Source organism: Narcine bancroftii, chromosome 1 (assembly GCF_036971445.1).
Source record: "Narcine bancroftii isolate sNarBan1 chromosome 1, sNarBan1.hap1, whole genome shotgun sequence".
NCBI lineage: Eukaryota > Metazoa > Chordata > Chondrichthyes > Torpediniformes > Narcinidae > Narcine > Narcine bancroftii.
In genome coordinates, this window is record NC_091469.1 from 190,131,989 (window position 1) to 190,420,346 (window position 288,358).

Here is a 288,358-nt window from a genome sequence, read left to right on the forward strand (position 1 = left end):
ACCTTTGGTGAAAATGTGAGCAAATATTCAACCTTGATTGTTCTTTCCTCATCGCAACTGTTTCAGTAAAGTTTGAATAAAGTTGTGTTTGAATAAAATGGCATTGCCCAGGATGAAGAACTGGTTGATGCTGCTCCCCGTTGGGGTGACTCTTAAAGTGTCTCCTTATCCTTACTAGGAGTCTTTATTAGTATATTATTAAATATATTTGAAAGGCTTTATCTATAAACTTGGCAGGGGAAGGGGAGGATTTAATTTCTATAATGTTATTGTGCTTTGGGTCATCTCTGTGCTGTGGAGTTTTGTGGAGGGAGGAATCTGCAGATGCAGCGATGGTTCAATGTTTTAAAGAATATGACTGAAAATATATTAAAATGCTTTAAGTTTTATATGCAGTATTCATGCAAGTGAAGTTTGTTCATGTAAGTAGAGTACTTTTGTCTTTTAAACTGTTTATTCTTAATCCAGGTGTATTAGTTAGGTGTTGTAAGAGTCTCAAGCAACTGGAAAATAAACTTATCCGGCTTATAGCAATCCTCAGGTACCGGATAAGTGCATTTGGGCATGATTTCAGTACGTGTTATGGTAGGGTAACTGTTCAATATAATGCACGCTGCTTTCATCACTGATTCAGGATAGAACAGTGATAAAAGCCTGCAAGTCTAGTATTTTCTGAACAAAAGTTATTTAAAAAATAAACGAAAGGAGTAGTTTTGTGGAAAATGAGGGGATTCTAAACTAAGGAGGAAAACTAGAAAATCTTAGATTTAGTTTTTCATCACTATCTTTGGAAGATCACAATGTGTGCATTGTTCCTGTCTATATTTTTAAGATTTAAAACTTGTCTTCCACCTATCCACCCATACCCTGATGCAGTTTGCAGACTTCCAGGATGCAGAGTTGGTTATTCCAGTGAAACACTTAGGATCAGTGTGGATTGTTATTGCCAGCTGTGGTTTATTTGGTAACCCTCACCTGAGTCAGAAACCTCTGGGTTCAAATTACACTCCAGTGACTGGAGAGCAAAAATCTAGGCTCATTGTCAAGTTCTCTTAGGAAATGTGGCAAACTGTGGTACTGCTAGAGGTGTCTACAATGAGATGTTGAACTAAAGTTTTTCTTTAGATGGACTTTGAAGACCATCTCCACCAAGTCTATGGTTACTTTTTAATTTTGAGTTAACATTTTTATTTTTGTCTCTAATTGTCATGTTAGTGTTATTGGAAGAATACTGAATTCAAATTGATTGCTATAATTTCCTACTTTACTGCGGTGATTACTCTTCACTACAGGATTCATTACAGGAATTTCATAGGAACTCCTGACCAATTGTTTTTTCCATAATAAGAATGAAACTGTTTACTCATTATAATCATATTGTTCAGTTTCAGAAATAGCTTCTGATAGCAAAGAAGTTCATGCAAACCTACAGAGAAATACTAGTTTAGAGAGAATTTGGGTGGCAATATTGGCCAGATTATACAGTGAGTAAAGTTCAGCCCTGAAATTGCACTAATAATTAAATTCTACACGAATAAAAGGAACTGAAATAAAATATTTAGCCCCCATAAGTTTGTTAGTATCATTATTGTGCTGACCATGTCAATTTAATCCCATCTCCCTATTTCCTGTCTGTTCATGTACCTGCTTTAAAGCCTCTTTCATTGTTCAATCATACCTGCTTTTACCAGCTTCCCGGCAGAGCATTCAGGTGCTAACCACACATCCCCTGCTGAAACCTATGCCCTCTAGTGTTTTGGCACATAGGAGAGTCTAGTGACTCTCCTATGTGCTTCATTCTTTTGTACTTTTATTAGGTCATCTGTTAGCCTAGGATGCTCTAGAGTTCTGACAACAAAGATAATTTTATAATTAGCTCTATTTTCCTGCTTGAAATCTAAAAATGATGCAAGCACTGGAACAGACAACACCTGTGGAAAGAAAAACTGAATAAACCTTCCAGTTCAAAGACCTTTAATCAGAACTTCTTTCTCAGTTCTGATGAAAAGTCTTCAACCCAAAAGGTTTATTATTTCTCTTTGACATGGAGGGGCAGACTATTTCTACTCCTATGTCTTTAAATTGATGATATTTGATCTGTTCTGCTCGTTTTCTGATACATACCAAGACCCAACTTGTCCAAAGCAATTGAAATTGTTTTTCTTTATCCTATAAGCTTTTTTTTGTCTGACCTGTGGAAACCAGAGGAATTGATTAACACAGACCCCCTTTTATGTGCTTTATTGATTACTGATGATGGTAGCTCAAGGAAACAATTTAAAAAAAAATGTTGCTAGAAACTGAAGATTGACTGGTGTTTCTGATAAAGATGGGTAAATGATATATGGGGAGGGTTGAAGATTCACTGGGGATAAATGCTGATTCGAATTAACAGGACTCTACTCTTAAAGGCAAATCAAAAACTAAATGCTGGACACCTGAAATAAAAGCAAAATATGAAAGAAACACTCCAAAGACCTTGCATCCTCTCCCTAATGAAAATGGTGTGTTCTACCAGAAATTTGTTTCTTTGACACAGGACTCTCAATTTTTTAAAGGTTGTATAAATGTACTGAATGCTTTTCTGCCTTTTTTTAAAAAAAATACTGTATAGCAATGGTCCCAAACTCTCCCATCCAATATTGCTCAGCGGGAGATGGGAAAAGTTAATTAAAAGGTTTGCATGGGGTTTGTTGAAATTGGATGCACAAGTCACCATAGTAACCTTGAAAGCAGTGTGGTGTGTTGACCAAGTGACCCATGGGAGAGCAGGGGGGGGGGGGGGGTCAATATCAGGTTAATTATTTGTGCTTTCACTCAAGTGGCCCCAGTGCAGTGAACGCACAAAGGATGGCATTAATCCTCGTGGGTTTTGTATCATACATTATTGATCTGAGAGGTGGTGTTACCAAACCAATATTTCACTGGATTACCATGATCTTGTGGCAAGAGTTGACAAATCTTGCAAAAATATCGCATCACTGAAAGAAGATAGAAAATTTTCCAAAAATAACCAATATACCAGTTCAAAATATAGTAAAATAATATTAAATGCAAAGTACTTAATCAGGTTGAAAAGAACAGATATCCTAAGGTTGGTACGGGATTAATATAGGATTGGTGCTGAATGAATTGATGACCAAAATTGCTTACACTGGGAAGTCTGATAGTGGAGGGCTGTAGTGTAATGAAGTTGTCTTTATTATCTGTGCTAGGAGTCAAGGTTTGCTGAAAATTGCTTTGTATTTTCACTCCAGAAGATGAAGCACAGTTGGCAATAAAATATTGAAAGTATTAAAGACCATGCTTACACGATCCTGGATGGAATAATGAATTTTAAAAGTGTTCTAAAATTAGATTTTGTGCTTCAAGTCCAGCATTTGTACATTTAAATCTTGGTGCACCATTAAATCTGCTACCAACACTGCTTCGGGCATATGTTTCACCAATATTTAGTAAGAGCAGTGTCAGAATTGGCAATTAGTGAACTTCCATCCTGCCCAAATGAATCAATAGATGTACATTTGTCAACAATCAAGAATTATTGAAGAAGGATTTGTATTAACATACTATCTTCCTTGACTCTTGCGATGTTCCAAAGTATTTTTACAACTAATGTTTCAGTCCAGTCACTAATGTAGCCGAGCTGGAGGTTACTCTGCTCACAGCAAACATCTGCAGACCTTGGTGGCCAGATACTGTGACTTTAGTAATATTGATTGAATTTTTAAAAATTTTTTATTTTTCACACTATGAACCAGACTAACCAAAATACACACAAACATTTCCCTCTTGAATATACACAGTGTCATTTTCTCCCCTTTTATCCCCCCTCCAAACCCATTAAACAATGTCATCACAAAATGAAAATAAACAAGAAAATTGTGTCATCTACTTTTACACACTATCATTCTATCATTTTAGGGGATGGAGGTCCGAGGCAAGCCCTCTCTCTTGTGTTCCATGTACGGTTCCCAAATTTGTTCAAATAATGTGACTTTATTTTTTAAATTATATGTTATCTTTTCCATTTATTCATTTCCATGTACCATTGCTGTACTCTCAGGTTCTCTTCTGATTTCCAAGTTGACATTATACATTTTTTTGCTACAGCTAAGGCTATCATAATAAATCTTTTTTGCGCTTCATCCAGTTTGAGGCCTAATTCTTCTTATGTTACTTTGAAGAAAGATCTCTGGATTTTTTGGTATGTTGCTTTTTGTGATTTTATTTAATATCTGATTTAGATCTTCCCAAAATGTTTTCACTTTCTCACATGCCCAAATTGCATGTACTGTTGTTCCCGTTTCCTTCTTAAAGCGAAAACACCTATCTGATAATGTTGGATCCCATTTATTTAACTTTTGAGGCGTGATATATAGTCTGTGTAACCAATTGTATTGCATAATGCGTAACCTCATATTTATTATATTTCTCAGTTCCAGAGCATAACTTTTCCCATATTTCATTTTTTATCTTGTTTAGATCTTGTTCCCACTTTTGTTTAGGTTTATAGCTTATTTCATCATTTTCTTTCTCTTGCAGCTTGATGTACATGTTTGTTATAAATCTTTTAATTATCATTGTGTCTGTAATCACATATTCAAAGCTGCTTCCTTTTGGTAATCTCAGCCTGCTTCCCAATTTGTCCTTTAAGTAGGCTTTCAGTTGATGGTATGCAAACATTGTTTTGAACTTCATTTGTTCAAATGATAATAAATTATTTCCCAAAAAATAATTTTCTATTCTTTTAATTCTTTTTCTCTCCCATTCTCTAAAGGAAAGGTTATCTATTGTGAAAAGGATTAGTTGATTTTGTGTCAATAATAATTTTAGTAGTTGGCAATTTGTTTTTTTCCTTTCTACATGAATCTACTTCCAAAAGTTGAGTAGATGGTGCAGTACTGGTGAACTATATTGCACCAGTTTTTCATCCCACTTATAAAGTATATGTTCTGGTACCTTCTCCCCTATTTTATCTAGCTCTATCTTGGTCCAATCTGGTTTTTCCCTTGATAAAAATCTGATAGTTATCTTAATTGTGCTGCTCTATAATAATTTTTAAAGTTTGGTAGCTGTAAACCACCTTGTTTGTACCATTCTGTTAATTTATCTAGCGCTATCCTCGGTTTCCCTCCTTTCCATAAGAATTTCCTTATTATTCTCTTTAGTTCATTGAAGAATTTCTCTGTTAAGGGAATTGGTAACGATTGAAATGGGGATTGTATCCTTGGGAAGATATTCATTTTAATGCAATTTACCCTTTCTATCAGTGTTAGTGGTAAATCCAATGTTCTAAGTCATCTTGTAATTTCTTCATTAATGACTGATAATTTAATTTGTATAGATGGACTAGATTATTATCTAGTCTAATACCTAGGTATTGGATTGCTTATGTTTGCCATTTAAATGGTGATTCTTTTCTAAACTCTGTGTAATTCGGACTTTAGTAATATTGATTGAGGAACAAATATTGGTCTGGACTTTTATTATAAATATTGCCATGAAGTCTTTTATGTCAACTAGTCAAGAGAGATGGGGGCCATTCTCTCAACACTGAATTTATAATGATGAGCTTACACATAAGCACAATGTTAACATGCCTGATGTTTGTCTATTTTCCCTGCGTCCACATGGGATTCCTCTCACATTCCAAAACAGAGGTTGGTAGGTTACATGGGCATGAGCTGGTGGTCTGGAAGGGCCTGTTGTGGTGATGGTAGACATTAGATTATCTTTTGAGGTAATGAATGTATAGGAAAGATAAAACACACAAATGCTGGAGAAACAAGATGAAGGGCTCAAGTCCAAAACGTTGATGTATCTTCACCTTTGCTACATAAAGTCACTGTTTGACCTGCTGAGTTTCTCCGGCATTTGTTTTTTTTCTACAATGTCAACAGAATCCTGTGTTTTACCTATAAGAAATAATATTACTATCACAATCAGGGAATGGAAAAGTGGAGTTTCAACACTGAGGACAGGTAGGAAGGAGAGATGCTGATGGAGGTTGACAAAATAACTTTCGGAGCTAGAACTGCCAGAGTTGGTGTGGAACGTTGTGCTCTAGTATCTGGAGTGTAGCTTCGATCTTTGACTTAACTGAAAGTGTGTAACCAATTGAGGCATCGTTATTGGAGATTCTTTAAAAGGATTTCAGAAAAGAATCTGAACGGCTTGAAAAAGTTGGTTGGTGGATATCAGTTGCTTCTGCTTATTATCTGAAGAGTAAATGCAACTATACGATTCCTTGTAGTGCTAAATTTCTGATGTGTTGCAAGGCCATCTCCGGCGGTGGGGGTAACCCACGTCTCAACCTTAGGCTGTGCATAAAGTCCCATTAATGTTTAACGGGTTTTGGCGATCTTCCTCCTCTCAGTGTGTGGGTTTTTAGTGTTAAGTGGCTTGGTCCCCTGCAGATAATGGGCATGCTTCAATGCTCCAGAAACTAAGTAAACATGCCTGTGTTGAAGCAAGTCTTCCAAGACAGGCAACCTTTCTTCATTCTGTAGGGAATTTCAGTTCCCAGTTTGAATGTGTTAGGTTTACAGCGTAATCCATCTTTCTCCAGATATTTCAGATGCCGCTGGCAGCGATTCAAATGCGAAACACGAACTGTAAGTGTCTATTACATCTTGATTAAATTTTGGTAGAGCTGTTTAAAACTATTCTTGAATCCTAAGGTTAGACCTATGCTACCTACACCCTAAATCCTGTCCAAACAAAAGATTGGAGTTCCCTGTCACTCGCCCAAACCCGAGCAGTGAGTACGAGCTGAAAAAAAGTCAAACTCTGATGTTTGAGATGCTTTCTCCAGCCTTATTATGGTGGTGTTGAGTTACCAAGCTGTTCTGAGTTGTCACTTAGAAGAGATTTCTTCAGGTAGGGGCGTGCCACATGGACCTCATGGGTTTAACTAAAGGGGGACACTTGGCAGAATGGGCCACTGTATTCCATGGTGGACTGGCTGATTCTGTTATTTTTCTTCCCAGTGTTGCTGTCGGTGCTTTATTTTTGGAGTGTGTTGCATTCAGCGTACGAGGGTAACCATCCATGCGTAAAAAGTAACGATCTGTACTTCTGCACGAGTGTACCAATTGGTAAGTTTAATTATCATAGATGTCTTTTCTGTAGACACTAGTAACCAAGTACATTTAAATTCTCAACAGTCCCATTTTGTGCAGGGTACAGTCTGATGGGTGAGACCCTGTCAGTGGATGAGGACAGGGTGTGAGGAAGTGTAGACCAGGTACTTGTGGGAGTTGGAGGGTTTATATCAGTGGTTCTCAACTATTCTCTTTCCATTCACATACCACTTTAATCCCTATGCATGTGCTCTGTGATTAGTAAGGGAAGGTTGAGAATTTCTGCACTAGACCCAATTGTTACTGAAATATTTTGCTTGTGAAAAATTGTCGTTGGCCTATTTCCTTTGAAGTTATGAAACCATGCACATAACGAGTCAATTAGGTACAATTAAAACAGTGGTTTTCAAAGTTTTTCTTTCCACCCACATACCACCTTAAGCAATCCCTTACTAATCACAGAGCACTGATGGCATAGGGCAGGGGTGGCCACAAACGATAAAGCTCAGATGCTTGAGAGCCACAGCACATGAACAAAATTCACAAATTCATTTTTATTATATATATAAATTTTAAGAAATGCAATAATATTTATTCATGCATGCGGTTTTTAAACTTATGAATTAGTTCCAGTAATCATAGACACAAATATGTAATCAGATTTCCACCTTGCAAAATTAGTCTTATTATAATCCTATTTTTATATGACTAACATACAATGCTACAAATATCAGGCTCTTAAAGACGCAAGTCGGGTGGGCGAGAGACCGGCAGTGAGCCGCATATGAAAGGTCAAAGAGCCCAATGTGGCTCGCAAGCTGCAGTTTGGTTACCCCGGGGTAGGGAATACTTTGAAAACCACTGGTTTACAGTATATGTTGGTGAAAATTGGATGCAAAGTGGATGAAGTTGACAAGCTCATCGTGGGTGCATAAGATAGCCCCAATTTGTCTATATACCAGAGGACAGTGTATATACGAGAGTGTGTGCGAGCATGTGATTGTGTACGTGAGAGCTTGCTCACGAGCACTCATATACTCGTGTGCACGCACACAATAACTCACTCATTCAAACACATTGGCGTGCTCTCACATGCAGACTTGCCCTCACATGCACACACTCATACGTGCTCTCACTCACACTTTCTGACACACAATCAAGTACAATCACACATATACGCGTTCTCATACTCTCGCACGCGCATTCACTCTCTTGCTTACACCCATACAACCTCTCACACACACTTGCTCTCTCTCATGCTTATTCATACTCGCTCACTCACACACAGCTCCAAAGGCCTGAGATTCTCCCTCTGACCATATTGGTTTCCTCTAGTGTTCTGTTTTATGACGATCAACGAGTAGCACTTTGCATCATCAGTGATGAAGTGTTTTGAAAGGCTGGTATTGAAGCATAATCAGCTCTGTCTGAGTGGTTACATGGATACGTTCCAGTTCACCTATCGTAGCAACAGGTCTACAGCAGATGCCATCTCACTGGCTCCACACAAAGCCCTGGAACACCTGGACAGCAAAGGTGCATACATCAGGATGCTCTTTATCGACTACAGTTAACAACATCATCCCCTTAAAACTGATCAGCAAACTCCAAGATCTGGGACTCAACACCCCACTGTGTTCTCCAGACCATAGTCAGTGAAGATTGGTAGGAACTTCTCCTCTATAACCTACCAGAGTCCCCTGCTCTACTCACTTACACCTATAACAACCTTGTACTCAGTGTCACCAAAACCAAGGAGCTAATTGTTGACTTCAGGAAGGGAAAACCAGAAGTGTACAAATCCACTGATCATTGGGGGATCAGAGATGGAGAGGGTGAGGAAAATTCAATTTTTTGGGAGTCACTATCTAGGAGTATCTTTCCTGGAGCCAACACACCAATGATGTCATGAAGGAAGCCATCAGCTCTTTTACTTCCTCAGGAGTTTGCGGAGGTTTGGTATGACACCAAAAAACTCTGGCAGATTTCAACAACTGTGTGGTGGTAAGTGTGCATCATGGTCTGGTACGGGAACACCAATACCTGGGTAATGGATATAGCCCAGGAGATCACAGTCAAAACTCTGCCATCAGGAAATACACCACCAACTCAACAAAAACTCAATCAGTGACTCATTTAAGGACTCTTACTTGTGCACTCTATTTTCTTATTATTCTCCATGTATTGCACAGTTTGTTTACATTAGTTATCTGTTCAGTTTTTTTAAATATGGTTACACTGTGTAATTACTTTTGCACTATCAATTAGTGGTAATTCTGCTGCTCCCACAGAAAAAAGGAATCTCAGGGTTGTATGTGATGTCATGTATGTACTCTGACAATAAATCTGAATCTTCCTCACACATTCCAAAAAATGTGCAGGTTGGAAGGTGCAGTGAATTGGGATTCACTGGTGGTGTGTTGTGCAGATGGCTGCTCCTCCCCCATCTCCCCATGTATAACCCTGGTTTCCCGCCTAAACTCAGAATCCTTTTGAAGACCCTACCCTCAGTTATAAGCTAATAAAAGCACATGCTCTCGCTTCAGTCGTGAGAGCTTTTATTCATGCTACAACTTTATTAGCTTATTCCCTAATGGATGGAAGCGCTGCTCCAGCCAGGTATACTGCTGACAGACCCTCTGCCCCCAGACATGGCTGAGGAGTTCATATACTGCCTACACTGCTTCCAGGTCATGAATGCGACCAGAAACATGAACTCAAGAGGTCTGCACTCGTTTCAAGGGGAGGAATGAAATGGTATGCAGTCATCAGGGACCACTCTACATCTGATGTGGCCATCGAGGCTTTGAAGCCTCAGTACCTGAAGTCGCAAAACAGGGTCATAGTGAGGCACTGACTCACTCGACAGCCAGGAGAGATTACCTGCTGGATCTGTGGACGCTTGCCAAGAGGTGCAGGTACGAAACAGTTACAGGCCACATTCTTGAGGAAGAGCAGATGCAGGACACTCTAATCGCGGGGGTCCTCTCAAGGTACATGAGGCAGCGACTGCTTGAGTCAGGGACGAAGGACCTGGCTAGCCACATTGAACTGGCCAAATCTTTGGAACAGGCCAAGCTCCAGAACGACTACCTCAAATCCAGCGAGCTCGCTCACCCAGGTGACTCCTTCCAAGGACCGGCTGCTCCCACTACACCAGCCCTAACAGCTGCCACTTCCCAAGATAGAGCACTCACATGCAAGGGAGTGTTTTTTCTGCGGCAAGAGCCATTTACTCCTGATCTCGTTGCTTGACTGAAGACTCGGTGTGTTTCAGCTGTGGCAAGAAAAGGCATTGGGCAAGGGTTTACTGTGTGAGGGTAAGTCCACGGCCTGCACCACTCCTGGATCAGATTCCAGCCCCAAGCTGTCTGCCCCAAATTCACCCAAATAACAATTACAGTACAGAAACAGTCCATCTTGGCCCCTTTAGTCCTACCTACCTGCTTCCTGGCCATAACTCTCCAATCCCCTCACATCCATGCACTCATCCAACCTTCTCGTAAATGACAAAATTGACCCTGCTGCAACCACTTCTTCCAGAAAGTCATTCCACTCGGCCACCACACTCTGAGTGAAGAAGCTTCCTCTCATGTTGCTTTTAAACTTTTCCCGCTTAAACCTTAACTTATGACCCCTCATTCCAATCTCACCTACCCTCACCTCCAATGCTCCAATGAATAAAGACCCAGTCTACTCAACCTTTCTTTGTATTCTAGATACTGCAATCCAGGTAACATTTTAGTAAATCCTCTCTGCACTCTCTCTACCTTATTGATATCCGTACTATAATTTGGGGACAAGAACTGCACACAGAATTCCAAATTTATCCTCACCAATGCCTTGAACAGTCTCAACATCACCTCCTAGCTCCTGAATTCTGTGCTTTGATTTATAAAGGCCAGCATACCAAAAGCCTCCTTTACCACTCAATCTAGAAGAGAATCCACTTTCAAAGAATGATGAACTGTTATTCCAAGATCCCTCTGTTCCTCTGCATTCTTCAATGCCCTCCCCCTCACTGCATGTGTCCTATTTGGTTGTTCTTCCCAAAATGAAGCACTTCACACTTATCAACATTAAAGTTCATCTGCCACCTTTCAGCCCACTCTTCTAAGCAGTCCAAATCCTTCTGCAGTTCCCGAAAACCATCCTGACTATCCACGATGACTCTCTGGTGTCTATCTTCTAGCCACCGTTGAATCTATCTGACTATTTCAACATTAATACCTAACACTTGAACTTTCCTTACCAACCTTCCATGTGGAACCTTCTCAAAGGCCTTACTGAAATCTATATAGACAACATCCACTGCTCTACTCTCATCAACCTTCCTAGTTACCTTCTCAAAAAAATTCAATAAGATTTGTCAAACATGACCTTCCCCTCCCAAACCCATGTTGGATGTCTCTGATCAGTCCCTGCCCCTTCAGATACTTACATTTATTATCTCTAAGAATGCTTTCCATTAGTTTACCAACCACTGATGTCAAACTTGCTGGGCCTACACCTGGAGCACTTTTTAAACAGAGGAACCATGTTTGCAATACACCAGTCCTGTGGCACCATGCCTCCCTTCAGAGCCTCTGCTATTTCCTCCCTGACTTCCCTCCAGGTCCTGGGGAAAATCCCATCCCTTTTGCCTCTCTTATCCTACATGATTCCATATCCTTTTCCCACTCTGATTCTCTAAGGGACCAATTTTATCCTTCATTCTCCTTTTGCTATTCACATATTTGTAAAAACCCTTTGGATTTACTTTCATCCTGTTCACTATAGCCACCTTATACCTTCTTTTTGCTATCCTAATTTCTTTCTTAAGCTTTTTACAATTCATGTATTTTCCAAGCATCTCGTCCATACCTTGCTTCTTGTATCTAATGTAGGCCTCCCTTTTATCTCATTCAACTTCCTAATCTCCCTTGAAAACCACAGGTCTCTCAAACTTTTGGCCCTGCCTTTTATCCTAACAGGAACGTAATGATTCTTCACCCCCAAAATCTCAACCTCCTTCCCATAAAACAGATCAGCCCAAACCACTCCTTGCAAATCCCTTCTCATTTCATCAAATCTGGCTTTCTCCCACTCAAAAACCTTCATCGTTGGACCAGACCTATCCCTTTCCATAATTATATTGAAACTAATAGTACCATGATCACTGGATCCGAAGTGCTCCCCAACACATACCTCAGTCACCTGCCCTATCTCATTCCCCAACACTCCCCCTCAACGTATTGCTGCAACAAACTATCCAGCACACATTTTACAAATTCTTATCGATCCAGCCCCATCACAGAATGTGTTTCCCAATCTACATTAGGAAAATTAAAATCCCCCACTAACACAACCCTGTGCTTATTACAAATCTCAGCTATTTCATTGCATATTTCTGCTCTATTTCTCGCTCCCCACTAGGTGGTCTATAATGCACCCTATAATTATAACCTCACTTTTTCCATTTTATAAAATTCCACCCACACCGTCTCCCTTGACAAGCCCTCCAATCCATCTCACATCAGCATCGCTGTAATATTTTCCCTGACAAGCAACGTCACACCCCTTCCTCTTACCCATCCAGTTCTCACACCTAAAGCAGTGAAATCCCGGAATATTTAGCTGCTAGTCACAACCCTTCTGCAAGCATGTCTCACTAATTGCCACCACGTCATACTGCCAAGTGTCTATCCACACCTTCAGCTTGTCCACCTTCCTTACAATAAATACTCCTAGCATTAAAGTAAATGCATTTCAGAGATTTCCCACAACTTACCTTGTGCTTGTCCCCATCTTTACAGACAACTCTTATTTATTACCATCATGGCACTGATCCTTTTCCTTCTTCATCACCTGCCTTTCCACCCACAAACTTTGTCTACAAGCCTTCTTTCTTTGCTGTTCATTTTATGGAGCCCTTCCCTCTCCCCCCACCCCCCACCCCCCTTACTGTACTTGTTTAAAGCCTCCTGAGTAGCTCTAGCAAATGCCTCTGGTATTCAACTCGAATCACTACCCCTTAACTCCACCCCTTTAGCCACGCATTCATCCTCCACCTGATACTATTCCTGCCCTCACTGTCGCATGGCACAGGAAGTAATCCATTGATTACCCCCTTTGCAATACTTTTTATCTCCCTACATTTTTTTTAGGACCACTTCACTCATCCTCCCAATGTCATTGGTACCAACATCTACCATGACCTCTGGCACCAGGGAGGCAAACCACCATTCGCTCTTCTTTATTGTGACCATTGAATCCCCTATAACTACTGCCCTCCTCTTCCTTTCCCTACCCTTCTGGGCTACAGGCCAGAGGTACAGCCATGGATGCCTTCCCCAGCCTGACTGTCCTCTCCAACAGTACTCAAGGAGGAGTACCTATTGTTGAGGGCTACTGTCACAGGGACCCTCTCTTGTTTCTGTCTCTTCCCTTTCCCCTTCCTAACCATAACCCACTGATTCTCCTCCCGTGGCCCTGGTGAGACCACCTGGCTATAACTCTGATATATGACGGCCTCACCCTCCCTGACCAGAGCGAGGTCATCGAGCTGCAGTTCCATTTCTCTAACACAGTCCCTGAGACGCTGCAGCTCAGCACACTGAGTGTAAATGTAGATGTCCGGGAGACTAGAAGACTCCAGGACCTCCCACATCTGGCACTGAGAACAGCAAACTACTCTCACACTCATCCCTTCTCTCTCCCCCTCACCTTATAAAGAGAGAGAAAATAAATAATTATATGTGATAAATATGCAGTCTAACCTTAATCCAGATATGCTCGCCGAAGTCTCTTGAGCAAAAACCTCGAAGCCCCACTCCTTTGCCTTACCCTCCTTTTATTGGCCCTTGACCAATTAACTCCATTTCTCTCTTCACGGTCCTCCGGACTCTGGTCGCTGCCACTTGAACCAACTAGGCCCGAGCCCACTTGCTGTGCTACACACCGACGGAGGGTGGCAGTGAGGAAACGGTGCGAAAAGGCTCAGTGGCCATCTTTCCACGACTCAAATTCAGAGGAAGGAGGGCAACCATCTTGTCGCGCCATGATGTTGACACCATCTTACCCATGGGCAATCCAGGACAGTGGGGGCCACTTGTGTGAGAAGTATGGAGTCTCTGGGATCCTATCCTCAATGGTTCTAGATCAGGACAGACCTCACCAGCTTCGAAATTCCATAGTGACTGTGAAGATAAACGGACAATCCACTAAATGCCTAATCAACACAGGCTCGACTGAAAACTTCATAGATTCACTGACTGTGCAAGAATACAACCTAAAGGTGTATCCTTCCAATTATTGCATATTTCTTGCATCTTATTCACATTCTACAGTATTCAACAACATTGTATAGTATAGGAGGGAGTCACGTGATGGAGTAGTGGCCGGTCAGGGAATTCCAGCCCTCTCTGGAAAAGTTGGAAAAAAAACACACAAAACATAAAGGTACAAGAATAAAAATTAAAACAAAGTAAAAGTAAAGGTGAGAAGAAAATGGCAGCGAAGAGAGAAAAGTCGAAAGCAACGGGAAGAAGAGAGAACATCGGAAGAAAAAGGTGAAGGCCTTACCTGTCCGAGGAGGCCCGCCGCAGAGAGAGAAGCCCGCTCCCTCAGGTCAGTGGAAGTCCCGAGCTCGGGACTACAAAAGTGGCTCGCGGAGCTGAGTAAAAGTGCGCAACCGCGCATGAAAAAAAAACACACTGACGGGGAGGGGGAACAGCTGAGGAGTCGATCTCCACAGCTGAGAGTGACAGCTGCAACACAGCAACAGGAAGAGAACACAGAAAACAATGAGAACAAGAAAGAAGAGAGCAAAAAGAAAACAAGGAAACAACAGATGGCCAACCCAGAGGAAGAAGAAGAAGAAGAACATAGAGAAATGGAAGAAGAAGGGAAAGGCAGGATAATGGATATTTTTTTTTAAAGAATATATGGAATCAGTAAAAGAATGGCAATTACAAGAATTGAATGAATAAAATTGAGATGGTCATATCAGAGATAGGAAAAAGAGTGGATAATGTGGAAGAATGAGAAATAATCGTAGAAATGGAAGTAGAGGACTTAAAAGAGAAATTAGAAGAATCTAATAAAAAAGTTAGAGGCACATGAACTGTTAGCTCAGAAGATAGATATAATGGAGAACTATAATAGAAGAAATAATATAAAGATAGTGGGCCTTAAGGAAGATGAAGAAGGCAAGAATATGAGAGAATTTATAAAAGATTGGATCCCCAGGGTCCTCGGAAAACCAGAATTACAGGAAGAAATGGAAATAGAGAGGGCATATAGAACATTAGCCCCGAAACCACAACCGCAGCAAAAACCAAGATCCAGTCTAGTAAAATTTTTAAGATATACAACAAGAGAAAATATATATTGGAGAAAGCAATGAAGAAAATAAGAGAAGACAAAAAGCCACTGGAATACAAAGGTCAAAAAATTTTTTTCTATCCAGACATACGTTTTGAACTCCTGAAGAAGAGGAAGGAGTTCAATACAGCAAAAATGATCCTATGGAAAAAAGGATATAAATTTATGTTAAAGTACCCAGCGGTACTTAAAATAGTTATTCCAGGGCAACAAAACAGACTATTCTCGGATCCGGAGGAAGCACGAAAATTTGCAGAACAACTACAAAACAAGCAGAGAGATGAAGACATGTAATGAGAGTAAAAAAAAAAAAAAAAAATATATATATATATATACCCCCTACATAAATCTTTGTCCGCGAAGCCAAGCCAAAGAAATATATATATATATATTAGAGAGAGAGAGAGAGAGGTGTATGTATATATGTGTGTACATGAGTGTTTCTGTATTTAGAGGAAAATATATAGAGTATAGATAAGAATTAATAAAGGAATGAAAGGGAACAGAGGAAATAAGGAGGGAATTAAAAGAGTGACCTTTGTTGTATATGAAAATTGAAATCTTTTCCGGGGGGGCTGGGTGGGGAGGAGTTACGGTCACTGCAAAATCAGTTGATGCTTGCGAGTGAATTCGCAAATCCAAATGGAGAGGGGAGATGTGGTTGCCTGACAAGGGATAAAGGGCATCTCAGGAGGGGGAGGGGAGAATGGGGTTAAAGAAGTTTTAGATAGGAGAATAAGGGAAATGTTTGATGTTTTAGAAACGTTGTCTTATAAAGTGTTCAAAACAAGAAAGCAGAAATGGATAAGAAGGAAAGGTGATGATGAGGAAACGGAAAGGAAAGATAAACAAAGTATGAAATGGCTACGTTGAACTATATGACTTTAAATATTAACGGAATACATAACCAAATCAAAAGGAAGAAACTACTAAATTTACTGAAAAAAGAAAAAATTGATATAGCATTTGTGCAAGAAACACATTTAACTGAAATGGAGCATAAGCAATTAAAGAGAGATTGGAAAGGACATGTAACAGCAGTGTCATATAATTCAAAAGCTAGAGCAGTAGCTATATTAATCAGTAAAAATGTACCAATTAAAATAGAAGAGGAAATAATAGATCCAGCAGGGAGATATGTAATGAAAAAATGTCAGATATATTCAGAGTTTTAGAATCTACTCAATGTATATTCACCTAACGAAGAAGATCAAAAGTTTGTGCAAGATATTTTTTTTGAAGATAGCAGACACGCAAGGGAACATATTAATAGGAGGGGATTTCAACCTTAATTTGGATTCAAATATGGATAAAACTGGGAAAAAAATTAACAGAAAGAACAAAGTAGCCAAATTTATAATTAAATCGATGGAAGAAATGCAACTTTTGGATATATGGAGGAAACAACACCCAAAGGAAAAGGAATATTCATATTATTCGGGTAGACATAAAACATACTCAAGAATAGACCTATTTCTGTTATCAGCTCGCATGCAAGACAGAGTAAGAAAAACAGAATATAAAGCTAGAATATTATCGGACCATTCACCCTTGATATTGACAATAGAGTTAGAGGACATCCCTCCAAGAATGTATAGATGGAGATTAAACTCCATGCTACTTAAAAGGCAGGATTTTAGAGAATTAATTGAAAGACAAATTAAAATGTACTTTGAAATAAATACGGAATCAGTGAAAGATAAGTTTATACTATGGGATGCAATGAAAGCATTCATCAGAGGGCAAATAATAAGTTATGTAACCAAGATGAAGAAGGATTACAATCAGGAACCAGAGTAGTTGGAAAGGGAAATAGTAAATATAGAAAAAGAATTAGCAATGACAGAAGACACAACTAAAAGAAGAGAATTGGCAGATAAAAAAATAAAATATGAAACACTACAAACATATAAGGTGGAGAAGAACATAATGAAGACAAAACAGAAATATTATGAACTAGGAGAAAAAACGCACAAAATTCTAGCATGGCAACTTAAGACAGAACAAACTAAGAGAATGGTATTGGCATCAAGGAAAAAAGACAAACAAATTACATATAATCCAAAGGAGATTAATGAAAACTTTAGAGAATTCTATGAACAATTATACTGAACTGAAAACGAAGGAAAAGAAGGGAAAATAGATGAATTTTTAACTAAAATTGAACTACCAAAATTACAAATAGAGGAACAAAATAAATTAACAGAACCATTTGAAATAGTAGAAATACAAGAGATAATTTAAAAAAAACTACCAAATAATAAAACACCAGGAGAGGATGGATTCCCAATAGAATTCTATAAAACATTTAAAGATTTATTAATTCCTCCCCTCCTGGAAGTAATCAACCAGATTGACAAAACACAAAGCTTACCAGATTCATGCAAAACAGCAATAATTACAGTAATACCAAAGACAGGGAAAGACCCACTCGCACCAGCGTCATATAGACCAATATCCTTACTTAACACAGATTATAAGATAATAGGTAAACTATCAGCAAACAGATTAGCAGATTATGTACCTAAAATGGTAAATCTAGACCAAATTGATTTATTAAAAAAAGACGGACAACAGACAATATTTGTAAATTTATTAACTTAATTCATGCAGTAGAAGGGAGAAAAGCGCCAACAGTAGCAGTCGCTTTAGACGCAGAGAAGGCCTTTGACAGAGTAGAATCGAATTATTTATTCAAAGTTTTGCAAAAAATCAGTTTACCAGAGAAGGATTAAAGCATTATATAAGGGGCCATTGGCGAAAGTGACAGTAAATGGATATATATCAAAGCAATTTAATTTAAGCAGATCAACAAGGCAGGGATGCCCACTATCACCCTTATTGTTCGCGTTAGCTATAGAACCACTAGCAGAATTGATAAGAACAGAAAATAAAATAAAAGGGATAAAAATAAAAGACAAGGAATATAAAATCACTTTATTTGCGGATGATGCTATAGTATATTTAACAGAACCAGAATTATCAATAAAAGAATTACATAAGAAATTGAAGGAATATGGAGAAGTGTCGGGTTACAAGATTAACGCAAATAAAAGTGAAGGAATGCCCATGAATAATGCGGATTTCTCAAAATTTAAGAAGGAATCACCATTCAGATGGCAAATGCAAGCAATAAGATACCTAGGTATACAAATAAATAAAAACCTCAGCCATCTATATAAACTCAATTATTATCCACTAATGAAAAAATTACAGGACGATTTAGAGCATTGGAAAGATTTACCACTAACACTAATAGGAAGGATAAACTGTATTAAAATGAACATTTTCCCAAGGATACAATACTTATTTCAGGCATTGCCAATACACTTGACAGAGAAATTCTTCAAGGAGTTAAAGAAAATAATAAGGAAATTTTTATGGATAGGGGGGAAACCGAGGATAGCACTAGATAAATTAACATAATGGTATAAACAAGGAGGCTTACAACTGGCAAACTTTAAAAATTATTATAGAGCCACACAATTAAGATACCTATCAGATTTTTATCAAACAAGGGAAAAGCCAGATTGGACTAGATTAGAACTAGATAAAATAGAGGAGAAGATACCTGAACATATATTATATAAATGGGATGAAAAATTGGTACAACGTAGGAGTTCTCCAGTATTACATCATCTGCTCAATATTTGGAAGAAGATTCATGTAGAAAGGAATAAAACAAATTACCTATTACCAAAACTAATACTGACGCAAAATCAGTTAATCACTTTTACAATAGATAACCTTTCCTTTAGAGAATGGGAGAAAAAAGGGATCAAAAGAATAGAAAATTGTTTTTCAGGAAATAAATTACTATGCTTTGAACAAATGAAGGATAAATATAATATAACTCAAGATACAGTGTTGGCATACTACCAACTGAGATCCTACTTGAAGGACAAATTGGGAAGCAGTCTGAGGTTACCAGAGGGAAGTAATTTTGAATATGTGATTACAGACACAATGATAATCAAAACATTTATAACAAATATGTATATTAAACTGCAAGAAAAGGAGAATGAGGAAACAAATGGTAAAACTAAACAAAAATGGGAACAAGATTTAAACATAAAGATAAAGAAGGAAACATGGGAGAAGTTATGCTCTGGAACTATGAAAAATACAATAAACATGAGGTTACGTATGATACAATATAACTGGATACACAGGTTATACATTACACCTCAAAAGTTAAATAAATGGGACCCAACAGTATCTGACAGATGTTTTCGTTGTAAAAGAGAAGTGGGAACAACAATTCATGCAATCTGGACATGTGAGAAAGTGGAAAAATTTTGGGAAGATCTAAACCAGATATTAAATAAAATTACAGAAAACAATATACCAAAAAACCCAGAGATCTTCCTCCTAAGTAACATAAAAAACAAAGAATTTGGATTTGATTTGGATGGTGCACAAAAAAGATTTGTTATGATAGCTCTAGCCGTAGCAAAAAAATGTATTATGTCAACTTGGAAATTAGAAGATAACTTGAGAATACAACAATGGTATATAGAAATGAATAAATGTATTCCATTAGAAAAAATAACATATAATTTAAGAAAAATAATATTGAAATATTTGAACAAATATGGGAGCCATACATGAAACACAATAGAGAAAACCTACAGGGGACATCTATCACCTAAAATAACGAAAGGAGAAGGAAATGAAAAGAATTGACTCAGTGGATTTTCTTGTTTATTTTTATTGAATGACAACATTGTTTGACTGGTTTAATGTATCTTAGATTCTGTACTTTAAATGAATGGGGGGGGGAGGTAGGGAGGGTGGGATGGGAGGGGGGAGGAGAAAATGACACTGTATATATTTGAAAAGGAAAATGTATGTATCTTGGTCAATGTGGTTTATGGTGTGAAAAATAAAAAAATTTAAAAAAACATTGTATAGTACATTTGTTGTTTGAAGGGGGGATTTTATGCAATACACCTGTATGTACTTGATGAATTGTGCGCTCTGGTGCTGTTGGGTCTGGACTTCCTGTGTCACCTTATAAGTGTGATCTTGGAGTATCCTGGACCCCTCCCCCATGTAACGGTTCAGAATGGAGAGCCCCTAAAATCAGAACCCACATGCAGCGTCTCCACACTGAATATCGACCACCCCCCCCCCCCCCCCCCCCTCCAATCTCTCTTCCCGAATCTGTCTTTGGATTGTAAGCCTATTGCTACCAAGAGACAGGAGGTACAGTAAATCAAACCGAGAGTTCGTAAAGTCTGAGACATAGCGTCTGCTCGACGAAGGTATCATTGAACCTCGCACCAACACGTGGTAAAAAGGGAAAACAAGTCCAGGCTAGTAATTGACTATAGCCAAACTATTAATTGGTACACACTCTTGGATGCATAACCCCTCCCTCAAATTTCGGACATGGTGAATGATATTGCACAGTATCGAGTCTATTCAACGATTGACCTGAAAATCACTACCTATCACCAGCCCATTCCAAGGACTGTTCATATATGGCATTTGAGGTTAATGGTCATCTCTGGAGAGTCCCTTTCGGTATCACTAATGGAGTTTCTATCTTCCAGAGGCAGATGGACAGAATGGTGGACAAGTATGTGTTGAAGGCTACCTTCCTCTACCTTGATAACGCCACCATCTGTGGCCATACCTTGGAAGACTATGACGCTAACCTCCAGAGTTTTCTCCATGCGGCAAAAGCCCTGAACGTCTATTATAACTCTGACAAGTGCATGTTCAGGACTAAACGTCTGGCTTTCCTTGGCAATGTGGGGTGGAGAATGGCATTACTGGCCCTGACCCCGACAGGATGTATTCCCCTATTAGAGCTCCCCATCCCCAGGACCACAAAGGCCTTGAGGAGATGCCTGGCGTTTTTCTCATATTACGCCCAGTGGATCCCTCAATATGCTGATAAAGTTCACCCTCTCTTAAACTAATTTTCCCCTCTCAGCTGAAGCCCAAAAGGCTTTTAACTACCTCCAGAACCTCAATGCAAAAGCCGCCATGCACGAGAATATACCTTTCCAAGTGGAAAGCGACACTTTGGACATAGCCCTGGCTGCTTCCCTCAACCAAGTGGGCAGGCCGGTTGCATTTTTTTCCCTCAGACATTACAAGGCCATAAGCTCCGGAACCCATCGGTGGAAAAGGAGGCTCAAAACATTGTAGAAGCCATGAGGCACTGGAAACCCTACCTGGCTGGTAGGAAATTTACGTTCCTCACTGACCAGGACTCAGACACATTCATTGCATTCATGTTTAATAATGTCAAGAGGGGAAAAATCAAAAATGACAAGATTGCTAGGTGGAGGATCGAACTCTCCACCTACAATTATGACATTGCCCATCAGCCAGGTGCCCTTAATGACCCTCCAGGTCCTTTATCCAGAGGAAGCTGGGCCTCTGCACACGGTGGCCAAATGCAGTCACCTGCATGGCTTATTTTGTCAAGGTCTTCTCCATGGAGGATGTCAGGGAAATGACCAGGTCTTGCCAGCTCTGCATGGAGTGCAAGCCGCACTTCTACCAACCCACAAAGGCACACCTGATCTAGTCATAAAGGCCTTCAAACAGCTCAGTGTCGCTTTTAAGGGACCTCTCCCCTCCACGAATGGGAACACTTTCTTCCCTCTATCATTGATGAGTACTCCCAATTCCTGTTCGACATCAGACACGTCCACTTCCTCAGTCATAAAGGCCCTAGACTCCATTTTCGCCCTGTTTGGGTATCCCAGCTATTTTCATAATGACCGGGGCTCATCCTTTTTGAGTGACAAGCTACGTTAGTACCTGCTGATGAGGAGCATCACGTCCAGCAGGACTACTAGCTACAACCCCCGAGGGAATGGGCAGGTTGAAAAGGAGTCTGGAAGGCTGCCAAACTGCCCCTCAAGTAAAAAGGCCTTCCAGACTCACACTTGCAGGAAGTCCTCCCTATGGCATTCCATTCCATCTGGTCGCAACTATATACCACAACCAACGCTACTCCTCACGAGCTCCTATTCAATTTCGAAAGAAGGTCAGCATCAGGAACTACACTCCCGATTTGGCTCACTGCTCCTGGTCCAGTCCTTCTCAGAAAGTACGTGAGGAGAAGCAAGACTGACCCCCTGGTGGAAAGGGTGAAACTGATCCACACCAATCCCATGTACGCCTACGTGGAGTACCCGGATGACAGGGAGGACACTGTCTCCATCAGAGACCCTGCACCCACTAGAACAGAGGGTCCGTGGCCTCAAGTGCATTGCAAGCCATGGAGCTCATTCTTGCCAACCCCCAGTCAGGGCCTTGGGGTATCCGGTTCAGGAGGAAAGTGCGTCCCCCTCCACCTTTGAACTGGAGACCCAGCCCACCTCTCTTCCCTCACAAGGTGACCATGAAACCCAAGGTCCCCCGCTCTTAAGGCACTCCACCAGGATTGCCAGACCCCCAGACCACTTAAATCTGTAAATTTGTAAATAACTATATTTTTCAATTTTTTTTCTGAACGCATTTTCTCTGTCTTCATCCACAGACCCTAAATTCTGCAGGAAGGGATGAATGCAGTGAACTGGATTCACTGGTGGTGTGTTGTGCTGGTGGCTGGCTCTGCCTCCCGCCCCCGCCCCTGCCCCCATCTGCCCCCCTATAACCCTGGTTTCCCACCTAAACCCAGAACCCTTCTGGGTTTACCCTCAGTTAGAAGCTAATAAAAGCATATGTTCTCCCTCCAGTTGTGAGAGCTTCTATTCATGCTACAGAAGGTAATTTGTTTATGTAAAATGCCCCCATATGTACAGAGAACTCTTGGGTGGGGGGGGGGATGGTGATAGAAATGTGAATATAAAATGGAATGTGTATATTTATCACATTGCTTTCTGGAACTATGAGCTTGTTATGGTTGAAATAAATGAATAGACTATGCTTCCATATTTTGAGAAAATAAAAGGATTTAGAATTCATTAGAATTTACATTTACAGAGGGCTTGGCAGGATGAATGCTGGAAGGATGATTCCTCTGGCTGAGGAGTCAACAAGATACTAATTGGGAACATTGGTCTTTTATGAAGCATGCACCATTAACATTAAGTTTACTACCAACTTAAAAACTTGTTTCTTTCATAACCTTTTTGTTTTTCAGCTTCATCGTATCCTCCCCATTTAAAACACCTTTTGTTGAAAGTGGATAATGGGATTGGGTTTATCAACAGCTCCGTATTCAACAGTTCTAGTCTCGTCTCTGTCACTAACCTTACTATCTCTGACAGCAATGTTACAAATATCATCCAAGGAGCTTTCAATTCTTTCCTTGACCTGGCTGTCCTGATTCTAGACAAAAATAAACTATCTATTATCAGTACCTCCTGGTTTACTAACCCTGCAAGCCTGGTTAAACTCTCTTTGGTTGGAAACAGAATTCATGCAATTAATGTGTGGACTCTCTCCAACTTTTCCAATCTGACTGAACTCGATCTTTCTCAAAATGCAATAAACACAATAGATGACCAAAGTTTCCAGAATAATTTGAAGCTGTCCATCCTTAATCTTTCCACCAATAAGTTGAATTTTGTGCAGAAAGAGGCTTTTGCAGAACTCCCTCTCCAGAATCTTGGCCTCTGGGACAATCCTTGGACCTGTACCTGTAAACTTAAGGATTTGGCAATCTTCCTTGGAGGTAATGTGCTAACAGGATATTTAAATACAAAGTGTTTTGGATGTGGTCAATATTTATCAGATCAAGGCAAATCTGAAACTGAAGTCAAACAGGAAAGCCTGCAGATGCTGTTAATTTTTTTTTGTTGGGGCCTACGGCCCCTCAAGAAAGTGAGAGTGATTTATTTCACCAGGTAGCCTTTCCATTGTTATTCTTAACATACTTTGATATTGAACTTGAGAGAAATAGAACATCTGGCTGGGCTATTTCAGATGAGGAAAATCTGTCAGGCCATATTGGATAAAAATTAATTATTTTCTTCATTGAGACACTGGTTGGTTAATTTTGTAATTAATGATTTTGACATTCTCCCTGTGCCATGGTGGGGTTTTAACAAATTTTTTTTAGATCCTCAATTTGTCCTCCAAAAAAAGAGTAGAAGTGTAATTACCATTATTGTTCCATATAATGTCTGTAAAGAGTTTTATGTTCTTCCCATGTCTACCATCCTTCAAGACATAGAGGGATTGTAGGTTAATTGGGATATTTGGGTGGCACAGGCTTGTTACCATGCTGTATGTATGTCTATCTAAATTTAGAAATGTGGAGATTAGTAAGGAAAGTGGAGGGTCAAAAGGCTGTTGAGCTATAACATCACATTTTTCTGCAATGCTTGGAGACATGAAGAAATTATCCATGGAAGAAATGTGGGTATAAATGATATTGAGTAGGAAAAAATGTGAATTAAAATGCCAAATATTGGAAGCACTGTAAATAATCAGGAAGTTGGGCAGTGTCTGTAGATGTTGTATGTGCCAATGTAAAATCCTAATTCTACATCTACATTAATGCTTGGTGAGTTTTTATTTTTAATATACTTCATCTTGCTTTGGAAGAATGAAATTAATAGTTCTACAATTAATATTTTCAGGCCTTGTGAATATTTCTGCTCTTGACAATAAAAGTTCTGTTACTTGTTCCAATCCTCCCAATTTGCATGGAACGCCTGTCTGGAATATATCCGACTTTGGCTGCATGACGAATACATCTGAATTTGACTGCATGACAAATGCAAGTACAGACAGCAACATTCAGCATGCAACTTCTGAGAAACTACTCCCAAAATTACTCGGGCTGCTAGGTATGTTTAGACAAGTTTTTATGGTACTCATTAACATTTTGCAACATCTCTTTTAAACTCATTTAGTTAAAAATTAAGTGTGAACTTGATTGTGGCCTAATTAATTTTTCATGAGTCCAAAACCTGGTGGGAATGGAAATACATGAGAATCTAACCTAGATGTCATTACTACTGCTACATTCCCCATCCATATCCCAGGGATGCCCATGCGCCAGCATCTCATCTGACCCAGCCACATATATACTTTGCCTACAAGAGCAGAACAGAGGCTCAGTATCTTGTGCTGAATACGCTCAAGGCCTTTCCATTGTTCAGAAGGCATGTCACCAGTGGTATACTGTCCACTTGTGTGGATGTGTATTGCACCAACCACTGTCGAGAAAAAAAAACATCATTCAGAAGATTATGCCTGCTTCAAGGGCATAATCATACCAAACCGTCCATCCTTGGTACACTGTGGACTGTTTACAAAATGCACTGCATTTATTCACCCACTCTAGTCTGATGGCACTTCTGCAGCTAGGGACTCTGTCACATGAGGATAAAGGGGAAATGCACAGATGTCTCACCCTGTGCAGGTGACCCTCCGAGTAGTACATTACCCAACTTGTAACTAAATAGAAGGCAAGTATCAATGAGATTAGGTCAGTAACAGGTGCTCACACTCACTGGACATGCTCTCTTTGGTTGGACGCAGATAAAGTCAGACGTATTTCAGCAGTATCAAGAAACTTTCGTCAACAAGCTTTGACTCTGTAGTTTTAGATCTAGTACAAAAACAAAACAGATCAAATTCAGATGGGACTCCCAGAGCTCTTGGCCTGCATTCCCAGCCACTGCAAATTTTCCATTTTCAAGCCACCTTAAGATTTTTTTGAGTGAAATGAAAATCATATTTTCCAGATTCTCCATTTGAAGCTATTGGATTGTCTGGGCGGTGAATGCAAATGGTGCAGGAATGGGCAGAAGTGTGCTAGTTCTCAGTGTCCCAGCCTCCCTTGCCCAAATGGTACCAATGAAACCCAGAAAAGGAAAGATACTTCCTTTTCTCGATTTATTTCACACTCCTGTGTGAGAGGAAAAAGAAAAGTCTGAAAAACTTTGTTTATTTATTGCCAATTTTCTTTCTGGCTCTGCTACTCTATTTCCTGAAGAATGATGGCAGGGGCATTAAATCTCAGTTTTAACTTATGAATTTTCACTTTGCCTCATAATATTTTCTCACAGGGCTGCCGTTCATTCTTCTGCTATTGAAAATGAAAAAAGAAAAGCAGATATTACCAGGAAAGCAAACAAGCAGTAAACAGGAGAATGAGCTCCCAACGTGGGTTCTTAAAGAAAATTCAAATGTGGAAGGGTCAGGGTCAGGAGTGGATGTGAACAAAAAATGCCAAGTAATGGCAACAATATCTGGGGTTCAACAGGTAAATAAGATTGTTCCCAAGGATCTGGCTGAAGTAACAACTTGTAAGCATGAGATTTCAAATGTATCAACAGCACAGTTGTTTATCGAGGAATGGGAGAGTGAAAAAAACAAGAGGGTTACAAGCAAACAGGAAAAGGAAACGTGCAGTGACATTCCTTACCTAGAAACTTATGATCAGCCTTTGGTAGGAATTTTTGATGACGGAACAGTAACCAATTCACAAACATTGGTCATGTCATCTCTCCAAAACCAGAGGGGGTCTGATGTAACAAAATGGAATAGGAAACCTGTAGGAACAATTGTACCATTGTCCAAAATGACAACTGATGATGGTATCATCCATACTAACATGAATCCTGATGAGAATATGGCTGTAACAACTACAGTGAGGTGTGAGAGACATGAAGGAGTGAGAAATTTGCTGACAAGCGAAAAATTAACCAATGATATGAGTGAGATATGTGATTTAGACATCAATGAGTATTTAATGAGCTGTGTAACTGAAAGACAACATGGGAAAGAAAGTGAAATGCCTGACAGAAATGGAAGTAAAGGAAATATTTCCCTCATTGAAAGAAGAGTTGGAAATGAATCAAGACTTAAGAGTGATGAGAACAGTACGAAGTGTTTTTCTGGAGTAGATAACCCTACATCATTGCCAAGGGAGGACTTATCAACAACTAAAAGAGGTTTTAAATATCCTGAACCTGAAATACTTCCGAGCTCAAGATGTGGTCAAGCTACATCAAAAAGTGAAGCAGCAGTTGATACAAGCTCACCAACCAAAGATAATCACCCAAGGGGGAGTGACTATGGATACATTAATCTTTTGCATGAAATAGTGGAAAATCAAGGACGCCGTACCAGAGAGAGATGGAAGCAGAGCCACAGGTTCAGAGTAATGCACTGAACACTGGTTTCTTCAAATCTGTTAGTGTTGTGACAAAATAGACATGAGAGTTCAAATACCAATGTGAATTCTTAAGATTTTAACCCATATCTTCAACAAACTTTGAAATGATCACATTGACAGAACATTTTTAATTATTAACATTTTCTGCTGAATGAAATAATTTGTAATTATTTTAAATATGCAAGTTTTAAAGTCAAATTCAGCACATTTGCAGAATCAAAATCAGAAAGAATTAAAACTGATTTTATTTTGTAATTTCTTTTTTTGTCTTATGTTTACTTCAAAATAAATTCATTGCTTTGGTGTACATTTGGCATTAACTCATCATTTATACTCTCCACAAAATGTTAATGCTTGTTTCAGTGTAAGACCATGTTCAAATCTACAATTACGGCTATCTGGAGAAAGTATAAAAGTCAGTTTTACAACAGGGAAAACAGACCCAACTTGTCCACATCAACCATGCTTTAAATTTCAACATACAGCCCTGTAACAGGCCATTTTAGCCCAACTCGTCCACATCAACCATGTTTTAAATGTCGACTTCCAGCCCTGTAACAGGCCATTGCAGCCCAACTCATCCACATCAACCATGCTTTAAATTTCAACATACAGCACAGTAACAGGCCATTTCAGCCCAACTCGTCCACATCAACCATGTTTTAAATGTCGACATCCAGCCCTGTAACAGGCCATTGCAGCCCAACTCGTCCACATCAACCACGTTTTAAATGTCGACATCCAGCCCTGAAACAGGCCATTGCAGCCCAACTCATCCGCATCAACCATGCTTTAAATTTCAACATACAGCACAGTAACAGGCCATTTTAGCCCAACTCGTCCACATCAACCATGTTTTAAATGTCGACATCCAGCCCTGAAACAGGCTATTTTAGCCCAACTCGTCCACATCAACCATGTTTTAAATGTCGACATCCAGCCCTGTAACAGGCCATTTCAGTCCAACTCGTCCACATCAACCATGTTTTAAATATCAACATACAACCCAGTAACAGGCCATTTCAGCCCAACTCGTCCATATCAACCATGTTTTAAATGTCAACATACAGCACAGTAACAGGCCATTTGAGCCCAACTCGTCCACATCAACCATGTTTTAAATGTCAACATACAGTACTGTAACAGGCCATTTCAGCCCAACTTGTCCACATCAACCACGTTTTAAATGTTGACATCCAGCACAGTAACAGGTCATTTCAGCCCAACTTGTCCACATCAACCATGTTTTACATTTCAACATACAGGCCATTTCAGCACACATGTCTGTGCTACCCAATTTACACACAATTAATCTATACCCCTGGTACATTTTTGAACAGTGGGTGGAAACTGGAGCCCCTGTGGAAACCCACGCAGACATGAGGAGAATGTACAAACTCCTTACAGACAATGCGGATTCAAACCCCAGTCCTATGCTCAATGCTCTAAAGGCTTTGCGCTAACTGTTCCGCCAACCATGCCATTTTTTTTTAACCAAATCTGGTAGACATCCCACTCAATCCTGACTGCCTCCCTCTTCCACCCCCTTCCCTCCATATTCTCTCTTCTCAATTCAGCCCCCTTCACAACCCTCCTCCTTCCTTCTCCTGACCCCTTCCCTCTATGATGAGTAGAAAAATACAATGTGGGTAGTACCTCCCATACCTATAAACAAGGGACTGACCTCCTGCTATTACAAGCTCGCAAAAACAATGGGTACTATCATTTATTCCATGAGGTAGTGAATTACATAAAAGAATGTGGCAGGCAAATAGAGGGAAGGGAAAGTAAATTGAATATCCCCATCCTCAGTTATGGTGATGCATCAAGTTCCGTGTGGAAAAGGACCAGATGTTAGGCCAATTACCACATCAGTTTACTCACAATCAGTGAAGTGGTGATAATGCCATTAATTCTGTTATCCAGCAGCACTCACCTATAGTAATTAAACCTCACTTGATGTTCTTGGAGGAATATTTAATTCTCGACTTGGCAAAACATTTGGAGAATCCAGAGGCAAAGTAAGTGTGAGTATCATTTGACAACAGTCGACTGGCTAGTCATATCTAAGGTTGTTTGAAGCTAGTCATTTCAGCTTAAGGTCGTGCTGCAGCATTTTCACAGTTCAACACCTTGCATTCATTCAACTACCATCAACTGTTCAAAGAACAGATCTCACTTGCCATCGTCGCGACCACGCTTGCGAGGCATTTTCTGTTTAGACTTTTGTTTAAATTCTGGGACATCCAGTCATTTTGGTTTTTCCCTTAAGTATCACATAATGCATTAGTGTAACAATAAGTGACTGCGTGTAGCGATTTATTTTTGCATTCATGGACACTTCAATTAACAGTATAAAATCATGACTTTTTCTTTCAAAACAATAAATTACAGTTGAGAGATGCAGGGGAAAAAAATTAAAAAGTATTCTTTAATACAGTTTTCTGATAATACAATGTGGAAAAATGGGGAGTGCTCTGTAAGATCACAGGCATCAGGTATCAAATTCAACAATGTTTTTAAAATACATAATCAGAAAGATACTACTTTTCATGATGTGTAATGAATGCCCCCTTTGTTTTAAAGAATAACATGCTGGAAAATATGCTTTTAAAAATTATTTTAACTCTTTCCCCTGCTCCCCACACACACAATAAAAAGATATGTTAACAATCCAGTTTGTCAGAATTCAGGGATATGAAATCAAACAACCTGTCTAATCAGATTTGCTGTATTTCATGCAAGAACATCAATTCCATCCGTGATTTGGTAACATTCGTTCAGCAGGGAGGCCAGGCTTAGTAGGTATGGGATGATAAATTATAATGAGGTCTAGTACCATCTTAAATATCTTTCTACTGTTTAGTTGTGAAAATCATCGATGTCATTTTTGTTTTGATGAGTGCCAATGTCCACAAGCTAAACATATGCAGGGCATTTAAATTAATGACTCAAGTTGTTTCATATATGCAGACTGGCACTTCATACAGTTTTGAGACAATACTAAGTTTGAATTTGGCAGTGTTCTGTTCCAAATCCTTACATTCCACCAGTCCTCCTGCTCTGCTTCTCCATTCCTTTTGGTTGATTGGGTGATCCATTGGCATGCATGATGCAAAAGTGTTCAATTAGACATAAACAATCACCAAAAATAAGTCAAGGAAGAACCATTTACTAGTCTTTGAGGCCAGTGCAAAAGTTCATTTCTTATTTTAAATGTACCTTCATAGTTGTTGCAATTTTTCAGCTAAATTAAGTGTTGCAATATTAAATAGCAATAAGCTTAAATACATGCTCCAGGATTGGATGTAGCTTGCCTGCATGGTACACCTTGGTGCATTGCTCAATATTCATATTATGGCTAGGTCAGATAGGCAGCATGCTGAAGGTGTTTCAACGTCTTCAGAAACTTGGCAGCTCTCATACCTATATGAAACATCTGCTGCACCATGGCCTGGAATTTTGTTGGAGGCAACAAAATGTCACAAACAAGATGAACCACAGCTTCCTTGGCGTGAGATGGACAACAGCTGAATTTGCTGCAAAGTTTGGATATTCTATACATTTTAGTGGCTGGATGTACCACTCTACCCTTGTACCTGCTCACTGGGTGGGTGGGGTGGAATATAACCAAATAAGCCTGTTGATTGCCACATTCAACTCCATTAATCATCCTCACTCCACCATTTCTTCAAATGCAGCTCATTTTTAAGTAATGGACCCCAATTCTATCATAGTATTGTTGCACCACTAAATTTATAGTTCAGCATTTTCTGTTTTTGTTTCTAATGTTCAGTGTCTCCAGGTCTTCCTCTATGTAAAAAAGCAACATTCATATATCTTCAAACATTTGTACACTTACTCACTAATGCTTGTCTGCTGGCCTCTTCTTTGGAGCAGACAATGATGTGAAAGAATGTCAAAACAAACTAAGTGAAGTTCAGATAAACTGCAATTATTAGAACAGTTTGCATTAAAAAATATGTAAACACCCACCCTCACTTACATCCTCATCTTATTAAAGATGTTAATACAAATTCTTCCAAGTAGATATGGACTGATGGTATCTGCACTTTTTTTTCCCCTTGTGGGCAATTTTTCCTGATAGTTTCTACGTTTCTGTCCATGGTACATTATTTCTCGTTGGCAAGTAAATGATGGGCTCATTCAATACTCATTTGGATAGAAGGCACCACTCTTCACTCAAACCATCGATGAGAAATTGCTGACTACACAAAATGCATCTGAGATCAAATTCCTCCAGGAATTAGTATATAACAAGTATCCAAGCACATTGAAATAGAAAAAGATCAATAAAGCATTTGTCCCTTTGGCACCAAAGGATCCTTTGAATTAATTTGACACAGCCGCCTCTGCACCTGGACAGTTGAAAATGCATGCCAATCTCATATGTACATTCAAGTCACAGCTATTTCTTGGTAGGAAGTACCAGTGAAGTCTGCTCACTCATCATTGAAAAATGACCATTTGTGTCCAAAGTGGGCTGAGTGTATGTAAATAGCACATCCCATTTTGCATGGTACAAAAATATATAAAATAGATCCACTATTTGAACCTGAAACTATGCATAATACATCAAGTAAACTTTTTTTTTCAGCTTTAGTTTGAATAAATGCTGATACTCAGCTGGCACAGTTCATTTAAACCTGGTTGTGTTTCAAGGTCTAATCAGAGTAACTTTGTTGACTTATTTCAACGTGTAAACTAATTGGTTATGCAAAACTTCAGATTCCTTAAAACAGTCAGAGTTGTTTTGTTTCAAGGTGTCAGTGGGATCATCTTCCTTGAATATAAAGAATATGCAGTCACAGTTGTTAAATCAAGGTGGTGTCTTGTTAACTGGAGCTTGTAAGAGATCCAACATTTAGAGTTCTGTTTCATTCTTGGCCTCCTCACTGGAAAGGAACAACCTACATGATTTGTTTTTCAGGCTGTTGGAAGCATTCTGAACATTGGCCAATGGGTCTGAGCGTATCAGATACCTAATCAAATGTACAATAGATTAGTTAGAATAATAAAATGATTCGTACATGGCACTGAAACCTTCTGTCTCCAGATTAGGTTATAAAAGCTAATAAACAATCTTCCTCAAAGTGATTGGCAAATGATCTGTTATATTTATAAAAAGTTTCAGAACTACATGTTCAGCACAAAGTCAACCTTACCATTTTTCCAAATTGTTTAACTAACTGCCTAGTTACTGATTGCTGTCTCAGGCAGGAATGGACCTTAAATCTCAGAAAAAGAAACAGAAACACTGGGAATTCTCAACAAGACAAACTGCATCTGGAGGCAGAGACCAAGTTAACGTTTCAAATTGATGAACCTTTTATCAGAACTGGGTAAGGTTAGGAAATAAGCACATTTAAATGTGTAGAGAAAAGGGGGAGAATGAAGAGAACCATGAAAAGTTCTCATGAAAAACATAAGCAGTTTTTTTTTGTCCTCCAATCCCTGGTCAGTTCTGATATATTAGTTTATCTCTTCCACAGTTGTTGCCTGATCTGTTGGACATTCCCAGTAATGCTTAGGTCTATTTTTCTTCTTATGTCCTCTCTACATCTTATCAAGATTAATTATTGTTAGCACTTCTTCAGCATCTCCCAGCACCACAGCAATCAGTTCTATCGGCCTTCTCTTGATTTTCACCATATTACCGTTGTTCTGCTTGGTTCTAAATCATCCGATCAACTTGGAAGATCACCTCCGCACATGCTTACCCATCTCCCAAGTTTGCTTTTAATTCCAGAATTCCAGTATGGGCAATTTTTTTTGTGTTTTGATTATTTTGGAAACTTTAGAGCAGCTTAATGAGCACTACAGGGCTGACCAAATATTTTTACAGATCTGTTCATTTTGATAGATGTGCCTCTTTTCTCGAGCTAACCATGTCCCTCAATAATTTGGATATTTTAAAAAAATTAAGATTTATATTTGTTTCTGTAACTCTTAAAGTTAATGTTAAGCATAATCTTTTAACTGCATCTGATTTACATGTATTAGCTTTTACTTCTCATATGGTTCTCATGGCGAAGTGGCAGTGCCGCTCAAATGGAAGGTCATTGAGGGCTCCACCTGCTCATGCTCAGTGGCTATGTGGCTTCATGTCATGTTGACATTTAGAGAAGATTAGATGCTCAATTTCCAATTTGAATTTAAATTTTCAAACACTGTGGGGTCCCTTTATGAATTATATTCAGAATCTCTGATTTGATATGAATACAGAAGAGTTGATTAATAATTTATTACTTTGATTAGGAATTCTTTTTTTCCTCTCCTTGCCAAACAACTTCATTTTTGGTAGTGGGTTTAGATCTTTTATTTAAATCATAAAATATTACTGTAATATAATTGGTTTAATTGAGAATGCAGAGTACCTTGGATGAACTGGTATGACCTTAGTGTAATGCATTATTTTTTGACTTTTAATAGGTTTTCTTATGTACTCTGTATTTTATAATGTGGAACTGCAATTTCAATAAAAATATTGAAAAAGAAAGAAGATTGCTATTTATTTCATTTTAAATTTCCTCAAATAATCTTAATTGGTTATATCCCATAATTAATTCTCTTTGAATAAACCTGCTACACAAGTCGCTCTCTGATTTCGACAATTTTCATTTTTTTCTACCTCGGATTTGATTCTATTACCATGGTGAAGAACTTTGTTGCAATTTATTGGGGACTTTAGGTTCAAGATCCATTCTAGTCATTAAATTCTGAAGTCTGAAGTTTAAATTCAGTACGGAGGGTGCAGTGGTGGGGTGCTCTTGCTTGAATGTAATATATCCATTCTGATGGATGTAAAACATTTCCTGGCATTATTCTAATACTTGCCCTGGATCACACTCAGTTTTTCCACTTTAGATGGTCACTTGTGTTTCTGAGACAATCCCGCTGCAATAACTACATTTCAAAAAAAATCAAAAACTCATCTGAAGGCTTCTTAAATGCCCATTAATTTCACTGTTTTAGAAATTTTGATGACAACTCAATAGCTTTCTTAAATACAACTGCTGCCAATCTCATAATATTTTTGATACTGTATCCTGTCAGTATGGCCATACTGATAGCGAGGATAAGACAAACATCTTAAACAGTGACAATTAAATACACTTACCTCTCAATAAGAAGATTGTGAATTGAAGTCACACTTTAGCGACAAGCTCAACAAGCTAAGGCTGACAATATTCTGTACATCAATATTCTGTCTGTTGTACAAGGTATTATAGTTCTTGCATGCTCCCTCTATGGGCATGAAAGATCAAAGGATCTTTTCCCAAAGGAGACTAGGGCTCTTCAGTCAACAACTTTACTCCAGATTATCTAAGCCACCAACATGTTGGTGTGACACATTTCCTACTTTACGAGAAAGACTACACTTGTAGCCATGGGTTACAAAATACCTTTGGGTGTCTTAAAAGGGACAAGAAAGACACAATATTAATGCCAATATTTTAAATTTTCCCCAAAAAATTAAAAACAAATGAAAATTAAGAACATCAATATTATGATGTAAAACTTAGCAGTTATTTGGGATGTTAGTGCAGCTGTGCAGAAAAAACTATTTCATTTGTCACCAATACCACGTCTGATAAAATGGTCATGGTATTTAGGTACATACACAAAATCATTCAGCTCCAGTCGAGTATCAGGTGGAGGGTTAATCAGAACATAGGATAGTGTGTTCTGATGATCATTCATCTCATCTGAAAAGAAATTAGAATCAGATAAAATTATTTAATGATTGAAAAAATTAATAAACCTTAGTTTCATCAAAAATATGGAAAATGCACAGAATACTCCAAAAATCCACTCCCAAAGATATGCCCATGATTTTATTCTATTTGCAAAGCCTTTATCAAGCACAGCTAATATTTAGCTATCAACTGATTCCAAATGTTGCTAGGATGAAGTAAGTCTCTCATCTCTAGGCCACTTAAGATCAAAGAAACCCATTGGATCATGAATACGCAACAGCTGATGCACCTAACGTGGTGCAGAATAAGAGCTCTTTCTTAAATAAAGTTACGGAGGAAAGAAAATAGTAAATTATATTTTTTTCAAAATAACATTAGATCCATGTTAAACTAGTAAGGATTTTTCCCCCATAAGAACTAAACGGTTGTAAGAATATTAGATTTTACAGACCTCCGCACACTCGGTACCAATGACTTTAGTAGAAACGTGCAGCTGTGGCTTCCACTTAAGAGTGGCCAAAGACGAGTCATTCCATGGTGAATTATTTCTTCTGTGGGTTATGGACTCAGATTTATTTTTTTTTAAACTCTGATTTAAAATGAGTTCTTTCTATGACTCTCAACGTTTCCACACAATTCATGCATGAGGTAGCAGGAAAGAAAAACCTCTTAGTAAAGTATACACTGTGTTATGCATAAACTCGTTTAATGGCAGCGAAGATAATTTTGCACCATGATCTGCTGAAATCTTGTAGCCTTTAATTTAAAAGCATCCCAATCAAACACATTCTCTTAACAAGATCACCGGTCCACAGGTTAAAAATACAATTTCTCAACAAATCTACAATCACTACAAACTTGTTAAATATGTTTAATATGCCATCCATCAATCTTGCATACAACAGAACAACTACAGTTGACTCCTGGTAAAACCATTCTTGACCCAAGCATTAACTGGGCCCACTCACTCCCATCACACAAATGTTAGTCTCAGCAATCAAGGAACTTAACCCTATAGTAGTGCCACTTTGAAAACTTTATCCTACCCAATTGTTCTGTGTAGCATTGCAAGAAAAATTGGCTGCAGAAATCAGCCATAGATGTCATCCAAATCCTGATTATAATAATTATTTTACAAGGATTCAACTGTGGTACAAGACACATTTTGTTACAACACATTAAATGAACACATCAAAGAGATTAACTCAAATACATTTATGAATGGAAACAATTTTATAACACACCTATGCAAATATTTTCCCTCAATATATGATGAGTTTGTGTGTATGATAAACTTTATAATATACCTTACAATTCCAGATCTTTTTGAAATTGTCCTACTTATTGATCAAAACCCATTCACCATTTTCCATTTTGGAATTAAAATTGAAGTATGGAAGATAAAGGTGTGTTATAAAGAAGTTATCACGCAACAAAGCTGCTTTGGAGCTACATTGTAGACACCAAAGTTATTGATTGTGCAATAGCACAATATGTACGTGAAGAAGTCAATTTCACTCAGACTGACCCTTACAGTTCATGGTGATCACTCATGCAGACAGATAAGAAGATTGTAAGCTTTTAAGTGTTCTCTATTGAGGTATGAAATTTTTGTTCTTTTTTTTCTGAAACATTGGCACAACTGGTGAAAATAGAATAGGTATCTCAGAAGAGGCCTGCCATTTCTCAAATGCACAAAAGCATAAATAAGCCATTACTTAGTTTATTTCACAAAAAAAAGTGATATACACACCATTTTCCTAGAGATCAATGTGACTAGAGCAAATTAGGAATTGATATTTCCACATATGCTACCAAATGTTAGAATATCTAAACATCTCCTCAGATTAAGACCAACTACACAACCTGTGTGCTGTCAATAAAGATGATCCAAAATACAACGAATGTCACAGATTCACAAATCTAGGTAGTGTTAGGTGATCTTTTCTGACAATTCTACTATTAATGAAATTCTTGTGTTCTTTAGATTAGAATGGAAACCCAGCAGGTCAAAATGCAATCTGTGGGGTAAGGAATTGTCAATGAATCAGCAAAAGGACTTGTCTTATTTAAATATGTTTATTTATTCATCATTATTATTATTCATTATTATTATTATTATTATTATTATTATTATTATTATTATCACGTTGCTCTCCATTGCAGGCAAAATCTTCGCTAGGATTCTACTAAATAGAATAATACCTAGTGTCGCCGAGAATATTCTTCCAGAATCACAGTGCGGCTTTCGCGCAAACAGAGGAACTACTGACATGGTCTTTGCCCTCAGACAGCTCCAAGAAAAGTGCAGAGAACAAAACAAAGGACTCTACATCACCTTTGTTGACCTCACCAAAGCCTTCGACACCGTGAGCAGGAAAGGGCTTTGGCAAATACTAGAGCGCATCGGATGTCCCCCAAAGTTCCTCAACATGATTATCCAACTGCACGAAAACCAACAAGGTCGGGTCAGATACAGCAATGAGCTCTCTGAACCCTTCTCCATTAACAATGGCGTGAAGCAAGGCTGTGTTCTCGCACCAACCCTCTTTTCAATCTTCTTCAGCATGATGCTGAACCAAGCCATGAAAGACCCCAACAATGAAGACGCTGTTTACATCCGGTACCGCACGGATGGCAGTCTCTTCAATCTGAGGCGCCTGCAAGCTCACACCAAGACACAAGAGAAACTTGTCCGTGAACTACTCTTTGCAGATGATGCCGCTTTAGTTGCCCATTCAGAGCCAGCTCTTCAGCGCTTGACGTCCTGCTTTGCGGAAACTGCCAAAATGTTTGGCCTGGAAGTCAGCCTGAAGAAAACTGAGGTCCTCCATCAGCCAGCTCCCCACCATGACTACCAGCACCCCCACATCTCCATCGGGCACACAAAACTCAAAACGGTCAACCAGTTTACCTATCTCGGCTGCACCATTTCATCAGATGCAAGGATCGACAATGAGATAGACAACAGACTCGCCAAGGCAAATAGCGCCTTTGGAAGACTACACAAAAGAGTCTGGAAAATCAACCAACTGAAAAACCTCACAAAGATAAGCGTATACAGAGCTGTTGTCATACCCACACTCCTGTTCGGCTCCGAATCATGGGTCCTCTACCGGCATCACCTACGGCTCCTAGAACGCTTCCACCAGCGTTGTCTCCGCTCCATCCTCAACATCCATTGGAGCGCTTACACCCCTAACGTCGAAGTACTCGAGATGGCAGAGGTCGACAGCATCGAGTCCACGCTGCTGAAGATCCAGCTGCGCTGGATGGGTCACGTCTCCAGAATGGAGGACCATCGCCTTCCCAAGATCGTGTTATATGGTGAGCTCTCCACTGGCCACCGTGACAGAGGTGCACCAAAGAAAAGGTACAAGGACTGCCTAAAGAAATCTCTTGGTGCCTGCCACATTGACCACCGCCAGTGGGCTGATAACGCCTCAAACCGTGCATCTTGGCGCCTCACAGTTTGGCGGGCAGCAACCTCCTTTGAAGAAGACCGCAGAGCCCACCTCACTGACAAAAGGCAAAGGAGGAAAAACCCAACACCCAACCCCAACCAACCAATTTTCCCTTGCAACCGCTGCAATCGTGTCTGCCTGTCCCGCATCGGACTTGTCAGCCACAAACGAGCCTGCAGCTGACGTGGACTTTTTACCCCCTCCATAAATCTTCGTCCGCGAAGCCAAGCCAAAGAAAGAAGAAAAGAAAGAAAAGATTATTATTCATACTTGTAATATAAATTTACAAATATAAGCCAAGATTTGTTATGTTCTTTTTTCACTTTCTCAGTGATATGGTCTCCTTTATCATGTAATTTTGAGCATAAACTCAATATATCATGTGAAAGAGTTGCAAAAAGAACATTATTTTGAATTAATTTAATCAGGAATTGAACTTTGCCAAGGGCAAAGCATGCAAATAAATCACCTTAAATGTGACATTCAAATATTGAGGATTATTTTGGATTCATCTCTGTTCACAATTTGTTTTTAGAACATTAGCATTGTAGGTCTTCAGTATTCAAGATATAAGGTTCAGCATCCAGGGTTTCTGACAAGGTCTTAATTCTCGCAGGAAAGCATTTTTTTTAGGGCCACCTGGCAAGTTATGATGTCTTACATAAAGAATGCTCTTTATTTCAATGTTACATGTTAATGAGCACAAAATCAAAAAAAATCCTGGCTTTTGCTTTTAATCAAATAGTTTTGATGATTTGCACCCTAGCTAATGTTAGAAAATGTCATGTCAATATGGAACCAACTCTGTGGCTGATCATCTGATTTAAATAAATAATATACTTTGGGCTGAAGTTCCTCTTGACAGCAACTCTGATATAAAATTGCCCAAAGATATTTCCTAGGTGATTTTTTTTTTTCCATTGACCGCCCTTACCAGAATGACCCACCATTCTTGTGAGAATTATGGAGGGAACAAATCCAACTCTGAAATAAAACTATTCACTTCGGCATTTGGCAGCTGATTAAAGATACAGTAGATAATTGGTTCTACTCTTGATTCATTTGTGACTTAATTCTTCATTCTTTTCTCAAAAAAGTCTAATTGCCAAATAGCATTTGGGTGCTCTACTTCAACTGTCCACCAAAAGGTGCCATGTTGACAGACCCAGAGTGTTATCGCAACCATTTCTCCTTCCTTCTGGGTATATCCTTCACCTACCAAGCAGGCTGCATAGATAGAAAGTGAAAACTAGCAGAAGTAGTCAGTCTTATTCCTGTATTCAAGCCAGATGATATTTGATAATCCTATAAAGGTTGTAGAGTAATCTCATCTACCTGTTAAAACACACTACCTCTTTTCACATACACTGAAATCAAGGAACTAGGGAGAGGAGTCAAAACGAACACCATTCATAATTAAAACACAACTATAATATCTTTCCAGTGGCTACTTCACCCACAAAACCAATTTAAAATAATCAATCAATGTTATCAGATAACAAAGGTGTCTAACAAGAGAAATGGAAGAGTCACTTGCTGAGCATCCCACAGCTTCCACCAGCAGAAACAGACACACAATACTACTGGATTAGTGAAATATGAATGAGGTCCAGTGGTTCATGCATGCAATCCCGCTCCATGGAAGAAGCTCATTTCCCCAGCAAATACAGTGAAGGGCTACACTACCACAATCCCAGTGTGTGGCCTTAAGATATAACAATGTTTAGGTAAAAGAAAGCAGAATAACTTGTGTTAATGTCAAATTGGAGCAATTTGAGATTCCAACTCTACCACTCATCCCAAGCATGCCCTACCTTTCAAAAATAGAATTGGCAATTATCATAGTAATTATTTTTAACCAGCAGAGGGAGAAGAGTATATCTTTTCACACATCACGGGAGCAACCAAATAAATGACCAAGGCCTGTGCTGTCAATGTTTCAATGCCATCCAGGGAAGCTTTATCTATTTTTTAAGCACAATGAAATTCCAAGAATCTCGACATATCATCACTGAATAGATAGATTCAAACATCTATTAAAAATTAGTGTTTAGGTCATGGTTTTGAATTGCTTTATTTAAAAAAAAATCTTGTTTAGTTAGGCCTAGACTGGCAATTCAGCCAAAAGGAAGTGATTTTGGCGACTACTCCCTTGACCAGTTTAATATAATGGCTCCCAAATCTCAGTTAGACTGCCTCAAGGATGGTTAGTTGACAGTTCTTCCATAATGCAGAGCATGCTGGTCATCAGCAGTTTTGGGAACTTGAAATGAGGGTTTTATATGAACAGATGCGTTAAGTTTGCATAGTCAAGTGAATTTTTAAAAATTGATGATTGATCATTGCTTGAGTGCTCCACGTGGAAGTGTAAAGGTCCTCTCTCTGCTGTTTAACAGTTGATAAAATGAATGGAGTAAATTCTGTAATAAAATACCACAGAGCAGTGTATGCGATACAAAAATCATATCAGCATCATTCCAAATGGATGTACCAACTATTTTGATTCTGCCGTTTCTTCAAATGCAAGATAAATGAACAATAGATTACTGACTGGTTTCATCTTGCGACCTCAAATTTTTATTTATTTCACATTTATGGATGCTCATCTTCCCCCCGTGAAGCAAATTGAGAGGTAAATTTAAATCTCTGAAACTCACTGAAAACTTGTGCATCATCAATGTTTGTTATATCTTGACATGACTTGGGATGTATGGTAGGTGCATATAGGCAAGTTTCAATGCTCTATTTTGTTGGGGTGAAACTTCCATGAAACCTTGTTTGGGGTTTGTCAAACAACAAATAAAGCACACTGTATGAAAGAGATGCCAACATTTATAACAGATAACCCACAATTTTGCTGAGGGCAGGGCAGTGCGGGGCAAGGTACAGAAAGAACCCAATCATGAAAGGTAAATAAATTAAGGAAGTTGAAATTATTCTGCCCTATCACTTAAATGGTTTATACTTGATCAAATGTGTTCTAACCTCACCAGTGGATGCATACATTTGAACATACAGCTATGTAGATGTGTGCGTCTAAGACTGAGAGCCAAACGTCTGTAACCAAAGTAACATTTTCTGAGGCTTCATGGACTGGATTTTTAATTTGACATGCAGCAATTCTGATCCATTACCTTATGAAAGTTGTCCTATTTCAATTATTGGCTGCCATTTGGCAACACTACGGGGGCAAAAATTTACCTTACTTCTGCAGATCAGTCATAGATTGTGACCTATGTACCTCTCATAATGCTGTCTCTTTTCAACCAGTAAATACATGTAATAGAGCCCTAGTTTCAGGATATACTAAATCTGATCTTTTTGAGAATTCAAATCACACAGCTTGCTATAGAAGTTCTAAAATCATGTGGGAACGGTAATAATAAGTTAAGATGGATGATTAACGGTAATAATAAATTAAATGATTAATGGATGATTAACGGTAATAGTAAATTAAGACGGATGTGATTTTCTGAAGCAAATATGGGGAGAGAGAGATTACAATGGTATTACAAATGTCTGAAGATATCTTGGGCACAGATGTTCCCTGACACATTGCAAAATATATAGTGGGCACTTAAAAATGGTAAGCTGTTTTAAAGTTGGCATTTCCTATATTATACAGTGTCTGTGAAGGGTCACTGTGCTACCAGGGAGAGAATTTACCTTGCAAATATCCAAGATTTACACGATTCATCACATCACTGGCTGTTAAATTTGCTACATCCTCTACAGAATACACACACACATACAGAAAGAGAGAACGAGATTGTAATAGCGTTCAAAAGAAGAATAGTTTACATGCTGTTAAAAGAAGGGTAAACTGTATGAGAGATAGAAAGAAACAAAGAAAAGAGAAACTGTGGAAATATATAGTATCTTTCCAAGTTAATCATTTTTATTGCATAAACTTTTAATAACTCATGCCCAGATTATTTCAATTACATAGACAACATAGAACCACCAATAACAGCGAGAACAGGTAAGAGGTAAGGAATAGTCGGAGTTGAAGGGACAAAAAGGATTCAGCAGGTAGGCACAAGTTAAGGGCAGTTTTTTTTAATCTATCATATATTTTGTTCATCTAGTCATAGTGAGAAGGTCAGCCAAGGTAGGGGAATGCTCCTCTTGTAGAAGGTGGATTGTCAGGGAAGCCAGCAGGATCCTTGATGACTTCATCGGCGAGAAGTGCATCCAGATACAGTTCCTGACAAACCAAGTTAAAGAATTGGAGCTGGAGTTGGATGAACTCTGGATCATTCGGGAGGCAGAGGGGGTGATGGACAGGAGTTACAGGGACACTATCACACCTAGGAGGCAGGAGGAGGGTAGATGGGTGACAGTCAGGCGAGGGAAAGGGAACAGGCAGGTAGTGCAGGGCACTCCTGAAGCTGTCCTCCTTGATACAAGTATACAATTTTGGATACTGTTGTTAGGGGGAAGGGGGAATCTACCAGGGACAAGCCACAGAGATCAGGTCTCTGGCACGGAGTCTGGTCCTGTGGCTACGAAGGGAAGGGAGGAGAAGAGGGGAGCTATAGTGATAGGGGATTCCATAGTTAAAGGGATAGATAAGTGGTTCTGTGGAAGAGATCGAGTATCCCGGATCGTATGTTGCCTCCCTGGTGCCAGGGTCTGAGATATCTCAGATCGAGTTTATGGAATTCTCAGGAGGGAGGGTGAGCAGCCAGATGTTGTGGTCCATGTAGGGATTAATGACGTGGGAAGGAAGGATAAGGAAGTCCTCCAAGGAGAGTTCAGGGAGTCAGGCACTAGGTTGAAGGATAGGACCTCTAGGGTTGTGATCTCAGGATTTCTACCTATGCCACATGCTGGTGAGGTTAGAAATAGGAGGATAAGGCAGCTTAACATGCGGCTAAAGACATGGTGCAGGAAGGATGGCTTCAGGTTTCTGGATCATTGGGCTCTCTTCCAGGGAAGGTGGGACCTGTTCTGATGGGATGGTTTCCATCTGAACTGGAAGGGGACTAATATCCTTGTGGGAAGGTTTGCTGCTCTGGTGGGTTTAAACTAGATTTGGAGAAGGAGGGGAACCAGAGTGCCAGAACAGATAGAGGAGTGGAGGAGGGAAAAGATGATTTGAAAATCGCATGCACAGTTAGTAGTCAAATGGGTTGAATGTTGTGGACATGTTCTCAGGTCCATCTATTTCAATGGAAGGAGTAATGTAGAAAAGGCATGAATTGGCAGTGAAATTATGACATTTGTGGCCATTAGTGATACTTGGTTACAGCAGGGGCAGGACTGGCAGCTCAATGTTCCGGGCTTCCATTGCTTTAGACATGATAGAATTGGAGCGGGGAGGGGGGGGGGGCATGCTGAAAGTGGGAGGAATGGTATTGCTCATCAGGGAAAAATCACAGCTGTGCTCAGCAGGACAGACCAGAGGGCTATCTACTGAGGGTCTATGGGTGGAGCTGAGGAACGGGAAAGGTATGACCACACTCATGGGGTTGTACTCTGTATTTTAGATTGCCTAATAGTCAGCGAGAATTGGAAAAACAAATCTAAAGGAAACACTAAGTTGTGATAGTAGGGGATTTTTAACTTTCCACATATCGATTTGGACTCCCATATTGATAAAAGGGCTGGATGGCTTGGAGTTGGTCAAATGTGTTTAGAAAAGTTTTCTAAACTAATATATAGAGGTATCAACAAGAGAGAATGCAATACTGAATTTCCTATTAGGGAACGAGACAGGACAGGTGACAGAAGGAAAGGATGTGGATGTTGTCTACATGGGCTTCAGTAAGGCCTTTGACAAGGTCCCGCATGGAAAGTTAGACAGGAAGGTTCAGATGCTAGGTAGATGGTGAAGTAGTGAACTGGATTCAACAATGGCTGGATAGGAGAAGTCAGAGAGTAGTGGTGGGTGATTGCCTCTCAGACTAGAGGCCTGTGATGAGTGGTGTGCCTCAGGAATCAGTGCTGGGACAATTGCTATTTGTCATTCATATTAATGATCTGAATGATAATGTGGTAAATTGGATCAGTAAATTTGCAGATGACACTAAGATTGTGGACAGCAAATGTTTTCAAGGCTTGCAGAGGGATCTGGGACAACTGGAAAAATGAGCTGCAAAATAATAGATGGAATTTAATTCAGACAAGTGTGAGGTGTTGCATTTTGGAAGGACAAACCAGGAAAGGGAATACACTGTAAATGGTAGGGCAATGAGGAGTGCAGTAGAACAGAGCGATCTGAGAATACAGATCCATAATTCCCTGAAAGTGGTGACACAGGTGGATAGGGTTGTAAAAAAGACCTTTTGGCATATTGAGGAAGTAATGTAAAATTGTATAAGACATTGGTGAGGCCAAATTTGGAGTATTGTGTGCAATTTTGGTCACAAAACTAGAGGAAAGATATCAATAAGATAGAAAGAGTGCAGAGGATGTTGCCTTGTTCTGGAACCAAGTTACAGGGAAAAGTTAAACTAGTTAGGACTAGTTAGGACTGCAGAAGAATGAGGGGAGATTTGATAGAGGTATTTAAAATTATTAAGGGGATAGACAGAGTAAATGTAGATAGGCTATTTCCACTGATGGTAGGTGAGATACAAACCAAAGGGCATGGGTTAAGAGTGAAAGGGGAAAAGCTTAGGGGGAACTTCTTCACACAGAGTGTTGGGAATGTGGAATGAGCTTCGAGATGAAGTAGTGAATGTGGGCTCAATTTTAATATTTACGAGGATTTAAATGGAGGACCACGGATTGGGTGCAGGTCAGGGGGAGAAGGCAAAAAAAAAATGGTTTGATGCAGACTAGAAGGGGCAAAGAGGCCTGTTTCTGTCTGTATATTCTATGGTTCTCACAGAACCATAATGACATCAAGGTTACACAAGTGGATTTTTTATACACATAATGACCAGAATCAGAATTGATTGTCATGAACAAGTCATGATATTGCAGATCCACTAATACAACAATAATTCATTTTGTGGATGATTCTTGATATAATTGCCAACTTTATACTAATCTGTTCGTCAAAATGATTTCACAATAAGGATTATGTATTTATCTTCAATAACAGTCTCTAAAGGCTAACCATGGGTTAATTGCATCAGCTTTTGATGATTATACAGCTTACGTCTTGTGTTGATGACGTTGTATTACAATTTGCATCACCTGCTAAACTAAAAATAAAACATCAGGGAATTGAATTTAAATAGAGTAGTATCAAAGCTGGAACTAACTGGTTGATTTGAACGTCCTTTTTATATTGTGACTTTCAGTATTCAGCTAATGTTCTGGAATGTTCATTAGCTATTATGTTTAGATGCAGCAGAGTTTGTTCGGCACCTTGAAGAAGCGGTCTAGTACAAGGCAATGAAACTTGGTCTGTTGACGGACCTCTCATCAGGCAAGCATTTCAGAGTGGTGATCACACATCCCTGACTTTAGCATTGCCATAGACAAAGTTAGGAGTAGACCATATGGGAATGGTATTAATTATGATGCTATGAGACAGAAACTTGAGTCTGTTATTGGGAACTGAAGTTCTCAGGAAGATGCAGAAATGCGAAGGGTATTTAGGGATTAATAGCACTGGGTTCTGGATTGGTTTGTCCCACTGAGAAAAGGAAAGGATAGTTGGGTACAGATTGGTGGAACATTTAGTCAAGAGGAAGGAAGAAGCAAAAATCTGGAAGAGCTCTTGAGGTAGCTTGGAGGGCTAGAAGGGGATATAAAAAGGCCTTGGCCTGTAGGATTAAGGAAACCCTAAGGCATTCTATATGTATGTTGAGAACAGAGAGAGGGTTGGACCGTTCATTATACAGGAAGGATATAGAAGCTTTGGAGAGGGTGCAGAGAAGATTTACCAGGATATTACCTGAAATAAAAAGCATGCTATGAGGACAAACATAGGGAGCTAGGGCTTTACTCTTTGAAGTAACAAAGGATGAGAGAGGACTTACTGGAAGGACAAGATTATGAAGAGCATTGATGCAGTGAACAACAAGCACCCCAGAGAAGCAATAGCCATGCCAAAGGACATCCATTTATGGTGAGCGGAGGAAAATTTAGGGGAGATGTCAGAGGTAGATTTTTGTTAACAATGAGAGGATAGGGTACCTGGAACTCACTTCTGGGGGTACTTATGGTGTCTGACATAATAGGGTCATTTAAAAGACTCTTACATAGATACAAGGAAAGTGAAGGATTATGGCTGGTGAAGGAAGGAAGGGTTAGAGTGATTGTGGAGTAGGTTTCAATATGTTGGCACAACCGTGGGCCTAACACCCTTAATATATGGCACTGTTCGATGTGGTTAGCAAAGAAAGTTTTTCAAATGGACAGGCATGTTAACTAGTGGAGGAATTTTCAGATAACTTTCATGCAGACAGTGGGAGAATCTGGTCATTAATGATTTATATAATAGTTCTATTCATGAATATATGCCTATTAGTGCTCAACTGGATCAGGTAGATACAAGGCAATGATGGAATCAAAATTAATGTGGCTTTCAATCTCACTCAACCAGTTATGTTATACATTATCCTAGAACCGATGGGGAAAAATGATGGAATGTATGATTTCTAACATGATTGGCCCTGATGATCACCTTCATGAATGAGGAACATGTAATTCACAAACTAGGACTTGGGAAATCTACTTAAGTTCATTGCATTTGAGTGCCCAGGGCCTGAGCAGCATAGATCAAAATCCTCCAGCACTCCAGTGATGGAAACAGTTGCAGGGTTACATTGATAAAATCAACACTAGGACAGCTACCTTGGCAGGAACTCCCAGAGTAGGCTTCTACTTGCCACCAACTTTACTGGGAGATCAAGAGGGAGAAATTCATCTGTGATTATCATTGTTACTGCTGGTTGTAAACCTCTCCGAAGCGATGCTTCCACCGACTTGAGTGGAACCAAATGACAGATGATGAGTGCCACCTGGGGCTAATACACTCACAGCAGATGGCATCGGTGTCTAAAGGACACATTTCTACCTGCATTTTACTCAGTCTGTCAACAGCCTTGTTCATGATTTGGAGCCATGTCAAAGATAGAAAGGAATGATGAAAAGGCTAACAGAGAGAGAGGTTAAAACATCCCCAACACCCTTCCATGTTTCCCATGGGCTTACTCAATGTTTGTTCCAAAGAACAATGACTCTTTGAGAATGGCCTTCAGAGTCACATTTACCAAAAACACTCCTTTTACGCATCTTGCAGCAATCAAGTTTTATTCTTCCCACAATTCCATCAACTCTCCCTCGATGCTACTACTAACAGTAGCAGTTATTTATTGCAGCTAATTAACCTTCTGACCCCATGACCTTTGGGATCTGGGAGGAAACTGCAGCACCACATGGTCAGGAGAATGTGCATACTCCACACAGACAACAGAGGGGAGAAGTGAATCCACGTGGCTGGAGCTATGACACAGGTATCTCTACAAAGCTGTTCTTCATGTAAAAGTTGCTTTGTGGATGAAGAGGGACAACTTTATCAGTGTGGCTAACAAAAAGTTGTGTAATTTCTTAACTGCTTTTGTGGCAGATGAGGCTTTAATCAGGAGCTCACATTGGCAACAATGGGCTAAGATGTCAGGTGGCTATCAGGGACTGTGTTTTCACTTGAGTGACAGACAAAAATCTGCAGATGCAGTCACAGTAGTAAAAACACAAAGTCCCTCCAGCGTTTTTGTGCTTTTACAGTTCAGTTTTTTTTTCCAATTGCTGGCATCATATACCAACTTAAAAAACTTTGTTTCATATTAAAATAATGAAGGGCCATACTTAAATATTTCTGAATTAATATCATAAAATTATACAATTTTACGATCGAGTAACATTTTCCATACCAACTCTCAAAAGAACAGCACAAGAAGATTGAAAATACTGCATTTTTGTGACTTGTCAAAAGTATTTGACGGCTCACAAGCAGACATTCTTCTGTGTTAAACCATTTATTAGAAGAACAATTAAATGTACCATTTAGAGAATAGATAAGATTAGGCACATCTGACCTGACAGATGAAAACTATTTTAGTTATTTTTACCTTCCCTTTGTAATTGGCTATAACTATTCTGCATTTATATTGAATTGTCAATTAAAGCAATTTCACTATAATGTGTAAATATTTTGCAAATCAAGCCATTGAGGAGTTATTAATGTTAGAATGGAAGACAACACCCACCGTATCCTGTAGTGGGCAAACCCAAATGCTTCATACGGTTTTTCACCAGCTCTGACAACTCTTGCCTTTCTGTTCGATGGTACAGGTTCTGTCTCTGTTGGTTGATTTTTTCATCTGCTTTACTGGTGTGCTTGTATCCCCTTCTGCTTAGCCGTCGGGCCCACTGAAAGCTCTTGCGTCTCAGCAAGGGGTGCTCTGATTGGTCGCTAGATGTTGAGACCCGCTGACTCTTCCCCCCCCAGTGGTCTTTCATATCCTTTGCATCCTCGCACTCGACATTGATTGAGATCTGAGACTGAGAAAAAAGGAATGAGTTTGGGGTGAGAAAAATAGGCATCAACCTAATCTGATGTATAATTTCATGTCACACGCACTTATACGACAAATTTAAATTAAATTTCCATTTTGATGAATAGCATGGTACAGGATCTCCCAGCCCACAATCCCGTGCTCCTCAAATGCACCAACCCTGTATGCTTTAAAGATTGGAAGAAACCTGGAGAAAACCCACGTAGACATGTGGAGAACGTACAAGCTCATTAGCGACTGGGCTGGATTTGAATTTGGTTGCTGTCGCATGATAGTGTTGCATTGACTGTTACACTAACTGTGCTGTCCAATTCGGGGGGAAATCTTCTCTGCATCTCCCACAATATTCCAGTAAAAATCAAGTATAAAGTGACAACATTATTTTGTCTACTATTATCAGGTAACATAAAAATAAGCTCATGATGGTGATAGAGTTGCTGGGCAGACTAGATAATAACTGCATTCCTGTATTGACTGGTAGGTTGCAGGTCCGGGTTTGCGGTCACTCAGTCTGTAGATGCTGTAGTTGGGTGTCATATACAAACATGATGAAGAAATTCACCAGGTCACGCAGCATCCATAGGAAGTAAAGGGTAACTAATGCGTTGTCCTTTGTGAAGTCAGTATTGTTTCAGTTGGGATGGTCAAACATTAGCCAGCATCCACACAATTGCAGGCAGGAAGTGTTGGGTCTTCCCATATTACCTTTTGATGGCTTGTAACAGAGTATAATTCAACTACATCTGGGTCACATTGCCAGACATTAACTCAATCTTGGAAGAAGTGTTAAGCAAAGAAAGGAGGAAGTCCTTTACAAAGGCTCAAAGCATTTCAATGCACTTTACAGTCATTGAAGTACTTTTAAGTATAGTTACCTGAAATGGACCCATGTACAACCATTAGATTACTCTGGCAGACATTACCATCTATCTAGAAATTATCTAGATCATCTCCAGACAATTATTGCAATGCATCTACGTTTGCCGAGCACCTGACATGCATCTGGTGGTCAGTGGTCACTTCTGCATAACCAAGCGGCTGTTGAAAGCATTATGTCTGAACAATATTTATAACTCACAGAAATAAAGAGACACCAAAGAAAATTAGCAAGGAAATGAAAGTTTAAAAACTTCTACTGTTTCTCTACACTTCTCACTCTTTAATTGCTCAGCATAATGCACAGCAGAGATCCATCTGTCAGTACAAGGAGTCCAGAACTTGCATGGCTGTGGGATTTCAAGGCTGTCACGGAGAGAGTTCTTTAAGACTTCATCAGTTACTTCCCTTTCTTCACAATGGCAGACATCAGCAATACTTCAGCAAGTGAAGCAGCCCATGCTTGCTTGAAGCAAGATTAAAACAACATTCATTCAGGGTAAGTCAACTAGCTCAGAGCATTTGTGCCACTAATATGACCAACGCCACTTATAAAAGGAATCATGAATGAAAGGAGACAAAGATAGCACCACACCTCAGAGGTAGAAAACAGGTGCAATTCTGTTCTATAAATTCCAACTGGAATTTCAGCGCTGGAAGAGCAGAGTTTCTGAAACAGCCTTCCATATGTCCGAATCCACAAGTCATCTTCTGTAATTTTCATCTAGAAGGTAAAAGCAAATAACTCAATGGGCTGGGTGGAGGAATACACCTTGCCCTCCTTAATGATTGGGAAAAAGACCTTTTTTCCTTTATTTGCCCCTGTGATACACAATTTAAAATTTGTAAACAAACAATACACATATAATTAAAATGAACGTTCCAGGTTATTTGTATACGTTTTTGTTTGGTAATGTAGAAATTACAGCACTTTTTATACATTGTCCCCTCATTTGAGACCACCATCATGTTTGGAACATTTGGTTTCACAGGTGTTTGTGAATACTCAGACATGTTTAATTGCTTTATTGGTCCAGGTAGAAGAGAGCTAGGCTTCCTTCTAAGCTTATAACCACTCTTGAAGTCTGTAGTTGCCATTTTTCAACATGAGAAACGGAGTTGTGCCAATACAAGTCAAGTAACCCATTATGAGGCTGAAAAACAAGAATAAAACTGTAAGAAACATCACTCAAACCTTAGGATTACCAAAATCAACATTTTTGTACATCATTAAGAAGAAAGAGGATACTGGTGAGCTCAATAATCGCAAAGGGACTGGAAGGCCAAGGAAGAAAAATCCCCAAACACATGCCCAACAGATCAGAAACACTCTTCAGGAAACAGGTGTGGATGTGTCAATGACAAACTGAAATACAGAGGCTACACTGCATGATGCAATCCATAGCAAAGGTGGTATGCTTTGGATTTTGGGCAATTCCTTTATGCTTCCATACTTTTCTCTTGTCATCACTCTAATGCAGGTTAATCTTGGTCTCATCTGTCCTCAAGACATTTTCCCAGAATTCTACAGGCTCTTTGAAATACTTCTTGACAAACTGTAATCTGGCTATCTTGTTTCTGTGGCTAATTGGTGGTTTGCATCTTGCAGTGAAGCCTCTGTATTTCTGATCATGAAGCCTTCTGCAGACAGTAGTCATTGATACACCCACACCGGTCTCCTGAAGAGTGTTTCTAATCTTTCGGACATACGTTTGGGGATTTCTCTTCATCAGCAATGGAGGTCTTCCGTATAACAATTATAGCACAGGAACAGACCAACTTGGCCCTTCTAGTCCATGCTGAATACTTTCTCCCACCTAACCCCATTGACCTACACTTAACCCATAACCCTCTATTACTCTCCATCCATAAACATATCCAACCTCCTTAAATGCTAATACCAAGCCTGCCTCCACCACATTGTCTGGAAGCTTGTTCTACACACTCACCACCCTCTGAGTAAAGAAGTTGCCCCTCATGTTTCCTCTAAATTTTTTCCCCCAACTCTCAGCTCATGTCCTCTTGTTTGTATCTTCCCCTGTCTTAAAGGAAAAAGCCTTTCCATATACTCCTCACACTATCTATACCCCTAATAATTTTAAATACTTCAATTAAATCCCCTCGCAACCTTCTACACTTCAAAGAATAAATATCTAACTTATTTAACCTCTCCCTATATCTTAGACCCTGTAACCCCAGCAACATTCTAGTAAATCTTCTCTGCACTCTCTCCAATTTGTTGATATCTTTCCTATACTTTGGTTACCAAAACTGTACACAATACTCCAAATTTGGCCTCACCAATGCTTTGTACAATTTTAATACATCTTAGCTCCAATACTCAATGCTTTGATTTATCAAGGTCAACATACCATAAGCTTTCTTCACCACCCTATCCACACGTGACTTCACCTTCAAGGAATTATGTACCATTATTCCTAGATTCCTCTTCTGCACTCTTCATTGCCCTACCATTTACCATATATGTCCTATTTTGATTAGCCTTACCAAAGTGTAACACCTTACATTTATCTGCATTAAACTTCATCTGCCATCTTTCGGCCCATTCTTCCAAATGACCTAAATCCCTCTGCAAGGCTTGAAAACCTTCTTCACTATCCACAGCTCCATCTATATTAGTACCATCCGCATACTTACTAATCCAATTTACCACCCCATCATCCAGATAATTAATGTATAGAACAAACAGTAATGGACCTAATACTGAATGTTGAGGCACATCACTAGTTACCGGCTTCCAATCTGACAGTTATCTGCAACTACTCTCTGGCATCTCCCATTCAACCATTGCTGAATCCATTTTACTATTTCAATGTTAATACCTAATGATTGAACCTTCCCGAGGAACCTTATCAAAAGCCTTACTAAAGTCCATATACACAACATCCTCATCGTCTTACCCTCATCAACTTTCCTAGTAACCATCTTAAAATATTCATTAAGGTTTATCAAACATGATCTTTCCCTCACAAATCCATGTTGACTGTTCATAGTCAAACCTTGCCTATGCAAATATTTGTATATACCATCTCTAAGAATACTTTCTATTAACTTACCCACCACTGATGTCAAACTTACAGGCCTATAATTATTAGATTCACTCCTAGGACCTTTATTAAACAATGGAACTACATGAGTTAACCTCCAATCCTCCGGCTCCATTCCCATTACTAAAGATATTTTAAATATTTCCAAAAAAGCCTTTACTATTTCTAGGGAATATCTTGTCAGGACCTGGAGACTTATCCACCTTTACTTTCCTTAAAAGCATCATAACTCCCTTTTCTTTAATCATCATCGTTTCCATCACTTTCCTACTTATTTCCCTTACTGTACACAGATCAATATCCTTCTCCTTAGTAAATACTGAAGAAAAAAAAAACTCTTCAAAATCTCACCCATCTCCTTTGGCTCCATGCATAGCCTTCCACTCTCATCCTTGAGGGGACAAATTTTATCCCTCGCTATCCTTTTGTTCCTCATACACAAAATTGAAAAAATACGGGGAGATTTCAGGATACAAGGTTAATATTGATAAAAGTGAAATGATGCCCAATGAACAAAGTCAATTATGCAAAATGTCAAAAGGAATCCCCTTTTAAATGGCAATCACAGGCTATATGTTACTTTGGTATCAGGATAGATAATAATTTGAATCATTTCTATAAATTAAACTACCAACCATGAATTAAAAAAAATACAGGAAGATTAAGAGAAATGGGAAGATTTACCATTAATTTTAATAGGGGAGAGTAAACTGCATCAAGAATTCAAGATGAATATATTTCCATGAATACAATATTTGTTCCAAATGCTACTGATTCCTCTGAGAGGGTAATTTTTTTATGAAACTAAATAAATTTAAAAGAAAGCTTTTATGGAAGGGTAAAAAATCAAGAGTGGCTTTGGAAAAATTATCATGGATGCATAAACAAGGGAGGATTGCAGCTACCAAATTTCAAAAAACTATGACAGAGCAGCACAGTTAAGATATCTGTCAGAATTTTATCAGACATGAGAAAAACCAGATTGGCTCAAGATAGAATTATATAAATTAGGAGAAAATGTCTTGGAACCAACACACCAATGACATCATGAAGAAAGCCTCTACTTCCTCAGGAGTTTGCGGAGGAGCTAGTGGAGTTGTTCAAGTGAACCGGTACGGACTTGAAGGGCCGACATGGCCTGTTTCCATGCTGTAAACGGTTATATGGTTATATCTGTAGAAACCCTTTGGACTTATTTTCACCTTACTTGACAAAGCAACCTCGTATCTCCTCAGCCTAATTTCCTTCTTAAGATTATTTTTACACTTTTTAAAATATTCCTCTAACACCTCATTTACTTCATGCTCTCTATACATTTTGTCCACATCTTTTTGTGAACTATATTTCCAATAACCCCTGAAAACCAAGGCTCCCTAAAACTTTTAACCTTTCCTTTCATCCTAACAGGAACATATCGTCTCTGTACCCTTAAAATTTCACCTTTGAATAAACTTGATTTTCATTCTACATCCTTCCATCCTTCTCATAAAACAATTTATCCCAGTCAACACCTTCTAAGTCCATTCTCATCTCCTCAAAATTAGCCTTTCTCCAATGAAAAATCTAAACCCTGGGTCCAGATCTATCTTTCTCCACAATTAGTTTGAAACAAATAGTATTGTGATCACTGTGCTCCTCAGCATACACCTCTGTCACTTGACCTATCTCATTTCTTAATAGCAAATCAAACACTGCCCCTTCTCTAGATGATACTTCTATATATTGATGTAGAAAACTATCCTGCACATATTTAACAAACTCCAAAACATCTAGCCCATTTCTTTGCAATACCAGTCCCCATACGATTTCTGATCTTACCATTATCCTCTTTCTTTTTAATGATTTCCAAACTTATGATTTTGGTAATCCTAAGGTTGAGTGATGCCTCATATTGTTTAATTTTTTGCTTTTCACCTTCACAATGGCTTCATTGACACCATTCCGATCTTCAGGTTGAAAAATGGCAACTACAGACTTCAAAGGTGATCAAAAGCTTAGAAGCAAGCCTAGGTCTCTTATACCTGCATCAAGAAGCAATTAAACTTACCTGAGTAATCACAAGTACCTGCGAAGCCATATGTCCCAAACATTACGGTGTCCTGAAATGAGGGGACTATGTTTAAAAGTGCTGCAATTTCTACAGGATCAAATCAAAATGTATACAAATAACCTGGGATAAAGTCTGGAATGTGCACTTTAATTTTTTAATTACATGTGAATTGTTCGATTATAAATTTAAAACTGTGGAGGACAGGAGCAAATAAAGGAAAAACGTGTCTTTGTCCCAAGCATTATGGAGGGCACTGTATCAAATCAAAGACCAAAGCTCAGTATCAATGGACTCAGAAGGTAATTCGTGAGACCAGAGATTTTTCTAATGCAGTGGAAATATTTTCAGTTGGAACTGGCCCAAAGGCTTTTGGAAAAGTGTAGTTTGTATATTGTAAACATTCCATGCAGATATATCAGTTATTATAATGATAGCAAAAAGGATATTTGAGTGCATTTTTATTATTTTCATTTCAAGACCTTAGTAGTGTTGTCAAGGCCAGCATTTATTGCTCATCCCTAAACATCCTCAAGAAAGCAGTGATAATATTTTTCTTGAACTCCTGCTGATCCTCAAGGTTCTCAATATGAAGATATTCCATTGTTCAATTATTTCTCCAAAATATTGCACTCAGTTTTTACTTTCCTCTATTTGTTTTCTTTTTTAGAATTTATTCTTTGAACTTGATAAATTCACCATTTCCTTGTTATACTATATTTGCCATGTCAGGATCCTTACAGTTTCAAATCTACATGATACATTCGCAGATCATTACACAGTCAATTCCCTACTCCTTTAACAACACCATGATTATTTGCAACAATATCCTTGTTATCCTCATTGGTCACAGGGGAGGTGCTGGAGAACTAGTGAAGGGCAAATGTAGTCCCCTTGTTTTAAAAAAAATAGGGAGAATCCTGGGATTTATAATCCGGTGAGTCTTACGTCGGGGTAGGCAAACTAATGGAGAAGATTCTTAAGGATAGGATCTATAAGCATTTGGACAAGTTCAGTCTACTCAAGGATAGCCAGAATGGCTTTGTGAAGGGAAGATTGCACCTCACGAGTCTAATTGAGTTTTTTGAGGAGGTAACAAAGAAATTAATGAGGGTAGGGCATAAATGTGGTCTACATGGATTTTAGCAAGGCATTTGGCAAGGTCTACCACAAGAGACTCACCCAGAAAGTCATGAGATCAGTGGATGAAAAAATAACTTGTAGCAAAAAAATAAAGAGAGTAGTAATGGAAGAAAAGTATTCTGCTTGGAGGTCGGTGACTAGTAGAGTACCAGAAGGATCTGTTCTTGGACCCCTGCTCTTTGCGATTTTTATGAATGATGTGGATGAAGAGATGGAGGATGGGCCAGTAAGTTTGCAGATAACACAAAAGTTGGAGGAGTTGTGGATGGAGCTGAAGGTTGTTGAAGGTTACAAGAGGATATAGACAGGATGTAAAGTTGGGCAGAAAAGTGGCAGATGAAGTTCAATCCAGATCAGTGTGAGGTGCTGAATTTTGGAATGACAAACAAGAAGGCTGAGTACAGGGTTAATGGTCAGTTACTTAAGAGTGTGGATGAACGATTAGATTTAGTGTGTAAAAGTAGATGATGCATTTTTCTTGTTTGTTTTCCTTTGTGTGAAGATGTTGTTTTATGGTTTTATTATATTGCATATGTTTAATATTTATTGGTTTTGGAGGGGGTGGGAAGGGGGGAGCGAAGGAAGGGGGTGAAAAGGGGGAAAATGTCATTGTGTATATTTAATGAGAAACATCCAAACATATTTTGGTTGATATGGTTCATAGTGTGATAAATTAAAAAAAATTATTAAAAAAAACATTGTGAATGAACAGAGGGACCTTGGGGGTTCAAATCCATATATCCCTCAAGGTTGCCATATAAGTTGATAAGATAGTTAAGAAGGCCTATGGGATGCTGGGATTCATTAATAGTGGCAATAAGTTGAGGAGTGTAGAAGTCATGTTGTAACTCTACAAGTCTCTGGTAAGTCCACACAGAGAATTGTGTTCAGTTCTGGTCACCTCATTATAGGAAGGATATGGAAACTATGGAGAGGGGGCAGAGGAGTTTACCAGGATGTTGCCTGTACTGGAAAATAAATCTGATGAGGTAAGGTTAGTAGAACTGGAACTTTTCTCTCTGGAGCTTAGAAGGATGAGAGGAGATTTGATAGAGGTCTACAAGATTATGAGAGGCATAGATAGGGTGAGCAGGAATGGCAAGGGAGGGAATTTTAAGGGACATATTAGGGTTACTTAAAAAAAACCGCAGAGAGTTGTGGGTGCCTGGAATGCCTTGCCGGGGATTGTGGTGGAGGCTGAAACATTATGAGCATTCAAGAGACTCTTAGACAGGCACATGGATGAAAGAAAAATAGAGGGTTTCGATCTAGTACTTTAAAAAAATGTCACCTCGACACAACATCGACGGTCAAAGGACCTGTACTGTGCTGTAATGTTCTATGTACAGTCTAATATCAAGTCTTCAACATGTGTAGAAGGATCAAACCAGAAATAATTCCTTCATGGAGAAGCTCAGGGTTCAAAAAACAAATGTTTAAATAATTTAGGTGCTTGTTCTTTTGTACTTATAACACTGAACATTCATTAGAATATGCAAATAAAATGAGTAGAAACTAATGGGTTTGAGAAATAACCTTCTGGAGGCAGAAAGAAAAAATAATAGGGTAAGAGAGTGGATTATTATAGTTACATGACTGTACAATATTTTGATTTGTAAGGCAGGCAGTTTGCAAACAATTAAAAAACTTTACACTCATCTCTGCATACTTCAAACTTTAAACAAAATGCATACATATATCAACAAACTTATTTCAACTGTCATGAAATGGTTCAATCATTTAAAGTACTTACAGCACAAAGGTATCCAGAGCCTGGGGTTGTGTCGAGTCCCAGTAATAACCGTGCGATTGGAATCATGTAATCTTTAACAAAGGACTAATAAGGCAAGCAGAAAGACAAACAATGGTTCTGGTTTACATTTGCACATTCTATTTGCTTGTTCCTGCTTATGTTAATTAAAAATTGAAACATGGAACAGAACAAAAGGAGTTGAAATGTTTTGCAAAAAGCAGTTGCATTTTTTGCATTATGTTTATCACAATACAGTAGAATCCACATTATCTGGGATTCAATCAACTGGAAACTTGGGCAACCAGCAAAAGAAAAGTGAAGAAATAAGTAAATAAGACTGGGTAGATGGACCCCACAGGGGAGCACTGAGACTTCGATGGATGTTTGCCCTGATGAACTAGCAATGTCCCTCAATGCATGCACATTCTTTTCGCTATCACCACATGCATGGAAGTGAGCTGGGTTGTCAGTAATGGGAAGGTGCGCCAAGGGCCTTACCAGGACACTTGTGTGGAGGTGAGTTGGGTTATCGGTGCAAGGAAGATGAGCCATGGGCCTGGCCAGGACATTGGATGGAGGTGAGTTTGGTTGCTAGCATGAGGAAGGTGGTAGAGTGTGCCTAGTGTCTGACCGGGATACTTGAGTCAGAATCTGTGGGATAGGGATGGAATATAGAGGGGAAGAGGGAAAATGGCAGGGGTGTTGAGATTTGCTGTCAAGGTTCAGATTTTAGATCCAGTGTATAACATGACCCTGATAATGAGGTGACATTTTTAAGTTTCAAGGATCCTCTGATATGTCAACATATATTGTAGGTGAAAAACAGGTACTTTTAAAATTAGTAGGCGTTAATTACGACGGCGGCACAATTAGAACAACACTGTTAAAGTGCCAGTGACTGGGGTTCAAATTTAATTTTGTATGATATGGGAATTGCCTGATTAAAGTGAATTTTACGTAATTAAAGACCACAAAACTGATTTGTTTTCAAATTAATTTACATTTCGCACTGTCTTTTGTCTTTTAAGTGGTGTATTCTTAATGCAGGTGTATTAGGCATTGTGAGAGTAAATCTCAGACAACCAGAAAATCTGCATATCCAACTTCTGCAATCTCCATGGGTGTCGGATAATGAGGATCCTACAGTAAAATGTTCCAGAGGCTACACTAAAACATAATTAAAATGAGACACACAAGGGACTGCCACAATAGTAGATGAAAAGTTTGTAGAATCTTAAAGGAGAAAGAAATGAAGAGGCTTTCGGACACAGAATTTCAGAGTTAAGGGCTAAAGCCAGAACATCATCAGAAGGTTATTCAACATTCATCATTCCAGGGAAATTATTTTTATAAAGTAGCAACAGTGAAGTCTTCCCACAACTTATATCAAGCATAGTCATATATTTCTGATTGGATTGCTAATCCGTTTGCTGGTGAAATATGCAAAAAGAAAGGTGTTCATGAAGTGTGCACTGTGCTACAGACCTGATAAAGCAGTGTGTCCAACATACTGATACTGAACACCCTTCCAGCAGCAAATGGGAGACGGAACATGAATGCCAAATTTGAACCCTTTTCACGTTCTTTCTGTCAGGTGACAAGGGAAAAGATATAAATGTATTTAGTTGTATTTAAATCAGTTCAGGTAATGCCAATTCATCATCCAGAAAACCTGCATGGGCTGCATCAGAAACTAAAATTCCAAGGAAGGCTGCATATCAGAATTGGTTCTTTCGTAGAGCTTCACATCAACCGGCAGTCTTGCCCATCGGCAAACAAATTAACCGGCAGTCTGGCCCATCAGCAAACACATTAACTGGCAGTCTGGCCCATTGGCAAACACATTAACCGGCAGTCTGGCCCATTGGCAAACACATTAACCGGCAGTCTGGCCCATCGGCAAACACAATAACCGGCAGTCTGGCCCATCGGCAAACACATTAACTGACAGTCTGGCCCATCGGCAAACACATTAACCGGCACTCTGGCCCATCGGCAAACACATTAACCGGCAGTCTTGTCCATCGGTAAACACATTAACTGGCAGTCTTGCCCATCGGTAAACATTTAAACTGTCCATTCCAAGATCTCTAGTTTTTGAAGGTTTCATCTTATCCTGCTTGAGCATACCTGATGCACTTGGTTTCTCCATGATATATATTTTGTTTTCTGACTTAATTCATCATGACCAGATTTCCCCAACTGTAACCAATATTTTACATACAACTATCTCCAAAGCAGTATGATTATGTCACAAGGCATGTTTGGTAATACATTTGCAACTCGATGTGTTAGCTTTAACCTGATCATCTCTAACTGATGAATTTATGGCTTTGATTTCCATTTCCGAGATGAGCTCAAAATCTAAGCTACTTCTTCAGTTCAGTCCAGAAAGAAGCAAGCACCTATTGAAAAACTAAATATGCTTGTGTTGTCTTTCATACTCAGTCATTAAAATAAGGCCTTCAGCCTTTGCAGCTGAGCATGAGTAACTATATCCGTGATGGAAAGGTGATGATGGAAATTTCCCTGCTATCCCATCACCATAGCACAAAACAAGCCCTATATACTAGACTCTCAGCAATCAAGCAGTATCTGTGGAAAGAGAAACAGAGCTACATTTCTGGTTGAAGCACCTTCATTAAAACTAGCAAAATGAGAAAACAAGTTGGCTTTAACCAGTAGAGAGGATGGGGAATGAGACAGACAGGACAAAGGGACTTCTCTGGTTGGTAAGGTCAGGGTTGCATAGAAAGAAGATGGAGATAAAGCCATCTTGTCAATGGGTTAATAGGGACTAGTAGAGAAGGACTGAACAAAACAATACAAAACCTATGAAATTAAAAGGATTCTTTAACAAAAGTTGCTGAAAATCTTTGTTTTGCAAAGGCACAGTCACAAGGATACGAATGGCAGTTCCACATAGATTATTATCAAATTTTCCATGTTTCATGGATTTCTCAAAAAAGTATTGATTCTGAGGAAAAATAGTTTTTCAGTATCAACCCAAGTCCATTTTAAACAATATGACTAATTCTGTCTTAGCTAATTACATCTCCCATCAAGGTTATGTTTCAAGAGAAAAGCATCTATAGCAACCAGGCACCTACTGAAAATTAAATATGCTTTGGACTCCCACCCAAGGTGAACTTCTTGACAGAAGTATATAATAGAGAAATCACTCTAAAGATAACTGAGGAGTTACCTTTTCTAACTTGGAAAGTGCAAGTGAATAACAGTCCTTGGCTCGAAACTGCATGAACCTCATATTTGAGGGGTGAGTCAGTTCTGTGACGATGCTGAGACTGGGGAACAGCCTGAAACAAAGAACAAACAAATGACATTTCAATACAGGCAGAGGAGGGATGAGCAACTGTTCGCCTGTGGTTTTCTAATGCTACAACTGTTTACGGTCCCAAAGAAGCTCGTGATGCAAGCAGCATAATTGAAACATTCTACCAGGACTAGAGAAATGATGGGTGAAGTGTGAATAAATGAATCTTTCATGGATACTGAGAATTCATGAATAAAATGGCATTTAGTGCATTGATGCCAAGAGGAATTTCAGGAAACTGAAAGCAATTGGTTTCTTGTGATGAGAGAGAAGGTGGTTGAGAAGATAGGTGGCAAAATCCCAATATCTTGCAGCTGTCTGCAGGAACATATTTCATCAGAGAAGTCAAATATTACGACAGTGACTTCAATTTAAGGTAAAGGCATTTCTCTTGTGGGAACATAACCTTGAATGCAGAAATGCAATCAGCTAATTCGGTTTCCTCTAATCCTCAGTGACATACTTAGAGGGATGTGAACAGTGAAACTAGAACACCACAAGGTTACAGCTTCAATGTGATTTCAATAATGTTCTTGGATTTAATTAAAAAAAAATATTTTCCCCAAAAATTAAACACTATTTGAGTGATACATTTGTTCATAGTTAATTCCATCAAGGTAATTTGCAAAATATTTGTCACATATGTCACCAATTGGTCCATATTGGTATTTATGCCCCACACACACTTCCTCTCAGCCATTCATTAATAGGGGACAACAGAAGTGACCCTAAATTTCATCTCCAAGAATAACATTTGCATTATTATATATATATATATATATATATATGTATATGTTAAGAATTTTTTTTCCACCAAGTATTTGTATTGTTTTGATTTCACCATCCAGAATGACCGTATTTTCACTCATATAATGTGTGAAAAATCTTAAACTATGCATAAATATTCTTGTATAAATGCACACACATATATCTACATTCCAACTCACAAGAGCAATTTGTATTTACATGGGACAGGAGACAATACACATTCCATAGTCCCATTATCTGCCACATATAATCTCCGGCGATTTACATCCCATTCAACTTCCCCCAGAGGTGTCTATCACCCATTATATAGATGATATTCTCCTGCAAGGTCAGTCTGAGACCGTTTTCTCAGAGGCACTTGATACATTAAAATCCTCCCTCCAGGGAGAGGTCTAGGCAATTAATATTGATAAGGTGCAGTGCCCTAGCCAGAGTATCTTGTTTCTCAAAATACCATGGCACTCAGTCAAAAGTGATATTCCCAAGATACCAAGATCAAAATTTTGAATTTTACTATTTTGTATGTACCCATTTTGTTGTGTGTGTATGTGCATACACGAGTTTCATCCTGGTGTGATTTTCCCACATTTGTCTGTAAATTCTATTCATGTTTCATTGCTGCTATTACTTTCCCATGATGGCTATAAATTGTGCTCATTGTTTATTCCTGGTGTGACTTTCTCACAACCGCTATAAATTGTGTGTTTTTATTCCCACTACTACTTTCCCACGCTCGTTATAAACTGTGCGCATGTTATTCCCATTACCATTTTCCCCCCACACCTGTCTTTTGTAAATAAAATAATTTATTACAAAACTGTTCTTTTTCAATTCAAGTGATTAAAATAATTTTGAATTTAGAACCAGCTGCTGCTCAAATAAGTTCAATTTTATATTCAATGTGTAAATAATTCTTGTATAGCACATACACATATAATACATGGTGGGTTACCCAGTTTGTAAAAATGTATATAACATGCTTAAAAATATCATGCACCCATTATAATTAGAATGGAAAACAACATTCTGGAAAATCTAAGCCCATCAGGACACAAATTTTTCAGAACTAGGGTTTCAGGCAGTTTCATCATTTATAATGTCTTTTCTGGCTTGATGTTTTCATGTTTTTACATCAAACCTTCAACACTTCCCAAAAGTTGTCTTTTTATTTGTCTTCATAAAATGAAGGTCCTTCACTGGACCAAAGCAGCAAGTCTTAAAATGAAATGTGTTCAGAAGGTATGAATATTGCTGGACAGGCATGTTATCCCATGAAAAATTACATGCTTTGTTTCTTTCTCACTCTTTTACAAAGTTCTATCAATGAAAACACATGACCTGGACACAAGAACGGTTATTCTGAATGTGTCCAGAACTCCCTGGAATCTTCCATCAATTTGGTTTTTGGTTCAGGTTCCAGCACCAAGGGAGGCACACATTTTTTAGGCAACATTTAGCTATAGGTACAGGTCTGATCGTGCAATAAACATGCATTGAGCTGTACCATTTACTGGAATGTGAAAAATTGAGGTTGACATTCATTACAATGAGGAAAAAAATAGAATTGGAAGCAATCCAATTTACTTGAGAAAGTCCAAAAATCATTTATACATGTCTATGTTTTACAGAAATGTTCCTACCTGAACATTGTTTGAACATTGACAATGGTCTTTGCATCAGCCATATAATCTTCTTCAGCACTCATCGTACTCTCTTTGTCCACAACTACCAGGTTATCAGCATAAATAATCCCACACTGTAGTAGATTATCCAGGCTGCGGAATATGTCCCAGAAAACAAAAAGTAAAACAAGACCAAGGGTTCAAATGTCTGAAACATATCTCCCTCAGAAGGTATTCTCTGAGAGATATTTTGTTGATTCAGTTGAAAACAATATACTTCCCTTCCACCAAATTATCTACAAACAGATTATTAGTCTTTATCATCTTTAAGTTGAGAAGAGGAACCACTAAGAACATTTATGTAAGAGGCCTTTAATTAATTTCATATATTAAGGACTTACTTTCAATATCAGTGCTGTGGATTTTTTTAATTTATTGCTATCATCCCACCCAGGTACATAAAAGGTATGGCTTATTTCAGTCCTTATCAGTTTATTAATAAATCAGTAAGAGTCTTTTTATTGCTGACAATATTCATCGCTTTGACTGATCTTTGGACTGATTAGTACCTAGGTGGTGAATTTCTTGACCCATTTCATGCTCTAAATGGCAGGTAAATATAGAGGCTTTCATGCCATTCCTATGGGTTAGAATTAAATTCAGATCACAATGCGCCATCCATTGAATATCTAATTCAACCAATGTTCAACCCCTGGTATCAGAATAAAATGATAGGTAAAAAAGTACGCATTTGAAATTGTAATAGTTAATGTTCTCTGAAGTAACACATAAACCTTTGGTGAAGATTCAGCCAGCAGAGAGCCTTGGTAGTGCTTTGCGTGTTGCAGATGTTTGAATAAAGTTGTGTGAAACAGCAGTGGCGTCGCCCAGGGTGAAGAGCTGGTTGATGCCCCTCGCCATTGGGATGATTCTTTTAAAATATCTCCTCATCCATGCTTATCATTTGCTCCGGTCGGAGGCTTTATCTATAAACTTGGGGGAGGGGGTGCTAATTATCTACAAAGATATTGTTCGTCTTTTGGGCTGCTCCGTGGAGGTGAGGAACCTGCAGATGCAGCGACAGTTAAATGTTTTCAAAGAATGTGACTGAAAATAAATTAAAATGCTTTAAGATTTATATATTTATGCAAGTGAAGTTTGTTCAGTGCAATTACAGTATAGTTAATATTTTTGTCTTTTAAACTGTTTATTCTTAATAGAGGTGTATTAGTTAGACATTGTAAGGGTAAGTCTTAAGCAACTGGAAAATACACTTATCCAGCATCTACTAATCCCCTGAGGTGTCGGATACCAGGGAACTTTTGTACTTTTTCGAAGAAAATGCCACTCCAGATGTTAACTGGATAGCTCATGTTGTTCAGCTGTTTATAAAAGGCTCCAAAAGTAAACCTGGTAATTATAGGCCTGTGAGTCTGATTTCAGTGGGTAAATTAATGAAGACCGTTCTTAGAGATAGTATGTACAACTGTTTGGAAAGACAGGGATTAATTAGGAGTTCCATGCTATATGGTTATATGGTTATAGTCAACACGGTTTTAGGTGGTAGATTATGTTGAACAAATCTTGTAAAATTTTTCGAAGAGGATACTAAGAAGATGGACAAGGGGAAGACTGTGGATGTTGTCTATATGGACTTTAGTAAGGCTTTTGACAAGGTTCTGGATAAGAGGCTAGTTATGAAAGATCAAGCATTAGGTATTAATGGTGAAGTAGTGAAATGGATTCAACAATAACCATATAACAATTACAGCATGGAAACAGGCCAATTTGGCCCTTCTAGTCCACACTGATCCAAGTACCCTCCTCTAATCCCACCTACCAGCACTCTGCCCATATCCCTCCATCCCCCACCCATCCATATACTTATCCATCTCTTTCTTAAATGACAACATTGACCCTGCCTCCACCACCTTACCCGGAAGCCCATTCCACACAGTAACCACTCTCTGAGTAAAGAAGGTCCCCCTCATGTTACTCCTAAACCTTTACCCGTCAACTCTCAACCCATGACCTCTTGTATTCATCTCTCCTACTCTCAATGGGAAAAGCCTTTCCACATCAACTCTATCTATCCCTCTCATTATCTTGAACACCTCTATCAAATCCCCTCTCAGCCTTCTACGTTCTAAGGAATAAAGACCTAATTTGCTCAGTCTTTCCTTGTATTCCAGATGCTGAAACCCAGACAACATTTTTGTAGATCTTCTCTGCATTCTCTCTATCTTGTTAATATCCTTCCTATAAATCAGTGACCAGAACTGCACACAGTACTCTAAATTTGGCTTCACCAATGCCTTGTACAGTTTCATCATTACTTCCCAACTCTTATATTCTATGCACTGATTTATATAGGCAAGCATACTAAAGGCCTTCTTCACATGTGGAATATCCACATGTGCTCCTACCTTCAGGGAACAATGCACCATTATTCCTAGATCTTTCTGCTCCACTGCATTTTTCAATGCCCTCCCATTTACCACATATGTCTTGCTTTGATTATTCTTTCCAAAATGAAGCACCTCACACTTATCAACATTAAACTCCATCTGCCATCTTTCTCCCCACTCCTCTAAGCAGTTTAAATCCCTCTGCAATCTTTGAAAACCCTCTTCATCATCTACATTTCCCCCTATTTTAGTATCATCTGCAATCCAATTTACTGCCCCATCCTCCAGAACATTAATATATATGACAAACAGCAACGGTCCAAATACCAAACCCTGAGGTACACCACTTGTCACCAGCCTCCATCCTGACAAACAATTATCTACTACTACTCTCTGGCAACTTCCTTCTAGCCACTGTTGAATCCATCTGACTATCTCCAAATTAATACCCAGGGATTTAGCCTTCCTAATTAACCTCCCATGCGCAATCTTATTGAAGGCCTTACTGAAGTCCATATAGAAAACATCCACTGCTCTACTCTCATCAACAATCCTAGTCACCTCTTCAAAAAATTCAACAAGTTTGGTCAAACACAACATTCCACGCACAAATCCGTGTTGAGTGTCCCTGATCAGACCCTGTCTCTCCATATACTTATATATATTATCTCTAAGAATGTTTTCCATCAATTTACCTACCACTGATGTCAAACTTACAGGCCGATAATTGCTAGGCTTGCTCCTCGAACCCTTTTTAAGCAAAGGAACTACATGCGCAACATGCCAATCCTCTGGCACTATACCCGTCTCTTTGGCTTTGCTTCGCGGACGAAGATTTATGGAGGGGGTAAAAAGTCCACGTCAGCTGCAGGCTCGTTTGTGGTTGACAAGTCCGATGCGGGACAGGCAGACACGATTGCAGCGGTTGCAAGGGAAAATTGGTTGGTTGGGGTTGGGTGTTGGGTTTTTCCTCCTTTGCCTTTTGTCAGTGAGGTGGGCTCTGCGGTCTTCTTCAAAGGAGGCTGCTGCCCGCCAAACTGTGAGGCGCCAAGATGCACGGTTTGAGGCGTTATCAGCCCACTGGCGGTGGTCAATGTGGCAGGCACCAAGAGATTTCTTTAGGCAGTCCTAATGACATATGAAAAATCACTGCCAGAGCCTCCGCTATTTCCTCACTAACCTCTCAAGGTCCTGGGGAAAATCCTGTCAGGACCTGGAGACTTATCCACCTTTGTTTCAAAAGCTCCAGTACTACCTCTTTCTTAAACACTATAGTCTCATATATACCCCCTTTGTTTCCTTTACCCTGCACACTTCAATAGCCTTCTCCTCAGTAAATACTGAGGAAAAGAAATTGTTCAAGACCTCCCCCAATTTCTTTTGGCTCCACACACATTTGTCCTTTCTGATTCTCTATTGGACCAATTTTATCTCTCACTTTCCTGTTGCTATTTACATATTTGTAGAAACCCTTTGGATTTATTTTCACCCTGCTTGCTAATAGCCACCTCATACCTTCTTTTAGCTTTTCTAATTTCTTTCTTAAGATTCTTTTTACATTCAATATAGTACCCAAACATCTCCTTCTTCCCCTCTTTCTTATATTTATTGTAGTACTCCCTCTTTTTTCGAACCAAGTTTCCAGTATCCCTTGAGAACCATGGCTCTCTCAAACGTTTGACCTGACCTTTCAACCTAACAGGTATATAAACATTTTGTACTCTTAAAACCTCTCCTTTAAAAGACCCTCCATTTCTCTATTACATCCTTCCCAGAAAACAAATTGATTGGATGGGAGATGCCAGAGAGTAGTGGTAGAAAATTGTTTGACAAATTGGAGGCCAGTGACTAGTGGAGTGCCTTAGGGGATTGGTCCATTGTTGTTTGTCATCTATATTAATGGTCTAGATGATAGGGTGGTAAATTGGATTAGTAAGTATGCAGATGATACGAAGGTTGGTGGTGTTGTGGACAGTGAAGAAGCTTATCAAAGCTTGAAGTGGGATATAGGCCAGTTAGAAGAGTGGGCTGAAAGTTGGCAGATGGAGTTTAATACTGATAAATGTGAGGTGCTACATTTTGGTAGGAGTGATCAGCAAAGGTGATACACATTAAATGGTGGACGACTGAGGAGTGCAGAAGAACAAAGGGATTTAGGAATTCTGATACATAATTCCCTGAAAGGTGAGTCACATGTAGATTGGGTGGTGAAGAAAGGGTCATGGTCCGGGTGAGGGTCAACGGAACTAGGTGGGAGAAGGGCCAAACTGGCCTGTTTCTGTGCTGTAATTGTTATATGGTTATATCGAAGACCTCTCAATGCATACTCTTCCCTTATCACCCCATCAACATCTCCAAAACGATGGGAAAATGTTAATGTTTTTGCAGAAATACACCAAAATAATTCTGAAGCTCAATGCAAGTTCACAAGTGACTGTTCTCACAGAAAATGCTCAACTGCTGATTTTAGAACAAGTCAGTGAAATAAATGAGACCAAACCTTGACCACTTGCAAGATGCCAATGCCCCTCTCTGCAGTCTATTAACCAAAGTTGCAATCTAATCAGAACACTGAAGATGGCTTTTGAATGGTTCAGTATATGGATACTTACTTATCAATGCTTCCTGCCATGAAATAAACCATGGGAAAACAGCAGATGGCCTCCAAGAAATGATTATCTGGCCTGAAAAATATATCATGAGATTAGAAAGCCATAAAACTATTCTACCCATTCAATCAAAACAGTTTTGAGCATTGCTTGTTTATTAAATGTACATGATTTTAATTGTGTGGATTGTTTTGGAAGAATTGATAATGAAGGTTAGCAGGTCAAAGCTACCAATAGCAGCAAATGTTCGTCATATGACCTGCAGCCAACTTTATGCCTTTTATATCTTACTCCCAATAGCATTAGGTGAAGAAAGAGTAGAAAGGGGAGAGTTTGCATCATCCTTTCTTTAATCCAGTTTGCTTCATCCAAGGTCTTAAATGTGGAAGAGAAATGGCAAGCACTCACACTCGGTGATGTAGAATTTATAAATCATCGCAAAACTCTGTAATGTTTTATGTTTTTCAATGAAGACAGGAAAGAGGTTTTGTCAGAGTATTAATCAAGCATTTTAAAAACAATTACAGAATTGAAATTTTGTTTGCTAAACAGTTTCCTTTTGGTACGAGCCCAAAGGACCCCAAAACCCAGCAGCAATAGACATTCACCTAGACAAATAGTGACTTAAACAAAAGTTGTTTTTAATTATCTTTAAACATGAAAACAGAATCAATCTTTAACTTATCTCTATACTTAACTAACCCAAATTAACCCCTTTCTAATTCTAAGTGCACATGTATGATGTGTGTGTAAATTTAAGAAAAGTTCTTTGGTTCACAGTTCAATCTCACTTCTCATTCTTCCAAGTTCACTGGTTGCAGGCAATTCTTATACTGTGCACAGAATTCAACATGTATAAATTTCACCAGGCTTTGGTGCTTGAAAGGTAAATATTTACTGCTCAGGAAGGTTCTTGTAGGTTTGCAGAGAGAGATGTTGTTCCAGGATTTCCACAACTGAGGTACCACCATTAGTCACCTCAATGTCTTGCTGATGAAACTTGCCCCATCAGGGTTCTCCAGATGATAAGCTCTTTCTTTCAGGCTACCACAGAGTTCCTTTCTGTTCCACATTTCAAGAGAAACATCAGACAGAGAGCACTTCCAACCATCTGGCACTCTGGAGTTTCTGTTTCCCACCAGCTTTTCCTGGCGTGCTTCAGCTGTGACTGTTCAGTCTCTTTCAGTATCACACACACACACTGGCTGAGAGAGCTTGTTGAGCTTCTCTCTCTCTCCCTCTCTCTCTCTCTCTCTCTCTCTGTTCAACTGCCAAAAGCCCATGTGACTCTCTCCCTTGCAAAAACCCCCATCTTCTTCAGCAAACTACAGGAGTTCTCCTTCTTGGTCAAGCTGTTATCTTGGGTAAACAAAACCCAGGAGTGATCTTTCTGTGAGCACTTTGTAAAAAGGTCAGAAGCCTTGTAGTTATTCAACCAGCCAGCCTGTATCCAATTCAAACAATGTCTATTCATTTCATGACACCATTTCAAATAGTACCTACTTGTGAAATGTGCATAAAATTCTCCATTGTTTCTGTAAAGTTCACTGAATATGAATTCTTCAATCTTTCAAATAAGATCTGTTTTAAAATGTATGTATGTAACCTACTCTAATCTTACCAAATTCTCCCAATATTTATCCATTATACTTTCCTTTTGCTTAATACAATTGAAAGCAAACAATGTACCAAGGAAACGTGGAGGAGAGAAAAATAAGATACAAGGCCATAAGACTCCAGAACAAACATAGGCCATTCCGCCCCAAGAAACCGATGCCTCATTTAAATCATGGCTCATATATTTTCCCTTTCAACCCATTGTCCTGCCTGCTCCCCATAACCTATGACACCCTGTCAAATAAAAAAACCTAGCAACCTCTGATTTTAACATTCCCAATGACCTGACCTCCACCATCATCCGTGGCAATGACAGTTTCTCCACTCTCTTTTCTCATTGGCAACCTGCTAAATTGGTGTGCGAACAACCCATTTTGAAATATCATAAGGGCCAATCACACTGGACCAAGAAAAGCCAGTTCTGTGCACCCTTTCACATTAACAACCCAGTATCGCAGAGCTAAGGGGAGCCCAACCTCCAGCAGTGATGTCCTGAGTGATGTATTATATACTCGCAGGTAGTGAATGCTTTGTTCTATAAGGACATAACGCACACCTCACTCCAGCCCTTCACTCTCCGGGTTGGGGGGTGGGGGTACGTGTATCGGTGTTATGAGTGAGAAAACAGATTCGATGGGTCTCAAAAGTAAGGACTCTGAATGCAGTTATGTAGTAAATGATTTTATTTACAAAAGATGAGCATGAGAAAATGGTAACGGGGATAAAACACACACACAGTTTACAGTGAGTGTGGGAAAGTGGTAATTGGGATAACACAGTTTACAGCCAGTGTGGGAAAGTGGTAGTGGGAATAAAATACATGTGAGCATAAGAAGGTTGCACGAGCAATGAAACACACGTGTAAAAATGGTAACATCAGAACTGTTACAAGTAATTGAGTATTTTTTTTTACTCCATATCACAAATGTTCAATTTGATGAACAGCATGTGGACCGTTGGTAGTCATTCTGACAACTTCCTGTTGTTGTTTACATTCTGTACTCTTTCTATGTGCCAGTTAACAGTGTTCTCTGGTGTGATCTCATCTTTTTGCTCTTTCCATTCCCTGCCTCTTTAAGAACCTCCCACGCACACAAGATCATCATCAGCGCATTATTAATGGGACCGAGCATACTGGGTCGCCTGTTCACACTGGAGCCGATTCAAAACAGATCCGCTATGATCCTACCTCCCTAGGCGGTTAACTCCTGGGGCCCCCATACCGATTTTATACTGATACGTGAACTGGTAAATTGCCAATTAATTACTGGCTTCAAGTGCCAGAGTGAAAGGGGCTGAAGAAAGTTCAAATCTCTGTTCCAAAGGGATGCATTTTTATTCTGAGGCTGTGCCCTCTCGTCCTTGACTCTTCCACTATTGGAAACATCTTCTATACGACCACTCTATCCTACCCTTTCAATATTCAAAATGTTTTGATGAGATTTCCCCCCGAGAATCATCAAATGCTACCCTCTCATTCCTGGGATCATTCTTGCAAACGTCCTAAGGATCTGCTCCAACACCAGCACATTCTTCCTTAGATATGGGGTCTTCAATGACTCACAATACTCCAAATGTAGTTTGACAAATGGCTCAGTATTACATCTTGGCCTTTACATTTCAGCCTTCTTTAAATGAAAGCCAACATGGTATTTTTCTTTCTTACTACTGACTCAATTTGCAAGTTAACCTTTAAGGAATACTTCACAAGGTCTCCCAAGTCATTTTGGACCTTTGTTTTCTTCACAAATATTCCACTACTTTACTCCTTCTACCAAAGTGAATGGCCATACATTTCCCGATGCTGTATTCCATCTGCTATTTAATTGCTCATTTTCTCAGGCAACCCATGTTGTTGAATCCTGGGTATTAGTCATGATGGGAGAAATATTTGAAGATTTTCCAAAGGAATCATACAACACAACAGTTTTTCATAATTATGGCTGCCGGAAGTAATAGCACCCCAGACCATTTTATTACTGCAGAAAACCACCAGATGGCGCCATTTACAGGTTACATAAACTGTGGAACAAAAACAAAAGAACTGAGATCACACTCTTAACACCCCCACTTGATCTCATGTTTCCTGGTTATTGAAATATTACTACATGTTACATATATTACTATTAATACATATGGGGAAAATATGAAGATATTTTCCACTTTTGACCAAGAATTGTCAGATTAGCGACTTGCTCTATAAATGTGTGTGACACAGTATGAAAAATGTTATGCAACCTGTGGAAGACTATATGTTACCAGCTGCAAAAATCATGACTCATCTAAACCCCTTGTAAATGAGAACACCTAAATAACTGAATTAGTTTTACTCTCCAAAAATTAAACTTCTGAATTTTTCAAGTTTACATCTAGTTGCAGGCTTGGTTAACACGTCAGCCACCATGTCAGCTGTGGGACAATACAGAAAGACCACTCTGCCCTTTTTCAGCTGATCTCTGATGAAGTGATAATGGATGTCATATGCTTTGATCTCTGGTGATTGATCAGATTCTTGGATTATGCCTTGGTTATCTTCAAAGATCAAAACTGGTTCATTCTGGCATCCCTTATCAATGTCACCCAGAAGTTGTGTCAAGTACAAGCTTTCTAACACTGTGGCTGCCAAAGCAAGGTACTCTGTCTCACATGATGAAAGTGCTAACATAGAAACATAGAAGATAGGAGCAGGAGTAGGTCATTCGACCCTTCGAGCCTGCTCCACCATTCAACGAAATCATGGCTGATCTTAAAGTTCAGTACCCCGTCCCCGCCTTCTCTCCGTAACCTTTAATACCCTTATACTGAAGAAATAGATCTAATTCCCTCTTAAATATATTTAATGAACCTGCCTCTACTGCCCTCTGTGGCAATGAATTCCACAGATTCACCACCCTCTGGGTAAAGAAATTCCTCCTCATCTCGGTCCTAAATGGTTTGCCTATTATCCTCAAACCATGGCCACAGGTTCTGGATTTTCCCATCCTTGGAAACATACCATCTGCATCCATTCTGTCCAGTCCTGCCAGAATTTTATATGTCTCTATGAGATCCCCTCTCAATCTTCTAAACTCCAGCGAGTACAATCCCAATTTGCGCAATCTTTTCTCATAAGTCATTCCTGCCATTCCAGGTATCAGCCTGGTGAATCGCCTCTGCACTCCCTCCATTGCAAGAACATCCTTCCTTAGATAAGGTGACCAAAACTGCACACAATACTCCAGGTGGGGTCTCACCAAGGCCCTGTACAGCTGCAGTAAGGTATCCTTGTTCCTATACTCAAACCCTCTTGATATGAAGGCCAACATACCATTTGCCTTTTTAACCGCCTGCTGTACCTGCATGCTCGCCTTCAGAGACTGATGTACAAGTACCCCTAGGTCTCTCTGCACTTCCCCATCTCTTAATCTATTGCCATTCAAATAGTAATCTGCCCTCCGGTTTGTATTACCAAAGTGGATAACCTCACATTTATCCACATTGTAGTGCATTTGCCATGTATCTGCCCAGTCCCTCAATTTATCCAAATCACACTGGAGCTTCCTGACCCCCTCTTCCGTGCACACAACCCCTCCTAGCTTAGTGTCATCTGCAAATTTGGAGATATTACATCCAATCCCCTCATCCAGATCATTAATGTAAATTGTGAACAGCTGGGGTCCCAGTACAGATCCCTGTGGCACCCCACTGGTCACCGCCTGCCACTCAGAAAATGAGCCATTTATCCCAACTCTCTGTCTTCTACCTGCCAGCCAGTTCACAATCCACATCAATACTTTGCCCCCAATCCCATGAGCCTTGATTTTGGAAGCCAGTCGTTTATGCGGGACCTTATCAAAGCCCTTTTGGAAGTCCAGGTACACCACATCCACTGGCTCTCCCTCATCTATTTTACCTGTCATCATCTCAAATAGATTTGTCAAGCACGATTTACCTTTTGTAAATCCATGTTGACTCTGTTCGATCCCTTCTCTGCTAGTCATATGTTCCGCTATTACATCCTTAATAATGGATTCCATCATTTTGCCCACTACTGATGTAAGGCTCACCGGCCTATAATTCCCCGCTTTTTCTCTACCCCCCTTTTTAAATAGTGGGGTAACATTAGCTACCCTCCAATCCATGGGTACTGATCCTGAGTCTATCGAGTTCTGGAAAATAATTCTTAAAGCATCTGCTATCTGAATGGCCACTTCCTTAAGTACCCTAGGATGTAGATTATCAGGCCCTTGGGATTTATCAGCCTTCAATCCCATCAATTTCCCCAAGACCATGTCCTTAGAGATACTGATTTCTTTCAGTTCCTCCCTTGCATTAGTCTCTATGTTTCCCAACATCCTTGGGAGGTTATTTGTATCCTCTCTTGTAAAAACAGAACTAAAGTAAGAATTTAATTGGTCTGCCATTTCATTATTCCCCATTATATATTCCCCTGATTCCGACTGCAAAGGACCTACTCTGGATTTCACCAATCTTTTCCCCTTGACATATTTATAAAAGCTTTTGCAGTCGGTTTTTATATTTGCCGCAAGCTTACTTTCATAATTTATCTTTGCTCTCTTGATTAATCCCTTTGTCCTCCTTTGGTGCATCTTGAACTGCTCCCAGTCTTCGGTTGTGGTACTTTTTTTGGCCAATTGATATGCTCTCTCTTTGGACCTAATGCTGTCTCTAATTTCCCTTGTTATCCACGGTTGAGTCACCTTTTTTGGTTTATTTTTATGCCAAACCGGCATAAACGATTTTTGCAATTTCTCCATTAGATCTGTGAATGCTTTCCATTGTCTATCCACAGTCAACTCCCCCATAAACACCACCCAATCAATCTTACTCAACTCCCGTCTCATACCATCATAATTCCCTTTATTTAAATTCAGGACCTTAGTCTCGGTTTTAATTTCATCACTCTCCATGTCGAGTGAGAATTCGATCATATTGTGATCGCTCCTACCCAAAGGGCCTCGTACAACTAGATTGTTGATTAGCCCTTTATCATTGCATAATACCCAATCTAAAATGGCCTGCTCCTGAGTTGGTTCCTCGACATATTGGTCTAGATAACGGTCCCGTAAACATTCAAGGAATTCCTCCTCCTCAGTATTTTTACTAATTTGGCTCGTCCAATCTATATGCAAATTAAAGTCTCCCATGATGACAGCTATTCCCTTATTGCACACTTTTCTAATTTCTCTTTTAATGCCTTCCCTCACCTCTACACTACTATTTGGAGGCCTATATACCACCCTCACTAACGTTTTTCGCCCCTTGCTATTCCTCAGTTCTACCCATATAGATTCCGCATCTTTCGAGTTGATATCCTTTCTGTCAATCGTGTCGGTACCTTTTCTCACCATCAATACTACCCCACCCCCTTTTCTTTCTTGCCGATCCCTCCTAAATATCGTATACCCCGGGATGTTAAGTTCCCAGGCTTGCCCACCCTGCAGCCATGTTTCTGTAATCCCAATCAAATCATATTTGTTTATCTCAATTTCCACAGCTAATTCATCTACCTTATTCCGAATGCTTCTTGCATTAAGATATAAAGCCTTCAGATTTGCTTTTTTCACCCTCCTTGCTCTTTCTGATCTTTTACTTTCGCTGCCTAACCTAACTTTTCCTGTTTTATCTCTTCTGTCCTTTGCCCTATCATACAGGTTCCCACCCCCCTGCCAAATTAGTTTAAACTGCACCCGACGGCTGTACCAAACCTAGCTGCCAATATATTGACCCCTTTTGGGTTTAGGTGTAACCCATCCTTCTTGTAGAGGTCATGCCTTCCCCAAAAGAGATCCCAATGATCCAAGAAGCCAAAACCCTGCCCTTTTCACCAGCCCCTCAGCCACACATTCATTTTTCTTAACCTTCCATTTTTGTCCTCAGTTGCACTTGGCACAGGTAGCAAACCAGAGATCACCACCCTGGCTGTCCTATTTCTTAGTTTCTGTCCGAGCTCTCTGTAATCCTTTTTCAGCACTTCCTCCTTCTTTTTATCTATGTCATTGGTACCCACATGTACCAAGACATCAGGCTGTTTGCCTTCCCCTTTTAGAATACCCTGGACCTGATTTGAGATATCCCGCACCCTTGCACCAGGGAGGCAGCACACCATGCGGGCATACCTATCTGGCTCACAGAATCTCCTGTCTGTATTTCTGACAATGGAGTCCCCAATGACCACTGCATTCCTCTTTACCTTTTGGTCCACCATGTGGACTGTTTTCTAGATTTCCAAGATATCAGGGCTCCACTCTTGGTCAGGCTAAAGCAGTAACCAGTAATACTACGCCTATCGTCTGTGGATGAGACCCAGTCTGCATCACTAGAGCCTATCAATCTTAGGCCTTCTTCACATTTTCTGTAACAAAGTTCACAGTTCAGTGTGCCTTTCAAATATCTCAGTGCATGTTTTCCAGCGATCCAGTGTTCTTTCTGTGGTTTTAACAAATACTGGGAGAGCCATGTTACTATCCAACAAATGTCTGGCCTTGTGCATGTCATTGCATCGATCAAGCTACCAATGATCTCCCAGTATTTTCCAGGGTCAACTTTGTCTTCACCATCATAACCCTGACCACCAAGTTTCTGTTCTGATGGCGTAGACCTGGGTTTGCTATCATTCATGCCAAACCTCTCTAGAACCTTGAGTAAATATCTCTTCTGGTTCATCCTTACCACACCATCTAACTGCGCAAAATCTATGCCTAGTAAGTTTGACAACCGATCTAAATCTTTCATTTTGAACTTAGCCTTCAACATAGCCTTGATTTCGTTCAACACCTTTTTGCTGCTGGCTGCTAGGATGAGGTCATCAAGTATTACAACCATGTCAGTATCAGACTGTTTGATATACACACTAGGATCTACCTTACTCTGGACATATTTGTCCTGTAACAAACATTTATGAATGGTATAATTCCAATTTCTGCCAGACTGCTTCAGTCTGTAAAGCAACTTGTTCAATTTGTACACTAACTTTTCTCCATTCTTTGGAGGAACATCAAAACCTTCTGCTTGCTCCATGAAGATCTCACGATCGATAGGAGCATTCAAATAGGCTGACCTGATGTCTATTTGGTGCAGGACTAGATCATTTTGAGCCAAAATCTGTATGAGTGTTCGCAGAGCTGTGAGATTTGCAGTGGGAGAAAATGTCTCCTGATAATCAATACCTTGGTCTGACTGTACCCCTTTGCTACAAACCTACCCATTGACCCCCCCCCCCCCCAATGGAGTTCTGCCTTCAGGCAGTGGAGTCAATGTGAATGTATTATTCCCCTTGAGAGATTCCATCTCTTCTTTCATAGCCATTTCCCAATTCTTACACTCAGGAGAACTCATCACTTCACTGTAGGTTTGAGAAAAAGCTGACACCCTGTAGCAGTAATCAATACCACACAACATTTGATCATCTTCAAACTCTCTTTTAGTCATCCAGGTAGGCTGGAGACTTCTCTGTCTCGCAGGGTATCTGGTAGACTGTACACTATGCTCAGGAGTTTTCCCTTTTTCTTCTGACGCCTGTGATTGGGTATCTGAAATCTCCACTTTAACACAGGTCGCCTCACTACAACATCTGTATTTCTACCCCTTTTCATTACAAAATCGTCATCACTTTCAAGTAGTTTAACATCATTTGCATCTCTCCATGGGAATTTGAAAACCCTGTTTATTGACCTTTCTAGTTTCTGGGAAATAGACCAAGTATGCTGGGCTTGACTTGTTGTACCCCACAAAAATGCCCTTCATGTATCTTGTATCCAGTTTCTTTTTCTCTTGCTTGTAAGCAGTGCACTCAGACCCAAAAATTCTCAACTTAGCCAAATTTGGCTGTTTCCCTGTCATAGCAAAGAATGGGGCTTGTTCTAACCTGTTACTGTAACACCTGTTTCTAATAGGTGCTGCTGTCATGATAGCAATAGGGCCACAATTCTTTAGGCAATCTAGCCTGAATCAAAAGACGCCTGCTCATTTCAAACAGGGTGTGCCAATGCCTCTCGGCGGTCCCATTTTGGTGAGGGGAGTAAAGAGCAGAAGTTTCATGGCGAATCTTGTGCTTTGTTAGGAGTGCCTTAAATTCATTTGAGGTGAATTCCACCCTGTTATCGGACCTCATGCATTTCACCTCCTGATACGGGGCAGAATTCGCCAGAAACTTCTCTGTGGCCTTTACAGTGTCAGTCTTGCTTTTCAGGAAGTACACAAACACCAATCCCCGAGTAGTCGTCTGTCAAGGCTGCAGCGTACTTGAAACCCTCAAATGACATTGGTCCAATCGGTCCAGCAGGGTCTGCATGGACCAACTCTAATGGGACAGACAAGCGTGCATCAGGCTTTTGACTCCTTCCTTGGGTCATCTAACGAAGTATACATACACAGCAATCACTTGGTTTACCAAGGGTACCAATGATTTTCATTCCATTTACAACTTTCTCTAGTTTCAAAATATCTTCAAAATTACTGTGACCGAGAATATCGTGCCACTCTTGTATGTCACAGGTATAATTGACACTATTCGAACACATCTCCGAGCCAAAAATCAGGCTTTTTATCATCTCAAGTAGTGAGGTAATACAATTTACCATGCTTCTCAATTGCAAACTTTGTACCGTCTTTGTACATTAACTCAGCTGCATTAGGCTGAAATGTCACACTCGCTCGATAAAGTGTTTATCAGGGCAGAATGTTGTCAAAAGTTGCAAATTTAGACTCATCTGTAATAATGTGCGTGGTGGTGCCACAGTCCACAAGCAGTTTGTTAAGAGCACGTAGAGCACGCCTCGGTGACTGCTCTCAGATAATGCTCTTCTGCATTGCGGAGAGCCGACACAGCAGATTCTGCACGTAAAATGTAATCAGTGACCAATTCATCACTGGTCATAGCCAATGACATGAGCTCTGGGTACAATGCGATGACTCTTGGCTTTTCTGAGCCATGATAATGTTGTCTCAAAATTTTCAACGCTTTCTGGCCATCATCAACAGCATCATGCATGTCTAAAGATAAACCTGTCCAAGAAATTGGATCAGTTTTGCAAATGCTTCTTCGTTTCTCCCAGCGTCGATGGCTCTGCTATCTGCTGTGAGGATCGTGTCCTTCAAATTTTGGAGTTTCATATAGCTGAGGAATTTAATCTCCCACTGTTCATCCTCATCGAAAATAAGGTGTGTATACCTTCCACTAAGAAGCCCTCTGGGCCCATAACCTGTTGAATCCCGGGCATTAGTCATGATGGGAGAAAAATTTGAAGATTTTCCAAAGAAATCGTACAACACATCAATTTTTCATAATTATGGCTGCCAGAAGCAATAGCACACATCCCGGACCATTTTATTACTGCAGAAAACCACCAGATGGCGCCAAGTTTTAGGATATATACATGGTGGAACAAAAACAAAGAACTGAGATCACGCTCTTAACACATGTCCCTCTTAGATCTCCTACCTCAGTACCAAATCTAGAATTGTCTCTTCCCTAGTGAATTCAACCACAAGGTGCTCTAAAAAGCTATCTCATAACGATTTTTAGACTGCAATGTCAGGAAAATTGCTGAAAAAATTAACTTAATTCTTGCCTGTGTGGTCGTTCACACTGGGCGCCTTTATAGACTGCAACTACCTGAGAGCAACAGTCCCAGTGGTTGGACGTGCAGTAGATGACTGGTAATGAATTTTTCCTGTACTATTTACACTGCAGGCTTCCTCCACAAATTCCTGCACATTCCTTTTTAGACTGCCTGTGTATCGGCAAAATTCCTTGATTGTGCTGTTACATGTCTGCAGTCTAGACATTCCAAAAATCCTTCTCTTGGAATCCAGCATCAACCTAATTTTCTCTACCTGAATATTGAAGTCCCCTATGACCATCTTAACATTGCCTTTTTAACATGACCTCTAGATGTAATTTTCACCTAACATCCTGGCAATTATTTGAAGGCTCTGAGAATCAATCAATAAAATCTAGAGCAAGAAGAAATGGAAGGACTTCAAGTAATTTAATATGAAACAGGAGCTTAAAATGTCTGTAGTTTCAGAAACAGAAATACGGTTTTATCAAAAACACAGAATTGTTGGAGGAATTCGATCAGTCTCGCAGCATCCATAGGAGGTAAAAATATATTTCTGATGTTTCAAGCCTGAGCTCTTCCTAAAGGTAAGTTTCAGCATTCCACTACACTTTACTTTTAGAACCTAAAAACTGTTAAGCATCTTGATGACAGAAAAGATAACGGTCTGGCAGAAAACTCCTGCTCCCACTCTAATGTTTGTAATTTAAAGCATCTCTTCCCTCAGTTATGAATGACCATGAGTCTTAAGACTACAAAAAAATGACATTTAAACACAAAACTCATTAAAACAGAGAGTCTCATGAACTAGAAAAGAATGTAATAAAGGGGAGAATTATTCCAAATGTTGATAATTGCATTTGGATCATAATCATTAAAAAAAAATTCAGGGACTCCCTTGGTGATACATAACCTGACATGGAAAATTTAACATTTTTCCCCATATATTTTTAGAAGCAGTATACTGTATATTCCATGAATGTAACTATGGTGAATGTTTGATGAAATGAAACATCGGTAGTTTTAGAAAATGCATCTTTCTAATTTACAGAGGAATTGGTTCCACGACACTTCTCAGGAATGGAATCCTGATGTGACTCAGGAGTTGCCTTTATTGTGTTTATCCTGCCATGGAGTGATACCTTTCTGGTAAAAAATAACATCATCCACTGATGGTTCATTTTTTTATAAACTAGTTGATTGCTGTTAATCAGCTTTCAGTGTTTGTGCAGAAATATGAAGAGGCTATTTGTCGAGGAAAGATTCTTCTGTAAGATGGCTTGTTACAGCGATTTATTTAATGAATAAAATTTGACTGAAGAAATTCACTAATTAATCCTAAATTCTCTAAATAAAGCATAGTGACGGTATTGGATCTAGGAATTATTAGTTAGTGGCAGGATTATCAGATCCAAAAGTATTGTTAATAAACATAACTTGAACTGTTATCCTTTGGAAATATTCCATTGTTGTCAGCTATCCATTGATCAATGGACTGCATTACAGATTTTTAACATTTTTGTCCAACTTGCATATGCAAATCCAAAAGTCTAAATTTTTCTAGGTTTGGAAATAACCACAATCAAGAGCACAAATAAATAATCAAAAATACACTCACGGGTTGTCCAACAGCAACACAATAGGATTCAGTTCTTTTCTTGGCCTGTAATAAGCTCGGAGTGGAACAATGAAATTGTACAGACCATTGCCTGCCATCTCTGCAGACACAATAATCAGTTTGTTCTTGAACCCATAGGCTTTTGCATCTTCAAAGCTGTTGTGCCTACAGCCCTTATCAGAAAAGCAAAATAAAACCATAAGTCAGGAAAGACAGGGAATATAATGATCTTTGGACTCTAAAGAAGGCTCCAAAAGTTGCAAAATATTTCAGAACTAATTGAAATGAACAGATCCTATACTGGATGTATTTCAGACTCGATGGTAATGCAACCAGCAGCATTATTTAAAAGAGAGAACCTAATCCCTACCCAATTAGCTATGAGGCACCTTGGTGAATTTGGGAACATTAAAAGGTACTCAACAAAAATGATCCCTAACTTTTGGTCGAATTAACTTTGCAAACAGTATGTATTTACTATATTTGTTTAAATGTGTCCTGTCACAGGATGCTGAGTGCTACGGTCCAAAGTGGGATCTCTTTGAAATCGGTATTTTAAAATTTTTTTAGGATCTAGGTACTATGAGGAAGAACAAAATTTATTGTCCACCCTTAAAAGCTCTTGGGAAGTTGGTGGAGAGCCATTTATGTAATGGTGACATATTCTGAGTCAGGGACTTGTGCGACTTTAAGACAAAGAGGGACATGCAAATGGGGAAACTTCCTTGTGTCTTTAGCCTTGTCCTTTTAGTTGTGAGAGGTCACAATTTTGAGAAAAGCTATCATAGCACTACAGGGGAGTCAAAGCAGAGCATTACACCAAGAACTGTGCAGCATTTCAGAACCAATTGAACTGGACAGACCCGATGCTAGATGTATCCACAGGTGATGGACTGGCCTGCAATGGCTTGGATGGTTTATTGAAGTTACATTCATCCAAGCAAGTAGAGAGCATTCTATCTCAATCCCAACCTGTGCCTTGTAAATAGTGGAAAGTAAAAAGCAGGACATCAACTTTTGACCTGCTATTTGCAGCTATGATTTGTATGTGATTGGTTTAATTAAGTTTCTGATTATGGTGACCACCAAGACACTTAAGCTAGATGATGGCACAGGTACACGATCCTTTATCTGGATATCTAAAATCCAGAAAGCTCCAAAATCCGGCAAGTGGAGACCAGCGGTCAGGGGAGGAAGCTGAGGGACCGACGGCCGGGGGAGACTGCTGGGTAGCCGAGGGACCGGTGGTCGGGGGGGATGGCTGAGGGACCGGCAGTCGGGGGAGATGGCCGAGGGACCGGCTGTCAGGGGAGACGACCGAGGGACCAGCTGTCGGGGGAGACGGCCGAGGGACCGGCAGTCGGGGGAGACTGGCAGTCAGGAGAGACCAGCAGTCGGGGGAAACCAGCAGTCGGGGGAGATGGCCAGGTGACTGGAAGGGGGTGGGAGTGGATAAGGCAGCACAATTCGGGTGGGCCTTCCGAAATCTGGAAAAATCCGAAATTCGGAACACACAGTCCCCCGCAAAGGGTTCCAGATAAAGGATCGTGTACCTGTAATACCATAAAATGTCAAGATTACATGATTAGTGGAGATAGTTAGAAGAGTACATGTCCTTGTAAGAGTTAGTTATTGCCCAGAGGCAGAAATGTTTCTTGCAACTTAACGAGTGATGCAATCCGGACGGTCACTATATCATCGTCTGTAATGTAATAACAATTACTCTTAATATATTCAGATCTCAAGATTTTAAATAACTCTTTTGCAGCAATTTCTTTATTAGGTAGCATCACTGGCTAACTAATCATTCTGTTTTTTTTCCATACCAGCTGCACCACTGATGGAAATGAACTCTATAGCAGGCTGAGTAACCTTTGTTCTTTTGACAGGTAAAAGGAATGAGGAGAAATGAAATATGGATATTCTCAGTTTATATTCAATCACATTTGCTGATTCAATCTCAGACCACAGCATGTTTATTTGGTGCTGGAAATTTAATAACACATAACAAAGGAGAAGTAAAACAGCGAGAAAGAAAAACTGCACATCCATACACATTCAATAGTTTATATTCAAAATACTGTACTATTCCACCAAATAAACTTGGGTGGCCTTCTGCCAATGAGTTATTGGCATCACAATTTCCAGGAAACAAGTGCTTGATAGAGGTGGAAACGTTTGGCAAATGTTGGCTTGAAAATGTTGCATCTAATAGGGGTGTATTACAGACCACCAAATGGGCCAAGGGAATTAGAGGAACAAATTTGTAGGGAGATAACGTATATCTGTGAAAATCATAGGGTAGTGATCATGGGAGATTTTAACTTCCCACACATTGATTGGGATACCCATACGGTTAGAGGGCTGGATGGGCTGAAGTTCGTTAAATGTGTTCAGGATTGTTTTCTAAATCAGTTAGTAGAAGAACCGACTCGGGATGGTGTAATACTGGATCTCCTGTTAGGGAACGAGCTAGGTCAGGTAGCGGACATTAATGTTGGAGAACCAATTGGGTCTAGTGATCATAATTCTGTTAGTTTTAGGGTAGTTTTAGAAGGGATTTGGGGAGTATTGAGTGGGACAGGATATTTTCAGGTAAGGATGTTAATGAAAAATGGAGGATATTCAAAAAAGAAATTTTGAGGGTACAGAGTAGTTAAGTCCCAGTCTGGATCAAAGGAAAGGCTGGAAGTCATAGGGAGGCTTGGTTTTCGAGGAATATTGGAAATTTGGTTAGGAGAAAAAGGGAGGTGTACAAGAGGTATAAAGAGCAGGGAGCTGAGAAGTTGAAGGAGGACTACAAGGAGTGTAGAAGGAATCTTAAGAAAGAAATTAGAAAGGCCAAAAAAAGGCATGAAGAGGCTTTGGCTGACAGAGTAAAAATAAATCCAAAGGGTTTCTATAAGTACATTAAAAGTAAAAGATTAGTGAGAGATAAAATTGGACTCCTTGTAGATAGCGAGGGTAGGCTGAGTGAGAAGTCTGAGGAAATGGGGGAAATTTTGAATGATTTCTTTGCCTCGGTATTCACTAGGGAAAAAAATGTTGAACCAGTTGAAGTAAAGAAAAATAGTGGGGAGGTCATGAAGCATATAAGGATAACCGAGGAGGTAGTGATGGCTGTGTTAAAAAAGATAAAGGTGGATAAATCTCCCGGACCGGACAAAATATTCCCAAGGACACTCAGGGAGGCTAGTGGACAGTTAGTGGGGCCATTAACAGGGATATTTAGGATGTCACTGGCCACGGGGGTGGTACCAAAGGATTGGAGAGTGGCACATGTGGTTCCTCTGTTTAAGAAAGGGTCCAAATGCAAACCTGGGAATTATAGGCCTGTAAGTCTGACGTCTGTGGTGGGCAAGTTGCTGGAAAGTGTTCTGAGGGATGCTATTTACAAATTTTTGGAGGTACAGGGATTGATAGGGAGTAATCAGCATGGTTTTGTCAGGGGTAGATCATGCTTGACAAACCTGATTGAGTTTTTCGAGGGGGTTACAAAAAAGGTTGATGAAGGGAAAGCTGTGGATGTTGTCTATTTGGACTTTAGTAAAGCTTTTGATAAAGTTCCCCACAGGAGGTTAGGAAAAAAGGTGGAGGCATTAGGTATAAATAAGGAGGTAATGAAATGGATTCAGCAGTGGTTGGATGGAAGGTGTCAGAGAGTAGTGGTAGAAAATTGTTTGTCCAATTGGAGGCCGGTGACTAGTGGAGTTCCTCAGGGTTCGGTCCTGGGTCCATTATTATTTGTTATATATATTAACGATCTGGATGTAGGGGTAGAGAATTGGATAAGCAAGTTTGCGGATGACACAAAGATTGGTGGTGTTGTGGACAGTGAGGTAGATTACCGTAGATTAAAAGGTGATTGAGGAAGGCTGGAGGTGTGGGCTGAGAAATGGCTGATGGAATTTAATACAGATAAATGTGAGGTGCTACATTTTGGAAAGGCAAATTTTAATAGGTCATATACATTGAATGGTAGACAATTGAGGAGTGCAGAGCAACAAAGGGATTTAGAAGTTATGGTAAATAGTACCCTCAAGGCTGATACTCAGGTAGATGGTGTGGTGAAGAAGGCATTTGGAATGTTGGCCTTCATAAATCGGAGTATAGAATTCAAGAGTAGGGTGGTTATGATGAAATTGTACAAGGCATTGGTGAGGCCAAATTTGGAGTACTGTGTGCAGTTTTGGTCACCAAATTATAGGAAAGATATAAACAAAATAGAGAGAGTGCAGAGAAGGTTCACGAGAATGTTGACAGGATTTCAGGGTCTGAGTTACAAGGAAAGGTTGTGCAGACTGGGGCTTTTTTCTCTGGAGCGTAGAAGATTGAGAGGGGACTTGATAGAGGTGTTTAAGATTTTAAAAGGGACAGACAGAGTAAATGTGGATAGGCTTTTTCAATTAAGAAAGGGGGAGATTCAAACTAGAGGACATGGTTTAAGATTGAAGGGGGAAAATTATAAGGGGAACATGAAGGGAAATTTCTTTATGCAGAGGGTGGTGGGGATGTGGAATGAGCTTCTGGCAGACGTGGTCGAGGCGGGATCATTGGTTACATTTAAGGAAAGACTGGATCGTTACATGAATAGGAGGGGACTAGAAGGGTATGGACCGGGCGCTGGTCAATGGGACTAGGAGGGTGGGGATTTGCTACGGCATGGACTAGTAGGGCCGAACTAGCCTGTTCTGTGCTGTAAGTGGTTATGTGGTTATGGTTACACAATGCAAATGGCTTTGAGCAAATCTTTAAACAGCTACAATACTAAAGTACACACAGATGGGAGGGAGACACTGAAGAACTTTAGGATTTATGTTACTGATCTGCGGCTTGCTGTTTTTCTCCTTCTTTACCATTCTGGGAGTGAAAGATGGGCCCAGCCTTACTTGCCAACCTGCTCTGCAGTTTACAACTCTTTCTAAGCACACTTTCAACAATGGCTTCAATAACTGATTGCTGCTGGTTAGTAGATAGAAAACACTCCAAAATTAAGCATTAGCATAAACTTAGACTTGATATATCTTAAAGTCCTTTGTAAAGCCTTCCATAAAAAGTAATGCATTCTTTTTCAAATTCAAGAAACAACTCTCTGCAGGAACTCATTGGACTGAACAGCATCAGTGAGAAAAAGAGTAGTGGACATTTATTCAGCTTGAAACAATGACCATTCCTCTACTCGCACTGATGCTGCTCAATCCCTGGAATTTTTCCCAGAAGATTGTCTTATTGCTCCATATTTCAGTGTCTACTGCCTCCTGCCTCGCTACTAACATTCTTTTACATCTCTTCATCTGAAATTAGTACCCTGTAAAAACAGAACAATCAGGGTGCTTAGTTCGTGAGGTTCTTTTTGAGGGTCTTACCCTGTCTAATCTCAGACAGCAGAATGAAGCCTTCACAGATAGAAGGTGGCAGAGAGTTGGAGAACTTCCAATGTAAGGAGAATTAGGAGGGTATCCTTTCACGTACCTGGATACAAACAGAAAAAAATGAAGGGTTATGATTTTTGATGCAGTCAGATTTATCAGAAAATTATTAACTTTTGTAAAAGGGGATAGTGTGTATGGACATAAAGGGTGAAAGCAGAGGGAAACTGAGCTCACTGCAGGATGGGTGGCCATTCCACTGTGGATTTCTGCTTTTACAAATAACATTTTTTTACTTCTTAAAAAGGCAACAGAAAGCAAACTATACTTAGATGTAATGGCAAATACTTATCAGTCAATTAACATTATCTTAACATTATTATCACACTCAAAACATTAAAACAAAATCCTGAAGGGCCTTGACAGTGTTTATGAAGAATATGTTTCTTCTTGCAAGAGAATCTAGAACTAGGGATTACAATGTTGTGGCCATCAGAGACTTGGCTGACAAAAAGACTGGATTGGCTACTGGGGCTTAGATGTTTTAAAAAGGATAGAATAGGGGGTAAAAGGGGAGCGGAAGTAGATTTCTGGTCAAGGATAGTAACACAGCTGCAGCAAGGGAGGACACTGTGGAAGAATTGTCTATTGAGTTGGTGTGGGTGGAAGTCAGAAATAGGAATAGAGCAATCACTCTTTTGGGATTAGTCTATAGGGCCCTAAATAGCCCTCAGGACACTGATGAACAGATTAGCAGGCAGACTTTGGAATGGAGCAGAAATAAGAAGGTTGTTGTTATGGGAGACTTCACTTCCTAAATATTGACCAGCAGTTCCTTACTGCAAGAGGGATAAATGGAGAAGAATTTGTCAGGAGTATCCAAGAATGATTCCTGACCCAGTGTGTGGACCAGCCAACCAGAGGAGAGGCCATAATGAACCTGGTCAGGTGAAAGACCTCTTGGAGGGGGGAGCATTTTGGTGATAGTGATCACATCTCCATGAGCTTTAGCATATCTATGGACAAGGATAAAAGCAGATAAAAAGGAGAAGTGTTTAATTGTGGAAGGGCTAAATAAAATGGGATGAGGCAGGAACTCACATGAGTAAATTGGGAACAGAATTTCTTTGGAGAAAGCACAGAAGTAACGTGGAGGATGTTTAGGGACCACTGGCATGGGGTTCTGGATAGGGTTGTTCTACTGAGACAGGGAAAAGATGATAGGAAAAGAGAGTAATTGTTGACAAAATTGGTGAGGTAGCTAGTTAAAAGGAAGAAGGAAGCATAGATTAGATAAAGGAAGCAAAAAAACAGGAAGGGGTCATGAGAATTAGACAGTAGCCAGTAAGGAACTTAAGAAAGGACTTAGGAGAGCTAGAAGGAGGAATGAGAAGGCCTTGGCATGTAAAATTAAGGAAAACCCAAAGGAATTCTAGGCTTACATGAAGAACAGAAGGATGACAATAGTGAAGATGGGCTGCTTAAGGATAAAGGAGCCATCAGGTGCCTGGAGGAAGAGGAAGTTGGGGAGACAAAATTAATACTTGGCTTCAGTATTCACCAGAGAAAAATATTTTGGTAAAGGTGAAGTCAAAATAGAACAAATGTATGTGCTGGAACATGTTGAGATTAAGATACAGGAAGTGCCGGGGCTGGATGTGATATACCCCGGGTTGCTATGGGAAGTTGGAGGGGAGGGGAGTGGCGGCGGGGGGGGGGGGGAAAGAAGAGATTTCTGAGGTGTTGGCAATGACCTTTGCATTCACTTTAGCCAGAAGGGAGGTATCAAATGATTGGAGAATGGAAAATGTGCCATATTTTCACTCATATAATGCACACAAATGTATAATGTGCAGAAAATTATAAATTGCGTAACAATATTTTTGTATAAAAATATTTGTTTTTTATGCATGTACTGCATGGTAGTATTCTGAATTTCGACTGACAAAACCAAATTGCATTTAAATGGGACATGAGACAACATATTCCAGTATCTGCCACAGTTAATCTCCCCTAATTAACACCCAATCAACTTCCCTCAGAGGTGTCATTCGTTCATTATAAAGATCAATGGTTCCCAACCTTTTTCTTCCAACTCACATACCACTTTAAGTATTCCCTATGCCATAGGTGTTTTGTGATTAGTAAGGGATTGCTTAAGGTGGGATGTGGGTGAAAAGTAATAAATTTGAAAACCACTGTTTTAATTGTGCCTAATTGACTTGTTATGTGCATGGTTTCATAACTCCAAAGGAAATGGGCCAATGACAATTTTTCTCAAGCAAAATATTTTGGTAACAATTGGGTCTAGAGCAGTGGTTCTCAACCTTCCCTTCCAACTCACATAGCACCTTAAGCAATCCCTTACTAATCATAGAGCACCAATGACATAGAGAATACTTAAAGTGGTATGTGAGTTGGAAGAAAAAGGTTGGGAACCACTGATATAGATGATGTCCCGCTGCAACACATAAACAAGCTTTGGAGAGGAATCAATCAAATGGATCGAAGATGGACTTCAGAGTTAAGCAGGATTTTAATTCTAATATTGTCTCAAATCAGAGGCACTTGATATGTTAATCTCCTCCCTCAGGGATGGGTCTGGGTAATTAACATTGATAAGGTGCAGTGCTCCAGCCAGAATGTCCTGTTTAGAGGAATACCATAGCATTCTTTTTTTCTTTCTTTGGCTTGGCTTCGTGGACGAAGATTTATGGAGGGGGTAAAAAGTCCACGTCAGCTGCAGGCTCGTTTGTGGCTGACAAGTCCGATGCGGGACAGGCAGACACGGTTGCAGCGGTTGCAGGGGAAAATTGGTTAGTTGGGGTTGGGTGTTGGGTTTTTCCTCCTTTGTCTTTTGTCAGTGAGGTGGGCTCTGCGGTCTTCTTCAAAGGAGGTCGCTGCCCGCCAAACTGTGAGGCGCCAAGATGCACGGTTTGAGGCGTTATCAGCCCACTGGCGGTGGTCAATGTGGCAGGCACCAAGAGATTTCTTTAGGCAGTCCTTGTACCTTTTCTTTGGTGCACCTCTGTCACGGTGGCCAGTGGAGAGCTCGCCATATAATACGATCTTGGGAAGGCGATGGTCCTCCATTCTGGAGACGTGACCCATCCAGCGCAGCTGGATCTTCAGCAGCGTGGACTCGATGCTGTCGACCTCTGCCATCTCGAGTACCTCGACGTTAGGGATGAAAGTGCTCCAATGGATGTTCAGGATGGAGCGGAGACAACGCTGGTGGAAGCGTTCTAGGAGCCGTAGGTGGTGCCGGTAGAGGACCCATGATTCGGAGCCGAACAGGAGTGTGGGTATGACAACGGCTCTGTATACGCTTATCTTTGTGAGGTTTTTCAGTTGTTTGTTTTTCCAGACTCTTTTGTGTAGTCTTCCAAAGGCGCTATTTGCCTTGGCGAGTCTGTTGTCTATCTCATTGTCGATCCTTGCATCTGATGAAATGGTGCAGCCGAGATAGGCAAACTGGCTGACCGTTTTGAGTTTTGTGTGCCCGATGGAGATGTGGGGGGGCTGGTAGTCATGGTGGGGAGCTGGCTGATGGAGGACCTCAGTTTTCTTCAGGCTGACTTCCAGGCCAAACATTTTGGCAGTTTCCGCAAAGCAGGACGTCAAGCGCTGAAGAGCTGGCTCTGAATGGGCAACTAAAGCGGCATCGTCTGCAAAGAGTAGTTCACGGACAAGTTGCTCTTGTGTCTTGGTGTGAGCTTGCAGGCGCCTCAGATTGAAGAGACTGCCATCCGTGCGGTACTGGATGTAAACAGCGTCTTCATTGTTGGGGTCTTTCATGGCTTGGTTCAGCATTATGCTGAAGAAGATTGCATTCAGTACAAAGGGATATCCCCAAGATCAAAATTTCCCATGCCTGCTGTTGCTTGGGTTCGTGTGGGTCCCATAAGTTAAGAACCAGACCAAGGTGGAGGGTACAAAACAAACTTTTATTTCGGGAATAAAAGAGGAAGCAGTGAGGTTGGTTTATCAAGTAGACCTTTAAACACACACACAGAGTACTCAGGGGGAAAAGTATATACTTCGGAGCAACGAGGGATAACCGACAAAACTAACAGAGTTACAGTAACAGACACATTCAACGCACAGGCTCTAGGCGATCGGACATGCCCCACCCCTTGGTCAGTATGGGCATGGCTCTTGCTACTTAGCCTCAGGACTCCCCCAACCCAGTATGAAAGGTGATACTCATGATCCACGAGGAGTCCAAAGAGAGAGAACAATGGAGCATATGGTTCTTTTATGGTTCTGGGGCAAAGCCAATCATACAGCTAGTATGGGTCCTGTTGGTGGCTGTGTCCAATGGCTTAAGGCTAAGTGCAGGGGCTCAGGAGGGGTGAACCGAGGTGATTCACCTGGGCCAATCGTGAGGGTCACCTTGATGGCTTGGGGTGAGTTTCTGACCTTGATTGGCAGGTAATGTGTCCTCCGAATAGAAGCGCAGCAGCGCCGCCCAGTGGTGGATGCTGCCTCTCCATTACACCTGCTATTAACTGTGTGTTCTTTCATTGCTATTAGATTCTCATGCTCACGGTAACATTCCCACGCTTGCTAAAAATTGCCAGCACGTCTTTCCCAAGGCAACTATAAATTGTACGCATTCTTTCAATGCCACTATTATATTTCCACGCTCGCTATATATTGCAGTTTTGACTTTATCATGCCTGCTATAAATTGTGCGTGTACTTTTAACATGTCAAAATATTCTCATGTAGTGCTCACATGCATATAACACACAGGGGAAGGGTGTGTGCCTGGTTTGTAAAATGCGCCTAAAACACATGTTTTATATGCGTAAAAACACAGTGGTCCTCTTGTTTAAAAAAGGTAACAGGGAGAATTCAGGAAATTATAGACCAGTGAGTCTTACATCAATCGCAGACAAAATATTGGAGAAGAACAGTTCTCAGGGATAGTCAGCATGGATTTATGAAGGGTAGGTCATGCCTCATGAGCCAAATTGAGTTTTTGGAGGTCATAACAAAATAAATTGATGAAGGTAGAGCAGTAGATATGGTGTATATGGATTTTAGTATAAAACTTGACAAGGTCCCACGGGGTAGACATTCTGAAAGTCACGAGGTATGGATCCATGGAACCGTAGCTGTATAGATACAGAACTGGCTTGTCTGTAAAAAGTAAAGTAGTAGTGGACAGAAAGTATTCTACTTGGAAGTCAGTGAGTAATGTAGTGCCACAGTGATCTGTTCTAGGACCTTTGTGATTTTTATATATGACATGGACAAAGAAGTAGAAGGATTTGTCAGTAAGTTTGCAGATGATATGAATGTTGGAAGTATTTTAGATAATGTTGAAGACTTTTCTGGGGCACAACAAGATTTTGACCAAATGCAGAGTTTGGCAGAAAAGTGGAATATGGAGTTCAATCCATGTAAGTGTGAGGTGATACAAATTGGTAGTCAAACTTGAAGGTAGAGTACATGATTAATATAAGGATATTTAATAGTGCGGAAGAACAAAGGGTCCATGGGGCCCAAATCCCCAGATCTCTTAAGGCCACTGCACAGGATGATAAGATGGTTAAGACAGCCAATGGTATGCTGTGCTTTATTAATCAGGGTATTGAATTCAGGAGTTGTGAAGTAATGTTCCAGCTCTATAAATCTCTGGTGAGACTACATTTACAATATTGTGTTCAGTTCTGGATACCTCATTCAAGGAAATATGTGGAAACTATGAGAGGGTGTAGAGGAGATTTACAAGGATGTTGCTTGGATTGGAAACTAAGTCTTATGAGGCAAGGTTAGCAGTGATGGGACTTTTCTCTTTGGAGCAAAGAAGGATGAGAGGTGACTTAGCACGAACCATGGGTGTAAAGGGTGGGGCCAGTACTGCGCGCACTGCACTCCACCTAAAAGCTCCTTTGCGCAGGCCCGAGGACAGGTCCACGTCCTCCCCCTCCACGTCCTCCCCCTCCACGCCCTCCCCCTCCACGCCCTCCCCCTCCACGTCCTCCCCCTCCACGTCCTCCCCCTCCACGTCCTCCCCCTCCACGTCCTCCCCCTCCACGTCCTCCCCCTCCACGTCCTCCCCCTCCACGTCCTCCCCCTCAAAAGATGCTCACAAACTCAAGCTAGCATGCTGGAACATCAGAACCATGCTAGACAAGACTGACAGCCACCGACCTGAACGTCGGTCTGCCCTCATTGCACATGAACTCCTCAGACTTGACATCGACATAGCCGCTCTCAGTGAAGTCCGCCTGGCAGATGTAGGCAGCCTCCAAGAACGCGGCGCGGGCTACACACTCTACTGGTCTGGCAAGCCTTCGGATGAACGATGCCTATCTGGTGTAGGCTTCATGGTCAAGAGCTTCATTGCCTCCAAACTCGAAAACCTTCCGACAGGCCTCTCGGACCGAATCATGTCCATGCGACTCCCACTTCAAAACAAGCGTCACATCACCCTCATCAGTGTCTATGCTCCAACCCTCCAGGCGGAACCAGCAGAAAAGAACAAGTTCTACACCGACCTGCGCAACCTCATCCAACGTACCCCTACAGCCGACAAGGTTGTCATCCTGGGCGACTTCAACGCTCGTGTCGGCAAAGACTCAGAAACCTGGCCAGGAATCCTGGGCAAGCATGGCGTCGGCAAGTGCAACGACAATGGGCGCCTCCTGTTGGAGCTCTGCGCAGAACAGCGGCTTGTCATTACAAACACCCTTTTTCAGCAGAGGGACAGCCTTAAGACCACCTGGATGCATCCCCGATCCAAACACTGGCACCTCCTGGACTACATCCTGGTGCGAGAAAGTGACAAACAAGATGTGCTCCACACCAGGGTCATGCCTAGCGCGGAATGCCACACTGACCACCGGCTGGTTCGCTGCAAGCTCAACCTTCACTTCAAGCCAAAGCCCAGGAACAATAAAGCCCCCAGAAAGAGGTTCAATGTTGGAAAACTGCAGTCAGACGAAGCGAGAGGAAACTTCCAGGCAAACCTCAAAGCAAAGCTCGACGTTGCAACCCGCCTCACGGACCCGTCCCCTGAAACCCTCTGGGATCAGTTGAAGGCTACCATACTGCAATCCACTGAAGAGGTACTGGGCTTCTCCTCCAGGAAAAACAAGGACTGGTTTGACGAAAACAGCCAGGAAATCCAGGAGCTGCTGGCAAAGAAGCGAGCTGCCCACCAGGCTCACCTTACAAAGCCGTCCTGTCCAGAGAAGAAACAAGCCTTCCGTCGCGCATGCAGCCATCTTCAGCGCAAACTCCGGGAGATCCAAAATGAGTGGTGGACTAGCCTCGCCAAACGAACACAGCTCAGCGCGGACATTGGCGACTTCAGGGGTTTCTACGAGGCTCTAAAGGCTGTGTACGGCCCCTCACCCCAATTCCAAAGCCCGCTGCGCAGCTCAGACGGCAAAGTCCTCCTCAGCGACAAGATCTCCATCCTCAACCGATGGTCAGAACACTTCCAATCTCTTTTCAGTACCAACCGCTCAGTCCAAGATTCCGCCCTGCTCCAGCTCCCTCAACAGCCCCTAAGGCTAGAGCTGGATGAGGTTCCCACCCTGGATGAGACATATAAGGCAATCGAACAACTGAAAAGTGGCAAAGCAGCAGGTATGGATGGAATCCCCCCAGAAGTCTGGAAGGCTGGCGGCAAAACTCTGCATGCCAAACTGCATGAGTTTTTCAAGCTTTGTTGGGACCAAGGTAAACTGCCTCAGGATCTTCGTGATGCCACCATCATCACCCTGTACAAAAACAAAGGCGAGAAATCAGACTGCTCAAACTACAGGGGAATCACGTTGCTCTCCATTGCAGGCAAAATCTTCGCTAGGATTCTACTAAATAGAATAATACCTAGTGTCGCTGAGAATATTCTCCCAGAATCACAGTGCGGCTTTCGCGCAAACAGAGGAACCACTGACATGGTCTTTGCCCTCAGACAGCTCCAAGAAAAGTGCAGAGAACAAAACAAAGGACTCTACATCACCTTTGTTGACCTCACCAAAGCCTTCGACACCGTGAGCAGGAAAGGGCTTTGGCAAATACTAGAGCGCATCGGATGTCCCCCAAAGTTCCTCAACATGATTATCCAACTGCACGAAAACCAACAAGGTCGGGTCAGATACAGCAATGAGCTCTCTGAACCCTTCTCCATTAACAATGGCGTAAAGCAAGGCTGTGTTCTCGCACCAACCCTCTTTTCAATCTTCTTCAGCATGATGCTGAACCAAGCCATGAAAGACCCCAACAATGAAGACGCTGTTTACATCCGGTACCGCACGGATGGCAGTCTCTTCAATCTGAGGCGCCTGCAAGCTCACACCAAGACACAAGAGAAACTTGTCCGTGAACTACTCTTTGCAGATGATGCCGCTTTAGTTGCCCATTCAGAGCCAGCTCTTCAGCGCTTGACGTCCTGCTTTGCGGAAACTGCCAAAATGTTTGGCCTGGAAGTCAGCCTGAAGAAAACTGAGGTCCTCCATCAGCCAGCTCCCCACCATGACTACCAGCCCCCCCACATCTCCATCGGGCACACAAAACTCAAAACGGTCAACCAGTTTACCTATCTCGGCTGCACCATTTCATCAGATGCAAGGATCGACAATGAGATAGACAACAGACTCGCCAAGGCAAATAGCGCCTTTGGAAGACTACACAAAAGAGTCTGGAAAAACAACCAACTGAAAAACCTCACAAAGATAAGCGTATACAGAGCCGTTGTCATACCCACACTCCTGTTCGGCTCCGAATCATGGGTCCTCTACCGGCACCACCTACGGCTCCTAGAACGCTTCCACCAGCGTTGTCTCCGCTCCATCCTCAACATCCATTGGAGCGCTCACACCCCTAACGTCGAGGTACTCGAGATGGCAGAGGTCGACAGCATCGAGTCCACGCTGCTGAAGATCCAGCTGCGCTGGATGGGTCACGTCTCCAGAATGGAGGACCATCGCCTTCCCAAGATCGTATTATATGGCGAGCTCTCCACTGGCCACCGTGACAGAGGTGCACCAAAGAAAAGGTACAAGGACTGCCTAAAGAAATCTCTTGGTGCCTGCCACATTGACCACCGCCAGTGGGCTGATAACGCCTCAAACCGTGCATCTTGGCGCCTCACAGTTTGGCGGGCAGCAGCCTCCTTTGAAGAAGACCGCAGAGCCCACCTCACTGACAAAAGGCAAAGGAGGAAAAACCCAACACCCAACCCCAACCAACCAATTTTCCCTTGCAACCGCTGCAATCGTGTCTGCCTGTCCTGCATCGGACTGGTCAGCCACAAACGAGCCTGCAGCTGACGTGGACTTTTTACCCCCTCCATAAATCTTCGTCCGCGAAGCCAAGCCAAAGAAAAAGAGAAGATTGAGAAAGGCATTTTTTTCCCCAAACACCAGAGGACATCTTTACGGTGAAGGGAGGGAAGTTTAAAGGAGACATCATGGGTATAGTTTTATAATCTTTAATTTTATTTATTCACACACACACACACAGACACACACACACACAGACACACACACACACAGACACAGACACACACAGACACACACACAGACACACACACAGACACACACACACAGACACACACACACACACACACACACAGACACACACACACACACACACACACACACACACACACAAAAGAGTTGTGGGGGCCTGGAATGCATTACTGGGGTCGTGGTGGAGGCTGGAAAAAAAAAAGAGGGATTTAAGAGATCCTTAGATAGGCACTTCACTGAAATAAAAAAGAGGGCTATGTGGTAGGGAAGGTATAATTTTTTTTGGCCAGTATATATGGGTCGGCACAACAACATGGCTGAAAGGCCTGTACTGTGTTCTATGTTTTATTTTGAGACTATTTTTAAAAATTGAAAAGCCTTGCAATTCACCTTGCAAAGCCGTTCTGGCCAGAGAAGAAACAAGCCTTCCGTCGCGCATGCAGCCATTTTCAGCTCAAACTCCGGGAGATCCAAAATGAGTGGTGGACTAGCCTCACCAAACGAACCCAGCTCAGTACGGACATTGGCGACTTCAGGGGTTTTTACGAGGCTCTAAAGGCTGTGTACAGCCCCTCACCCCGTCCAAAGCCCGCTGCGCAGCTCAGACGGCAAAGTCCTCCTCAGCGACAAGATCTCCATCCTCAACCGATGGTCAGAACACTTTCAATCTCTTTTCAGTGCCAACTGCTCAGTCCAAGAATCCGCCCTGCTCCAGCTCCCTCAACAGCCCTTAAGGCTAGAACTGGATGAGGTCCTCACCCGGGAAGAGACATATAAGGCAATTGAACAACTGAAAAGTGGCAAAGCAGCAGGTATGGATGGAATCCCCCCAGAGGTCTGGAAGGCTGGCGGCAAAACTCTGCATGCCAAACTGCATGAGTTTTTCAAGCTCTGCTGGGACCAAGGAAAGCTACCTCAGGACCTTCGTGATGCCATCATCATCACCCTGTTCAAAAACAAAGGTGAGAAATCAGACTGCTCAAACTACAGGGGAATCACACTGCTCTCTATTGCAAGCAAAATCTTCGCTAGGATTCTCCTAAATAGAATAATACCTAGTGTCACCGAAAATGTTCTCCCAGAATCACAGTGCGGCTTTCACGCAAACAGAGGAACTACTGACATGGTCTTTGCCCTCAGACAGCTCCAAGAAAAGTGCAGAGAACAAAACAAAGGACTCTATATCACCTTTGTTGACCTCACCAAAGCCTTCGACACCATGAGTAGGAAAGGGCTTTGGAAAATACTAGAGCACCTCGGATGCCCCCCAAAGTTCCTCAACATGGTTATCCAACTGCACGAAAACCAACAAGGTCGGGTCAGATACAGCAATGAGCTCTCTGAACCCTTCTCCATTAATAATGGCGTGAAGCAAGGCTGCGTTCTCGCACCAACTCTCTTTTCAATCTTCTTCAGCATGATGCTGAAACAAGCCATGAAAGACCTCAACAATGAAGACGCTGTTTACATCCGGTACCCCACGGATGGCAGTCTCTTCAATCTGAGGCGCCTGCAAGCTCACACCAAGACACAAGAGAAACTTGTCCGTGAACTACTCTTTGCAGACGATGCAGCTTTAGATGCCCATTCAGAACCAGCTCTTCAGTGCTTGACGTCCTGTTTTGCGGAAACTGCCAAAATGTTTGGCCTGGAAGTCAGCCTGAAGAAAACTGAGGTCCTCCATCAGCCAGCTCCCCACCATGACTACCAGCCCCCCCACATCTCCATCGGGCACACAAAACTCAAAACGGTCAACCAGTTTACCTATCTCAGCTGCACCATTTCATCCGATGCAAGGATCGACAACGAGATAGACAACAGACTAGCCAAGGAAAATAGTGCCTTTGGAAGACTACACAAAAGAGTCTGGAAAAACAACCAACTGAAAAACCTCACAAAGATTAGCGTATACAGAGCCGTTGTCATATCCACACTCCTGTTCGGCTCCGAGTCATGGGTCCTCTACAGGCATCACCTACGGTTCCTAGAACGCTTCCACCAGCATTGTCTCCGCTCCATCCTCAACATTCATTGGAGCGACTTCATCTCCAACATCGAAGTACTCGAGATGGCAGAGGCCGACAGCATTGAATCCACGCTGATCAAACTGCGCTGGGTAGGTCAGGTCTCCAGAATGGAGGACCATCGCCTTCCCAAGATCGTGTTATATGGCGAGCTCTCCACTGGCCACCGAGACAGAGGTGCACCAAAGAAGAGGTACAAGGACTGCCTAAAGAAATCTCTTGGTGCCTGCCACATTGACCACCACCAGTGGGCTGATATCGCCTCAAACCGTGCATCTTGGCGCCTCACAGTTTGGCGGGCAGCAACCTCCTTTAAAGAAGACCGCAGAGCCCACCTCACTGACAAAAGACAAAGGAGGAAAAACCCAACACCCAACCCCAACCAACCAATTTTCCCTTGCAACCGCTGCAACCGTGTCTGCCTGTCCCGCATCGGACTTGTCAGCCACAAACGAGCCTGCAGCTAATGTGGACATTACCCCTCCATAAATCTTCGTCCACGAAGCCATGCCAAAGAATTTTTTAAAATTAAGGGGTTACCCATTTATGGCTTTGAGACTTTGGAACTCAATTCAATGTGCAGCAGAAGTAGTTTTGAACATGTTTAAGACAGTGGTAGAATGATTTTTGACAAATGGGGTGGAGATTCAGAGATGCAGACTTGAGGCTCCAGTCAGATCAGCTTTGATATTATGACTTTGCAGAATGGGCTCACAAAGCTGGCTGGCCCACTCTTGAATGAAAAACAAATTATTTACCCAATACCGTATAACTAAACTTCACAGAATTAAACATCTAAAAACTTCTGAAGCAGAATGCTCAACATTTCCGTTACTACTTGATATTTTAACTTTTTAAATTTAAATTTAATTTAATTTAAAGATACAGTATGGTAAAATAACCATGTGAGCAATTAAACTGCTAACCTAGCCATTCTTAACAGGGATAAGAGTCTGCAGCTGACGTGGACTTTTTACCCCCTCCATAAATCTTCGTCCGCGAAGCCAAGCCAAAGAAAGATTTAAGTAAACAGTGCCATGTTTTCCACCTTACAATTCTCTTTAAATGTCAAAATATTTTATCGGCTCTGAATTGCTGTGATGCCTTGAATTTCTCTTCATACTTTTAAACCTACAAAAATAAATGCTTCTCTTGAAGATGCATATGACCACAAGATGGTGGCATTAGTTCAATCTGTGGATTGTGTTCGCATAGTTATTGTTTTAAGTTTTACCCAATATCCAAATAATAACACTTAAGAAAACTTTACTTTGTATCCAAAATATTTTTTGATTTGGTTTTTAAAATGAAAATACCGTACCATCTCATTATATCTTAAAATCAAAGATGATTTATTGCAGCACAATGACTAATCAAGCTTGAATAGTAAATAGGAAAAAATATTTGCTTTTTGGAATCTTGCCCAGTTGCTAGATTGGATTGAGCTGATGAATGCTACGAGTATACCTTTCATCTTAAGTGATAATTCTGAGGTTAGATATTTCAGGAATTGAATGTGACAAGATTTTGACAGCTGTTCATTAAGGAATTGTGACCAACTCAATGACTACTCTTCACGCATTTAAATGAAAAACAACCAAAATATTGGACCTTAATATTATTAGATAAAAATGACAAATTGTTGCCAAAGGGAATGGAAGTTTGAGTTTACAAGGATAGTTTCCATTTTTCTTCGAGCTTGTTGCAATTGGCCTGTCTATCATTTTTATTTCCTTGCCTTCATTACAAACCCCTCCAACATTAACTTTAGGCTTTAAAATTCCAATAGACTAAGCATCTAAAAACTTCTGAAGAAGAATTATTTATGTTTCCATTACTATTTGATATTTTAATTTTTAAAATTTTAATTTATAGATACAGCATGGTAACCACTCTTCCAGCCATATCCATCTGAGCATTTAGCCTGCTAACCCAGCCATTCCTAATGGGGCACACAGCACATTTAGGCAAAAGCCTTATTTTGTTTTCACCTCAAGTAACAAAATAATTTTTGTTTTATTTTATGTTGTCAGCAGGAGAAAGTATGGAAGAAATCAATTCTTGACTGTTTCACAGGTAAGGGAAATATTAATATGAATATCTCAAGTGATCACACTTTCATTTTAAAATGTAACTTTTTTTCCAGTTTTCTTTACCACAGAAGGTACTTGGCACCCATGACCACCCTAATTAATTCTTTCATTCATTCATAAACCTTGTGTAGATCATCCTTCAACCATGTCAACGCAAGAGGTTTACAATCTATGGGGATGCAAATCACTTCATAATTTAATCATTTATACCTTGTGGCATAATAGTACTGAATTGATTCAAGGACAATGCATCTTTCCAGGTTCAGTCAATAAAACCTAACTTGATCAATAATTGAAAATGGCTGAATGAAACTGCTCTTCTTCTGACTGTGTAAATTTGAAGTGGAATAAAACTGAGAAGTCTCAACCTTGTTTGCAATGGAACAATCCTTCAGCAATGAAGTAACTCTTCATTGGAGTCATGACCTAAACTGGAGAGGGAGGCAGTTGGTTGAAGATGGAAAGGCCTTACAGTGAGGCAGCAGTAGCATTTATGCTATTGGAAATTAAAGTACATTGCAAGGAAACTTTACCTGCAGCTTCTATGCCCTGAACTGAGAATGCTACTTCATCAACTTTTGCACACACATTTAAATTTTTCATTTTGTTGAGAGGATATCAATAGAAAAGCCAATTACTTGTTTCTATTCAGACTGCAGTCAGCCCAACTGCACATAATCACAGAACTAATAAGTCAACTTCTAAAGCATCAGCTAAACAACATTCCCCCATGGACTTGCCATCATCTATTTCTGATGAAGATGGAACTCCTGTAGCATATCTTTCCCTTGTGCACCATTTTATCTCTGCAGCTCTTCATACCAAAATTTCCTTCACGTATTCTCCCTTCCTTTGACTTATCATTTCTAATCAACAGGCTGCCAGCACTTTAAACTCCATTCCTTAGAATCACTCACCTCCCTTCTCCTTCCATTAATTCCACTTGAATCACACATCTGTCCATGCCTTCTTAAAATCTCCTCTATTTTGGAGGTTATTTATAGTTTTTATCGCTGTAAAGTATCCTGGGACAACCAATAATCTGAGCTACCTTATCAATCAGCATCATTTTGAAAGCATTCATCTGTTTCATGTTGCAAAAGAAAAAATATCTAGCGTTACACAGGGAAAAAAATATATTTTAGTGAAGAGTCATGTTTGAACACAAAATTGTTTTAAATTTTATTTATCACTAATCATGAATATTCAGGAAAAAAAATCATTGCAGATAAGTTGTCACCCTTTGTTGCATAGCATGCAATAAACAACATGATGTGGCACAAATTACAAAATGAAGGTTTAATTTGAATTTCTAAATATTGCCTGGATATTGCATTTCAACATGGTTCTAAGTTAAATGAAGTATAAAATAGTTGCCTCCACACTTAAGTTGAAGTGCAACACACAAAAGTGCTGGAGAAAGTCAGCAGGTCACGCAGCTTCCATCACCTGCAAAGTGATCCAACCACCAGTCTCACCTTCTCCCTTCTTCCAGTCTCTGCTCCCTCCACTCCCTTGTCCACTCATGTCTTCCCACCAATTGTCCCCTTGGTACCTACGCGTGTGACTTCAAGAAATGCTACACTTGCGTCCACTCCACTTATCTCACAACTATTCGGGGCCCAAACTGCTCCTGCAAGTGGAGCAACAATTGTGAATCTGCAGGAGTCATCCAGTGCTCTTGTTGTGGCTTCCTTTACATCAGAGACTGGGTGCAGATTGGGAGATGGTTTCGTTGAGTACCTTTGCTTTGTCTGCTGCAATACAGGGACCTCCCAGTGACCACCCATTTCAATTCCACACTCCATTTCCACAACGATGTCTGCCCATGCCTCATGTATTGTCAATCCAAGGACACTCATAAATTGGAAGACCACCACCTAATATTCTATCTGGGCATTCTCCAACCAGATGGCATTAACATTGACCTCTCTGGTTTCTGTATTCTCCTCCTATCTCTCTTGCTTTCCCTATCCTTCCAGCTCTCATCCCTCCCCCCATTCAAAGAACTATCCTCTTATCAGTTCCTAGCATTTTTCTCCTCTGTCCCTCCCACCCATATCCACTTGGACTCATCATGGTGAGTGACCTGCTGAATTTCACAAGCACTTTTGTGTATTGCACTGGAATCGCAGTATCTGCAGACTTCCCTGTTTAACTCCACTTAAAATTGAAGTTGTACTTGTACAATTATTCCATTATAAAACAAATAACAATCTACTTCCGATAGCTCGGTGGTTAAAACACTGGTCTTGTAAACCAGCGGTTGCGAATTTGTTCCTCACTGGGGCCTCATCTCTGTGAGGGGCACTGGACAAAGTGGTGACTCTCAGCCTTCCTTATGGTAGACAAAGATAAAGAATTTTGGTATATAATTCCCTGAAAGTTGAGTCACATGTAGATAGGGTGGTGAAGAAAGCATGTGGCACGTTGGCCTTCATAAATCTGAGTATTGAATACAGGAGTTGGGATGTCATGTTGAAGTTGTATAAGGCATTGGTGAGGCCAAATTTGGAATACTGTATGCAGTTTTGGTCGCCAAATTATAGGAAGGATATAAACAGAGTAGAGAGAGTGCAGAGTAAGTTTAAAAGAATGTTGCTGGGGTTTCAGGGTTGGAGACACATGGAAAATTTGAGCAGGCTGGAACTTTATTCCCTGGAGCATAAAAGATTGAGGGGTGATTTGATAGGGGTTTTTAAAAGTTTGAGGTGGTCAGATAGAGTCAACGTGGACAGGATTTTTCCATTGAGAGTGGGGGAGATTCAAATAAGAGGACATGGATTGAGATTAAAGGGGGAAAAGTTTAGGGAAAACATGAGGGGGGAATTTCTTCACTCAGAGGGTGGTGGGAGTGTGGAAGGAGCTTCTGGTCGAAGTAGTAGATGCAGGTTCAATTTTAATATTTAAGGAAAAGTTGGACAGGTGTACGGATGAGAGATGTGTGGAGGGTTATGGGCCGGGTGCAGGTCAATGGGACTAAGTGGGAGAAAGTGTTCAGCATAAACTAGAAAGGCTGAACTGGCCTGTTTCTGTGCTGTAATTGTTGTTTTATAATGTCTCTGTGTTAATTGGGAGGCTTCTTAAATAACTTAGAGATGTGAGATTTAAATAACAGAAGAGACTTTACTTACTGATGTCTTCCACCATTTCAGGAACTGTTCATACACTTACATATACATATATATATGCAATGAGAGCTAGAATTACTGGAGTCATGAGAATCTTTGCTTAACCTTCTCTGCTCCGCGGAACGATCAGTAAAGCAAGGGAAGAAAGTTGGACTAATTGCAAAACTCTTTCTTGGCACAAGCATGGTGTTTCTCATGAGTATTTTGATATCACATGATGTTCTTTGCTTAATTTTAGCACTTAAGGCATTTAGTAAATATGAACATTTTGAACATAACTCATAGTATTTTTGAAGTGAAAGGGCAACAATGTAATATTTAGCAAAATGCAATCTATGAACATGACTTTATTGCTCAGAACATTGGTGGAACCAGGTTCATTACTAATTTTAAAGAGAGATTTCCAAATTGCTTGATGAGCCTTTTGAAAGAACTATGAATTAGTCTTATTTGTCTTCCTCCCCCAATAATACTGGAAGTTCCCTCACACCCCCCCCATCCCCCATAATTTACCTAATTTCATTTTTAAAATTATTTTGAACAGGCTTCCAAAAATACAATTAATCCATCCTAATTACAAGAATTTGCTGCACAAAAAAAAATCTCATTACCTCTCAAATGTGAAACCGTTCATTCTTCAGTTCCAGGAAGGAACCTTCTTCAGCACCTGAAATGTTAACTGTCTCTCTTTCCTTAGATGGTGCCTAAACTGCCAAGCGTTCTAATACTTTGTTTTTTTTTTAATTTCAGATTTGTGACATCTGCATTAAAAATAAATTCTTTTATATATATATAACGTTTTGACAATGGGCACAAATAAGACTAATTCATAGTTCTTTCAAAAGGCTCATCAAGCAATTTGGAAATCTCTCTTTAAAATTAGTAATGAACCTGGTTCCACCAATGTTCTGAGCAATAAAGTCATGTTCATAGATTGCATTTTGCTAAATATTACATTGTTGCCCTTTCACTTCAAAAATACTATGAGTTATGTTCAAAATGTTCATATTTACTAAATGCCTTAAGTGCTAAAATTAAGCAAAGAGCATCATGTGATATAAAGTGCTTCTGAAAACAAGTGTTCCTTCACTGTGCATTTATAAAAGTGCTTGACAGCATTTTCCAGACCCACAACCTCTACCAACTGAAAAGACCTGGGCAGCATGGAAACATTATCATCTCAAAATTCGTGTCCAAGCTGCACTATTATTCTTTCTTCAAAAGATATCATCATTCCTTCATCAACACTGATGGTTCAAGAGGGTGATTTGCCACTACCTTCTCAACCGCAATTTGAAATGGGCAATAAACACTGACCTTGCCAGCATGGTTCTTTCATGTACCTAATACCATATCAGATGATAGAGCAATACAGCACATGAACAAGTCTTTCGGTTTATAATGTCTGCGCTCAATATGATGTCCAAATTAAACTAAATCTCTTCTGCCTACACATGATCCATATCCCTCCATTCCTTGCACATAAATCTGTCTCTATGAAGTTTTAAACACGACTATAATTCTACTATAATCCCATACAACATTCTCATTGAGCATTTCACATTGATATGTGATTATTTTTAATATTATTGAACGCAAAAGGAAAGCCTTTCACTAAAGTAGAGATAGGAATCTCAGAATTTGTCTTTGAGTTGTAAAGTCAGGAAAAATATATCAGTGAACTGAATGCACGAGGTCAGATTTGCTGTTGCTTAGATGGGAGCCAATTAAAAAGTACAGCCCGTCACATTAAGGAGTTGCCTTCCCAAATTGTAACAGATAGATACTGAGCTGGAGTAAAACTGCAACAAATGTAGAGTTGATCTACATGGTTCCCATTCAATTGCAACACAAGGACAGGAAAGAAGAATTTCTAAAATAAATAGATCCCTGAATGCAATTCATTCTATGAATTTAATGGGGAATGTTTAGACTATTTATTTCTGAATACAGTATAACTTATGAATATAACAAGAATATGGCCAATTTCACCACCATACATTAGCATCAGATCAAGAGTTAACGAAGGCAAAATTTAGCCATACAATCTAAACCACAATGAGGGCCAATCAGCGGCAGCGTGGCGTCCATTCAGCACACCACCCAAAATGTTTCAAAGAACTAACCTTTCTGCAACTTTAGCAGATGTTGTTCTTATAAACATGCAAAATCTGTTACCTCTGCTAAAAAAGATGAACATTATTAGGTCACCTTCATTCAGAAACGCTTTTACAGGCTCAAAATGTCATGCAAGTAGTCATTTTCCAAAAGCCACTGTCTATTTCATCATACAAGTCAAGTCGCAAAACCCTCAACAAAATGGGGATCAACTTGTACGCCAGATATACTTTTGAGACCTTAAATTCATCGATAAAACCAGATTGACGTTGATTTGGCGTATACATCCATGTTGGAAATACCTCCCCACTGCAGGCGCCACCATATCTGCTCCTACCTGGGACCCTGATGTCGCTATTGCTGCTCCTGCCTGATAGGCCGAGGTTCCTGCTCCCCCCTGGGAGTATACGATGTCACCGCTCCAGCTTCGTGGGATATCGCTGTTCCTGTCCAGTAGGCCAAGGTTCCACTCCCTCCAGGAGCACAAGGTCGCCCCTTCAGCTCCGTCGGCCATTGCCGCTACTGCCTGGTAGGCCGAGGTTTCTGCTCTTGCTTGGAGCACGATGTCACCGCTCCAGCTCCACGGGTCATCGCTGCTGCCGCCTGATAGGCCGAGGTTGCCGGGAGCATGATGTCGCCGCTCCAGCTCCATGGGCCATCGCTACTCCTGCCCAGTAGGCTGAGGTTATTTTTTACTTACTTAATTTACAGCTTTGTTACTTGTGATTGGGGTGTTTTAAAACATTTTTGGTTGTTCCTGGGAGGCCTGGACAACCCGAAAAATATGGGTCAACTTGTATGCCAGATATACCATAAAACCATTAAAATGAGGCTAAAAAGAGGAGGTCGACTTGTACGCTAAAATACACGGTAATCACCAACCATCTTATTAAAGGGGTAACATAACCATACACAATTCAGTTTACACTAAAAACATCACTTTGCAGCAGGGTATTGAGATATGAAGCTGACTGTGCTACCTTATAATAGAAACTTCCAAAGTTTGCTCAGTTAGCCTGGTGGAGATTGACATTCTTCTAAATGATATGATTCAGCACCAAGTCACACAATGCAGAGAGCCACTCAGCTGTCAATGAGGCGATCGAAGTACCGAGGCACTAAAACATAATTGCCAAATAAATGGAACGACCACAAATAGACCTACTGTTGTAACTTCATACAATGACCATTTTTGTAAGTTTTCAAAGATAATTCTACACTCAGAAGGGTTTTGGATCTCTTTTAAAAAAAAAATATTTGTTGGAGTGTGGATAATGAAGGAGGAGTGGAACTAATTAGACTTTTGGAAACATCATGAATGGAATGTTATCTTTCTATACCAAATGATTTTATAGTTTTGAAATTAATTTCTTAGCCACAGGTTAGTCTCATCTAGAAATATTCATAACTTAAGACCAAATTAAAATAGATACGGTCATGTTATGAGTAGTCAATTGTAGATGAGGACGAGGAACAAATTACTACATAAGTGAAACATGATCAAACATTGCTATAAGCAATCCTTACTGCTAATAACCAGAATCATCAGTTTGTGCTATGACACAGAAATAGGCAAACAACAGAGATGCATTTAAAGGGAAATTAGATAAGCGTGCAAGAAAATGGAAAGAATATCAGCAGAATAAAGTGAAGTAAATAAAGTAGAGAAAGGCCATCTGACTAAATATTTCCAATGCACATGGCACTGTACATTTAATGATATTCCTTGTAAATTGGACATTTTCAGCTACCTTTTCTGAAATGCCTCACAAGGCCAAGTGTTCAGTAAAACATAAACCCATCTTTATTAGACAAAGATAGTTTAATAGCCAGTTGACCAAAACGTAAATCAAGACAAAGGTGAAATTCAGCATTGCTTTGAACATGTTTCAAGCAGATCTGTTCTGCAAACTGGATGTTACTGTGGCTAAGAGGAACTATGTGATATACAATGACAGAAATAGGAACCGCAGATGGAGAACCATCATGTGTGAAAAATGTCCATCATCACTGAAGCAGATGCAACAGTGAACAGTTAATGGCCATTCTGTTTACTGCTCCCTCTTCATGTAATGGCTAAACCAGTGAATGAACACTGATTTTACACCCAGTTCTGATTGCATTTGCACTTTAAATAAAATTTAATAAATGCCAACAATTTGAAATTAACAATTAAATCTTTGACAAAGTAGTTTCATAGTTTACTCAATATCTATTGTGTGGTTGATAATAATTCCAAGAAAAGCTCAGCGAATCAGTCAGGAAACAGACTGAAAACGGACTTGCAATATGTGAAATTGATCATGATAAACAATACAGCCATGATTCATTTTCTGTGCTTTGGTCATTGCTGAGACCTTGCAGGTTAGGTCAGTCTGGTAACATTGGGAGGGTGGATTTGGAGAGGTTTGGAAGCAGGCAATGAGGTAGGTAAGTTATTGTCAGTCTGTGACCTAATGTGTATGGGCATGATGCATGGTGAGAGAGCATGGATAACTTAAAGGAGTGCTAGCTGTTTGTGATACCTTAAGCACAGAGGATCTGGAAGCACATGGCACTGTTTAGAATTGCACAGACACGGTTGGTTTTCAGATAAAAATTTTGTTGTTTTATTTCATGATTAGTATTGCTGGCACAATACACTTTCTCTACTTTGCTTCTCAGGTCAGAAGTTAACTTACACCCCAGCAACAGGAAGTGGACACAGTGTTGAAGGTGTAGTCTGACCAGAACACTTTAAAATGAGAATGTGGCTTTTCTATTGCTACTGTGCCAACTTGTCAAGTTTTTTTTGAGCAAGCCTTTCCAGCCCATGAGCCTGTGCCGCCAAAATATACCAATGAACATACAAATTGTGGTAAGCCACTATGTGTATATGTTTGCCTGTTTGGGCACATCCATTGGCCGACTGTGCCTGTGGCTTCACCCACAGCTCCAGAATATTCCACAGCTTCCTGCTCAGTGCAAAACAGTTGAGCAGCATGGATGTGCTTTTGTTCTAAAGCTAATAAAAGCCTATCCATTTGTTCAACTTCAGTCTTTTGGAGTTGTTGATGGTGCATCAATTTTATTAGCTTTAATTTTATAATGGAGCTGATCCTGAACCCAGAGAAGCTGTTTTGAGGCATTCCTGCAGAAATCTTCAGCCATTGCATGAACAGAAACTGACAAATTACAGGTACTGCACTCCCGAGTCAGCACCCTGATGTACGCAATGATCAGGGGCACCGTGCCGTGTCGGGAAGCCATGAACATTCTAAAGGGCCAGTACCTACAAAAGATTAACAAAGTCTCCTGGTGACTCAAAAGCAGAAACCCAGGGAGTCAAAGACCAAGTTCCTCTGGGCCCTGCAAACCCTCGGATGGGCCTATGAATGTAAGGCCATGACGGCTGCAGTGTACATGGAGGATCTGATCAGGGATGCCTATGCTGCAGGAATCAGGTCAAACTACATTCGCCAAAGATTATTAGAGCAAGAGGAGCTCAGTCTGCGAAGAGCAGTTGAGCTGGCAGGTAAGCAGAATAAGGAGGCCTACTCAACTGACAATGTGGCCACCTCATGGTTGCCCCATGCGCCGACATCTTGGGATATGCCACTACCCCCTTGTCCTGCTAACAATTCCACCACAGGAGCAGTACCCCAGGAACACCTTCTATTACCACCACCAGGTGCAGTCAGCAACCCAACCACAGCCAACGTACTCCGGGAGCACCCGAAGTGCTATTTCTGCGGCTGGGCAAGTACCCGAGGAAACGTTGCCCAGCCAAAGACATGGTCTGCTCCAGCTGTGGGAAGAAGGAACACTATGCTAAGGTGTGTAGATCTAAACCCCTTTCCCATCAGAAACATGTGCGAATCGTGGGGGCCGCCATCCTGAATGCCACCATCACCGGGAACTAGCGGCGCCACATGCAAGTTGCAGGAACCGCCATCTTCAGGATTCAGCAGCGTCACGTGTGGGCCGGGGGGGGGGGGGGGGGGACTGTCATCTTGGATACCACCATCTTCCAAATCAGCACGTGACCTCTCCTCTGAAGTGACAAACACTGGCCTCCATCACACTCGACCAGGACAGCCCACATCAGCTCACCAGGTAAATGGCCATGTGACAAATTGCCCATTCAATAGTGGGAGCTTCATTCATCCTGACATCCTGACATTATGCAGTACAACTTCCTCGTGGTATGGTCAGTAAACCAAAAAGTTTCCTTGGCCTCAACATCACATACAGCGTATGTCTGTGGCTACTGCCTACTGACTCTGACTGTGCGGGGTACAAAGTATAAAGACTTTAAACTTTTGGTGATGCCGCAACTCTGCACCACTGTACTACAGGGACTAGATTTTCAATGTCACCTTAAAAGCATGAAGGTGTAATTCGATGGGCCCCATCCACTCCTCATTGTCTGTAACTACCACTTCTTGATTCGCCCACTGCACTCCACCTACCCTTCAGCACACGCATGAACTGTAGACTCTCCATGCTCAAAATCACCCCTTCCACCATTCTCACCCCTTACTGTAAACCCATTGCCACCAAAAGTAGGAGATATAATGCCAGAGACAGGGCCTTTATTTGGGTGGAGGTGCAGCTGTTACTTAATGAGGGGACCATTGAACCCAGCACCAGTCCTTGGAGAGCACAAGTAGTGGTAGTGAGGAATGGGGAGAAGAACAGGATGGTCATTGACTACAGTCAGACCATTAATAGGTACACGCAACTAAACCCATAACCCCTACCCTGTATATCCGAATATGGTGAACCAAATCGCACAGTATTGGGTCTTTTCTCCCATTGACTTGAAATCCACACATCATCAGCTCTCTATCCACCCACAGGACTGCCAATACATGGGGTTCAAGGCAGATGGCTGACTCTACCACTTCCTAGGGTCTCCTTCAGCGTCACCAATGGAGTCTCAGTCTTACAACGGGAGATGAACCACGTGATGGATCAGTACTAGCTGCAGGCCACATTCCCATATCTCAACCAAGTCACCATTTGCAGCCATGACCTGCAGGATCATAATACCAACCTTCAAAAATTCCTCGAAACTGTCAAGCTCCTCAATTTCATGTACAATTAAGGCCAAGTGCTTATTTCACACAACCTTCCTCACCATCCTTGGTCCAGACCCTGACTACATGTGCCCACTCCTGGAACTCCTCCGCCACCCCCACCCCTTCCCAAACAGCCTGGGCTTTTTCTCTTACTATGCCCAGTGGGTCCCTAATTATGCAGATAAGGCCCACCTCCTCATAAAATCCACCTCTTTCCCTCTGATACCAGAGGCCTGTGCAGCCTTCAGATGCATCAAGGCAGATATTGCCAAGGCCACAATACACACTGTGGATAAATTTATCCCATTCCAGGTGGAAAGTGATGCATCAGACTTCACTCTGGCTGCAACCCTTAACCAGGTGGCCAGACTCATTGCTTTCTTTTTCCTGTACCCTCCAGAGCCCCAAAATTCAATACTTCTCTGTCGAGAAGGAACCCCAAGCCATTGTCGAGGTAGTGCAGCTCAGGAGACACTACCTGGGTGGTAAACAATTCACCCAATTGGTTGTTGTATTCATGTTCTATATTCAGCAGTGAGGTAAAATCAAGAATGACAAGACATTGAGGTGAAAAATTGAACTGTCCATTTACAATTACAATATGAGCCTTCTGATGCCCTATCTTGCAGAACCTGTGCCAGTGCACTGACTGTCCGCTTACAAGCCTTTCACAATGATCTTTGCCACCCTGAAGTTACCAAGTTCTTCTATTTCGTCAAAGCTCTCAACTTGCCATACTCCATTGAAGAGATCAAGTCAATGACCAAAAGCTGCCAGGTCTGCGCAAAGTGCAAACCACAATTCTACTGGCCAGACAGAGCACAGTTGTTAAAGGCCACAGCCCCTTTGAATGCCTGAGTGTCGACTTCAAAGGACTGCAATGTGTACTTCCTCAATGTTATTGATGAGTACTCCTGTTTTCCATTTGCAATCCCCTGCTCTGACATGTCAGCTGCCACAGTTATCAAGGCCCTGCGCAGTCTCTTCACTCTATTCGGCTACCCCAGCTATATTCATAGTGACCGTGGGTCCTCTTTCATGAGCGACGAGCTGCGCCAGTACCTGCTGGCCAGAAGCATTGCCATGAGCAGGACCACTAGCTACAACCTCCAGGAGAACAGGCGTGGAAAAGAAGAACACCACAGTCTGGAAGGCCGTCCTCCTAGCCTTATGTTCTAGGGGCCTTCCAATCTCCCGCTGGCAAGAAGTTCTCTCAGTGGCACTCTACTTCATCAGGTCTTTTCTATGTACTGCCATGAATGCCACACTTCATGAACGTATGTTTTCCTTTCCCAGGAAATCTGCGACTGGGACTGCACAGCCGGCGTGGCTGACGTCCCCAGGGCCAGTCCTACTCCGGAAACACGTGATGAGCCATAAGTCTGACCCTTTGGTTGGAAGGGTCCACCTCCTCCATGCAAACCCCAATATGCCTACGTGGCGTACCCTGATAGGCATGAGGACACTGTCCCCATTAGGGATTTGGCACCCTCAGGGTCCCTGGAGACCTTCACTCCCCTCTCACCCTACCCACCCACAATGCACCAGGGCCATGGCACATTACCTTACCCCTAACAGAGGATATGCCAGACTTGTTGCCACATACCCACCAGTCCCATGTCGATGATTCCTCATAGGCGCCCCAGTCTGCCCAGGTCCCTGCCACTATGCCACAACTCCAGCCCGAATTATGATGGTTACGGTGAAAAACCAGACCACTTGGCAGTCTTAATTTGTAACTATATCATCAACACTTCACCCCACTGGACTCTTTAAAAAAAAACAAAGGGTCAATGTGGGCACATCCATTGGCCGACTGTGCCTGTGGCTCCTCCCACAGGCTCCAGAATGTTCCACAGCTCCCTGCCCAATGCAGAACAGTCGACCAACATGGATGTGTGCTTTTGTTCTAAAGCTAATAAAAGCCGATCAGTTCGTTCAACTTCAGTCTTTTGGAGTCATTGATGGTGCATCACAAATCCTGTACATTTTTGAAGGGTGGGAGGAAACCGGAACACCTGAAGGAAAGCCACGCAGACCTGGAAAGAACATACAAACTCCTTACAGACAGTGCCGGCTTCAAACCTGGATCACTGGGGCAGTAATAACATTGTTCTGCTTGGGGGAGGGCTGATATGAATGCCAACCTTTTAATTTTTAGATGCAGGATGAATATAAAGCATTCCAGTTAAGATTAAGAAGTGAGGAAAGAATCATGGAGGAGGAGATGTCTCAGCTTCTCAAAACTATCATGTAGAACCGTTCAGCAGACAAGTCTTAGGCTCATAAATCCTAATGGAAGAAATTTGCAAGTGATGGAGATTAAGCTTTACTTTTAGCAAACTTACTTTTAGTAAGAGGTAACACGTCAGCTTTAACCAACTCTGTTGTCCAACAATAAATCGTTGACTAATTAGACTCAGTGTGTGGGAGAAGTGTATGGAATAGACATGACCTACAGAACATTTGTGACAAAGTTATAATCAATTTGTGACAAAGTTATATATAATCAAGTTGTAAATGAAAAGTACAGTTTCATCAAACATCTCTCCAAGGTTTTGAAGAATTCTACACATTTCATCACTGAACTGTGATACATGTGGGCAAATCAAATTAATGGTTATTTGCAGCAAGTGCATAAATTAATTGAAATTAAATTAAAATTCAGAGGAACATATTGTGTCATAATTAAAGATGCAAAAAACCGGAGTAAATAGAGCCAACATTTCAACTCATCATCTATTTTCCATAATATTTCATATTCTTCAACTTTCAATGAATCTCTAGTCTAGGCTTTCAGATGAATTAATGTCAGTTTTAATTATAACTGACTGAAAAATTAAGGCTTTTTGTTTTATAGTGTTTACTTTAAAAATGGAAGGATCTAATAATCCTCTTAGGAAAACAAAATCATCAATCTTTCTCTGCCATTCCCCTCAACACAATGTTACGTATTCATCATCTTTTATTGGTTGTTTAGCTAGTGGAACCATTAATTTATTATTTAATAAAGCAAAATATTTTTATAATTTTTAAACCTCCTTTAATTATTTCAGTTGGAGAGGAAAGACCACAGTTTCTCATATCTTATTCAAAACCCCTTACTCCTGATTTAATTCTAGCAAGTATATGATGAACACTTTCTTCCTTCAATATTCTCCTTCTTGTGCTAGATTTATCAAACTTTTTTTTAACCTATTGCCCAATTACAGTCCCATTCAAATGTTACTTCCCAAATACCTCCATTTGACTCGATGTGTATGCTCTAATGTCATCCAGGACTTCTTTACAAATTTGTTCATTCAAATTGCAATCTCACTTATCTGATGATCAGTCTGTTCCTCCATTTGCTCTATTTTTTTTTTGGGGGGGGTGAGGGGAGTGTGTCCTTGTTTTTTTTTGTGTGGGGGAGGGGAGTGTGTCCTTGCACTGTTGTTTACCTCCCACACTTGGAACTTTGCTTTTCTCTATATAGAAATTTGCTACCTTTTTAAACACCAATGTTACTGGAGATTCAAATAAAATTGCAAATGATCACTTTTTGTTCTTTCCCGTTTTGCAATACACTTTCTTACCCTTTTTCCACAATACTTTATAAAATGCACTTTTTTGTTCTGCTTATATCTTTGCTGTCCTTCATCATTCATCATTCTTGAAACCTAACAGACACACCATAAGGAACAGCAGCTGCTAGTTCCCCAGAGAACCACCAACTAACAGCATTGCACGAATCAGCATGTTCCTGACTTTCATGGCAATTCATTGCAATATGAATCTCAGCAATGAGCTGGAGGACAGAGTCACATTAAGCAACAGCATCATCACTGAATTCACCACCAAGTCCCAAGGACTGAGCCCCATCATACTAAGCCAAAGGCTTGGTTCCATTTGTACCTGGCCACTCAGCTTTATGCCAGATACCTGTGGCAGGTAAGACATAGGGGAGGAATTAGCCCATTTGGCCGATCAGGTCTGCATTGCCATTCAAATCATGGCTGATGTATTTTCCTCTCAGTGTCATTCTCTTGCCCTCTCCCCATAACCTTTGATACCCATACAAATTAAAAACATATCAATCTCTGTTTTAAATCTATCCAATGACAAGGCTGTGAATCCCCATATATTTGCAAAAGGTCACCATCCTGGATCAGAAAGATAAGCCCAGGTAAGTGAATTTTTCTCGATATGTTACCTAATGTTTCTTTTTAATTCAATTTAAATCAATTAAATACTTAAAATATATTACCATCCATTTTGAATATTATTTTAAAATTATTTATTTCTATTTATAATCATCAAAAACATTCCAAATTGTTGAAATAGTCTGGAGTAGGCCCCATGAAATAGTCTGGAGTAGGCCCCATGAAATTTGCCATTTGAGGCTCACTGCCATTTGCAAGCTGCTCCATTTCATGAAAATATTGTCGGATTAAGGCTGAAAGTTGGATCCGATTCTCAGGACTGCAAAAAGTTAGTGTGGTCATATTGGGATATCTTGCTTGGTGGTGGTTGAGGGTAGGGGGAGGGGAGAGAAGTTAGGGGAGTGTAAGTGTAAGTAGGGGCTTTTAATGCAAGTAGTGGGCCAGTTTGAGCAAGACTCAAACTGATAATCTAAGCCAAAGATTAAAAAAAAAGCAGTTCTGCAAATAAAAGATGAAATGTCAGGTTCATGCCCCTTTCACTTCCAGTCTCTCTGTAATTTCTTACATTCTTCACAGCCCCCTGGTTGCTAAATTGATATAATTAACAAACTTTAAAGCTTTTGCATACATGTCCCAATCCTTTATACTAATGAAAAACTTAAGAGCTCAAGGCACATCAAACTCTGTCCAAAACAAGAAAGACTGAATAATTTTTTTTTGTGCCCTGCTCATGCCTTGTGCAATCATCTACAACTTAATCTTATTATGTGGTACCTCATTAAATTTGTTTGAAAACTCATTTATAAAATATTCAGCCCACGTCATTTCTCCTACGTGTTCCTGGGCTCATCACTAAAAAGAGTAAATCAAGCACTTCTGCTCTGGACCAGCACAGTTACTGCTATGGTTAACGCAACGCTATTACAGTGCCAGCAATCTGGCGCTGTCTGTAAGGAGTTTGTATGTTCTCCCCATGTCTGTCTGGGCTTCCTCCAGTTTCTTCCCACTATGTATGAGGATTGTAGGGGACTGTAGGTTAATGGTGTATTTGGGGGGGGGGGGGGCATGGGCTTGTGGGTCCAATACCATGCTGTACATCTAAATTTAAATTTGTACCAGTTTGTACAAGTATCTCCTATTAGCCAATGGATCATCCTACAAATTCATCACCAATCCAGATGCTGATTGCCTCTCTTCTTTTCCTTTTAAATTTATTACTTTGTGTCATTTCTCTACCATTCAACTTAACTCTATATTTCTGCTTCATTTATCAAATGGCTTTGTCAAAAAATTTTTTTCAACATTTCTCTTTATTCAAAAAATGTATTTCCTGATGTACTACTCTCCAGAGTGTTTTAGAACATGGAACACTAAAGCACGGTACAGGCCCTTCGGCCCTCAATGCTGTGTCGATGTTGTGCGAGTATCTTACACATCTCATTTTTTAAAAATTCTGGGCCATGAGCCTATACTGCTCAAATACACCAATTAATCTACACACCCTGTACATTTTTGGAGATGGGAGAAAACCAGATCACCCAGGGGAAACCTACACAGATTCAGGGAGAATGTACAAACTCCTACAGAAATTGCTACATACGAACCCAAGTCTCTGGTGCTGTAATAATTTTGTGCTGTCTGCTACTCTAACCACACCACCCACTTTGGAAAATAAATCCCTTATTAGACTGTTTGAAATGGCATTTCATCTGACCAACGATTCCAAAGTTAGGTTGCCGTTCACCCATCAAAAACGAACTGATTTGATGCCCAAAATCTTATCTGTCTCTGCTTTCTCCATTTCCACAGCTGATGTGAACTTAACTGAAAACACTGGTTCTCAACATTTCTCTTGGGTTTACATTGTTTCTCATAATCACTTAACCAGATCAAATTCAACAACAACAATTTGCATATAAACATCTCAAGATGTTTTAATATTCCTAAACTCAACAGCTCTATGAATATTGCAGGACCACAAAAATCAAATACATCCTCATTCTTTGGTGGATGTGCAGTACATTTCTTGATATAATCTAACGTTCTTTTCATTCTAATAGATAGTTAACCAAGCCTATTGCACACTAGGATTATTAAAGGTAATGTTCAGAAGTCTCAACCTTGATTTGTTCTGTACTACTCAGTGAACTGTAAAGGAATCACATTATTTGTCAAGCTCTATGCTTTTTGATTATATGAAACTTCATTTGTACTGCAAATAAAATCTCAGCGAAAGTACTTCAAAATCTGAAGGTGAAAGACAGCACAAAGAGTAAGAAATAGCAAGGCATCTGTCCTCATGAACTTGGTTCACCATTTAATATAACCATCTTCCATCTCAAAGATATGCACCCTTGCTGCTCTTCTATACAAGATCCAGTAAAGAGCAAAATCCATCAATTTTATCAAGAATATTATCAATGAATAAATTATTTTAGGTCTCTGGGTTGAGGCCCATATCAAGGTATATACTGTATTTTTATGCATATCTTTGGCTTGGCTTCGCGGACGAAGATTTATGGAGGGGGTAAAAGTCCACGTCAGCTGCAGGCTCGTTTGTGGCTGACAAGTCCGATGCGGGACAGGCAGACGCGGTTGCAGGGGAAAATTGGTTGGTTGGGGTTGTGTGTTGGGTTTTTCCTCCTTTGCCTTTTGTCAGTGAGGTGGACTTTCCGGTCTTCTTCAAAGGAGGTTGCTGCCCGCCAAACTGTGAGGCGCCAAGATGCACAGTTTGAGGCGATATCAGCCCACTGGCAGTGGTCAATGTGGCAGGCACCAAGAGATTTCTTTAGGCAGTCCTTGTACCTTTTCTTTGGTGCACCTCTGTCTCGGTGGCCAGTGGAGAGCTCCCCATATAACACAATCTTGGGAAGGCGATGGTCCTCCATTCTGGAGACGTGACCCACCCAGTGCAGCTGGATCTTCAGCAGCGTGGACTCGATGCTGTCGACCTCTGCCATCTCGAGTACTTTGACGTTGGGGATGAAAGCGCTTCAATGAATGTTGAGGATGGAGTGGAGACAACGCTGGTGGAAGCGTTCTAGGAGCCGTAGGTGATGCCGGTAGAGGACCCATGATTCGGAGCCGATCAGGAGTGTGGATATGACAACGGCTCTGTATACGCTTATCTTTGTGAGGTTTTTCAGTTGGTTGTTTTTCCAGACTCTTTTGTGTAGTCTTCCAAAGGCGCTATTTGCCTTGGTGAGTCTGTTGTCTATCTCGTTGTCGATCCTTGCATCTGATGAAATGGTGCAGCCGAGATAGGTAAACTGGTTGACCGTTTTGAGTTTTGTGTGCCCGATGGAGATGTGGGGGGGCTGGTAGTCATGGTGGGGAGCTGGCTGATGGAGGACCTCAGTTTTCTTCAGGCTGACTTCCAGGCTAAACATTTTCGCAGTTTCTGCAAAACAGGACGTCAAGCGCTGAAGAGCTGGCTCTGAATGGGCAACTAAAGAGGCATCGTCTGCAAAGAGTAGTTCACGGACAAATTTCTCTTGTGTCTTGGTGTGAGCTTGCATGCGCCTCAGATTGAAGAGACTGCCATCCGTGCGGTACCAGATGTAAACAGCGTCTTCATTGTTGCTCTCCATTGCAGGCAAAATCTTCGCTAGGATTCTCCTAAATAGAATAATACCTAGTGTCGCCGAGAATATTCTCCCAGAATCATAGTGCGGCTTTCGCGCAAACAGAGGAACTACTGACATGGTCTTTGCCCTCAGACAGCTCCAAGAAAAGTGCAGAGAACAAAACAAAGGACTCTACATCACCTTTGTTGACCTCACCAAAGCCTTCGACACCATGAGCAGGAAAGGGCTTTGCAAATACTAGAGCGCCTCGGATGCCCCCAAAGTTCCTCAACATGGTTATCCAACTGCACGAAAACCAACAAGGTCGGGTCAGATACAGCAATGAGCTCTCTGAACCCTTCTCCATTAACAATGGCGTGAAGCAAGGCTGTGTTCTCGCACCAACCCTCTTTTCAATCTTTTATGCATATAACTCGTGCATTATATGCATATTTTCCAAACCAGGCACCCCCAACCTCGCACATTATATATGTGACTGTGCTCTATGAGAATATTTTTACATGTTGAAAGAACATGCACAATTAATAATGGGTATGGGAAAGTTCAACTGGCAATTTATAGCAGGCGTGGGAATAGCAGTATTGAAAGAACACCCACAATTTATAGCAACTGTGGGAAAGATGTGCCGGCAATTTATAGTGAGCATGGGAATGTTATAGCCAGCATGAGAATGTAATAGTGGCAATGAAAGAACGCACACAATTTATAGCGGGCATGAAACATTTTGATCTTGGGAATATTTCTTTGTACTGAATGCCAATGGTATTCCTATAAACAGGACACTCTGGCTAGGGCACTGCACCTTATTTGCCCAGACCTGTCCCTGAGAGAGGAGATTAACATATCAAGTGTCTTCGATCTATTTAATTGATTCCTCTCCCAAAGCTTGTTAATGTGTGGCAGCAGGATATCATATATATAATGGATAGATGGACACCTCTGGGGAAGTTGATTGGGGGTTAATTGCAGGTGATTAACTTTGGCAGATACTGGTATGTGCTTTGCCTCATGTCCTTTCTAAATGCAAATTGATTTTGTCAATTGGAATTTAGAATACTATCCCCGCAGAATACATATGTGTGTGTGTTATACGAAAACATTTTTACACAATTTATGATTTTCTGCACGTTATATGCACGTGCGTGTTATATGCATGAAAATATGGCAGTTAACTCAATTAGCAAATAGAGTCAAGACATTTCTCTTCATTTGGCACCTAAATTCCTGGTCCCTTATCCTGGCACTATGAGAAAGAATTTTGACTTTGGATATATTCTAAATGCACAATAAAGTAACAGCTGGGTATTGGATGATGTTCCTGAAACCCTGATCCATTCTCTTCAGTGCGACCAAGTTTTGGAGCTGGAATATAATGTGGAAAGCAAGCAACTGTAGATTGCACTCTGAGTCTATTGAGATGGCAGTGCATAGTTCTGAGCATTTATTTTGTCTAGTCCTTTTGAGCATTTTATCCATTTAGATGAGATCATCATTCTTCTAAACTCCAGGAAAAATTGTCCATTGAGATGCATCTTTCAATGGACCATCCCCCTTTCTCCACAATCAATCTGCTTGGAATGGGGGCAGCAGATTAATTGCATGATTGTTTAGGGATGAGTTTTTTTTAACCACCACCAAGGTAGATAGTCAGTCACACAGTAAACAAACATTAATAAAATGTTTTTAGATCAAATACACAATAGAGCCTTTCACACAGACACAAATAAGAGTGACCTTTTGGTTGAAGTTCTCAGTTAAAACCCTAATGGATGATACAGGAGGGATTCAATACGATTGTTATTCTAGAAAGATGAAATCAAATAGAACAAAGGGATATTTTTTATCAGTCTCATCTTGGCTCAGAGGTCAGTAGCAAGTTATAAAGTGCTGGGGAAATAAATTGTCATTCAGCAGTGCAAGTAAGAAAGGAAAACAGTCTAATCTCAGGTGTCAGAGGAAGAAATTCATCAGTTTGAAGTTCACGTTATTGGAATGTTTCTGTGACTGAATGTATTTTGGGATTTTGTTTTATAAAAAAAAAACCTACTTGCCCACTCTCCTGGATACTCAAACACCAAACAAACAATATCAGTAAGGTCTTACGACTTACAGTTAATACAAGTTCAAATTTATCTTTAAGGTAGCAACTCACTCTGGAGTAGGGAGGCTCTCATCATCCGATGGATTGGCCTCATCTTCTGATTGGTCACTTAAGAGATCACATGGTAATACCGCAGCAGTGTCAGCAATTTCAAGGACAGGTCCGATACTGGGCCTTCTGCCTGCTCCATTTTCTGTAGGCAAAGTCAAAGTGGTGCCACTGGATGGGTGGCACTCTGCATTCTGTAAATCCATAGCAACTGTACCTAAAAAAAAATTACAATATGGTCAAAACATCTATGCATTTAGATGAGATGCAATATAGGAAGGAGGCAGTAAGCTTGGTGGCATGGTGTCAGGACAACAACCTCTCCCTTAATGTTAGCAAAATGAAGGAGGTGGCCATGAACAGAAGTAGGGTAGAACAGACCCTGACTGCATCAATGGTGCTGAGTGCAGATGGTTGAGAGTTTTCAGTTCAAGCATCATCAATTTATCCTGGTCCAACCATACTGTTGCTCTGGCCAAGAAAGAGTACTAAAGTCACAACTTCGTCAGAAGGTGAAGGAAATTTAGCACTAAAGAAAGTATACTATCAGGATGCATCACTGATTGATTAGGGAATTGCTCTGCCAAAGACAACAAGAAAAGCAGAGAGTTGTGAAAGCAACTCAAGCCATCATGCAACCACCCTCCCTTCCATCAACTCGGTGTACATTTCCCACTTCTTGTGGAAAGCAGCTGATATAATAGATGACCATTCCATCCCAGTCCTAGTCTCTTCATTCGATTTAAGAGTTTGAAAATACATACTACCAGATTCAAGGACTGCCTCTTGAATGGATCTCTCATACATAAAAGATGATATCCTCATCTAACAAGCCTTCCTCATCACAGCCTTCCACAGTTTTAACTTTTCTCTGTAACACTGTACGGTTTTATTTTACGATACCTTTCGTACTTGTGCTTGGATTATGTATGGATAGCATACAAAATAAATATTTTCTCTGCATCTCAGTATGCGTGACAAGAATACATAATTAAATTCAGCTAAATACAGAGCAATTCACCACTTCAAGAACTACACTGAAGCTGGCACAGGATAGACTACCAACTTCAACTCAAGGCAGAGATGAACTGAGATGTGTCATCTTCCTTCTCTTGAATGGGCTGCTGCACGATGGATAAAGATCATAAAAGCAGAAAAGGAAAATAGTACGTAATCCAGAGAGATAAAATATTGCTTATTTACTTGTGTTCTCAGCTGGTTTACTTTGAGGCAATAGCAAAGATCACTAATAATGCTTTGTTTGTGGGCAAGCCACAACAAAGTTCAACAAATTTATCTGAAACAGCAATTCTATGTGATGCCTTGGATTAAGATTTGGTGGTGGGGGAAATTTAAATGAGTAGCCAGAGTGGGTGAGCTGGGAAAGACACTGAATGTCCTATGAGTGGTTGTTGAAGATTTGGGATGGAATTCACTGCATCTTACAGAGATTTGGGAGTCTGGTTTGATTGAAAACTCAGGATCAAGAGGAGTCCAGACTAATCTCCTGAAGATAAAAGGATCAGGATAAGATCACAGGGTTGGGAAGGACACTGGTGGAGGTGGGGGTGGGGGGGGGGGTGGTGAGAGATAGAAAAAAGTACAACTACCATGCTTTTTAGTATGGTCTTACAGCATGTACTCAAAGAAATAATGAACCCTAATCCATTCCATATGATTCAACAAAATGCTAAAAAAGTGAATCAATTTATTAAAACTAAATCAATTTATTAAAACTAAATATGATTATTGAAAGGATGTTCTTATAAAATGCTGAGTTTACTTTTTTTCAGATCTTGAAGGCTGATAACTGGCCCTTCATTATCAGTTTTACCAATCCATTCTTTGTGTGCATTATTTTCCTATTTTTTATTTAATTACTACCACGACCCATCTTATCACAGACCTGTGCCTTGGGCATTAGACCATAAAAATTGCATATATTTTTTCTTTTAAAAATATTGATTTAATAAAATGATACAAATAGTTACACAAACAATAAAACATTCAATTTAACAAAAACAAATATATTGTAAATCATATCCATAATTCATATGGAAAACCTCTCTCCAGTATTTTTCTAGACTAGAACAGGTCCAGAGCATAATGAATTAATAACACTTAATAACATTCTTATACAACAGGGACTCATATCAGAAGTAAAAATGAGACAAATTTAGCCACAGAGATATGTGCTCTGTGTACCACTTTAAATTGTAATAAACTATGATGAGCACATAACAAAGAGCTATTAACTCTTTTAAAAATTATGTCCTAATCCACATCCAATATTGTCAAATTTAAATCTTGTTCCCAAGCATTTTTAATTTTAGCTAACGAAGTCTGATTTAAACATAAGAATTTCTCGTAAATAACAGATATTAATTCTTTATGAGAAGACATTAAACTAAAAAAACTCATCTACAAAATTTGACTTAGACTTTTTTGGGAAGGCAGATGGGTGTGATTCAAGAAAATGCTGAACTTGAAAAGATCTAAAAAATTGAGATTTGGGTAGGTTACATTTAGCAGAAAGCTGCTCAAATGATGCAAAAAATCCATCAATGAACAGATCCTTAAAACTTTGAATACCCTTTCATGTAAAGAAGGTTGAAAAAAATGATTGGATATGATAGGGCTTGAAAGAGAGAAATTATGAAATGCAAAATGTTTTCTAAACTGTGCCCAAATTCTCATAGAATTAATGATTGGATTGTCTATCAACTTAGTTGAAAATGGAAGTGAAGAGCCAAGAAGCGCTGATTTAGAAAAATGTTGGGGTGGGGGGGGGTGGGGGTGTGGAATTTCAGTTCCATTGATACCCATAATTTTATAATCAGAATGATTATAAAATCAGGACCAAAATCTAATACTTTGTAATATTGACTGCTCAATAGTAAAATCTAAATTCAGGCAGCGCCATTCCACAATCTCTCCCTTAGATCTCTGTAGAATAACTTTATTAAGGCGAGGATATTTACCTTTCCATATGTAAGATGACATAGCTGAGTCAACCAAATTTAAAAAAATGATCTAGGAACAAAAACTGGAACAGATTGAAAAAGATAAAAATTTAGACAAAATATTCATTTTAATAGAATTTATATGGGCAACTAAGGTTGTAGTCAAAGGTGACCATTGTGACCAGAGGTGACAATGTTTAAGCATAGCAAGGTAATTCTCCTCAAAAAGATGTTTATGATTCTTTGCAATTGTAAAACTAAGATAGGTAAATTGATATTTAACAATCTTAAAAGGAAAACCAAATTGCTGCAGAAGAATTCAATGGAAGAAGTTCACTTTTATGCACATTCAATTTATATCCAGAAAATTGACTGAATTGTGAAAATAATGACATCATATGGGGGAGGGAGGCAACTGGATCTGAGATGAAAAGAGATCATCTGTATAAAGGGAGATCTTATGTTCAACCCCTCTCTCCATATCCCCAAAATGTCTTCACACTCACAAAATGCAATTGCCAATGGTTCAATCGCTAGATCAAATGATAAAGAACTTGATGAGTGTCATATTGCAAATTTAAAGGCTGAGATTGTTGAAAATTAGTAAGAATTGTGGTGGATGGCTGTTAAGTACAATAATTTAACCTATGTAATAAAATCGGAACCAGAATTGAAATTTTCAAGGGTTGTAAAGAGATATGCCCATTCTATTCGATCAAAAAGTTTCTCTGCATCCAATGAAAGAGGAGTTTTCCCAGAGGGCAAGTAAATAATATTCATTAAGTGATGTATATTAAAATAAGAATATCAGTTTTTAATAAATCCTTTCTGATCTTCAGAAATAACTGATGGTAAAATGTTTTCCATCCTAATGGCTAAAATTTTAGCATCAACATTCAATAAGGATATCAGTCTATAGAAGGAACACTCAGTTGTGCCTTTACCTTCCTTCACTATTAAAGATATGCGAGCCTCATTAAATAAATCGGGAAGGTTACCCTGTTTAAATGGATCCGCAAACACCACATTCAAGTGAAGTGTAAGCAATTGAGAAAATAATTTTAAAAATTCCACAGGAAACCCATCATAATCCAGATTGTAATGAGGAAAGAGCAACTATCATTTCCTCTTGCAAGACAGATTTGTTCAGTCTTATTTGACTCTTAAGAAATCTTGGGAATATTCAATTTGTCTAAGAATTTTTTTTAAATCAAATTATTGTCATTCGTACATTCAGAAGAATATAGCTTGGAGTAGAATCTTTTAAATGTATCATTTATCATGAAATAATCTGAGGTTATAGTACCATTATCAATATGACCTTTGTAATATGATTCTTAGCACCAAATCCTCTCAATTGGTTAGCCAAAAAATTACCAAATTTATTACCATGAATGTAAAAGTGATTTTTAGATTTCAAAAGTTGTCATCCGACTGGGTATGTTGAGAGATCAAATTTAGTTTTATGTTCAATCCATTTTTTTTATACATCTGAATTTTTAGTTGAACATATGGTTGATCTAGCTGTTTAATTAACTCAGAATTTTCTTTATTAGTCTTCATTTTTTATTAACAGTATACAAAATAATTTGCCCCCAATAAAGGCCTTGAAAGTATCCCATATAACTAAATTAGAGGATTCCAAGGAGTCAGAACATTACATAATAAATCAGATATGTTGAAGTCTCCCTGCTGGGATATGGTTTAATAGTATAGAAGAAACTCATTCCAACAGAACTGATAGTAGTATAGAATGAAAAGTCAGCACATCATTCTCATCAGAGCAAGATTCAATTCAAGGTACAGTACCGAAGAATCCTGGCCTGCAATACTTTTCCTTTTGTTTGCTTGGGAAAAAAAAATAAAACAAACAAATAAATAAATAAATAGATACATAAATAAATAGATAGATAGATAATAATAAAAAAAGGTACAGTACCAAAGCCTATTAGATAGTGATGGCATGAGGAGACATTGTGCCTCGGAAAGGGGAATCTCCCCTGGGAGAGCAGAATATTGGTTTACCAATTCACCATCTCGCTTGAAAGCAGTCAGTGTTCCACCACTTTCAAAAGGGAGAACATGATAGGATAATGTTCTTAATGGGAAGATGTCCCAATTTGGCAACATTTCTTGATGACCCTTGATTTGGTATGAGCACCATGCCTAAAACGTGCTCAGCAGAGCAAATTAAGCAAGAAAATGCAAATTCAAACACTGATCATCAATTTCACAGCTCTGCTCAAGATCCGTTAGGAGTTACAACAAAAGGCTTTTTATTCAAATTATTAAAGATGGTTTTTTTTCATGCAGATGATCCCTAACCTGATGAGCAACTTCCATTTGTGTTTTCCATTTTAATTGCTAATTAGAATCAATATCAGGAAGAAATTCCTTACAAAAAGATAGTGATAGTTTGGGAACATTGAGACTTTGAAGAAGAGGAGAATTGAATTTTGAACACATTTTGGACTAACGTGCACCTTTGTGAATTTCCTGCTAAGCTTCCTTTTACTGTCAGCTGAGATCGAATAATTACCTATAAATGTTTGAAATGTCACTATTTATCATGTACTCTCTCTTGCCTTGCACTCATCCACAGAATCACTTTAGTTTGCTCCTTATTTAAGTCCCTGTGCTTCCTTAAAAAGTCATGCTATAAAATTCTGTTATTTCCTGAAACAGTACCATTATTTCTTCCTCCACTTGTGTTACCTGGCCTGCTGAATATTTTCTACAATTATGATCACTTTTCTGCTTTTCAGTAATATGCCTTATTTTGACTTTCAATTATAGGAGAATAGCTGTTACACAGTTGCTCTGAGGCGCCCTCAGTGCACTTGCATTCCAAAGCCTGTTTTGTGCAATGTTAAGTGTTTTTTTCAAGGGAGTGGGAATAACCAAGGCAAAAAGTCACATGATAACTGCATGGAGGCCATCTGAACACTGCTTAAAGACTGTGCTCTACATCTCTGGAAAGATAAAATGACCTTGGTAGGATACGACACAGAGTTACTGGGGTAACACCAGTGTTCAAGAAGCTATGTTAGCAGATAGCCCTCACTGACTTGGATTATATTCCTTTGAGTTCCGAAGGGGGTGGCCAACTTGACCCGTTTAAGATGATTAAAGAATTTGATAGAGTAGAAGGAGAGAACTATTTCCTTTGACGAGGGGTTATAGAAGAAGGAGATATAACAAAAATAAAGTGAAGATGCTATAACACAATGAGATCTATGTAAAAACGAATGCCTCTCTGGTCTTATTTGTCACCTTTCATGAGCTAAATTGAAGTTAGGAATGAAGTTTGGGATGTTCAATCCCCACCACTCAAGTGTCAGAAGAAGCAGTTGTGACAGATCTCCCTAAAGTGCATGTTATCTTCTGCCACTATTTTTGGCCATTTTAACTGACCAAAGGCAATACATGATGCCATTTCTACTTGCATAGGAAATGATAAAACCAAAAGAAAGGAGTATTAATAAGGCAAGAGACCAAAAACAACCATTAAACTTCATAATGCAGTCTTTAATAGTATCTTAAGTCAGTTCATATGAGTGGTAGCTCATAACATTCAACATCAAATCACATGTGTTTTCAAGCTTGGTCATAGACTGGGTTTAAGGAGCACCTCAGAAAGAAATACATCTCTCTCAAATAGTATGCATTTTGAATTATTTTGAGATGTGATTACAGCACAGGCATGAAGATCTTACAATCAGTAAGACTGCCAATTAACCAGCACTCATCTTGGCAAGGGTTAAATATGAAAGTTCCCTGCATAGACTAGGGAGTATAGGGATTTATGTTCTCTAGGATTATTCTTTTGTGATCAAGGAGAAAGTGCATAATTCTCTACATTACTTTGTGTTATCGTCTGTCTCACAGCAGACCATTTCCCAGAAAACAAAAAACACCAAGACTTTCGAATCGGAGGCTGGGAAATTAACCCTTCACCATTAGTAACATGATTCATCAGTCATAAAATATGACCATAAATTACAGGAAACAATCAGTAGGTCAGGTGTAATCCATTGGAGGAGAAGCAGAGCTGAAGTGTCATATCATTAAGCTTTCATTAGAATTGCCTCATAAATAATCCTTCCAAAATAATCCAGCCAGTTGAATGTGCAATGTTTCATGGAAGAAAGTTCACCTAAACATATCAAAATGAAGTATGGCAGCATTCTGCATTAGAAGGTAATCCCTTCATGTGGAAATAAATTATTTTGCAGACAAAAGTACGAGGGATTGAGAATCTGCTTTGTCTGATTTGTGGATGGAAAGAAAGGTCTTGAATAATTGGTACAAGAGTTATCATAATAACATGGAAACAGGCCCTCAAATCCATGCCAACCAGTAACATTCATTTTTGGCAATTTTAAGTGACCAATGGCAAAATATGGTGCCATTTCCACTTGTGTAGGCCATTACTGAAACTTGGCTGGAGGAAGGACAAGACTGGCTGATGCAGGTATCAGGGTTTAAAAGTTTTAAAATTAATAGGATGAGAGGTAGAAAAGGTGGGGTGGGAGGGTGGGGGTAGAGTAATATTTTATAGTAAGGGAGGATGCTGCAGAGGGAGTGTCCACTGAGTCAGTGTGGGTGGAATTCAGAAATAGGAAGGGAGCTATCACTGTGCTGGGAGTAGTCTACAGGCCCCCAAATAGCCCTCAGAAAACAGAGGAACAGATATGCAAGCAGATTTTGGGATAGTATGGGAAATAAAGGGTTGTAGTTATGGGTGACTTTATTGACCCTAATATTGACTGGCACCTCCTGACTGCAAGAGGGATAGATGGGGGTGAATTTGTCAGGTGTGTCCAAGAAGGATTCCTGACACAGTTTGTGGACCGGCCGATGAGAGGAAAGGCCATACTGGATCTAGTTCTGGGTAATGAACCTGGTCAGGTGGTGGACCTCTCAGTGGGGGAGCATTTTGGTGAGAGTGACCCTTAGTTTCAGCATAGCTATGGAAAAGGATTAAAAACAGACAAAAATGGGAAGGTGCTTAACTGGGGAAGGGAATGAAGGCATGAGGCAGGAACTAGCGAGAGTAAATTGGAAACAAATATTCAAGGGTGATAGCACAGAAGTAGTGTGGAGGAAATTTTGGGACCATTTGTGCTGGTTTCAGGAACAGGTCAGGAAACTAACCAAGAGGAAGAAGAAAGCATATGTTAGATATAGGAAGCAGGAAACGAAGGGCTCATGAGAAGTAAATGGTAGCCAGGAAGGAGTTTATGAAAGGACTTAGGAGAGCACAAAAGGGGCATGAGAAGACCTTGGCATGTAGAATTAAGGAGACCCCATGGCATTCTATGCATATGTGAAGAACAGAATGATGATGAGAATTAAGGTGGGGCTGCTAAAGGATAAAAGAGGTAACATGTGCCTGGAGGTGGAAGAGATTGGGAAGGTCCTAAATGAATACTTCACTTTTGTATTCACAAAAGGACCTTGATCACAGTGAGGTCAAAATAGAAAAGGCCTGTGTGTTGGACAATGTGGAGTATAAGGAAAAGGTTGTGTTGAATCTTTTTAAAAATATCAAGATTGATGTCCCTGGGGCCAAATGCAATATACCACAGGCTGCTGTGGGAACTGAGAAAAGAGGTAGCTGGGGCAGTAACTATGATCTTTGAATCCTCTTTGACCACAGGGGAGGTGCTGGAGGATTGGAGAATGGAAAATGTAGACCCCCTATTTAAAAAAAAGTAATAGGGAAAATCTTGGGAATTATAGACCCGTGAGTTTTTCATCTGATGTTCAAACCATTGGAGAGGATTCTTAAGGTCAGGATTTATGAGCAGTCTACAAAAAGATAATCAGCATGGCTTTGTGAAGGGAAGGTTGTACCTCATGAATCTAATTAAATTTTCTGAAGAGGTAACAAAGCAATTGATGAGGATAGGTTGGTAGATGTGGTCTACGTGGATTTAACAAGGCATTTGACAAGATCCCCCATGAGAGACTCATCCAGAAAGTTATAAGATCACTGGAACCATGTGGATAAAAAAATTGGCTTGCAGGAAGAAAGCAGAGAGTACTTGCGGATGGAAAGTATTCTGCCTGGAGGTCAGTGACTAGTGGAGTGCCACAAAGATCTGTTTTGGGACCCCTGCTCTTTGGAATTTTTATAAATGATCTGGATGAAGAGGCAGAAGGATGGGTCAATAAGTATGTAGATAATACAAAGGTTGGAGGAATTGTGGATGGAGATTAAGGTTGTCGAAGGTTACAAGAGAATAGAGACAGGATGCAGAATTGGGCAGAAAAGTAGCAGATGAAGTTCAATCCAGGTAAGTGTGAGGTGCTGAATTTTGGAATGACAAACCAGAAGGCTGAGTACAGGGTTAATGATTGGTTACTTAAGAGTGTGAATGAACAGATATTCCTCAAGTTTTCCACACAGGTTGATAGATAGTTAAGAAGGCCTATTGGATGCTGGGTTTCATTAATAGGAGGATTGAGTTCAGGAGTAGAGAGGTCATGTTGCAACTCTACAAATTTCTGGAGTATTGTGTTCAGTTCTGGTCACCTCATCATAGGAAGGATGTGGAAGCTATGGAGGTATAGAGGAGATTTACCAGGATGTTTCCTGGATTGGAAAATGTCTTATGAAGCAAGGTTAGCAGAGCTGAGACTTTTCTCTTTGGAGTGTAGAAGGATGAGAGGAGACTTGACAGAGGTCCACAAGATTATGAGAGGCACAGATAGGGTGGACAGTCAGCAGCTGTTTCCCAGGCAGGAATAGCAAACACCAGAGGACTTATGTACAAAGTGAAAGGAGGGAAGTTTAGGGGAGACATCAGAGTTGTGGGAACTTGGAATGCCTTCCAGGGGTAGTGGCGGAGGCTGAAACATTAGGGACATTTAAGAGACTCAGACAGGCACATGGATGAAAGAAAAATAGAGGGTTATGGGGTAGGGTGGGTTTAGTACATTGTTTTAATGAACATATGGGGCCATCACAACATAGAGGGTCAAAGGGCCTGTAGTGTGCTGTCGCGTCTTCTATGTTCTATCTCCCCCTAGAGTCTTCCATTCACCCATATACTAAGAGTGATTTACAATGTCCAATTAACTTACCACCCAGCGCACCTTTGGCATGTTGAAGCAAACTGGAACAAAACCCACTCTGCCACAGTGACAGCACTGGGAGTTGGGATTGAACCTTGATCACTGGATCCAAGAAGTAGCAACTCTCTAAACTCCACAACAATGACACATAAAGCTCCCTGCAGATAACCTGCAGTTGTCCTTTGATATTTGTCAGGTAGCAGTGTGTCAGCCCAAGATGCTCGTAGTCTATTTATTCACAACCATTTGGTATCGAGCTCATTATTCCCCCTGAAGACTAAAAAACAGTCACTTCAGCCCACCCATTAAAGTCAATAATACAGCTAAGGTGATATTAGCCCCTCTTCCACTGGCATCCTAGTTAATCGGGTGTGCCATTTCTACTGGGCCATCCTTAACTAGGACACTAATTGCTTTTCCACTGAACACCCTCATCCACTACAACCAACAGTTTTTAAACTGCCCACCCTCCCCCTTCCCCCAAACATGTCAAACCAGCCACCCACAATCTGCCCACTGCGCAACCTGCAGGCCCTTCACCCTCTGGATTTCCCCCCCACCTCTGTTCGTCAACTTCACCCCCAACTGAAAGCCCATCCCCACCAACAGCAGGCGAAACAGTGCTGGAGACAGGGTCTTTATCAAATCAGAGGTGAGACAGCTCCTGACCGAGGGGATCATTGAATCCAGTATCAGCCCCTGGAGAGCTCAGGTAGTGGTGGTTAAGAGTGGGGAAATGCACCAAATGGTTATCGACTACAGTCAGACCAGTAACAGGTTTACGCAACTGGACGCGCAAAAACTCCCCCGCATAGCTGACATGGTAAACCAAATCGCCCGATATTGGATGTTTTCTACCAGTAACTTAAAATCGGCATACCACCAACTCCCTATCTGCCCGGAGGACCGCCAGTACACCACGTTCAAAGCGGATGACCATCTCTACCACTTTCTGAGAGTCCCCTTCAGGGTCACCAATGGAGTCTTCATCTTCCAGAGGGAGATGCACCGAATGGTGGATGAACACGGGTTGCTACTCACATTCCCCTACCTCGACAATGTCACTGTCAGTGGCCATGACCTGCAAGACCATGACACCAACCTTCATAAATTCCTCCAGACAAAAGCCTTAATCTCACCGACAACAAGGATAAATGTGTATCCCGCACATCACGCCTGGCTACACTCAACTGCATCATGGAGAATGGAGTTATTGGCCCCGATCCTGACTACATGCACCTCCTGTTGGACCTCCCACTTCATCAGCCTCAAGGACTTGAAAAGGTTCCTGGGGTTTTTCTCCTATTATGCCCAGTGGGTCCCTAACTATGCAAAAAAAGCCCGCTCCCTCGTAAAAGCCACCTTCTTTCCCCCGTCAGCAGAGGCCCATGAGGCCTTCAGCCACATCAAAGGCGATAGTGCCAAGGTCGCGATGCATGCCGTGGAAAAATCCATCACATTCCAGGTGGAGAACAATGTGTCTGACTTTTCACCCACCACACTTAACTAGCGGGCAGACACGTAGAAATATTTCCCCTGCTCCCTCCAAAGCCCCGAGATCTGGCATTCCTCCATTGAGAAGGAGGCCCAGGTCATCGATGAGACAGTAAGGCACTGGAGACACTATCTTGTCGGCAAATGATTTATCCTGCTAACTGACTGATGTGCAGCTGCTTTTGTGTTCAATAACAAGTAGTGGGGTAAAATCAAAAACAAGATTCTGAGGTGGAGAATCTGCAATTATGATAACTTGTACCAGCCCTGAAAGCTCAACGAGCCTTCGGATGCCCTGACCTGAGGGACTTGCACCAGTGCACAGATAGACCATTTACAAGCCCTCCACAACAACCTCTGCAACCCCAGGGTCACCAGGTTTTTCCATTTTATCAAAGCCTTCTATCTCCCCTATCCGGTTGAGGACATCAGGACAATGACCAGAAACTGCCAGATCTGTGCAGAGTGCAAACCACACTTCTACTAGCCGGACAGGTTGCACCTGATTAAGGCCACCCACCCCTTTAAGCACCTGAGCATGGATTTCAAGGGGCTTCTGCCCTCTTGAACCACAACGTGTACTTCCTCAACATCATTGATGAGTACTTAAGTTTCTAGTTTGCCATTCCCTGCCCAGACATGATCACTGCCACCATCATTAAAGCCTTGCGCAACCTCTTCACCCTGTTCTGATAGCTCTGTTATTTAATAGCGACCAAGGGACCTCCTTCATGAGTGATGAGCTGCGCCAATATCTGCTGGCCAGAGGTATCATCATGAGCAGAACCACCACCTACAACCCCCAAGGGAATGGCCAGGAGGAAAAGGAAAACACCGCCATCTGGAAGATCAACTCCTTACCTTGAGATCGAAAAGCCTGCTGGTCTCCCATTGGCAAGAGGTCCTCCCCGAAGCATTCCATGCAATCAGATCCCTCTTCTGCACCACCACCAATGCCAATGCCACCCCACATGCGAGTTTCTTTCCCTTCCCCAGGAAGTTCGTGTCAGGGACCACGCTGCCATCCTGATTGATGTCCCCAAGGAAACTTGCTTTGAAGGCACATGAAAAGCCATAAGCTTGATCCACTGGTTGAGAGGGTCTATCTCCTTCAAGCTAACCCCCAATACACCTATGTAATGAACCCGGATAAATGCGGGACTTCAGCTGACCAACCAGTACATCTGCCCCTCCCCCGATCACCCATCACATATCATGTCACCCTACCCTAGCCCCCAACCTATCTGATTCAGTTCAGTCACCGGTCACTCAACCCACCAACAACAACCAGACCATCCATTTGGGAATATTTTCTCAACAAACATAACTGCAATTGATCAAGTAGATATATAAGTTTATGTTAAGATTGGATTTTACATTTGAAATGTGTGTAACGTTCTGTATGAAAACTATAAGACATAGGAGCAGAAATAGGCCATTCATCCCATTGAGTCTGTCCCACCATTTAATCATAATCTGATCCATTTTCCTACTCATCCCCACTTCCCAGCCTCTATCCATAACCTTTGATTCCCTGATGAATCAAGACCCAATCAATCTCTGCCTTAAATAACTCAGTGACCTGGCTTTCACAATTGCCTGTGTCTATGCACAGACAAAACATTTCAATATAGAAGAAAAGATTTAATTTTAATTTAATTTTGAGATACAGCTTAGTAATAGGCCTTTCTGACCACTAGACTGTGGCGCCAAAACATACTCATGAGACAAATTAACCTACTAACCCTATACGTCTTTGGATTGTGAGAAGAAACTGGAGCACTCAGAGTGGGGAGAACGTACCAACTTCTTACAGACAGCGTTGGATTAGAACCTGGGTCACTGGCGCTGTAACCACGCCAACAAAGGTGAAACCTGAAGTCACTTATTAAGTTTATCATTTCTAGAGAGTGTGAGTGAGAGAGTGTGAGTGAGGGAGAGTGTGAGTGAGGGAGAGTGTGAGTGAGGGAGAGTGTGAGTGAGGGAGAGTGTGAGTGAGGGAGAGTGTGAGTGAGGGAGAGTGTGAGTGAGGGAGAGTGTGAGTGAGGGAGAGTGTGAGTGAGGGAGAGTGTGAGTGAGGGAGAGTGAGTGAGGGAGAGTGAGTGAGGGAGAGTGAGTGAGGGAGAGTGCGTGAGGGAGAGTGAGTGAGAGTGCGTGAGTGAGAGTGCGTGAGTGAGAGTGCGTGAGTGAGAGTGCGTGAGTGAGAGTGCGTGAGTGAGAGTGCGTGAGTGAGAGTGCGTGAGTGAGAGTGCGTGAGTGAGAGTGCGTGAGTGAGAGTGCGTGAGTGAGAGTGCGTGAGTGACAGAGTGTGTGAGTGACAGAGAGTGTTTGTGAGTGAGAGAGTGAGAGAGAGTGAGAGAGAGTGAGAGAGAGAGTGAGAGAGAGTGAGAGAGAGAGAGAGAGAGAGTGAGAGAGAGAGTGAGAGAGAGAGTGAGAGAGAGAGTGAGAGAGAGAGTGAGAGAGAGAGTGAGAGAGAGAATGTGAGTGAGGGAGAGTGTGAGTGAGGGAGAGTGTGAGTGAGGGAGAGTGTGAGTGAGGGAGAGTGTGAGTGAGGGAGAGTGTGAGTGAGGGAGAGTGAGTGAGGGAGAGTGAGTGAGGGAGAGTGAGTGAGGGAGAGTGAGTGAGGGAGAGTGAGTGAGGGAGAGTGAGTGAGGGAGAGTGTGAGTGAGGGAGAGTGTGAGTGAGGGAGAGTGTGAGTGAGGGAGAGTGTGAGTGAGAGTGAGTGAGTGAGAGTGCGTGAGTGAGAGTGCGTGAGTGAGAGTGCGTGAGTGAGAGTGCGTGAGTGAGAGTGCGTGAGTGAGAGTGCGTGAGTGAGAGTGCGTGAGTGAGAGTGCGTGAGTGAGAGTGCGTGAGTGAGAGTGCGTGAGTGAGAGTGCGTGAGTGAGAGTGCGTGAGTGAGAGTGCGTGAGTGAGAGTGCGTGAGAGTGCGTGAGTGAGAGTGCGTGAGAGTGCGTGAGTGAGAGTGCGTGAGTGAGAGTGTGTGAATGACAGAGTGTGTGAGTGACAGAGAGTGTTTGTGAGTGAGAGAGTGAGAGAGAGAATGTGAGAGAGAGTGTGAGAGAGAGAGTGATAGAGAGAATGTGAGAGAGAGTGTGAGAGAGAGAGTGAGAGAATGTGAGAGTGTGAGAGAGAGAGTGAGAGAGAGAATGTGAGAGAGAGTGTGAGTGAGAGAGTGAGTGAGAGAGTGAGTGAGAGAGTGTGAGTGTGAGTGAGTGTGAGTGAGAGAGAGTGTGAGTGAGAGTCTGTGAGAGAGAGTGTGTGAGAGAGAGAGAGAGAGAGAGAGAGTGAGAGAGAGAGAGAGAGTGTGAGAGAGAGTGAGAGTGAATGTGTACAGTTTCCTGACATGGCATCAGTAAGTAAAGTCTCTTCTGTTATTTGAATCTTGCATCTCTAAGTTATTTAAGAAGCCTCCCAAGTAACACAGAGACATAACATGGTGGCAGCGGTATAAGCGAACAGGAATAAAGCCATACAACTGATTGTAAGTCAATGAAATACGAAGGGGAGGAAGAGAAAAAACACTACTAAAAAAATGATGGAGCAACAGTAGTTCACCCAGTGATAGGCGGGGAGGCTGAAGACAATGATGAATCATTTAAAAAGTTTTAGCAGAAGTACAATTTAGCATTCAAGAGCTATTTTAAAAATGCAACAGCAGAGGAGAAGATCAGTTCTATACTTCTCTGGACAGGGGAGTGAGGCCTTGACTTATTTAATAGCTGGGACCTTACAGAGGAGGAGAAAAATGATCCAGAGCAGATATTTCCTTCTCACCTTGAACCCATGTCTAATCATAGAATTAAATGCTATGAATTTCAAGGCTTCATGCAAGAGACAGATGAAACTGTTGAGAACTTGCTCACTTGACTCAAAATTGTTGCTGCAAAATGCAGATTTAAGGATCTAAAGGAAAGATTAGTTGATCCACTAATTTTGGGGAGTGCACAAAGTGCAAAAGACTCTTATAGGGAAGGATAGCTTGAAGCTGGCCAAAGCGACAGACACAGCCAGAGCCTTCAAATGAAATCCCTATCTATGCAAACCCACCCAAAAAGAAAGAAGGGTAGATGCTATAAAGAACACAATCAGGAAAATGCAAACCCCCAAGGCCTGCAGGAAGTGAGGCAGACAACACCCTTTCGATGACTGAAACAAATGCCTTGCATATGGTTCTGAATTTAGAGCCTGTGATAAACAAATCCACTGGGCGAAGATGTGCAAATCTGGCATGAAGAAAATAGTGACATCAGTGAAGAGAAAGCAAAGGTTCACCCAGATACTGGACATAGAATCCATAACCTTCATGAGATGTCAGGTGAGATGAAAGAAGGAAGTGAGTTTCACACAAGGATCCAAGTTCTCAGCAGAACTTCTAAATGGCCAGAGATATAAAACAACTCTGTCAAGCAAAATACACTCTCCACAAGACCAGGAGGAAACCAGAAGAAAACTGACTGGCACGAAAGAAGGAGGACACCAGCATTATAACAAACATTGCCTGAACTCTTCAGAGGGCAGCATGTGCATTTTCAAGAGCTGCTATTGAAAACATCGACCCCAGAAAAGGTCATCAGAGAAGTTGAGACATCAAGATCATACATTGTCAAGGCAGACATCCGGCCAACACCAGATGTGATGAAGCAGAAAACTTTAATACCAGCAAAGTCTGCAACACCAATATCAAGTGAGGTATCCAGTGAGAAGAGACCACAACCACTAATAATGAAACATCTGCTCAGCAGTTGTCAGGTGAAGCACAAGCTACATCACCTTCATGTGTACCAGCAATAGAGCCCAACAGTCGCAGCCAAATCCACAAGGTGGCAATATCACCAGTGTGATATCGATAAGAACTATTTAAAAATATTTGTGTAAATAAATTAGTGTACAAGATCAGTTACTTAAGTTGTACTGGAAAGAAAGTGATAAAGAACACTTTTTTTTCTTTATCTTGAGAAGGAGGGATGTTATATAGTCAGGATAATGTGAACTATTTTGTAACCACGTAAGAATACATCCTTCTCACTGTAGTAACTGTAGTGCACCACTGTGGGGCATGTGTGTGCATGCCTGAACAGTTTCCTGAGATGGTGGAAGACATCAGTAAGTAAAGCTTCTTTTGTTTTTTGAATCTTGTATCTCTAGCTCTAGGTTATTTAAGAAGCCTCCCCAGGAACTCAGAGACATAACAGAAACTCACTGTGAGAAACAGGAGGGGAGGGGCTACTGAAGCTCAAGAGGCAGAGTACAGGTACTGCACAGGAAACATTAATAAAATAACACTAAATAACAATAACTCATTGAGATGAAGCTCACAAATACAAATCATTAAATGAAGTTTGCAAATACAAGTTGGGAACACAAATTAATAAAGTGCATTTTTAACTGTTATATATAGACTTGTCTGTAAATGATGATTTACTTGTATAATTTTACATTGTTTACATGTAGTTAATAAATAGAATAAGTTACATATATTAATTGTTAATGTTATGGGTTTGTTAATGGATTTTTAAAGGGAAATCAGCATATACAATTTTAAGGACTATTTAGACCATGTGACATGGACTTTTCTGTAATTTCATTCACTGCTGAAATGCTCTTCAGTAAAATGTTTGGTTGAAAATTATATCAATGTTTTTTTTATCTTATACAGTGGAATCTATTAGAGGTATTGATACATGGAGATAAATATTGGCTCATGATTTCTTAAGCATTGGTGTATGAGATTAAATAGCAAAATTAAACTAAATTAATTTTAGCACATTTATATCACACAGGAAAAATAAATTCAATAATTGGAAAACACAGAGTTCCTTGTCTATCACGTTCAGATTGAAGAGTTAAATATGGATAAATAGATGGATAATGGTTCTGGTATCAAGGGGCCAAATGTTTTTCTCACTCCTGTACAAATAGAAATGTGACCATGTCTCTGTGAAAGTACTATTCAGAGCACTTCTGGCAACAAATGATACCACTGAACCCAAGATGCTGTCTATTATTAATCTAAATTCTGAACAAATTCACAGCACTTTGGGAGTCATTTAGTCTATCATGGAGTTAATGAACCATTATCCAAGCTCCAGTCTTGTAGGTTACATATTTCAACTGTGCATCCACCACCTGCTAAATATGATGAGTTTCCATGGGGTGAAAAAAGTAATTCAACTCTTCCCAATCTTACTGGTTCAATCAACAGTATTAGAAAAGATGCACTTAGAAACTACTTCAGAGACCAGACTCTAATTAAACTGAATTCTAGTTCGGACTTCATTATATTCTGGGTGAAATTACTGCTCCTGACCTTCCTTTAACCTCATTAAGTACCTTAACTTTATTGCCTCAAGTTATTGATCTGTCTAATGGTGACCAGAATTACACACACTGTTCCTCCTGTGGCCTAACTTGAGTTTGATACAGTTCCAGCATGGCTCCTTCGCTTTAATTTTCTACGTATAATCCAATATCAAAACTACCTTGTTAATCCTCAACATCATTATTTTCCAATTGAACAGCCCAATCCACTTCTTGGTATGAACACTTTATTGTGCACTCTCTTACCTTATTTGCCCATCTTGAAATGCAGTATCTCACACAGGTCCAGATTAAATAATACTTGCCACTTTTATTTTAAGATGACTAATCCTCTGCTACCTCCCTGCAGACTTCAATCATTTCTGGTTGGGTACATTCAAAAGCTGATCTCATACCATCATTTATTTTGGTTTGATTTTTTTTCCATTCATCAGAACTTTTAAAACCACTAAACAACAGTTAAAAACAACTATTTAAAACAATCCTCCCATGACTATTTTCTCCTGAAGATGATTTCACTAATGTTCAGGATTTTCAATTTCTGAAAAGTCAAAAATTATCCAGGAGGGACAACACTTCTATTGGGAAATGTGCTGGAGCTTATACACTAGGCAGTACATCAGTCAAAAAGGGGCGTTTTACTGTACCCGATATTAACACATGTGAAATAGTTCCACCCATAACCCAATTGTTGTTTCTATTGGAAGTAAAACACAAAAATCTGCAGACACAGTGGTTGAAGTAAAAACACAAAGGTTGGAGAAACTCAGCAGGTGAAGCGGTGTCCTCTATATACATAATCGACATTTCAGGCTTGAGCCCCTCATCAAGCTATGTTGTTTCTATATTGTTTTTCAATGATGGATGACTCTCAAACATAAACAGTGAAATTAATCCAAAAGATGAAGTGGAAAAGCACCTGAAAATATATACTTAATGCAAATGAATATCAGTGTTGACACACAAAGATTGCAAACGTTGGAAATCTGATTAAAAGACCTTGGTGAGACCTCACCTGGAGTATTGTGTTCAGTTTTGGTCTCCTTATCTGAGGAAGGACATCATTGCCATGGAGAGAGTGCAGAAAAGGTTTACCAGATTGATACCAGGAATGGCGGGACTTGCAAATGAAGAAAGGCTAGAACGACTGGGCTTGTACTCGCTGGAGTTTAGACGATTAAGGGGAGATTTAATAGAAACGTTCAAAATTCTTAAGGGATTTGACAAGCTAGATTCAGTAAGTTTGTTCCCAATGTTGAGCAAGTCTAGAACCAGGGGTCACAGTTTAAGGATAAAGGGGAAGTCCTTTAGGACTGAGATGAGGAAGAATTTTTTCACTCAGAGGGTGGTGAATTTATGGAATTCTCTGCCACAGGAAGTGATTGAGACCGGTTCCATAGCTATATTTAAGAGAGATTTAGTACTTGTGACTAGGGGGATAAGGGGGTAGGAGAGAGAGCTGGAACAGGGTACTGAGTGGATGATCAGCCATGATCAAAATGAATGGTGGTGTAGGCTTGAAGGGCCGAATGGCCTATTCCTACACCTATTTTCTATGTTTCTATTGTTACAGCAGAACCAGTTCTGATGATAATATTCAAGCACCACCCTACCTTTACCTTAATGAATACATGTATACAAGTAATCCTTTGAGCTGCTGCGCATTTCCAACATTGTTTTTGTATTCAAAAATTTGGGTTATAGATTATGTTTTGAGATAATTATCTGACAATTGATTGAATAATGCACATCCATCCAATTACACTGCATGTAATGTAATTGGAATGGCATAATCTAAACAATCCTAACTACGGCGAAAGCTGCAATGTTCCAATGAAGTTTACCAAAAATAAAATCAGACAGGACTCCAAACCCTTTCAGGTGAGTTGATGTTAGGTGGCAGGAAGTACATACATTTACTGTGGACTGGCTAACTTCACGTCACACATACAAAAGGAGAAGAAAGCATAACAGAAAGGGAACAATCAACACGAACTCAATCATCCAGTTGACGCCGCAAAGGAGAAGTCCTGTCTTTCTTTTGCAATTGGAAATAGATTTAGTCATAACAGTGAAATGACCATCAATCTTTAGACTTCAAAGTCTTGACTTGTTTGATAATCACCAATAGTTTGGCATCTATCCTTTGACCAATTACTACAACTCCCATCTACAGAATGGAGAGTTTAGGATGTAAAAAGTTCATTGTGAATGTACTCAAATGAAAGTTATGTGAATATCACTGTGTTGCATGGACAGAATAATCAATAGGTTAAACAGAAAAATACCAAGAAAGAATGAAGAGAATCAGGAAAAAGAAAGAAAATTGGTGGCAAAGTAATTAAAAGTTTTGCATTAATATTTAGAGTTCTCGATCAATTAAGTAGAAATACAACTAGGTTATTCTGTCGAACTTGAACTCTTTTCAGTCAGTGAATTGAATACTGTAACTTGCTGAAAGTGCTCGATTTCTATTGGCTAAAACTGAGCAAAAGGTTAATGAGAATTATTTAATAACTGAGTGTTTATTTTAATAAAACATTTCGTCATCATATCACCCCTGTACATCAACAACCAGAAAGTCCTATTTGAATCATCGTATTTTTAAAAATTTTATAATTAACAATGAAATTCTGGACTTGTATTGGAAATGATATCATGCCACTTAACTGGAATTAATTGTGATCCATAATCTTCCCCTTATTATTCCATTGAAATGGCTCTTTGTCAGCAAAGACCAATGTTGGACACTAGTCCAGCGACATGACTCAATTTGGGGCATCAATGCAAATAGCTTTGTTCTTCCAATGCTGCTTTTGGTTGAAGATCGGACGAGGGAGGCATAATGAAAATTAGGCCACAATTCCCAAATTGCATGACAACTTCTCTGATTTAATATTATGTTATTAAAACATAAACTAATCTTATGCACCAGCCTGAACACTCCTGTCGATTTTTCTTCACTGTTAAAATGACAATAATACATTGAGAGTATTTGAACCATGTACAAAAGTCCTCTAGCAAACAATGGATGCGGAAGGGATGTTTCCAAGGGTGGGGGAGTCAAGAACCCGGGGCCATGGTTCGAGGATAATTGGCAAACCATTTAGAACCAAGGTGAGGAGGAATTTCTTGACCCAGAGGGTGGTGAATCTGTGGAATTCATTGCCACAGAGGACAATAGAGGCAGGTTCATTAAATATATTTAAGAGGGAATTAGATATATTTCTTCAGTACAAGGGAATTAGGGAGTTATGGAGAGGAGGCGGGGACGGGGTATTGAACTTTAAGATCAGCCATGATCTCATTGAATGGCGGAGCAGGCTCGAAAGGCTGAATGACCTACTCCTGCTCCTATCTTCTATGTTTCTATGTCTAACTGCATCAGAAATAGAAGTGGTGAGCCGTTTCCTTTTCTGACATCAATGGTCAGGATTTTGCAACTATCATGACAATAAAATTCTCAAGGATCCTTGTAATTCTGCAAATCTGGAAGTAATTTCTCAAACTGACAAATATATGATTAAATGCAAAAGCCAGCAAGTAATGATATCTGCTTTCCTACAGAATATACCAACAAAAACCTTAAAGTTTATCTTTTTTTTTCAAATCACTGAACTAATGAAACTTTCAAATTGCTACACAGTACGCCACCACTCTCATTGTTAAGTCATGACTTAAACTCATCTCTTACTGAACAAGGGACAGTATGAGTCACTCGAGAGAAAACAATTAATTTTTTATAATGCAATTACTCTTGAAAGCCTCCCAGCACTGCAAACTTCATATAGACCCTTTGCATCCAAATTACATATTATTCAAAATATTTTAACAATTATTACTTTAAAATTGATGACTTTATAGCTTCTATATTCCAATTTTTCTGCACTCTAAAATATTTTTAAAAGTTAGCTGAAGATGAGAGTCATTTTAGTTTCTGGTTTATTGCCCATTCTTGAATTTGAATACATTTATTTGCTCATCTAGCTTGATGACATCACTATTGCAGAATGCCAGAAATCTGGTAAAGCAAATGCCGATATTAAATTAACATTAGGAAACAGGAAATTCCCAGGGATCACTGATCTTTGTATCAATCTTTCTTTGAAGGCAGCAAAAGATATTTTGCTTTCCTACTGACTGTAGAACTCAAGTCGATAAAAATTTCTGTTGATGGACTCAAATATAATAAATGATCTACTTAGTTGTTAGGTTCTCAGCACCACCAGCAAACATTTATTGCCCAATTGCTGCAATTTTATCATAGAGCATTCCAAAAATTCTCATGATGGAAGGATTTCCAGGAACTAGGCTCAGAAACAAATAATTTCAATATATTTCCATATCTGGATGAGAAGAGAACATTACAGCACAAGCCCTTCAGCCCATGATGTTGTGCTAACCTCTATGAACCTGATCAACAATCTAAACCTTCCCTACCTCACACCCATTATCCTCTATTTTTCTTGAATTCATCCACGAAGCCATGTGAACTTGGCCAGTACTATCTTGAGCATTAGTCTTCACTCTATTAGGTGGTTCTTTAAGAGGAAGTGTCTCGAGAAAGGACCCTCACCATGTCCTTTCTGACTGCTACCATCAGGAAGGAGGTACAGGAGCCTGATATCTTACAAAACCAGTTTCTTCCCCTCTGCCATCATATTTCTGAATGAACAAGAAACCTATAGACACCACCTCATTTTTTTTTCTCTTTTTGTACTAATTATTATTATTTATTTTTAAATACAGGCACTCTCCAACTTGCGACCTATGTGACTTACATCCATCTGCATGTACAACTGAATTAAAAAAGAAAGAAATATAAAATTTACATGGTTTATGTTGCATTTGACAAGCTATAACAGGGATACGGGGCATGTAAGAACCAAAATGTGTGTACTAACATTGTTAGTTGGCGTCCTGGGGTCCCGAGGCATATGCGCGGTGGGTTCACGTATTGGTGTTGGGTTGGCACATGCACAAGGGTTAAGGGTGCAAGCACCAACCCAACTCCAAAATGCAAACCCACTGCACATGAACCAACCAAAGATTCATGCACGTGCACAGGAATTAAGATGGCTGCACCCAGCCAATGGATCCCAGGGCGCCAGGTAACAAAGTGCGCATGCACATTTTGGCTCTTATATGCCCCAAATCCCTGTTATAGTTTGTCAAATACAACATTTGATTAAAAAGTTTGCAAGTGGGCAAAATTTCGACTTACATCCATTTCGAGCTATGACCAATCCTTCAGTCCCAAATACAGTTGTAAGTCAGAGAGTATCTGCATTGCATTTATGGAACCATAATTTTTTTGCAATTTTGAACCTGTAATGCACAATACTGCTTCTGCAAAACAACAAATTTCATGACACATGGTCATGACAATAAACTTGATTATGAATTCTTTTAAAAGTCCCTATTGTATTAACATCCACCACCATGCCTGACAATGCGTTCCAGGCACCCACTACTGTTTGTGCAATAAAACTTACCCCTGAAATCTCCCTCAAACATTCCTCCCCCCTCCTCAAACAGATGTTGTCTGTTATTTGCTACTGTGATCCTGGGGAAAAGGGTGCTGGTTGTCCAGTGTCTATGCCTTTCAATCTTGGAGACCTCTATTAAGTCCCTTCATCCTTCTTTGCTACAAAGAGAAAACCCTAAGTAAATCTCCTCTGCAACCTCTCCAAAGCTTCCACACCCTCCCTATAATGAGGTGACCAGAAGTGAACACAATACTCCAAGTGTGGTCTAATCAGAGTTTTTTTTGAGTTCCAACATATCCATTAGAACTTAAACTCAATCCCCAAACTAATGAAGGCCAGCATTCCACAAGTCTTCTTAACAGCCCTATCAACCTATGCAGCAACTTTGAGAGATCTATGGATTTGGACCCTGTGGTGGAACCACTGTGTAGCTATTAGCACTATCTGTATGTATGTACTGTATGAGCTGGCCCACCCCCTGCACCTGTGACTCCTCCCCTCATAAAGGCTGTTATGCCCAAAGTCCTCCCTCAGTACCTGCCTTGGAACCGGGCCAGCAACATGTGAGATGTGATAATATATCTAACTGCCAGACACAACTCACCTGATTAAAGCCACCCACCCTTTCAAACGCCTGAGTATGAACTTCACTCCACCAACAGCAATGTTTACTTCCTCAACATTATCAATGAATACTCATACTTTCCTTTCGCCATCCCTTGCCCAGACACGACCACAGCCACGACGTAAAGTCACTACATAGCATATTCACTCAGTTTGAGACCCTGCTATATCCATAGTAACCAAGGATCCTTGTGTATGAGTGATGAGCTGCGCCAGTACCTTCTGGCCAAGGGAACAGCCATGAGCAGAACCTCAAGCTATAACCCCCAAGGGAATGGCCAGATAGAAAGGGAGAATGCCACTGTCTGGAAGGCAAATCTCCTAGCCCTCAGGTTGAAAGGCTTGCCCATCTCCCAGTGGCAAGAGGTCCTCCCTGAGGGCTCTATGCTACCAGGTCCCTCCTCTGTGCTGCTCCTAATGCAATACTGCATGAAAGGCGCTTTTCCTTCACCAGGACGTCTGCATCGGGAACCACATTTCCGTCCTGGCTGATGACTCCTGGGCCTGTCCTGCTTCGGAGGCATACCAGGAGCCAGAAGAATGACCCTCTGGTCGAGAATGTCCACCTCCTCCATGCAAACCCCCAGTACACTTACGAGGAGTCCCAGGATAGACTGCAGGACACAGTTTCCTTCCGGGACCTGGTGCATGCAGGGGACCCCTTGACCAACCCAATCCTACAACCACTGGCGGCGTAACAGGCCAGCCAGCCCCACTAATTGAACCTGGGACCTCACCCCAACCCCAGACCGAGCAAACCCACAGTCATATTAGCCCCCCCCCCTCAGCCACTGGTGACACAGCCTGTTGCCCAAAACACTGCCCAGGTGCCAGCAGCGGAGCCACATCACCCTGCTGGACTCCGTTTTAAAAGAAGGGATGAATGTGGTGGAACCACTGTATAGCTATTAGCACTGTCCATATGAATGTACTGTATGGGCTGACCCACCCCCTCCCCTTAGAATCTCCATAAAGGATGTTAAGCCCAAACTCCTCCTTCAGTACCTGCCTCGGAAAGGGGCCAGCAACATGTGAGATGTGATGTCTTATGGTGATTAGAGCCTATTAATCACAACTCTCAGTCTAATGTGGTTGATTGATAGTGCTACAGACCCCAAGGTCCCTCTGTTCCTCTACATCATTAAGAATCCTGCCATTAATCATGTACTCCACCTTTAAGTCTGACCTTCCAAAATGTATCACTTCACACTATCTCGATTAAACTGTACCTGTGAAAAGTGTCCATGTTTTTACTGCTGTCTTTACAAGTCTCACAAAGTCTGTGGAGAATGGAAAGTTATTGGGATAAGCAATAAAGCAAAATGAATGTGAATAAGGAAATGAGAGCGTCTTGGTGGCAGGTGGAAGGAGAAGAATGTGGCCTTGTTGAGACACAATTTCTGCTTTCTATGTGCTGTAAATGTGATGGACATGTTGTGGTGGTGGGGATTTGCTGTTCATCTGGAGTATTTCTTTTCTGTTTTTGTTATTAAAAGGTTATGCTCAACCGATGTGCTGAGCTGAGCTCACTTACCTGAGGAAATAGCTGCTGGGCTGCAGGTTTCTCTCTATAACTAGGTTTCTCTTGCCTTGCAAAGTGAAAAGAAAAGGTTTACTTTGTTTATCAATATTAAGAGTTTGCTTATAGTTTGAGAGATTTGGAAATCAGCACGGTATGACACATCTGCCACTTCCCTGTTCAACAGCGCATCCTGTCTATATCCTGCTACATCCTTCAACAACCTTCTACATTATCCACAGCATTTCCAACATTCATGTCATTGGCAACTTACTGACCAATCCTTTAATTATTTTGTCCAGGTCATTTATAAAAATCACAAGGAGCAGGGAACCGAAAACAGCTCCCTGTGGAACTCCACTAGTCACTAACCTCCAGGCAGAATATGTTCCATGTATTACTGACCTCTGTTTTCTGCAGGCAAGCTAATTCTGAATCCACACAGCCAAGATTCCATGGATCCCATGCTTCATGACTTTTTGAATAAGTCTACCATGGGGTCCTTGTCAAATGCCTTACTAAAATCCATATACATAATATCTATTGCCCTAACATCATTAATTTCTTTTCTCACTTCCTCAAAAAAACTAAATTAGGCTTGTGAGGCATGGCCTACCCCTCACAAAGCCACGACTACCCCGGAGAAGATTATGCCTCTCAAAATGCTTATAAATCCTGTCCCTAAGAATCCTCTTCAATAGTTTGCCTATCTCTGATACAAGACTGACGGGTCTATAATTCCCAGGATTCTTCCTATTATGTATTTTAAACAATGGGACTACAATTTCCATTCTCCAATCCTCTGGTACTTCCCTTGTGGCGATGGAGGATGCAAATATCATTGCCCACACATTAACAATCTCTACCCTTTTTTCATGTAAAATCATCTCTGGTGTTTTCACCACATGCAAGAAGTTCCAGTGAGCAGAATAAGCAGAAATGGGTCAAAACTTTACAACGGACCAATTCTGCTTTCTGTGAAATTTGAACTTCCAACTTCAAGACACCCCTGTCAAAAAGGGAGAGAATTTAGAGTTGTATCATAATGTAATCACCAGAGTTTATTATCTGTTTTTTTGTACATTTGTAGATGAGTGTTTACTGATGAATAATATGGAAGGTATCAACAAACTAACAAACTTAAAGGTAGTGTTTCAACCTCAGAAATATTTTGGCAGACTGAATAAGTCACCAATAAAGAAACACAATGCAAACAAAGAAAAAAAAAATTACAGGAAGAATTCAGCAGGCTCAGACAATATCCAAGGATAGAAGTAGTCAATGTTTTGGGTCTGAACCCCTTCAAAGGCTCCAGACCCGAAATATTGACTCACCATTTCTACCTTCCTGGTTCCTCAAGCATTTTTTCATTGCTCAATTTATCAAACAGGTTTGTGAAGAATTTAGAGCCCAAATAATTTGAATGTCTACCTCTATAAATGCTGCATGGCCTGCTGGTCTCCCCCAGCAGTTTATTTTTTGCTTTAGATTCCAGTGTCTGCAGTCTCTTGTGTCTCTAAATGTTTAATAGTTTCCCATAAAGGCCACCTACAATGGCAACAGTACCTTGAGAAAAATTATTCTTGAACATTCAGTACTCTTATTCATTGTATAAGGAAAATAAATTAAATAAAATTATAAATATTTTGATATTTCTGTCACATTGAAACTCAAACTACAAAGAATTATGGATTAAAAATATCCTAATGTTCTATAGTAAATCAAAAGGATGGGGATTTCGGATTTGGGAGACAACTTTTTTCTCTTTTTCTCTCCTACTCCCTTCCCCCTTGCATGGTATAATTCTTCAGTTGTTAAATTATTGCTTCTTTTTCCTCATGTTTCCTCCCCTCCCTTTTGATTAACTTCTGTACTTCCTTTAAAGATCTGACACAGGTCATGGATCTAAACTCTGACCTGTTTCTTTCCCCATAGATCTGCCTGACTGAATAATTCAATAATTCTGTTGTTGTCATTTCAGATTTTCACTTTTCCGAAGCATTTCACTTGTGAAATTATTTTTAAACATTTTAAATTTATGCCTATCTAATTAAAAACATGGGTTTGAGCAGCTCAACGCCTCACTATCATGACAAATTGTTACACCTTTTGTTCTTTTTCAAGCGTTAAATCTTGTTGAAATCCCACAGGGTTTTCAATAGAATTAATAGTGTGCTGAGGTCGAGGGTCCATATTAGTCAAAATTACTCACCCATACTTGCAATGATGCTGTGGACAGGAAGCCTGGAAGGTCCACTAATGATTCCACCTGAAGTCAGGCCCTGTCTCTTTTGTTTCTCTTCCTCTTTAAATATGAATGCAGAGTTTTCTTCTTTAGTGATATTAATGTAGAAGCAGGTGTCTGAACCGACCATAATATACCGAGGTCCGGGATTGAGCAAGATGCTTTTGTTATCCTCTCTCTTTGCACCTATAAGGCACACACCATACCTGCACAGCAGAAGGAAATCAGAAAACATTCTGTTACTTTCAATGTTAACCTATCAAGTCTTTAGTTTCTTCTGCTTAAGTCATTGACTCAATTCCATAGAGTTTCTCATATTAATTTTAAGTTAAACAAGAAAGCCTCAAGATGCTGGGGTTGAGTGCAGTGCACGAATGCGCTGGAGAAACTCAGCAGGTCAAGCAGCATCCATAAGAACCAAAGGGTAACCAACATTTTAGGCCTGGGCCCTTTGTCAGATTGTTAGTATTGAAATTTATTAGAGTGTTCAAAGCAAGGCGGGTGAACATTTTGCCTGTAAAAATCAACCAAAAACCTTCTGATGGAATAAATTCAATGAAATGCCTAATGTTTCCATCACCCCTGACCTCTTTTGAATAATATCTATAATTATAGGGTAATAACAGAAAGGCATTGTGCTTATAAACTATGTAAAGTAGCAATAGCTCAAACTTATATTAAAGCTTAAAAATGAGCCTATCTATTATGCTATTAATATGCAGTGAGGCTCTGTTCTGATCTACCCACCAACTTCTCATCTGAAACCAAAAATCATTGTCCAATTTAACAAAAATTTGCATTTTCTATATTGTTGGTTTTATGCCTTTAACCCATGCCTCTAAAAGGCACAGATAATTGCTCATAATTCACAGTGATGACATTAAACATCACTGTTCACTGAACATGGATACTGATTTACATATCCAATAGCTGAATCACCACGGTAAAAGTATTATCGTTATTTTTCATCTATCTTCTGATAATGAAATTTTCTCACCTTAATTATTTTTTTTTAATTGTCCATGCAACTGTGAAGAATAATGTTTTTGTTAAATACAAAGAGCTTGACACAAAGGCAGTCAAGCAGAAACATTGATCCAGAAACATGCCCACCCAGTTGAATCTGCACTACTGATGATAGCCCCCTGCACATACATCAACACTGGGAAATTCTTGTAGCCACGAGCACAGACTTACCATCAGCACTCTCTAGTGCAGAAAAACACTGAGCCCAAAGACATATTCTGCCATCAAAGTTCCCCTCAAATACATTAGAACTTGGATGCTGCAATCCAGAATCAAACTGCCAATCTTTAAATACACAAAAGCAAATGTAAAAAATATTCACCTTGCTGTAGCATTTAAAAGTCAGAGATTTCCGACCCATCTTTTCTCCTATTTGCAACCAAGCTTACATGGGAGCTTGGCTTTGTTAAATGCTATTTCCCTTCTACTCTGTCATTTTAGGGATATTTTTACATCTTTCGGCACAAAATATCCCGTTTTTCCTGAACTCATTTTGCACTCTAGGGGGCCATACTTACTTGAAAAGGGGCCAAGTGCACCCAGGTTATTTGCAATTGAATGTGACGGCAGCTTTTGATCAACTTAGAACAAATTATATCACTGGCAAACCCAGCATTTAATGTATTACTTCATTTGCCCTGAAGTCCTGGATAAGCTCACTCCTGGCCCCACATTGTCAGTTAGAAATCATTTAGCATGGTAAGCAAGAGCTGAGAATGCCTGGATTGCTTATAGAGCATCAGTCAGAAAATAATCAGAGGAGACACTTTGGGTCAAAAACACTTCATCAGAACTGGAACCAAGTGGATGTTTTAAGTTGGATGGGAGTAAAGTAGGGAAACAAAGAAAATGGAAAGAAGAGGAGGCCATTGAATCCACAGAACCCCTCTACCATTCGAAAGGATTACAACAGATTCAAGGCCTCGGCACCTTCCTCTGCATATGAATCCTTGATTTCATGATTAACAGATTGCAATCAGCGTGGATGGGTGGCAACACTTCTTCCGTGATCACACTCAACACCGGCACTCCTCATGGATGTGTACCCAATACCCCACTATACACCTTGCACACCCATGACTGTACAATTTCACCTTCACATTTGCTGCTGACAACACAATTGTCGGTCAAGGATCAAACAACGAAGAGACAGAATACAGGAAAGGGATTGAAAGTCTATTGGTCTGGTGCCAAGATAACCTCTTGCTCAACATCGCTAAGACCACAAGACAGGAGCAAGATTAAGTCTTTCAGCCCATCAAGTCTGATCCACCTTTCAAATCGTAGCTGTATTTTTACTTTCAACACCATCCTTCTGCCTTTTCTCCAAAACCTATAATGAATCAAAAACCTATAAACATCTCCTTTAAATCTACACATGGCTTGACTTCCACAGCCGAAATCTCCTCATCATTGTTCCAAAGGGACATCCTTTTATTCTGAGGCTTTGCCCTCTGTCCTAGATTCTCCCACTACCGGAAATGTCTTCTCCACACTCTGTCTTCCCCAAATAAGATGGAGATAATCAACAACTTCTGTTCTCCTGTCCACATTTTGGGAATAAATTTCTCCAATGATCTGATCTGGGGAAAAAACATGCTGAAATAATGGTTAAGATAGTTCACTAATACCTCTACTTTCTTCAGAAACTAAGGAGGTTTGGCATGATCCCCTTCTATTTCAACTTCTTCAGATGCCCCATTGAATGAGTACTTGTTGGATGTATCACAAAGTAGTGACAGTTTCTTTATCACAGCCATCAGGCTCCTGAATGAACCACATAAAAGTTCCTGCTGCCCTTTCCAAACACTAATTGATCTTTCACTTCATTACAATCCTGTTAGCTGCAATTATTTTCTTTACACCGCTGTAGAAATATTCTGTTAGTCTGCTTGAAGAACTCTTCTCACTGCACTCCGTATTTTGTGACAAATAAGTTTAAAACTTAAATATTTCTGCGGTCTCTCCAAACCCTTTGAACCTTTTTGTGTTATGAAATCCATCTATCCCTTTTTTAAATATATTCAATGACTTAGTCTTCATAGCCTTTTGTAGTAAAGAATTCTGTGACGTTTCATTGATCGGCATAATATGTAAAGGAGATTGCTCAAATTGAAAGAAGGAAAATAGGAACTACAATAATTCTACCATTCTTTCTGGCACCCAAGGAGAAAAAGAAAACAACTTAACCTTGTCTAACAAAAGTTTTAATTTGAAGACCCAAGGGCTGTAGCGGCGATGGCGGACATTCTATGACTGGCTAAAGAGCATAGCAAGAAAAAACAAATCTACGCAACCAACCCCTCCGATAATGACCCCGTGGCATACTCTAGTGCTCAAGCAGGCAATGCCCCAAGACAAGAAAGCAGCCCCTGGACACTTTGTCTTGGTGTTATTACCACAGGCATTGGAGAGTGAATCCCCGCAAGTGCCTTTCACCCTGCCCATTTGCAGGAAATGCCCAGGCTAACTGCCAGTCAGGGCTGCAGCAGATGGCAAGAAGCCTACAAGCCTACTTGGATGTATGGGACAAGTTATCCCAGCAAAAATTTCTGGTGGACACATGTTCAGAAGTTAATCTATTTCCACCCACCGATTTTGACACATGCTGTCCTACTCTGGACTTGCAACTATGAGCAGCTAACAGTTCCAACATTCAGACCTTTAGCACCAGGAAAATGAATGTCAAGTTCGAGAACCATAGCTACACTTGGCCATTTATTATAGCAGCAGTATCCCCCCCACATCTCCATCGGGGACACAAAACTCAAAACGGTCAACCAGTTTACCTATCTCGGCTGCACCATTTCATCGACAACGAGATAGACAACAGACTCGCCAAGGGAAATAGCGCCTTTAGAAGACTACACAAAAGAGTCTGGAAAAACAACCAACTGAAAAATCTCACAAAGATTAGCGTATACAGAGCCGTTGTCATACACACACTCCTGTTCGGCTCCGAATCATGGGTCCTCTACCGGCATCACCTATGGCTCCTAGAACGCTTCCACCAGCGTTGTCTCCACTCCATCCTCAACATTCATTGGAGCGACTTCATCTCCAACATCGAAGTACTCGAGATGGCAGAGGTCAACAGCATCGAATCCACACTGCTGAAGATCCAACTGCGCTGGGTAGGTCACGTCTCCAGAATGGAGGACCATCGCCTTCCCAAGATCGTGTTATATGGCGAGCTCTCCACTGGCCACCAAGTCAGAGGTGCACCAAAGAAGAGGTACAAGGTCTGCCTAAAGAAATCTCTTGGTGCCTGCCCCATTGACCACCGCCAGTGGGCTGATATCGCCTCAAACCGTGCATCTTGGTGCCTCACAGTTCGGCGGGCATCAACCTCCTTTGAAGAAGACCGCAGAGCCCACCTCACTGACAAAAGACAAAGGAGGAAAAAACCCAACACCCAACCCCAACCAACCAATTTTCCCTTGCAATCGCTGCAACCGTGTCTGCCTGTCCCGCATCAGACTTGTCAGCCACAAACGAGCCTGCAGCTGACGTGAACATTACCCCTCCATAAATCTTCGTCTGCGAAGCCAAGCCAGAGAAAGGAGAGTATCCCAACCTTTGCTTGGCACAAATTTTCTTCGAGCTCATTCATTCCTCATTGACTTAAAAGGACATCGGCTAATAGAGGGAACTACTTTTCAGACTATTCCTCTGGCAGATGCCTGTACCCCTGCTCTGCTCCTTCAAACATTAGGTAAACCAGTAGATGAATTCTCCAAGCTGTTGGAAGATTTCTCTGAGATTACTACTCTACAATTTTCTGCCTCCACTTTCCTATCCGCACTAAAGTGCATCGCTTACCTCCAGAGAAGCTGTGCTTAGCTAAGGAAGAGTTTGCTAAGATGCAGGAACTAGGCATAATTTGTAGATCTGACAGTTCCTGGGGATCTCCATAACATATGGCCCTGAAACACAATGGAGTTTGGCAACCATGTGGAGATTACAGGCAACTTAATGACACCACCATCCCAAATCGTTATCCATTACCTCATATTCAGGATTTCTCAGGTAATTTGCAATGAGTGAAGATCTTCTCCAAAATAGACTTGGTGCATGGCTATCACCAAGTACCGGTAGAGCCAGAAGACATTCCAAAAACAGCAATAATTACCCAGTTTGGGTTGTTCGAATATTTACAAATGGCTGAATCGTTTCAACGGACGATGGATGCTTTAGGGTGTGGTAATGACCAATGTCTTCATTTACCTCAATGACATTTTAGTGGCTTTACTGGGCAGTAGAACAGCTCCAAAGGAGAACTTCTAAACTTCATCTGCTGAGCTCATGTATGGTGCCCCGTTGGTGGTTCCAGGGGAGTACATCCCTTACCATTCCAACTACATCGATGATCTTAAGGAACTGTTGAGTAGGCTAAGGGAGACAGTAGGAAAATTCAACCCTACAACACCATCGTTACATGGAGAATACTCTCCTTTTGTGCCTGAAGACCTCAAAAACTGCAAATATGTCTGTCCATAGGTGAGAACTTGGTCAACCTTTACAGACATCCTATGAAGGACCTTATAGGATACTCAGAAAAACTAGGTCAACCTGTACTTTGGACATTGGAGGAAAGCCACAGTCTTTCACTATTGACAAACTTAAACCAACTAATGTGGACAAGTCTTCTCCACTGCAGCAGCCAACAGTCCATCACAGAGGTCGACACCTAAAAGACAGACAAACCTTTCTGCTGGTTCTGGGTTGGGAGGAGGGGGAGATGAGGGTGGCATGTGTAGCAGCGCTACGGTGGCATTAAAACTCTCAGGAGGCATCAAACCGACCACGTGATGTCAGTTTGGGTGATGTCATTGCATTTCGAGCACGTGGTTCTGGCTTTTAAAATGTTTCACAGGTTATGCAGAGTAAATCTCTTTGATACATCTAAAAACATCTAAAAACACCTTGTGTGGTTATTTTGTTGCGTCCACTGCGATTCCAGTTGCCACAGGTTAATAAATTAAAAATCTGATAATCTGCACCCCAGAATTTCAAAAGAGGTAGCCATGTGTTTTTCCAAAACACTATGGAGGGTAATAAAACAAAGGGAATGTGTGTGATAGGATGCAGTCAAAGATTGTTAAGGTAACAATTGTTGAGTAGGGAAGTGTACCAGGGAGCCATGAAGGGAATGCTGAGAGGTGGGAAGATGCATCTGCTGATGGAATCCCTTTGAGAAAATTATGGAGGATAATCCAATTAATGATATGCCTGATTAAGTGGAAGTGCAGAAAAAGGGAACCCTATGTTCATTCTAGATGGGAGGAGGTGTGGGGGCAGAATTGTAGGATTGGAATAAACACTTGCCCAAAACCAAGTAGCTGTAAAAAGTTATAAAGAAATAATGTGGAACAACAATTGAAACAAGAAAACAGGGGAAGGTGGTGGGGAGAGGTTCACCAGAAATTGTTGAAGTCAAGATGGCAGCTCTACTGTAGCCCATGTAATGGCAACATGTTGTTCTTTTTTCGTGTTGAAGAACAAATAGAGGTCTTTGCCCAAGATGGTGTTGCCCATGATTGGTAGTCAAGACCACAAGGGTTGTGAGATCTGGGGGAGTAGCAGATCAGCACAGACCACCAGTGCAGGAGAGTACCACCCCACTGAGAAGGGGAAGCCTGGAAGAACATCCCGTGGGATAGGGGACAAAAGTGATGGCTGAAGGACCCAGACCCAGCTGCTCAAGACTGGCTGGTGAGAATTTGGCATCAGGCCCAAGAATCCTGAGGGTGCAAGACTCCTGAAGGGAAGCATTGGCTGTTGAGACCAGGAGCTGAGGAGAGTAACTTGGATGCCTCAAGCTTGGGTTCACTACTGGAATGGACAGGACAGAAAGAAGAATGGGATGCAGTTGAGCTGAAATCATTTAGTACCCTGGATACACAAATTACAGCAGATGCTACTCTGGAGCTCTGTGGTTCAGGCAGTCTGAGAGTTTTCTTTTGGGTTGAGACACTGCATTAGGACTAAGAATGTGGATGGGAGATAGCAAGTATAAAGAGGTGAGTAAGAGGGAATGAGGCAGGGACTGGCAGGTGGTAGGTGAAACAGGTGAGGAAGGAGATGATAGGCAGATAGAGGCAAGTGGAGGAAGGAACAGATGGATTTGGGAGACTGTGACAGGTCTGCCACTCCCCTCAATTATGGACTCCATGTTGAGCCCCATTTCCGATTGACCTGTATTATTACCATTCCCCTCTCCACCGTTGCTGTCAAACCTTTTATCCAGAATCTGTATTACTTTGAGTTTTAAAGTACTGCAAATCTGAGGGGAGATAATACCAAGGTCAGTCACAAGATTAACCAATTTTAAAAAAAGGTTTACATCATTAGCTGAAACTAATGGTGAAACTCAGATTCATGTTTTCTGAATTATTAGTCCAGATGCAATATCATCACATAAACATATTCTGGACTGAATTGGATCCCAGGTGTCTGGAGTGAAAGATGGGCATTTAGAATAGAATGTTTCATTTACTCCGAACAAAAGAATTGTTAATCTGAACATGAACATCACTTACTTTTTGTGAGCATGAAATGAAGCATAGGTGAAGCTCTTCCCTTCATATTCTCCAAAAAACTTGCTGTCACTGAGCTTAATGTGATAGACCTCATTCCCTGAGCATCGCCCATACATCCTCTGCCACTGTTCTGGGGATTGTTGTCCTTCCCTGTAACCATGGAGATGCAATCATTTAATGGTTTAAATTCTTCACGAAGCATAGAAGCCTCACGTCTAGTAAAGGAACAAGGTGAAACCCAAGGACAAGAAGATTGTTAACTACAGGGGATTCAACATTGGTACCAAGAATTTCTCAGCATCATTATAAATTTTGAAGTGACATTTGGCAACATAATGTATATTCAGCAACTCGTGTGTTCTTTGTTCACTCCTGCATAGAATGAATGTTGAGAAAGGAAAAAGGTCCAAATAAATTCATTTAATCCAGAGGCCATGTTTCAAGGTTTCAATCACTAATGCAACATTTCTACACCTCAATGAACAAAAACTTCTACTGCTAGCAATTTTTTCTTTCCTGTTTTTAGTGCCAAATAACTTTTCAGTTTCCTGACAATATGAAAACTTGCAACATCACCATGGATTAGTCTCTGTGAACAAAACACTAACATGCAATTCTCTATGCTGAGCTCCTGATTTATATCATGTTATATGAGGGCGTTGCTGATTAGAACAAATCAGAAATACATTTTCAAAAAGGTATAACTCCTGGGAGGGTGCCATTCTTGCTGGGACACATGTTGGGAAATTATAGATATATAGGTCACAAATTTCTCCATGCTGCAAATTCAAACAGCCAAACATTTTTGGTTTTTCCATCATGCTAAAGCTAATAAACAGATTGATAAAATAAGTCATGCAAATTTGATCACTGAAATAATCAACTCATTTTCATTCACAACAGACAGGTTAACTGGTGGATTGCAGTGTTCGTTTAACCCATGATTCGTACATTGAAATTCTATCCCAATGTGTGTTTTATTGTGTCTCTAACCAGTTGGAAGGTTTTTTTTAAAAATGTCTGATCACTTTAATCCCAGTCACTATTAATGGAATGAAAGAAGCCAATAACTATTGCACCCAAGATTTACAAAAAAAATCTTTTACATTGAAATTTGGAATAATTCTACATTTAATTTCACAGCACACAATGACTTGACACGATTCAACAAAAATATTATTTTAAGCCACACATAATTTGGCAACATCTAATAAACACATGCTAGATTTTTAATGATGGAGAGTTCCATAGGGGCAATACATAATTTAAAAAATATCGATAAAGTATTTGAATGGATCAAATTCCAAATTACAGTTTGCAAATCAGATGCAAATTGGGTCAAATCATTTATCAGTTTTAAGCCTACTGTCAATAGAGGGCACCACTTTGATCTGTGTGATTCCTTAACACTGACCAGAAATTCAATACAAATCCATTTGCACCTCAGTGAAAGGACATTAAAATTTTATGATGCTCCAAGCCAGCTATTCTCAATGGAGGCTACAGCACATTTAAGGAGGTGGGGGGGGGGGGTCATCACAAATTGAAATCCTTCACAAGGTGGGCCAATGTACATAAGGGGAATGGAAACTGAACAGATAAAACATTTTTTGGGTAAGGAAAGGACTGCCAAGCTTTGCTGCAAAGTTGCCATGCAATGCAAGATTTTTTCAAGGTTGGAAGCATTTGGAGACAGCCTCGAATGACCGAGGTAAATGCAGAAAATTAATGTTTTCAGAGCGTTCTTTGCTTCAACATGATTGTGTTTAACTGATATGGAATCAGCTTTGGCTATGAATTCCCTTCCACATAGTTTTTTCTCTATTATTCTATTGCCTTCAACTTCAGGCAATAAACGTGCTGGCCAAAAAGTTTTTCTCCAAATGTCTCATGTCCACAAGCTTCAAGTTTTCATGTTGGGTGTGAATGTATGTCTTCTCTGTTAGCTTTTATTGGACAAGGTATGGATTGCTCATTGTTTTCTGTAAAATTTAAGCCAGGTTTTGAGCTAACCCTTGTAAGAAGTGCTTTAATTTTGTCAAAAAACCCCGGTATCCGGCACCTATAGGAACTGGTAGATACTGGATGTGAATTTGCCAGTTTCTTGAGATTGTGTGTTGAGATTAACGAACCAACCGCTAGGAGAGTGCCAATGTTAAACATTTGTATATTTTTTAAAAACCTATTTACCATGATTTTTTTTTTGCTGGTTATTTGAAGCTGTTGTTTTAATTCTGCATAAAGGGAATTTTAGTGTCATTGATTTTTGTTGCTTTCAGAAATAATTTTACCCACGATTTCCTCAGCAAAAAGGTGTCAGCAATATTTAGTGGAATACCTCTCATATGGTTTAATTACTTCTCTGCAATATCCTTCTCTGCCCATATGTTTGATTTGTTTGAATGCATTTTCAAATGAAAGCACGAGGATAAGCAAGCTGAAACAACATTTAGAGACCGCTCATAAATAGAAGAAAGATTACTTAAAAACCCTTTGAGATCATTTCAAGAGAAGGCCTACACTCAAACAAATGATTACTGAAATGTCACAGAAATTAGAAATCATACAAGGTAAATGAATTGAATGATAAAAGTGGAAATGCTCACAAGGTCGCTGAGTCACTAACATTTCCTTCAGTGTCCATAATAATATGTGACGTCATGAACTTAAATGGTAAAGAAACTTTTCAGGCAATTCCTTTGAGCAATTCAACTGTTTCTAGAAGAATTGATGAGATGGCAAGGTACATTGAAGAACAACTATTAATTTAATTACAATCCAAGAAATTCTCTACAATTAGATGAATCCACTCTGCAGGAGAACAACACTCTTCTCATAGCTGATGCCAGATTCTGAAATGGATACAAGCTGATGGAAGAGCTGTTGTTTGTCCAAAGGATTACAATAGAAACTACGGGACTGACCATAGTGCCTGTGCCAACTGATGGTGATGCTTCAATGGTGGGATGATCTAGGGCAGTGATTCCCAACCTTTTTCGTCCCACTCACATACCACTTTAAGTAATCCTTATGCCATAGGTGCTCTGTGATTAGTAAGGGATTGCTTAAGGTGGTATGCGGGTGGAAAGAAAAAGGTTGAAAACCACTGTTTTAATTGTACCTAAATGACTCGATATGTGCACGGTTTCATAACTCCAAAGGAAATGGGCCAATGACAATTTGTCTTGAGCAAAATATTTCAGTAACAATTGGGTCTAGAGCAGTGGTTCTCAACCTTTCCTTCCCACTCACATCCCACCTTAAGCACAGAGCACCAATAGCATAGGGATTACTTAAAGTGGGATGTGAGTGGAATGAAAAAAGGTTGGGAACCACTGATTTGGAGGGTTCACCACTCACATGAAAAATGTTATATGTTCAGTCATTCATAAGGAACAATTAGTGGCTAAAAGCTGAGGAGGATGTTTAAATGCTTCCCTTTCAATTGTCAGAAAAACTCTAAACTTTATAAAGCCACATCCCCTTCAAGACTATCTCCTCTGGCAGCTGTGTGAAGAAAATGATGAACATTTTCAGATGATACCAAGATGAGGTGCTGTCCAAGGAAATTATCTTCAGCATTTTGTTGCACTCTGGGATGTGATTGTTTTCTTTCATTCTCATGAGCATGGATGCAAAGGTGGATACATTTTTATCTGGCAGATATCTTTAACAAACTCAATTTATTGAACAAGTCCTTACAGAGTGAGCCCAATAACCTCACTGATGGTAAGGAGGCCATTGTTTCTTTCTTTAAGAAGTTTAAAGTTTCTATTGGATCAATATCAAAGCAGGAATTTTTACAATTTCCAAATCTCAACACAAACGCAGAGGCAATGAAGGATGATGACATGACGATTCATGTGAAACACCAAAAGCAAATGCACACAGATCTGCGCGAAAGATTTAATGACCTGTTAAACCTCAACATTCTGTATTGGGTATGAGATCCAATTGAAGAGCAACCCACCAACGTTCTCACAGAAGTTCAAGAGAGACTGCATAATCGTCATTGGGACATAATTGCACGGCACAAGTTTACCAATTCAAAAAAAGATTTTTAGGTTAAGAAAGATCTGCTAAATAGATTTCCAAAACTATGGGAAAAGACCAAAATATTTTTCATTGCCTTTCCCTCAACATACTTAATTGAATGTGGATTCAGTAAGGTAGTTTCTTGACAAAATTCAGAACAGACTAGATGTCACAACAAGAGGCAACCTTCAACTATCATTATCCAATTTGAAGTCTGACATCAAAAAATTTGCACTGGAAGATCAAGCTCAAGGATCTCAGTAAAATTTTTATTTTAAATTTTTTTTTTAAAGTTCTTTTAATTAAGTTTTCACATCCTTGAGTTTATGCTTAAGGTTCCCTAATGACTCATTGTGTACAAATTATTGCAATCAAGAATCATTTTTCAAATTTTTTGGTAATATGCACATTCATGTTTTCTTCTTTCCCACGTTCAATAAGAATGACAGCCTAAATCCCTGTTTATTCTGCAATTACATGCCACAGGTTTTATACTCAGAGTAAAAGTTTTGTCTTCTGTTCACCTTGCACAACATAAATATATTTTTGTTTTTTATGTAGTTGGTAGGAGCACCCAACTAAACTTGTCAGTTTCACAGGGAAGGGGGCTCATGCTTTGAGCAGAGTCCAAAGGTGACCATAGCCAAAACAAAGGTTGAGAATGGCTGCTCCAGGCAGAGTAAAACCTTCCAATGGAAGATGTACAAACATTTGACTTACTGTCCCCTGGATGTATGAACCAATAGAGTGATGAGAGTCGAGGTGGAAGGGCAGATGCAGTTCAAGGCTAACATGGCATATTTAAACTCCTCTTCACAAACTACATGATCTATCAAGAAAAAGAAATAAAAAGTGGTGAGGATAGAGAAAAGCCAATTTTGTGTTTGTATTTCAAATGCGAGGAAATCAGATTAACTGCAGCAGCTAAATGTTTAAAATAGTTACACCATCAGATTAAAACAGAAAAAAAAGTCTCTGAAACATTCATCAGATCAGACAAATTCTATGAGAAAAGAGAGAGAAAACTTTATTTTGATGACACCATCAGAACTGGTTGCTGACATTTGACCTGTTGAGCATTTTCAATTTGTATTTCAGATATCTAGCACAATTCAGTACTCTATTTTCAATAGAAATGTCAATAAGAGAAAATATTTCTGATATGTTTGAAGTTGGAAACACCCTAATATAAAGCACAATGAAATAAACAGAGCACCCTTGTACGAGGAGTTAAAAAGCCTAGATTGCAGATGGCCCACATCCTCGATCAGTCTCATCCCATTGGTTGATGCTATGCAAAACCAAAGAGGGTGGCTATGTAACACACAGTGAAGAAGTTGTTTACAATTTATTGTGCAGCAGGGCAGCTTAGAATAGGTCAAACTCAATAAGCTTTACAGGAACAAAAACCAATAGCATAAATGTGTATTAATTGAATTTCTGTAACTTTTGAAGCATAGAACACTATGGCGCAGAAAATAGGCCATTAGGCCCTTCTAACCTGTGCTGAAACATTATTCCTCTTGTCCCACTGACCTGCACCCAGTCCATAACCCTCCAGACCTCACCCATCCATATATCCAAATTATTCTTTAAACTTAAGAGTGAACCTGCATTAACACACTCTTACAGCTCATTCCACACTCCCACCACTCTCTCAGTGAAGATGTTCCCCATAAACTTATCCCCTTTCACTCGAAAGCCATGTCCTCTTGTATTCATCTCTCCTAATCTAAGTGGAAAGAGGCTACTCACATTTACTCTGTCCATAGTCCTCATAGTTTTGCAAACCTCCATCAAATCTCCCCTCATTCTTCCTTGCTCCAAGGAATAAAGTCCTAACCTGTTTAATCTTTCCCTGTAACTCAACTCCTGAAGACCCAGCAACATCCTAATAAATCTTCTCTGCATTCTTTCAATCTTATTGATATCTTTCCTCTAGTTTGGTGACCAGAACTGCACACAATATTCAAAATTTGGCCTCACCAATGTCTTACACAACCTCGCCATAACATCCCAACTCCTAGACTCAATACTTAGATTTATGAAAGCCAAGATGCCAAAAGCTTTCTTCAGAACCCTATCTACATGTGACACCACTTTCAGGGAATTATGTATCTGTGTTCCAAAATCCCTTTCTTATTCCACACTTCTCAGTGCCCTACCATTTACTGCGTATGTCCTTCCTTGGTCTGCCCTTCCAAAATGCATCACCTTACACTTGTCACCTTACATTTTCTGGCCCATTTTTCCAGTTGGTCCACATCGCTCTGCAAGCTTGGAAAGCCTTCCTTGCTGTCCACAACACCTCTAATCTTAGTGTCATCAGCAAACTTGCTGATCCAATTTACCACATCATCCAGGTCATTGATATAGAGAACAAGCAACAATGGTCCCAGCACCAATCCTGAAGCTCATCATTAATCACAGACCTCCAGTCTGAGAAGGAATCATCCACTACCACTCTCTTTTCTTCTCCCATTCAGCCAATTTCAAATCCAATTTACAACCTCTCCATGGATACCTAGTGTCTGAATCTTCTGAACTAACCTCCCATGTGGGACCTTGCAAAAGGCCTTACTAAAGTTGATGTAGACAACATCCACACCCTTTCTTTCAGCTACTTTCTTGGTAACCTCCTCGAAAAACTCTAAGATTCGTTAAAAATGGCCTACCATGTACAAAGCCACGTCAACTATCCTTAATCAGCCCTTGGCTGTCCAAATACTTGTATATCTTATCTCTCAGAACAACATCCAATCTGCTACTGATGCCAGGCTCACCAGCCTGCAATTTCCTGGTTTACTTCTGGAGCCTTTTTTAAAAAAATGAAACAACACGAGCAACCCCCAATCCTCCAGCACCTCTCCCATGGCTACGGACAAGTTAAATATTTCTGCCAGGGTTTCTTCAATTTCTACACTGTCTCCCTCAAGGACCAAGGGAATATCATGTCAGGCCAGGGGGATTTATCTACTTTTAGGCAGCATCACGTCTTCCTCTTTAGTCTCTACAATGTACGTTCCACCCCATTACTCCTGATTTCCCTTCCTTCCTCATACACTACGTCAGTTTCCTGTGTAAATGCTGATGCAAAAGAAAACTGCTTCAGATCTCCCCCATCTCATGAGGCTCCACACATAGATGATCTCTCTGATTTTCTAGTAGACCAATTTTGTCCCTTACTATCCTTTTAATATACTTGTAGAGACTCTTCGGGCTTACCTTCACATTATCTGCCAAAGCAACTTCATGTCTTCTTTTTGCCTTCCTTCTTAAGTATTTTCTTACATTTTCTGTACTTTTCTAGTACTTCATTTGCTCCTTGTGGCCTATATTTGCTAGACACCTCTCTCTTCTTCTTAACCAGATGGCGAATATCCCATGATATTATTTCCCTGTGTCTGTTAACTTTGCCTTTAATCCTAACAGGAACATGGAAACTCTGCACTCTCAAAATTTTGCCTTTGAAGGTCTTCCACTTACTGAACAAATCCTTCCCAGAAAACAACTTATCCCAATCCTTGAGTTCTGTTATCTATCACACATTTCCTGAGTTGTTTACAATTTATTGTGCAGCAGGGAAGTTAGCTGCATTCAGCAGGTCAGCTTAGAATAGGTCAAAGTCAGTAAATTTTAAGGGTCAAAAGCCTACATCATAAATGTTCATTAGTTGTTTTTCAGCAACCTTTTGGTCCTTGAGTTCTAATCTTTGTAAAATAAAATCAATTTCTACACTGTCTCCCTCAAGGACCAAGGGAATATCATGTCAGACCTGGGGGATTTATCTACTTTTAGGTAGGATCACGTCTTCCTCTTTAGTCTCTACAATATATAGGCACAAAGATGTAAGAAAAACACAGTGTTGTGGCTGTCAGGAAGGGAAAAATTAGGTTGTTCTGGATAGGCTGGCATGGCATCGTGGGTTAAAGGGCCTGTACAGTGCTGTAATGTTCTGTGTAATTGAGGATTGGAAAATACCTGGAATATTGAGTTGTTTTGATATTTAGATCAATTTAGAGCTTAGGAACACATAGAAAATGAAAATTTGTCTCACCTGCAAACTTAACATGAAACTTGTTTTCGGGCTTCAGTATCTGAACATAGAGAGGGCAATTTGGAGCAAAGTCCTTTACAGCCCATGCTCTCAAGATGGTCTGGTGATCCTTTAAAGTGCATAACATACCCACTGTTAGTCAGATGTAGAACAATGAATGGATTCATGTTGAAAATAAATTCTTCCATGATAAGGCACAGTGATGAGCAAAACTCCACTTTGTAGACCCTAAACAATTTCATTCCTATTAGGAAATTTTGTCATTTTGGTTTTCTCAAACTATCTCTCCCCACTTCAGTGCATTTCTCCTTATTAGTTCTGTTCTTCTTAAATCCCAATACGACTTTAATGCCCAAAACTGATCTCACTTAATCATTATTTCCTTACTTACCTCAATTACTTCCTTACTCTTTTGAACATTTGTAATCTCAGAAAAGGTTCTTTGATTTTCCCCTGATTCCTTAATAGAGCATAAAAAGGAATGTGCACATCACAATGCCTCCTTGGGTATAGCTCAAGGAATGTTAGAACAGAAACTTGAAGTTAAGTGCTGGGCTCAATACAATCAGTGCTAAAGTACCAACGAGATCAGCTCGGCGCTCCAGATGATCTTATTATTCAAGCTCGTTCTTAGGAATTCACTGATGCAGCATTATGGTTTTTGTAACAAGCTCAAGTCAAGTTCATTGTCATCTGATTGTTCAAATACAACCTGATGAAACAGTGTTCTTCTGCCCTCGATGCAAAACATTCAGACACACAACCAGACATAAAACACATACGGATAAATACATATGCAGGACAAGTAATTTAGACAAAATAAATATATAAAATGGTTTTGTACATATGAGAGTCTGGATGGTTAGTGTGAGCAGTTCCTTTGGTCGTTCAGCATTCTCACTGCCCATGGGAAGAAGCTGTTCCTCAGCCTGGTGGTGCTGGCTCTGATACTCCTGTATCTTCCCTGACAGGAGCAGCTGAAAGACGCTAACTGCAGGGTGGAAGGGGCCTCAATGATTTTGTGTTCCCTCTTCAGACAACGATCCCGGTAGATACCATCAATGGTGGGGAGGGGAAACTCCAGTGATCTTCTCTGCCTCTCTTATGGTCCTGTGGATTGACGTCCAATCTGTGATGCAGCCAGCCAGGACACTCTCGATAAAGCTCCTGTAGAAGATTGATATAATGGTGGCTGGTAGCCTTGCCCAGTTCAGTCTTCTCAGGAAGTGCAGTCACTGCTACACTGTCCTGACAAGTGAGGAGATGTTGAGTGTCCATGATAGGTTACTGGATAGGTGAAATCCAAGGAACTTGGTGCTTCTACTCTCTCAACTATAGAGTTTTAGATGTGCATTGCAGGGTGGTCTTTCCTGGTCCTCCTGAAGTCAATGATCAACCAATGCTTTGAAAATTGTTTTATTCATACTCTTCCTCTACAATTTACACATCGTGATTCATCTTTCCCTCTTAAAATGGCATCAAAATCCTTTCATGAAATGCGGTTACCACAGAAGTGAGCCATACTGTATCTGGTTCTTTATTCAACCGTTTGTTGTTCTGCTTTGTAAGGCATTTCAATTTCTTTATATTTAATCTTAACAGTTAGAGAAAACCCACGCAGATCAAAGGGAGTATGCACAGAGAGCATTGTGCTAACTAGTATGCAAACCATGCTGTATTAAGTATTAATGTTGTGTTACCACCTTCCTGCCACCAGAGGTTCTCAGAGAGCCAGGAAACCTGAAATTGGGAGGTTCAAAAAGACAAACACAAAAGCTACAGATGCTGGAATATTGAACAGACAACAAATAGCCGGAGAAATAGTAGATCAGACAGCATCCATGGGAATAAATGGTCATTCAACATTTTGGGTCTGATTCCCTTATCAGGACCAGTATGAAATACTTTCCCAAGGAGGCAAAATTGCGCAGGGTTGTGAAATTACCCTGGCTAAGTGAGTGGAGTTTCAGTTGGAGGAGATTTTGGAAATTCCTCAAGTTTTAATATAATTAGGAATGAGGTTAAGCCTGGACCTCGTGGGAAAGTATAAAATTGGGAAGGGAAAATTATGATATTATTAGACAGGAAATGGAGGAGGGTGGTGTTAACTGGGAGCAGCCACATCAGGCAAGTCCCCAACTATCATGTGGTGGTTGTTTAAGGGCCCACTCATCAGAGCTCAGTAAAGAGGAAGGTCAAGGATGGTAAGGTAAAAGAACCTTGGAAGATAAGAGGTTATAAATGTAATCAAAAAGAAAAATGAAGCATATGCAAGTTTTAAAAAGCTTGAATTACACAGGACCCTTGAGGAATTGTATTCATTCCCGGTCACCCAATTACAGGAAGAATGTGGAGGCCTTGGAAAGGGGATAGAAGAGAGATAATAAGATTCTGTCAGGAGGGTACAAGCTATGGGTACAGGTTAGATAAACTTTCTCTGGAGAGTCAGAGGGTGAGATCTAATAGAAGTTAATAAAATTAGAGAAATTGAAAGGGTAGGCAGTCAGAATCTTTCTCCTAGCATAAAAATGTCACAATCTGAAGGACATGCATTTAAGGTTTTGGTATTGAGGGTGAGATGGAGACTCAACGGAGATTTATGGGCAAGTTTTTTCCCCGCACACTGAGAGTGATAAGTGCCTGGAATGGGCTGCCAGTGGTGGAACCAGATGCAATAGTTCTGTTTAAGAGGATTCAAGATAGACATCTGAATGTGGAAGAAAGGAGGATTATTTTGTGCAAGCAGCAGAATTTTAGTTTAACTTGGGCATCACATTTGGCACATGCACATGGAACAAAGGGCCCGTTTCTCTGCTGTGTTGTTCTATGATGTAGAGTTTGCAGGAATTAAAGATTAATTATCTGGGTGTGATTCATCAACCAGGAGAAAAATAACAGGGCATTAAGAAATTGGTGAGTTGTTCTGCATTAATTGTTAATTAATGATTAAATATTAGACATAAAACACAGGTGTGCTGTAGAGTTGGAACCTCCATGAATATATTCAACTAGCATTGGCAATCCTGTTCTACCATGATATTATGGACCAAATGATGAAATACAGGCTCAATCCCAGAACATTGAAACTTCAGGTAGTCATTTCCTTTTACAGAGGGATCCACAGTATTAAACCGCCAAACCCCTCCTAGTTCACTTCCAGCATTTCCATACCGCTGCTGTGCGGTCCACTTCATTGCGGCTGCTCAGAATGAAACAGGCTTCTGCGTCATCCATCCTGTCACAAGAGAAGACAAAGCAGGTTAGCTGCATAATTATTCCATATTTGTGCAATACATGTGTCAATTCTCAAAGGTTTACCTTTGTGGCCTAAGCTAATCATAAAGTGATTTTACAGAAGTAAAACAGCCTCCTCAATTTCCTACATCAAGGACACAGCAACAACTTTCTGTTATAGCTTTCAGAAGTTATTTCTGGATGGCTTCTCCTTGTTTATCCGTTCTATTTTCATACATCTATAAATGTATAAAATTGGGGTGGATTCCCTGGTGTACTGAAGGTTAAATATGATTTAAAATACAATTTGTAGAATGGATTGGGATTTTTGGTGGAGAAGAGGGGTGGAACCAAGGGCAAGCGAGCACAATTTTCAATTAGAATCATGTTATTTGGAAAGAAAATTAGGAAAGTGATAATCTGTAACTTCCCTCGAGAAGTTCTGGTTTCTAGGATAAAGAAAGCTTTCAACTGATTGAATTGAGTTAATTATGAAGGAATATGCAAATTAATGTGACAAATGGCCTAAAACGGAATCTTGGATTGGACTGGAGGGCTGAAATGTTCTTGCCTCCATATGCTTCTCATCTGTCTGCCCTAACTGAGGATTAATCCTGGGGTGGGGGAGGGGGGGTATTTACTTAGGATGTAAAATGGGACCCTCTGGAGCTCTCTGTGCATTCCAATGCTGAGCTTTGTGTTTCTAAGCTCCTGTAATTATTGCATGTGCTTGCTGGGTTAAAATAAATTTTTTACTGCACATTATTTTACATGACCTACCAAAGTCAGATATCATCACTTACTCTTCTAATCCTTCAAATAGTTAGTTAGATGCATTGCTTTTAAAGCATTTTTTTCTGATCTGGATGGATCGAGTAATTTCTGATATCTTTTTGAAAAATTACTGATTGAAAGAATTTAGTTTTGAATATACGTTAATTTCAAAATCTAAGTGCAACATGTGTGTTTAAACTAAAGATAAAAGAACTGCATGTCTCCCCTATAAATCATTCTCTCATGCAGAACCTTCCCAAAAACTAAAGGGGTGAATAAGTTCATAGGAAAATTCAAATTGAGAACAGAGAGAGCTGATTGGAAATTTATTTACTTCTTGGACCATCAATTTCCTCATTTTCTGAGAACCTCTTTGGACCCACCTCTTCAACCAAGGAATTGGTCATGTGTCCCAAGATTTCATTATGCATCTTTGACTGGATGTTTTAGTGTGTTAAATAAATGCATGGTTAGAGCAATGTTATTACAGTGCCAGTGACCCAGGTTTCAATCCACTTCTGTCTGTAAGGAGTTTACCTATTCTCCCTGTGCATGCATGGGTTTCCTCCAGGTGCTGCAGTTTCTCCCACTCTTCAAAAAAAGGGGAACTGTAAATCAATTGGAGTATTTGGGGGGCATGGGCTCATGGTCCACAAGGGCCTGTCACCATGCTGTATTTCTAAATTTAAAATTTAAATTTAAAAATAATTTTAAAAAATGTTAATAGTTGTTTACATTGAGATTTTAAGTGGACACCTTAGCTGATTTCTCTGTACTCTTTCATAGAGAAGGGCTGAGGCCAGGCTCAGAATGAAATTAGTCAAGATTAGAATCTCCAAAATCCATAAGACCTCTATTACCTGGAAAGCACAAGAGCAGTAGACACTGAGAACAGCATTTCCCTCCAAGTCACATCCGAGGTAAAGTTGAAAAATTATTGCTGTTCTTTCATCGATTATGGGTTTTAACACAGGAATACCTTCCCTAACCATAGCAGTTGAAGAAGACTACATTTTCAAGGTATGTGCCATAATTATTGACCTGAAAGCAATGCCCATCAATACAAAGCTTATCAAGGAATGAATCTGGTTTTTGTCTCAGGGTGAATATCTTGACAACAGTATTGCCATCAAAAGCAGAGATAATTAGATAATTCACCTGTCAACTGAAGACTAGTGATCAATGCAATTTATTTTATGCATTTAGTTTATAACTATCTCCTAATCAGTCCATTTTCTGGAGAAATTACCCTGTGTTTATTACATGTGCTGTACAGTTTTAGTCCTCAATTTATCACACACTTTAAATAGACCACTTTTTCCTTGAATAAACTGAGTTTGCTGCACAAGAAACTAAGCTGTGAAACCTGCCACACAGCCAACATAGTCTCCAGCTCACTGGCTGATACATAGATGAAAGACTGAATATGCAGTCATCAAGTGAGTATCCCCTGGTACCCCTGTGTCTCTTCCTCTTGTTTCAGATTAAAAAAAAGAATGCCACACTGATATGGGAACTTGGCTTACTTGGCTCTCATAAGATCTTGATCTTTCAATGCAGAGCCCTGCAAGTAAATGACCCGTTGAGACCAGAGAGGGATCTGTAACACTCTGCGCACCTGAAGATCCATCTCAGTTGGACAAAGGATGACAACATAATAATCCTGCAACATAAAAAATCACTGGCTTGATTAAATATAGGATTAAATGAGTACAATGATTCAACATATTCAAAATTAGGCAATTTAGAACAAATGAAAGAACTTGTTTGCATTTAAAGCTGTGCATTGCCTCCAATGCTCACAGACCCACTCTGGTTCCCACAATTAGAACACACTCATCCTTAATTTTCAAATTGCACAATGGTCACCTGCAGCCCCACAACTCCCCATTTATATAACTTTATCTAGATCAACAACCTTCCAAATTCACAGCATGCCACCAGTCCTCAACTTTCTCAGCCCGCCTCTGACAACATCTTCCACTACACCAGCCTGAAGTGACTCACTCACCCTCCTGAACCATTAAATTATTGTTTACAATTTGCATCTTTGATCATGTTTTTTTTCTATTGTCCTAACATCTACTTGATGCTGAGTATCAAATCATATTTGATCATTTATTTGTTATTTACTTTGGGATTTCTTACAACATTGAAGGTATTTGTGGAAAGGCAAATGATTTTTCTTTTTACTTCCTTGCACTGAACTACTATCAAATTGATGTAGTTACAGTAGATGGCACCAAGATTCAAGGAAACTGACAATTATCTATGCATGACCTGAGCACGAGTCTTGAGGGTAATGGAGAACAGGCTGGGCCTCTTCTTGTTCCTAATCTCACAGAGATCAGAGCTTGTTTTCCATTATTAGAAAATTCCAGACTGTGGGAGCCTCACTCTCGATATTCATTTCAAAAATCAAACAGCTAAAAATGATCTGGAAATCTTTGGTCTGTTCTTTCTCTTGGGGTGGGGGGGGGGTGGTAAAGATTGTTAACTTTATATTTTTACCACTTCCTGCTTTTGTGGTTTTATGTACTCAGACTTTGAACAAATAGATTTGTGAAAATGGTTAGGGGAGAAAAAGTAGAATCATCTCAACAAAAAATTCAATTCTTGGGGATCCGTTTCTGGAATGAATGCTGAAGCTGAAATAATTCAATTTAGATGTATAGCAAATTTCAGTGTTAAATGCTGCATTTAAATCGCTTCTGCATCCATGAAGGAAGAAGGGCTTGGATTTATACAATGATTTTCATGTGTCAAGGTACTTTACCATATGCTTATAATGAGAGTCCAGGAGGCCAGAGGTGCAATTCCATTCATCCCACTCACCATCTCCTCATTTCTCTTTACTCTTCAATTGATTTTCACTCTCAAACGTTCCTTTTAACTACCCACAACCTTTACTAAGGGTTAATTTACAGAAGATCATCTTTGGAATGACTGATGAAAACAGAAAAAGGAATTTATTTTTCCCACAGCTTGAAAAATGAAAGTCTTCAGACACTGTGATTGTTGTAAAAACACACAAATGCTGGAGGAACTCAGTGCGTCACGCAGCGACCACAGGAGGCAAAGATACAGAACTAATGTTTCGGGCCTGAGTCCTTCTTCAAGGCCCTTGATTTTATTTTCTTTCATGTTTTTAAGCATTTGTATGCATTTTAGCTTTCAATATTTTAAAGTAATTTTCCATTTTAGTAACTTAAATTATTCCCAATATTTTTGATAAACTGGGGAATATGACTATACCTGGCATCAAGAATTTTTCAATGAGTTTGTATTGCAGCCTGTCCTCAATCCTCACAGAATACAATTTATATTGTAGAACTTTCTTTTACCACACTGAAGAGTCTGATGGCTACTTTAATTTGAGCAATTTCACATTAAGAGAACTGCCCAAAGCAAGTTTGCTTGAATAGAAAACAATGCAAATCTAGGTAACTCACCACTAACTGTAGATAATGGACTACCCAGAAGCAGTGAACGCATTTTTTACCTGAAGCCGAGGATGAGCATAGAATTCATTTAGGAAATCCATCAGCAGGTCAATTTTTAAGGAGCTGACACAGAGCACTACATGTTTCTCTGTCTGTGCTCGATGCCGACTGTAATTCCCACCAGACTTCTGCCTTTCCATCCACAGGTAAACAAGCTCTTCAAACTGAGAGAAGAGTGAAAATATTGTAAGTGACAAAACATGTTAACCATCCAATGATGTTTTATAAGCTCTTCAACTGACACAAACAAGAAGAGGCAATGACCAAACAGGTTACATATACTGGCAATTCCCTTTACAATAACATCACCTTTGCTTTAGTTTCATGACAGGTTTTTAAGACCAGTTTATGTTAAAGAAAACTTGTGGGAAAGACAAGGAAGTGACAATTCCAGAAGTTTGATGCAACTACTTAAGTTATGGCATGCAATTTTCTTTGAGCAAGTTCATACAAATCAGTTCAAGATGGACAGAGAATTAATACAAAAAAAGCATCAACTTCTAACTTAACTGTGGCTAAAAGACATGCAAATTTTGACATCATCACTTTCCATTGATGTTGAAACACCCAAAATTAAATCATTAACACAATAAAATCCAAGATCAGTATTAATTAGCTTTAGAGGATTTTACAATTTCTAAGTTCTGCAGAACCTCTCATTTTCCTTCCTGACTTTAGATTTCAACCTGATCATCAGTTCCAGTGCTTGGATACTGATTGTCAAAATGTGATTTGTAAAAGATTTTTTTCATGAATTGTAAGAGCAAGTGCCTTTCAAGTCTTGGATTTATTTCTCCAGTTTCAGCCAAATGAGGCATTGTCTTTGAGAAATAAATGATAGATTACCAAACTGAGATCACTGGCCAACTTATGGTTTAATTAAATGATAGTAAATTTAAGAACTAGATCCTTCAATTAAATCCATTGCTAACCCACGGTTTGCTTATTAAAACACCATTCTACAGGCAAAAATGAAATACATTACATGAGACTCATGTGTAATCTTCCCTTTTTCATGGTAAAGACTTTGGATTTATGCCATGTTAACTATGGATACAAGTTTCATCCGAATTCACCATGTGAAACTATGCCCCACTGAACTATTCTCTGCACAGAATCATGGAGAAATGAAGCATATCCAATATTTGACCACAGGTTCACTTACATGAAACTAGAACTGTAGATAGAGGCTCTGTATTCCCAGGCAGTTTGCTTGTAATAAGAAGTTAAGATTGATACCAGTAAGAACGGATGGGATGGTGAGAGGGAATAATGGGGGTTAAAGATGATTAGAATGGAATCAACAGAGAGCTGGCAATATCCTTCATCATGTGAAGTGGCCAAGAGCACTCCTACACCTACCAGCTACACATAAATAGTTGTGCATGCAATTAACACTTTAGTGAATCCTTTAAGTCAACGATTAGACCAGATGGTGACCATACCCATGACAGGTGCTGTTGTGTTCAGGGCATGAAGTGATGTTCTAAAAGGCATCCAGACTATCTCTATTTGTAAATTCAGCCAATATTTTCTCTGCCTTTCGCAAACAAAACGCAACATTCTACTTTAAGCAGGCAATGCTCACAAGTGAATGTACTGTCACCCAATTAAAATATGGCATTGGATTTCTGGGTGATTTAGTTTCCAGATCCAGAAACATACATCATGTTGCTCCTAATCAAGACTATCTTCCAATAAATTCCCTACACATTATGCTCCCAGTCTAAATGGCCTCCTTTTGGGTAATTCATGCTGAGCCCCTTAAGTTCACTGGAAACCCTCCTCAACAGAAGGTAAACATAACTTTCAGATTGTCCCCAATGAAAAAAAAAATGGAACATTAACTGCTTTCCACATTTGCTACCGGTTTAAAGCATTTTTTGTTTAAAGATCATGAGATTAACTTGCTACTTATCCTGTTGACAACTCTTAACTCTTGCACCATTATGGTCAGTGAGTAAGTTAATACCAAATACATTAATGTTCAAATGGCCAGACTAGCACATACCTGGAGAGGCAAGACTACCAAAGCCACACATATCATTATGACCACTAGGAGTTGTGAAGGCCAGATATGTGGAGTCACATCACCAAATCCAACAGTAGAGAAGGTGACAATGCAAAAGTAGAGAGAATTGAAAAATGAAAGATTGTCTCCTGCTCTTTCCAAATGCTGGATTCCACATGCTCTGAAATATCAATAGAATCATTAAAGATTAACACCTTGACAATATAACAACTCAAATGTACTATGAGAATAACAACAAAGCTTAAATGAAGGAAATCTTAGAATCTCTGGAATAGTCATGAAAAATTCAATATGTAAAACAGGAAGCTGCTGTAAGAGGTGTTGTACTCTTGAACAGTCTATACAATTGAGTCATCACCTAAACACCCTGCAATGAGTTCATTATATTCTGTAAACGTATTCATACAGGTGCTCCTCAATTGACAGGTTTTTTTTCAAAAATGCTATTAACAAAATAGCTTTGACATTCTTGATTTATGAATCCATGTTTGTTGCAATACATTGTGGCACTCTCTAACCACAGAATTACACCACATCAAAGTACCCATGCTTTATTTCACTCAGCCTTCTTGATTTATTGAAGAGTGCTCAATTTCTGTTTTCAAAAATGTAAGCCTTCTAATACATTGGATATACCTGTACATGCCCACTAGTTACATACACAAAACATCCTTCTATATTTCAGGAGCTTAGACTATTTATAGTGTGATAAATTACAGCCTCCTTAATCTTGAAAAATTATTTTTATAACCATGGCATTCAATCCCTTTAACAAAATAGCACTGGATACAATGATTTTAAAACTTTTTTTTACCCATTTCCATTTATCCAGATTGTGTTCCCTGATCAATATGCGACTATCTGTACATCATTTCAACACAATATATGCTCATGGTTTGATATTTTCTCACTTGGACTCTGCGTGTCTAAACGAGGATTCCAGGATTGTGCTTGCTGTTCAGATACAATAGATTCCTGCACCAGAGTTCATTGGAAAAGACATCTGTTTAATGGAAATTTCTGTTGACAAACTCATAAAAGTTCTGTGGTAGCTGTCAAAATGTAAATGCCAAATGCCGTTTCTTTACTGCTGAGAAGCAAATTATGGGTACCTCCAAGTGCAATGACATTTGTCATTGTTGTCAGAAATAAAACTTCTCACACATGAGTCTCTTTAAAACTGATGACACGACAAGCTTTATTTACAAGTCTGCAGAGTTGGACTCAACTGGTTTCTCACCAGTTAAGCCCCGATACATAGAGTGCATTGATTTTTATACCTTTATTATTTGCCCTTCCCCTTCTTATTAATACTGTTTTAATTGGTTAGTATTACAAAAACATTCTAAGTATAACTGCATTATTAATTATCACGTTCGTTACGTACGCTGTGAACTCTACATTCACTGAATTCTGTTTCTCACACTTCTTATCAATCCTTTGTCTCCTGCATGTCTCTCACTATGACCATGAAAAGATAGGTTTAAAAAAACATATTCAGCAGCTCCTTCTGTCCTTGACTGCTAGTAAACTCTCTGTCCGTTCTGGCTTCCCTGTTTCTGATTAATCATCACATTTTAACTTAAGTCTTTTTAACCTAAATTCTCTATATCACAATTGTCATTTCTACTCTGCTACTTGGCTGACCTTTCCAGCAAGGTCATGAGAGCTTTCTGAGGAGTTTCCTTCAAGTTTGGCCATGGGCACACATATATACAGCAAGCAAACCATGAATTGCTGGAGGAAATCAGCAGATCAGGGCAGTATTTCATGCTTAGATTTCATGAGTCAACATTTCTGATCAGACCAAATTAAATAGCAAGTGGGATTATGTATTTGAAGGGAGAAAGAAGTAATGAAGGAGCCATCTCATTGTTTGATCAAGATTTCCACATCTGCAGTTTTTGTGTTTTTCACATATAAATGTCAGTTTGAAGTCAGTTAAGCCTGTGTATGTTGCATATTATTGAGGAAACAATTGTACACATAAATTTAACAGATTCCATCCCTGTTATCTCTTTGGTCTTTGTGTTTCAACAGATAAGCATCATACTCCCACTAGAGATAACACTCTGACATGATTGGTATGCACTTTACCCATGCATCATCTTTGGTGGGAAAACTATAGAGAAGGAATTATTGTATTGCAATACTTATGAAAGAGTGACAGAATGCAGCATCCTACTCAGAACTTGTCCAACATTTCCGAACAATACCAACATCAAAATGTTACTCCATCACAACAGCAGATCGGACAACTCAAGAAACGTTCAAAACCACGCACAATAAATATTGTCCCACTCACCCAGTAAACACAAGGCAGAGTAGAGTACAAATCAGTATTGATACTTGGTTAAACATGGCAGACTGCGTTCTCTGAATAGCTCTATGCAAATCATTCTGGAAGAAAAGAAATTTCTGTTATGCTGTTAAACATGGCAGACTGCGTTCTCTGAATAGCTCTATGCAAATCATTCTGGAAGAAAATAGATTTCTTTTTGCTGTTAGGATTCATATACAAGAGAGAAAATATCACACATTTCCCCCAGTTTATCCAAAGGAAGCCTTTATTTTTCAAGCAGGAAATATTAATTGTTTTCCTTCAAATTACAGCCCATCATTTTATTTTAAAATATTGATTTATTACTGATGGCTGTGAAACTAAAATATTGACATCTGGTAATTCTAGAAATGCTCCTGTATCAAAATCAATGACAATAATAACTATATATGCATTTCAAAGATCAGAAGTATCTGTAAAAATTTTCATATAGAGTACTTATTCTGAAGAAATTCCACTTTTTTTAAACATTGGTGTGAAGGGAGAAGAGTTGGAAAGGGGCTGTGTTTCCAGAAATGGAGGTGGTTACAGTGGTAGTTATCAGCTATGATGCAATTCTAGCATTTTCTCTTTTAATTAGAAGCCAATGACCTGAAATATGCTTCAGATATACAAACTCAAGCATCAGTGCTCTTAATTAACAACTCATTTTAATCAAGGCTGGGAAATAACTTAATAAACTGTGAAATAATTCCAAAGTTAGGAACGGTCTTTTATATGCATGTGGGAGACAGCTGGAGCCTTGGTTTCTACCAAAGAACATCCAGGTAGAATTCATACTGTATGTGCAAATATAGATTTACATAGCATCACACTAGAGACCTGCACAAGTTCTCTGTGAAGCCTTGTCCAGAATAAAAGTTACAAATCCCAAGTCTTCTGTAGATTACCATGAATTTGCAATGAAGTCCATTTGAGGAACACAAATTTAGCTCCACAATTTGGTGAAATGAAAGAAACTGCTAAAACAGAACTGGAACCTTAACTAGCAGGGCTGCCTAGAGGAAGATTTATCCTCCACAGTGAGTTGGTAATAGTAAAAAAATCACCCTACATTTCCAGCAAGGGGTTGTTTGAAATGATCACTTAGGGCAGGAATGCTTGCTGTTCAGGCCCACCAACAATGCACAAATTAATTTCAAAGCAAAATGGGGACATTTGATGCATTGGTCTGGGTAGGGCACAGCCTGAACTCATCTTTGCTTCTATTAAATGTATTCTCCTTCATAGGATTACAGCTACAATTTGTGACAGTGATGTCCATTGCATAAACACAGAGCCCACAGAGCAATTGTTATGGCATAGAGAGATGGAGATTGTTATTTTCTGGGAAAATTCTGGTCTATAGCACTTTGAAAGTTTGCAGCATACAATGGTTGAGCTCATTCTGCCATCCTTAGTGCTGTTCTGGTGTCAGGCTGGATTTGTCTTTTGAATGCAAAGCTTCCTCACACAGAAATAGAGAAAAGCCAGATGCTATGATTCCATCAGTGAACAACTTGAACTGAAACAATGAGGGATTTACAACTTTTTGTCACTCTGCTATTTGGTACCATTTCAGAAATTAGCAGGTATTTCATGAAGTGGGCTCATTAAGGAGTTGTCAGTAGAGCCCAAGACATCAGCAAAATAATAGATACAGAACAATGAACAGAATCAATTTCTTTGTGTCTACCCAATAGCTAATAGAGGATGTTGCCAAGATTCTGTACTGCATTTATTCCCCCTAAATTAATCTTCAATTGCACGGTCAATTCAAAGTTTAAATTTAGACCTACACCACGGTTACAGGCCATTTCTGCTCAAGAGTCTATGCCACTTAATTTATCTACAGCCCCAGTAAATTTTGAATGGTGGGAGGAAACTGGAGCCCCCAGGAAAACCCAACTATGCTATATACACACAATCACAATATATAAAAATAAATATAAGGGATTTAAAAGAGAATATATGTGCACGCGCGCACACACACACACACACACAGACAAAAACATATATATATATATATAAAAATATATAAAAACACAGGAACAATTATGGAAAATTCACCAGTCCATGGTAAATTCAAAATAATAGTTTTTTTAAATGAAACTATTAACAACATAACATTTCTTACTTATCTCTAAACTTACTTAACTCTAAACTTAACCCCACTCTGTGCAAATGTAAATGTATGTAAAGTGTGTGTATAATTAAAGTCCTACTCTGGAAAGTAGATCTTTAAAAGTTCAGCATCATTTTAATTTTGCTTGAAGGTCTTAAATTATCAGTTCAGAAATAATTATAAAGCACTTTTAAACATCATATCTTCAGGTCTCTCTATTCACAATGTGGCTATTTTTTTCCCCCACATTGAATTCACAAATTTAGACAAGGGTTAAACAAATGTGGTTATCTTCTTCCATGATGAAGTCACAAACTGGACAAGGTTTAAATGAAGTGGCCAAAAACAAAAAATAGATCTAGTTGAATTCTGTTCTCTTTTCCAAAGAGACAGCAAAATGGTCTTACTTATTTCAAAAGCCATGGATTCTGCATTCCCCTTTTCCTACCAGTAACACACAACATATAGCACCAATTCTGGTTACCGTAACTCAACCCTGTCTTTCACAAGGTTTAAAATTCGGTGTCATGGAGGTTTTGACTTCTATACTCTCTAAACTGAACTGTTCCAAAACTGAACTCAAAATGACTGAATTCAATAATATATTTCTCCAAATCATGTGACCATTACATTATCACCGCAGTGAATATAAATTCTTGGAAACCACATGACCATCAGTTTTATTTCTACCAAAATTCTGTTTTTTTTTTCAAAACCATTCCATATCCATAACAACCTCTGACCTCATCTCTGTTCAAGAGTATTACGTGGCTTTGATTAAAAATAGATGGTTTTCTTCAGCAGTTCTTGAATAATTAAGACCCACATGAAATCAATTAGCCAAGACCAAGAATTAACACTCTTCTCAGTGTGATGGAATATTTGGAGATGTTTTTGGGAGATAAATTGTTAAAATTTGAGTAGGTTACATACATACACACACTTTACAACAGATCTCATATGAAATACTGAAGAATTCATATTCAGTGACTTTACAGAAACTATGGAGAATGCTATGCACATTTCACAAGTAAGTGCTAAAAATGACATCATGAATGAATGGAGTGTTGTCTTTAAAGAAACAAGCAGGATACACACAGGCTATTGATAGCTCTTTGCAAGGATTTTGACAAGAGTGCACAGAAAGGTCACACCTGGGTTTTTGTTTATCTAAAAACAATAGATTGACCAAGAAGACTAACTCCTATTGTTTGCTGGAGAAAGAGGAGGTTTTTCAAGTGAGAGAGAGAAGGACATGTGGCTGGCAGTTGGAATCTCAGATGAAGAGAAACACACACAGCTGAAACAAGCAGGAGAAGCTTGTTGGAACTGAAAGAGAATCTCCAGAGTGGCGGATGGTTGGAAGTGCTATCTGTCTGATGTTTCTCTTGGAATAAGTGGAACAGAAAGGAACTCTATGGTAGCCTGAAAGAAAGACGTTATCATCTGGAAAACCCTGACAGGGCAAGTTTCATCAGCAAGACATTGAGGTGACTAATGGTGGTACCTCAGTTGTGGAAATCCTGGAACAACAAATTTCTCTCTGCAAACCTACAAGAACCTTCCTGAGCAGTAAATATTTACCTTTCAAGCACCAAAGCCTGGTGAACTTTATACATGTTGAATTCTGTGCACAGTATAAGAATTGCCTGCAACCAGTGAACTTGGAAGAATGAGAAGTGAGATTGAACTGTGAACCAAAGAACTTTTCTTAAATTTACACACATTACATACACATGCACTTAGAATTAAAAGGGGGTTACGTTGGATAGTTAAGTTAATAGTGATAAGTTAAAGTTTGATTCTGTTTTCATGTTTAAAGATAATTAAAAACAACTTTTGTTTAAATAACTACTTGTCGTGGTGAATATATATTGCTGCTGGGTTTTTGGGTCCTTTGGGCTCGTAACATCAGAAAAAATGGTTCTTTATAAATGTGTTGTGACCTGTGTGTGACCCTGGATCAACTCACAGCTAACTTACTAAGAATGCAGATACAATATTTTAATTCTATAATATTTTTATAAAAGAAATATAGTTTAACATTAAAGGTTTGTGGTGACCCACTTACCAGCAAGCAAACCGGCTCCCTAAATGGCAGATATGCTGTGGAAAATGCAGGAAATTGACCTGCATCCAACACAGATTTTTATCTGATGACATCACTTCTGATCATGTGATAGAAGCAGTGATGTATATAAGCCCAGCATGCAAGCCTGGGGGTGTCAGTCTTGCATTAGATGCCACAGTGTGCATACACCCACACATACAGAGAGAGAGAGAGATAGAGGGAGTAAGTGCTAGAGGGAGTTAATGACTTTCATTAGAAGACCATTATCAGTATGAATTGGAAACAGCACAGTCTCCTCACTGATCATCAACATGTACACACCCCAAGGATGTGTGCTCTACTCATTATGCACCTACGACTGTGTGTTCAGGCACAATTCCAATGCCATCTACAAGTTTGCTGGTGACACCACAGTTGTAAGCAGAATCGCAAACAGCAATGAGGAACCATACTGGAAGGAGATATATCAGCTTGTTGAATGGTGTGACGACAGCAACCTTGCGCTCAATGTCAGCAAAACCAAGGAATTGATTGTGGACTTCAGGAGGTAGTCCAGAGAACATGACCCAGTCCTCATCAAGGGCTCAGTAGTAGAGAGGGTCAAGAACTTCAAATTCCTGGGTGTCAACATCTCCGAGGATCTGTCCCGGAGCCTCCACCTTGATGCCATCACAAAGAAGGCTCGCCAACAGCTATCGTTTGTGAGATGTCTAAGAAGATTTAGTATGACACTGAAGACTCTTGGAAACTTCTACAGGTGTTTCATGGAGAGCATTCTGGATGGTTCCATCACTGCCTGGTATGGAGGTACCAATGATCAGGACAAAAATAAACTCCAGAGGGTTGTTAACTCAGCCTGCGACATCACAGGCATCAGGCTTCATTCCATCAAGGACATCTACATGAGGTGGTGTCTTAAAAAAGCAGCCTCGATCCTCAAAGACCCCATCACCTAGGCCATGCCCTCTTCACTCTGCTACCATCAGGAAAAAGGTACAGGAACCTAAAGATGGGCACTCAACAGCACAAGGGCTGCTTCTTCCCTACTGCCATCAGATTCCTGAATAATTGATGAATAAGACACTGCCTTACTTTTTATGCACTAATATTGTTTTTATTACTATAAAATAAATAAAAATAATGTCACAAGATGGTTTGAATAATGAATGTTTGCACTATGATGTTACCACAAAACACTGAATTTCATGATTTGTTCATGACAATAAACACAAACAGTATATATTTGAACACACAGTATATGTATATAATATATATATATATATATATATATATATATACACACACATACACACATATATGCACCATACATATGTCCTCAGTGCAAAACATGTAGATACACAGCCAGGCATGACACACAGAGAGACAAACAATATATATGCAGGACAAGTATTCTATCACTACAAATAAATATTGCTTTGTAATGAACTTTACTGGTCATCATTTTTTTTATTTCAAGTATATAATTCTGGTTGTTAGTGACTACAGAATTCAGGACACAAATGATTAATGATTACTTACAATCATGTTCTCCAGTGCATGCTTGGCCAGCCAGCAGTTTAGAAACACTGGGATGAAGAGATTCCTCAAAGGTGCCCAGAAAATCTGCAAAGGAAAGAGAACAGACTCACATATAGGAAAAGCTCAAAATATCAACAATTATAGCCAAATATTTTAAGTGATCTATGTTTTGTAAGTTTCCTGCAAGAACATAAGAAATAGGAGCAGGAGTGGGCCATCCAGCCCATTGAACCTGCTCTGCCATTCAATACCTTTTGCACTGATCTTACTGGCAAATTAATTACCTCTTGAATGCAGAAATAACTAGTACAATACAGAGTTTGAGAGACCAGATATGCAACAGAAAGGCATTTGTTTTTTTAAGTTTCTGTGCCCAAGGAATATACAATAATTTTATGCAAATACAAAACTCAAACTGCTGGAAACATTCAGTGGGTCAGGTGATAGCCTTGAAGAAAGGAAGCTAATGTTCCAGGTAAGATGAAGCAGCCCAGCTTTAAATGTTACAGTCATTACAAGGCTCATGTGTTAAGTGCATATTTAATTACAATCATGAAACTTTACATCTGCTGAAACAACCTGTAAGCCAAACAATTGTTTCTGGAGGAACAAGTGCAGGCAAGAATGCTCTTAGATAGCATCACTTGGGTTGGATCAGGAAGGGTGGTAACATTCATATATATAATCCTGTACTTAAAGTACAAAACTTAGTTTGGAATTTTAGGGAATGCGTTTTTTACTGTTACAATGAACTGTACACAGGTATGGTGAAACCACTTGTATATGTAAATACCCTTAACCTTATATGTTGACCCTGCTCTCACTGGCCGGCTCGTGACAGCTTCCCTTTATTCCCCATAAAGGCTGTCATGCCACCACCCTACCCCCAGTTTGAATCCTGTTCAGTGTGAGGCAGGAATTCAAGAGATGCTGTCCATCTCGAGTTAATAATAGCCCTCAGTTCCTATACTTCAGTCTCTGGGTTAATTGATTGTTCATCAATTTTATTAGCTAGAATTTTTGTTTCTTCGGAACTTGGACAAGTATCTGAAATTTGATCGCCTGGAAATTGACCTGAGAGAACCTGAGGCGGCCACCTCCGCAGACATTATTCGGGACAATGAGGATAGGTACCATCTACTACTCTCGTGTATTGGGCACTCGGTCTACCAGATGTTATGGGACTGCCGAACCTACAGAGAAACCATGGACATCTTAAAAAGACCAGTACAAAGTACAGGTAAACGAGGTCTATATGTGGCTCATTCTCCAATCATGCAAGCAGCAACCTGGGGAGACTTTCAACCAGCAGCGGGGTAAAATCAAAATCAATAAAATCCTGAGGTGGAGAATCGAGCTCTCCACCTACAACTATGGCATATTGTTCCAGCCCGGAAAGCTCAACGAGCCTCCTGATGCTCCATATCGGGGGAAATGTGCCAGTGTGCAGATGGACCAATTGCAGCCTTTGCATAACGACTTTATCACCTCGAGATCACCCTTTTTTTCTCACTTCATCAAGGTCCGTAACCTCATCTACTCCCCTACTAAAAATAGTCAGGTCTGCGCAGAGTGCAAACAGCGTTTCTAACAGCCCAACAAATCACACCTGGTCAAGGCCACTCACCCCTTTAAACGCCTCAGTATGGACTTCAAAGGACCCCTACCCTCCACGAACCGCAACATCTACTTCATCACCATCATCGGTGAGTACATGCAGTTCCTTTTCGTAGCAACCATCGTAAAGACTCTGAACAACCCGTTCACCATTTTTGGATACCCCTGCTACTTCCACAGCGACAGGGGTTCGTCCTTCATGAGTAACGAGCTACACCAATTCCTGCTATTCAAGGGCATTGCCTCTAGCCATACCACCAGTTATAACTCCGAAGGGGACGACCAGGTGGAGCGGGAGAATGGTACGGTCTGGAAGGCAGTACTATTGGCCTTAAAGTCCAAAAGCCACCCCGTCCCTCACTGGCAACAGGTCCTCCCAGAAGCCCTCCATGCTATCCAATCCCTCCTGTGTACAGTCACCAACAAGACACCTCATGAGAGACTCTTTACATTCCCTGATGTCCCCAGGGCCAGTACTCCTGCAGAAAGATGCATGGACCCACAAGTCTGACCCACTAATTGAGAGGATCCAGCTGCTCCAAGCCAACCCACATTACACCTACATGGCATTCCTGGATGGACGAGAAGACACAGTATCTATCCAGGATATGGAGCAAGTGGGAGCATCTGGACCCCCCTCCCCCCAAGCCAACAGTTGGCCACCCCTCTCCCAGTCCTCCTGGGTCTCAATATCTCACCCCCATCCCCCAGCCTCCCCACCAACCAGTATGCTTGCACCTGCCTCCCCCCCAACCTGGGATATCTTTTTAAAAAAGGAGGGGGTGAATATGGTGAATACACTTGTACATGTAAATACCTTTGACCTTATATGTTTGACCCTGCTCTCACTGGCCTGTTTCTGACTCCTCCCCTTTATTTCCCATAACGATTGTCATGCCCCAACCCTGCCCCAAGTTCAAGCCTGCGCCAGTGTGACCCAACAACTCAAGAGATGCTGTTCATCTCTAGCTAATAAAAGCTTTCAGTTACAGTACTTCAGTTTTTTGGTTAAATGATCATGCATCAATAGGTTTATGCCCTGTGTTACACAAAATAATCAAGCGAAACATTTTGTGAAACTGTCCACTTTATCCACTCAAAACTTGTGCCATTCTAAGGCAGGGTCATTGTATTGTGTTGGCTGGAATACTTTCCACCGACTGATAAAACTAGCATTTCTCTCATCAAACATCGCATAGTCACGTGCAGGATAGACTTACAATTCCAGACCACTAATAAGGACTTCAATGGCAACAGAGTGATGCTTTTCTTTTTTCCAGTCTGATAATTTCTTGATCTCTCTGAGGTTAATTCTCAAATGCACTGAGAGGAAATTCTCATACTTTCTGCTTTATTCACCATAATAATGCCTAAATTTCCAGTGTGGTAAGTGTCACCGCAAAGGGAAAGACTGCAGCCAAACCCAATTCTCCCCTCTTCCTCACTTCTAACAAAAACATTCTGATGAATGATCATCAATCCAAATGTTAATTCTGTTTCTCTCTTCAGAGATGCTGCCTGACTTGATGATGAGTTTTGATCTCAGTTTCACTTGGGGTTGGATTAGAATTGGTCAAATTCATTTCATTGATTGCTTTTTGCAGGAGGGATGCATATTTAAGCTTTCCTAACAGTAATTTCAGTTGCTGAGCCAGGTGGTAGTTTGAAAAATTAGAGATAAATACTTCACATTTACTTACTGTGACAATGAAAGGAACAGTGTTGATCATTTCAAGGATAAAAGATATTCGAAAAATCTGTTCCCAAATATTTCCCTGCACAAAGCAAAAGTAAATTAAAATTGTATATAAATTTCCACACAATTTCTCGAATTGGGTTCAGGTGCTGCCAGTTTTCAAATTGACAACCCCATTTCCTGAAGAGTAAATGAATTAGTTACGAAATTATTACAGTACTAACTCACTATCTGTCAGCTAACCAAACTTTGGAAGCATGAAATCAATGATTTTACTTATTGGGATTTTATTTTTTTCACTGAACTGTTAATTTTATTGCTAGGAATGGTGGGGGGGGGGATCATCGACAGTACCACAAAGAAATTATTATTGAGACGGTTTGTACAAAATAAATTGAAATCGTAGATATGACTTCATTATGAAGTATGTCGCCATGCAGGAATGAATTGCAGAGAAAATCACTTCTCCCTCTTTCCACAATACAAAAATTACAATTTTAATCCCAGTGCAATGACACACTTGTATCACAATAGTTATTAGATAAGTTGATGAATTTAATATTTCGTCCTGTGAAGCAAAAATTCTTATGCATCTCATACTGTATTTTAGAGATATTTCAGGTATACATTGCAATTATAATTTAAAATGTTGGAAATGACTCTCAAAATATATTGTTTAATGGTGGGCCTACAAATGTGAGTGGTTTCAAATCTTCAAAATCAAGCCATCTCATTTGGAGGCCCATCATAATTATTTGAAGGGAGCTCATTGGAGGGAAGTTAGATGCCAAGCAAAATTAAAAGGTACAAATCCACTCAAACATTTAGACTAGTCATATGTAGATATGAAGAATCTTTGTTTCTTTTTAAAAAAAGATTAATTATTTGAAATTAATTTCAGTTAAATATGTTATAACTTTTTAAAATAATTGTGTTAATAATTTAAATGTTCAAATCTTTTAAAATATATTTGATTATCTCTTCATCAAATAATATAAGCATACGCTGATGATAGCAAATTGCTCTTTAAATCACTTTTAAATTTCCATTCTGATATAGTGATAAATATTCATTGGTGAATCAATAGAGCATCTTCAGTTAATAGTCAACAAAAAAATTTACTTGTATTTAATAAACTCTCTCATATTTAAGAGGTCATAAATATATGTATGAATTACACACCAGAATTTATAAAACAGCACCTTCAAACCCCGGTCCCAGCGATCTGGACCAGGTTGAAATCCTGTGCTGTCTGTAAGGAGTTTATACATTCTCCCTGTGTCTGCGTAGGTTTTCTCTGGGGGCTCCGGGGGTTGTAGGTGTAAAATGGGCGGCACAGGCTCATGGGCTAAAATGGCCTGTTACCATGCTGTAGGACTAAATTATAAATTTTTAAAATAAATTTAGATACAGATAGTCTTTAGTCAAGGTTTCTGTGAGCACACACTCAGGTTCCTCTGCAAACAAGAGCTCCGTCAATCAAATTACTGGGAGAACATTTATTTGAAATTGTAACAAAAAAAATCATTTGAATGCCTGATTAGTCAAATATTGTAAAGTAACAACAGGAATATCTCCCATCTGGGTGGCACAGTTAGTGCAGTGGTTGGCACAACGCTATTAGAGTGCAAGCGACCGGGGTTCAAATCTGGCGCTGTCTGCAAGGATTTTGAACATTCTCCCTGTGTCTGTGTGGGTTTCTTCCAGGTGCTCAGGTTTCCTCCCACAGTCCAAAGACATAAGGGGTTAGTAGGTTAATTAGTCAAATGAATGCATTTGGGTGTTATGGGCTTTTGGGCCACAAGGGCCCTTACCATGCTACATCTCTAAAGTAAAAATGTGTTCTTGCATAATTTCCAGGAAGAAGATTGGAACCAAATAACAGAGTTAGTTCTAACGAACGGAGAATTGACAAAGCAGCCACACAGGCAGGGCACCACTTCCAGTCGAAGGATCCACATGGATGGAGGCTGCTGGAGAATGACTCACGGGAACTGAGGGTGCAGTGGGAAAGATGGGCTCCTGAAGGACCTTGGGTGCTGAAAGCTTCCTAATCGAATTGGGGACTTGGATCTGAAACTCGGGTTGCTGACTGTTTGAATGAGAGTCCGTGCGTCTGCAGGAGCACAAGAGGCAAATCCACGGACAGTTAGTGTCTGTGACGAGTCTCCCTTTTGCTTCTCTTTCTCCTATTGTTCAGGATTTTGTGCAATTCTCATGTGACTCTGGTTGTCTCACAGCAGGCAAAAGTTGAAGAATATCATGCATATGATATTCTTTATGTATTATTACGTGACAATAAAAGGAACCTTTGAACTTCTGAATAAACAGAATGCTGTTCTTGCCTTAACGACTACAAAAGTAGATGTATTTGCATTTGTCAGAGCTACTCCATAATTTGGTTGTTCCAAGCTACTGATAAAATAAGGTAAAAGATGATGTAATTGGTAAAGAAGTTAAATGTGGATACTACATGAATGAGGAAGAAAAAATATCAGGAAAAACTGCAAGGGAAAATAGAGGTCGGAGGATAAGCTACAAGGGTAAAGGCAGTGTAAGTACTTTTTCAAACTATACAAATGGGCATATAATGAGAGAAGGAGACATTAAAGCAGGATCATGACTGATTCATTGTGATGGTTGTATTTCCCTGGTGTGGATAAAAAAGTGAAGCATCTAGACCTTTAATACTCAAAAGAAAACATAAGGGACTGGAGATGCTGAAATAGGGGCACAAACAAACTGTGGAGGGAAATGTACATAAAAATGTTTCTGAATGAGATCCTTCATCTGGGCTGAGAACCAAAATATTAACCATTCATTTCTCTCCACAGATGCCACCTGATCCAGCATTCTCTAGTAGTTTGTCTAAATGCTCAAAATTCTCATCAAAATAAATAAATATTAGAGATGCAATGTGAACTCCTGTGAGTTATGATAAATCTGTTCATGGGAGGTCATTTGAATTTCCCCCATGCTTTGTTCCAGAAGCAGTTAATTTGGCTTCATTTACACCATTGTTTATCACATATTGCCTCATGCCAAAATTCTTTACCATCAGCAATTTCTCTTATGCTTAGCAATGGCCTTTATTTGCATCTTTCCTCAAAAAGTATTAATAAATCTGATCAATGAACAATATACAGGTATGTACCACTTAACATTCACAATACACACTGTGAAAATGGGCGTTATGCAGTGTGGGGAGAGAGCAGGGCAGTGGGATCAATGTGGGGACCGACACGGGGCTGTGGAGAGAGAGAGCGGGGCAATGAGATCAATGTGGGGACTGACACGGGGCTGACAGGAGGGAGCAGGGCAGTGGGAACAGTGTGGAGACCGACACGGTGCTGTGGAGAGAGAGAGCGCGGCGATGGGATCAGTTTGGGGACTGAACTCCCTTAAGAACTTCAGAATCAATAGAATATTAAAAATAGTGCATCGTGCATTAGAATTTATCTTTCAAACATTAGTTTAATGTTTTGATCATTTGTTATGTTAATTCTTACCTTGTAACTTAAATATGTGAGGAGCATGGTCTCCAGAAAACTAATTAAAGCCACTGTGACCTGTGGAGATAAGAAATAAAGATCATGATCAGATTTTGTTTGTTTTCCTATTTGAATAAAGTTAAATAAAAATGGTATTTTCCCATTAAACGCAGGAGAAATAAAATGGTCTGCTACATCCCAATGTAGGAGAATTCATCAGTTAGAATGTGGTTGGTCAAAATTGCTGTCTCCCAGCATTTGAAGATTGAATATTGTATGTGTGGAGAATCACTTCTTCTGAATTTAAATACATTTGCAGACTTAGGATGTTTTTAAAAAAAATTGAATTGTTATGCTTTTATTTTTTTCTATTGTACCTTTACCTTCACTCTTTTAGTTCCACATTTCATTCTTTTTACTTCACTTTATGGTTCAAATAAAATTTATTTAAACTTAAGATTTGATGTTGACCATATTTGTAAAACAATGATGTGAAACTATGATCTACTTCCAGCTATGTATGTGAACAAAAATTCCTGCACACTTTAAATTATTCCAGCAATAGAATACTACACCAATGTCTTACATAACTTTACCACAACATCCCAACTCAATGCTTTGATTTATGAAGGCCAATATGCCAAAAGCTCTCTTTGCAACCCTATTCACCTGTGAGGCCACTTTCATGGAATTATGCATCTGTATTCCCAAATCTCTTTGTTCCTCCACACTTCTCAGTGCCCCACCATTTACTGTGTATGTCCTTCCTTGGTCTGTTCTTCCAAAATGCATCTCCTTAAATTTCATCTGCCATTTTCTTGCCCATTTTTCCAGTTGGTCCACATCCCTCTGCAAGCTTTGAAAGCCTTCCTCGCTGTCCACAAAACCTATAATCTTAGTGTCATCAGCAAACTTGCAGATCCAATTTACCACATTATCATCAGATCATTGATATAGAGAACAAACGACAATGGTCCCAACACAGATCTCTGAGTTGCAAGCCTCCAGTCTGAGAAGCAACACTCTCTGTCTTCTATTCAGCCAATTTCAAATCTAATTTAAAATCTCTCCATGGATACCTAGTGTCTGAATCTTCTGAACTAACCTTCCCTGTGGAACCTTGTCAAAGATCTTTCTGAAGCACAACATCCACATCCTTTCCTTCATCAGATATCCTGATAACCTCCTCAAAAAATTCTGTAATATTAGTTAAACACAACCTACCATGCACATAGCCATGTTGGCTATCCAAATAATTCTATATCCAATCTCTTAGAACATTTTCTAATAATTTACCTGATGTCAGGCTCACCAGCCTAAAATTTCCAGGGTGACATTTGGAGCCTTTTTTAAACAACGTGAGCTACCATCTAATCTTCCGGCTCTGCACTTTTTAAATATTTCTGCCAGAGCCCAATAAAGGGAGATCGTTACTGCAAATCTGATGTTGGCTAAATTTGATACATAATATGAAAGCAACATGTGATTTACTGCTGCTCAGAGCCATAAAGATGGTCAATGAGCTCTTGGTCATAGATCTAGAACTTGTGTTGCTCACTCAATAAGATACACCAGCCCAAGAAACAATCCACTTGAAGTGAAAAGAATGACAATATTTAAACGCACTGGCTTGAGACAATCAAAAGGACAGTTGTACTTTAGAACAAATAGGGAATTTTCTCCGATATTGAGTTAAATTTTTATTTTCTCACCCACCTGAATTCCCCACAGTGATAGACTTCTATTTACCCACCTGAATTCCCCACAGTGATAGACTTCTATTTACCCAAAGGATAGGCGCCCTACAGGAATGAAAAAGCAAGCATTGAAGCTGATTAGTTATTTCAAATAATGGTCAATTCCAACCTGTCACTTAACCCAATCAGTGAAATTGTACATTCACCACTACTGCCAAGTGCATAAGAACAGTATTGAGCCTTATAGCCATGATACCAATTTAAACTATTCCCATCTGCCTGCTCCTGGTCTTTATCATCCATCCTCTGCTTAACTCATTTACATATCTAAATGTCTCTTAAATGTTGTCATCTTATCCGCCACTACTTTCCCTGGCAAGGCGTTCCAGTCACCTTTCAGTTTCTGTATAAATTCTTGCCTTGCAAATCTCCTTTAAACTTGCCCATCCCACCTAAAATATATGCCACTCTGGTATTTGACATTTCCACCCTGAGATGAAGACTGATGATCTCCCGATCTATAATCTGTTAATTTTATATACTTCCAACATAAACTGGAGTAATCAATGTCAATGCCATCTGGTTGGAGGGTACCCAAACCGAACACAAGGTGTTGTTCATCCAATTTGTGGATGATCTCATTCTGGCAGTGCACGAGACCAAGGACAGACATAACAGCATGGGAATAGGACAGGGGGAATTGGAACATAGGACATAGGAAGTAGGAACAGGAGTAGGCCAAAAATGGCCCATCGAGCCTGCTCCGCCATTCAATAAGATCATGGCTGATCTAATTTATGACCTAACTCCACCTACCTGCCTTCTCCCCACATCCCTGCTGATCCCTGCTCTTGAGGCGGACAGAGGGACCAAGCAATCTCTCAGTCTGCAACTAGTTTCTGCGACGTAGAGGAGGCTACAGTGGGAGTACTGGCTGCAGTGGATGACCCCTGCAGATCGACAGGTGTTGATTCATTCTTTGAGACCCCAAAGAGGGAGGTGTCATGCGTGCAAGCATAAAATCTCTTGCAATCACAGGGGTAGGCTCCAAGGGGGTGATTGGTAGGAAGGGTTTAGTGGATGAGGAGAGAGGCATGGAGGGAGCAGTCCTGCAGAAGGTGAAAAGGGGAGGAGAGAGGAAATGTGTTTAGTGGGGACATCACATGGTAATTGGCAGAAATGGTGAAGGGTGGTAGGGTGGCAGGCGAGGACAAGGGAATCCTGTCCCCATTGTGCATGGGGGCTGAGGATGCCAGGGCAGATGTATGGGCAATGAAGAACATGTGGCTGAGGGCCAAGTTGATGGCAGTAGAGGGGAAGCCATGTTCTTTGAAGAAGGAGGACACCTTTGATGATCTTGCATGGAAGTCCCCGTCCTGGATGCAGTTACAACAAATATAATTCAGACTTAACAAGCCAAAGCTTAAAATGAAAAAAGAGTTGTTTCTCCTTACAAAGTAGTGGGCTGCACAGCAAAAAGGAAGATCTCTTGACAACCCAATGCTGGCTGACCATTAATCAGGCACAGAATTATTTTGCGGGTTAAAGTGCACATCATGGCATAGATCTTCCTGATTATTTATTTTGCCCAAAGGATTAAATATAATTTTCCTTCTTTTATTCTCATACTTTTTTGGTAGCATAAAATAAATAAATGATGCTCTAGACATCTCTTGATAAAGATAACAAAACTTTATAATTAGAAACGCATCAACAACATTTAAAATTATATCAACCCATCAGGCTTCCTTATTTCCCTGAATCACGAAGCATTACTTACCAATTGATTTCATTGGATGATGGACTTGAAGAATAATTCTGCTTCGAACATCCCCAACTAAAAAAGTCAGAAAGACACAGAGTGCAGCAGCAGTGAAATTAAAATCTTTGTGGAAAACATCATGCATTGCCAGCTATCCCTGGGTACTGGACAAGGAACTAGCACTGAAAAAAAACTGAGGATAATTGAAGGTATAAATGGGAAAACTGCTGTCATAATTCCATCTGTGCTCAGGCTGCTGAGCATTAATAAAATAAAAACTGTCTCTGAAAACTTTAAATAATACAAGAGTAATCACTTCAAATGAAATGTGCTCTTTGTTTTATTGGGAGCTGAGAATGAAGGTCGCCAATCCCAACTTTTCAATCCTTTTTTTTCCAAGGAATCAATGGACTGTGTGTGCAATGATGAAATGATTGTGTAGGAAATACAATGTGGAAAGACACCGGTGTTGGATGAATCATGAGTTGAAGCCGATCCCGATACCCAATGGGAAAGGCCAACAGGAAATGAGCACAGACAATTCAAAAGGTGTCAAAAGCTTATTATGCTATTTACACAAAATACAAAGAGTATGTACAGTCACTCTGATCACAGCAAGTGAAAGCAATGCACTGAGTCAAACAAGGTCTGGTTGAACTGTTTACTGTTTGAATCAGCATACACTTAAGAACCTGCTTCCAACAGCCACCCCCCCCCCCCCCCCAACTTTGCAGGACAGAAGTGACGTTTGCTTCCAGGTCGAAGTGTGTCCCGCACCCAGAGCCCTCCTGCTCGCCATTGGCTACGGACTCGCCCCTGAATGCTGGAGCCAGTTTGCTTGTCATGTAGGCAAGCTGCTTTAAGGGATACAATTTATACCTGTGTAAAAAGGAATTGCTTCAAATTCAGAGCCTCATTTAACAGCATGTTGAAGTTTTGCTTCATTTATAGGTAGTACAAATTATATATATTCCAGGCAGTACAGACACATTTATTCTTGTATTTTTGTTTTCTATGAAGTTGTTCATTAGGCATCAATTACAACTGGAGATTTATGAGTGAACACAGTTTGGACCAAGAGGTGTAGGTACAACCTGTCTTCTTTTGAAGTCAAAAATTCTATCTGAATGTGATATTATTTTAGCATTTTGAATTATGAAATTAACAGAGGGAAAGAAGAACTTATCAAGTTAGAGCCTTTTTGTTGGATAATTTTGGGTGTACATTACGGTTGCCTAGGTGGTCTAAATTTGAAAGTTTACTTACTGAATGGGGCAAGAGAGGATTTATTTCTGAGATGTATGCTTTATTACAGAATGAAATGTCTAAGCCAGAAATTCATAAATCTAAATTAAAATGGGAAAAAGATTTATCCATATCTATTTCTCAAGATGATTGAATAGCTATATGTGAGGATAGTATGACTAAAATTGTAAATGTAAGGTACAGATTGGTTCATTATAATTTTATTCACCAGTTATATTTAACTCCTGAGAAGTTAATGAAATATAAATTTATTTCTTCTGATTTGTTTTAGGTGTCATAAGCAAGTTGACTCTTTTTTGCATTCTACTTGGTTATGTGAAACAGTGAAACCTTTTTGGAATAGAATTAAGAAACTTTTAGAAGTTTTATTTAAACTTAAAATATCGGTTGATCCTATGGTATTTTTATTGGGTTATATTAAGAAATTGAGTTTAGAATTAAAATTAGATAAGTCTCATATTGCTTTTTTGAGATTGGCATTAGCCGTGGCTAGAAAATGTTTGGCAATTACTTGGAAAAATTAGACTGATTGGAGTATTCAACGGTGGCATTCGGAAATGAGGTCTTGTATTCCATTGGAAAAAATAATGTACAATTTATGTAATAATTATCCCTTCTTTATTAAAGTTTGTAGCCCGTATATGAGATATATGGGTTTGAATTTGTAATAGATTTTTCCCACAATGTTGGGGCTGCACTAAACCATGGCAATAATTAAAGGTTGTTATGTAAGTTGATCTCCTCTTTTATTCCATCTTTTCCTTTCCTTTCTTTGGGGTAGTTTAGAGGTGGGGTTGGGAGGGGTGGGTGGTTTAGGGTTGGGGTGGGGAATTATATGGGATAAAATATTATGTATTTACTTGTATTTTTATTGTATGTCTTATTTTGATTAATAAATAAAATTTAAAAAAAAATAAGTGGAAGAAGATATGGAAGTCAAGAAATTGAGAAAAATAAAGTTCAAGGAACAATACCAATACTTGTGGGAGGAAGATGGTGCAGGGTGAAAATTTCAATTATAAATCTCAATCCAGGAACTTTTGATCACAGTGATGTCAGGTTTCTAAGAAAGGAAGTGGTTATAAATATACTTACAACCTGTTTACATCTGTAGTTTGATGGGATATAATGAAGTAAGGTAGGTAGAGACATGTTAAGTGCAATTGTGGAGAAACCCTTGGATGCTACAACTTCTATATGATCTTTATCATTGTTTTAAAATATAGGGATCAGTAAATCAATGCTGTAAACAACTGACAGATTACAGACCAAAGTTTCATTATGCAGAGCCTGAAAAATATAGTCAAAAACCACAATCCTCTCAACATTATAGCATGAATAATGCCAAAAATATGTGATAGTCACATTATTAGCTTAGATTGAAACCCCTTATATAAACATTACCAAAACTGGGAGACAAGGAGAAACCCAAGCAATTATTTACGGCAAATGTTGTAGCAAGGAGGTACATGAATTGGTTTAATAAGAATTAGTGCCTTACCAGCCAATTCCTTCTTCAGGATGATCCAACAAAACTCGCACAATGTATAGAACACATGTGAGCACCTTCAAGGAGAAGTTAAAGAGTCGTATTCTTAAACCTGCAAAGTAAAGCATCCTTTATTTAGCACTCTCTTCCATGAGAGATCTAATTAATGTAGACTAAGAAATTTATAGAATGGTCCTTTTTTTTCCCTCCCAGATCTGATTAAAATTTAATTTGCTTTTGACCTCACCCTGTCAGTAGAACAGACCAGTCTCTCCAGCTAGTGTGCAAGGACAGAGCACAGGTGCACAGCAAACTGGTTGCCTAGCCTGCTTGGTTTTGTGGACACCGAGGGGGCCACATCAAGAGCACAAAAGGCAGTAGATGTTGGAGGAGGTGCATGTAAATTCTGTCTCACTTGGAAGATCTGTTTTGGTCCCTGGATGGATGTGAGGGAATAAATGTCAGGACCATATATAGAATCATATCTTTCTTTCTTTCTTCTTTGGCTTGGCTTCGTGGACGAAGATTTATGGAGGGGTAATGTCCACGTCAGCTGCAGGCTTGTTTGTGTCTGACAAGTCCGATGCGGGAAAGGCAGACACGGTTGCAGCGGTTGCAAGGGAAAATTGGTTGGTTGGGGTTGGGTGTTGGGTTTTTCCTCCTTTGTCTTTTGTCAGTGAGGTGGGCTCTGCGGTCTTCTTCAAAGGAGGTTGCTGCCTGCCGAACTGTGAGGCGCCAAGATGCACAGTTTGAGGCGATATCAGCCCACTGGCGGTGGTCAATGTGGCAGGCACCAAGAGATTTCTTTAGGCAGTCCTTGTACCTCTTCTTTGGTGCACCTCTGTCTCGGTGGCCATATATCATATAGCACCTAATTAAATATTAAAGTAAACCATGACATTTTAAAGCTAACTTCTGTAGATCTTCTTTACAGTTAATTTTAGGCTGCCACATCATGCCCACGTTTACAGCTGGTCCACTAAGTAGATTATAGTTTGAAGCTATCAAAAATCAACATAATCTTGGAATTCATAAGCTTATATCTGCATATCCTCCTGTTCCTTTAGTTTAAAATCAAGATTTGCAATTATATTTTGTACTTACCCAGAGAAATATAATAGCATCAACCTTGATCTGACAAATTATGCATTAAAAATAGCATGATATGAGTTACTGATTTTTAAAATTATTTTGCTGTTCACAATGTGTGGATGTTGCTGAGAATGCCAGCACTTTTTGTCCACCAGAATTATCCCAGAACTGGGGAGGATGTTAAGAATTCGACTTGCCTAAAGACCAGACATAGTTGCAACACAAGATTTTCTTCCCTTAAGTATTATAGAAGGCAGCGAAAGTGTCAATAACAATCACAGTTTCTTTTACTGAGACTTTTTCCTAAATTGTAGGAATTTAAATTGGTTTGTTCCATGAACTGAGTGGGAAAACCATGATACTTCCTGATTCTCTAATAAATAGAAGCTGCAGCACCAGAGACACTTTACACGTCAGGCACAAGGATGCTTCACTGGTTCAAGTGGACCCCAGTGACATCTGCCCAGATGTTTCAAATGGACTCCAATAACTCTTACTCAGGTGACACTAAAGAACAATACATGGCCTGTGGCCAAATGTCTGAAATCTTGCATTTGAAATAGAATTGTATATTAATTGGTCTCAGTTTAAAATCCTGAATTATGTCTTTAGGAAAATAATCTCTGAAATAATATCTGCCAGTGTCATCAATTTTAAATTTTGGCTTGAATTAAAAATACTTCTAAATCAGAAGATTCCAGGCTCAAGGTGCAATATGCGATTTGAGCACATTATGTAATTGAATAATAAATGAAAATCAACAAAAACTGCAGATGATGGAAATCTAAAATAAATGACCTCTCCCACCCACTCTACAGGTTGTTAAGCTTTTTTGCTCTCATTTTCATTTCTGAAGAAGGATCTTTGAACAAATGTTCACCCTGTTTCTCTTCCCATACAAGTGACTGTGGAAATTGATACACTAGTACAATACCAAAATAACTGCAGCAATTTCAAGAGGGCTGTTGATCTAACAACATGTTGAATGTTTTATAATACATAACGGATAACATAACACCATTAGAAGAGGATCTTGGAGTCCTTGGTCAAGCAAACATGACAGACATATTCTATCGTCTACAAACAAATGGCACTTTAAAAGTAATTCAGCATATTTAGCTCCTGAATTAATTGGGCCTAAAATATTAATGCAATTCCAATAGCAGAACTGCAATAAGTTGGATTGAGTTGCAATCCAATTGTATGAGGTTAATGGTCATTTCAATACACTACATTCTGTTTGGCCAAGAAGAAATACTGGATGAACTCAGCCAGTCTCACAGCATTCTAGGAGGTAAAGATATATTACTGATGTTTCAGCCTGAGTCCTTCCTCAGGCAAACAAGGACTTGCTAGCCTATTTTTAAAAAATATTTTATTTTTGATTTGTTTCAAAAATACATATAGTCCTTTATATTTAAAATACATATATTTAAAATACATATTTTAAATATACAATATATTAAACTTTTTCTTGCAAACACAACAAACAAAAACAAAACAATCCCTCCCTCCCTTCCATACATACAAATCCGTTCACCATCAGAGCTTACATTTTAAATATATAGAGTACAGTTGGGGAAACTTATAGTTACTTTTATAAACCTTTATTTTCCTTTTTATTACTGTATCTGTGCCCCTATGTGGTCCGGGTATGGCTGCCAGACCTTTACAAAAGTGTCATATTTGTTTTTTTAAAGTTATATGTGATATTTCTTTCTATAGGCTGCTGAAGATCCAGCTGCGCTGGATGGGTCACGTCTCCAGAATGGAGGACCATCGCCTTCCCAAGATCGTGTTATATGGCGAGCTCTCCACTGGCCACCGTGACAGAGGTGCACCAAAGAAGAGGTACAAGGACTGCCTAAAGAAATCTCTTGGTGCCTGCCACATTGACCACCGCCAGTGGGCTGATCTCGCCTCAAACCGTGCATCTTGGCGCCTCAAAGTTTGGCGGGCAGCAACCTCCTTTGAAGAAGACCGCAGAGCCTACCTCACTGACAAAAGGCAAAGGAGGAAAAACCCAAAACCCAACCCCAACCCACCAATTTTCCCCTGCAACCGCTGCAACCGTGTCTGCCTGTCCCGCATCGGACTTGTCAGCCACAAACGAGCCTGCAGCTGACGTGGACTTTTTACCCCCTCCATAAATCTTCGTCCGCGAAGCCAAGCCAAAGAAGAAGAATAAAGCTGTTCATTTCTGCAGTCCATCATGCTAGAGTAGAGGGGAGTCGGACTTCCAAATGGTCGTGATACAATTTTTTCCAACTGCCAGTGTTATTTTTATAAATGAGATTTGATACTTGGTAATTTTGACACTTATTTCCATGAAATTACCATATAGATATAGCTCCAGGTCGCCCGTGAAGGCCATTCCAGTTATCCATTGCTTGTCTATTACTCAAGTTCAGTTGTACCCTTATCTGGGCACCCTCAACTGGATGGATTAACATCGACTTCTCTGGTTTACAATAAACCCCCACCACCCCAATTCTCACCTTCCCTCTTATCATATCCAATTAGCACCTTTCAGCTGTTGGTCATTCTTCAGTTTTATTCAGATTCCTTCCTGGTTTTTTTCTTCTACCTTGAAGGGGTCAGGCCTGGAACGTCAGTCATATATCTTTACCTCCCATGAACAGCGTGAAACCGGCTGTGTTCCTTGATGATTTCTCTGTGTGTTTTACTATAATTGCAGTATCTGCATATTTTTCATTTTTCAAGTCCTCCCTGATACTGTTCTTGACTGACCTATCATGTCACGGCTGCTTCAATATCATTTATGTTCTATCTTTACCTTAGAATCCTTTCACATTTTACCCAAGTGAAACTGCATTACCACCAGAAAAACAGCCAGAATATTTATGCTAAATAGGTTTCACTTATAATCCCGTGGATATGCCCAAAACGTACAAACACTCCATATATTCTGGCAAGCAACAGTTTGAACCTGTCAATTGCAGTAGCAGGAACAGAGAATCATATGTGGCAGTAAAGCAATCAGATAACTCAACCTGTGTCTGTATTGATACGAGAAAACATGGCACGTTGCACAAATTTATATGCCCTCCTCTTTAAGTGAGCACAATAGGCATAATGAATCACTTCAATAAACCAAAATAGGCAAAACTATCCTGAGAGTGTAGGCCCTTTCAAACTGCCAAGTAAAATGGGATTAATTGGGCAATTTGCATGATTATCGACCCAGATACAAGGCGATTTGAAAGGGTCAGCCTGGTCAGAATCCAACCTGGTCCCTGACTTACCTCAGAGGTGGTCAGGGAATCCAGTAAAACCTACCCGGGTGTCCTGCTCTGGCAATTTGAAAGGAAAATGCCTGACCTGGTTACTCAGATGATATCTGCGCTTGCATGTGTGCATCGCAGGGAAACCCCTGTGTGGAGTGCTGCTGCCGCGATTGAGATGGGGGTAGGGGGATATTGGAGGGGGGGGGGTGAGAGTGGTTGCTGCCATTGCCAGAGTGGTTCCAGCACCATGGGGGATTATGGGTAAGGAAGACAACCATTACTCCTGCATCGAGCTGTCGCTGTGGCCTGAGTGGCGATCACGCAGCAACCATCCTTCCCTCAGTTTGCAGCAGCTGCATGTTGCTGTAGGGCAGGTTCGGGATGGGGGACTGACAGCCGATACTTTCGGTGAGTGTGTGACGCATCATGGGGGTGGGATCCCTTTTAAATCGCTGGTTGGTCTGGCTGCAATTTGAAAGGTGCACCATGCACCACAACCCAGTAATTGCACCCAGGTTCCAGGAGGGCTACCTGGATGCTGCAGTTTGAAAGCATCTAGTTATTCATAGGGACTGCATTCTGTTCTACTCACTGCCAAATCACAGATCTGTCTGTGTGATCTTGTTCTATGCAAAATAGCTGCAGTATTTTTCAGTTACTTTCACAATATAATTATGCGTTAAGTCCTTCAAGATGTTATGGTATGAAGCGTGAAGACACTGCATTAATGAGTGTTTTGTAAAATACCACTTGTGGCCAATGTGAAACAGGTCTGTTTTTACCTCAGAAATACCTCAGCAATAATCCTGCTCTTGTCACTAGGCCATTTCATGTCAGACTTCAACCTGGAGGCTGGCTAAAAGAGCAGATTGAAAACTTAAAACTTACCTTTCAGACAGCAGGTCCTAAAAGGCTACTCCAGCATAGGATTCATATGGAGAGGCGCCTCGTAGCGCCCTCTGGGTCCGAAGGAGGGGGGGGGAGGGCAACTGGTGCCCTAGCGTCACCTGTCATAAATATATGGCAGAGCAATGGCAGTCTTCCCTACCCATAATTCCCCCATGCAGCTGGAACCACTCTGTGTTTCCCAAAACAGTTCCAGCTGCAAGAGGAATTATGGGGTAGGGATGATGGCCTTGCTCTGCCACGTTTTGAGCTGCAGAGAGCAGCCCCGAAGGCTGAAGCAGCCCAGTGAGGCTGTCAGATCCCGAACCAGCTGCCCCCGACAGCTTCTGCTGGCCCTCGCTGCTCCAGCCTGCCGCCCCTGCGTTGAGGGGGTCATGGAGGGAGAGGGGTGAGTGGGGAGATGGGTCACAGTCTGACGGCATCATCAGCCCACCCCTAATCAGCTGCTTGCAGTGGCTGTACATTCAGGTCAGGCGGAGGAGCCATTATTCTTCCCTGAGAAGGGTTGGAATCGGCACTTCAGAGCCGGCCACAGCACATTCAGAGAGGTAAGTATTTAGGCTGAAGGGCAAAAGAACCTCCACCTTTACAGACGGGTGTTTTCCCTGCTTGAAAGTGCCTACTTACTTGATCTTTGGTTTTTGATGAAGAAGAGTTTGAGCCGTTCCTTGAAGGTGTTCTCGTTCACATAGAATTCTACCTGCACCCTTGGGAAACAGAAAATAGATGATGTAACAATGTTTATAGCAGTTGCTTTACACTATGTGTTACATTTATAACATTAGTTAATAGCAAGTTAAATTTTACTTTGCTTCAAACATTCAATCTGAGCAGCAAGTTGACCGAGAACTTACATAACGGATCTAGCTCTTTTTGTCCCCCCTCATAAGCAAAGTTAGTGACAAAATTGAAGCCCAACAGAGATGGTCAGGGTGGTGTCATTCCACACAGGGAGACCAAGCGCAGATGAGGCAACCACTTCCCTATCCACACATGACACCTAGATCTCCCAGTTGCCAGCCATTTTAATCCCCATCCCCATACTGACCCTATCTGTTCTCACCCTTCACCATTTCCAGGATGAAGCCAAACACAGATTTCCCATTGCTTAGAAAATCCCTGGTATTGTTCAAAAATCAGAGGTGACTGTTCTGGTCACCACATTACTGGACAGACAATAAAATTACAGGAAAGTTCCAAGAGGATTTCCCAAAATGTTAACAGGGCTGGAGAATTTTAGTTATGAAGAAAGACTCCCTGGAGTTGTTTTCCTTGTAACTCAGAGGACTGAAATTAGAGGTGCAGGAAATTACGTGGCCTGAATAGAGTGGATAGAAATGACCCATTTCTCTGAGCAAAAGTGCATGGATTTATGGTTAATGGTAAAAGGACATGAGGGAAATGAGAATTTTTCTTTTCCGACATCCTCCCTTCTCACTTACCCCCACGGAGTTTAGTGGGTTCTGATACACACTGCCTGAGGAGATTGAAAGAGAAACAGTCACTAACCATTTGATGTGCTGTAACTGCATGGCAACTAGCTAAACACTACAGTACAGGAATTGAGTGTACAAGAGTTTTCTGGCTGGCATGAAAATAATGGGCTGAATGTTCTCCCTCTTAAAAATAAAGTTTTACAATTCAGAGCCAAAGTAGACAGTTTAACGCAATGATCTAGAATACATGTATTGAAATGTGATGGAAAAGTCTTCATCACAATTTTAAAAAGGAAATTACATCAATACTTGAAATAGAATAGGGAAAGATAACAACTTATTAGTTTCCTTTCTCCCAAAGAGCAAAAGGACAAAGGACAAAATGGTCAATCGTTCGACAATTCTTGCATACTCCAAGGTCAAATACTTCAGATTACAATGCTAAAAACAATCCTGTGGCAAGAGAAAGCAGTACAGGTTTGGAAGAAAATCTGATCCTATGTACACAGAGAATATAAAGTAACATTTCAGTGAATTGGGTTAATGTTGTCAGTATCAATTGATTGATTTTTATTTCAGTATGCACATGCTAAATTATTTACCGATGAACATTCATGAATTCCCCTTATTGGTTTCTTGGCACCCAACAATGCCAGCCATACACCATAGGTTCAAGATGAATGTGAAATGGAGCAGCAAACTTCAATAGTGACCGGTTGAATAACTTAACACACAAAGTCCAGACAACCCAAGTGAATGGATTGCCACTGCAACGTTCCTCCAGTCATCCAAAGCAAGTGTAATTTTGGATTAATTTACTACTGAAGAGACACAATACAAAAAAAACCCCTACATTCTGTACTTGATTCTGCCTGGTGGACAACATATAGCCCCATAAAAACATGGCTTGGACATCTGTCTATTTATTGCATTTGATGATAAAAAGGAAAAATCTTAAATTTTGCTAAAATTATTAAACTGCAGAACAGGCAAGTTCAGATAGTTCTACTTTCACATATATATACTGAAACACAATATCCCAAGGCTTGGACATCTCCTTATTAATAGAAATTCAGATCATTAATGCATTTTTGGGTCTTTCATCTGTCATTTTCAAGAGTGCAAGGTATTTCAAACATTTTGGCATACAAGTTTACACGGGAGTTGGTATTTAATTGCTCTTGTGCTGAATGAGACACTAATAATGGCAGAGCGATAACAGCAACTGTTGCCTGATCTAATGTCTGATGAATCTATGGCAGTCCAGCCAGAAGGGACCATACCAGATTAACTGTGCTTTTCCCCCCCCCCCCCTTCTTCCTGTTTCCCTTCTGCTACAACTGAGCAAAGGGTGAGCCTTCAATTTGCAAGATTATATGACAAAGAAGGCTGTAATAAATCTCAAAGTGTGCTCTAGGTATCTTTGAGTACAGTTCTGGCAATGAAGACACCAACAGACTTATAAATCAGATTGTGGGAGGCAAAATGATCTAATAGTTGCATTGCCCTTGTGTACATAAGTTACACAATGAAATTAGGAACCCATTTCTCAGATTTCAGATTACCCAAAGGTCATATATAACTATGTTGTCATGACTCAAATAAAGATGGCAAATCATCACTTTCTTGTGGGAAATAATGCAAGAAGAAGAAACTGCTGGTCTTATCAGTAACATTTACATTTCAATTTGGGAAGCTGCAGTGATGAGAACATTTTGATTGGTCCCTGGATAATGTAATGATGCATTGTGGTTATACACCAACAAACCATTGAGGGACTTCTTCCTGGTTATGGTACATCTTCTGTTCAAATCTGGATTTTGTAAAGTGTTGTGACAGTGAAGGCCATCATGTGCTCTCCAGTAAGAGAATGACGAGTATTTAACACTCAAGAAGAGGCTATACCCATCATCTATCAAGGAGTCTCCCAAGACAAAGATGTAAAATTATACCAGAAACAAATTGACCACCAATCAAGAGGGTGTCAAGCACCTGAATTTTGAATCAACTTCCTCAAAGGTTTAAGGCATAGATGGCTACAAATCAAATCAATGTAAATGGGACTAGTATAGATAAGAGCAACTCATTGACTTCAGGTTTCTTTCAGAATGGAAGAATTTAGAGGCAAAAGAAGAGTTAATAATCTTGCGTTGGAGTTGGGTTCCTCATTATAATAGTGACAGCTCATTGATACTATGCATTTAATTTAGAGATGCACCCATCTGAGAATGCATTAGTGTTAGGCATGTTTCAGCTTTGGCATCCTTTGCTCTGAAGCAGAACTCAGTTGGCTCAAACCACATTATAGAAATTTGAACAGGAGGACACAATAGGGGGTGTTGCACTACTGGAGATGCTAGCATTTGGATAAAATGCTAAACCAGATTCCTGTCTGTCTTCCAAGATGAAAATAAATTACTCTCAGTCACATCATGAAGAGAGATACAGGCAGCTTTCCCTCCAGTGACCTGACCAACAATTATACCTCCAGCAATGTGACTGAAACAGATTATCAGTTATTACCACAGTACTGTTTATCAAAACTGTTCTGTACAAACTGTATTTCCTACCACAGTAATGACTCTTTAAGAATGATTTAAATTGTTTATATGGGATTTAGGGACATCCAGAGGCAGTGAAAAGTACAATAAAAATATACAATATTTTCTTTTCCCTCTGGCTGCAGAATACAAAACAATGCTGGTTGAAAATCTTAGTGATTCATCTGTAGCTTTGACTGCTGCCACACTGTTGGCCTTGGTATTAATGGATAAGGTGTGGAGCAACTCCTTAAACAAGAGCTAAGAAAATTACAGGAGTGCTAGTTCGTGGACTATTAATAGAGCAGAATTGGGCTTTACCAAATTTACCTGCTGATACTTCATTGTCTGGATCTCCCAAAACATGAAGGGGCAAAATACTGCCCTTTTCTGGGGCAAAATTTTACCAACACAAGATAACAAAGTGCCATCCATATTCCAAGTGAAGGTACCCTGCAGGAGTATTCAGTCTAAATAGCTCCTAAAAGATAATATAGAATCTAAATCACTGATGTTTACCTGAATTTATCATCCATCTTGAATCTAAAACAGTCATTAGAAATTCAGCACCTCAATCTAGGAGTTGCCAAATGGTAACTAATTAACCTACAATCTAATTAATAATGTAAAGGAGATAAACCAAATCAAGTTTATTTCTCCACACTTGTCATTTGATAGAAATTTGTCTCCTAAAAAGCAACAAAATAATAATCAAATAATCCCATTTAGAAATTGGCCAGGTCACCAAAATGAACACATGAGCTCAAAAATAAGATCATGATTTATTTCACTTTGAAAGGACGGACAGCCCACAATTCCTGCTCTGTTCTCTATAGCAGCCATTAAAACCACAAACTACTGGCTCAGGACACGGTAATTATTATGCCACAAAGAAACAAATAGAATTGATAAAAATAGTAATTGTCAACTAAATGTTTCTGAATTCATTCTGCTTTAGTATGTCAACAGCAGAAGAATGTACCAGCAGAACATTGAGCCGACAACTTAAAAATCAAACATTATATTATGGAATTTTACTAAAACACTAAATGGGATCAAGCACATAGTGTACAAGGAGCTTATGCTAAATTTATCTTCCAGATTCTCTGTGTATACGATCTACAAATTGTCAGGCTTCTGCTGTGAAGTGTGAAGAGGATGGGGGCGTGGCAAGATGGCGTAGAGGGCAGATGTGCAGTTCCACCGTTCCTCAGCCAGTTTTTTAAGCACCCAGCTTTAAAGTTTATGTAAGTGATTAAAAGTTGTATTTTTATTTTTGGGAACACTAGTGGGTCATAATGGCGACTAATGTTAAAAAAAACGAAAGTTCAACTACATAAGAAATTACCTTTTAAAAGTGCTGAAGAATTGAGGCCTACCTGTTTAACTGAAGTCACGGAATTGTCATTTGGAACCTCCAAGGCACAGAGAACTCCTGCCAGGCTGAGTATTACACCAGCATCGATCTTGTCTCCACAAGATGGTGCCAGCATGATGACGAGCTCAGCCGGAGTCGATCCACGTGTTCGCGATGTTGGGCACGTGGGCGACCTGGGTGAGAGAAGAGCCCTTGAGTCTGGGCTGCTGTCGGGTGGACTGGGGACCGGAAGCCGCCTCTGCGCAGTATCTGGCCTTACCGGGCTTGTGTGGTGCTTCAAGGGTTCATGAGCTACTGGACCGTGTGTGGGCTATGGGGGGCCCGTCGGGTATGCAGACTCGCAGCCGCATCAGGAAGGAACCGACAATGCTGGAAGAGGAAGACTTACCTTTGAGGAGCAGTTCACAGGAACAATTGGAGGTGGAGTCTAGAGAAGGTAGGCCTCAAAATGTGGAATTGGAATCTGGAATGGAGTCTGTTTGAACAGTCTTGGAAGGGATTGCCTATCAAATGGACAATGTGCTTTAACAAATGACTCAAGGTTTCTGGATGTGACAACTACAATATCTAATATGTCTGAAGATATATCTAGAGTTAAGAGGGATGTCAGTAAATGTATTAAATCAGTGGACACAGTGCAAGAAAATAAAAAAAAATTGAAATAGCTTTTTCTGAATGTAAAATTCTAGTTGAAAGTAATAAGGAAAAAATGGAGAAAGTAGAAGATTTGTTTGTGGATTGGGAAATCCAGAAGAAAGACTTACTGAAAAAAATTGATTCATTGGAAAATCAAAGTCGGAGAGATAATGTGAAAATTGTGGGTCTCCCAGAAGACATTGAATGGTCTGATCCAATAAAATTTTTCAAGAATTGGATTCCCGAGGTGTTGGGTAAAGAGTTTTTTTTTCCGGAAGGTTTAGTATTGGAGAGGGCACATTGAACGTTACAAAAGAAACCGTTACCGGGACTTAGTTCGTTGCCTGAACTATCAGGACAGAGAAATTATATTACGGTTGACGGTACAGAAGGCACAACAAAGTCAATCTCCAATGAGGATTCAAAATAACAGAGTATTTTCTTTTTTTAAACAGATTTGAGTCAGGAAATTATTAGGTGACGAAGGGAATTTAATTTGGCTAAAGAAGTACTGTGGCAGAAGGGTTATAAATTTGCTTTTTGACACCCTGCTGTGTTAAAAGTCTTTTATGGCAACTTTCAATCTCAATTTTTTTGAGAATGACCATGATGCATTAATTTTTGCTAATTCATTACCAGAATTACGAGGACATGGAAGAGTTTCGCCACCGTCGCCTAAAAAGGCAAATGGAAATGGGCAGAATGGGAAAAATTGAAAAAATGGAAAGAAAGACATTTTAACACAAAGTCTTATTGACATTGAAGATCCAGAACAATCATTGGGAATGGTTGAATCTATTTACAGTACTGGATTGTATTGATGAGAATTATATTTTTCTGGCTGGGGTAGGTGGACAGCACTGAAATCTTTAATAGTCATCTGCCACTAGTGGGGTTTACCACACCCAGTTTTTTAGGGCTTTACTACCTTTGGGTAGTTTGTTTTTTGGGGATAATTAATTTTTTTTACATTAAAAAAATATTTAGGGGAGGGAGAGTGGTTTTAAGTTACTATAAGGGGAGCAATATTTTGTATTAAGCGATTATATTGTTAGTTTATAAGGATGTCTAATTTGATATTTGCAACTTTTAATGTTCAGGGGTTAAATAATCCGATTAAGGGAAAGCGAATTTTGGCTTATATCAAGAAAAAGAAAATTGATATTGCCTTTTGAAACACATTTGACTGAAAAATAACATTTGAAATTGAAGAGAGATTGGGTTGGACATGTGTTTTTTTCTTCATTTAATTCTAAGGCAAGAGGTGCAGCAAATTTAATTATTAAGAATTTGCCTTTTGAATTGCAAACTATGGAAAGGAATGCTGGAAGGGTTTTAAGGGAAAATTGTAAAAATTTTACTGAATCTTGGACTTTGCTTAATGTTTATGCACCTAATATGGATGATGAATGTTTTATTTCGGATGCTTTTTTGTTATTAAATCAAGCTAATGAAAATATTTTAGTTGGGGGAGATTTTAATTGTGTCTTGGATCCTTTGCTGGATAGATCCCCAAAAAGTATAAAGAAATCAAAGCTGGCGATACAAATTGGGGCCTTGATGAAAGATTTAAATCTGGTAGATATTTGGAGAAGGGTTAATTCTACAGAGAAGGATTTTTCTTTTTCCTCATCTCAACATGATTCATCTTTTAGAAGAGTTTTTTTTTAGTATTGGCACATTTACAAGGAAGGGTACTACAGGTGGAATATAAAGGGAGGGTTATACCAGATTATTCTTTATCTTGCACAAGTTCAGAAGTGGTAGGTTCACCTTATAAATGGAGAATTAACACAATGTTATAGAAAATAGAGTTTGTTACCTTTGTTAAAGAACAGATTACTTTGTTTTTAACTGAGAATGCTAATTCAGTAGAAAGTCATTTTGTGTTATGGGATGCATTAAAAGCTTACTTAAGAGGACAGATTATTAGCTATACCACTAAAGTTAAGAAGCAGTATATGGCAGAAAGTTTAGAATTAGAAAAGCAAATTGATGAATTGGAGAAGGAATTTCAGAAGGAAGTGACAGAAGATTTTTAAAAAGTGGCTTTGGTTAAACTGAAATTGCATTATAATACGTTGCAGACTTATCAATTTGAGCATTTAATTAATCAGTCTAAGCAGCGTTACAATGAGTTGGGTGAGCGGGCACATAAGGTACTTGCATGGCATTTAAAGATGGAACAGGTTTCACGCACTATTAATGCTATAAAAAAGTTCAATAGTTACCTATAAACCTCAGGAAATTAATGACCAGTTTTATTCATTTTATAAAAAATTATATACTTCTGAGGGTAAACAGGATAGTGGTTTTATTGATACTTATTTATCCAATCTCTTTTCAGTGCCAACCGCTCAGTCCAAGATTCCGCCCTGCTCCAGCTCCCTCAACAGCCCCTAAGGCTAGAGCTGGATGAGGTTCTCACCCTGGATGAGACATATAAGGCAATCGAACAACTGAAAAGTGGCAAAGCAGCAGGTATGGATGGAATCCCCCCAGAGGTCTGGAAGGCTGGCGGCAAAACTCTGCATGCCAAACTGCATGAGTTTTTCAAGCTTTGTTGGGACCAAGGAAAACTGCCTCAGGATCTTCGTGATGCCACCATCATCACCCTGTACAAAAACAAAGGCGAGAAATCAAACTGCTCAAACTACAGGGGAATCACGTTGCTCTCCATTGCAGGCAAAATCTTCGCTAGGATTCTACTAAATAGAATAATACCTAGTGTCGCCAAGAATATTCTCCCAGAATCACAGTGCGGCTTTCGCGCAAACAGAGGAACTACTGACATGGTCTTTGCCCTCAGACAGCTCCAAGAAAAGTGCAGAGAACAAAACAAAAGACTCTACATCACCTTTGTTGACCTCACCAAAGCCTTCGACACCGTGAGCAGGAAAGGGCTTTGGCAAATACTAGAGCGCATCAGATGTCCCCCAAAGTTCCTCAACATGATTATCCAACTGCACGAAAACCAACAAGGTCGGGTCAAATACAGCAATGAGCTCTCTGAACCCTTCTCCATTAACAATGGCGTGAAGCAAGGCTGTGTTCTCGCACCAACCCTCTTTTCAATCTTCTTCAGCATGATGCTGAACCAAGCCATGAAAGTACATCCGGTACCGCACGGATGGCAGTCTCTTTAATCTGAGGCGCCTGCAAGCTCACACCAAGACACAAGAGAAACTTGTCTGTGAACTACTCTTTGCAGACGATGCCGCTTTAGTTGCCCATTCAGAGCCAGCTCTTCAGCGCTTGACGTCCTGCTTTGCGGAAACTGCCAAAATGTTTGGCCTGGAAGTCAGCCTGAAGAAAACTGAGGTCCTCCATCAGCCAGCTCCCCACCATGACTACCAGCCCCCCCACATCTCCATCGGGCACACAAAACTCAAAACGGTCAACCAGTTTACCTATCTCGGCTGCACCATTTCATCAGATGCAAGGATCGACAATGAGATAGACAACAGACTCGCCAAGGCAAATAGCGCCTTTGGAAGACTACACAAAAGAGTCTGAAAAAACAACCAACTGAAAAACCTCACAAACATAAGCGTATACAGAGCCGTTGTCATACCCACACTCCTGTTCGGCTCCGAATCATGGGTCCTCTACCGGCACCACCTACGGCTCCTAGAACGCTTCCACCAGCGTTGTCTCCGCTCCATCCTCAACATCCATTGGAGCGCTTTCATCCCTAACGTCGAAGTACTCGAGATGGCAGAGGTCGACAGCATCGAGTCCACGCTGCTGAAGATCCAGCTGCGCTGGATGGGTCACGTCTCCAGAATGGAGGGCCATCGCCTTCCCAAGATCGTGTTATATGACGAGCTCTCCACTGGCCACCGTGACAGAGGTGCACCAAAGAAAAGGTACAAGGACTGCCTAAAGAAATCTCTTGGTGCCTGCCACATTGACCACCGCCAGTGGGCTGATAACGCCTCAAACCATGCATCTTGGTGCCTCACAGTTTGGCGGGCAGCAACCTCCTTTGAAGAAGACCGCAGAACCCACCTCACTGACAAAAGGCAAAGGAGGAAAAACCCAACACCCAACCCCAACCAACCAATTTTCCCCTGCAACCGCTGCCACCGTGTCTGCCTGTCCCGCATCGGACTTGTCAGCCACAAACGAGCCTGCAGCTGACGTGGACTTTTTACCCCCTCCATAAATCTTCGTCCGCGAAGCCAAGCCAAAGAAGAAGAATTTATCTAAATTAGCGTTACCAGCATTAGAAGAGGAGGTTGTTATGGATCTGGAAGCTCTGTTTACAGAATTAGAGATTAAGGCGTCTATGTTGGAGATGCCCAATGGGAAGTCATCAGGCGACGATGGGTTTTTGGTGGAATTCTATAAAACATTTTATGAAGATTTATCTTTGGTGTTTGGGGAGGTATTACAACAAGTGAATGAACAGCATGAGTTACCAGAGTCTTGCTCTAGTGCTTTAATTACTGTAATCCCATTGAAAGTGTCTTTGTATAGACCTATTTCTTTATTGAATGTCGATTATAAAATTATAACAGAAGCATTAGCAAATCGACTTGCCCAGTACTTACCTAAATTGATACATGTTGATCAAACAGGTTTTATTAAAAATAGAAATGCTTCAGATAATATTCTTCGATTGATTAGTTTGGTCAATGCATATTGACAGCAGCCCAACCATCCAATGGTGGTTGCATTTGTCGCGGAAAAAGCCTTTGATAGGGTCAAATAGGATTTTTTATTTAAAGTATAGGAGAAGTTTAAATTTGGTCCTTTTTTTATTGGTTGGGTTAAAGTTTTATAGATGAACCCGATTGCTAGGGTGGTGACAAATGGTCAAGTCTCATCATCATTTAAATTGATGCGTTCAACTCAACAAGGTTGTCCATTGTCACCAGCCCTGTTTGCATTGGCTATTGAACCATTAGCTCAAACAATAAGACAGAATGAATAGATAAGAGGGATAAGTTATGGATGAAGAGTATAAGATTAATTTATTTGCAGACGATGTTTTGATGTATTTAACAAACCCAGAACAATTATTACCACATTTGCAGGAATGTTTATTACAATATGGAACATTATCTGGATATAAAGTTAATTGGGACAAGAGTGAAATTTAGCCAGTCAGAGAAGGAAACTATTCAGAGTATAAAAATGTTATAAAACTGAAATGGTCTGATAAAATTAAATATTTAGGAATAATTGTAAATACTGAGTCTCAATCTTTATACAAGTTAAATTATGTTCCTTTATTTTAAAAAAATTAAAGCAGATTTAATTAAGTGGAAAGATCTTCCATTAACTTTAAATGGTCGAGTTAATTGTATTAAGATTAATGTTTTTCCTCATATTCAATATTTATTTCAATCAATTTATTTCAAAGGGATTTTTTCAGGATTTAAATAAAGTCACGAGAGAATTTTTATGGAAAGGTAAATTACCGAGGGTAGCATTATTTAAACTTACTTGGAAGTAAGTGTTAGGTTTGCTTCAATTACCCCATTTTCAAAATTATTATGAAGCAGCTCAGTTGAAATTTGTTAGTGGACTGATAGATCTGGACCAACATCTGAGTTAGGCTAAAGTTGAGATGGCTTGTATTTCTGAAGTTGAGGTGTATCAATTTATATTTGGATGGAATGTAAATTTGTTGAGGGAATATAATATGCTGATATTAAAACATCTATTAAAGCTATGGACTAAAAAAAAAATTTTAGGATCAAAAGGTAAATTGTCAATTTCAACTCCACTATAGCTTATTTCTTTTTCAATGTTTAATAAACATTTAAAGAGTTGGGTATTAAAACTTTACAGGATTGTTTTGTAGAAGGACAGTTTCTTTCTTTTAATAATTTGAAAGAGCGTTTTGATATTGCTGAAAATTCTTTATTTGTTTATTATCAACTTGGAGCTTTGGTGAAAAATATGTATGGTAGAGAGATGATTTTACCTGTATTGACGGAATTTGAGTCTTTGATTTCTTCTATACCAAAAAGGGGTTATATTTCTGTTATGTACCAAGTATTACAAGACAATATGGATAAACCGGAATGGGAGAAGTCTAAGCTTAAATGGGAAAATGATTTAGCCTTTGTTTTCCTGAAGACTATTGGGCAGATACGTGTCATGATAATGTTACTAAATTGATGAATGTACAGTATGGAATGGTTAAACATAACTTTTTTCATCAGTTGTATTTAACCCCAGAGAAATTGAAAAAATATGATTTTAGTAATTCGGACTCTTGTTTTAGATGTGGTGTATATACTGGAACTTTTTTTTTTACATGCTGTTTGGTCGTGTGTGCATGTACAACCATTCTAGGAAGAAATTAAGTTAATTTTAGAAAAATTATATAACTTTAAGTTACCATTAGATCCAGCTATTTTTTAAATGGGTTATATGATTCCTTTAAAGGGATTAGGGTTGGATAAATTTCAAATTGCATTTGTATATTTGTAGCTCGTATATTTGAATGTCTGTAGCTTGAAAATGTGTAGCAAGTACATGGAAAGATAACATAGTGATTAATATAATGTGATGGGATAATGAATTGAAAGCTTGTATTGTTATGGAAAAAATTACATATAATTTACATTGTAATTATTCTTTTTTTTGTTAATAAGTGGTCACCATATTTGGAATATATGCATTTAGATATATTTTGATTTATTATATATTCTTAGTTTCTGTTTATATATTTTTGGCTCTCCTTAAGAGAGCTGGCTGATGGGGTGGGAGGGGATTTGATTTAATTTGTTTTTATTATTTTTTTTTCTTTCTGTTTTTAAGAAAAAAAAAATATATATATATCCATATAAAATTTTCTTTATGGAATGTATTCTGTATTGCTACTAATCTTTCAAATAAATAAAGTTCTTTAAAAAAAATGTATGAAGAGGATGGGCCTTGCACATTGAAGCAGCTCACTTGCCATCAGAAATTGGGGAACCTAACCTTAACTGACATGAAGCCCAAGGCACAATACTGCCATTTGGATGGGATCTCTTTTAAATGTTTTCTGTGACACTTGCTCTCATTTGTGACTCATCTCCACTTCACCATTTCGAAAACCCAATATCTGGCTCTAAAAAGCACCTAAAACTCACATCCTGTTTCTCCCTCAGCTCTTTATCTTCTTTCTGATCAATCATTTGATCCCATTGTCTAAATTAGTCAATTTTTCTTAAGATTTTCTGTCTGAAACCATGAAGTTGTGTTATTTGCAAAGAAATATATTATTTCCAATTGACTGTATAGAGAAATAAAACATTAGAATCCATTTCCTGTGCCAATTATTTATCTGTCACAAGATTATTACCACACATACATCCCAAGGATCCAGTCTGAATGACCTCACTATCCTCCACACCATGCAGATGACAATCAATCATAAATAAAAATGGGCTTTCAAACCATTTAGAAAATTGTGATGCACAAACACATTCTTTGATGGGATACGTGTGGATAGAATGAATAAAAGCCCTCAAGCTGTTCCCCAATACTGGCTACTTGATTAATTTCTAATTCTTCTGCCCTCTCCCCCACCACCCAAACAGATAAATTACGTGAGGCAATATCTCAAATTTAGAGCAGTGTTTTGCAAATTTTGTAAAGGTGAATTTCTGTAACACGAACTACCAAAACGCAGGGGTTGCCTGCATTTGGTCACTTGTTCTCCGTTGGCTCATCTCCAAATCTCGTTCGTAATAGTCCTGCTAGATATTTTGGGATGTTACCTCACATTAAAAACTCATATATGAATGTTATTAAATTATTTGAAAAGCAATAAACAAATATAAGGAAGGTAATTTTAAACATTTAGACATAAAGCATGATAACAGGCCAACAAGCCCATGCCACACAATTATACCCAATTGATATACAACCCCAGTACATTTTGAGCTATGGGAGAAAACTGGAGCACCTGGGGAAACCCCATGCAGACATGTGTAACAGCGTTGCACTAACCATTACATCCTTATAGGGAATTTGTAATGACACAAAAGAGAGGTAATACAAACTCTGAGAAAGGGAGTCATCTGGTTGAAAAAGTGTTCAAGCATAAAAGCTTCATGCATCATAAATAAGGACTTATAATAAGAGCAAAAATTTCATAATGAACCTTATGTTCATCCACAGTAAGAATATTGGGCACTTTTCAGTAAAGATGTGGTCTTTGCCAATGAATGATGCAGAAGATATTTCTAAAGATAGTTTTAAGAATGAAGGACCTTCATTCCATAGAACAGAGATGGTTGAGAGGAGATCTGATATAGGCATTTAAGATTCATGAAACAACTAGACAGAGTGGATGGCTAAAAAAATTCCCATTATCAGGATATAGGGAACACAGAATGAAGGTGACTAGAAAAAGTACCTTTCTTTGAACACAGCAAATTATTAGGAATGTTACAAGCCCAAAGGACCCCAAAACCCAGCAGCTATAGACATTCACCAAGACAAGTGGTTTTTAAAACAAAAGTTATTTTTAATCAACTTTAAACATGAAAATAGAATCAAACTTTAACGTAACTCTATTACTTAACTAATCCAAATTAACCCCCTTCCTAATTCTAAGTGCACGTATATGTAGTGTGTGTGTGTGTGTGTGTGTGTGTGTGTGTGTGTGTGTGTGTGTGTAAATTTAAGAAAAGTTATTTGGTTCACAGTTCAATTTCACTTCTTCCAAATTCTCTGGATGCAGGCAATTCTTATACTGTTCTTAGAATTTAACATGTATAAAGTTCAATAGGCTTTGGTGCTTGAAGATAAATCTCTTACCACTCAGGAAGGTTCTTGTAGGGTTTGCATAGAGAGATTTGTTGTTCTAGGATTTCCACAACTGAGGTACCACCATTAGTCACTTCAATGTCTCACTGATGAAACTTGCCCCATCAGGGTTTTTCTAGATGGTAACTTCTTTCTTCAAACTACCATAGAGTTCCATTCCACTTATTCCAAGAGAAACATCAGACAGATAGCACTTCCAGCCATCCTCTGCTCTGGAACTTTTCATCAGTTTCAACCAGCTCTTCCTGGCTTGCACTGTTCAGCTGCTTTAGTGACACACACACTAGCTGACTGAGAGAGCTTCTCTTCTCTTTCTCTCCAACTGAAACTTCCAACCCAACAAAAACATGTTACTCACTCACTTGCAAAACCCCCAACTTCTTCAGCAATATCTTCAGTTATTTCTTCTGCTCAAGCTGTTAGATAAACATAACCTAGGAGTGACCTTCCTGTAAGCACCCTGCAGAAAGATACTTATAGCTATCCTGGCACCAGTTCATAACAATGGTCATTCATTTTATGACATCAATTCAATTAACACCTACTTGTGAATATGCATAACATTCTCCAGAGATCTTCAATATTTCTTCAGTCTTTCAAATAAGATCTGTTTTAAAATGTGTGCATGTAACCTACTATAAATCTTACCAAAATCCCCCCAAATATTACCAAATTCTCCCAAAATATTTATCCATGACAGGGTCTATAATACACTGTCAAAATGCAGTAATAGAATTCAAAGGGAGCTGGACAAGTACCTAAAAGGATACAATTAGTAAGGTTACAGGGATAGGGGAGTGGGTTGAGCTAGTCTGTTCTTGCTCAGTCAATACAGGTTTATACGTGAAATGGTCTCTTTCCTTACTGTAGCCATTCTGTGATATCTGTGACCCCAACCCAGAACAGAATCCACTGTAAAATTCAGACATTTAAGTGTAAATGTTGCAAAGTACAACATGCCACTCAACACAGACAGTGTTCATTGAAGAGCAAGGTTTGACAATCAGCCCAAGAGTAATGGCTCTCGCGCTCAACTCTCTCAAACTCTCACCGCACCAAACATTGGAGACTTCCCAGTGTGACTGCCACTTTTATCAGTATTTTTAGAAATTATCTTTCTTGGGTAAATAGATGAAAAATTACCATTTTTGCTGAAAGGTCACCATCTGGCATCATATTGTGAACTCTAGACTGCATGTACTTAAAAGACCGGAACAAGCCCAAACCAGATTGATCATGAGAGAATGATATCAAACCACCACATATAACATCTTAACACAATTCACAAAATGCTGGAGATACCCAGCACTTTTGTGCATTGTACTCAACCCCAGAACATGCAGAATTGTTTTGTTTAACTCCAGATAACATTATAGATCTAGAGTCAGCATTAATATAGATTTAATTCCATTCACCAATTTTGACCAATGTCAACATGCAACTAATCTTATACATGCACCTGATCTATTTTTAATTAAATAGATATTGAATTCATTGTTAATGTGCATTTGATTTTTAAATGAGTGAAGGGAAAGTCAGAAAAATGGAATGATACTCCAATCAATGCCGAAATATACATTTGATGATTATTTAATACAAAATGTACTGTCAGCCACAAACGAGCCTGCAGCTGTCATGGACATTACCCCTCCATAAATCTTCGTCCGCAAAGCCAAGCCAAAGAAAAGAAAATACAAAATGTAAACATGAGAAGTATTAATAATGTTAACTGGATGCATTAACCATTGTCCCAATATTTACAGCAGCAGTTAAAATTAATTAGATTTCAGGCTGTTATATATTATAGTTCCATTTATCTGCAGTACCAGAGGATACCCAGGGATGGCACTATACATTTATCTGCAGTACCAGAGGATACCCAGGGATGGCACTATACATTTATCTGCAGTACCAGAGGATAACCAGGGATGGCACTATACATTTATCTGCAGTACCAGAGGATACCCAGGGATGGCACTATACATTTATCTGCAGTACCAGAGGATAACCAGGGATGGCACTATACATTTATCTGCAGTACCACAAGATACCCATGGATGGCACTATGAATTTGCAGTCGCATTAACGTCAGGCACTCTCTGGACACAAGGTTTCAGTACCTTGGATTTTGATTCCCTTGGTTGCTTAGATATCGACTCATGTGGAAAGGTAATTCATCAGCCCTTACAGTGTTCATATATTTTGTTCAAGGCACCAGATTTCATGGCAGTTTCTGGATAATGAATATTCTCAGGCAGTTCAATACCAACTAAAGTGTAGTTAGACATCCTCAATAAAGATTCATAATGACCACTGAACAAAAATCAGAACCAACTATTCCTAGAATATTTTGTAAAAATTGTCACTCTCCACATTCTCCCACCACAACTGATATCCAGCAACCAGTCAATCTCAGCACTTAAAAATATTGGATGTGCTTGATATTCTTGCCTGCACATTTAATCACTTATATATTTGAGAGCTCCAAATTTCTGCCAATACTTTTTTCACCTCATCATGCTCTCTTTTATTTAGGATGCTCTTAACTATTCCAAATAATACCCAATAGCAAGGCAACCATAAAATGTGCCGATTACTCCTTGAACTCTCCTTCATGATATTTAGTACAAGATAACGTACTCAGAAAATGAGCAACAAATCTCTGAAATTTTACTTTTAATCAAATTGGTGGCAAGTGACAAAGCTGGCAATGTTTGATTGAGAATGAATACAAAGCACCTTCAAAAGGCAACTTCAGATCAAGTTGTTTTCATCCCAGAGTATGGTGGCTGAAGTAACACAGAGAAAATGAAATGAACTTGTCCTGATCTTTCGGGAGTGCCTCCACATTCGGATGGAAACATCAGTACTGTCAGTTGAAATAAAACACTCCATGATATGCTTGGTCTAACTGTGCTAAGCCTTTGCCCAATGCACAACATGTGCTTGCAAATTAAATGATCACTTTTCTATTTCTCCAAAAAGACCACAGAAGGGATTCCTACACATCAGCTAACCAGCACAACCTGTATTTTAAAGAGAGACAACTCTAGTAAAGGCAAGAAAACACTAGTCTGAAGGCTGAATGAATGTACCTGGCAATGAGCACCTTACATTTATCATACTCTGACAGTGGATGGATCATAAAATGTTGTACTCCCAATGGATGACTGCTTTCATACCAGTTTTAAATTTTAGATTGAGACACATAGCACGATAACAGGCCATTTCAGCCCACGAGCTCGTGCCACCCAATTAGACCTAATTGGCCTGCAACCCCCGGTATGTTTTTGAACAGGAGGAGGAAACTGGAGCTCCCAAGGAAAACCCACACAGACAAAGGGAGAACATACCAACTCTTTACAGACTGCACAGGATTCGAACTCCAGTCCCAATCACTGGCGCTGTAATGGTGTTCTACTAACACCAACATATAACCCTAAAAAATTTACCTGTGGGCCACGCAGAATTTCTACTCATTGGTAATCGTAAACTACACTCAAGAAGAAATATATGTGTACAAAAGAGAGAAATGTAAACAAACTGCAATACAGAAAAAAAAATATATTCAGTGATAAATAACATGCAAAGTAAGAGTCCTTAAATTAATTTCTGATTGAATCTGTTGTTTAAAAGTCTGATGGTTGATGGGAAGCGACCATAGATGACACTTTCCAAGTTCTAATATTTCCCAATTTCAAAACGTCATCTTCACAGAAACTTAAGTGTCGATATTCCAAATTACCATCTTATTAATTCAATAAATCAAACTTCATAGTTGCAGCTGTAAGTAGCTTTAATTCGTTGTATAATTTCACATTGAGATTTTCATAGGGATGAGTAACAAAACATACTGTATAATGATAATGATATTCAACTTTAAATAGATACAAAAGGAATAAATAAGATGAACTCAAAGAAAAGTATCTCGAGAGCTTACAACTCTGTCATGATTCTTCGAAGAATGAGATGCAAATTCTCGGTCTGCTTAGATATGATGACATATGACATCATGGTAACTGTGTTAACCCTACAAACAACAATTTTCCTTAAAGGGATAGTTATAAAATTAAATACAAATCAAAAACACAAGGTTTTAACCTTTATAACGACTCTTCCTCAACCTGATAGTACAAGTCTTGTGGCACCCATACCTCTTTCCTAATGGTAACAATGAAAATAGAGCATGTCCTGGATGGTGTGGATCCTTAATGATGGCAGCATTCCATGTAGATTATCTCTATACGAAGGAAACTTTTGCCTGCGATGTACTACTTTGTGTTCATTACCTTTTGCAGGGCTTTCTGCTCAGAGGCAGTGGTGTCCCCTAAAGCAGCCATGATTCAGCCGGTCAGCACACATTTCATTACACATCTGTCAGAGTTTGCCAAGGTTTCTGATGACATGCTGGACCTCTGCAGTCTCCTGAGAAAGTAGAAGTGCTGACATGCTTTCTTCACGAATACATTAGTTTGTTGGATCTAGGAAAAGTCCTCCAAGATAGTGAACTTTAGAAACTTAAATTTGCTCACCCTCTCCACCTCTGATCCCCCAATGATCACTGGATGGTTGTGTAGAGGACACCATGAGAGCACTGGATGCAGGAGATGACCCAAATACCTCTAGGTTTCCTTTACTGAAGTCTGCAATCAGCTCCTTGGTCTTGGTGACATGGAGTGTGAGGTTGTTGTTAGTAGACCATTCAGCCAAGTTTTCAATCTCCCTCCTGTAAGCTGACCCATTATTCCTTTTTGTACAGTTCACTGCTGTGGTATTGTGAGCAAATTTTTAAATGGTATTTCATCATACTGAGCTATTGTCATAGGTGCAAAGTGAGTAGAGCAGGGGGCTGAGGATGCAACTCTGTGGGGCTCCTGAACTGATGGGGATTGTCGAAAAGTTCTTACCAATCCTCATTGAGGTGAGGAAATCCAGGATCCAATTTCTTAGTAGGGTGTTGAGTCCCAGATCTTGGCGTTGGCAGATTGGTTTTGAGGGGATGATGGTGTTGAATGACAAATTGTAGTCAATAATTTTTAAAATTTAGCCATATAGCTCAGCTATGAGCCCATGCCACCCAAATACCCCAATCAACCTACAATGTCTGTACATTTTTGAAGGGTGGGAGGAAAATGGAGCACTCGGGAGAAACCCATGCAGACACGGGGAGAAGGCACAAACTCCTTACGAACAATGCCAAATTCAAATCCAGGCCGCTGGCACAGTAATAGCTTTGCACTAACCTCTACGCCAACAATGCCACTCCAATTAACATCTGATGTATGCATCTTTGCTGTCTAAGTATTCCACGGTTTGGTTTAGAGCCAGCAAGATGGTATCATTGCTCAGACAGCAGTTGATAAGCTTCAACACCTGGTTCTCAAAACACCATCATTGTGGATGTGAGTCAATAGTCATTTGGGCAGGTTACCACACTCTTATTGTGTACAATTATGAATGAGGCCTACTTAAAATAGATGGGTACCACACCCTGTAAAAGGAAGATATCCTTGAATACATTCATCAGTTGGTCAGGACACAGTTTTCAGTCCTCAGCTGGGTACTCTGTTCAGACCAGATGCTTTCCTTAAGTTCACTCTCCTGAAGGCATGCAGCTCATCATCCTCGGATATGGACAGCAGAGGATCATCAGGGGTCATGGTGGTTCCGGTGGTCAAATCAGGTATAGGCCTACAGTACACCCACAGTGAGCGCAGATGGGAGTGATGCTTCGCTGTTTCCTATCTTGTACTATGTTGTATTTTTTTTTAACTTCTATTTTATTTAAACTTCCATGAACATGCCTGACTCGCTTTCACTAACTGGAGAAAACAATAATTCATGCCTGCAATATACACCACTTCCAAACAAGCTTAATCCTAAAAAAAAAGCTGAGATGAAGCTGATTTATCTATAATCGCATTATTAACAGCATTGAGCTGCTTACCTGCCAATATATTGACTTCAAACTTCCTCCTTATTTTCTTTAAACATTTTTTCATAATCTTCACCATCTAATTTCTGTCCTTTTATTGTGTCCCAACTATAATAGTTAATCTCTGCCTTTGATATTATTCACCTCCTCTCTCTTGCCCACTATTAATGATGGACATTTCAGTCAACACAATCCCATAACTTTCTAAGAACATTAGAAACAGAGCCAAAAGGTGCCTCACCTGTTTTATATTCTATCTTATGTCTACGTCCATCTGAAACCACTTTTACCAATTCCTCCCCAAAGTGACCAGTACCAACAATTGAACACATACAGCACTCTGAAATAGAGAAATTTTATTCTTCAACGACCGCAAAAAAATAATTTCAGGGTTGTATGTGATGTCATATATGTATTATAACAATAAATCTGAAATCTGAAAACATTTTAGTACAATGTCTCTAACCAAAAGGAGTTTTAAAACTCACTCATAAATTATGTAGCTGTGCAAGCAATCTTACTAAAAAGATGCAGCGATATGAAATATTTAAGTGAAATAGGTTGATGGAAATTTTATTGCAAAAGTTATTTGACCTTCCTTTGTTTGAATAGTGGAATTGAAATTATGGATGAATGCTATTCCTTTTGCAAACCACTGAACATTTTGGTGCAAAAAAGCAGCAAATATTTTCCAGCATCTTCTCAGAACTAAAGAGGACACAAGGTTCCATCCAAATATTAGAATGGGATTGAGGAAGTCAGTACTGTAAGAAAATATTAAATTATCAAGTAACACACTTGTCCAGGGAGAGGTAAATATAAGTCTATATTAAGTCTCATTTAGTAATTGAATGCTTTAAAATGACAGCAAGCCAAATATGCATCAAAATGGGTGAAGAATACTTCAATTATATGAGTGTTGTGTATGAATAAATCAGTGAGTTGTGTAAACCAAAGATGAAAACAGCCTGAATTTATTTTGGATTAGAAACACGTTACCCAAAAAGGTGATAAATGGCAATTCAATCGTAACTTTAAAAAGGGAAAATATTGAGTGAAACACAAAAGTCTGCAGCAAAATGGATGAAGACAATGAGGCAGTACCAAAGTAGTCATCGATGTAGTGGAGAAAGAGTTAAGGGACTTGCCTTTGTAGGCTTGTAGCATGTATTTCTCCACATAGCCAACAAAAAGGCAGGCATAGCTGGGGCCTATGCAGATACCCATGGCTACCACTTTGACCTGGAGAAAGTGAGATGAAAGAAAGAAATTATTGAGGGTGAGGACAAGTTCTGCCAGCCCTCCTCTGGCTCCTTCCAAGTGAAGCAACATTTCACTTGTGAATCTGCAGGGGTCATCTACTGCATCCAGTGCTCTCGTGATGTCCTCTACATCGGAGAGATTGGATGCTGACTGGGAGATTCCTTAATTGAGCACCTTGGCTGTGTCCATTGCAATCACTTGGAGACCCATTTCAATTGCTCATCCCATTCCTTTGCTGACATGTCTATCCATGGTCTCATGCACTCCCAGACTGAAAGCACCTGCAAATTGGAGGAACAACATCTCATCTTCTGACTTGGCACCCTCCAAGAGATTGGCATTAATATCAACTTCTCTAGCTAAACCACCCCCCTTCTTCCCCATTGCCCTCCCCTAGGTCTGTCTCTGTTCCCCGCCTTCTTTCACATAAACATAATAAATTCTTATCTCACCCGTCCCATATTATATCCCATTAATATCTTTTGTTGGTCTGATTCTTCCTCCAGCCAGCATTGTCTAAATTCTGAGATTTTCTGCCTCTAGCTCATTCTGCTTATTCCTTGAAGGAGAGCTCAGGCCTGAAACATCCACAATATACCTTTTGCTTTTTATGGATGCTGAAAAGTCTGGCTGAGTTCCTCCAGCATTTCAATGTGTTTTTAAAGGGGAAACATTGAACAGCTATGAGGAAAGTGTTTCTTTTTCTTTCCAAAATACCATCACTGGCATAATGGACCAAAGGGTCACCTGTATTAATGCAGGGAGCAATAACCGATTGGATCTGGATTGCTTATTATCCAACATTTCATGATCAGTTTACTGGGAAATGGTCCATTTGGTAAATGGATACTGTCTAAATGGGACTCAATTGTTTAAATTCCCTGAACCTCTAGCTTAGGCAAGTAAATCTTTTCTGCACTCAATTCAAAAACCCACTTTGAGGTTTAAAAAGGTTTGATATTATAGGGAAACTAAATCAATTTCAACATAACATTTGCAGCAACTGATTAACCTACTATTAGTGATCAATAACATTCACTCATTTCAGAATTGAATAGCTCTTTTTTTTGCTTATTTTATTTCAATAACTGAACTCAGTGACATATATTGATGTATCCCTTTACCCGTGATTTTATATTTTATCCCTTATACTAGTAAAATAAAATGGGAATAAACACTGGTAGGCTGACTGCACTGGGAGAACCAGGCCTGGGCATTGGTAATACAGTAAAAACCTGTCTAGAAAAATACTGGAGAGGGGTTTTCCATACTCTATGAAAAATTTTCAATATGGATTTAAGACCAAACCCTTTGGTGGCCCTCTTCAGTATGATGGGAGGGAATTATTCTTCTTTATCTCCAGCTCAGAGTTGCACCATTTCCTTTAGCCTCTCTTTTGGCGAGGAAAGCGATTTTACTTAAATGGCAGGATGCTGCCCTGCCTACTCCTGATCAGTGGTTGTGTAACAACATGTTTGAATATGGAAAAGATTCGTTATTCAGTTAATAATTCAAATATAAGATTCCAGAAGTTATGGGGTCATTTATGACTCACTGTCTTACTTTATAATTTTACTCCAATGTCATTAAATTGTCTGACTTGTATCTTTTCCAAGTTCTTTACACATTTTTTACCTTCATTTTTCTTTTACTACCAATCATAGCATCTGGCAATATGATTAGGTACAGGGTGTGAGTTTTTCTCCTTTACTATTTTCTTTTTGTTTTGCATTATTAGTTTTTTTTAAATAAAAAAAGGTATATTGTAGTGGCCCACAAACCAAGTCGTGACCTGGCTCACAAAATGGCCGGCGACCACGAGGGCCCCGGAGGGACCAACGGCCATCATCCCATGTGACCTTCCACATTGCTGGAAACAGCAGGCAATGGCAAAATCTCTGGCCAGTCGGAGCCCAGCACTACGATAACATCACTCCTGTCGTCAGAGGCAGTGCTGGCAGAGCAATAAATTAGTCTTCAACCTCGACTCAACTGTGTGTGTCGTTCTTACTCCACATTTTGAGCAGTGCACACGCTCCAATATACTATTTAGAATATGAATCATGGATATGATTTATAATTTATATATGTTAGCGTTATACGGAGTGCCTTAATTAGTTTATGTAACTGTCCATATCATCTTATTGAATTGTACTGTTTATGTTTGGATAAGCTTATTAATAAAAATCAATAAAAATATTTTAAAAAGAAAACCCATTGCCCAGAATTCAAGTAACCAGCTGCCTCAAGTAACTGGCGAAAAAAAATAGCAGAAAACATTAGGTAAAAAGTACAAAAGTTTAAAATTGTCACTCCGAGCAGTCAGTTTGCTAACCACACAATCTTAACCACCCTGCAAATTCACTTATTCGGTGGATACTGGGGTTTTACTGTAATATGGTTCAGTTCTAGTGTTTACTTCTGTTATGTGGAGCATTATTCAACAGGTCAGATGGGAAACTGCTCTGGACAAAGGATAATCCATGTGATTGCTCCTGGATGGTCATCTGATAAGGCAGGTTGAAAGTAATTTCCCTACCCACAGGTGAGGGTACACCTTACCATAGGCTCTCTTAATTACCTTTGTGACAGATTATGTTATATTTTGTATTGTATATAGATATGTTTTAAAGGAGATAAATTGTGGCAGGTTTTTTAGTGTAGGTCACATGCAAACTCTTCTAAACAGACCTCATGTAAAATGCCAGAGCTCTGCTCAAGCCAGACAGTCCTGGCTCTGGGTGCCTTTGCACAAACTTTGAAAAAGGCTTATAAAGAGTTCACAAGTAGGTGTTAATTGGACATGCTGTGGAGTAATGGATTATTGTTTTAGAAAGCAACAGATGAACAAATTCAGAAGATTAGGTCTGGAGCTGTTCTAAGAGGGTCATGTGGTTTTCTCTGAGAGCGAGAGAGAGAGAGAGAGAGAGAGAATTCAGTTCTACAGTTCTGCAGCAGAGAGGTTGTCGTTCTTAGTTCAGCCTGGTCAAAGCCCTTGTGGTCCATACAAAAGGAGAGGACTGGCTGCATAATCTTTCACTTGAAATAAGAGAAACAAAAAGGAACTCTGTGATGACATGAAAGAAAGAGGTTATCATCGGGAAAATCCTGATGGGGCAAGATTCTTCAGCAAGACGCTGAAGTGGCTAATCAGAAGGAATCAGTTGTGGGTGTCCAACAAGCAAAAAATCTCTCTCTGAAAACCAACAAGAACTTTCCTGACCAAAGCACCAAAGCCTGGTGAAACACATAATGTTAAATCCTGTGCACTGTATAAGTCTTGCTTGATACCAGTGAACTTGGAGGAATGAGAAGTGAGATTTGACTGTGAATCAAATAACTTTTCTGAATTTATATACACATTACATACATGTGCGCTTAGAATTAGGAAGGGGGTTAAGTTAGGTTAGTTAAGTTAATAGTAATAAGTTAAAGTTTGATACTGTTTTCATGTTTAAAGATAATTAAAAGTAATTTTTGTTTAAGTAACCATTTGTCTTGGTGAATTTCTATTGCTGCTGGATTTTGGGGTCCTCTGGGCTCATAATACCTTGCCTATCTTGGGCATATCTGAGCCAGCCCCTCCAGTCGGCTGCAGTATAAAGCCCACCAAATGGAACAGATCTTCCTCTTTTCCCTGAGGATTGAACCCTAGCTCCATTCCAGGTGTCGAGCCGTTGGCGATGCTGGAGAAGCCATTATAAGGTGTATGACATTAAAGAGTGGGGAGCTATAGTTGGTGTATGCCTGTAGGACTGTTGTAATTTATCCTTTATTGTAACCTCGTAACATGTTTGCAATCTATTGTGGTGCCATGCCTGATGGTTACTGAGGGGTGGTGAGGTTAGTTTTATACCATCTTTTTACACTATCTGTAGATATCTCAGATTGTAGCATCTCTGTTGTGGACACTAGTGTGTGTGTGTGTGTGTGTGTGTGTGTGTGTGTGTGTGTGTGTGTGTGTGTGTGTGTGTGTGTGTGTGTGTGTGTGTGTGTGTGAGAGACTCATTCTGCTTGGACCTGCTGAACTTGTTCTCACCATTACATCATCTAAATTGGACTTCAAAAAATCTAGACGAGCCCTCCAATAAAGAATGGAGGAAATTCTACCCCACTACAAGGTGGCATCTTTCAGAGAGGGTAAACCGAAGCTTTATTTGGTGACTCAGATGAATGCAAAAGATCTCATGGTTTTATTTCTAACAACCAATATTCATCTTTCAATTAACATCACTAAAAAAGTTATCCAATCAATTTCACACTTCACTTCTTACTGTACAAAATGCAAATACACTTAATTGGCTAGAGGGCTTTATGAGCATCCTGAGGTTATTAATGGTGCTCTACAAGTTCAAGACTTTAACATCCTGAAAGGAAGCTAGAATTAAAGTGAGTGCAATGTCAAAGATTGGATAAAAATTTAAACGGGTATTTCATCAAATTATTAATTACAAGTGGAGCAAAGATTACTGGTATTCTGTTGATTAGAAAAATCTGCCACATGATTCTTTTTTTTTTAAAAAATGGTATTATTGGAAACAATCCAATAAAGTACCACTCATTTATTTGTCAGTAAACCAAACAAACCGCAGAGGCAGAAGCAAGGGTGGTTGGGGAAAATAATACCAGAGGCTCCTCTCAAAATAAGGTGAAAGTGTATGGGAGATCATGGATATGTAGTCATTTGCTGCATAATATTTGCACAAGTCAATATTTTTAACAAGTTGTATTTCAACATCCAGCTTCATCTTGTGGGTATGTCCCAATCCTGAGAATCATCTCTATAATTTGTTTGTAAATGTAATTAAAATTTAGTGCTTTTTAGTTTGCTGTCTTCATTTAAAATGGCTTCTCAGTCTATTTGACGACATGACTGCTTCTCGATGCCAACTATTTGCTGCAGTTTACAGCAGAGTGAAATCAAAGTTCACACCATAGAAATCATGAGATTGTTATCAACATTCTATAAGATTAGCACCAAATGCCATAGTTTGCTGCTGACCACAAATTCCAGGTCACTGCCAAAACAAATCATCAATTTTCAGTCATTTCTGATAATCAGTTATGTTTATCAGATTCAGAATTAATTGCTTCATAATGTGGTCCTCTGGGCCCTACAGGCCTGCATCTTCAATATAAATATGGCTGATCTATCTAGGCCTCAATTCTTGGTCTTTCAAAAGCTCACCTACTGCTTCTTTAGATCATCACCACTGATCTTACCATTGCAACCCTCAGGGGTAGAGAATTCCAAAGATTCAGCACCCTCAGAAAATAAATTCTGACATACCTGTTTTAAATGACTGCCCCATTATCTTCTACGTTTCAAGAATCTTCCTCTTATGGAAATATGTCTCAATATCCTTCCCACCTTAGGACATGATATTCACCTCTTGTTCTTCGAAACCAAAGAATATAGATTCAGCTACTTTAGCTGCGTGACATGACATCCCAGGAATTAGCAATTAGTCTCTTTGAAATGGCCCCCAATGCCAATGTATATTTTTTTTTTAAAAAAAGGATTTCTCAGCAACACACCATAGAGGAAAATTACTTTTTCCTCGGTCTTTTTTGGTATTAAAGTGATGCACAATAAATTCAGGAATTCATTCATATATACTATATTACAACAACAACCACATTATAGACATGTGATCAGTTCCAAGGTTCTTTGGTCAACTCAAGGTTAATCCCAGAGATGCGGACTTACAAAGGGAAAAGGAATATGAGTAAAGAATCCCAAAGTACGGGGACTTATAAAGAGAAAAGGAACATAAGTAAAGAATCCCAGAGAACCGTGACTTATAAAGAGAAAATGAACATGAGTAAAGAATCCCAGAGAACGGGGACTTTTATAGAGAAAAGGAACAGAGTAAAGAATCCCAGAGAACGGATATTTATAAAGAGAAAAGGAATGAAGTAAATAATCCTAGAGGATGTGGACTTATAAAGAGAAACGGAACATGTGTAAAGATTCCCAGAGAACAGCGATTTATAAAGAGAAATGGAACGGAGTAAGTTTCCATGAAAACGGGGTCTTAGAAAGAGAATCTATGAGGACCTGGAATATCTCAGGATGTACCAACCTAAGGAGCCTCTGCTTCCTCAGGAGTTTGCGGAGGAGCTAGTGGAATTGTTCAAGTGAACTGGTACGGACTTGAAGGGCCGACATGGCCCGTTTCTGTGCTGTAAACGGTTATATGGTTATATAATGTGGGTAGATGATAAACATGAAATTCAACTGATTGCTGTTGATATACAATAGGAAATTGTTTATAAAATTACAATAATAGAAAACTAAACACAAACAGCTATAATAGATAATTTTATAATTCTACTTTATGAAACTAAATATGGATTTGCATTTGTGTGTCACATTTTACTACCTTGGGATTTTCCAAAATAGTCATCAACCTCTGAATCACTTAGACATTTACACACTGCAGCAACCTCGCATGTTGCAAGGACTCATAATTAATGCGACACACAGACAGACACATGCCTAGTCTCATTATGAATTTTTAACTTCATTTAAATATTTTGCCTTCTCCATAAAAAGATGACCACAATATAAAGCTCTTTTCCTACAAACTAGTGATGACATTATAAACATCAGCTCATTGAAATTGACATTGCCTTTATGTTTCGTAGGGTTTTGATAAAGGAATGTTCCAATTTCATCCTTATCCTCATGTCCTCTATCGTCTTTCTCAAAAATTTGCAGGGAATAGAGGGATATGTATCATGTGCAAGTAGCAAAGATTTGGTTTAATTTGGGATCATATGTGGTGCAGATATCCAGTGCCGAAGGACTATACTGCTCCATGCTCTTTCATCGGGGCATGGAAATTATAAGCCAGTGGCAGCGACATTTGGTAATGCCCAATGTCACCAGTGGCCCTTTCATATTTGGCTGAATCCAAATGTGCAAAATAGTATTTCAGCCTCAGAATAAAGCCACATTTGGATAACTTCAGGAGATAGAGACCTCACTCAGTCAGAGATCAGGGCCTGAAGCCTCGCTCAGGCATTGGGTCATCAGGATTGACCGAGAAATCCAAAGGTGATCATTATGCGGAGGGGAAGGAGAAACTGAACTGGCACTGGTACGTGACATAGCAGGAAAAAAGACAGCAGAAGCAGGATTAGGAGCCCCCTCTGGGGCACAGTTCTCAGTTGCAGAGAATTTACAGAAAAGATACACCAGCAGGAGGTTGTCATTTGGTCCTTCGAGACTGCACTTGTAAATTCAAGACTCGAAATGATCTCATCCCATTCTTTCACCTTCTCTCCATTTAACCTTAACAACCTTGGCATACAGAGATTTCATCTCATAGCACTTTTGATTTGATTACCAATCACTTTCATTCACTGTTCTCTGGTTTCATGAGTCTTTCACCAATCAGAACATTTTCTCTCTATGTAAACTGTGTATACCCTTTATAATTTTAAATATCTCCTTCATTCTCCTTGAGATCTTGTCTCAACCTCCTCTATTCTAAGGAATACAACCTCAGCTTCTCCATCTTATCCACATAATTATATCCATTCTCCCGGAAATCATTCTCTGCACCCACAAATACCTTCACATATTTCTTTAAGTTTGATGCCCAAAACTGAACACAATACTCGAATTGTAGCTGAACCAAAGTTTTTTTTTTTAAAAGGTTCATTTTCACTTCCTCGTTCTTGTACTCCAAGCTTCTATTTATATAGTCCAGGAGCCTGGATGGTTTTTTTTAACTACTTTCCAAACCTACCCTGCCACTTTAATTGCTCTATATATACAGCTTAAAACTCTCAATGTTCTTGCACCTCTTTAGAAGCCTGTCCTCGAGATTCTCTTCCTTCTCCATGATCTTGAAACCAAACCCTATTATGTTGATTTTTCAAGTTAAATTTCATCTGCCACCTATCCTTATTTTCTTGATGTCTATGACTAACTGTCTCACATTTCCTGATACTTCCAATTTTGTGTCATCAGAAAACTTGGAACTGCACCTTGTACTGTCAAGTGAATATCATTGATATATATATTAAGATGAGAAGCAATCTAAGTCCCAGCTCCTTGGCAACTCCTATGTATATTTCTATCCAATCCACACAGTATCTTTCCCTACTATTCTGTTTCATGATACAGGACTTTGCTCATTTTCTATCTTTGTTACCACTGCTCCTTTTATTTCGTGGGCCTTAATTTTGGACCTTGCTATTTCAAAGAACACATACAACATCACCCACATTTTCCTCATTGAATCAATGTTTTACTTCATTAAAAAAAAACAAGTTAGTTGGACACAATTTTCCATTAACAAAGCCATGAAGCCTTTCCCTAATCAATCCTTCTTATCTTTGGCTTGGCTTCGCGGACGAAGATTTATGGAGGGGGTAAATGTCCACGTCAGCTGCAGGCTCGTTTGTGGTTGGTTGGGCCACATGTCCAAGAAAACATCAATTTTGCCTCCAATTATTGTTTCTAAAACTGACTCCACCACTGACCAGACTATAGTTACCAGGTTTATCTCCACACCATGTTTAAAGGGGGTACGTTTGCCCTTGGCCTCAGGCATTTCCCTTGCCTACTGCCCAAAATTAGTGACAGTTTTCTGGTCTACAGATCTAAGTTTCAAAATGTCTTTCCTAAAGCTTTCTACTTGGTTATTTTCACTGCATGACACCCATTAAAGCAAATCCATTTTTTGGTCATCTATCCTTGTATATTTCTCAAATGTTATCTCAAAATGCAAAAAAAGGTCAGAATTTAAAAAAAAACATCTTGCTAGAAATCTGAAATTAAATCAGAAAATGCTGGAACAACTTAAAGGAAGAGGAAAACTTGGTTGTTGTTGCAAGTTGATAGAGTAAATGCAGGCCAATTTTATCCACAGAGGTGAGGTGAGAGAAAAACTAGAGGACATGGCTTAAGGGTGAAAGGGGAAAAAGTTTAAAGGGAATATCAGGGGCAGGGGGAACCTCTTCAGGCAGAGAGTAGTGGAAGTTTGGAACAAGCTGCCAGCTGAAGAGATAAATGCAGGCTTAATTTTAGCATTTAAGAAACATTTGGACAGGCTAATAGAGGGGAGGGGTAAGGTCTGAGTACAGGCCAGTGGGAATGGGCAGAAAAATAGTTTGGCATAGACCAGAAGGGCTGAAGGATATGTTTCAGAACTGTAGTGTTCTATTGTTTGAATGATACAAAAGTGCTTTTCCTTTGATTGTGTAGAGAAGTTTTATGAGAAGGGGAGTGAGCTACTGGAGATTGGACAGTGAACAAGGTGTCTGTTTCATCTTGCATTCTTATGTGTGAGTTCTTCGACAACACATGGATGAAGGAAAAGGTTCTTTACCTTAAAATTGTTGTAAGCAGCAACCATGAGGCTTGCAGACCTCCATTACAGATCTCTCATACAGCAGTCTCTCCATCTGTGTAAGCCCCCTGCTGGCAGCCAAGTATAGTCAAACAGGAACTATGATCCTTAAGACATTGCTAGTGGCAATGCAAACATGATCACTGTCATTATATCTTCCTTTCTTAAAGCAAAATTAGCTTACTTTTAACTAACATGTTCCCTTTGTATAGTTCTGCAGTTTTAACTTTAACACCAGGAACTTACATTTTCATTGTTATCAACATTGTTAACATTTTTTAAACTTGTTTTGTGTATTTACATACACTAAAACTTGAAGAGTGAATAAGATAGCAGGATTCCTTAAATTTGCTCTGTATTCAGGTTGTTCAACAGTATCCGTCTTTCCATCTACTGTGGCTGGTCCCATGTGAAGGTCTCGAGATTTCTTCACTGAACAGCACCTTCATCAGTCTGAATGGTGTATGATCTTCGTTAGACTTCACTAAGGACAGTTCCCTTCTGAGTCCATAAATTTGTTTAGTCTTTTAGCCTTACTTGGTCATCAGTGTAGAGTTCCGGTAGGTTGTTTTGCTCTTCTGTCAAAGTAATGCTTTTGCTTTTCTTTCTGTTGTTCTTTGAATTTTCTCACTTTCTCCCCCTCTTTTGTTTTTAGGAGATTCTCCTGAATGAGTGGGTTTGATCTTAGCCTACGTCCCATAAGGAGCTGTGTTGGTGACATACCACACTCGAGCGGTGCTGTGCGGCATACTAGCAGGCTCTGGTAGAAGTTCATTCCACTGCCTTTTGCCTTGTTGATCAGTCTTTTCACTGTCTGTACTGATTTTTCCACTAAAACCATTGGATTGTGGAAAATGAGGACTTGATATGGTGTTTACAAAGTCCCACTCTTTGGCAAACTGTTGGAACTTTAAGTTGCAAAACTGGGATACTTTGTCTGTGAAGACCTCGCTTGCACACCATGTCTGGAGAATATGGCTTTCATACCTGTTATTACAGCATCTGCACTGGTGGTGTTCAGTCTACACACCTCTTGATACAGGAAATAATAGTTTGTGACTACAGACTACAAGATGGTCCTTCCCTTGACATTTAAATAGATCAGTGCCTACCTTCTGGTAAGATCTGTATGGTGCTGGGTGTGGCTTTAGTGGTTCTGCAGGATTACATGCTTGATATTTCCCAGCAAATTGTACAGTTTGACACTTCATTTTTTTTATATCATTGTTGATTCTTGGCCAGTACATCACCTCTCAAGCTCTTTTCTTACACTTTTCGATTTTAAGATGTCCTCCATGGATCCTTTTTAGCATCTCTTTTCTCAGACTCTTTGGGATAAGGATTTTGCTTCCTTTCTAGATGATGTCTTCAACCTCTGATAGTTCCACCCTGCATTTCCAGTACTCAAAAGTCAGGTGAGCAGTTCTGCTTCATGTTGGGGCATCCATCCAAGATGTTTTTTTCTCAGTTGTCTCAATGTTTCATCTTTGTTTGTCTCTGACTTTATGAGCTCCATTTTTGCATCAGATATGGGCAATGCACTTGAGATCATGTTCTCGAAGCCATTCATTTCTTCATCCATTTTGGTGTTTGCAGGCTCTCTTTGTGTCAACAGCTCTAGACAATGTGTCTGCTCTGTACATTAGCTTACATTCAATGTATAGTATTGCAGCCTAATCATCATTCTTTGAATTCTCAGATTAATGGCTTTTGAAACAATGGCTTATGGTCACTGATTGCTTGTCCTGACACAAACTGATGAAATCTTTCACAGGCGTATGTCATGCTGAGCAGCACCTTTTCAATTTGAATATATCACATCTCCGCATCTGTCATTAAACGTGATGCATATGCATTGGGTTGCCAGTCATCATATTTTTGCAGAAAAACTGCACCGAGCCCACTATGTGATGTGTCTGATGATATCTTGATGGGTCTCGCTGGGTCGTAAAACCTCAGAACTGGTTCCTCTGTGAGCAGTTTCTTTAGTTCCCTCCATGACTTTTCATGGTCATGATTCCACTCCCATTCAATGTTCTTTTCTGTTCGTCTTCTCAATGGAGTCATCTTTTCTGAGAGGTTGGATATGAATTTACCCATATAGTTGACCATTCCATTAAACCTCTGTACGTCCTTTGGCATGTTCCTAATGGTTGACACCTTTCTGGGATCTGGGCTGATGCCCTCACTGCCAATAATATCTCCTACAAATGTTAGTTCTGTCACCCTGAGCTGGCATTTCTCTACATTCAGCTTCAGGTTTTCTTTCCTTGTTTCTTCCAGCACTTACCTTAGTCTCTCATCATGCTCCATTCTTGTGGTTCCCCATACTATGATGTCATCCATTGAGGTATCAACTCCGTCCAGATGCTCATAGACCATATGAATAGTTTTGTGATACAATTACTGAAGCAAGGGGGGCGTGGCAAGATGGCGTAAGGAACAGACGTGCCTTCCAGACCTCTCCTGACTCTGATTTATTGTTTTGTCTTTAAGTGCCCGTTAAAGTTCTTTTAGAAGTTTATAAATAATAAGAGGTGCTGGATTAGTGCCTAATGGTTTATATGCAAAAAAAAAGTAAAAGAAAACATCAATAGACTGTTAAAAAACTACATTTTCCGAAGTTGTCTGAGCCTACTTGTTTACAAGAAGCCAGGACTCAACGTAGAATGGATCCAGAAGAAGACATACAGATTTCGGCATTGAAACTCCGTTTTAAACTGGTAAGGCTCTCTCTCGCACTCAACAGCTTTCAGAACAAAGGGCTGGCCAGGTGCCAGTATTTCACACAACGGCCACTGTGAATGCTATTACTGAGACTTTGACAGTTGAATCAGCTGGGGCGCCACCAGCTGGAGAGTTAAAGAGCTGTCATTCGACTGCTACAGTGGTGGCGCTGCAAAATGCATCTTCAATTACAACGGTTTTTCCAGACATCGATTCAGTGAAGATGATTAAAGAGATTTGGCTTAAAGATAACCCTGATCTTCAGTCTCCTGGCATTGCTGGGGGGACTTTGAGAGGGATTTTTATACGAAGTCAAACTGCTAGAAAAGATATTAAATTAAGGGAAGAGACAGAAGACCCCATTATGCCTGAATCTACTTCTGTTGAAATGTTTGTTAAGGATCTTGAAGATAAGATATATTCTGTATTGAGTCACTTAGCTAATTTTGTGAACCCGTTTATTTCCAAGATTAATGTGATGGCGGAAGCCATTAATGGAGCTTTTAAGCTTGAAACCATTGAAAGATTTGAAATGTGTGATCAAGGTTTAGTCGATGTACAGGATCAACTGCAAGATGAAAATAGAATAATTGAAACATTGCAGATCCAAAATAAAAAATTTAGCAAAAAAGGTTGATTATTTGGAGAATCAATCTAGACGGAACAACGTGAAAATTGTTGGTTTGCCAGAAGGCATAGAAGGACCAGATCCAAGAAATTTTTTTACTGAATGGATTCCACGAGTGTTAGGACAGGATAAATTCCCTGAAGGTTTAATACTGGAACGTGCTCATAGAGTTTTAAGAAGAAAACCTTTTTCAGGACAGAATCTAAGACCTGTTCTGATCCGTTGTTTAAACTATTCTGACAGAGAGACAATTTTACGAACGGCTATTAGAAATGCCCAGCAAAATAGATCTCCTTTGATGGTTCAGAATAATCCTGTTTTCTTCTATCAAGATTTGAGTCAAGAAATTATGTTTCAACGATGTGAATTTAATTCTGTGAAAGAACGGTTGTGGAAAAAAAGACATAAGGCAACATTCAGGTATTCTGCGGTACTGAAGATTTTTCAGGATGGAAATTAGCCAAAGTTCTTTGACAATCCTAAAGAGGTTATGGACTTTGCTCAGTCTCTACCAATCATGCAGTTTCAGGAATGATGTAGTCCTTTAAGGTCTCCAAAGAGAGTAGAGATGTAAGGTGGGATCCAGATTTTTAAAAGAAATGGAAGCAATGGTGACCGAAGTGGTAACGTTGATTTTTAAAAAAATAAATCTTTTATCTTTTTTTTGAGAAGAGTTTAAATAGTTTAAATAATGATGATAGTTTAATGAAATGGGAGTTGGGAGAGGGAACTGGGTGGGCACTAGTTTCCAGAAGTCATCAGCTACCTGTGAGTTATCTCACACCCAATATTTTGGGGGAGTTTCCGCTTTGGGCGGTTTAAACAGGAGGAGGTAGTCGTGACCTCCAACCTGTTTTTTTTTTCTTTTTAATATTTGGGTTAAGAAGTGAAGGTTTTTTTTATTATTTTTTTTTAAATAAATAATTTTTTTTTTAAATCTTTTTGTTTTCTGATTGTAATTGAGAGGGAATTAGGAGGGTTTTTTTCTCTCCTTTTTTTCTCTTTTTTTTGGGTTTTTTTTCTCTCCTTTTTTTCTCTTTTTTTGGGTTTTTTTTTCTCTTTTTTTCTCTCTTTTTTAAGAGGATGATGTCACAGAAGATAATAAGTCAAAAATTGAGGATGTTGAATTAGATGAGGGGAAAGGTGATAAGAAGAAAAAGAAGAAAATCAAGTACAAATGCATTGAGGGAAAAGAGTTTAATAAAATTAAGTTAATTTTGATAGAGAATTTTGAAAATGTTATAAATGAGGAATATGGAGAATTTTATAAGAGTTTGAACTTTTCTTTTTTCTTATATAAGGGGAGGGGAAGGGAATAAAAAGTTTATCTGGTTGTTTTTCTCAGGGATGTTTTTGTTCTCTCGATGAATTATAAAAGAAACTTGGTATTAATGGAAATTCTCTATTTATGTATTATTAATTATGAATTTTTGTATAACAGATATGTGGTTGATATATGATTTTAATATTTGAACTTAGTTTTAAAGTGAATTTCATTTGTTAAATATATGTATTATGTTTGATTTAAATATATGTTCAAGGGTATTATTTTAGTATTGATTTTTTTTGTTGTTAAGTTTTATCCTTTTTTGTAAGTGGGTTTTTTTCTATTTTATTTACAACATTGTTAATTAATTCTTCACTCTTTATTTTGGGGGGAGGGTTGGACTAATTTTAAATTAGACGATTAATGTTGTGTTATAATTATTGGGGGGGTTAATTTGTGTAGTTTAATGATGTAGTATTCTAATTTTTATTATCTTATTTTTTATTATTTCTTTAAATGTAATTTTTATTTTATTCATGTCATAAAATTTTAAATAAAGTTTAAAAAAAACAATTACTGAAGCAATTCCGAATGGTAACCGTAGGAATCTGTATCTGCCAAGTGGACTATTGAACGGGCACAGTCTTCAGCTTGTTTCATCCAATTTCACTGCCAAAATCCTGATGATGCATCTACCTTGCTGAAAAACTTTGCATTTGCAAAGTGTGACATGATTTCTTCACGCGTCAGAGGCTTAAAGTGTTCTCTCTTTATTGCGCTGTTTAGATCTCTTGGATCCAAGCAAAGTCTAAGCTTTCCATTCTTTTTGTCCATAATGACAAGTGAACTCACCATTGGCTCATCTATCTTCTGAATCATGTTCAGGCTTTCCATCCTGTCCCACTCTGCCTTTAGTTGCTTTTGAAGAGCAAATGGATCTTTACTGCATGGATGTATTATCAGTGGCACACATTTATCCACTCTGATCGTGTGTTCTCCTGGAAGGCAGCCTAAACCCTTAAATAGGTCATTGTACTCTTTCATGAGTTCATCATAGACTGTCTCTCCTTTGCATTCCACAACGAGGACTCTTTTTACCCAATTCAATTTCTCACAGTCTGTTAATTCTAGTATGGCCTGTACATCCTTTGGTACCACGATGAATGCTAGCATATGCTCTCCGACCTTGTGTTTCACTTTGACCATGCATTCTCCTTGCACTGGTATATCGGTGTCTGAATATCCTGTCACCACTTTTGTTCCATACATCTTTGGTCTGGGTCTAATCTTCTTAAAATCAGTCTCTGATATTACATTAATTTGTGCTCCAGTATCCAATTTAATGGAAATATATATGTCAGTCACTTTTAATCTCAAGATCCAGTCTTTTTTTTTCTTTCTTGTTTTCAGTCACAATGTCTACATAAAATTCTTCTACCTCCCTTTTATCTACTGCATAAACCTTGCTTTGGTTCCTTCAGCAATATGTGCTTTTGTTCCACATATTGCATGTTTTACCAAATGCTGAACACTTTTTTGGTAGGTGTTGTGTACCACATCAATGACATGGCTTTTGATTATCCTTTTCATTTTTGTTCACTGGCCATGCCTCTCTTTACACTTTGACGTGCTTTTTAATAAATGATTTATGTCCGTTCTTGCTCACTGCATTCACGTTGCAGCTAGTTTCACTGAACAACCCTTTTGCCTGTGCTTTTACAGTTTCTGTAGCCCTACAGAGTGCTATGGCTTTTTTTCAGGTCTAGATTTTGCTCTCTTTGCAGTCTTTCCCTTAGACTATCACCTGGAATATCACTCACAAGTCTGTCTTTTATCAGCGAGTTGATCAGTCCACCAAATTCACACGTTTTGCTTCTGTTTCTCAATTCATTTCTTCCATTTTCTGTACACACGTAAAAAATCTGTGCCTCTCAAATGTCTCATTACATTTAGGGATGCAGTATGCCTCAAACTGTTCCATTATTTTTTCCAATTTCATTTTGTCTCCTTCAGAAACAAATGTGAAGTTATTATACACCTCCAGGGCTTCATCACCAACAACATGTAAGAAAATTGATGCTTTCATTTTATCACTTTTCCCCTCAGCTCTGACTGCCGCTAAATACAATCCAAAATGTTGTTTGAATCTCTTCCAACTTTCAGCCACATTATCTGTCAACTGAAATTTTGCTGGTGGGTGTAATCCTTCCATTTTCATTTCGTTAGTTTCTCTTTTTCTTGCTAATTTGTGGAGAGCTACTTTCACTGATCAGTTGTTAACTTTAGATTTTTCCTTTTAATTTCCTTCATCCCAGTTCTGACACCATGTTTATTCTTGTATTCGTATATGTGAGTTTTTAGACAACAAATGGATTAAGGAAAAGATTATTTACTTTAAAATTGTTGTAAGCAGCAACCATGAGGCTTGTAGACCTCCATTACAGATCTCTCATACAGCAGTCTCTCCATCTGTATGAGCCTCCTGCTGGCAGCCAAGTATAATCAAACAGGAACTATGATCCTTAAGACATTGCCAGTAGCAATGCAAACATGATCTCTATCATTACAGTATCACTGCACTAGTACAGATCTCAAATATTTTGCTACATGTGCTGCTAATTGATTCCCAGGTCTCCTGTTCATTGGCAAAACCAGACACAAGTTAGGAGACTATTTGGCAGAGTATCTTAATTTAGTCCACACTTCTTAATGCCTGTTACCTTAATTCTGCACCCCAACCTGACCACTCAGTCTTTGGACCTTTACACAGGTCTACAGAAGCACCACACAAGTTTGAAGGATATGATCCCACCTTCCAACCAACTCTCAAAACAAAACAATTAATTCTAAAATTTGAAGTAAGCTGTTTTTTCCAGTTTGTGTCAGTATTGGCCAATTCTGATAAAAGGCCATTAGACTCTAACATGTGACAGAGTATTTTGAGGTGGCTTGAGATGAATTGTTTGCACACAAACACATTTTAAAACACAATATTGGCAGGACTTTTGCAGAATGTTTTTTCAGAGGGAGCAACAAAGTTGCAACATTCAGCAGATTGCAGGAGAGAACAGTTTTGCTCTCAGAGAGGGAGGGAGTGAAACAGAGAGGAGGGACACAGAAATCAGTTCCAGGGGGACAAGCTGGCAAATTTTGAAAGGCTACCTGGTCAGAGGAGAAGACTGGCATTGTGAAACGTGACCTGAAAGAAAGAAGATCATCTGGAGAACCCTGAAGGGGGCAAATTTCGTCAGCAAGACTGATTAAGAAGGAATCAGTTCTGAAAACCAGCAAGAACTCTTCTGAGTGGTAACCATTTGCCTGTTAAGCACCAAAGACGAGTGAACTTTGTTAATGCTAACTTCTGTGCACAGTACAAGAATTGCTTGGAACCAGTGAGATTGGACTGTGATCCAAAGAACTTTACTAATCTTAAATATACATTACACACAACTGCACTTAGTGATAGAGGGGTGATTAAGTAGGTTAGGTAGGTTAAGTAAGTTGCTAGTAATAAATTTAATTCTGTTTTCTTGTTAAAATATAATTAAAAACTACTTTTGTTTAAGTAACCCTGTGTTGTGGTGCATATCTATTGCGGCTGGTTTTTGGGGTCCTCTGGACTCTGTAACAAACACTACTCAATTTTCTGCTCACAGTCATTGCCTGGCTCACCAAGTATTTCGAACATTTCCTTCCAGAACAACCCCCACATTTCTAGATATCTCGCAGTTCCAGCACATTTTTCTTCTCTATCTTCATTAATCTCCATTTACGGAACCTTCTCCAAAAGATTTACTTGTAAAAAGACTTAGCCATCATCTCTCAGCTGGTACAGCCATCTTATGTGTCTTCACTTTCTCTTTATATCCAATTTCTTGAAGGCTTTGTCTCCTTCATCCTTCCCTTTCTTCATAAATTAACACATGTTTGATGTTTAGTTTCTCTAAATTCAGATGCAAGATTGTTGACTGCAAATGTTCATATTCATTCCCCCCCCCCCCCACCCCGCCCTCCACAGAAGCCGTTTGAGTTGCTGAGTATTTTGAGCCTATATTTTATATTCACACTGGGGGGAAAAGCAGCAAAATTTACATTGAAGACCTATGATCCAAGATTTATGATGCCAAAAACATGGAGTAAAATAGACATAAAGAGTCCATATGTAAATTATTAAAACACTTTAGTCAAAATCAGCTAGTAGAGTTAGAAGCAAAATATGATCACTGAGAACCTTAAGGTTCAACATAATAGGAAATAGATTCTAGCTTATACAATCACCAAAACTGTAGCCCTGGTCACAGTTCAGTCACCCTAGTACTGGATTAAATAAGGCAAAAATATATTATGATCTTATTCTCTCCAATTGATTGTGATTTAATGGGCAGAAACATATTCAAATTTGGTTTTTTTTTCCAAAATTTCAATACTAATTTGGATCTGTCATAAATTGGTGTTTGAGATAAACAGGTCAGATCAGAAATCTTGTGATGTCACTATCTCCATCCGATGGGCAGTACAGAATGAATGAATGGTTAAAATAACTGTCACCTAGAGAGACTCAGAAAGCTGCATACCAAATACTGTTAACTTATCTCAGCTGAAATGAGATTTAGAACATTTAGGCCGACTACAGTAACAAAGCATAAAATAGAACGAAAGTTAATCAGGTATTTTCTGTCTTGCTCAGTGATTTCTGCTGTGACTCTGGAGTGAAAGGAAGATTTGGTATTGGCATTGTCCCCTTTAGCCAACCACATTTTTAAGAGCCTGATATTATTATCTAATTCAGCTCCATCTATCCAATAAGAATTGTGTGAACCAAGAATTCACATCTGAAAAGGAAGAAAATTGGAAAGATAATAATAAACGTTTTTGCAGTCAGATGCATTACAATTGTAGGCAAGTGAACATTAATTAGCAGAGCACAAAAAAAACATGTTACTGGAGGAACTGAGTGGGCCAAGCAACATCAGTAGAGGGTAGGAATCTATCAATGTTTTGACCCAAGAGTCTTGACCCAAAACATCGATGATTCCATTCCCTCCACAAAGGCAGTTTGTCTTGTTGAGTTCCTCCGCCTTGTGCTTTTGCTCCAGATTTCAGCACCTGCAATCTTTTCTGGCCATATATAATTAGCAGTCTTAAATAAAATCATAAAGTACTGGGAAAACTCAGCTGGTGGGCAGATTCTGTGGAAAGAGAAACAGTTAATGCCTCAGGTCAAGGGCATTTCACCCGAACTGAGAACAAGGGAAATCAAGTTAGTTTAGGTGGCACAGAAGCTGGAGGAGGGCAATGGGAGAACAAAAAGAGAATGTCAGAAATGTAGCCATTGAATGGACAGCTTAGCTTCCTTTACCTCTGCAATATGTAACAGCATGTCAGCACATACAAGAGATGGGGGAAAAAATGTAAGGCAGGGAAGAAAAGAACAACAAGCACAAAATGACCAGTCTCGATACAAACAGAAAGAAAAAGCCAGTTATGTGAACTTGGAGAATGTAATATTGAGTCCTACAGGATATAATATGCCAGACTAAATAAATAGATGTTTTTACTTCAGCTTGTATTAGGTCTCATTGTCATAGTGCCGAACACTTTTTTCCTTTAAAATTTAACTGTATTGAAAGAATTTCATGAATTCAACTGCTTTGCTCAATGAAATATAATTTTATTTTGCATCAATTATTGAAATGTGCTTATCCATATTAATGGAGAGTGCAGTAACTGCACAGTCAAATGTGGATTCATCCATTTATTAAATTTGATTCTTGCATATATTTCCTGTTAAAGTAGTTCCTCCAACTCAACAGCCATTATGGAGATGTCTAATGGGTTTGCGGCGGCTTGATTTTACCATGCTGAATTTTACATATAGAAAAATAACACTGATGAAAAATTTAAATGCTGCATTGAACCACGTTGAACCAGAGGAAATGTTACTCAGCTATTTATCCCGGCCTCTCTGGGTGTCAGTTCCTAGTTGCGTCTTTGGCAGAATCACTTCCATCTATGTGCAAGGAGGCCAAGGGAATAGGGATAAAACAGGTGACAATGGGAAAATTTTGTCTTAATTAAATATGAACAATTAAATAAACCTGCATCCAAATGACAAGCTGACTGTAAGAAATAAGAATTTATTCAGCATTCCCCCAGCCCTTTCCCAACAAAGGCTCTCCACTTCACCTCTGACATTCAACTACTTGATCGAAGTTTGAACCAAAATTGAGACAAGGACTAGAGTAGAGTGGTCATGATGAGCCCAGACTTAGAATCAGAGAGCAAGTTGCTGGCAAATAAGAGTTTGAGATAACTCTGCTAAAGACACTTTCCATCCCTCTGTGATAGCTGAGAGAAGATGGTCATGGAAAAGGGCGGCACAGTTAGAGTAGTAGAGGGCGACAATGCTGTTATAATGCCGAAGACTGAGGGTTGAATCCAGTGCTATCTGTCAGGAGCATGTCCATTCTCCCCTGTCTGCATGGGTTTCCTCTGGGTGCTCTGGCTTTCTCCAACTGTTCAAAATGTATGGGGGTTGCAGGTCAATTGGGTGGCACAGGCTTGAGGGCCATGCTGTATGTAAAAAAAAATTAAAATTAAAAAAACATTTATATTTAAATCCTAAATTGAGCCATGGCCAACTTCGAAGGGAGTTAGCAGTAGTTGACTATTCACAATTGTTAGAGACTAAAAGCATTACTGCCAAATGGGAGGCAATTAAGAGAATGATGAGGAGTGTCCAGGATGAAAATGATCTCAGTAAAATAAAAGGATCCCAAGTTATTGAGAGAGATAGAGGTACAGATCAGAAAGAAAAAGGGAGTATATATCAGATACAGTCAAGTCAACTTTATCGTTCATACCATATTTCAAGGGTAGAACAAGATAGCATTTCTCCAGGACCACAGAGCATTTTTACATAAATATGTTAAGAAAGCAGTTAACACATTAAAATATTAAGGTTTAAGACATATACACTTAAAGTCCACAGTGCACTATGCACATATGTACTGGGAGTTCTGATGGCTTGGGGGAGAAAGCTGTTTCTCACTCTGGACGTAAGGGTACAAGTGCTTCGGTACCTCCTGCCAGATGGCAGAAGGGATAACAGTTTACATGCAGGCTACGTGAAGTCTTGCACAATAGGCCTTTTCACACTGCAATGTAAAATGAAGATTTTTAGGAAACTTTCCTGGGAACCCTCCCATGAACTTGCAGTGTGAAAAGGTCAGCCCTGGAATTTTAATGTAGGGCTGTGGCCCCAGGAAATTTTCTCAGGCCACCATCTCCCTGCGCATGAAAAGGAAAATGGCCAAGTAGGGAAGGCTCATGACATCAGTGCTTGTGTGCTGCATCGCATAGGCAATTAAAATAAAAAGATTCATATCTCCTGAAACAACAGGCTGCTTTGGCACATCATGACGGCAGCACAATGTGGGATGAATGTCCATCCTCATTAACCATAATACCTCATGCAGATGGATTTCCCAGAGAGGACCCATGTTTTTTGTAATATACACGTTTTAGACAAGGATGTTTGTGGCAAGGTGAGTAAATTTGTTGATGGCACAAAAATATGTGCTACAATAGATAGTGGAAAGGGGGTTTACGAAGTGATGTGCACCTGATGGGGAACTGGACGAAGGGATGCAAGATGGACTAAGGTGTTGAATTTGGTTAAATCAAACTAGGCCAGGACTTGCTCTAATGGCTGAGCACAAAAGAGTATTATGGAGCAGAGGGACCTAGGGGTGCAGGTACATAGTTTGTTAAAGATGGCAGCATAGGTAGACAGAATAATGAACACAAAATAGATTCAAAATTATGCACTTTGTTAAAGCATTTTATTGGGATTAGAAATTTGCACCTGAACTGTGTGTGTATTATTACAGATTTCACATTTTAAGAATTCATTGGGTTATTTTTGGTATTAGATTTCCTAAAAATATTTGGGTAAATACAAGATATCAAGCAAATTATAGTTATCCAAACCTAGAGCATAAATTTGTAATAATAACACAGAAATGCTAGAGGAACTCATCAGGTCTTGCAGCATGTAAAGACATATAACCAACCTTTTGGGCCTGAGCCCTTCTTTAAGGTATGGTATCATACCTTGAAGAAAGGATCAGGTCTGAAATGTCAGTTATATATCTTATGGACACTGCAAGTCCTGCTGAGTTCCTCAAGCATTTGTGTTTTTATTACAATCACAGCTTCTGCAGACTTTCATGTTTTACTCCTTCACCCAGATTTGTAAAATGGGTATCAATTATGCTTAGAATCAGTCAGAGATGTACAACAGAGAAATGGGTCCTTCTGCCAATCACACTGACCATTTTGCACCTACATTAATCCCATTTGCCATATTAGTTACACATATGGTCTTAAACATAGTGACTGTATTTCCCTTCTCCTCCTCAGAGGGACCACACCCTCTGTGACTCCCTCATCTAATCCTCCCTTCCCACTAATAGCTCCCATGGTGCCTACCCCATGACATCTCATTCCTCACACACTTTGGGGCCCAAACAATCCTTCTGAATGAAGCAACACTTAACATGAATCTGCAGGGATCAACTACCTCATCCGGTGCTCTCGCTGTGGTCTCCTCTACATCGGAAAGACTGGACGCAGATTAGAGATCGCTTCGTTGAGCATCTCATCTGTCCGCAGCACTAGCATGGATCTCCCAATGGCCACCTATTTCAATTCCCACTCCATTTCCTTGCCGATGTGTCTATCCAAGGTTTCACGTACTGTCAGACTGACATCACCCACAAATTGGAGGATCAACACCTTACATTCAGTCTAGGCACCCTCCAAACATATGGCATTAACATCGACTTCTCTGGTTTCTGTTAGCCCTTCCACACCCCCCCCCTCCCCATCTATCCCGATGACTCCTTGCCATTTACTCCATTTCTCTCTTCCCCTTTCCCCCAGCTCTGCATTCACAAAAACAATCAATTTTCACCTTTTCTCTCTCCTGTCCAATTGACACCTTTTATCTGTTGGTCTGTACTCCTCTCCCGGCCCTTTCTTTTAATTCAGGCACCTGTTTGTTTTTACTCATACCTTGAAGATGGACTCAGGTCTGAAACGTTGGTAATATATCTTTGCCTCCTATGGATGCTGCGAGACCTCCTGAGTTCGTCCAGCATTTCTGTGTTTTTACTGTATTTGATTCCACCACCTTCACTGGAAATGCATCTATAGATCACTGTGTGGAAAAAATACATTTTCCTCAGATCTGCTTTAAAATTCCTTCCTCTAACCTTAAGCTGATGCTCCCTTGTTATCATATCCCTGCATGGGGTGGGGGGGGGGGGGAGAGGGGGAATGTTTATATTTACCCTTAGAATTAATTCTCCTCTCCATATTGGAAAGCACAAAGGCATTTAATTTTTCTTTTATTAATTGAAGGAGTCAGCCACTGGACTTGCACATGTTGCAAGTTACCCAAATTGGGAAGGACCAATATTAAGAAGTTTTCTTAACAGAGAAAACATAATAAAAATAAAATGACTGCTGCCTGCTGTTTTATGTTGAGATGACTAGAAGTTTGGGTTTATTCCAGAAGTTTTTATTCATAGCCAATTTTATATTTATTGATGACAGCTCTGCCTTCAACACCAGTCCCACACAAACCTTATCCTAAAACTGAGACATCATTCTCCCCCCAACCCCACCCTGCAACTGTATCCTCTACTTCCTGATCTGTAGATGAGAAGCGGTGAAGATCGCTGACAATACCTCTCAATGGTAATCCTATACCCCACAAGGCTAGGTATTCAGCCCCCTTATTATGTTCCCTATACAGTCATGACTGCACAGCCAGACATTGCTCTAACTTCCAACAAATTTTCAGATGACACCATTGTCATATGCTGAATCTCAAAGACCAATGAGATATAGAAAGAAGACATAATCTGGTGAATATATCACTCACTTAATATCAACAAAATTAAGGGGCTGATCATCAATTTCAAGGAACATGGAGGAAGAGTACATGACCCAATATATATCACTGGTACTAAGGTGGAGAGGTTCAAGTACATATCACCACAACCTGACCTGGTCAAACCATATTTACATTACAACCAAGAAAGAACATCAGAAATTCTATTAGAGGACTGAGAAAATTTGGCATGTCCCTGAAGTCTCTTACCAAATTTTAGAGATGCACCATGGAAACCACCCTGACTGGATGCATCACAGCTTGGTTCGGGAACTTCTTTGCCTAAGACCACAAGAAACTGCAGAAAGGGCTCATCCTACTCTGATTCCACGCTCTTTTGCTCCCTTCTATCAGACAATGAATACTTGTGCTTGAGAACGTGAACCTCCAGATTCAAAGATAGTTTATTTCCTACTGTTATTAGACTCCTGAATGGATCTCACACTGGCAAAAGATAATGCCTTTGCATGGCCTTTTAGATAGGACTGTATTTTTCTCTATTCACTGCATAATATTTTTTGTGATTTTCTTTCTACCACGCCCTATAATTACAGTCTTATTTATTTGTCTACCTTTTTAATAATGCACCATCTACTATGAGATAGATTGACTGCAAAATGAAGCATTTTGCTATATTTCACCACACATCAACAATTAATTTTAATCGCACTCTCTCTCACACACACACACATACAATCAAAACAATGCTCTTAGTGGTTCTCAACCTTAATCTTTCCACTCACATACCATTTTAAGTAATCCTGATGCCACTGGTGCTCTGTGATTAGTAAGAGATTGCTTAAGGTGGTATGTGAGTGGGAAGGGAAGGTTGAGAATCACTGATCTAGACCCAGTTGTTACTGAAACCTTTTGCTTGAGAAAAATTGTCATTGGCCCAATTCCTTTGGAGTTATGAAACCGTGCACATTAGGAACAATTAAAAGTGGTTTTCACACTTTTTCTTTACATCCACATACCACCTTAAGCAATCCCTTACTAATCACAGAGCACCAATGGCATAGGGATTACTTAATTTGGTATGTGAGTGGAAAGAAAAAGGTTGAGAACCATTGAGTCTGTAAGCACCAGATGAGAGACCAATTTCAAATGATCAAAGTGGATTCAGTTGAACCTATTTGGCACAAAAGGACAGGAAGGGACATGGACATTTTTTTGATATATGACAACTTGCAGTTCAACATGGTAAAACATCCTTCAGGGACTTGATCACAAAAATATTTACACCAAGCCACTTAAGCAAATATTAATTCAATGACTTAAAGCTTTGTCAAAGAGAGCACCCAACATAAATAGGAAGCTAGAAAGGCTTATGGAGGGAATTCCAGAGTTTGGGCCTGATAAGTTGGAGAATCAGCTGCCATTGATGGAGTGGACCAAACATGGACAAAACTGAAACAGCACAGGATTGACAATACAATTGAGAATTTTAATGCAAAAATGCAATAGCATGGATGCTAAGAATTCATAAAAAAGACAGAAAATGCCCTTTTGAGCCAATTAACTAGTGGAGCTGGATGAAGTTAAAGTTTTTTTGTGCAAAGAAAGAGAAGGGAACACAAATTTCAGTAATGGAGTGGCATACAGAAAATAATATTTGACAAAAGAGACGAGAATAAAACTACATTTTAAAATAACAAAAGTCAGTATGAAAATTGGAATTGCAGGAAAATTGAACAGGTTTAATTATTATGAGTATAATGAATTAACAAGTGGATATTAAGTTCCCTGGAACACTTGCAACATGCAAGTCCCAGAGAAGCAAGTCATTCCCTATTCGCCAATTTTGTCGAAAGCTAATGTCACCTTAAGCTTCCACGGCCATCTCTTGAGCCCAATGTTCAGTAAGAAAACAGATAAAACTGTTTATTATCAAGGCGATTGTTGATTTCAATCAAATTGGTCACTGATCTTTTATGCACGAAACACTTAAATCCTAGAATTTGATGCCCTGTCCTTCATCTCTCTGCCTCCTACCTGAGTATGCAAATACAGTATCCCGTTTCTTCAAACCCACTGAAATCACTTCATTTCTATCGAAACAGATCACAACTTGTTTGGTGTGCCATCTCAGCCCGACCTTAGCATACATAATGCTGATAATTCCTTCACAAAGACTGCAGTACCTTGGTCCGAAATCACTCCCTAAAGATCCCATTCTCCGGGGCGGCTTTGGAGAACTGTGTACATTCTTAGCGTTCTGTGTGGTCGCTTTCATCACGGCCTCTGGCTCTGAAGAAGAAGGCTTCAGCTTTGTTCCTGCCATCATTCAGGCGGCATAGAGTTCTCTTCAATTAATTTTGCTCATTGCCATCCACACCAGTCATTGCACTGCAGGCAGCAAACCACCTGGCTTTACATTCTTGCGCTGCTCCCTCCGCTTGTAAGTGGAATAGTCCGAATCACCAGATTTTTTTCCATCCCGGTTGGTCTTCATGATGTAAGGAAATAAAAAGAAATGTAAAATCCTGGTGCTATTCGTCATTACAACCCCATTCGGCAACTGGGCCGGCACGGGAGTATTTGCCCATCACGACGGGCGAATGACACGTGAAATGCGGCACAACCACTTTTATTCATTGCAGTTTCTTTTGTCCGCGGTCTGTTTGTATCAATGCAGAATGCAGTCTCATCAATACAGTTAAAAGTTGCAGTTTTAGTATGTATACTTCCTTTCCTCTTGCATGGAATGCACCCACATAAATTGCAGTTCCAAGCACCAAAGGCATTTTCTTTCACGTACATGTTAAAAAGAAACGACTTGCATTGTCAGAAACTCTTAATTGTGAAAGCCACAATAAAGAGCATGGTAATAGTAATTTTACCATGTTGGTCGAGGGGTTGATATTGGGCTGGGCACTTGGTTAAAAAAGACCTTTATCCTTCAAATATGACATTGTGCAACAGCTTAAAAACAACTGTGCAGCTTTTCCTTACCAATGAACCAGAGCTTTGTAGTCAAGTTTTCAATTGAGGCAAGTTGACATGCAAAATAACACTCAAAACATACTGACTGCGCACAAATCCCATGATTAAAAATATGGAGCCATAATAATTCAAGAGGTCATATTAAAATACTCCACCTACCTGCCTCTCACCCATAACCCTAATTGCACTACTATGCAAAATTTTGTATTTAAAATATATTCAATGAGATAGCTTCCTCTGTTTCCCAGGGCTGAGAACTACCTCTCTCTGGGAAACACAGTTCATTCTCATCTCCATCTGAAATCCACTCCCTTGAATCATCTAATTCTAGCCTCAGCTAACAGTGGAAACAACTTTCCAGCCTCTAACATACATCTTATGTGATTTTTTTAAGATCCACTCTCATTCTTCTGAATCCCAGCAGTACAGCCCCAGGTGACTCAACCTCCCCTCATGTGCTGGGATCAACTTGGTGAACTTCCACTGCACCACCTCAAAAGTAGTAACTTTTCTCAAGTAAGGAAATCAGAGCTGCATGTAGCAGTCCAGAGATGAATAAGTATTTAAGGACAATGGTTGTCATCAATTTCTCATGGATCTGCCCACAAATGTTAATTCTGTTTCCCAATATGTTAGATTCTTGGCATCACTCTTCAACATGCAAGGCCTAGAAAGAATGCCATTCTAGTAAATTCTTCCTTTACTGCAATGGTTTAATGCAACATAGGATTTGAACTTGGTGGAAACACTGGAAAAATTTCCCTTTGAGCAGAGAAGGTTAAGGGGAAATTTGATGAACCTACCTGCATCCCAAAGAGTTCTGATGGAGCAAATAAAGAAAAACATGGTTCACTATGACAGAGTGCCTCCAAGTGGACAGGATTTAACACTATTAGTAAAGGAATACGAGGCAACATTAGGTATGGAAAACTTTCCTGATGAGTTTTCATGATCTGAAAGCACTGCCTCAATAGGTACTGAGCAGATCCCACAGAAATGTGTATGAACTTAAGGACTGAAGAATTACAGACTTACAGGAAAGAGCCTGAAATTGAATGATATTTGGGTTCCATTAAAGGACTAGCAAAGACAAATAGGTCAAATAGCTTATCTGTGTTATATCATTTTATGAATCAGTATGCAACAAATGACCTTTTCTGGTCAATTTTCACATAACTGATGGTAAATGATTATTCACTTATATATTGCCTTTCACAATCAACAAACACAATCACAGTACCTCATTTAAACATAGCAAGTTTCCACAACTTGGTGAACTTCCATTAGTAGATTCGTGTTACTGATGTTGGTTAAGGGATGAATGCCAATTCGAATTAACACACAGTTCTGGTCTACTGACAAAATGAGGTATTCAGCAATTCAATAGTCCCCATGATCTTGGATCACAAAAATACAATAAATTTGGAATCTTTGAACAATGGAACAAAGATAAATAAGGGAACTATGGGGTACATGTTTTTCTGGTTTGCATTGTATGAATATTGTCTATTTAATGCATTTTGATGTGGAAACAATCTACTGTTTCTGCTGTTTAAGTCAGTAATGTTTAGATATTTTAAATTACAAACACAAGTCCTGCCCAATTTGCAATGTTAATTCAAACCAACTTGGCTTCACTTCTCTGGTTACATGGAGTGCAGGGTTGGTTGTGTAGGCAAAGATATAGCAGAAGGAGTGTGATAGAGGAAATAATCAATTGCTCATTTAGGAGGAAGGATTTTAAAAATCTTATTTAAATGAGATACAAAGGGATCTGTGAGTTCTGGTGCATGATTTGCAAAGTTAGGTACAGCCAGTAATTAAGATTGTAATGAAAATATTATTTCTCAAAAATGCTAGAAGTTACATTTTAAAAACTGATTTCTTCAGTTTGAAATATCCCAATAGCATTGGTCTTCTGATTTAAGAAAGGTGCTTAATATAATCCAGAAAAGATTTATGCTCAACCAGTACCTAGAATTGGTGATTGTCTTGTTAGGAAAATGTAAACAAATTAAGTTAACATTGAGAAGCAAGTTGATTAAAATGCACCAGAATCTGAGAGATAATAAGCTCTGCAAGTGTGTGTGTGTGTGTGTGTGTGTGTGTGTGTGTGTGTGTGTGTGTGTGTGTGTGTGTGTGTGTGTGTGTGTGTGTGTGTGTGTGTGTGTGTGCAATATATATATACAAACTTTTTCCTTACAAAAAAAACAAACAACTCTTCCTCCCCTCCCTTTTCACAGTATAGATCTACACACCATCAGGGCTTACATTTACGTTGACCATAAAAAAAATCTCAATGAGGAAGTCACCTGCATTTATATGAGAGCAGCATCTATTATCATCCTTTTTATTATTGTAGTTATAGTTATAATTGGGCCCCTATGTGATCCAAATATGGCTACCATATCTTGATAAATATGTCATATTTGTTCTTTGTTATTTGAAATTTTTTCCATAGATATGCAATTATTCATCTTAGCAGTCCATTGTGCTATCTGTAGAGGGGCGTCGGATTTCCAAGTAATTTAAATACATTTCTTAGCCACTACTAAAGCTATTTTAACAAAAGAAATTTAGAATTTAATTCATTTATTGCCTATTTCAATAAAGTTGCCCAAAAGATAAATCTCCAGGTCACCTGTGAAGGCCATCCCATTATCTTTGTTAATATTTCAGTATTATCCTGCCAGAAAGATCTCACCTTCACACACAACCGCATAGTATGAACAAACATTCCTCTTTCTATCCCACACCTAAAACACATTTCCTATATTTCAGATTTTGATTTATGCAACTTCTGTGGAGTGAGATAATAATTGATGTTAGAAATTATATTAGACTAATCAATATCTTGCATTTATAATTGAAGTCATGCTATCCAAACACCAATCAGACCAACATCTTTCCATTATTGCAACAACTAGATCCGACTCCCATCTCTCGCTCGATCTCTGTAAACCTGGTTTTGCACCTTCATTCTGGAGATCATAGTAGATTTTAGTTATAAATTTAGGTGCATTCCCCAGCCAAATCGTTCGTTCCATTTTACTAATTTTGGTAGGCCCAAGTTTGGCCTCCATTTTTCTCTTAGAAATTATCTGAGCAGAAGAAAACAAAATAAAGTCCCATTAGCTACTCCATATTTATTTCTTAATTGTTCAAGAGGCATAAGCGATCCCTCCACGTAACAGTCATCAATATCTTATTCTTTTGTCATACCATCATTCAATATTTTGTGACCCTGATTCATGGGCAGCAGTACATTTTTACATCATGGTGCTCTTAATGATACCTGCTTTTTTTCCCAATACACTCATTGATTTCTGGCCATATTTATTATTGTCAATCAAAACCATATTCCATATGTATTAATATATCTGTCTTTGTTATTAACTTAACATTCCACTTGTAAATAAAGTCCATTGCTATCCCCTCATTTATTGAATCCAATCCCATTTGGATCTAAGGAGGAGGACCGTCTTCTTCAAAAAATAATGAAAAAATCTTGCTTGTGCTGATAAATATTATTTCTTAAAGTCCAGAAGTTTAAATTCTCACAGTTTATAATCCCTTGTTAGCTTTTCCAATGAAGTTCTCAGCACTTTGTTATTTCATAGGAATCGCCTTATATAATTATTTAATAATTTAAAGGAATTTTTAGATATTGCAATAAGAAACAATTGAAAAAGATACTGTAATCCTGGCATCAGCTTCATTTTATTACAATTTACTCTTTCCACTAAAGTAATTGGCAAGTCTTTCCATTTCTGTAAATCTTTCTCTTTTTTTCTGAGAGTGTAATTAAATTTATATACTCTTTAAATGATTATCTGTCATTATTCCTGAATATTTGATGCCATCCATTTCCTATTTAAATCTACTACCTTTTTGATATCTTTCATAATCCAACTTTTTCAGTGTCATTATCTCACTCTTGCCCATATTTAATTTATAACCTGATTTTCTTACATATTTTTTGAATACTGTTTGTAATTTTATCAGTGATTCAGCGGGGTCAGACATATTTAATAACACATCATCAGCAAATAAACTAAGTTTATGTTCTTCCTGTCCAACGTTGAAGCCCTTAATATCTGGATTGCTCCTTATAATTTCCACCAGTGGCTCAATAGCTACAATAAAAAGCACTGGAGACAGAGCATACCCCTATCTACTCAAGGGAAAAACTGCTGACATCTGATTATTAATTATAATTTTGGCTTGTGGTTTATGATAATGTGTTCTTATCCAGTTTATAAATTTTCTGCCTCTACCCCCATTCTAATCAGTCAAATGCTTTTTCTGCATCTAGTTATACCTGGATTCAACTTTGATTTTTCCATATGCATTATATTTTATAGTCTACCTACACTATTTGAATAATGTCTTCCTTTAATAAACCAAATTTGGTCTGTATGTATTAAATTTGGTAGATATTCTCCCAATCTATTAGCTGGCGCCTTTGTCAATATTTTGTAATCAGCATTCAGAAGTGATATAGGTCTATATAAAGACGTTTTTAATGGGTCTCTACTTTGCTTCAGTAGCACTGTAATTATAGCAGATGAGAATGATTTTGGGAGGGTCTGGGTTTCCACCACCCAGTCCAATACATCCATCATAAGAGGCATCAATAAATATTTTAATTGTCTTTAGAAATCCATCCTCCCCTGGAGATTTGTTAGCTTGTGAAGTACGCAAAGTTTTCTCAATTTATTCTCTTGTGAAAGGGGCATCTAAATCAACTCATTCTATATCTTATAATTTATGAATTTCAACATTTGTTAAAAATTCATCCATCTCATTTCATCTCCTAATAATTGATTTATGTAGTTTCATATAATATTTATTTATTTTTGATTATATTATAATATTGGCATCTGTTTTTATTGCATTTACATTCTAGATGATTCTTCTGTCTTTACATGCCAAAACTTTATATGCTCTTTCTCTGAATTCATAATATATTTGTTTGGTTTTTAATATTGTTTTTTCCATTCTGTTTGCAATGTGTTATATTTCAATTTTTAAATTCTCTAACAGACTATATTTTCTTGCAACCCTGTTCTTAGATATTCTTTTTCAAAATTCATTAAATCTTTCTCTAGACCATCCAGCTCTGAAGCATATTCTCAAGATATTTTGTATAAGAAATCATTTGTCCTCTTAGATGAGCTTTAAGCGTGTCCCATATTAAAAAGCTACTATCAGTAGAAGAAAGAGTAATTTCACAGAATAGTTCTGTCTCTTAATGAAGTCACAAAAGTCCTTCCTTTTCAACAAACTTTCTATACACACTTTCTTGTTTTTTCCATTATTGCGATAGTTAAAGTTAATGGAAAATTATCTCATAAAAGTCTCACCAAATATTCTGATTTTACCACTCTACTTTTTAACTGGGCAGGCATTAAAAACAAATCAATCCTTGTATGTGAATCATGTACCCTTGAGTAGAACAAAGAGTCTCTTTCTACAGGGTTAAGCTGCTTCCATCTATCAATCATATTTAAATCCTTCATAAATTATAGCGTTGTCTTTGCAGTTTTTGCCCTTGTCACTGTTCTGGCTGATTTATCCAATATTGGATCGAGACAGAAATTGAAATCTCCTCTGACCAGTCTTCCCTCTGCCATTTTTCATAACGGCTTCATCATCATAATGTGGTGCATTGATGTTCATAAAAGTCCATGATTTTGCATAAATTTTACCATTACAAATCTTCTAGCTTGGTCAGTCAATGCCTCTTCTATTATTATTGCTATCTTTTTAATAATTAAAATTGCTACTCCTCTTGCTTTTGAGCCAAATGAAGACAATATTACTTGTCCTACCCATCCTCTTTAATTTAGCATGTTCCAATTTAGTAAGATTTGTTTCTTGTAGAAAGACTACATCTCTCTTGAATTATTTCAGGTGTGCCAAGACCCACTTCCTTTTCACCATACCATTCATCCTATTAACATCAAGACTGATAAATTTTAGCATTCTATCCATATTGATTCTTAAACAAATATGGTTTAACAATAAAACATTTTTGATTGTTTAAATAGTAGTGATCTTTCCCCTTTAAAAAGCACATACAATATCCCTGCTCTGATGGTGATGCTTATGCAGAGCCCCGAAAGCCCACAGAATCCCTTGAGGAAGAAGAACCCCTCCCTTTAGCACCATCTTTTCTACTCCTCTCCAGGCACTATTATTCCCCCTTAGACTGGACTCTCCCCCCTCCCCTGCTGCTACTTTTCCCAATTTTTCACTCTTTACTGAGCTTTCTGTGAATATTTCAATAAATTTACTTTTCAACAATAAATACAAGACAGTTTTAAAAATACAACTTTTACTTAGTCCCATTGTAAACATTCTTCACCGTCTTCTTCTTTGGCAACCTTAGTCTTTTCATAAGCCTCTCAGGAAGACTTCCACCTCATTTTCAGTCTTGAAAAAAGCATCGATTACCTTCTGCCACTTTGACTCTCAGAGTTGCGGGAATATTAAAAGCAATTTTTTTCAGGTCAATCTCAGACGGGCCATTATTTTGCTTAGAGTATACATATGCTGCTCCCAGAATTATCTCTCATTCCCAGTAACTCAAAAGTCTTAACAGGACCAGTTGTGGTTGCTGATTGCCGGCTCACTTGTGTCCAAGGGTCTAATGATCTCTTTTAATATATAATTTTTCTCTGAATTTGTCTTCAGATCCATGTTTCAAACAAGTTCACAGGATCTCTTCCCTCGGTTTCCTTCTATCAGTCCAATAATTTGAACATTATTTCAGCTGCTAAAATTCTCCATGTGGTCGATCTTGTCCAGCAGACCTTGTCTGTCCAACTCCCATTCCTTTGCATCTTTTTTCAAAGCATTTAGCTTATCTTGTGCTTTTACCAAATCTGCTTCTACTTGGGTCATTCTTTTCATCAAGTCTTCAACAATTTCTTTAATTTCAGTCATGTCTCTCATTATATTTTCGACACCTGCAAATCGATTGCTCAAGTTTTCCATTTTCTCCAGGATAATGTTTAGTTCTTGTCCTGACTCCCCTGCTCAGCCGGAGTCCACTGGTCCTGAGGCCACTCTTATGCCACTCCCTTTCGGGCTTTCACTGAGTAGAAACTTACTCAATTTTTGTTCTCAGCTGCCTTGGTTTCTTAGTACTTGTCTTGTCCAATTTTTAGTGAAAAAAAATCTTAATTTTAAGGTTTTAACCATCTTTTTTGATACTCTTCGTGGAGAGCTCGATCAAAACAAGTCTAAGTTATTTGCATGGCACGCCCCTGTGGTGATACAACACTAGTCACACTCCTACCAGCCTACTGCAGTGGGCAATCACTGTATCTGCAGTAGGCAACCTGGGAGGCTGGCCCCTCCACCTACTCACTGTCAATCACCAGCCCTTATAAAGATGTGGGGGGTCCTTTGGTAGTCAATCAAGCACATGGAGCCAGGAAGGTATAGAGACCTTATGTGTATGTTTAAGCAGATTAAAGTCTATTTGTACTGTCTACAAAGTTTATGTCTGAATTCTTCACACAGCAGCACTCACAGGCCCCTGAAACAGCTGTACACTTGTGGAAGACGCAAACTAAATATCACAATTTGAGAATAATAGACCTCCTATTTAAGACCTATTTATGAAATGAACAGTTTACTCTTTAGGGGTTAAAAGTTTCTGGGACTCTATGCTGAAGAGCAGTCGATGCAGAGCTTTTAAAAATATTTTTAAGGTAGATAGACTCTTGATAAGAGGGTGAAAGATTACCTTGAATGGATACAAATTTGTAACCATCATTTCAACCAGATCAGCAATAAATGATCTCAAGGGGCTGCAGGAATTGCTCCCAATTCAATATATACAATTTCAATTCAAGTTGTTGGGACCAGACTTGAAACAATATCTACTGAATCAGAGTTGAGAGTGCAATCACTTGAACAATTAGAATAAGTGGAAGTGAAATAAAGCTATGTTGGAGCCAGGACAATGGTTATAAGAAAACAAAAGTAAAAATCTGTGGCTGTTAGAAATGCAAATTAAAATAGAAAAGACTGGGCAATAGACCGTATCTGGAGTCTTCTTGGTTACAAAAACATAATATTTTAAAAGCTTTGAATTAGACCAAATGCAGCCAATTATCTATTTGCCAACAAAACAAAAGTACATTTGCTACATTTGAAAGTGACAAACATTTAGATGCCTTCTTGGATATTCCTGTTCTATATTTGTTTAGAATCACAGCATAACTAATAATTTTCACTTTTGTGTTCACCAGTCCATTATTTCCCACTCATTTTTTTAAAAAAGCTATTTTCATTTTATCACTAGGTTGATGAGAATCCATAACACTAAGTTTTTTCCTTTGATGCAATGGCCAGTATTAATTTTCAATTGCAATGTGGAGTGGTAACTTTATCCGTGAATGTTTGTGTGTGTGTGGGATGTTTATGGACCTTGAGGGCAATATGATTCATGTATCAAGAGATTTCATCCTGTCTTACTCAATGTAATAATAAGAATGAGGGCAACCTGACAAAGATCAATTATAAGGATGTTTGATTGTTATTTTATTGTCACTTGTGAAGACGGCCATAAATACTCATAAATACATAGCTGTCATTAATAAATAAAAAGTTTAGAACATACTTTTTTGTGCTGAGAGGGTAGAACACAAAATGACTAAAGCAGCAGTCAAGCAAAGAAGTGTATTTCAGGAATGTGCTCAGAATCTATAAGGTTTTTATGTAGTAGGATAAGCAAGGTTAATGTGAAGTATTATTGTCACAGACCTTCAATGCTATAATTTCTTATGGAGATTTCAAACAAATTTGTAGAATATGGAAAACTTGTTCTTTCTCCCTTCATAAAAGGCAGTGCTGTAACTAGTTACAGAGCTAACATAGTCACTCAGTTCCTTCTGCTGTCTCAGTAACTCTGACCATATTCAATTATTTTTAAACAGATGGTTCAAAAATCTTTCAAATCATCTTGATATGCTCATGATGATTTGAAAGATGTTCATGACAATAAATTCTGATTATAATGAACATTTTTAATTTGGAAATACAACACAGTAACAGGCCCTTCCAACCTACGAGTCGGCACTGCCTAAATACCCCTGATAAATTCACCTAAAAAACACCTTGTGTCTTTGGAATATGGGAGAAAAATGGAACACTGGAGGAAACTAATGGAGACACAGGAGAATGTTCAAATTCCTTACAGTCACTGGCGGATTCAAGCCTTGGGTGCTGGTGCTCCAACAGCATTGCATTAACTGCTACACTCACCATGTCACCCAAAGTAATCAATAACATAATCAATTTCCCAGCAACCAAGCCTGTACAAATAGAAGCTACAGTCCTTGGAGTATGTCAGGCCACAAATGGAAAGGAGAGTCAGGGATGAATATTTTTGTGATTTGCTCAAGCACCTTTTGAAAATTATTGCTACAGAAGATTGATTATCTTGACATTGCTCTGTTCAGAACAAAAAAAGTCAATTAAATAATGTCATCTTCATTCAATTTGTAGTGGCAGTTACATTGCTACTGAAAGAACACACAACCAGATGGGTTGAGCTCAGTGAGCAGATAACTGGTTTATTGCTGGCTACCGGGCTGGACTTGTACTCCCAGCCTGGACCAGGCTGAGAACCGCGCTGGGGGGGGGGCACCGACGTCACTCGGGTGTCACGTGGTCCCCCAGTGCGGGCTTCTGAGCCCGGTGCTGAGAAGAAGGGGAAACCCCCAACAGCGCCATTTTGGCCGGCTGCCCCACTGCATGGATTACAAGAGGGACCGGTTCGCCTGCCTAGTGGCATGCTGCCACAAATTCTTGTTTTCTTTTTGATGATTTTGGTTTATGTTTATAGTTGTTTAATCACTGAACCGAAAGGAAAGACTGATTTTGTGATTGGATGTCAAGGATGAGAATGGGTTTATGATTCCCTGATCTAATACCAATGGGAAAAACATCACAGACATTTATTAGTGCTCTAACCAATGCATCCCTCCTGATTAGTGGTAAAAATGTTCTTGCCTTTGTGAGATAGGAAGAAAAATTGAGAGAATATACTAGCTCTTCAACAACTTGTGGTACTACCTTTAAGGGCAACAAATACCATGTGCTCCAAGAAACTCACTTGTTTTCACACAAATTAACAAATCTTGCAAAGCTGGTTAAATCATCCTTTGTGATTTTCTATCAAAGGATTTAGGCAAAAACAGGAACAGATTCCGAATAAATGATAAACTGCAAGCACTCATTTGTGGATATATCTAATCTCACCATATCCTCTTCTCTCCAACAGGAGAAACATTGGAGCAACACAATTACACAAGTTGCTACTTCCAGGAAGGGAAGGCAAGGAGAGAAATTTGGAAATGAAAAATGGTGAAATTGAAGCAGCAGCTACACTGCTCCTGGAAGAACACACACAACCAGACGGGTTGAGCTCAGTGAGCAGACTAGTCTATTGCAGGCTGCAGGGCTGTACTTATAGTCCCAGCCTGGACCTGGTAGAGAACTTCGCTGGAGGGCGCTGAAGCCACCCGGGCGTCATGTTGTCTCCCAGCGGGGCTTCTGAGCCCCGATTTTGGCCGGCTGCCCTGCCACGTGGCTTACAAACGGGGCCAGTTTGCCTGCCTAGTGGTTAGCCGCCACATAGCCCCCCCCCCCCCCGCCCCCGAACCAGCGCCAATGTCCTTTTTCGCTGGGTAGCCTCCCTTCTTGGGCTGGGCTATGACCACGGGCTCAGTGGGATCGAGGTGCCTGTCCACGGTAAACAGCTCCCACCTGCCGCCAATGTCCAGCATGAACATGGAGCTGGAACGCTGTACAACCCTGTATTGCCCCTCGTACGGTCGCTGCAGAGGTGCCATGTGTGGAGGAAAATTTGAACACAAAGGGTTAAGGGTTCACCGATAAGTTGCTGACAAGAACATACAAAGGTCAGTTGCATATTACTTAAGTGGAGGCAAGGAACCTCAAGGTGCGATTTATCTGAAGACACACTTATCTGCAGACATGATAAGTTTTGGAATTCTGTGAAACAATTATTAAATTATTGCCAAATGTTGACAATTATAAACTATTGTCAGGTTGACTGCAACAGGAAACCCACATGCAGGAATGCACTGCCATTTATTGCATATAAACTCTGTTAAAACTGCCTGTGAGCAGAGCAAGCTCAGGCTGGGTGCTGGGCATGCTCTCCAAGATAATCTTGCCAATAAAACTCTTCCGAAGCATTACCCTGGTGTCGGCAGTTGATTCTTTCTCTGCAATACCACGGTTGAGCCCCACCGAACGAAAACGCACTCCGCGGAAAGCAGTTCGTCAGGAACGTAAGGTGGGTTGGTGCCATGCCTGTGCAGGGGTGGGGGTTTGAACGAGTCCAAGCGGGCCCTGAGATGAGGAGGTAGTTCATGCAGCAACCGCTGGGGATTGTGAGGTGCGTTGATGAACACACCAGGTAGTGCCAGTGGAGCACCGTAGACCAGCTCAGCAGATGACACTTGCAGATCTTCCTTGAGAGTGGAGCGGATGCCCAGGAGCACCCAAGGCAGTTCGTCCGCCCAGTCAGGATGGTGAGGCGGGCCATGAGTGCTGACTTAATGTGGTGGTGCAGACGATCGACCAGTCTATTGGCCTGCGGGTGGTAGGCCTTGGTGCTGTGTAGTTGGATCCCCAACCTGTTGGCAAGCTGTGTCCAGACCGCAGATGTGAACTAGGCGCCCCGATCGCTGGTGAGGTGACCCGGGATGCCGAACCAGGTGACCCAACCATGCAACAGTGCTCGGGAGCAGGAGTCAGTGGAGGCATCTGGCATCGGGATCACCTCAGGGCAGCGAGTGGTGCGGTCCACCATCATAAAAAGTTAACGGTTGCCCCGGGAAACGGGTAAGGGCCTGATAATATCCACGTGAATGTGGCTGAACCTTTCCCGGATGTGCTCAAACTCCTGTTCGGGCACCCTGGTATGCCTGTGCACCTTGGACGTCTGGCAATGAGTGCATGTTTTGGCCCAGCCTACGATCTGCTTCTGTAGCCCATGCCATGTGAACCGTTCTGCCACCATCCAGACTGTGGACCTGATGGACGGATGTGAAAGGTCGTAGATGTGACGGAAGACCTGCCTGCGCCACTGCTGGGGAACCACTGGTCATGGGGTGTCCATGGAGATATCGCACAGGATGGTGCCTTCGCTCCTCAGAGTCACGAGGTCTAGGAACCGCAGGCCCATGATGGCGGTCTTAAAGGTCCTCATCTTCTCATCAGACTTCTGGTCCCGGGCGAGCTGGTCAAAGTCGAGGACGGGCATCAGCATGCAAATGCCGGTCGCAAGAGTGCATCGGCAACCACATTGTCCTTCCCCGCCTTGTGCCAAATGTTGGTGGTAAACTCTGACATGAAGGAGAGGTGACGCTGCTGGCAGGCCGACCAGGGATTCTTTGCCATCGCAAGCGCCTAGTTAAGGAGTTTGTGGTCGGTGAAGATGGTAAAAGTCCTCCCCTCCAAAAAATAGCGGAAATGCCGCACCGCCAGGTACATGCCCAGTAACTCGTGGTTGAAGGCACTATACTTGCATTCCGGCAGGAGGAGCAGGCGGGTGAAAAATGCCAGCGGCTTCCAATGTCCATTCACCTGGTGCTCCAGGATGGCACCGACGGCTGTGGCAGAGGCATCGACAGAAAGTGCCATATGCAGGTCGGTGTGTGAGTGGGCGAGCATGGTGGCCTTCACGAGGGCGTCCTTGGTGGCCTCGAATGCAGTGCAGCCTTCTGGGTTCCAAGCGAGCATCTTGTGTTTGGCTGCGATGAGGGCGAATAGCAGCTGCATTAAGCATGCAACTCCCGGGATGAAGTAGTTGTAAAAGTTGACCATACCCGCGAACTCCTACAGCACCTTGAAGCTGTCCAGGTGTGGGAACTCCCTGAAAGCGGCGACCTTCGCAGCAGTGGGCGTGGCTCCTTCGGCCATGATGGTATGGCCCAGGAACTGCATGGACTCTTTCCCGAAGTGGCACTTGGCCGGATTGATGGTAAGGCCGAAATTGGCCAGCCGGGAGGAAAAGGCTCGTAGTTGGGCCTTGTGTTGCACCTGGTCCTTGCTGGCAACAAGAATGTTGTCCAAATAAATAAAGACGAAATCCAAGTCCCTGCCCACAGAGTCCATGAGGTGATGGAAGAACTGAGCGGCGTTCTTGAGCCCGAAGGGTATGTGCAGGAATTCAAACAAGCCAAAGGGGGTGATGATGGCTGTCTTGAATATGTCCTCAGGGTGCACCAGGATCTGGTGATATCCACACACCAGGTCAACCTTGGAGAAAACCCTCGCACCGTGCAGGTTGGCTGTAAAGTCTTAGATGTGAGGGATGGGGGTAACAGTCAGGAACTGTTGCCTTGTTGAGCCATTGATAGTCTCCACAGGGACGCCAGCCACCAGAGGCTTTCGGGACCAGGTGGAGCGGCGAGGCTCACGGGGTGTCGGACCGCCAAATGATCTGCAGCTCCAACAGGTCCAAAAACTCCTCCTTCATCATGTGAAGCTAGTCAGGCAGGAGCCAGCGTGCCTTGGCGTGAACCGGTGAGCCCTGGGTGGGGATGTGGTGGAACACCCCATGGTGTGGCGAAGCAGCAGAGAACTGTGGCTTGAGGAGTGTCGGGAACTCATTCAGGATTCCCTGAAACATGTCTCTGGGAGTGCTGATCATGGTCATTTGCGGTTGCTCCAAGCAGGAGGCGTCGAGGTGAACGGCCTGGAAGGTAAGGCCATCCACCAGGCACTTACCTCGGATGTCCACCAGAAGCCCGTGTGTGAGGAGGAAGTCTGCTCCCAGGATTGCAGTCGGGAGGGACGAGACAGTGAACCTCCACACGAAATTTCGTTGGCCAATCTGGAAGTGGACTGTCTTGTCTCCATACATCTGGATTTCTGTTGCGTTGGCTGCATGGAGGGGAGGTCCATGAAGTCGGTTCCTGGACTCGATGACCGTGGTCGGGATGACACTAATCTGGGCTCCAGTGTCAACAAGGAACCGCCAGACACTGACTGAGTCCCGCAGGTAGAGGAGGCTGTGTCCTTGGCCAGCCGCCGCAGCCATTAACAGTGGCTGGCCTGGTAGTTTCCCTGGAACGAGCAGGACCGATGACACTTCTAAGCTTTGGCTCCCCAGCGCTGGTGGTAGAAGCAGAGGCCTGGAGCGGATGCTGTGGCCTTGGTTATGCTCTTGGGGGCCCCTGCAGGGGCCGGATGCCCTACCGAAGTGCTAGGGGCAGGCTTGGCGTGGTCGTGCCTGTGCCTTGTGACATGCTGGACTGCTGAGCCCTCTGGGAATCATGCGATTGGGCCTTCTGGGCGACCTTCCTCAGGTTGGTGAAGCTCTCCTGGACCAGCAGTGGCCGGATGTCCCCGGGCATATGATCAAGGAAAATGCACTCTAAGAGTGGGCAGTTGGTATGCTCACCCATGAGCACGAGCATCTCGTCCATCAGCTCCATCAGGGACCTGTCCCCCAGGGCATCGAGGTGCAGCATCCGAGCGGCACGCTGGTGTCTGGATAGTCCGAGGGATCCGGTAAGCACTCGTATTTGTCTTCGGCAGGTGGGTGCTGAACAAGGTGCAGCACACGTCTGGCAGTTGCCTGGTCCAGGGTAGCGACCACATGATAGAATTTGTTCGTGTCAGATGAAATCTGGTGGAGGTGAAACTGAACCTCCGTGTGGCCGAACCAGGTCTCCGGCTCCTGAACCCAGAATTTAGGCAGTTTCACGGCTATAGCACTGATCCTAGGCTTGTTCACGATGGGTTCAAAGACATTTGAACAAGTTGGGGTCACCAATTGTGGCGGCAGCTACACTGCTCCTGCAATAACACACACAAACACAACCAGACGGGTTGAGCTCAGTGAGCAGACTAGTTTATTGCAGGCTGCTGGCCTGTACTATACTCCCAGTCCAGACCTGGCTGAGAACCGCGCTGGAGGGCGCTGACTTCACCTGAGCATCACGTGGTTCCCCAGCGCGGGCTTCTGAGCCCCGTGCTGGGAGAAAGGGAACACCCCACTGACGGGACCATTTTGGCCGGCTGCCCCGCCGTGTGGCTTACAAGTGGGGCTGGTTCGCCTGCCTTGTGGTGAGCCACCACCAAATCATAATTAATGTGTGAGAAATACAGTGATTATTTTTGTATGATAAAGCAAAAAAGTAAAAACTTGTTATGATGGATGATAAGAAAGCTTATTAAATATTTGCATTACCTTCCAAAACTGGATTCTCAGATCACGGATAACAATTTTTTTTAAGTAACAGATGGTCTGATGACTCAGCACTCTACTGTGTGTATTAACTCACCAGCCAAAAAATAATTTTTTGCTGTAAATTTATCTCAAGACATCAGGAGTGACACATTTACTGCTGCATGATCCTGACAATCCAATTTTATGTTTACCTACTGTTTATTTTGAAGAGATTTAGCATTGGAGTGCAAACTACATTTTACCCATCCACCATCAGACTCCTCAATGACAAACTCAATCAAGGACTCATTTATGGACTCTTATTCATGCACTTTATTGATTTTTTTAATTCTTTCTGTTTTGCAGTTTTGTTTACATTTGTTATCTGTTTACAGTTCTCTATTTGTTTACATGTATACACCTTTATTTTTGCACACCCAATAAGTGGTAGTTCTGCCTCACCCACACAAAAAAAGAATCTCAGGGTTGTATGTGATGTCATGTATGTACTCTGGCAATAAATCTGAATTTGAAATCTTATTCTCCTAATATCTTTACAAACTATCCACCGTAAGTCATAGCTCAGTGAGTACTGTAGATGTCTCAGAAATCAAAAAATTCAAGCCCCTTTAAGGCTAAATTTCACTTTACACTCCATACCTCTAGAGATTGTGCACCAGAGATACTGTCTTTTAAGATCCATTTAGCTACTACATTCCTACAAAGCACAATGATCCAGAATTGCAATGGTTTCTTCAACATCCAATTTGTTGTTAAGATGTTTTATATGCAAAGATTTTCGATACAGCAAGAGGTCAGTGAGGCCATTGGTGGTTTTGGAGAACGCACTAGTCTCCGCCAGTCGACCATCTAATTTTTACTAGCTTTAAAACGGTTTCTTTTCCTCAGTGGTAATGTGAAGCTTCTGATCTAGGAATGCTTTATTGGTAATTAGCTCCTCAATTCCTTGATCATTCTCATCATGTGGTGTTTTCATCAGAAAGAAGGAGGTAATCAATACCTGGTGAAAGGAACATTTCAGACCTCACACACACCTCTACTGAAGGTGTAAGATCTTTTTACTCTATTTCTCAACGCTCATCCAGGCCAGTTTTGATGCAATTCCTGACAGAATGTCAAGAACATATACCAATTAAAAAATACTTTGATGTACAGATCTTACAAATTAATGTAATGCATTCAATACGCCAATCTAGAACAGATGAACCAAATGCAGATAGGGTGAAAGTTTTTCAGAGTATCTCCACTTAATCCACAAAATCAGCATGGTTCTCCATTCCTTTTCCACCTGACCTCCATCTGTGACAGTCAGGTCAACAGCAAAGGCAATAATTTGAGGGAACCAGCCTTTCCACTTTGTAGAAGGACTGGCTATTTTTGGGGCTAGGACTGCAGCCTGGAATGTTATCCCATTCTTTCCTTTCTAAGGATGCTATTTAATCTACTCATCATTTCTAGCAAAATAGGTTTTATTTCCGATTTTTAGCATGTGCATTCTTGCACTTTATCAAATATTGTCATACTTTTCATTGTGAGCCCTAGGTTGCTTATATTGCTCTGAACCAGAAGGTTATGATTTCAAGTCTCACTTCAGAAATCTTTAGAGCTTCTGCACCAAATCCAGTGGAAGTTTCAGAATGTCTTCTTTTAAAGCAGTCCCTTGGGATTGAGGATGATTTAATTCCACTGTCAATTCTGGGCCCTGACGTGACTATTTAGATTACAGATTTTTCTACAGATTAAACGGGAGGTGCCTGATAGGGTAGGTTGCATTGAGGCAATGCAACTTCTTACAAATGTGATAAAGCCAATTCCCACCGTGGCCTTCAAGAGGCAATTGGGAAAATGGCAAGGGAAAAGGTTAAACTTTATGGAAATTTGGCTGAAGGTTGGAACTAATGAGTTCCTCTGAAAGAGAGGTGGCATGGGCACAATGGGATGATCCACAGCCTCTATGATTCTACCTGTGGTTGGTAAAAGAAAACATACTCAACAATTAGTTTCACCTGTGAAGTTGGCTCAGTACCTGAACACTTCCCTCAGCATCCATATAATTTCTATTTTTAACTATTATTCCACCAATTACCTTTTTACGATTTATACGCCTATAGGGAATATGCATCAATTTATCCAAACCATCTCTTCCTTAAAGACAGCCCATTATTATTGTACAATTCTGTTTGTTAACTTCAGGTTGTAAATTTTCTGGTTGGCCTTCGTTATTTTATCTTGGATTGCTTCACCTTTCCCATAGTTAACCTAAATCTTGTGATCTAACTGCATCAGTCTTGATGACAGGTCCCAACACAAAACATCAATTCCTGTCCCTCTCCTCACACCCCACCCACCCAGCATTCCTGCAGGAGACCTCCATTTCAGAATCATAATTTATTGTCATGAATGTATGTCAAAATTTGTTGTTTTGTGGCAGCAATAAATCTTTCCTGCAGATCTGTGTGTATTTGCTTTACGTGCCTCACATAAACAGTGATGTCATCATATACGAATGCCTCTGCATTCGTTTTCAAATTTGGAAATTGAAAAAATTCCTGATGTCTGTTATTGCTTCAATAGACTTTTTTTTAATGAAAAGAAGCAACAGCTTTCTTACTGTCGATGAGGTGATTGCATTTATCCTGCAAGATCTTGTTTAATAAATTACAATAAATTAGCTGAGTATTAAAAATCTGAGCAGACCAACTTGCCAATGTATTCACTGATATCTTCAATATCTCATTCTGGCAGGGCATGGTACCCATCTGTTTCAAACAGCCATCTATTGTACTAGCACTCAAGAAGAGTGTGGTAACCTGCCTAAATGGTGCTGAAGCATATCAGCCCTGGTCAAAGCAGCGATATGGATCCGTTCCAATTCACCTATCGTAGCTCTATGCAAAGCCCTGCAACACCTGGACAGCAAAAATGCACACATCAGGAAGCTTTTTATTGACTGCAGTTCAGCATTTAATCCCATCATCCCTTCAAAATTGATCAGCAAGCTCCAAGGCCTGGGGCTTTTAACACCCCACTATGTAATCGGATCCTGGATTTCCTCACCTTCAGACCACAATTAGGGAGATTGGCAAGAACATCTCCTCCACAATCTCCATCAGTACTAGAGCATTACCGGGCTCTGTTCTTAGCCCTCTGATCTACTCACTGTACAACTATGACTGTGTGGCTCGGTCTGACAGCAACACCATCTACGTTCTTTGCAGTCAATGTCACCAAAACAAAGGAGCTGATTGTTGACTTCAGGAAGGTAAAGCCAGAGGAATACAATCCAGTGATCACTGAGGAATCATAGGTGGAGTGTGAGCAAATTTAAGTTCTTGGGAGTCACATAGAAACATAGAAGATAGGAGCAGGATAGGTCATTCGACCCTTCGAGCCTGCTCCGCCATTCAACGAGATCATGGCTGATCTTAAAGTTCAGTACCCCATCCCCGCCTTCTCTCCGTAACCTTTAATACCCTTATACTGAAGAAATAGATCTAATTCCCTCTTAAATATATTTAATGAACCTCCCTCTACTGCCCTCTGTGGCAATGAATTCCACAGATTCACCACCCTCTGGGTAAAGAAATTCCTCCTCATCTCGGTCCTAAATGGTTTGCCTATTATCCTCAAACCATGGCCCCGGGTTCTGGATTTTCCCATTCTTGGAAACATCCCATCTGCATCCATTCTGTCCAGTCCTGCCAGAATTTTATGTCTCTATGAGATCCCCTCTCAATCTTCTAAACTCCAGCGAGTACAATCCCAATTTGCGCAATCTTTCCTCATAAGTCATTCCTGCCATTCCAGGTATCAGCCTGGTGAATTGCCTCTGCACTCCCTCCATTGCAAGAACATCCTTCCTTAGATAAGGTGACCAAAACTGCACACAACACTCCAGGTGGGGTCTCACCAAGGCCCTGTACAGCTGCAGTAAGGTATCCTTGTTCCTATACTCAAACCCTCTTGATATGAAGGCCAACATACCATTTGCCTTTTTAACCGCCTGCTGTACCTGCATTCTCGCCTTCAGAGACTGGTGTACAAGTACCCCTAGGTCTCTCTGCACTTCCCTATCTCTTAATCTATTGCCATTCAAATAGTAATCTGCCCTCTGGTTTGTATTACCAAAGTGGATAACCTCACATTTATCCACATTGTAGTGCATTTGCCATGTATCTGCCCAGTCCCTCAATTTATCCAAATCACACTGGAGCTTCCTGACCCCTTCTTCCATGCACACAACCCCTCCTAGCTTAGTGTCATCTGCAAATTTGGAGATATTACATCCAATCCCCTCATCCAGATCATTAATGTAAATTGTGAACAGCTGGGGTCCCAGTACAGATCCCTGTGGCACCCCACTGGTCACCGCCTGCCACTCAGAAAACGAGCCATTTATCCCAATTCTCTGTCTTCTACCTGCCAGCCAGTTCTCAATCCACATCAATACTTTACCCCCAATCCCATGAACCTTGATTTTGTAAGCCAGTCATTTATGCGGGACCTTATCGAAGGCCTTTTGGAAGTCCAGGTACACCACATCCACTGGCACTCCCCTATCTATTTTACCTGTCACCATCTCAAATAGATTTGTCAAGCATGATTTACCTTTTGTAAATCCATGTTGACTCTGTCCGATCCCTTCTCTGCTAGTCATATGCTCCGCTATTACATCCTTAATAATGGATTCCATCATTTTGCCCACTACTGATGTAAGGCTCACCGGCCTATAATTCCCCGCTTTTTCTCTACCCCCCTTTTTAAATAGTGGGGTAACATTAGCTACCCTCCAATCCATGGGTACTGATCCTGAGTCTATCGAGTTCTGGAAAATAATTCTTAAAGCATCTGCTATCTGAATGGCCACTTCCTTAAGTACTCTAGGATGTAGATTATCAGGCCCTTGGGATTTATCTGCCTTCAATCCCATCAATTTCTCCAAGACCATGTTCTTAGAGATACTGATTTCTTTCAGTTCCTCCCTTGCATTAGTCTCTAGGTTTCCCAACATCCTTGGGAGGTTATTTGTATCCTCTCTTGTAAAAACAGAACTAAAGTAAGAATTTAATTGGTCTGCAATTTCCTTATTCCCCATTATATATTCCCCTGAATATATATTCAGGGGGATATATTCACCATCTTGGAGGATCTTTCCTTGACTCAACACAGTAATGACATCGTGAAGAAGGCACATCAGCTCCTCTCCTTTCTCAGCCCCTCTCCTTCCTCAGCCATTTGTGGAGGTTTGGTATGACATCAGAAGCCCTGGCAAATTTCTATAAATATGTGGTGGAAAATGTGCTGATCAGCTGCATCACAATTTGGTATGGCAACGCCAATAACCCTGAGCTTAAAACCCTCCAAAAGGTAGTGGGCACAGGCAAAACTCTCCTCACAATTGAGAACATCTACAGGGAACGCTGCTATCAGAGAGCAGTAGCAACTCCCAATAAGTTCCTTAGTTTAGGTGACATTGAGTGCAAAATTGCTGTTGGTGTACCTTTCAGCCAAGTTGATAAAAAGGGGCGATGAGTCAACATACAAGAGGGAGATTGAAAATTTGGCTGAAAGGTACACCAACAGCAACTTTGCACTCAATGTCACCAAAACTAAGGAACAGATTGTTGACTTCAGGAAGGGAAAACCAATGATTATTGGGGACTCAGAGGTGGAGAGGATGAGCAAGTTCTTGGGCTGACTGTCTTAGAGAATCTTTTCTGGACCCAACACACAAATGGTATCAGGAAAAAAGCACATCAGTGCTTCTACTTGCTCAGGAGTTTGCGGAGGTTTGGTACAACACCAGAAACCATGGCAAATTTCTACAAATGTGTGGTGGAAAATGTGCTGGTCAATTGCATAATGGTCAAGTATGGGAATACCAATGCTCCCGAGTGAAAAGCTCTGCAAAAGGTAGTGGACACAGCTCAAAATGTTATTTTCTTTGTTTATCTAGGCTTCTCCAAATCCCTCTAACATTGGAAAATAAAATCATGTGTTGCTTGACAACTATATTGCAAAACCTTGCACAAAGTCCTTTCCTTCCCCCCCAAAATGTTTAATCAGTTCAGTTTCCATGCCCCTCTGTACATACTGGGCTCCCCCTTATTAAGAATTTCTTCTTTGAGCCCCCTTAGATATGCTGTGGCTGCCTGGGGGTGGGGGGCTGTATGGGCCCATTGAGAATGACTGGTTTAGACTAATGAAACCGGAACATACCGACAGCTAGCCAACAGCTTCAAAGAGAAATGCTATATAATGACCCTTAACAGTGTGCGACATTCCCAAAAGAGTCACTCTGAAAGGTTATGCGAAACATGAAACAATTTCTATGCTTAAAAGTATGCAATACATTTTAACAAATGTTGCCATTGTATTGTTATCATTTGCCACAGAGTTTATTTTTATACAATGGAATTTGCCAACTTTTACTAAGAAAATAATTTGATTTATTCCACTTAAACAACTTTATCAAATAGTCATACTTTTGATTATAAACCTCAGGTTGCTTTTATTACTCAAAACCAGAAGGTTATGTTTTCAAGTCTCTCTCCAGATATCTTCAGAGGTACTTTCCCAAGTCCAGTGGAAGTTTCAGAATATCTTTTTTTTTTAAAGCAGTCCGAAGGGACCAAGGATGATTTAATTCCACTATGAATTGTGCATTCTGAGGTGACAGTTTAGATTATGGATTTTTCTATAGATAAGGTGCCTGACAGGACAGGTGGGTGGATAGTTTGTGAGGCAATGCAACTGTTTCACATGTGATGAATGCAAGTTTCATTGTGGCCTTTTGGAGGGAATTAGGTGAATGGCAAGGGAAAAGGTACAAATTTATGGAGAATTGGCTGAAAGTTGGAACTAATGAGTTTCTTTGGAAAAGAGGTAGCATGGGCACAATGGGATGATTCGCAGCTATAAACATTCTATGATTCTACCTATGGTGGGTTTAAAAAAAACAGAATCAACAATTATTTTTCTCCTGTGCAGTGGGCTCTATTTGTCCTGCTGCACATTTTCACAATGGAAGCTCCATGTTACCTCAAGAAAAAATGGCTTTTTAAAAGGATGCTTATAATATTGTTAAATTTTGAGTTATTCACCCAAGTTTAAGTGGTTAATATATATTTTTCAAAAAAGAAAATTCAAGACTAATGGCAACATCCCTGGAGTAATGACAGCCTCCAACATGATGATTCATGATTCTGTTGACCATTATGTTACAATTTCATTTGTGCTAAACACCTGTTGTGAACCTCTTTATTTAAAAAAAAATTCTGAAATATCATCAAATACATTACCCTCAAATCCATCTGTTACCTTATCACAATATTCTGTCAAATTGATTAAACATAAGAAACTATGCTGGGATACTTAGTTCATCCATTTTCTGACATAAATATCAATCCAATTCCTAGATGAACATTTTTTAAACTGTCCCAGCACTGAGGTAAAGTCGGAAGTAGTTGGATTTATCCTTGCTTCCTTTCTTTAAGAATCTAACATTCACCAACCCTCTTGAATTATCATGTCCAAAGTATATTGAAAGATTATGGTCAGTGGTCTTATAATTTCCTCCCATACCTTCTTCAAAGCCCCTCAGATTAATCCTAAACAGTTCTTGGTCATGTAAAATCCTCAGATTAATCCTAAAAAGTTCATGGTCATGTAAAACCCTCAGATTAATCCTAAACAGTTCTTGGTCATGTAAAACCCTCAGATTAATCCTAAATAGTTCTTGGTCATGTAAAACCCTCAGATTAATCCTAAACAGTTCTTGGTCATGTAAAACCCTCAGATTAATCCTAAACAGTTCTTGGTCATGTAAAACCCTCAGATTAATCCTAAACAGTTCTTGGTCATGTAAAACCCTCAGATTAATCCTAAACAGTTCTTGGCCATGTAAAACCCTCATATTAATCCTAAGCAGTTCTTGGTCATGTAAAATCCTCAGATTAATCCTAAACAGTTCTTGGTCATGTCTGCTTCAAGTTTATTCAACTTTTCCATCAACTCCATGCTATCAATTCTATGCATATATATCTCAACTACCTCTTTCTTTTCTATTTCTTTGGAAACAAGACAGATGAAAGCACTCATTTAGCCCTTAAATATTTCCCTCAGTATCCATATGCAAATTCCTAATTTTCACCTTCATAGGCTCCATTCATCCATTATTCTACCGTTTTACTATGTACAGTGCCCTCTGTAATGTTTGTGACACACACTTTTTCCTCCCCCCCCCCCTGTATTCCACAGTTTAAATTTGTAATCAAACAATTCACAGGCAATCCAAGTGCACATTCCAGATTTTATTGAAAGTTATTTGTATGCATTTTGGTTTGACCATGTAGAAATGACAGAACTTTTTGTATATAGTTCACCCATTTCAGGGCATCATAATGTTTGGTACATTTGGTTTCACATGTGTTTGTGAATACTCAGATATGCTTTATTGGTGGAGGTATAAGAGAACTAGGCTTGCTTCGAAACTTTTGATCACCTTTGGAGTCTGTAGTTGCTTTTTTCAGCATGAAGACCAGAGTTGTGCCAATGAAAGTCAAAGAAGCCATTATGAGGCTGCAAAACAAGAATAAAACAGAAAAACAATATCACCTAAACTTTAGGATTACCAACTGCTTGGAACATCATTAAAGAAGAAAAAGCGTAATGGTGAGCTCAGTAATCACAAAGGGACCGGTAGGCCAAGGAAGACCTCCACTGCCGATGACAGAAAAATTCTCTTCATAATGAAGAGAAATCCCCAAACGCCTGTCCAACAGATCAGAAACATTCTTCAGGAGGCAGACGTGGATGTGTCAATGACCTCTGTCTGCAGAAAACTTCATGAACAGAAATATAGAGGCCGCACTGCAAGATACAAACCACTAGTTAGCCACAGAAACAGGATGACCAGATTACAGTTTGACAAGAAGTATTTCAAAGAGCCTGCAGAATTCTCCAAAAAAGGTCTTGTGGACAGATGAGACCAAGATTAATTTGCATCAGAGTGATGGCAAGAACAAAGTGTGGAGGCCCAAGATCCAAAGCTACTACCACATCTGTGAAACATGGTGGTGGGGGTGTTATGGCCTGGACATGTAGGGCTGCCGCAGGTATTAGCACACTTAACTCTATTGATGATGCAGTAGCAAAATTAATTCTGAAGTACATAGAAACATCTTATCTGCTCAAGTTTGAGCAAATGCCTCCAAGCTCACTGGACGGCACTTCATTCTGCAGAAAAACAATGATCCTAAACATACTGCAAAAGCAACAAAGGAATTTTTCAAAGCCAAAAACTGGAAAATTCTTGAACGGCTAATTCAGTCAACCATTCTAAATCTAATTGAGCGTGCCTTCCATATGCTGAAGAGAAAATTCAAGGGGACAAACCCTCAAAATTTGAAGGAGCTGAAGATGGCTGCAGCAGATGCCTGGCAGAGCTTCACCAGAGAAGATACTCAGCACTTGCATGCTACGAAAGCCACTGAAAGATGGTGTGTGCAAGATGGAAGGGGTTCTCAATGATTTTACATGCCTGCTTTAGACAACAATCCTGGTAGATCATGTCAATGGGGGAGAGAAACTCCAGTGATCTTCTGCCAGTCTTATGGTCCTGTGGATTGATGTCTGATCCATTTCTCTGCAGTAACCATACTACACTGTGATGCAGCCAGCCAGGATGCTCTCGATAGAAGCTTGACTTAATGGTGGCTGGTAGCCTTGCTCACTTCAGTCTTCAGCTGTTGCACCTTCCTGACAAGTGAGGAGATGTTGAGTGTCCATGATAGGTCACTAGTTAAGTGAACTCCAAGGAATTTGGTACTCTCGACTGCAAGGGATATGTAACAAAGTAATAAACGTGACTACCTTAATATATATATATATATATATATATATATATACCATTGCTATGTCCCATATGTTATGCTATCCTGAAATGAGGGAACTATGTATAAAAATTGCTGCAACTTCTATGTGGTCAACCAAAATGTATATCAATACCCTTGCATAAAATCTGGAATGTGCACTTTAATCACATGTGAATTGCTTGATTACAAATTTAAAACTGTGGAACACCAAGCCAAATAAAGGAAAAGAAATGAGTCTTTGTCCCAAACCTTATGATGGGAAAGTGCGTTAACTGTATCCAAACCATATCTTCTTTAAAGGCACCACATTATTATTGTACAATTCTGCCTCTCAACTTTAGGTTGTAAGTAACCTGGATCACATCCATTCTCATCACATTGAAATTGGTCTTCGTCCAATAAATTATTTTACTTTGGATTGCTTCACCTTTTCCACAGCTAACCTAAATCTAAATCAGTCTAGATGATAGGTGCCGATCTAAAACATAAACAATTTCAACCATCTGCCCCCTCACATGTCCTACTCAACCCACTGTGTTTCTGTTGCAGTGTTTTACGCTGCAGATTCCAGCAGTCTTGTATCTCTACATTATTCAAGATGTTTTGTAGAGAACTCTAAGTAACATAGTTTACCAGTTAAAATTAGGAAATGTTAAAAAATGGGCTAATTTAATTCAGATATAGATTAATGTAATATAATTTTTGCATGAATTATATCTCACACCACAGAAGTTTTATAAATTAAATTCAGACTTATCAGACCAATATTCTAGATGTGGTGAAGAGGTTGAAACTATTTACATTCAACCTGGTTATGTTCTCCCCTATGAAATTTCTCAGAGCTGATTATAGGAATTAAATTTCCACAAAATCCAGAATTATTCTTACTGGGTAATATTGCAGAAATAAGACCTAAATTTAAACTGTTTAAATATCAAATAGAATTTTTTAAAAATTGTATTGGCAGTGACTAGGAAATGTCTAGCAGTTGCATGGAAGTCTGATTCCTATTTAAATATGGCACATTGGAAGGCAGAGATACATAGCTGTATTTCCCTTGAGAAAATTACCTATAACTTAAGAAATAAATACGGCATATTTTTTTACAAGTTTGGCATCCAATTTTCAGGTGTAAATCTTTAATTGTGCTTAATCCTCAAGACCTGGGTTGATCTTCTCCAAAGAAAATGAAATAGAACATCAATTTATGAACCGTGGAGTGTGTGGCACTTCTCAGCGATCCATTCGGTTTTCTTTTTCTCCTTTTCTTGCTTTTTCTTATATCTACTCTTTTCTTTGGCTTTTTTCCTTGGGATGGTGGGGGCTGGGCCTAACCATCATGGAGAAAATACTGGATTTACATTTGTAAATATAATTTTTAATGTTGTAATTGTCTGCACGTATGGTCAAAATTTTAAAATAAACTATTAAAAAATAAGGGCAATACGCATTATCGATATTATGAAAACAATAGTTATCTCAGTCTCTCTTCTTGGCATTAACTCCACTAGTTCTGTTTTGTATCGTTTGGAACACATTGCAACATTGGGGTTTTGGGGATGGATAATTTAGTTACCTGCATGCCGTCTGTCCATTGGTCAGCTTTCTGGCTTTGGGTGGAGGGAGAGGGGGCGTATATCACTTTGGAAGCTGTTTTGGCTTTGTATAATCACACCTGTTTTCGGCTAGTTTATTTTCAGTGTTTGTTCAGTATAATTGAAATAAATTCCCTATTTTCTAGCTTTTTTTTAAATAAATAGTTAAATGGATCAAGTTATTGAGTTACTTAGTTTTAATGTCAAAGGGTTAAATCACCATGTAAAACTAAATAAAATTTTTGCTTATGTTTAAAAAAAAAACAAAGTCCCAATTATATTTTTGCAAGAAACACATATACATAATAATGACAGTGCACGTTTTTCAGACAAATTAAATGGGTTGTATTTCCACTCATCATTTCAGGCCAAATCTTGACGGGTATTGATTTTTATAGGTAATACAATTCCCTTTGTTCAACATCATGTAGCATCAGATACAAATAGTCATTTTGTTATTGTGACAGGAAAATTGTATAATAAATTGTTGGTGTTTGCTGATGTTTACACTCCAAATGTGGATGACCCTGGATTTTTAGAACATTTCTTTTCATTCTTGCCTGGTCTGAGCCTTTATTCATTAGTGATGGGAGGAGACTTTAACTCCTGGTTAGATCCAGTTTTAGATAATTCATCTTCTAAACCAGCCACTTGAAATAAATTGGCTTTATTCATTCAATCTTTTTCATTAAAATGTGGTATTATTGAAGTCTGCCGTTTCTTTCATCCTGCAGGCAAGGAATATTTGTTTTTTTTCTCACATTCACCATACATATTCACAGATTGACTATTTTTTTTATTGATAGTCAAATTATCTCACTAATTTGACCTTGTGAATAGGAAAATATAATCATTTTCAACCATGTTCCTGTGTTACCATTTTTAAACATTCCTGGTCTTCCTCAAATAAACAGGCATTAGTATTTTAATTCAATCCTATTATCTGATAAGGAATTTTTAAAGTTCTTGGAGAAACAAATTACTCTTTTTTGTAAAACAAATACTGTGGAAGAAACTTTCAGTCTTATCATTTGGGACACTTTTAAAGCTTTTATTAGGGGACAAAGGATCTCTTATACTGCAAGCAATAGGAAAAGGTTAATAAAGAGAAAAAATATTTAGCTAACCAACTGAAACATTTAGATAAAAGGTATGTTCTGGCTTGAAACCCTGCTTTATATAAATGGCATGTTGAAATTAAAACTAAATATGAGCTTTTTTTTCCCCAAAGTATCAAATTGAAAACCAACTTTCAAAAGTCAATTCTACAATCATGGAGATAAAACAAGTAAACTATTGGCTAATCAATTTAAAGCTTTAGTTGCTAAATGAAAAATCAAAGAAATTTGTAAAGCTAATGGTGCTATGACAACTGATCATTTAGAAATAAATGATACCTTTGAGGAATTTTATTCTGAACTCTAAAGTACTGACTTTCATAAGGATAATTTAGTAAAGCATTTTTTTTAGATCCTTTGAATATTCCTGTATTATCTGCTGATCATTAAAAGAAATTCAGTCAACCTATTTCCCATGAAGAAATGCTGAGGCTGTATGTTCATTACATCCTGGGAAGTCACCAGGTCCCGATGGATTTCCTGGAGAATTTAACGTTTTTTTTCCTCAGTACTTACACTTTACCAATTTTCTGTTTTTTCTCCCTGGTTCTTTTAAACAGGACAAGTGGCCACAGTCTTTTAATAATTCTTAAAAAGGATAAAAATCCAGCCAACTGCTCTTTATACAGGCCAATTTCTCTATTCAATGTTTATACTAAATTCTATCCAATGTTTTGGCTCATAGATGAAAATATTTTGCCATTTATTATATCTGATTCTGATTATCTGACTGGATTTATTAAAATAAAATCTGTACTCCCATTTCAATATACACCATTTATTAAATATTATATACTCTCCTTCAAAGGTGGTTTCGGAATGTGTGATATCTGGATGTGGAGAAGGCTTTTGATCGGGAGAATGGAATGATTTAAGACTTTAGAAAAAAAATATTTTGAGTCTGACTTTGTTCAATGGATTAAATTACTATATTTATCCCCTTCTCCCTGTGTTCTTAGTAGTTTTCAGAATTCTCAACCATTAAACTTCAGCATTGAACCAGAAAAGAATGCCCTTTAAGACCACTGCTTTTTGTCTGGGCTTTAAAACTATTAGCGATTGCTTTTTGAGAATCTAATGATATTACTGGCATTTTAAGGAAAGACCGAGCCCACAAAGTTTCACATTATGCTGATGATCTATTGCTTTTTATTTCTAACCTTGCGACTTCAATGCTTTCTTTAATTTCTCATTTTAGTCAATTTTCAGGTTATAAGAGTAAACTTTTTCCTTTGAATAATTTGTCACCGATAAATATTATAACCTTCCTTTTAAAATTGTAAGAAATCAATTGACTTACTTGAGCAAAACAATTACTAAAAATTATTAAAAGCTTATTCAAAGAAAATGTTCTCACTTTAATAAACATGTGAGAGGGGTGTTATCAAATCGGTTGCCCATTTCTTTATCATTGGTTGGTCGAATCAACTCTATTAAAATTAATATATTACCTAAATTTATATTCCTTTTTTTAGGCCTCGTCTGTTTTTATTCTTATGTTTTTTAATTCCTTTGACTTTGGACTATGGAAGAATAAAGTCCATCTAAAAAAACCTGAAAAAGAATGGAAGTTTAACCTTACCAAACTTTATGATTGGTCAGTCAATATATGAAATCTTACATTTTGGTCATATTATATTGACTGTGAAGATTGTCCAATATGGGTCTCTTTGGAATCTAATTCTGTTACAAAATTTTCTATTATTTATCTTTTCTGATCCTTACTTAGCATATCTTTACATAAATTAACCTGGTGGTTAAACATAATTTGAAGATGTGGATACAGTTTAGAAAACATTTTGGTTTAATCCGATTTTCTTTAAACCTTCCATGATTAATGTAACTTTTAAAGACGGGTATTAAATGTTTTAAAAATTTGTTTATCAAAGGTCGACTTGCTTCTTTTGAATAAAATTTACCAAAATACTAATTTTTTTTCATTATTTACAGATTAGAGATTTTTTTGTGATCTCAACTATGTACATTTTCTAAGAACATTGACAAAAATTTAAGAGATGTAATTTTTAATTTACAACCTTTTTATAATGGTTCAATATCTAACATTTATGACATGTTGTTGGGAATAAGAGAGGCTCCTTTAGTAAAATTTTATAAGCCTGGGAAAAGGCCCTACAGCTTTTAATCTCTGAAGAAACTTGGAATGTACTTTTAAAATTGATTAATACTCCATCTTTATGTGCCCACCACTCCCTCCTACAACTTAAAGTATTCCAATAGGGCTCACATGTCCAAAGTCAAATTATCCTGTTTTCATGCAGATGTATCTCCTCATTGTGATAGGTGCAACAATGAAGATGCTTCATTAATTCATGTGTTTTGGACATGCCAGAGACTTGGGAAATACTGAAATGAAGTATTTCAAACTTTTACTGTACTTTTTGAAGTTAATTTTAAGCCTAATCCTTTAACTTCCTTGTTTGGTATTGTTGGAGAGAGTGGCATAACTTTAATGACATCTAATTTGCATATTTTTGGTTTTATTTCTCTCATGGTTAGGCAAGCAGTGAAGCTCAAGTGGAAGAATACTGCTCATGCTCAATGGCTACATGACATGTCATGTTTAAATTTAGAGAAGATTAGATGCTCAATTTCTGATTTGAATTTAAAATTTCAAACTGTGGGGACCATTTTTGAATTACTTTTTATAATATGATTTGGTATTAATACAGAGGTGTTGACTAATAAGGTAATCTATTACTGATAAAGAATTGTTTTTTCATCTCTTTGCCAAAGAGCTTCATTTTTTTGGTAGTGGGTTTAGATTTTCTTGTTATAATAAAATAATATTACAAAAATAAACATACAACCATTTATTTGTTCAACAGTGGTAGTGCTAATGGGAGTAAAGGAGCACAAGGAAAAGTTCAGTGAGTTTCTCCCTGGACTGAATCCTTATTCAAAGTACAGTATCCAGGTGCTGATTACTATAGTCTTTTGGACATGCTTAATTGCAGCTTTACAAGTTCTCACTAATTGAAACAGCTTTAAACATTTTTCATTAATTAGAGTCTGTAGCAGTCCCCTTGAGTCTTTGGCTTGGCTTCGCGGACGAAGATTTATGGAGGGGGTAAAATTCCACGTCAGCTGCAGGCTCGTTTGTGGCTGACAAGTCCGATGCGGGACAGGCAGACACGGTTGCAGCGGCTGCAGGGGAAAATTGGTTGGTTGGGGTTGGGTGTTGGGTTTTTCCTCCTTTGCCTTTTGTCAGTGAGGTGGGCTCTGCGGTCTTCTTCAAAGGAGGTTGCTGCCCGCCAAACTGTGAGGCGCCAAGATGCACGGTTTGAGGCGATATCAGCCCACTGGCGGTGGTCAATGTGGCAGGCACCAAGAGATTTCTTTAGGCAGTCCTTGTACCTTTTCTTTGGTGCACCTCTGTCACGGTGGCCAGTGGAGAGCTCACCATATAACACGATCTTGGGAAGGCGATGGTCCTCCATTCTGGAGACGTGACCCACCCAGCGCAGCTGGATCTTCAGCAGCATGGACTCGATGCTGTCGACCTCTGCCATCTCGAGTACTTCGACGTTAGGGATGAAAGCGCTCCAATGGATGTTGAGGATGGAGCGGAGACAACGCTGGTGGAAGCGTTCTAGGAGCCGTAGGTGATGCCGGTAGAGGACCCATGATTCGAAGCCGAACAGGAGTGTGGGTATGACAACGGCTCTGTATACGTTTATCTTTGTGAGGTTTTTCAGTTGGTTGTTTTTCCAGACTCTTTTGTGTAGTCTTCCAAAGGCGCTATTTGCCTTGGCGAGTCTGTTGTCTATCTCATTGTCGATCCTTGCATCTGATGAAATGGTGCAGCCGAGATAGGTAAACTGGTTGACCGTTTTGAGTTTTGTGTGCCCGATGGAGATGTGGGGGGCCTGGTAGTCATGGTGGGGAGCTGGTTGATGGAGGACCTCAGTTTTCTTCAGGCTGACTTCCAGGCCAAACATTTTGGCAGTTTCCGCAAAGCAGGACGTCAAGCGCTGAAGAGCTGGCTCTGAATTGGCAACTAAAGTGGCAACGTCTGCAAAGAGTAGTTCACGGACAAGTTTCTCTTGTGTCTTGGTGTGAGCTTGCAGGCGCCTCAGATTGAAGAGACTGCCATCCGTAGGGTACCGGATGTAAACAGCGTCTTCATTGTTGGGGTCTTTCATGGCTTGGTTCAGCATCATGCTGAAGAAGATTGAAAAGAGGGTTGGTGCGAGAACACAGCCTTGCTTCACGCCCAGTAATTCACAAAGACTTTGTTATTCTTATGTCTAATCTTGCCCTCCCATCCTGTCACAGTTAACAATATCCCCACAGCTGTGGAATGTCTCTGCACCTAGTCCTCCCATCCTGTCTCTGCAACTTTGAATTATTTGACAGCACTCCTTGTTAGCTTACTTCTACAACAACAGCCCCATAATCCTTTACATTGCCCCATATTCCTTTATACCTCATCCACTTTTCCCTTTCCACCAATCCCCTGGGTATTTGCCCCTGTAACGACAGAAAAAATGCAACATTTATGCCCACACCTCCTTCCTCACCACCATTTTGGGCCCTTAACAGCCCTTCCACGTGAAGCAAATCTTTACTTGTGAATTCCACAAGGGGCATCTACTTTCATAACATCCCATTGTGGTCTCCTCTACATTGGAAAGACTGGACACAGACTCGGAGATGACTTTGTTGATCCCCTTCATTCTGTCTGCTGCAATAGCGGAGATCATCCAGTGGCAAACCATTTCAATTTGCCCCTCATTCCCATCCAGAAATGTCAGTCCACCATCTCATGCCTACTGAGACCATCCACAAATTGGATAAACAACACTATATATTCCACCTGCGTACCCTCCAACCAGATGGCATGAATATCAACTTCTCCAGTTTCCATTGGCCTTCACCCTTTGTCTTTCTTGTTCCCTATCCCTCTGTCTCCTTTCTTCCACCTCTACATTCAAAGATCTATGCCCCTCCCCAATCAATTCTCAGCTTGTCTCTCCTGCCTTCCTATCCATATCTATCTCTAGCCTCTTGACTGTTTGCCTATGCTCCACCTCCTGCCCCTTCTTCCCCTACATTTTTATTCAGGTGCATGCCTGCTTTTTACTCATACTTTGATGAAGGTCTCAGGCTCGAAATGTCAGTTCCATATCTTTGTCTCCTATGGGCACTGTAGGACCTGCTGAGTTTCTTCAGCAATTTTGTGTATTGATTACAATTAGCAATCTATGGTTAACATTCAAATAATAAACCATATACAACACATACAGTGCCCTCGAAAATGCTTGGGACAAAGACATTTTTTTCCTTTATTTAAATTTCTAATTAAACAATTCACATGTGATTAAAATTTTATTATAAGGGTATTAAAGGGTATTAGCATAATACCTTGACCATGTAGAAATTGCAGAAGATTTTATACATAGTACTTTCATTTCAGGGCATGATGATATTTGGGACATAGCAATGGCATGCATATTGCCGTCCACAATGTTTTAGAAAAAGACACTTTTTTTTCATTTATCTGCCCCAGTGCTCCACAATTTTAACATTTGTAATCAAACAATTAACATGTAATTAAAGTACACATTCCAGATTTTATTCAAGATTTTTTGTTTTGATTTGGCCATGTAGCATTTGTAGCACTTTTCATACATAATTCCCTCCATAATGGGTTATTTGGCTTCAAAGGTGTTTGTGAATACTCAGGTATGTTTAATTGCCTCATTAATGCTGACATAAGAGAACTAGGCTTGCTTTTAAGCTTTTGATCTCCTTTGGAGTCTGTGGTGACATTTTTCAAAATGGGGTCCAGAGTTGTGCCAATAGTAATCAGATAAACAATTATGAGGCTGAAAATAACAGAACAGTGAGAGTCATCACCCAAAACTTTGGATTACCAAAATCAACAGGTTGGAAAATCATTAAGAGAAAGATGATACTAGTGAGTTTAGTAATCATGAAGGGACTGGTAGGCCAAGGAAAACCTCCACTGTTGATGACAGAAGAATTCTCATTGTAATGAAGAAAAATCCCCAAACTCATGTCTGACAGATCAGAAACACCCTTCAGAAGGCAGGTATGGATGTGTCAATAACTACTGTCCGCAGAAGACTTCACATACAGAGGCTGCACTGCAAGATGCAAACTAGTTAGCTGCAGAAAGGGTATGGCCAGATTACAGTTTGCCAAGAAGTATTTAAAAGAGCCTGCAGAATTCTGGAAAAAGGTCTTCTGAACAGATGAGACCAAGATTAACCTGCATCAGAGTGATGGCAAGAGCAAAGTGTGGAGGCGTAAAGGAACCGCCCAAGATCCAAAGCATATCACCTTTGCTATGGTTTGCATCTTGCAGTGTAGCCTATGTATGTGAAATCTTCTGCGGACAGTAGTCATTGACACATTCACACCTGCCTCCAGAAGAGTGTTTCTGGTCATTGAGGAAGCGGTCATCATCAAAGTGGGTTGACTTAGAGTGGTAAGGCTTTGGCTCAACAGGCTTCAGAAAGAACAGGTAAGAGGCAAGGGATAGTAGGAGTTGAAGAAAGAAAGGGCCACTGTATTCAAGGAACAAAATGGATTCAGCAGGTAGGCACAGGTAAGGTCATTTTTTTCCCTCTAGTTATAAACAGTGGGATTGGCAGCCAAGGCAGGGGAATGCTCCTCTTGCAGAATGTGAATCATCAGGGAAGCCAGTAGTATCCCTGACGACTTCATCTGCGAGAAGTGCATCCAGCTGCAGCTCCTGACAAGCCAAATTAAGGAATTGGAGCTGGAGTTTGATAAACTCTGGATCAATCAGGAGGCAGAAGGAGTGATGGACACTATCACACTTAGGAGGCAGGAGGGTAGATGGGTGACAGTCAGAAGAGGGAAAGGGAACAGGCTCCGTCAATAACATGTATATAATTTTGGAAACTGTTGGGGGTGGGAACAAGCCACGGAGATCAGGTCTCTGGCACAGAATCTGGTTCTGTGGCTAAGAAGGGAAGGGAGGAGAAGAGGTGAGCTGTAGTGATGGGGGATTCCATAATTAGAGGTTCTGTGAAAGACATCAATAATCCCGGATGGTATGTTACCTCCCTCGATATCTCACATTGAGTTCACAGCATTCTCAGGAAGGAGGGTGAGCAACCAGATGTCTTGGTCCATATAAATGCCAATGATGTAGATAGGAAAGCTGAGGAGGTCCTGCAAGGAGAGTGCAGGGAGTTAGGTGCTAGGTCAAAGGACAAGACCTCCAAGGTTGTGATCTCAGGATTGCTACCTATGCCCCACGCTAGTGAGGTTAGAAATAGGATGATAATGCAGTTTAGCATGTAGATAAAGACATGATGCATCATGGGATCTCTTCAAGTGGGGTCTGTTCTGACGGGACAGTTGCATCTAAACTGGAGGGGGAACTTATAACCTTGCGGGAAGGTTTGCTAGTGCTGCTCTGGCGATTTGCAGAGGATGGGAACCAGGGTCCCAGAGTAGATGAGGAGTGAAGGAGGGAAAAGATTATGTGAAAATTGCATGCAGCATGAGAAGTCAACGGGTTGAATGTGGCGGAAATATTCCCAGGTGGATGGCAGACAAAACTAGAGTGTGGATTGCCACGTGGAACTATGACATTGTGGCCATTAGTGAAACTTGCTTGCAGAAGGGGAGGACTGGCATCTCAATGATTCAGACTTCAGTTGCTTTAGATGTGATAGAACTGGGGTGATGAAAGGGGCAGTGACATTGCTTGTCAGGGAAAATATCACAGCTGTGCTCAGACAGGCAGACCAGAGGGCTCATCTACTGAGGTTATATGGGTAGAACTGAGGAACAGGAAAGGTATGACCACAATCTTGGTGTTTTAGGCCATACAATAGTCAACAAGAATTGGAGGAACAATTCTGTGGAGAGATAGCAGACAGCTGCAGAAAACATAAGGTTGTGAGAGTAGGAGATTTTAACTTTCCACAGATTGATTGGGACTCACATACTGCAAAAGACCTGAATGGATACTGTTGGTCAAATGTGTTCAGGAATGTTTTCTAAATCAATATATAGAGGTACAAACTAGAGAGAATGCAATACTGAATCTCCTATTAGTGTACACAAGACCGGACAGGTGATGGAAGTATGTGTAGGGAACATTTTGGGTCCAGTGATCATAATACCATTAGTTTGAAGTTAATTATGGAGAAGGATAGGTCTCGGTTGAGATTCTAATTTGGAGAAAGACCACATTTGAGGAAATGAGAAGGAATGTAGAGTGCGTGGATTGGGATAAGTTGTTTTCAGGCAAGGATGTGTGAGGCCAGTTAAGGACTTTTTGAGAGTGCAGAATTTGTATGTTCTTGCAAGGAATATTGGGGATCTGGTTCAGAAGAGAGGTGTATATCAGGAAAAGACAACACAGGCTCTGGTATAATATTTTTTATTATGTCCTTAGCCACAGGTGTGGTGCTGGATGACTAGAGGGTAGTTCACGTTATTCCATTGTTCAAAAAAGGCTCCAAAAGTAACCCTGGAAATTATAGGTCCACAAGTCTGACATCAGTATTAGGTAAATCACTGGAGGGTTTTCAAAGAGATCGGTTATAATTTATTTGAGTAGCCAGAAACTGATTAGGGACAGTCAAATGTGGCTTTGTGCCTGGTAGGTCGTGTTTAATCAATCTTGTAGAGTTTTTCGAGGAGGTTACCAGAAAAACTGATGAAGGAAAAGCTGTGGATGTTGCCTACGTGGACTTTATCAAAGCCTTTGACAAGGTCCCACATGGGAGGTTAGTCAGGAAAGTTCAAACGCTAAGTATTCAAAGTGCAATAGTGAACTGGATTTGACAATGGCTAGACAGGAGAAGCCGGAGAATTGTGGTGGATGATTTCTTCTCAGACTGGAAGCCTGGTATGCCTTAGGGATCAGTGCTGGGACCATTGTTGTTTGTCACCTATATCAATGATGTGGATGATAATGTGGTAAATTGGATCAGCAAGTTTACAAATGACACTAAGATTTGAGATGTTGTGAACAGTGAAGAAGGTTTTCAAAGCTTTCAGAGGGATCTGGACCAGGTGGAAAAATGGCATATGGAATTTAATGTAGACAAGTACGAGGTCTTGCAATTTTGAAGGACAAACCAAAAGAGAACATATACGATAAATGGTAGGGCACTGAGGAGTGCAGTAGAACAAAGGGATCTGTGAATACAGATACATAATCCCCTGCAAGTGCTGACACAGCTGGATAGGGTTGTAAAGAGAGCTTTTGGCATATTGGACTTCATAAATCAGAGTATTGAGTCTAGGAGCTGAGAAATTGGTGAGGCCAAATTTGGAGTATTGTGTGCAGTTTTGGACACCTAACTACAGGAAGGAGATCGGTAAGATAGAAAGAGTGCAGAGAAGATTTACTAGGATGTTGCCTGGACTTCAGGAACTGAGTTACAGGGAAATGTTAAACAGGTTAAGACTTTATTGCCTAGAGTGTAGAAGATTGAGAGGAGATTTGGTAGAGATATTTAAAATTATGAGGGGGTTAGACAGAGTAAATGTAGATAGGCCTTTTCCACTGAGGGTAGGTGAAATACAAAACCCGAGGACATGGATTAAGTATGAAAGGGGAAAAGTTTAGGGGGAACACGAGTGGGAGCTTCATCACACAGAGGGTGTTGGGAGTGTGGGATGAGCTTCCAGCTGAAGTGGTGAACGCGGGCTCAATTTTAACATTTAAGAAGAATTTGGACAGGTACATGGATGGGGGAAGTATGAAGGGCTATCGACTGGGTGCAGGCCAGTGGAACAAGCCAAAAAAAATTCAGCACAGACTAGAATGGCCAAATGGGCCTTTTTCTGTGCTGTTATGTTCCATCGTTCTATTCAAAACTGGAATACAGGGGCAAATAAGAGCATATGTGTATTCCCCCCCCCCAAACATTATGGAGAGCACTGTTTATATCTAGTAAGACAAAAGACCCACAGGAAGAGTGGCCCAGTTATAGGTAAGATCATATTAGATCAAACAACGGCTGCCTTCCTTTTGGAGCATTATAAACCTAAAGATTTGAAAATTTTCAGAATTCAGCAAAAGAGAACAAAAAACTTTGAAGTAAGAAAGCAGAATTTGATTAATCTAGCTAGAAACACAAAACATGGCAAGTTTGCAGAGCTATACCAAAACAGCAACTATGGATTCCTTACTAAGAGTGACAGAAATAAAATAAAATTGTGAATGAAGAAATGGCAGAGAACTTGAATCAAATATTCTTCTTTGGCTTGGCTTCACAGACGAAGATTTATGGAGGGGTAAATGTCCACGTCAGCTGCAGGCTCGTTTGTGGCTGACAAGTCCGATGCGGGACAGGCAGACACGGTTGCAGCGGCTGCAGGGGAAACTTGGTTGGTTGGGGTTGGGTGTTGGGTTTTTCCTCCTTTGCCTTTTGTCAGTGAGGTGGGCTCTGCGGTCTTCTTCAAAGGAGGTTGCTGCCCGCCAAACTGTGAGGCGCCAAGATGCACGGTTTGAGGCGATATCAGCCCACTGGCGGTGGTCAATGTGGCAGGCACCAAGAGATTTCTTTAGGCAGTCCTTTTACCTCTTCTTTGGTGCACTTCTGTCATGGTGGCCAGTGGAGAGCTCGCCATATAACACGATCTTGGAAAGGCAATGGTCCTCCATTCTGGAGACGTGACCTACCCAGCGCAGTTGGATCTTCAGCAGCATGGATTCGACATCTTCAAAAGTAATGGTGAACTGCAGCTTTGCTACAAACAAGGAGGAATTAGTTGGGTCTGATTAACTGTATCCTTACGTTTGACAGGTTCAAAATAAGAGGGAGTGGGGATGGGAGGAAATGTGGAAGCTCAGTCAGTGCATGTATACAAGAGAGATGGATTTTTGGATATTCAAGGGATCAGGAATGAGTGAGGGATGTGGCACCAAAGTCCAAGATCAGCTAAGATCTTATTAAATGGTGGAACTGGCATGAGGAACCAAATGCTTCACTCCTGCTCTTGTACAAACTTAGTGCAGGAATAGAATAACTTAAAGCAGAAATTTGACATCTTATTTGAATAGAATGATAACGATTACCCTGACTGCAACAATTTATTCTATCACTATACAATTCCAAATTTATACAAAATAATTAGTCGATCATTAACATTCCAGCTGATGAGAATTTTTTTAAACAAGTAAATATGGCAAAATGTTGACACTTCAAAAGCAGTGATTGCATTTATTGCTTCAGATGGAACTCATAACAAGCCTCAATGTACAGACTCCCACACCAAGGTTTCTTCTCCCTAACACCACCAATGGAATAATAAGACAAATGTAAAATACATTTATGCAAAGTAAACACAGTGATAATCACGAAAATACTAATTGATGCCCTTAAGTACTCACATATCTGAGATTATGTTTGAATACATAAAATAAATTACAGTTGGAGCATCCAAAGACCCATCGAAAGCAGAAGTAAACAAGTTAACAGATCCTGAGTGCGCTGTTATAGAAAAATATTCAGCCGCAGGACAAGAACTGTGACAGTCTACATTTATGTTCATTTAATTTCTTTAATCAGAACCTCAAACAGCACAGGAACAG

The 288,358-nt window shown here is 39.8% G+C and overlaps 1 protein-coding gene across 1 annotated transcript; it reads right to left on the reverse strand.

Moving 5' to 3' along the window:
- Nucleotides 1–29,868: 29,868 nt before the first annotated feature.
- On the reverse strand, nt 29,869–205,542 carry kcnt1b (potassium sodium-activated channel subfamily T member 1b). The gene is made up of 29 exons (XM_069916271.1): nt 205,429–205,542; nt 200,701–200,833; nt 194,840–194,939; nt 192,091–192,147; nt 190,367–190,415; nt 188,632–188,691; nt 185,127–185,201; nt 181,810–181,893; nt 176,060–176,154; nt 173,734–173,914; nt 171,722–171,886; nt 169,746–169,882; nt 167,383–167,446; nt 164,212–164,320; nt 160,875–160,983; nt 156,120–156,269; nt 148,519–148,757; nt 120,820–121,033; nt 87,014–87,119; nt 81,648–81,820; nt 68,853–68,924; nt 63,851–63,985; nt 61,314–61,425; nt 59,594–59,695; nt 58,109–58,192; nt 50,693–50,821; nt 48,913–49,207; nt 35,201–35,285; nt 29,869–32,558 (listed from the first exon to the last, which is right to left on the reverse strand). Exons 1-29 carry the CDS (start codon nt 205,540–205,542, stop codon nt 32,441–32,443), a joined length of 3,546 nt encoding a protein of 1,181 aa, XP_069772372.1. The 3' UTR covers nt 29,869–32,440.
- Between the last annotated feature and the right edge of the window lie 82,816 nt (nt 205,543–288,358).

Excerpts from the sequence above, each read along its gene's own strand:
- kcnt1b (XM_069916271.1), bottom strand. The coding sequence starts at position 205,542 with ATGCTGGCACCATCTTGTGGAGACAAGATCGATGCTGGTGTAATACTC. Across the intron at positions 167,447-169,745 it reads CAAGATCTTATGAGAGCCAA|GATGGATGACGCAGAAGCCT; the intron begins GTAAGCCAAGTT and ends CTCTTGTGACAG. Across the intron at positions 81,821-87,013 it reads GCTGTCTGAGATTAGACAGG|GGCTGTAGGCACAACAGCTT; the intron begins GTAAGACCCTCA and ends TTTTCTGATAAG.